The sequence below is a fragment of the Uranotaenia lowii genome, chromosome 1, assembly GCF_029784155.1.
Source record: "Uranotaenia lowii strain MFRU-FL chromosome 1, ASM2978415v1, whole genome shotgun sequence".
Classification (NCBI taxonomy): domain Eukaryota; kingdom Metazoa; phylum Arthropoda; class Insecta; order Diptera; family Culicidae; genus Uranotaenia; species Uranotaenia lowii.
This window is the reverse complement of record NC_073691.1, coordinates 89,951,621-90,235,193: the sequence shown is the minus strand read 5'-3', so window position 1 is coordinate 90,235,193 and position 283,573 is coordinate 89,951,621. Positions and strand designations below refer to the sequence as shown.

At 39.2% G+C, this 283,573-nt stretch overlaps 26 protein-coding genes and 13 long non-coding RNA genes across 49 annotated transcripts; 21 read left to right on the top strand and 18 right to left on the bottom strand.

The window, feature by feature from the left end:
* The first annotated feature begins 4,938 nt into the window (after nt 1–4,938).
* Nucleotides 4,939–6,890, top strand: LOC129753218 (ubiquitin-like modifier-activating enzyme 5). Its single transcript, XM_055749019.1, has 2 exons — nt 4,939–5,261; nt 5,827–6,890. The coding sequence occupies exons 1-2, from the start codon at nt 5,036–5,038 to the stop codon at nt 6,789–6,791; spliced, it is 1,191 nt and encodes a 396-aa protein (XP_055604994.1). The 5' UTR covers nt 4,939–5,035; the 3' UTR covers nt 6,792–6,890.
* A 763-nt stretch (nt 6,891–7,653) lies between these two features.
* Nucleotides 7,654–10,309, top strand: LOC129756351 (probable glucosamine 6-phosphate N-acetyltransferase). Its single transcript, XM_055753212.1, has 5 exons — nt 7,654–7,804; nt 7,939–8,053; nt 8,766–8,976; nt 9,407–9,596; nt 9,661–10,309. Exons 2-5 carry the CDS (start codon nt 8,033–8,035, stop codon nt 9,875–9,877), a joined length of 639 nt encoding a protein of 212 aa, XP_055609187.1. The 5' UTR covers nt 7,654–7,804; nt 7,939–8,032; the 3' UTR covers nt 9,878–10,309.
* A 1,308-nt stretch (nt 10,310–11,617) lies between these two features.
* Nucleotides 11,618–12,062, bottom strand: LOC129738954 (histone H4). Its single transcript, XM_055730290.1, has one exon. The coding sequence runs from the start codon at nt 12,042–12,044 to the stop codon at nt 11,733–11,735; it is 312 nt and encodes a 103-aa protein (XP_055586265.1). The 5' UTR covers nt 12,045–12,062; the 3' UTR covers nt 11,618–11,732.
* Nucleotides 12,063–13,617: 1,555 nt separating this feature from the next.
* LOC129738422 (uncharacterized) lies at nt 13,618–17,112 on the top strand. Of its 3 annotated transcripts, XM_055729627.1 has the most exons (3): nt 13,618–13,828; nt 13,961–14,059; nt 14,117–17,112. In XM_055729627.1, the coding sequence occupies exon 3, from the start codon at nt 14,999–15,001 to the stop codon at nt 17,003–17,005; it is 2,007 nt and encodes a 668-aa protein (XP_055585602.1). In that variant the 5' UTR covers nt 13,618–13,828; nt 13,961–14,059; nt 14,117–14,998; the 3' UTR covers nt 17,006–17,112. The 3 variants fall into 3 exon arrangements, with proteins under 3 accessions (XP_055585602.1, XP_055585600.1, XP_055585603.1); XM_055729625.1 differs by having other exon boundaries at nt 13,961–17,112; XM_055729628.1 differs by having other exon boundaries at nt 13,618–14,810; nt 14,888–17,112.
* A 2,506-nt stretch (nt 17,113–19,618) lies between these two features.
* LOC129738421 (uncharacterized) lies at nt 19,619–23,825 on the top strand. The gene is made up of 3 exons (XR_008735509.1): nt 19,619–22,716; nt 22,849–22,947; nt 23,005–23,825. It is a non-coding gene; the product is annotated as an uncharacterized LOC129738421 (long non-coding RNA).
* An 11,562-nt stretch (nt 23,826–35,387) lies between these two features.
* Nucleotides 35,388–36,043, bottom strand: LOC129752963 (histone H2A-like). Its single transcript, XM_055748756.1, has one exon. It carries the CDS (start codon nt 35,971–35,973, stop codon nt 35,599–35,601), a length of 375 nt encoding a protein of 124 aa, XP_055604731.1. The 5' UTR covers nt 35,974–36,043; the 3' UTR covers nt 35,388–35,598.
* On the top strand, nt 35,884–36,740 carry LOC129752958 (histone H2B-like). The gene has a single exon (XM_055748751.1). The coding sequence runs from the start codon at nt 36,220–36,222 to the stop codon at nt 36,592–36,594; it is 375 nt and encodes a 124-aa protein (XP_055604726.1). The 5' UTR covers nt 35,884–36,219; the 3' UTR covers nt 36,595–36,740.
* A 13,231-nt stretch (nt 36,741–49,971) lies between these two features.
* LOC129753546 (glucose-induced degradation protein 8-B homolog) lies at nt 49,972–52,463 on the bottom strand. The gene is made up of 3 exons (XM_055749380.1): nt 52,214–52,463; nt 51,857–52,079; nt 49,972–50,725 (listed from the first exon to the last, which is right to left on the bottom strand). Exons 1-3 carry the CDS (start codon nt 52,329–52,331, stop codon nt 50,380–50,382), a joined length of 687 nt encoding a protein of 228 aa, XP_055605355.1. The 5' UTR covers nt 52,332–52,463; the 3' UTR covers nt 49,972–50,379.
* A 2,589-nt stretch (nt 52,464–55,052) lies between these two features.
* Nucleotides 55,053–56,536, bottom strand: LOC129757539 (nucleoporin Nup35). The gene is made up of 2 exons (XM_055754812.1): nt 55,435–56,536; nt 55,053–55,369 (listed from the first exon to the last, which is right to left on the bottom strand). Exons 1-2 carry the CDS (start codon nt 56,292–56,294, stop codon nt 55,225–55,227), a joined length of 1,005 nt encoding a protein of 334 aa, XP_055610787.1. The 5' UTR covers nt 56,295–56,536; the 3' UTR covers nt 55,053–55,224.
* A 5,467-nt stretch (nt 56,537–62,003) lies between these two features.
* LOC129737613 (uncharacterized) lies at nt 62,004–67,965 on the top strand. The gene is made up of 4 exons (XM_055728773.1): nt 62,004–62,176; nt 62,238–62,386; nt 62,446–67,897; nt 67,957–67,965. Exons 3-4 carry the CDS (start codon nt 62,552–62,554, stop codon nt 67,963–67,965), a joined length of 5,355 nt encoding a protein of 1,784 aa, XP_055584748.1. The 5' UTR covers nt 62,004–62,176; nt 62,238–62,386; nt 62,446–62,551.
* Nucleotides 67,966–67,975: 10 nt separating this feature from the next.
* On the top strand, nt 67,976–68,993 carry LOC129749645 (uncharacterized). Its single transcript, XR_008738115.1, has 3 exons — nt 67,976–68,580; nt 68,642–68,790; nt 68,850–68,993. It is a non-coding gene; the product is annotated as an uncharacterized LOC129749645 (long non-coding RNA).
* A 1,049-nt stretch (nt 68,994–70,042) lies between these two features.
* LOC129749640 (uncharacterized) lies at nt 70,043–71,317 on the bottom strand. The gene is made up of 4 exons (XR_008738114.1): nt 70,855–71,317; nt 70,730–70,795; nt 70,561–70,630; nt 70,043–70,445 (listed from the first exon to the last, which is right to left on the bottom strand). It is a non-coding gene; the product is annotated as an uncharacterized LOC129749640 (long non-coding RNA).
* A 4,511-nt stretch (nt 71,318–75,828) lies between these two features.
* LOC129749650 (uncharacterized) lies at nt 75,829–76,663 on the top strand. Its single transcript, XR_008738119.1, has 3 exons — nt 75,829–76,018; nt 76,114–76,173; nt 76,280–76,663. It is a non-coding gene; the product is annotated as an uncharacterized LOC129749650 (long non-coding RNA).
* Nucleotides 76,664–78,938: 2,275 nt separating this feature from the next.
* On the bottom strand, nt 78,939–80,294 carry LOC129749633 (uncharacterized). The gene is made up of 4 exons (XR_008738107.1): nt 80,044–80,294; nt 79,919–79,984; nt 79,750–79,819; nt 78,939–79,634 (listed from the first exon to the last, which is right to left on the bottom strand). It is a non-coding gene; the product is annotated as an uncharacterized LOC129749633 (long non-coding RNA).
* Nucleotides 80,295–82,355: 2,061 nt separating this feature from the next.
* On the bottom strand, nt 82,356–83,786 carry LOC129749628 (uncharacterized). Its single transcript, XR_008738104.1, has 2 exons — nt 82,738–83,786; nt 82,356–82,675 (listed from the first exon to the last, which is right to left on the bottom strand). It is a non-coding gene; the product is annotated as an uncharacterized LOC129749628 (long non-coding RNA).
* Nucleotides 83,787–94,550: 10,764 nt separating this feature from the next.
* LOC129739226 (ragulator complex protein LAMTOR3 homolog) lies at nt 94,551–95,192 on the top strand. The gene is made up of 2 exons (XM_055730652.1): nt 94,551–94,734; nt 94,802–95,192. The coding sequence occupies exons 1-2, from the start codon at nt 94,691–94,693 to the stop codon at nt 95,130–95,132; spliced, it is 375 nt and encodes a 124-aa protein (XP_055586627.1). The 5' UTR covers nt 94,551–94,690; the 3' UTR covers nt 95,133–95,192.
* LOC129739221 (dystrobrevin alpha) lies at nt 95,166–98,249 on the bottom strand. Of its 2 annotated transcripts, none has more exons than XM_055730642.1 (4): nt 97,808–98,249; nt 96,383–97,137; nt 95,755–96,322; nt 95,166–95,653 (listed from the first exon to the last, which is right to left on the bottom strand). In XM_055730642.1, exons 1-4 carry the CDS (start codon nt 97,992–97,994, stop codon nt 95,271–95,273), a joined length of 1,893 nt encoding a protein of 630 aa, XP_055586617.1. In that variant the 5' UTR covers nt 97,995–98,249; the 3' UTR covers nt 95,166–95,270. The 2 variants fall into 2 exon arrangements, with proteins under 2 accessions (XP_055586617.1, XP_055586616.1); XM_055730641.1 differs by having other exon boundaries at nt 95,710–96,322; nt 97,808–98,247.
* Nucleotides 98,236–120,115, top strand: LOC129739223 (aladin-like). 4 transcript variants are annotated; one of them, XM_055730648.1, is made up of 2 exons: nt 98,236–98,606; nt 119,806–120,115. In XM_055730648.1, the coding sequence occupies exons 1-2, from the start codon at nt 98,487–98,489 to the stop codon at nt 119,950–119,952; spliced, it is 267 nt and encodes an 88-aa protein (XP_055586623.1). In that variant the 5' UTR covers nt 98,236–98,486; the 3' UTR covers nt 119,953–120,115. The 4 variants fall into 4 exon arrangements, with proteins under 4 accessions (XP_055586623.1, XP_055586622.1, XP_055586620.1 ...); XM_055730647.1 differs by lacking the exon at nt 119,806–120,115 and adding an exon at nt 100,069–101,470 and having other exon boundaries at nt 98,285–98,606; XM_055730645.1 differs by lacking the exon at nt 119,806–120,115 and adding an exon at nt 100,088–101,470 and having other exon boundaries at nt 98,287–98,606.
* On the bottom strand, nt 101,487–110,789 carry LOC129739219 (maestro heat-like repeat-containing protein family member 1). The gene is made up of 10 exons (XM_055730640.1): nt 110,448–110,789; nt 109,932–110,109; nt 108,594–109,871; nt 103,855–105,787; nt 103,664–103,788; nt 102,777–103,540; nt 102,280–102,713; nt 102,081–102,215; nt 101,835–101,937; nt 101,487–101,764 (listed from the first exon to the last, which is right to left on the bottom strand). Exons 1-10 carry the CDS (start codon nt 110,509–110,511, stop codon nt 101,625–101,627), a joined length of 5,154 nt encoding a protein of 1,717 aa, XP_055586615.1. The 5' UTR covers nt 110,512–110,789; the 3' UTR covers nt 101,487–101,624.
* A 14,320-nt stretch (nt 120,116–134,435) lies between the features above and the next one.
* On the top strand, nt 134,436–134,938 carry LOC129739229 (uncharacterized). Its single transcript, XM_055730654.1, has 2 exons — nt 134,436–134,560; nt 134,632–134,938. The coding sequence occupies exons 1-2, from the start codon at nt 134,511–134,513 to the stop codon at nt 134,891–134,893; spliced, it is 312 nt and encodes a 103-aa protein (XP_055586629.1). The 5' UTR covers nt 134,436–134,510; the 3' UTR covers nt 134,894–134,938.
* A 2,561-nt stretch (nt 134,939–137,499) lies between these two features.
* Nucleotides 137,500–138,676, top strand: LOC129739227 (uncharacterized). The gene is made up of 4 exons (XM_055730653.1): nt 137,500–137,679; nt 137,805–137,861; nt 138,218–138,399; nt 138,465–138,676. Exons 1-4 carry the CDS (start codon nt 137,584–137,586, stop codon nt 138,472–138,474), a joined length of 345 nt encoding a protein of 114 aa, XP_055586628.1. The 5' UTR covers nt 137,500–137,583; the 3' UTR covers nt 138,475–138,676.
* A 561-nt stretch (nt 138,677–139,237) lies between these two features.
* LOC129739224 (uncharacterized) lies at nt 139,238–223,821 on the top strand. 2 transcript variants are annotated; one of them, XM_055730650.1, is made up of 3 exons: nt 139,238–140,036; nt 140,101–140,298; nt 219,790–223,821. In XM_055730650.1, the coding sequence occupies exons 1-3, from the start codon at nt 139,537–139,539 to the stop codon at nt 219,830–219,832; spliced, it is 741 nt and encodes a 246-aa protein (XP_055586625.1). In that variant the 5' UTR covers nt 139,238–139,536; the 3' UTR covers nt 219,833–223,821. The 2 variants fall into 2 exon arrangements, with proteins under 2 accessions (XP_055586625.1, XP_055586624.1); XM_055730649.1 differs by lacking the exon at nt 219,790–223,821 and adding an exon at nt 169,539–172,013 and having other exon boundaries at nt 139,286–140,036.
* LOC129739230 (uncharacterized) lies at nt 141,119–141,917 on the bottom strand. The gene is made up of 2 exons (XR_008735771.1): nt 141,631–141,917; nt 141,119–141,531 (listed from the first exon to the last, which is right to left on the bottom strand). It is a non-coding gene; the product is annotated as an uncharacterized LOC129739230 (long non-coding RNA).
* On the bottom strand, nt 205,070–206,752 carry LOC129739232 (uncharacterized). Its single transcript, XR_008735773.1, has 2 exons — nt 205,451–206,752; nt 205,070–205,390 (listed from the first exon to the last, which is right to left on the bottom strand). It is a non-coding gene; the product is annotated as an uncharacterized LOC129739232 (long non-coding RNA).
* LOC129739231 (uncharacterized) lies at nt 207,581–210,335 on the bottom strand. The gene is made up of 7 exons (XR_008735772.1): nt 209,640–210,335; nt 209,453–209,571; nt 208,822–209,387; nt 208,254–208,733; nt 208,040–208,200; nt 207,777–207,978; nt 207,581–207,705 (listed from the first exon to the last, which is right to left on the bottom strand). It is a non-coding gene; the product is annotated as an uncharacterized LOC129739231 (long non-coding RNA).
* LOC129739218 (anaphase-promoting complex subunit 1) lies at nt 216,787–223,333 on the bottom strand. The gene is made up of 8 exons (XM_055730639.1): nt 223,293–223,333; nt 223,120–223,228; nt 222,648–223,051; nt 222,067–222,587; nt 221,664–222,012; nt 217,761–221,513; nt 217,351–217,702; nt 216,787–217,279 (listed from the first exon to the last, which is right to left on the bottom strand). The coding sequence occupies exons 2-8, from the start codon at nt 223,141–223,143 to the stop codon at nt 216,818–216,820; spliced, it is 5,865 nt and encodes a 1,954-aa protein (XP_055586614.1). The 5' UTR covers nt 223,144–223,228; nt 223,293–223,333; the 3' UTR covers nt 216,787–216,817.
* Nucleotides 223,822–223,968: 147 nt separating the features above from the next.
* LOC129739225 (MICOS complex subunit MIC19) lies at nt 223,969–225,498 on the top strand. The gene is made up of 3 exons (XM_055730651.1): nt 223,969–224,208; nt 224,390–224,619; nt 225,063–225,498. Exons 1-3 carry the CDS (start codon nt 224,088–224,090, stop codon nt 225,285–225,287), a joined length of 576 nt encoding a protein of 191 aa, XP_055586626.1. The 5' UTR covers nt 223,969–224,087; the 3' UTR covers nt 225,288–225,498.
* Nucleotides 225,400–230,353, bottom strand: LOC129739222 (zinc finger protein 16-like). Its single transcript, XM_055730643.1, has 3 exons — nt 230,139–230,353; nt 228,409–229,611; nt 225,400–228,288 (listed from the first exon to the last, which is right to left on the bottom strand). Exons 1-3 carry the CDS (start codon nt 230,238–230,240, stop codon nt 228,040–228,042), a joined length of 1,554 nt encoding a protein of 517 aa, XP_055586618.1. The 5' UTR covers nt 230,241–230,353; the 3' UTR covers nt 225,400–228,039.
* Nucleotides 230,354–231,763: 1,410 nt separating this feature from the next.
* On the top strand, nt 231,764–241,512 carry LOC129748652 (translocator protein). 3 transcript variants are annotated; one of them, XM_055743332.1, is made up of 9 exons: nt 231,764–231,841; nt 231,937–232,220; nt 232,417–232,598; nt 232,665–232,791; nt 232,849–233,518; nt 233,579–235,902; nt 235,963–236,433; nt 240,534–240,970; nt 241,033–241,512. In XM_055743332.1, exons 7-9 carry the CDS (start codon nt 236,172–236,174, stop codon nt 241,240–241,242), a joined length of 909 nt encoding a protein of 302 aa, XP_055599307.1. In that variant the 5' UTR covers nt 231,764–231,841; nt 231,937–232,220; nt 232,417–232,598; nt 232,665–232,791; nt 232,849–233,518; nt 233,579–235,902; nt 235,963–236,171; the 3' UTR covers nt 241,243–241,512. The 3 variants fall into 3 exon arrangements, with proteins under 3 accessions (XP_055599307.1, XP_055599314.1, XP_055599300.1); XM_055743339.1 differs by having other exon boundaries at nt 232,420–232,598; nt 232,665–233,518; XM_055743325.1 differs by having other exon boundaries at nt 232,665–233,518.
* Nucleotides 236,971–240,643, top strand: LOC129748644 (protein Notchless). The gene is made up of 5 exons (XM_055743315.1): nt 236,971–237,233; nt 237,966–238,165; nt 238,227–239,025; nt 239,093–239,570; nt 239,642–240,643. The coding sequence occupies exons 2-5, from the start codon at nt 238,010–238,012 to the stop codon at nt 239,652–239,654; spliced, it is 1,446 nt and encodes a 481-aa protein (XP_055599290.1). The 5' UTR covers nt 236,971–237,233; nt 237,966–238,009; the 3' UTR covers nt 239,655–240,643.
* A 303-nt stretch (nt 241,513–241,815) lies between the features above and the next one.
* LOC129748679 (28S ribosomal protein S14, mitochondrial) lies at nt 241,816–242,391 on the bottom strand. Its single transcript, XM_055743362.1, has 2 exons — nt 242,213–242,391; nt 241,816–242,157 (listed from the first exon to the last, which is right to left on the bottom strand). Exons 1-2 carry the CDS (start codon nt 242,273–242,275, stop codon nt 241,834–241,836), a joined length of 387 nt encoding a protein of 128 aa, XP_055599337.1. The 5' UTR covers nt 242,276–242,391; the 3' UTR covers nt 241,816–241,833.
* A 101-nt stretch (nt 242,392–242,492) lies between these two features.
* On the top strand, nt 242,493–243,186 carry LOC129748673 (iron-sulfur cluster assembly scaffold protein IscU). Its single transcript, XM_055743350.1, has one exon. It carries the CDS (start codon nt 242,628–242,630, stop codon nt 243,075–243,077), a length of 450 nt encoding a protein of 149 aa, XP_055599325.1. The 5' UTR covers nt 242,493–242,627; the 3' UTR covers nt 243,078–243,186.
* Nucleotides 243,187–244,093: 907 nt separating this feature from the next.
* Nucleotides 244,094–248,069, top strand: LOC129748630 (probable RNA-binding protein 19). Of its 2 annotated transcripts, XM_055743296.1 has the most exons (5): nt 244,094–244,142; nt 244,797–244,926; nt 244,994–246,524; nt 246,959–247,613; nt 247,677–248,069. In XM_055743296.1, exons 2-5 carry the CDS (start codon nt 244,891–244,893, stop codon nt 248,047–248,049), a joined length of 2,595 nt encoding a protein of 864 aa, XP_055599271.1. In that variant the 5' UTR covers nt 244,094–244,142; nt 244,797–244,890; the 3' UTR covers nt 248,050–248,069. The 2 variants fall into 2 exon arrangements, with proteins under 2 accessions (XP_055599271.1, XP_055599278.1); XM_055743303.1 differs by lacking the exon at nt 244,094–244,142 and having other exon boundaries at nt 244,791–244,926.
* Nucleotides 247,676–248,793, bottom strand: LOC129748688 (uncharacterized). Its single transcript, XR_008737790.1, has 2 exons — nt 248,707–248,793; nt 247,676–248,642 (listed from the first exon to the last, which is right to left on the bottom strand). It is a non-coding gene; the product is annotated as an uncharacterized LOC129748688 (long non-coding RNA).
* Nucleotides 248,794–266,003: 17,210 nt separating this feature from the next.
* Nucleotides 266,004–266,817, bottom strand: LOC129738883 (uncharacterized). The gene is made up of 3 exons (XR_008735669.1): nt 266,637–266,817; nt 266,342–266,575; nt 266,004–266,280 (listed from the first exon to the last, which is right to left on the bottom strand). It is a non-coding gene; the product is annotated as an uncharacterized LOC129738883 (long non-coding RNA).
* A 34-nt stretch (nt 266,818–266,851) lies between these two features.
* Nucleotides 266,852–269,208, top strand: LOC129737611 (uncharacterized). Its single transcript, XM_055728772.1, has 6 exons — nt 266,852–266,879; nt 266,991–267,013; nt 267,131–267,263; nt 267,585–268,025; nt 268,095–268,194; nt 268,336–269,208. Exons 1-6 carry the CDS (start codon nt 266,852–266,854, stop codon nt 268,376–268,378), a joined length of 768 nt encoding a protein of 255 aa, XP_055584747.1. The 3' UTR covers nt 268,379–269,208.
* Nucleotides 269,209–269,229: 21 nt separating this feature from the next.
* Nucleotides 269,230–273,126, top strand: LOC129738882 (uncharacterized). The gene is made up of 4 exons (XM_055730201.1): nt 269,230–271,195; nt 271,271–271,890; nt 271,954–272,466; nt 272,531–273,126. Exons 1-2 carry the CDS (start codon nt 271,005–271,007, stop codon nt 271,728–271,730), a joined length of 651 nt encoding a protein of 216 aa, XP_055586176.1. The 5' UTR covers nt 269,230–271,004; the 3' UTR covers nt 271,731–271,890; nt 271,954–272,466; nt 272,531–273,126.
* A 4,976-nt stretch (nt 273,127–278,102) lies between these two features.
* On the top strand, nt 278,103–279,287 carry LOC129738884 (uncharacterized). Its single transcript, XR_008735670.1, has 3 exons — nt 278,103–278,459; nt 278,534–278,656; nt 278,895–279,287. It is a non-coding gene; the product is annotated as an uncharacterized LOC129738884 (long non-coding RNA).
* A 2,807-nt stretch (nt 279,288–282,094) lies between these two features.
* LOC129738638 (uncharacterized) lies at nt 282,095–282,479 on the bottom strand. The gene is made up of 3 exons (XR_008735589.1): nt 282,401–282,479; nt 282,282–282,349; nt 282,095–282,223 (listed from the first exon to the last, which is right to left on the bottom strand). It is a non-coding gene; the product is annotated as an uncharacterized LOC129738638 (long non-coding RNA).
* Between the last annotated feature and the right edge of the window lie 1,094 nt (nt 282,480–283,573).

The window sequence follows — 283,573 nt, the reverse complement described above, 5'->3', positions numbered from 1 at the left end:
ATTTTTATCACTGGAATGTATAATTTCACAAAAAATGGAAAACTGGAATTCGAAAAAAAAAGAACTTCTTTCTAAAAAAAAGAGTTTATAAAGTATTATTATTTGCGACAAGGCCGCAACAAACGAGGATGAAGGGGCTGAGGCGGCACAAAACCGCCGAGGTTCCCAAATCCGAGGTGGCCGCCGACCCGCCGTCGGAAGTGTTGTATATGGCTAGTTTACTTTCGATACTTAGGTCAATCCCATTTTGGGAATTTAGTCGACGAGAGAGCAATGAAGCTTCGCGGGCGAACTTGATTAAATGTTCTCAATAAACGGACCAGTCTCTTTTGATTTGGATTCCAACTGAACCAGACGTGTGTCGTGTTGTTTCATTTACTTGTAAGAAACCCCCGCTTTAATGTTAAGTTTATTAAAACTATTTATTATACTGGTCACATCAGGAAGCTGCGGTCCTATTAGCCGGGGCTTCATAGCACAGTGGTTTAAAACTCGAAAAACGTGATCATGGGCTTTTTGATGCCTTAGATGTCAAAATAGTTTAATGACATGTTCTACAATGTTTCATTATTTTTAATTGCGCATATTTTTCCATTATTATTTTTCTGATCGATTCACCTAAAAGTGAGATATTTTTTTATTTTTTGAATTTGTCATCCAATCAAAATGATGTGTTCAGAAAACTTGTAGACAATACAATTTTAAAAAACTTTGTAAAAAACTTTGAAGCTCTATCTCTCAAAACAACAGATTTATAAACATTTTTCTAAAAACTAACCTCAAAAAACGAAATTTTCGTTTAACTTTTTTCAAAGCGACTTTCGAGTCTTACCTTATATTTGTTTATTTGTTTATTTGTTTATTATAATTAAGTTCATCGAACATAAATGTTTAAATGAATATGTTTAGTTACAATCTAATTAGTAAAACAATTTGGACTGACGAATTCGACGAATAAATCGGCTGGATGATTCTTCAAACTGATGCAGGTGCTCAGCATCCTGAAACATACGCATCATTGCACTGAGTGGTTCATTGTAGCCATAAGATGTTCGGTGGATTTGATGTGACAGCAACGAATTAGATCGCAGAGTTCGCGACGGGGCACTGAGGTTTATCATTCTTAGAAGATTTGGCGATTGAACTTCTCCATTCATAATCTTAACAATGAAAGAAGCCTGTTGAGTCTTTCGGCGACATGCGAGGGTTTCGAGACCCAAAAGCTGACACCGATCCGAATATGCTGGAAGATCTTCGGGATGACGCCAAGGCAGGTGTCGCAAGGCGAATCTGACAAACCGCTTCTGCACACGTTCAATCCTCAAAATCCAACTTAGTTGATACGGAGCCCAGACCACAGCAGCATGCTCAGTTATAGATCTGACGAGGGCACAGTACAGTGATTTCAAGCACAAAGGATCTTTGAATTCACGTGACACTTTGGTGATGAAACCGAGCTGACGATTCGCTTTGTTGATAACTGAAGAGCGTTGGCTGTTGAAAGTGAGCTGCGCATCGAGGATCACGCCAAGATCATCCACTTCAAAGACCCTTTTCAAAAACTGGCTGCCGATACTATAGTCATAAGGGATCGGTGTTTTATTCCGATGAAAAGTTATTACAGAGCATTTTGAGAGAGTTGTAACAATTGTAAAAGTGCACAACTTCATTGAAGGTGTCAAGTTTCTATCTTGACGTTAAATGGTACTTTTTGTGTAATTACGTTTTAAAATTGCATATTTTCATTGATCCATATCTCTAAAAGTTGCAAACTTATGAAAACAAAATTATATGCATTTGAAAGGCACATTCTTGAGCTTTAATGAACATATAATTTCATTTGTATGTATCAGGTTTTACTACTAAAATCATTTATCTGAAAAATGGTAGTTTTGAAGTTTTCGTTAAGCCAGCCTGGCAAACTCTTGCTTTTTAGCAAAAGGAAGGATGAAATCTTCTTTTTTTTTCTATTCCTACCGTTGACAAGTGAAGACGATAGTTCTTAATTTGTTAAGATTGAAGAGTTGGCCCTGTCTAGAAGCGTTAGTTCCATTATAGTTAGTAAATCATTTATCTGAAAGAAGGTAGTTTCGAAATAATGGGCATTTTGCGTATTTTATCAACACACATCTTTAAAAAAATGTTGCCCTTTTAACACGAAAGTGGCATAGATGCATGATTTTGTAACCTTTAATTTTCATGGCTATCTTTAAAGTTTTTTCTTTATTTATAAAGTTTTATTTTTGGTTAAATAGTTGTGTAAGATAGTAAATTAGAATGAAATATTAAAATTAATATTCATGATCTTCTTCTTCTGATTGTTCTAAATCAAGCTTTTTTTTAACATCGGCAACAAAAGAATAATGTGGTCTTGGTTTAGATTTTCTTAGGCTCGTTATAAGAGGGTCCGAAGATTCGAGCATCCGATGCATAAGGTCGATGTTTGTTGCTTGCCTTGAAAATTTTCGAGTGTGATGTTCTCTAAAATTTCAAATATCCTTATTCCTGGACTCTTGAGCGTCTTCGAATAATTGCCCAAAGGGTATTAAAAAGTGTATCACGATTTGAGCCCCATGAAATAAAATTATGTGAACTGCTACGGGTATATATGTAATACCACGGATACAAATTGACTAGTTTCATGGCCGTTTCCTTAGAAAACTTATCGAATTTTTCCACATTGATTTTCTGGCCAGAAGCCAAAACTAGCAGAATAGCACCGCATCGTTGGATGACTTCCAAATCTATACCTTAAATATTAAAAGTTAGTACAGAAAAAAACAAATTGTACTCTATAAGTACCATTGATTTCTGCAGATTTTTCAGATTCTTGAAAAAACCGCCTTGCTGTATTGCCATTAGGTCTTTCAGATAAATGATTTACTAACTATAATGGAACTAACGCTTCTAGACAGGGCCAACTCTTCAATCTTAACAAATAAAGAACTGTCGTCTTCACTTGTCAACGGTAGGAATAGAAAAAAAAAAAGATTTCATCCTTCCTTTTCTTTAAAAGCAAGAGTTTGCCAGGCTGGCTTAACAAAAACTTCAAAACTATCATTTTTCAGATAAATGATTTTAGTAGTAAAACCTGATACATACAAATGAAATTATATGTTCATTAAAGCTCAAGAATGTGCCTTTCAAATGCATATAATTTTGTTTTCATAAGTTTGCAACTTTTAGAGATATGGATCAATGAAAATATGCAATTTTAAAACGTAACTACACAAAAAGTACCATTTAACGTCAAGATAGAAACTTGACACCTTCAATGAAGTTGTGCACTTTTACAATTGTTACAACTCTCTCATATAAGGTAAGACTCGAAAGTCGCTTTGAAAAAAGTTAAACGAAAATTTCGTTTTTTTTAGGTTAGTTTTTAGAAAAATGTTTATAAATCTGTTGTTTTGAGAAATAGAGCTTCAAAGTTTTTACAAAGTTTTTTAAAATTATATTGTCTACAAGTTTTCTGAACACATCATTTTGATTGGATGACAAATTCAAAAAATAAAAAAAAATATCTCACGTTTAGGTGGATCGATCAGAACAATAATAATGGCAAAATATGCGCAATTAAAAATAATGAAACATTGTAGAACATGTCATTATGAAAAATATTTTCCAATTTCCTGTATATGTATAGGTTGCAATTTCATGATACCTCGCACGTACGTGAAAAGCCAAGCCCACGACATTTTGGTGAAGACTTGATGTTTGCTGCGCAGTTTTGTACATGAATTGGATTGAGTTTTTATAAAACAACCCATTTTCTTGTTACTGTTAATAATTTTCATTATTTGGTGTTGAATTGAGATTTTCTGTCATCATATAAATCATATTGGACAAGTCTCGGGGTAAATATGAACAGAGTTTGGGGTAATTATGAACATAATTTTTTAAGTTAAAAATCACTATACACTGCTTACTATGGATAAATGTAACGTATAACTACTGTTACTTTTCAAAAATCTTATACCAAGTTCGTAATTCGTGTTCATAATTACCCCCTAGAGAGTGGGGTAAATATGAACAGACGGGGTAATTATGAACAGACGTCCCAAGGACAAAGGTTGCGACCAAAAAACAAAAGTTGTTCTACAGAATGATTAAAAGCACGGAAACATTCATTGATGGTAGCTTTTTAGAGTTTGTGATAAGATATAAACATATGGTGGCTGTAAGTGTGCCAAATGAAGAAATTTTGTTCGTAATTACCCCACCTAGCCCTACATTCGCATTATTCGCATCTTTTTAGACAAAAAAGTTATTAGCTGTTTAACATTGACATTCTCTTTATAAAAAAAAATCCGTTTGTGTTACTAGTGTTATTTTAACACCTATTTTTAATCCTCCGGTACGGTGTCCGGCAATCAAACAAGTTGAAATTTTAGATTTACCCTTTGAGTGCGTATATACGGTCTTATTTGAGCATAAAATTTAAACTCCTTTGATTAACTGCAAAAAAAAACAATTCTCGCGTGAGCTTTCATTACGTCGTATGAAACATCTTCAAGAGTTCACAGAAAACTGCTGCAAAAGTTATCAAAACCTTTAAAATTTGTATCCGACATATAGAATATGTTGTCCAGGCTACAAATATTCTAAATAGAAAGAAGTTGCGACTAGTTTATGTCAGTTTTTGTATTTTTTTTCTAATAAAACTCTTTGTTTACATTTTGTTTCATACGACGTAACGAAAGCTCACGTGAGAATTGTAGATTATTTTATTTCTATACATCATTGAATTTTCACTATGCTCAATGTATGCATCACAGAAAGACTCAATTTCGCTTATTGCAATTGCGATTTGAAATCATTGGCTACCTTTTGAACCAATCTATTAGTTCTGGCTAGCTTTCAGCGTGTTCATAGTGAGTTCCGAAAAGCTCTTGTGGGGTGGGCCGCACGCTAATGAGTTCCAATGTTGTGGTACTCATTCTACCTGACACGTCTCACATATGGAAAGTGCAGTTAATCTGAATCACAAGAGTTAAAATTCCATTTATTTAAAGGCTCTAAAATCATCTTGAAAATGACCTCTGTACAGGATTTGCAATCTCAGATCGAGAGATTGCAGCAAGAATTAGCGCGTTTGAAAGGAGGATCGTCTACAAACAATCAACCAGCGCGGGAAAAAATCGAAAAGATGTCCTCAGAAGTGGTAGATTCAAACCCTTATAGCCGACTGATGGCCTTGCAGCGCATGGGTATTGTTAGCGAGTACGAACGTATCAGACAGAAAAGCGTGGCGGTTGTAGGTGAGTTTTATAAAAACGTTAGATTTAGATTGCTTTTAAGCAATTAATTATTTACACTTCCCGTGAAAATTGACGTGAAAAAATATGTCAATGAATCAAAAACGCAAAACAAAATAATAGTGAGTTGCATGGTGGAATCGATGGGAAAACGAAAAGTTCAACTGGTCTTGTTTGGAACCTCCTAGAACTGTTTTTATTCCGAACCCCGGCGAGGGAACAAGACCAGTTGGATTTTCACCTTTCAACAATTCCCCATCGATTCCATCGTGTACAAAATCTAGTTTAGTCGCGTTGTAAAGTTATTGATGAAATAAGATCTCCCATGTTCATTTTCACCAGAAGTGTAAATAGTCCTTAAGTAATGTGATATCTCGTTTGGTACCTGAGACATGTCTATACTTCCAGAATTTATAAATTCAACAATAATTGTAATTATTTAAATTACAGAACATTACAATAATTATTTTGTGTCAATTTCCGAATAATAAAATGAATATTGAAATTGTAAGAATATGAACTGGAAAAATTTGAAAATTACTTATCAACTTTATTTTTTCATTATCAGGTGTCGGCGGTGTTGGTAGCGTAACAGCAGATATGCTGACCCGTTGCGGGATCGGGAAATTGATTCTTTTTGACTATGACAAAGTAGAGCTGGCCAACATGAATCGTTTATTCTTCACACCCGATCAAGCTGGTTTATCTAAAGTGGAAGCAGCAGCTAAGACTCTAAACTTTATAAATCCAGATGTAAAAATAACAACAAACAATTACAATATTACTACGGTAGATTCGTTTGATAAATTCTTGAATGCTATCCAAACGGGAGGTATCGAAAACGGCCGACCCGTAGATCTGGTGCTTAGTTGTGTGGACAACTTCGAAGCCCGAATGGCAATAAATGCGGCTTGCAACGAACTTTCGCTAAACTGGTTCGAATCGGGAGTTTCAGAAAATGCCGTATCTGGACACATACAATTCATCCGACCTGGAGAAACCGCATGCTTTGGCTGCGCTCCGCCTTTAGTAGTTGCCGAAAACATCGACGAAAAAACGCTCAAAAGAGAAGGCGTTTGTGCAGCTAGTCTACCCACCACGATGGGAATAGTCGCTGGCATGTTGGTCCAAAACACGTTGAAATACTTGCTTAATTTTGGTACTGTCTCGGATTATTTAGGTTATAACGCGCTGATAGACTTTTTCCCGAAAATGAGTCTTAAACCGAATCCAACTTGTGAAGATCGATATTGTGTACAACGACAGGAAGAATATGCCGCTAAACCTAGAGAAGCACCGATCGAATTGGTGGAAGTGGACGATGCACCACTCCATGAGGACAACCTCTACGGAATCGAACTTGTGGCAGAAGATGCTGCTCAAGAGGAAAATCCCTCGACCACAACTGTTTCCAGTGGGCTGAAGCTAGCTTACGAAGCACCAGTGACCCAACATTCCGAATCTACACCAGCAGTTAAGTCCGGTGACGACATTAGCTTGGATGATCTAATGGCGCAAATGAAATCTATTTAAACGAATCATTGCATGTTTTCATACTTTTTGTTTGTTACGCTACAAAATTACTAAAGTAATTTGAAATAAAGTCGCTTAAGCTTGTTTATTTGATTCCAATTAATCCATTTTAAATTCTAAATAAACAGAAAAGAACTCAAATGCTGGGGGATGTTTTTTATACAAGAAGAAGTGCTAAATATTCAACCTTAAAAATACAACTAAAATACCAGTATGTTATCGGCATAGACAAAGCACAAACCTGTCTTGTTTAGTACTATACTTGAAAATCTAAAACTAAATCTAAACTCAGAAGCTGTTTAATTTTTTTTTATTTAGGAATTGAACAGCAAGCTGTCATTCATCCCTAAAATTACATATTCAATTTAATTTCAAAATCATAGATTCAAAACAATTATTATTAAACCTCACGACTTCACCAATAAATAAGAAAGATAAACTTTTTTTTCCGTTTGTTGTGTGACAAAAAAAATTATTTAAAGAAGTCACCCATTTAAGATTTGAAAAATTATGACTTCATGTTTGGAAGTATTGTATGTAAACTTTCTTTAAATGGTTTTGAATGATTTAAATTTAAAAAAAAACTTAAGATTTTTGAAAAACACGAAATTTTCTAACAATTTTATATTAGAAAATTTCGTGTTTTTAAAAAATCTGAAGGGTTGGCAACATTTAAAAAGTAACTCACACGCAGAGCTTTGAGTGACCTGTACACGGAATTTAGCTAGTATCAAAATTACCTGCATTATACAGTATAGAAAAATACACATTTTTGCATAGCAGTAATTTGCTGAGCTTGCGCAAACGGATTGGCATTTATCTTCAGTTCTCTTTTCGCTTTAGTTCGATATACGTATGAGAAATAAACACAAACTAGAATGTATACAAAAAACCGGACACTCTACACCATCCAGCTCAGCACATTCACATTTTTCCTCCCCAAGAGGCACTCCTCCACGCTGGCATACGGCTGAAGTTCCTGAACAGTTCAAGTAATAACATCAACACAGCAGGTAATAATTGGGCAAGTGTCCTTCGTTATCTTTGTTTTGATAATCACGAAGCGATAATTGCATTTGGCAATCTCTTATCATGTGATAGAAAAAACTGTCTGAAAATCTAAACAAGCGAATACACTCGATTCCAGCCATCGATGACATGAGGAAACGTAGCCACTAGGGCTTGGAAAACCGATTGACTTAATCTACTTTTCGTCTTTGGTAGCAGAGGTATTCGCGAAAATGGGTGCCTCAAATCCAGAGGTAAGTTCAATTAAAGACATTGTTCTTTTTTTTTTTTAATGATCATTCAGCATCATATTTTATCATTAACATGTTTGGATTCATCAACGTGGCATTTTTCGACATTTCTGAATAGCATTATTCCCTTCAGTTGATTTTCTTTCTTGCTTCAAACCGGTCGTTCGTCTGGCAAGTTATAGGTGGTTATAGTGTGAAGCGCGAATGAAACTTGTTCAACTGCCGTGCCGCCGGACAATTAAAATTTTATGCTTCACTTGTACAGGATCGAACTATATGTCAGAACAATGCAAATACCTGATTGAATGAAAACTAATTTATTTTTGTAACTAGCATTATGTTCACTTTTGTCAAAGAATAATGATTATAAATCGTTTGATTCTTGAAATGTTGATCGAGTTTATACTCACATCAATCAAGAACATGAAAACTAGCAAAGCAAATATGAGGAAGTGAAAGGCACTCCTTAACTCAATTGTTCTGTCAAGGGCAGGTTAAACCAGATACAAAATAATCTTTCCTATTCATACAACAAGCTTGAAAGAACGTGTCTGAGAAAATATTTCTATTTGAAACGTGTGTTTGCATTCTATACCAATGACATTATCAATTAGGACCTATCATAAATCACTTGAATTGTAAAAAATAACGTGTTGAGTACCTAATGCCACATGTTTTAACTGTTCAGTAAAAGTTAATTCCTTTATTCTTCCAGCATGAGCTCTCCCTATATGATCGATCCTTGTTGCTGGATTTGGACTTCTCCAAATCGCCTGCCAAATTCAGTCCCCCCATTTCGGCAGCCAATCCCGGAGAATCCTGGCTGAAGGTTCGGCCCTTACAAAGTGGTGACTTTCATCGTGGATTTCTGCAAATATTATCTCAGTTAACATCCGTCGGGGATGTAACCCTCGCTCAGTTCCTCAGTAAGTATTGATTTATCTCCCAAATTCAACTGGACTTTGCATGTTTGGAATATGGCTTGTAGAATGAAAACACCCATTCAATCATTTTATGGAATAAGTTGTTAGGTTCGCATCCGATAAGTCACTTCAAGAAGTCACTTATGTAGCCTTATGTAATTTAAAAGTCATGTAACCCAAGGAACCTAAAAAGTTTGGAATATAAACTAGAACAAATCTGGTTTCTATTAATGTACCTAATTTTTTTTTTCCGGGATTTTCATCCCTTAGGATGATTCATCCCTTATTAATGTACCTAAGTTTTTTTTTGTAATTTATTTATTTGAAACGGCTCATACCTTGAGGCTTTTAGGAGTCAAACTCGTTTTGAATGTTTACAATAATTATGTAGGTACCTAAGTTTTAAATATATTTATCATTATTTTTCACACAGATCGGTTCGCACAAATGCGAGCTAGCGGAGATTATTTCGTGACAGTGATTGTCGATTCACGATACGACAAAATCATCGGAAGCGCAACACTCGTGCTGGAGCACAAATTTATCCATGGATGTTCAGTTCGTGGACGTTTGGAGGATGTTGTAGTTGATGACACCTACCGTGGAAAGCAACTTGGAAAACTGTAAGCCATCAATTTCGTTCATCATTATTGTCAACCCGGTTAATTGCCTCTAAACTCGTTCCAGGATCGTGGTTACCGTATCCCTGCTGGCAGCGCGGCTCGGCTGCTATAAAATGTCTCTTGATTGCAAAGATAAACTTATACCGTTCTACAAATCTATCGGCTATATGCTTGAACCGGGTAATGCCAATACGATGAACATCCGCTACGAACAACCTCTCATTGTGATCGTCAACCGCACTTCACTCAACGAGCCACCGGATGTAACCGCACCATCCTGACAATTAGCCGCCAGTGCTGCCCTCAAAAAATCCAAACTGTGAAACCATATTCATTGCAGCTCAACAAAAAGTCGCCGTAGTGCGGTTTTCTGTTGAGGATTAATCTGATGCTTTGTTTCGGCTACCCACCATCCTAAATTTTCGTATGCACAAAACATGTACTATTTTAAACCTTGTCGATCTTTTGTGTGTGTGTTAAAATGAAATTTTCCGAACAAGGCACGATGGTTTTCATACATCGATTTCAATTTCAATTGGATTTTTAGTAGCATCTGGCACATAATCGGAATGTTAATTATAGGGTAAGTTCTACTTATATTCAGCTTCAAATCTGTCTGGTGGAAATGCTTCCGAAATGCAAAACATGGTTATCGCACTTGATTCTTTGTATTTAATTATAATAGGCGGTAAATAAAAATTTTTATTCAAAAACATTTTTTTTATTTCAATTGTTGAACTTCCAGATAAACTACTATGCTATTAAATTTGTTTCTGAAAAAATGTTAAAACGTGAAGTCCCAGAGATACCGTAGCTAACACATATGGTCGGACTATATTTGACATCCGTGAAAAATTTGCTATTTTGGTATGGTGTTTAGGTTTGACGAGAAAAAGTTTCGAGAAATCCAAATTCATTAGAAAGAATTATTTACTTTCCAATTTGTTGAAAAATTACCAAATCAATTGCGTTATTCATATTCAATTTTACGCTTCCAATCAAGTCATTTTTAAGCACATGTTCAATCGTAATCTGATTTTAAATCTGTATCATAAATGTGTACCTGACATCTGAGTTTGAATGTTAAATGCACAAAAAAAATCAGAATTCTGAATCTTTATCGGAATCAGAATCTGAAATCTTTGTCTTGAAGTCATCTTTTTCAATCTTAAATGAATCTGAAATCTGCACCAGAATATCAAAAGCTATATTAGAAAATTCAATCTGAAATATGAATCTGAAACCTCAATCTTAAATTTGCTTATGAAGTCTGAATCTAAATCTGGAATCTTACTTTTTTTTCCTTTTTCATAGGAATATGACCCATACCCATTAAAATCTGAAAATCTGAGTCAACTATGAATCTGATATCCGGATCTAAAATTTTATCTGAAATCTGAATCTAGAGTCTCAATTCTCAATTCCTTTTTACGAATTCTTACCTTCAAGTTGAAATTTAACGTACTGCCTGAAATAATAATATAAAAATCAATTAAAAAATAAATTAGAACTTTGGATTCCGCTGTTGGTTATTTTGATTTTACATTATGTGTCGAATGAAGGCAGACATTTTGTATCCCAAATCTTAATATTATGAATTTTCTTAAGATTTTAAAGGGTTTTTTTCGAAATACTTTTCTGAAATCTTTTTTCTGTTGAATGGGCAAATTTATGACATCCACACCACTTCAATAATCGGAGCATAATTATTACAGTTTTTAGAATAGGTTTATAGAATATAGACGATGAGATGCAAGTCTCCTGTCAAATATGGGAGACCTACTGCATGCTCCTTTCAGCAACCAAGAACAATAAACAAGTCTCAACAACAGAAATCGCAGTTCTAGTTGCCGAGTGTGGACGAGGTTTAATACTTTGCTGAACAAACCACAACAAGCATTGAGAAGAGTTAAACGTCTTTTCAAAAGCAGAAAAAAGTTCTCATTATAAATTCCTTAAAAGTGATTCGTAATGGTTTTGCGATCCGCCATTTTGAATTTATTTTATCGATTTTTCCTCCCAACACCCACAAAGAAACCGGGTGATTTTCGTTTTCATGTAGTCCGTCCGTTCCAACTCTTCCAAGATAATTGTTGGTCCTGAAAAGGACCGTTTTTTGTCGTGTTCCAATGAAATTTAACCTCCAAATCCGTACAAAGTGCGTCCTTGACGTTTCAGCGCATATACAACATCCATGGCGGTGACGGTTTTGCGTTTTGCATGTTCAGTGTACGTAACAGCATCGCGAATTACGTTTTCCAAAAACACTTTTAACACGCCACGGGTTTCCTCGTAGATCAATCCAGAAATACGCTTCACTCCCCCTCTACGAGCCAATCTTCGGATGGCAGGTTTTGTGATGCCCTGAATGTTATCCCGCAACACTTTGCGATGACGCTTGGCACCACCTTTGCCTAGACCTTTTCCTCCTTTACCGCGACCGGTCATTTTGACTGCTGAATGACAACTGGAATTTTACCGGCACGGGCATCCGTTCTTTTATACAGTTTTCCCTAAAATTCTTTCGTGTCGGTTTACCCGTTCGCATGCGCGGATTTCCACCAAAAGAAAAAAAACATTAGGAATTCTATGAAAATGCTGTTTTGAAGGAGAATATAACTTCATACTCAAAAAATCAGTCTAAAGAAAGATAATTCCGAGACTATTTTTATCGGGATTTAAATCATAAATTTCAATTTATGCTTTCATTCAACTGGAAATTCAATTGGAATTCATGTTTCAATATACATATAACGTTAGATATTTGCAAACCGCGAAATCACTACTGGGTCATAAACGACAAAGAAATGGGGATTTAACATGTTCATTAAGATTTCTTCTAGTCACAGTTTAGATATTTTTACAGTGGTGGTTGAAAATTCGACATAATTTGACACATATTGGCTTCATTAGATTCTCAAAAAAAAAAAAAAGAAACGAAGAATTCTTGACAAATTTTCAACTTTTTGTTAATTTGCATTTTATTTAACATCTGCATACATACCTATTTAAATTCAATTTCTAAGTATAGTAATGCAAAATTTAATATTCATAAGAAAGCCACACCGGACGTAGTAAAATAATTACATTAGCACTGCGGCTACAATGCTCAACAAGAATTACAAGAATAGTGGCTCCAGAGAGAGTCTTCTATTTGTCGCAATTTCTTCTTAAACCTAATTATTTTGTTTCGAATATAATCGTTTTAACCCCCTTTTCAATGGTTTGATTTATACCTTAAATCATGAGTGGCCAAGATCTTCAACAGGCGGACCAAATTACAGAAATGAGATATGCTAGCCTCCCAAACAACATTTTTTTCTTTCAATTCATTATTACTTGGTTTGAGTCCCGATTCTGTACGTACAACAAACAGATTTGACACAGTTTAATGAGAATTCTACTAATAATTTATGAACTGTTTGAAATATTGCAAGCTTTTTTACCTAAAATGAATCTTTAAATTAGCCTAAGTTTAGCTGACATTGTGAAATTTCATTATTTCAATTTCAATCGAAATCATTGTTCAAAACGCCATTTTTTTGACCGTTTTTTCCTTTGGCTCAAATTTCAGACACCAACCAGATTATGATTTTTTTTCGTCACGAATAGATAGTGAACACACGTGAACATATAAACGATTCCACAATAATATAATTTATGAAAATACCGGCTAATCGTCCTTTTTTAACCGTATAGGACGGTTTAACAACATATGACCGATCTGAATATGCAGATTTCTTCCAGGATGTCTTCACTCCGAAACGAATAATAGGGCATTGCCAAAGTTCTAGTTAGTTCAGTACTATTTTTAATAAATGCTTGGAGCTTCACTTCTTCCCAACCAGCTGGAAAATAGCTAAAATCATCCCCATCCGTAAACCTGGAAAAGATCCAAAATTGCCTTCAAGCTACAGACCAATAAGTTTCCTTTCGGTGCTGGGCAAACTTTTTGAGAAGCTTATACTAAATCGGTTGCTTAAGTTTGTGGAGGAGCACAACATTATGTTACAATTATTGACTGGGTCACAAAAAACCCAAAGTCTAAAATCACATAAAATTTAGACGTACACGCCGACCGGTCTACCACATATCCAGTGACATTGGACCAAACAGAAAAAGTGGGAAAAAAGCTTCACACGTTTTCCCGACGCGTCTTTCCAAAAGTTTGGAAAACGCTTATTAAGAAATTGTGGTCCGCAGCAACAACCCGTCAACACTCCGAGATTCGGGTAAGTGAATGTCTGATGACATTTTCCTACTAAAACAACAATTCCGTCACTCAGACCCGGAAGACGGGTAACGGCCAGCAAAGATTTCGTTCGCAGAATGCTAACTGCAATTACCCTTCGTTTTTTACACAGGAATTCCGGATAGTGCCAGGGGAAAGGAACCCCTTTGCGTCCGAATCGACCCAGCGAAGATCCGACGAGATCCAGCACGAAGAGGCCTTCTGAAAAGAGGTAGGCAGTCATAAATTTGTGGTTAGGAATAAAAAACTAATGATGGTCATGTTGCAGGGCTTTTTTGTGGTGTGGCATTTTCCACACACACGTGGAATCGTCGCCGCGTTGGATCATCGCTTGCAGGAGATACCGGTGTTGGATCGCTTCAAGGGTGCTCACTGCCGAAGAGAAGTCAATTCCGGCCAGCACTTGAGGGAGCTGTTCACCTCGAAGTGAACTGTGGTGACCCTCAGTGCGCAGCGACCAACACCACCGGAGCGGATTGCACATTACTTCAGGCACTATTGCCTAGTACATTTCATTCCCCGGCCACTAGCGCCGCAGGGGAAATCACCCCGGAGAACCAAAACCGGGTCAGCGGTTATTTGTGTTCCGGCCACGAGCGCCGAAGGGAATTTGAGTGCCGTTATTTAAGTGCCGATTAAGGTGCTGTTTTTTTTATTTCGGCCACCAGCGCCAAGAGGGACGTTGCTCGTGTTCCGACCCCGAGCAATGTCCATAAGTGGATGTCGGGTTTGTGAGTGCTGATTGAGTGGCCATTTGTTCATCCGGCCCCCAGCGCCAAAAGGACCTTGCTCGTGATCCGGCCCCGAGCAAAGGCCAGTGTTTGATGCCGGGAATTGCCGCCCAACAAGGCGTTTCAAGCTTGTGTTCCAGCCTCGAGCGCTGAAGGGATTCTTGCGTCGTTTTCTTGCCGAGAAGAGGAGCGTGATGTTCCGAGCGTGAACATATCACCAAAAACATCAAGGTAAGCTTAAGGTTTATGGTTTTTATTCATTAATGGTTTGATTCGCATCTGACGCACTCTTTTCATTTCGTGCACAGATTGCAGAGCAGCAAGATTGCTGCAATTTAAAAATTCCGGCAAGAGATCTGCCACATTGGCGCCCGAATAAAATAGAACTTTTGTAAAATACTACAAAAATAAAATTTAAAATGGACATAATTGATTTGAATGATGAGGAAATTGATTACGAGCTTCGGCTCAGAAACAAATTTGACCTTGGTTTTAGCAATCGCAGAACTAAACTTAGTGCGTTGCGATCATTAATCACGGAGGAGAAAAAAGCAAACACTTTTGCTAAGTCCTCAGATCACGTGATGAATATTGAAGATAATCTCAACATATGTTTAACAAACTTAGAAGCGATGAAATTAAATACACGTAAAGCTGTCATTGATAACGATTCGAATTCGAAAAAGCAATTGCTTTCGCGTCTTGAGCATTACCGCAATAGATTGGATTTAATTCCTAAGGATCAACCGCGTAGTGAGTTACTAGTGCAACTTACAAGTGAAGTGAAACAGTTACATACAATATTGACATCGAATGAAGATACTGGTGGTGTAGACAACACTCAGCTTGAGGCAGCAGCAAATTTGACGATTTCGGACAGTATGCCGAGAACATCCAGCCCTTTTAGAGGTTTCGGTGAAGAGGATTTGAGGAACGATCGAAGCACCAGGGGTGCAACTGTACCATCGACAGATCCGGTCAATTTAAGTCGTCGGATGGAAACTATGCAGAGAACTGGAGCAATCCCCAAATCCAACACCAACGCAGATGCGAGACGTGACATCGATTCCAACAAAAGGAATCAAACGGAGCTGTTGGAAGAGATCTTGGAAAGACTCAGGCAGTTACCCATCGCGCAGCCACAACAAGTAATCCAGAATCATCAGACACTTCATCAAAACGCTAACGCAGCTCTGCAGCAAGTAGATATGCAACAGGCGCCTCCGTTACCAGATCGAGGCAATTCGCAGAGGCATCGAGGTTTACATCGGGAGAATCAGAACAATGAAATGTCGCAGGAGCTCCGAGATGAAGTATTGCTTTCGATACTCAGGGAACAGAATAGGCATCAAAGAGGACCAAGAGGAAAACCAATTCATGCCTGGCCTTTTAAGTATGACGGAAAAGGTAGTCCTTTGGATCTGATTGTTTTCATTAAGAAGGTAGAGAAATTTGCAATGACTGATGACATGAATGGTGACGAGTTGATGTCACAAATAAAATTTTTGCTAGTTGGCAAAGCTTTAGACTGGTTTTGCTTGTCATGCAACGCATATATTTCCTGGGACGAATTCAAAACAAAAATTAAACAACAATTCATTCCGCGAGACTTTGCACAATTGATAAGAAAACAAGTATATTGCAGAATACAAAAGCCGAATGAATCCTTTGAAACTTTCAATTGGGAAATGACTCTAATGTTTGGTGCAGCTGATCCTCCATTTTCGGAGATGGACCAATTCCACATCATTAGGACGAACTTGAATCAACACTTCAGGCTAGTAACCATTGCCGCACAAGTTTCATCACTGACTAGCTTAATCAAAGTATGTGAAGAGGTGGATGAAGCGAATATCAATAGTGGTAGTTTCGCAGCAAATTCAAATCGACCACAAGAATTAGGACGAGCAAACGTTTACAGACAGCTTAGACCACAGATGCAGAGGGACAATAGGCCAACAGCACAACACGGAATAAACGCAATTGAAAGTGAGAACACACAACAATGGAATTCGTCGTTGGTGCAGCATAACATGCTAGACTCATCACAACAGTACGACAGCAATATACCTTTAGATCCATCGATACACAACTATCAATCCACAAGGGAAAGACAGACCGAAGTATCCGAATTTGGAAATGAACTGAATGGTGCAGGTTGCAACGCAGTTCAAGTGGACAATAAAGGGCAAAACTTCAGAATGATGAATCGCCAAACACCAATCAACCCGACAACGACATTGAGATGCTGGCAATGCGGCAGAGATGATCATTTCTTTCTCACGTGCCCATTTCCGAAAACACACCTGTTTTGCTATCGTTGCGGAAAGCAAGGTTATACGGTACGGAACTGTACTGAATGTATCCAAATGGCCAGAGATCTCATGCAAAGCCATCCGGGAAACGCCCGAGGCGGCAACTGCTAGAGGGTCCAATTTTGCTGCCGAAAACCAAACTCGACCCCACCAAATGTACAGTTAAAAACTTCGGCCAGTCAAACATAGCAGTACACAACATCACTACAATTGACAACAGGCCGTATCTTGACGTGACATGCAGAGGAATCCCGATGAAAGGCATGCTGGACACAGGAGCAATGTGTTCACTCCTAGGAGGTAGTAAAACCAAAATTGCGGAAACTCTTAAACTACAGAAAATTCCAGGACGAGGATCAATATTCACAGCCGATAACACAAAACACAACATATCACACTACGTCATGCTGCCGCTAGAACTCAATGGTAAGCGACACGTTATGCCAGTAATATGCTTAGAGAACCTACCTGACAGTTTTATTCTGGGAATGGATTTCTTTAACAAATTTCAAATGAAATTACTCGTGAACAGCATCGCAGAAGACAACAATGCTCGCTTAAACAGTCTATCTGAGCAACAAAAACAGCGATTGAAAGAAGCAGTGGAAGAATTCCCTTCATCTGAATCGACAGGCAAGCTAGGAAGAACACATCTGTACACTCACACAATTGACACCAATGGAGCAAAACCAGTGAAGCAACGGTTCTACACAATGTCTCGCTTCATTCTGCAAGATGTTAATAAGGAAGTTGACAGGATGTTAAAGATGGGTGTGATAGAAGAAGCTTTCTGCTGTCCGTGGAACTCTCCTGTAGTAGCAGTTCGTAAGAAAGACGATTCGATACGCTTGTGTTTGGACGCAAGAGGACTGAACAAAATCGTAGTGCCAGAAGCTTTTCCCATTCCTCAAATAGCAGCAATAATGCAGAATCTCAGCGGAAGTAAATGGTTGGCGTCAATCGATCTAGAAGCAGCTTTTTGGCAAATACCATTAGACCACGCCTCGAAACCAAAAACTGCATTCACAATTCCACAGCGCGGTCATTTCCAGTATTGCGTAGTTCCATTCGGACTTTGCACTGCTAGCCAGGCACTTGCCAGAGTTATGACGAGTTTGTTTATTGATTTGGAACCTGAAGTTTTCGCATATCTGGATGATATAATCATCGCAGCCAATTCCTTCGACAGATTTGTACACCTGTTAAAAGAAGTAGCCTATCGACTCCGAAACGCAGGATTCACCATTAACAAAAAGAAATCGAGCTTTTGTTTACCCAAACTGAAATATTTAGGGTACGTTCTGGACGAGAACGGGTGGAACATTGACCCCGACAAAACATCAGCAATCACCAATTTCCCACAGCCCACTAACCGAAAAGACGTCCAACGTTTTCTAGGTATGGCTGGCTGGTACAGGCGCTTTATCAAGAACTTCGCCAAAGTTGCTGTACCACTGACAGAACTGACGAGATCCAAAACGAAATTTCGATGGTCCGAAGATGCCGAATTAGCTTTTCAACGTCTCAAACAATGTCTAACCACTGCACCAGTTCTAACAACGCCAGACTACACAAAACCTTTTCAAATAGCATGTGATGCTAGTGAAATAGCCATCGGTGGAGTCCTGACTCAAGGAGAGGATGCAGAGGAAAAAGCTATTTGTTACCACTCAGAGAAACTTTCATCGTCTGAACGAAAATATTCCCCAACGGAGCGTGAATGCTTGGCGGTTATAAGATGTATTGAAAAATTCAGGGGATACGTCGAAGGCTCCCGATTTATCGTGTATTGTGACCATGCTAGTTTGAAATATCTTCGAAACATGAAAAACCCATCAGCTCTGATGTCCCGATGGATTCTGCGACTCAACGCCTTCCAGTTTGATATAAAATATCGAAAAGGAGCATTGAACAAAGTACCAGACTGCTTAAGCAGAATCGAAATCAACTCACTACAGCTATCCAACGATCCATGGTATTCGAACTTAGTAAAAGGAACTACCGAAGATCCCGATAAATTCCCGAATTTTCGCATCGTTCAAGGTGAACTATTCAAACACTGCACCACTACAGATGAAGTTGGTGCAAGAACGCACGTTTGGAAGCAGGTTATTCCCGATGAAGCAAGGCAGGAGGTAATACGAAAGCATCACGACATACCTACAGCAGCGCACCTGGGTGCAGATCGCACGTTGCAGAAAATACAAAAATCATTCTATTGGCCAAACATGGCAGTAGACGTCAAGAAATATGTACGAAACTGTTCCGTTTGCAAGGCAGTCAAGGCGCCAAATGAATGCTTAACACCGACAATGGGAGGTCTGAAACCTGCAGCTCAACCATGGGAATTAGTATCGATCGACTGGGTCGGTCCGCTAGTAAGGTCGAAGAAAGGGAACACAGTAATCCTCGTGATTGTCGACTGGTTTACAAAATATGTAATCGCTCAACCGTTCAGATCTGCTGAAACTGGCGGAATGATAAATTTTCTAGAGAAATATGTATTCCTTAAATTCTCAACGCCTCGCATAATACTAACAGACAACGGATCTCAATTTAAAGCCATTGCGTTTGTCTCTTTACTCCGAAGATACAAGATTGAGCACATGAAAACTGCTTTCTATTCACCAATGTGCAATAACGCCGAGCGGGTGAATCGCACACTCATCACTTGTGTACGAGCACTCATCGATGACGACCACCGATCATGGGACGAGACACGAAGTATCCGGGATCTCGCCACACTTCGCTAACTACGGCCGAGAAATGATCGTGTTCACCGAAAACTACAAGATACAGGATCTGAACGCTTCCAAGAATCCTCAGGAAGAGCAGCAGAAACGAATCAAAGCACTATCAAAAGTACATGACTTTGTAAGACAGCGAATTCGAGATGCTCACGAAAAAAGCAGGGCAAGGTACGACCTTCGAGCCCGAAATAGGAGTTTCGAAGTTGGTCAACTAGTTTGGAGAAGATCGTTTCAGCTTTCATCGAAGTCAAAACAGGAAACGAAAAAACTGGGACCCAAATTTGTTCCTTGTTTCGTAAGAGAACGGATAGGCGCCAACAACTACCGATTAGAAGATGTCTCCAGCGACTACCAGGGTGTATACCACGCCAAAGACATCAAATCGGATTAAAATCCTGTTCCATTATATAAATCAGCTACGTAAGATGACAATCCACACAGTCAGCCAACGAACAACAACAAAACACGCAAAGCGGCGAATAAGACAAACCGTTAACCGAACGAGAAACATCGGACTAAATCAGCTACGTAAGATGACAATCCACACAGTCAGCCAACGAACAACAACAAAACACGCAAAGCGGCGAATAAGACAAACCGTTAACCGAACGAGAAACATCGGATTAAATCAGCTACGTAAGATGACAATCCACACAGTCAGCCAACGAACAACAACAAAACACGCAAAGCGGCGAATAAGACAAACCGTTAACCGAACGAGAAACATCGGACTAAATCAGCTACGTAAGATGACAATCCACACAGTCAGCCAACGAACAACAACAAAACACGCAAAGCGGCGAATAAGACAAACCGTTAACCGAACGAGAAACATCGGACTAAATCAGCTACGTAAGATGACAATCCACACAGTCAGCCAACGAAAAACAACAAAACACGCAAAGCGGCGAATAAGACAAACCGTTAACCGAACGAGAAACATCGGACTAAATCAGCTATGTAAGATGACAATCCACACAGTCAACCAACAAACAACAACAAAACACGCAAAGCGGCGAAGAAATCAAACCGTCAACCGAACGAGAAACATCGGAAAATAATCAGCTATGTACGAAGGCAAATATAACAGCCAACCAACAAACAACACCAAAACACGCAAAGCGGCAAAGCAGACCCTCCGTTCATCGAAACGTGAAAAACCGGTAACAACACAGCTATGAACGAAGATAACATCAACCTACAAACAACTTCAAAACACGCATAGCGGTAAGCAGACACTCCGGTCACCAAAAGAACAACTAGCAACATCGAAACACGCATATCGGTAAACACGGTTATTGAACGAGAAACATCGGCAAACCACGCAGCTACGAAAGACGACAACCAAACAGTCAACCAACTAGCAACATCAAAATACGCACAGCGGCAAAGAAATTAAACCGGTCACCGAGTGCTAAACATCACAACAAGAAACAGCTATGAACTACGGCAAAGTCAACGAACTACGTCGAGAACTAACATCAACACCAAAATACGCACAGCGGCTAAGAAACAATCCTTCACCAAAAAACAAAACATCATTACACCACGCAGCTATGAATAATGACTAAAGTCAACCAGCAACATCCAGAACTACTAGCAACATCAAAACACGCACAGCGGCCGAAGAAAACAATCCAGTTCTTCGAACGTGTAACATCGCTAGAACCACGAAGCTGTGAAAAACGACAAAGTCAACAAACTATGCCTAGAACCACTAGCAGCATAAAATACGCCTCGCAGTACCAAAAAATGCTCTTTGACAAAAAACAAAACAACATCAAGCTTTACTAGATTGCCATACGTGTAAACAACTGTTAGTAAGCACCAATCATTCGAAAACACCAACAGGTAGAACAACCTGAAGTCGACACAGTTATGAATGAAGACATCAGTCGCCGAACCATGCTTGCGAAACATCTGTCAAGCTAAAAATACGCAGCGCGGTTAAGTAAAAATACTTCAAGTTAATCAATGAACAATAATGTCAATTGAAAATTATCGCTAATCGGTCAAGACTCTAAGTCATCATATCGCAAAATTAATGTTAAACAAATCAAAATCCAAGGCAAAATATTCCATTCTTATCATGTCCATAATTCCTCACTGTAGTATAATCAGATATTGTAGTTCTAAAGCCATAACAATCAAACCCTCAACAAACATACTCCACCAACCATAACCTAAGCAATAGCCACCCCAACGAAGAATACAGATGAATGTTCTACGGAGAGAAGCAAATGCAATAGTACCTATGAAGCACATCTTCCAGAACTTAGCTGGAATGCTGATTGACACAGAATGCAATCAGTTCAAATTTTAGTTCAAGTATTAGCCCGAACATAAGCTGCAAGCGCTATGCAGTTTTGTGAGACACCAAGACACTCGTCGTAGCTGCAAATTGCGGAAGGATTTATCGAGAGTGTATTACTTAAGTTTTGAGTCTTCTTCCAAAGAACTACCATCATCAAGAAACCACACCCAAAAGCCACCAAACCATAGCCCAAGACCAAAGAACCATTCAACCACACCACAGAGAAAAAGCCGAACAGGAGAAGCATATACGTTAGCAGTAAGGAAATTTTCCAGAGCATAGCTGGAAGGCTGACAACGAGATCAGCGAAGCTTAAGTTCAAGCATTAGCACTAAGTTAAATTGCAAATTTTGCAATTGTAAGAGATATCAAACACTCATCGTAGCTGCAAAGATCGCAGAGAAGAATTTGTCGAGAGTGTATTAGTTAAGATAGAAACACTTCTCCTGTTAAAAGACCGAAACATAACGCTGGTAAAATTTTGTGAATTTGTCATAAAAATTCACAAAATTTTAAGATAAATTGTAGATTGTGTTACAATTATTGACTGGGTCACAAAAAACCCAAAGTCTAAAATCACATAAAATTTAGACGTACACGCCGACCGGTCTACCACATATCCAGTGACATTGGACCAAACAGAAAAAGTGGGAAAAAAGCTTCACACGTTTTCCCGACGCGTCTTTCCAAAAGTTTGGAAAACGCTTATTAAGAAATTGTGGTCCGCAGCAACAACCCGTCAACACTCCGAGATTCGGGTAAGTGAATGTCTGATGACATTTTCCTACTAAAACAACAATTCCGTCACTCAGACCCGGAAGACGGGTAACGGCCAGCAAAGATTTCGTTCGCAGAATGCTAACTGCAATTACCCTTCGTTTTTTACACAGGAATTCCGGATAGTGCCAGGGGAAAGGAACCCCTTTGCGTCCGAATCGACCCAGCGAAGATCCGACGAGATCCAGCACGAAGAGGCCTTCTGAAAAGAGGTAGGCAGTCATAAATTTGTGGTTAGGAATAAAAAACTAATGATGGTCATGTTGCAGGGCTTTTTTGTGGTGTGGCATTTTCCACACACACGTGGAATCGTCGCCGCGTTGGATCATCGCTTGCAGGAGATACCGGTGTTGGATCGCTTCAAGGGTGCTCACTGCCGAAGAGAAGTCAATTCCGGCCAGCACTTGAGGGAGCTGTTCACCTCGAAGTGAACTGTGGTGACCCTCAGTGCGCAGCGACCAACACCACCGGAGCGGATTGCACATTACTTCAGGCACTATTGCCTAGTACATTTCATTCCCCGGCCACTAGCGCCGCAGGGGAAATCACCCCGGAGAACCAAAACCGGGTCAGCGGTTATTTGTGTTCCGGCCACGAGCGCCGAAGGGAATTTGAGTGCCGTTATTTAAGTGCCGATTAAGGTGCTGTTTTTTTTATTTCGGCCACCAGCGCCAAGAGGGACGTTGCTCGTGTTCCGACCCCGAGCAATGTCCATAAGTGGATGTCGGGTTTGTGAGTGCTGATTGAGTGGCCATTTGTTCATCCGGCCCCCAGCGCCAAAAGGACCTTGCTCGTGATCCGGCCCCGAGCAAAGGCCAGTGTTTGATGCCGGGAATTGCCGCCCAACAAGGCGTTTCAAGCTTGTGTTCCAGCCTCGAGCGCTGAAGGGATTCTTGCGTCGTTTTCTTGCCGAGAAGAGGAGCGTGATGTTCCGAGCGTGAACATATCACCAAAAACATCAAGGTAAGCTTAAGGTTTATGGTTTTTATTCATTAATGGTTTGATTCGCATCTGACGCACTCTTTTCATTTCGTGCACAGATTGCAGAGCAGCAAGATTGCTGCAATTTAAAAATTCCGGCAAGAGATCTGCCACAATTATTCTTTTTGAGCAATTTGGGTTTCAGGAAAGGACATAAATTGACAATGATTGACATGATGGCCTAGTTTACAAGCTATGCTCATTCAATTTTCTTGTAGGACCTACATCTAAAAAATCACCCGAAACTATCTTCAGCATAGGTTGTTTAGGGTATCGTTGAAAAAGGAGTGTATTCGAAAAACAATGCAACACTTTGTTTTGTTAATATTTGATTGATAAGATTTTCAGCGAAGCTACCAAGTAATGTATAGTATACGTGTGAAAAATTTGGTGACAATCTTTCAAGTAGTTTTTGAGATAGCGTCCAAGGCAGAAGCTCATAGACCAAATGTTCAGGACTGGACAGAGAAAATCCAGGAAAGTCCCAGTGGGAGACTTAAAAACAGGCTTGGCAAAAGTCATCGTCATGAGGCGTGAAGCTGTGACTGTGAAGCCTCTTGGTCCGTCAAACTCAATTGACTGCTCCTTAACGACCAGTCACTTCGTTTGCCAGTCATTCATTCCCCATTCATTTGAAGCTAAAATAATAACCTAGTCAAGCAATCGCATTCAGACGACCGATGACGAAAAAGAAACGCATTTATTATTATTGTTGCTCCTGCCAGCAAGCCGAAGACGACCGAAGAGGAACAAGAAAAGCATTTATTATTATTGTTGCTCCTGCCAGCAAGCTCGTTTTCAGTTCTTTATTGCTATTGTTGCTCTCTGCCAGTAAGTCGTTCAATTAGTTGGAGGAGAAATTTTGACCATGTGTAGGAGCTTCGCCAGTCGATGATGGAGAAATGTTGATTGTTGTCGTGCTTTATCCGTCATGCGAGTAGTGAGGCTCCGTCAATTGAGAACAGTGCCAGTCGTTTGATGAAACAAAACTAGCCGGGTCAAGCGTGACGGGCGAAATTTACCATCACTACTTAAAAACATCTGAAAATTCAACTCTTCGACCAAATTTAATATTTATGGTAAAACGTTTACAGAGTCCTAGAGTATCTAACAGTGAGCTAAAGTTAGGATAAAAGTGAATATAATTGATTCCATGATGTTAAGGAATGTGAGAGGTTTTATCAAATGCAATTAAAAAAATTCAACAGTGGAAGTGATAAAAAGATCAAATTTTCTGACTATAGGACTCGCATGAGCACTAGGGTGTCCCAAAATTGCATTACTTCTGGGAATCTGGGGGCTTACCCTCCAAATGGTAGATTAGGATGTGCCGAACAAACTTTTGTATGGAGCTGACTAAAAAAAATCATGTTTAGAGATTCCGCAAGTGCGATCTTTAAAAAAAGTCCACTTTCAAAAGATTTGATTTTAAATAAATTCTGGGTCCAAAAATTTTCATAAAATTTATATATTTTATATTTTTTTAATTTTGTTTGAGTTAAAAACTACACGTAAAAAATACAAAATGAACCAAATTTGTATCAAAATGTATAACTAGCAAGCTATTTTCAAGGAAAAAAAATTTTTTGGTCCAAAAATTTTGAATTCAACTGACCAAAATGTGTACCAAGCGTTGAATATTTTTGATACCAATGCCATCAAAAGATGCGGATTTTTGTGCACTTTAACTTTGCTGAACAAAACATGTGGCTTGTATCAACGTGTGAACAGCTATTCACGATTTAATGCTTAACAAAAATCACAATTTAGGATATTTTTTATTTAATTTATCAAATTTGTCTTAATAAATACCTACTTTAAAATCAAAATACTTGCAAAAAAGGACTTTGATGGTTTAAAGGAGTCATCAGAAGGCTATATGCCGAATTTGAGCAGAATCGGGCAACAGGAAGGGGTTGCACTGAATCTAAAGTGTGAAAGGGATTCTGAGACATAGTGTTCTAAAGAAGCATAAAAAACTGGTTTTTCATCATGCATTTTTGTCTTTGCCAATCGATTGCTTGATTATGAAGGTTTTATTAAAATTTCAATTAAGACTAACATTTCACTCGAAGACTGCAACTCGATTGGACTTAAAACAAAAAAGTTATGGCTGTTCCAAGATTGTATTTTTGTGGCAAATTGTCGTTTAACACACAATGAGTACTTTTTACTCATTGAGTTTTACAGGACAATTTGTAACCAAAATACAATCTTTGAACAGCCATAACTTTTTTGTTTTAAGTCCAATCGAGTTGCAGTCTTCAGGTGAAATGTTAGTCTCAATTGAAATTTTAATAAAATTTACATAACCAAGCAATCGATTGATAAAGACAAAAATGTATGATGAAAAACCAGTTTTTTATGCTTCTTTAGAACACTATGTCTCAGAATCCCTTTCACACTTTAGATTCAGTGCAACCCCTTCCTGTTGTCCGATTCTGCTCAAATTCGGCATATAGCCTTCTGATGACTCCTTTAAACCATCAAAGTCCTTTTTTGCAAGTATTTTGATTTTAAAGTAGGTATTTATTAAGACAAATTTGATAAATTAAATAAAAAATATCCTAAATTGTGATTTTTGTTAAGCATTAAATCGTGAATAGCTGTTCACACGTTGATACAAGCCACATGTTTTGTTCAGCAAAGTTAAAGTGCACAAAAATCCGCATCATTTGATGGCATTGGTATCAAAAATATTCAACGCTTGGTACACATTTTGGTCAGTTGAATTCAAAATTTTTGGACCAAAAAATTTTTTTTCCTTGAAAATAGCTTGCTAGTTATACATTTTGATACAAATTTGGTTCATTTTGTATTTTTTACGTGTAGTTTTTAACTCAAACAAAATTAAAAAAATATAAAATATATAAATTTTATGAAAATTTTTGGACCCAGAATTTATTTAAAATCAAATCTTTTGAAAGTGGACTTTTTTTAAAGATCGCACTTGCGGAACCTCTAAATATGATTTTTTTTAGTCGGCCCCATACAAAAGTTTGTTCGGCACATCCTAATCTACCATTTGGAGGGTGAGCCCCCAGATTCCCAGAAGTTATGCAATTTTGGGACACCCTAATGAGCACTCAGGGTTTAAAAAGTCTTTAATAAAAATTAAAAAAAAAAAACATTCTGACTGGTTCGTCTAGCTGACTAATAAACAGGCCTGACTTAACTTCGAAAGCCTAGTCCACACTAGGCAACATGAACTGCGATTTTTGTTATGAGACGAACTTTGTTGTCTGTTGTTGGAAACCTGAGAAGGTCTCAGTGTCTCCCGAAGAAAATGGGAGACGCTGAGACCGTCTCGAGACGAACCGCTGCTAGTGTGGACTACACAGAAATTTTTTTTGACTATTACGTGTTACTGAAAACTCCAACCTTTAAAATGAATCACCTGTAATTAACAAAACCTATAATTTTAAATTGTTTTCCTTGAAAGTTAACGAAGATTAATTTATTATTACAGCAAATGTCCTGTAAAAAAGTTTTACACTAAAAATTAAATGTCACGTAATCATGTTTTCGACCTGTAAAATTACGGTAAATGTCCTGCTCCTTTTTGTTACAGGGCATTTGCGAAATTTTACAGAAAATAATTTTTGCTGTGGAGGCTTAAAAGGTGAAAAAAGCTGCCCATCGGTAAATATTTAAACAAAACAAGGTGGTCAAATCAAGCGCGAAATGTTTAGACCACTGACTGGGAGAAATTTTTAAATATTTCGTAATAGACAAGAAAACGAACTCTTTAGTGCGCACCTGGCATGTTTCCAGCCAAAAACACTGCCTGCAAAGGTGACCGTTTTGCCTGCATAAGCCCGGTTTACAGTCCTTGTGAACTCGGACGCGAACGTGAACGCGAACTCACCACAGTAAAAAAATATTCCGCAGTGAAATGTCAAACCGGTCCAAATCTTCAAAATTAGCAATTGTTTTGTTCAATGAAAGATAGAAATTGATTTCGATCGGTAAATGACAGATCATTCAACCAATGTATTGATCGGTACTAGTCGAACCGGTGTTCAAATTTCAGTTCAAGTGTCCTAATCAAAATATAAAGAAACAACGTTCTTCTTCAAACCATATTCAGCTTTGAAAACGATTGATTTAATAAAAATATCCAAATGTCCTTATCTGTGATTGCAATGCATTTAAACTTACATTTAAAAAATTTAAGTACCCTCAAAATGTATTCATCGATCAAAGAGTAACAAGCTTTAGTGATTTGTTCATAATGAAAAACTTATTTTAAAAACGTTATGAATAACTTCAAAAAATAGCCATTTTTTTGTTCTTAATTGAAAATTTGCGAAAAAAAGTTTTCAAAATTACTTTAATAAAATGAAATAAGGTACACCGGGGTAAGTGTGGACGGTTTTTCGTATAGTTCAACTTTAAAAAAATCAGCGGTGGATCAATTTTGATAAAATTACGTTCAATGTGAAGCAGAACATGTTTTTAACAAACGCTGAAGAGATGAGCTTGAAAGAAGCAAAGCGAGAAAATTTATCACGTAAATTGTTATGGACTGCTGGTGTTTTCACTAACCTCGCTTTATGGGGTAAGTGTGGACGGTAGATTTTCCCTATAGTATTTCATGAAATTTTCAACAATTTTGTGTTTTCTTGGTTGAATACGTTTCTTTATTGCTCGAACCGTCCAAAATTTTGAAAAAAGTTCATAGTGCTATTAGTAAGGCTTCTTTTAATGATTATTATGTGTAATTTATGTTGCAGCACATGAGATCCGATTTTATCTAAAATATATACTTATTCCAGAACAACCTAACTTTTCATGATCCGAATGCTTATAGCTGAATTGTATAGGATGAAGGACAGAAAATTGATAAAAATATGTAAATATCAAGCCTGTATAAAGCCGTCCACACTTACCCCAAGTAGGGCTTGGAGACAAAATTTTAGTTTTTTGTGAATAAACTCTTTTTTCTTCATTTTTAATCGCCGTTTCTTCTCCTAACTGGTTGTTTCGAATGTAAGGATTGTTTAAATGTAGAGTTTTTTGTCATGAGCCAGCTAGTTTACGAGAAATTTGCAATTGAAAAAGATGCACATCACCTCGACATCCTAGTTGAAAATAGAAAATTCGCAAAAAGTCGCTGTAAACATCCGCTATTGTCGGAATCGTATCTTTTTCACAGTTATGGGATAAATTACAAGTAAATTGAACATTCTGCATTAAAAGTTTGAAAAAATAGTGCAAAGCATTGTTTTTATAGCCATCGTCCACACTTACCCCGGTGTACGTACCTTAATCGAAAAGTTTTTATGGAATTTAAATGCATCGGGTCACTTTTGTTCATTAATTTTGCTGCTTTTCACATCTTTTTAAAAACACTATTTTGAAAAATTTCATGAATTTTCCTATTGTTTCCATACTTTTTCTGAAGCACACATTTAAACAGAGCTGAATCTACACTCAGAAAAATACTATTATGTATGCCATAAGATTCTCTTATGAAGTGGCGCCATAAGAAAAATTAATGAAATTCATAAGATAGTCTTATGACGCGAATGAATTCTGAAGATGAACGCCTACTTCAATGAGAGGTTGTTGCTTTTCATAAGAGATTCTTATGGAAACAGTAAATCACTTTCTAATAAGAAAAATTCTCGATATTTCATGCTGAAAACATTTACTTTATTGTTTGCCAAATTCGTTTAAAATTAAATCCTACACTGTCACCATCAGCAGCGCATCAACAGACGGCTCCATCAAAGTTTTTTTTCGCCGCATCTTAATCCTCGACCTTTCGTTTTTTGCCGATCAGCTTGCTGAAAAGTAAACAAATAATGTATTATAGTTTACTAATATATTCAACGTTCACACCAAAAACATCAAATCGAACTTACCATTCCGGAGATAACAATAACATTTAACATTGAAGGAAAACTATAATAACTATGAACTGGCGATTGCTTCGTACTGTTAGATGATGAAAAAAACTGATACTATGAATGAATGTGTTCATCATTTTTTCACAATGCCGTTTCTTCTATTTTTCATAAGAACATCGTATGAAAATTGAAAGAATTTCATAAGACTCTTATGAAAAATTAGTTTGGACGCAAAAAAGTGGTTCATAAGATGTATCTGATGAAATTTATAATAAGATTTCCTCTGAGTGTATGTTTTTTTAGTTCAATTTAGTTCTGCGGCCATTCGCATGGTCCTCGTTTACATTTATTCGTTGAGAAACACAGTTAGAAAAATCCTTGTAACATTACATGCAACTGCATGGGTAGAAGGGAATCGGGTATTTACATGTATCTGTACGGCTTAATTCATGTAAACTTCCCATCGCCTTCAACTGATTTGTTTACTGTAAACCTACATTTCCAATCATTCTTTTTGGTATGGTTGTTCATCCAATAAGAAAAGCATCGATATTTGTCGATAAGAGATTTTAATATCTTACACATACATTTTATTTGATCCACACAAGAAAAATTGGTATTCAATAAATTTTCACGAATACCGGGTTTTTTTGGTGCTATTCCCCCGACGACGGCAACGGCGATTGACATGTTGGTTGGAAAATAAGTTGTCAGTAGCTTGGAGTAGCCGGAGCTTTCGTTGAATTCATTCATTTTTTTCTGGAACAAATAAAATTGATATAATAATTTCAAAAATTAGAAGGGTATTAAGTTTTATTTCTCACTTACTTGCTTTAAACTCAGCATACGCCACCTCGGTTCGAACAAAAGCGAACAGCACTCGAGCAGGTACAACAAAATACGGTCGAACGTTGCGAACGCTAAAATTTACATGAAATTGCAAGCTAATTGATGAAGCTCGCTTTCGTTGGGAATCCAATAGGAACGAAAACAAAACAGAATTGGCAAACTGACGTTGACGCTGGATTTCGCATGCGGTGACATGTAAAGTTCATCTTAGCCTTTAAATGTTATACTCTTTTTCATATTTTTCGTAGCGATGATGTGAAAATGTGCAATGTAAGATTACATTTTTCTTTCTGTGAACTCTTCCAACAGATACATTTAAATGATTCCCAAGCGCGTTTTAAATTTAAAAAAAATCTATCGTATGCGTTTTATTGCAAACTCGTAGTATTTTTAAGCCTTTAATTGTCTTTATAAATGTGCTTGCAGTTTAAAAACTAATTTTTACTGAGCAAAATTTGTTCCCTCATCAGTGAAAAATTCTTTCAGAATGCACATTGCCATTCGGACGTGAAAATGAACGTGGAATTTATATTCACCACTCTTGTTCGTTTTCCGTTTCCACGTTCGCTCAGTGCGTCTACACTTCGTGCGGAATTGCAGTGAACGCCGAAAAAATATTCCGCAGTGAAAATCGAGGGAAAAGGAATAAAACAAATTTTAAAGGGTTTTGAACAAGGAAATCAGTTCAAAAATATTCTATCAACCATTTCGCATATATTCCACCCAGTTTCGCAGCCATGAAATGCAGTATGGTCGAGTTTTTGAGAAATATAAGTATTTCCATTTTCACGTTCGAAAGAACTGTAAATGCACCTATAGCACTTAAATTTACGTGAAAACTCACTAACGTTGAACACGATGTGATAATAGATGCTACGTCATATGTATGTTTGTAGTACGCAAATGTTATTTGCGTATTATTTCTTTTTAGTTGTTGTTCAAAATAATGCGAATCATATAATAAAATTCTTCGTGAATGATATTTATTTTCATTTTATTTAAATGATATCTATCACTTCATCACTACAAACTTCAACTGCACTTTTATTGTGAATTTTAATTTAAAAAAAATAAAAACGTCCCTGGTGAACTGTTTAACAGTTTAATCACTGACAAAGTTTAATTATACTTGGTTCTTTTGTTAATATGTAGAACCAATTCGGATAAAAAACATGCTAAATAAAACTAAATAGATTAAGGCAAGGGTCCGTCCATTAGTGATGTCACGCGTTAGGGGGGGAGAGGGGGTTTCGATGTTTGTGACAATTTGTGACATGAGGGAAGGGGGTTTCAGCTTGAGCGTGACATCACATTTCATTACAAAAAAAAAGAAAGCAGCAAAATAATAACAAGTAATTTTATCCTAAATTTATGAGTTAGTTACGTAAAAGTAAAGGAGTTACTTCAGGACACACGTAGAATCAATGTGATGCATCAAAAGCTTAGTTTTTCATGAAAAACACCATAAAAGTAATATCAAAATTATTTTGCGTGATGTTATACATAAATATTGAGATACTTCTTTATTGGACGCTATCTCAAAAACCACTAAACAGAACGTCCCAAAAATTTGCACATGTGAACATTCGATTACTCAGCAGTTTCGCTGAAAATTTCATCAATTTTCATTCATGCATTCAAAAGATATTCAAAAAACAAAGTGTTGCTTTTTTTTCGAATACACTTCTTAGTTGCTTATCAGACATCATCTCCACCCCGGCAGGTCGTCCGCAATGTAGCTTGTTGAGCCCCCTACTCTGCATCATCTACACCTCTGACATTCCTCCCCTCAGGGAGGGTTGTATGTTTTACCCTTTTACCTGAATGACACCGCAATTGCCGTGAAAAAAGCTCGGTGAAATCACAAACAGAAATAAAATGGCTGTCTACAAGCAAATTATTTCACCTGCAATCTTCTACGCATCCGTGGTGTGGGGCTCGAACCATGGGTGGCAAAACTCCTCAGATCGGCTTGTTCAGTGAAAGAGAGTGCAATTTTTTTCGTCTGCTCCCCCAATCGGTGCGGGGAGAGATAAATCGCACTGAAATGAAGAGTGAGATTGTCAACACATAAGAGTGAGTGAGAGCAATCACATCCGCTGATGAAGAGAATTCCCTTCTCCGGAAAAATCTGTTGCGCAATGTGCTGAGGAGAATTCGAGAGCTAACTCTGTTTATTCTTGGTACGTTCACAAGAAAAGATGCTACTTTCCGAATCAAAGCTCCCAGCGGTGTCCTGATTTTCTAGAAGCCGTCCTGATCTTAACTGCAATTGATTTTTTAATAAAAACAGTTAAACCTCTTAAACCAATGATGATCTTCGGTTCAGATGATATTTGAAAGGTGTCTTTCGTTATAAACTAAAAGCCACCTAACTTCATATCTCTTCTGTTGCATAAACTAAGGCGTATACTGCACCGCTATTTCGCCTTAATTTATGCAATCTAAGAAGAGCTGCATTTCATTTCCTGGGGTCATGAAAAATAGTGATTTTTGTTCTTCGCGGTGTCCTGATTTTTTGATGAAACCACCTGTCACCTCTTCTTCGAACGCTACCTTTTGCAAAAAAAAAAGAATTAAAAACAGCTAACAGCAGTGGGCATTAGACCGCTGCAAGCTTTGTATGAAAACTTGAAATTCTTAAATTTTTACACCTCCCATAACTTTTTTTGGTTGTTTTTGCTGCCAGCAATAGCAATATTTTTTTTTAAAGCGATCCATCCAGTCCTGAATTAGCGCAACGAGTTTTAATTTTGTATGGAAATTTGTAAGGGAAAACAAATTTTTTCATTCAAAAATCGCCAGAGATTTTCTGAAAGTTCCAAAAAATATAACTTTGGATGAAAAATGTTCCTTGATTCTTGCAGTAAATTTCTTGCGAACAAAGCAAAAACCTAAATTGTACCCCAGAAAAGATATTCAATGTTATATAAAATTTTTGTTTTCAAAATTCATTATTTTAATTATATCGTTTTTGTCTGCTTGTTTGAAAGCTGTGTAACAGTAGGATGGAAATAAAAAATCTCAAAAAACTGCTTTGCATTGCCAGAGAATTTATTGATTTATATAACCTTTGCCATAACATTTCATGAAATTATTAACAGCTCTAGCAAGCAAAGTCTGCCATTTTTGAATATTTTTCAATGAATTTAGATTTTTTATTTTGAAATTGTTATAACTTTTTCCATGAAATTCTTAGCTGCTTGTCATGTAAGCAAAACCAAAAGTTAAAGACCGACTTCATTTCAAGCTTATTTGAACTTTCTGGATGATTTAATGTGCAAACATTTCTTCTTCCATACAAATTTCCATACAAAATTGAAACGCGTTGCGCTAACTCAGGAATCAACCAAATCATCTCAAATTTTACACTGATGCTTGGGGCCCCAAAAGGCATCGAAAAAACATATGGGAGCAAAAAGTCATTTTTTGCAGCGGTCTAGTGGGCATGGTAGCGGAGTAGAAATTGTTTATATTTATACGTTGTGTGGTGGGAGTCTAAATATTTTTTTTCCTTCTTTACTCTGAGGTGTATGACTGAAACACAAGGCGCTCTTTGTTTAGAATTCTCTTTCTTCCACTCGGATGCAAATGCTCTCACACTTGCCGTCCGAGTCACTTACAGCTCGTGTAAACTCGGGTAACGAGTGGAGCACGATCAGCGAAAGAGGATTACACTCGGAAGCCGAACTGAAAACAGTGTTGGTTTCTCCCGGCTCTTTGTTGTTTGAGAAGAGCCGACCAACCCTGGCTCGAACTTTTATAGAAACAAACCGCGATGATCCAAAACCGAATATTGAGGATGACACTGAATTGCCCTTTCAACACCAGGGTTTTGGAACTTCACAACGATGCGGGTGTGGAAAAAATTTGATACTAACGTTAGTGGAACGAAATTTGTAGAAAAATCAAACCAATCAGAATACACATTGATAAAAACTTTGTACATAGAAAATTAACGTTCACACTTTTAGTTGGTTGCCTTTAGTAACTTTAGATTGTATATAGTAGTTTTAAGTTGTAGTTTTCAATATTCTCAAGTTTTTTTTACTTCTTACAAACTCTGATAGAATCAGGAAAATACAAATAGCTTTAAAAATATCAATCTTTCGTTATAAATAACGAAATTGTGACAAAAAATTTAAATAAAAGTACATTTCCAATTTGCTGTTTCACAATGTTGTTGTCTGAAAAATTTTTGTTTCAGCTTTGTTAGAAAAAATGAACAAAATGTAACTTGAAGATATTTTAGATATCACGTTGAAATGTTCCCATACGAAAACTATATAATAATATTTATTCCAATAAGTCAATAGTTGAAGTATAATATGAACTTCCTAATGTCATATTTTCAAAGCAATAGTAAAGCCTTAGTTGTTTTTGAGAAAAGGATTTTCAAAAATGTATGCTGTGCGTTCAATTGATCCCCAGAGTTCAAAAAGATATATATTTCTTCTGAATAAATCGAGATCATTTCTTAGCATAAAATTACTAATATTTAATCCTATTATCAATATTCATCCAATAACTACCTGATAAAAAGACTCAAAAAATTGCTTTTGATCTAAAAATTAGACAATTGTTCCTTTAAGTGCTTTAAGTATGCAATGACTATTCGGTAGTAAGACAAACATTTAAAATTCTCTTTAACTGGCACTTATAAACTGTGAAATGAGAACTAATATGGCCAAAAATAGTCAATGTAACTTTTATCTTCAGATTTTGCTCGACTTGGTGGCTCCAGAGAATCCCTGATTATTTATTCTCGTTAAACAATCAACCGGAAGTCTTTTGAACCCAAAAGCCACTGAATTCCATTAGAATTGTCTCGTTAAATGTACTAAATATCGATCCGTTTCTTCCATCTTTACCTTCACTTATTTATCCAGACTAAAACTGTTATCTACTATGTACCAACTCGCCATCTTTACGGATTCTGCCAGCAGTCTAGATTTGATCGATTTCATGTAACATCATTATATTTATTAAATTTTTCAAAAATCAGACAAATATGAAAAGACTGCAATAGTGCACATTATCAGAAGTGTAATTTTGCATCACACAAGTCGCATTCCCCCTACCACCTGGGTACGAAAAGCTTCGAATAAACTCTTTCCGGGCTTAATCGGTCGTCCTGAAAAGGACGGTTTGGAAACGGTAGCAGATGGTCTGGCAAATTTAAGCTTTCTTTTCAGTTTTCTTTGGCAAAAGTACGGCCTGAATGTTGGGCAGTACTCCGCCCTGTGCAATCGTGACGCCAGACAGCAATTTGTTCAGCTCTTCATCGTTGCGAATGGCCAACTGCAGATGGCGGGGAATGATTCGGGTCTTCTTGTTGTCACGAGCAGCATTTCCGGCCAATTCCAAAACTTCAGCAGCCAAGTATTCCATTACGGCTGCCAGATAAACTGGAGCTCCGGCCCCCACTCGTTCCGCATAATTGCCCTTGCGTAGCAGACGATGGATACGGCCGACCGGAAATTGCAACCCAGCACGGGATGAACGGGACTTTGCCTTTACTTTCACTTTGCCACCTTTACCACGGCCTGACATTGTTTGATACGTATCGATTCGATTTCACCACCAAAGTAGAACCGAAACACGCTGTGTAGCCCTTTTATACATTTTAGATACCGGGAAAAACTGGAAAATGACATGGGAAAACTCCGGGGAATTTTCCAAAATAACATAGCAACCCAGAGTCTGCGCAAAAAGTATTTTCTGAATAAAAAGCGAAGCGTCACGAAGCACAGCTATCAGTGTTGGTTCTACTGTCTCCTAGCCTAGAATATCGGGAAAATGGCACCAAAAACAAGTGGAAAAGCGGTCAAGAAATCCGGAAAAGCCCAGAAGAACATTGCCAAGACGGACAAAAAAAAGAGGAAGCTTCGCCGGAAGGAAAGTTACGCTATCTACATTTTTAAGGTGTTGAAGCAGGTTCATCCAGACACTGGGATTTCTTCAAAGGCCATGAGTATCATGAACAGCTTTGTCAACGACATTTTCGAGCGGATTGCCTCAGAATCATCCCGTTTGGCCCACTACAACAAGCGTTCGACAATAACATCCCGGGAAATTCAGACCGCTGTTCGTTTGCTGCTTCCTGGAGAACTGGCGAAACATGCTGTTTCTGAAGGAACCAAAGCTGTTACTAAGTACACGAGCTCCAAGTAAATTAACGAAATCGATTATTCTATCATTAAAACCGTCCTTTTAAGGACGACCGAATTGTCAATGAAAGAAGTTGAATTTATCTTGAATGCATCGCGCGGAAGAATATTTTTAGGAATAAAAACTATTCTTTAACCACAAAAGAAAAATTGCTTTGTCATTCCTAATTACATTTAAAGATAAATAGCTGAGATCTTAAAACATCCACAGAAATATTTATATGTATTCGAAATTCCTATCTAATCAATAAGCTACCACAAAAATCGCTTCTCTTCAAACAACTCGTATTCATAATCTGGATATAAAAAAAAGTTCCAGGATTCAAAATGGACAATTGCCAAATAAAGTCATCGCAAACTTCTGAGACAAATCAATGCAGTTTTCTATCGTAAAGATTTGTTTTCGATTAAGTACCGTCAACTGGGGCAACACTTTTCAACTTCAATGGCTTCTAAAATCTTAATGCCTACAGATAATCATACCTCTTGTACATCAAAAGTTTTATTGATGATGGAACACCAAATTGACGTTACCAGAAAAATTATTATTATTATTATTAGTATAATTTATTAGAGACCTTTTAACCACCCGGGTCATTCGGGTCATGAGAAAAATTATTGATTTTACCAGTTATTTTTAAATTTTCAAAAACATGCAATTTTCACCCTACTAAGAAAAAGGGGTAAGTTGCAACAAACTCTGAAAATGTTTGAAAATTTATAGTTTTTGATACATTTGTAATGTCATAACGCATAAAGCACCAATTGCAGTATTTCTTTGTTTTGTTCGAATCAAATTTTTAACAAAGTGTAAATTTGCTGCATATATTTAGGGGTAAAAAAAATTACAAATATTCTATTAGGTTATATCATGAAAATAAATCTTAGGATGCATGAAATTTTAATGTTAACAAACGCATAATGCAAAACAATCATATCCCAGAATATGGAAACGAGATTTATGAGGTTAAGTTCTGATTTTCATTCTGTTACATTTTGCCCCAGACAGGTAAGTGAATTATAAAAATATTTATTTAAAAAAAATGGTGATTGTCCGAAAAATATTTTTACACCAACAGTTCTGGTATAGGAAAAAGAAAGCAATGTAAAGTTTGTAGATGATATCATTAAGCCAATCCGTCATACTGGGTAAAGTTTTTTACGGCAACGAAAAATGCAAAAAATTTGACATTTATTGCTCATTTTTTTAATTTCTTATGATAATCAGAAACTTTTTCAGATCAAAAAATTCTTTCACGATGTTGAAAACTATGTCATCATCAATTTGTTATCATTCAATGATAATTTAATACTGAATCAAAGCAATCGAAAGATTCCTTTTAATTCAACCACGGTAAATGAAAAGTTCATATACCAGTATTTCGATAGCAACTTACTACCTTCTTCAGTGAACGTTTTCGATTGATCGTTTCCCTCCCTTATATTGTCCGGGTTAGGTAAGCTACTACTAGGTAGCAGAAACCTCCGAATGCTCGGCAGTTGTGCCGTTGTCTGTTTTTTGGGTCTACCTACCCTATTCTGGGTGTTTTCTGGTAGTGCTAAATTATTTTCTACCCGTTTTTGGGCATTGTCAGGTAAATTATTGTATTTCTTTTTACCTAAGAATTTGAACAACCAAGTGTGCCCTGGTCCGGTGTCTCCGTTTAAGAGATGAACTGATTTTTCATTGAAGATTTCAATGCTTTCAGCAACATCCAGTTTAAGCGAATTACTATTCAAAGACCGGATCAGCGAGACATTTCCTCGATCAATAGAGTGACCAGATTCACACATGTGTAAAGCTACTGCAGATCTAGGGTTCTGTGAAGGAAGAATTTTCTTCTTTGAATCAGATCTAGCTATAGCCATGTGTTCCTCGAATCTATCAATCAACTTCCTTTTGGTTTGTCCAATGTACACCTTATCACAGTCGGAACAACTGATTTTGTACACACCAGATCTATGAAGGAGCTCCACTGGATCTTTTGTCGATCCTAAGATGGATTTCAGTTGATTATTAGAGCTAGTGAACACTAGTTCAATATCGAACTTTGTCAACTTGTGTCGCAATTCGACTGCGTTGACACTGTTGAACTCCATGGACCTTCGTTGAAACTCCTTCTGAATAGGAGTTAAAGTGGTGAAAGATTTCCGTTGAAGCAATCTTTCTTTCTTCCTTATAATGGCTTGAATGGATCTACTTTGGTATCCATTTTTATTAGCCGTTTGGAAAATGTATTGAAGTTCTTTTTCTCTTCCTTCAGTTGATAGGGGAATGGAGTTCATCCGATGGATCATGTGGTGGAACGCCGCCATCTTATGCTGGAACGAGTGGTTCGAGGTGCTCGGTATTACCCTCATGGTGTTTGTCGGCTTTTTGTAGATTTCGAATTGGAATAGGCCATCATCTTTCCTTACCAGAACATCCAGGAAAGGTAATTTCCTGTCTTCTTCTATTTCGCAAGTGAATTTAATATTCTTATGCAAACCGTTTATGGATGTTAGAAGTTCTTCAGAACCCTAGATCTGCAGTAGCTTTACACATGTGTGAATCTGGTCACTCTATTGATCGAGGAAATGTCTCGCTGATCCGGTCTTTGAATAGTAATTCGCTTAAATTGGATGTTGCTAAAAGCATTGAAATCTTCAATGAAAAATCAGTTCATCTCTTAAACGGAGACACCGGACCAGGGCACACTTGGTTGTTCAAATTCTTAGGTAAAAAGAAATACAATAATTTACCTGACAATGCCCAAAAACGGGTAGAAAATAATTTAGCACTACCAGAAAACACCCAGAATAGGGTAGGTAGACCCAAAAAACAGACAACGGCACAACTGCCGAGCATTCGGAGGTTTCTGCTACCTAGTAGTAGCTTACCTAACCCGGACAATATAAGGGAGGGAAACGATACACATTCATCAATCGAAAACGTTCACTGAAGAAGGTAGTAAGTTGCTATCGAAATACTGGTATATGAACTTTTCATTTACCGTGGTTGAATTAAAAGGAATCTTTCGATTGCTTTGATTCAGTTGAATCATTCAACCAAGTAGGCTCATACCACCACAGAATAATTTAATAAAGTATATTGAAATGAAAGTTGAATGAGTGTTGTAGTTGTGGTATACAAATGTTGCATCTAACCCTGCTTTTTCATGATGCCCCGTTTGACTGTATGTAAAACAGAGCAGGATCAACGAAAGTAATTGCAATATGACTGGATGCAGGGGCGGTCCTAGAGTTGGCTCTTGGGGGGGGGGGGGGTGATTTTTCAAATTTTCAAAAATCAGTCAATATGAAGGAACGTAATATCTGGTGAAAAAGCGTTCATTTTGAAAAAGCGAGAAAAGGAAGAGGATGGCGGGCGGGGAGAGGGGGGCGGTGGTATTAGGGTTGCCACTTTCAAATGAGTGCAATATAAGCTGAACACTGCTCCTTCTCCCTCACCGAATAAAATCAGATGTATCTATTTAGAAAAATATTAAATAAGAGAAGAAATAAAATATTAAAAAGAAAATTGGCATAATTTGTATATCTGGTAGTTTGAAATTGTCACATTCAAAAATCTTTAAAGAATTTCTTGTTTTAAATGCCATTTTACAAATGAAAATTATACACACGTGGTTGAGCTTCTTAATTTTAGTTTTTGTTAATTATTGCTACGAATTTCAAACTGAACGGTGATTTTCATTAGAGTCATTTACTGAATAGTGATTTGGATATTTTTTTTTTTTTTTTTTTATGTAAATAAAAAAAATGATTTGGATATTTTGTAATACCTATTATTTGCAATTTGGAAACACAATCCTCGTTCAAAATTTGGTTTTGATTTTTCAGATTCTCGATATAAAAAATTGACACTCTAAATATAAATTCAGATGAAAATAATATTTTCAAAATCAGATACTGAAGTATGAAGCTTCTGGAACTTAATTTTTATTGATTTGCTCTTGAATTACAGGTTTCAATACAAAATTTTCAATTTTAATTATACTCAAACAAATGAAAAAGCAACATATAAATTACAAAGAAGGTGAAAAGCTGATTTTGAAAAATTTTGCTTTTTTAACTCGATTTTTGTCAGTTTTTTTTTGTCGGAAAACTAATTAGTTTAGAGTTTAATCGATCAATGATAACTGATGAAGCAGCTGACCTACATGAACAAAAAATAATTACTTTGAATCTATAAATTATCTTTCATTTTTTCATCGATGCAGATTTTAGGAAAGAATGCCACTAAGTGGCAAATTCCCGAAAAAACAATAATTTTCTTTCAAAAAAAGAACGATTTAAAAAAAAAATATTTTTTTCTTAAAATTCTATAATTTTGTGGTCCTGAAGTCATGAAAAATTGATCATGAAGTTATAACCTTTTTTCTAAATCCTTTTGATACTGTACACTTTTGCTGTAATGCACTAATTTTTTCAATGAATTTTAACCTTCTTTTTTCAAAAGTTATACCGAAAAACAGAGCTGATAGAAAAATACAAATTTGCATTCAGTACCCCTAAATAAGTCAAAGTCAATTTTCAAATTCTTTGCACCTCGGAAAATGTGAGTTTTTTATCCTTGTGTTATAATTGTGAATGCAGATTTTGAGTTTTGAAAATGAATTTAAGTTCCTTTCTCAAAACACCAATTCCTTCATATTGAATAAGCTTTTATAAATAGTTTTTATTCCTTTTGGGCTCAAATTACAAACATTACCCACAATTTCTTCATTTGATTTATTGTTGCTCTGGAATTTCTTGTGTTTTATTAACGCATTAACTTGAATTTAGAAATCTTTAAAAGGTTTTTGAAACTTGAACTCTAACTACAAAAATTTAAAATTTTCATATTCAATTTCTGTTTGGTAGTATGTACTTGAATCTTTTTACGGTCATCCATTATATGAATGCTTGATGTGATAGATTTCAATCCAGATTAAATTAAATTGAATCTATTTTTTTTTAAATTTCTTAATATAGGTTAGTTTGAAGTTTCATAATTCATATTTCAATGATGTTGATTCGAGGGAGAAATGAATTCGTGCAAGAGAATCTTTAATGTGATTTAAAAACTCAATTGTTATTTGGCAATCTAATTATGAATTCCTTGTAAACGCAAGTGAGAATAGTACTGCATTGGATTTTGGAATGAGTTAGACATGACTTTAAAAAGATTTAAAATTGTCAATAAACCAACTATAAGCAAAAAAAAATACAGAATTGAAAATTCTAATTTTAATTTGGATTTCTGATTCGTCTTAGCTTTTTATTCTTGAAGTAAAGTTTTGTTATAATATTTTGTCCCGATTTTTACGGTTTTTGAGATATTATGAACTACAAATAAAAATCCTAATGAGGAACTTTCCGTTGCTAAATCTCAACATGTTGTATATAACGGTTGAATTTATTTAGTACCTATAATATTGGTGTCAAACAAAAAGATTAGAAGGTACCAAAGACGGTCAATTGAAGTCACACGTTTCTTAAGCGCCTACTGGAAAACTGATCCCTCCAATGTGACTACTGACTGAGAATGTGACTACAATTTATATTTCTTACTTATAAGGCAGTTAAACACTTAAAGTTCAAAGGTATTTTTTCACTTCTTAGAATGACCAAGATCTGTTAATCCATTTAACATGATAGTAATTTCTGAAAATCAAAGGAAATTGCCAATCTTACGATTCCGTACATATGTATGTATATAGTTTGAGTTTTTTTTTTTTGTTTTCTTCAATCTGACCGAATCTGTCATTCTATTAAAATTCAAAACATAATGAATAATTAAGAAGCTCAGATTTTGAAACAAATACAAAATTTATCACAATTTGCTCATGTAAATTTAGGCATATGAGAGATATCAGTGACTATTCAAAAAAATGTCCCTACATTTCATTACCTAGCTCAAATGTTTAGTAGATAAATGGTTAGCAAATTTAAATTCAACACTCTAAGTAATTCAACAGAAGTTGATTGGAATAATTCGGGCCAGGGAATTGCAAGTTACAGCACCTTCAGTTTGGTAGACCGACTTTTCTTCAATCTTGAGTCTTTAAGTGATGAACAAATTTTTTTCGTTTATTAATCACCCCCACGGAGTGGAAAATTTTTGAAAATTCAAAAGCCCATCTACTAGGAGAATTTAAAGTTTTTATAGAAATTCAAGCATTTTGTAACGGTTTTTTCCCGCTTGGGGGAGGGGGGGGGGGGGGGGTAATCACCACGATAACCCCCCCCCCCCCCTACCCCATAGGACCGCACCTGACTGGATGTAGCCCTTGTTTGTTCATCTTCCGCCATATTCACCATCACTTATTTATTAAAATCAGTTACAATTTTTTCCACTGAAATTTAGAATTTTTATGGTCGGGATTCTACCAGACCGAACTGAACGCCATCAACTTGATTTTGAGAAAATCGAGTTATAAGTTCTCAGCCCTTCTAATTGATTCCATTTCATTAAATATCTTATTTGGTCATTTTACTATCACATTCAGACTCTTATAAAGCCGTCGAGACTATACTGGTCAATTAATGATTATACAATAAGCAGAAAACTGAGAAGACGTGAAAAATTGGCTCTTCCGAAAACTGTTGAAGTTTTCGAAAAAAAATGAAAATTCTTAAAGTTTCGGTTCAGTTGGTTTAGTTCAACGGGGATTGAAGCCGGATTTTCTGTGGTTTGGAAGATGGACTTGTGCTGCTCAGTTTCCCGGTTCCCTGATCAGGCACCTTGGACCTCCGGACTAAAGACTGCACTAGAAATGAAGAAAGATTGGATGCAGGGATTTAAAAGTTTCTTGGGCCGGAACTCAAAGCTAAGTACTATTTTTTATCATTACACCACATTAATTGCTTTCTAACGGGAAGGCCGTAAAAAAGGTTTTCATGTCGAAGCATTCGTAAATCGCTTATTTTTAAGAGGATGTTAAACCACTTTCAAAAACGTTGACATGAAATTCTACTGAGCAATTGTTTGTTATGATTTACGATCAAAAACTTAATCACTTTCATGTTTCTTCAACAAAAAACAAAACAAATAAGGCCGAAACAATTCCATTTTTTTTTTGTTAGACCACTCCCTCCCCCCTCTTCGATTTGTCCGATAATCCAGAATTTCAAGGTATTTTATTGTTAAATATCACTTTTTTTTCGAATATTCAAACAATTGGAAGCAAGAAGTGTAAGTTTCATCTTGATTGTCGTTTTCGAAAATCATTGAAAAATTATCAAATCTATTTTGAAATAATATCAATTTAGGCATTGCAGTACTTATTTTAAATTTTTGATTTTGCAATTATTGACTTGAGCTAATATCATTAACCCATCATACTATCCACAGAGTAGACGGAAAGATACGAAGGCAAAAAAATCTGATTTATTCTAATTCTTATTGCTTTGAGTATAATGTTGGTAAGTTTCGTAATTTCATAATTCCTTTACAGCATTTAATGTTTCAATAATCCATATTTCCCAAATGACATAAATTAATATTAAGGTCATTCAATATTCAAAATATTATATGAAGCGTTTGGTAGGGATCTCCACGCTTCATTACACCCCTGTATCCTGTATCTTTCGCGGTTTTCATCACATGGTTGGCCTGGCCGTAATAATATCTGCAATGCATAGCAATATGTAACAGATAATACGCTGAAAAGAAAAATGAAAGACGCAAGTCTTCCATTTTCCAGGATGCCTACATGTTTTGGCCATGTTGATGTAAGAAGAAGAAGAAGAAGATACAATAAGCAGAAAACTGAATTTTGATAGCAATATGTTTGCACCCAGTTAACTCTGGCCGAACCAAAATGTTTAAAAAATATCATGCACTATCATTCGACTGGGCAATTTCTTCTAAACGTAGGAGCCTACTTATAGGCGCTTTACGAGCAGCACCGAACGCGTATGGCTGATGGTTGAAAAAATGTTTTTTATCGTTGAGCCATACAAATTTCGCATAACACACGAAGTATTACAGGACACGACACAGTATTACGATCTTACTTTATGGAAAAAGGATATGAAGTTACCTTTTTGTCGACCGGTTTCGGACTCGATGTTGCCCATCTACAGGACGATATCCGACTGATTACTCAAAGGATAATTACAGCTCCAGTATCATACTTGATGTAGTATTCGTCGAACGAAATTGGCATTATGCGGATTTTTGGTTGATCAGGTTGAAGAGGGGTGAAATGATCGGCGGATCGTGTTCGTTCATCAACGGTTTTTCGGCGGTGCTGATGAACATCGACTTCCAAGCATTCAGATGTGATGTTTTTCGTACAAACTTCCTAAATTTGACCTTTTTCCAATCGATGGAATGGTCAAACTCTGTTATGTGGGCGGCAACACTTGATTCATTAATTCTTCCATTCTCAACGGCATTTTTGTGTTCTTTGAGACGGACTTTGAATTTACGGCGAGCTTGACCAATATAAATAGCCGAGGAGCTGCTGCATGGAATTTCGTAAATTCCGGATCTATCCTCCTCAGGAATCTTGTCTTTAAGCGAGACTAGACGATCCTTGAGGGTGTTTCCACTCTTGTATGCAGTTTTTTGACCATGCTGCCGAAGAATCTGGCTGATTCCGTTAGTCAATTTTGGATAAAACGGTAGACTAACTCTTTGTGATTCTTCTTTATCCGGTGTTAGTGTTGTTGCATCACTTCGGTACTTTTTTCGGGCGTGCTTGTGAAGAATTTTACGAACGAAGTCATTGTCGTATCCATTCACAATCCCTGCATCAAAAATGTTTTGCTTCTCGTCTTCAAACTCAGGCTTTTCCATTGGAATATGGTACAGCCGATGTGCCATAGAGTGGAAGGCAGCATGTTTTTTGAGCACCAAAGTGATCGCCGGTGTCATCAAAGGGCGCTAGAAATCGAGATTCGGGAACGTAAGTGGAGATGGATTGGGCACACGCTGCGAAAAGATGAAAACGAGATTTGCAGAGAGGCGCTTGACTGGAATCCAGAAGGTCATCGAAGAAGAGGCAGGCCCAGAAACTCGTGGCGGCGAAGCCTAGCCGCTGAAATCCGAACTGTCGACGAGAATCTTGACTGGGACCAGGTGAAGACGCTGGCTCCGGATCGTCAACAGTGGAGGTCTTTTACCACGGCCCTATGCACCGGTGGATCGGCGCGGGATCATTAAGTAAGTGAGTAAAGTGATTTGAGTCGACCGTAATGTAATAAACCTGTCAGTTAAGGTTGGTTTCCAGTAGATTACAAACTTTATTGTTTTGTCCTGGTATGGTATAAGGTGCTTATACGGCCCACTATTCGGCATTTCCTAAAACGCCATCCATAGGTGCCCCCTACACTCATGTCGTTTTCCCAGCACTCGAACTATCAGTGTTATTCATTTGCCAAAAACTGATGAAATAAACTTTTTCACGGTTCGGATCTTGTTTCTAATTTAGCTTCACCCGAAGAAAATGTCACGACTTTGCGCTACGGCGGCTCAAACAAGAATGCATTTCTACTTGTTTCGACCTATTTCTTCATACTTTGACTGAGCCAAAAATTCCCGGCTTTTTCCCACGTGTTTCGAAAGACGATGAAATAAAATCATAAACCTAGCCGAACTTCATAATGACAGTGAATACATGTTTTGCTTTCTTCATTCACTCTACACTCATTCAATCCACAAAGTCGTGACAGTAAAAAAAACTCAATCAGGTCAATTGGATTTTTCATGATCGGATATACTTTCTATTCTACCAGACAACTGAAAAAGTTTTCTTCCGGATCCCTAACTATGACGTCTGGACGTTTGCGAAATCAACTTAACGTGACCACCATTTCCTTGTATCTTTAGGTGTGTCCGTAAGACAAAATGCCTCTAAAACCGATTATTTTCATTGGTACTTAATAGTTTCTTAATAGACTATGACCTGGAAAAATTAATGGGAAAAATGCGTTGTTTCCAACTCTATCATGATCGCCAAATTTTAGATAAATTACTAAGTTTTTGAAAAGTTCACATTCGCGGGTACGAAATTGAAGTGACTGTTGTTTGAAAGTCAGTCACAGATTGCTATTTTGATTGATCGGGGGCAATGATGGGAACGTGAAATGTGAATGGACAATTATTTCACTTTCATCCAAGCATGTCAACAGTTTTGAGCACTGCTCTGCGCTGTACAAAATCAGTGAGGTCTCGAAAATGTACTGCACAGAATTCGGACATTGGCTTCAATTTTTTCGACCAATGAATGCAGTTCAGTGTTCGATTCTCGTCGTCGTCCGAAATTCAAAAAGTGTTTGGACGTAGTTTTCTTTAGCAAGCGAAAATTTTGGTAGTGTTGGGTAAGCAAATTCCAAGCATAGGGTTCGTGGCTGATATTGGAATGGTTTGGATGAGTGATAGAGCTTCTCCAGTAAGCGATGCTCGGAGATAATAAAATTTCTGGATGTTCGACAATTCTTGTGATGAGGAGCCAGTGGTCGAAATTTCCAGGAAACCACGGGCAATTCAACGTGCGTGTGATGGAGCTGTGTGGCAGGAGTTGGTGGTTGTGTTGTGGCTTGTGGAGGGCATTTTTGAAGCAAAAATCCCTCCACTCGATAGTAAGCGGCTTCAAATGAAGTTTTTTGTTCCAGGTACTTATCCAGTGCTCGTCTAGTGTTTCCAGTTCTGACTGGACCTTGGCGTATTCGGACCAGATTTCGACGACTGTTTCTAGTTGGACTGGAGCTTCTGCGATGTCTCGGGGTTCTTGGAAACTCTCGTCGAATTCATAGATGTTGCTGAACGATGAAGATAAACTGTGACGACGGCCTCTGAGGCTGCGGACGACATTTTGTGCGATGAAGAAAAAAAGAGACCAAGTAGCTCGGCAAGCGACGGTAAAGTGTTTGGAATGCTAATTACCTTAGCAAGGCAAGAAATTTACTTTGTATTTTCATTAAATCCGTTGCTGGCTAATTGTTACTTGGTTGTAATGGTTCTCTAATGAAATGTGGGGTGCTTGACCGAATCAAGATGATGTACGTGTTTAGGTGTTCCAGGCACGATTGGTATCGAATCGATCCGCGGGCCTCCGGCGGAGATGATGTGATGTGTGCAGCCGAATTTGATGGTGGTATGAGATCCGGTAGAGATGAACATGGAACTTGGAGTGCAACCTTTTCGTTGATAGAAATATGCCTTGTATATTCCTTTGTTGTGTCGAGTTGAACGACGTTCATCAAGATGGCGCTTGGCATCCACGGTTGTGATGGCGTTAAGGCTAGCGGCACTCTAGCTTCCGAATAGATCTAATCCGGATCTGTTCCGGATTCAGAGCCTCGATCGGTTCGAAGGACCAAATGTCGAGGGCTCAGGGTTGCAGTGGGTGATTCCTAGACATTAAATTGATGCGGACACTTGCTCCCAAATTTTCGGGTAAGTTTTCTTGTTCATTTTTCTTATGGTCCAATGATGACACAACTTGTTCACAATTCAAACAGTTTTATTGCACAATAACAACACTCTTTCATTTTAACAATTTTCTTTGAACTATAATTGAGGGACACTTTTACGGCCCGGCCGTCTACTCGTCGTGCTGGAACAAATTGAAGTAAACGAGGTGATGGCGGTTCGGTATCCTCAAACCGATCTTCGCGGTGCATAAAACGCGATATCTCCCACCAAGAAGTTCGCGGAGTCCTATCATACACTGAACCCAAATTCACTCTTAAAATACACATGATTTTTCACTTAAAAACAAGGATCCAGTGATTTTCTTCCATTCAAGTGCGACATATACATTTCACTCGGCAGTCACTTAAATTTCAAGTGAATTCATCCACATTCACTTCAGTCGTCACTTGAATTTGAAGTGAGAAAAAATATTCACTTCCCCATCACTTGAATTTCAAGTGAATGTCGGGTTGTATTTGTGTTTATTTTCAGAGTTCAAAATGGCAAATTCTAAAGAGCAGCGTTTAAAGCTTATTCTGGATTTGGATTTTTCCGATTTTTTACTAGGCGATTTTGGCGGTAGTTTGTGTTAAACGTGATTTAAGAAAAAGTTATTTAAAGGCGTTATCATGTTTCAGCTTGTGGATTGATCTGGACAGATTTTTCTGGTTTGCAGCAGGGAAGATTTAGAAGTGGCACTATCCGCAGTAACCGATCTGCCTTGGGATTACGATGGAATTTTCCAATCAATAAATTTATGGCGAAAGCGTAATGTAAGTATTTGAAATCAAAGTGGTGTTCTATAAATGTTCTTTTATTTAAAAACGCGAGAGATAATTAACTAGAAACTTACTTAGAAATTCAGATATATTTCACTCGAACGTCATAGTGTAATTCACTTGACCGGTCACTTAAATGAATTCACTTGACCCATCACTTAAAATTCAAATGAAATTACGTATGGCGAGAATTTACTACAGATGTCACTTATTTTTTAAGTGAGAATTATTTTGGGTGTATAGGTTGGAAATGTTTCACGCGCCGTCGGTGATTGCGCCGTGTCGAAATGTAAAGGATCGATTTCCATGCATAAACACAAAATATAAGTTGAACAAAGATATGACTACCCCTACTCGCATAACAGTCCCATATGAACAGTTCATCATTTTAAACATAGGGCTTCAATATAAAGCAATATGAGCAAGTTCACCGGTGTTGGGAAAAAGTGATAGAAATTTTGACATTTTGAAAATTTTACCATGCAAAAATGTTCTCAAGATCTTTGGGCGTTCTTTTTTTTCACAGCACTGTTTATTTCAGCCGTATGTGATAGAAATATTGCTATTTTTGCATCACAGCATGCGAAACTACAACACGTGTTGTTAAAAAACTTGAAGGCTACAGATCTTGAAAATGTTTTTGCATGGCAAAATTTTCAAAATGTGCTAAAAGTGACAAAATTTCTACGACTTTTTCCACATCAGTGAACTTGCGCTAAGAAAAGAGATTTTGTTCTAGAAATTTCGAAAAAAATATCCATCGGGACTGATCCATATGATATATACCCGCATAACAGTCCCCTCTGTGAATTTCTTTCGGTGAAATAATCTTTGATTTGTCCGTTGAAGTCATTTAAAAAAGTATCCTTCACCCCCCTTCCGTGGACATTTGACTAACCCCTACCCCCTCCCCGCATGTCCACGTGGGTAGATTTGAAATTGATTTTTTTTTTCTTAAGCTGTTTTGGCTGACCTGTTACATGCCTGCTCAATTCCGACTTTCGCCTTTCCCGATCATCGACCATCCTCCAGGTTTTATCCGACATTTTTTAACCGTAGAATAAAAATAAAAAAAATTGCAAAAACTGCATTGCATATTCAATATTATACGCTTTTAGAATAATTCACCTATAACTAGGGAAGTTCTTTTTTTCTAAATCAACGTGTTAAAGGATCATTATTGAAACCCGATTAATAGTCTTTCGTATTTATTTATTGTTATTGACATCTGCGATTAAAGTTTTATTGAAATATTCAATTACCGTACATATTTCATACTCAATTGCTACAAAATCAAAAACAAAACCTTAGCCGATGCATGGAAGAATCCAATAAGACACGCTGTGTACTAAAACAATATTATAAGAGGAAAAATCATTAAACTCATGTACAATTCAACTTCAACTTAAGAAATCAATCTTATTATTATCGTTGCCCATATTTGATATTTCCATATCATTGGGATTCATCATCGTTCATTTATTTTAATTCGAAGAACCAAAAAAAAAAGAAAATAACTTTCTTTAATGTCAATGCAAATAAGTCTCTCAATATTATATTTTGATCAAACATGTACCACAAAGTTAAGTTACTGCTACCAGTTTTATTTCGGATCGATGGTTGCCGTCGCCAGGTCAACCATTTTGGGATATTTTACATTCTTCTTATCCAATTCCGCTTGCGCCCATAGAATCAGCTTCAGCACATTTATCATACGCGGACTGGATTGCTCCTGGTGCTCCATACGTAGTATCGCTGCATTCAGCTCACTGGCGACCTTCTGCCGGTGTGTTTGGTCCAGCAAATCAGCAAACGGACTGTTTTGAGGTTTCTCAAAAGCCAATAAGGCCAGCGTTCTTTCTAGTTCGTTGAGTACCTCTGGGTTGCTTTCGCCAGCTTCGGAGATTTGTGTTTGCGCAAAAGTAAGGGCCTCCTCAATCTTTCCAGCTCTGATAGTTGGAAATAACAAAATCAATGTCAGGAAGTTTTGTCAATCGAGATCTTTTAAAACTTCAAGTAAGCTTGCAACGTTATCCTATGTTTGCTATATTTTTACTAAGGAACTTTTATTAACTTCTTATCATTACAACGTAATGTGATTAAAATATGATCTACTAATTTTCGTTTAAGAATGATGATGTTTACCGATTATTGGATATCCGCAAAAAGAAAAACAAGGACAAATTGATTCGGGAAACCAGTTAAAGGTAAATCATCAATTCAACAACATAAAAACTAGAGACACTTAAAAACTGAAACTCAAGATCAAAACTTTTCGGTGAAGGTACCGTACCGTGTACAGTACCGTTCATAATTGTATAGAATTTGGAAGCACTCACACTGTCACTTCGACTTTGAACTTCCATAACTTTTAACTCTGATGATATTTTTTTATCAAATTTTCCGCGTTAGATAGATCAACTATCACACTTTTATATAACAAAACTTGAGCTTTCCGGTGTTTATGTGACCTAAGATACAGTAATTCTACGCAAATCGCACTTTAGGACTTTAATTATTCAAACTGCAATATCTCAGAAACTACGCTACATTTATTATTGAAATTTTGCAGAGTGATTGTTGAAGTATGAAGCTAGCATGTCTGAAGTTTTTGAAAAATTTTATAGATGGGATCAAAAGTTACGTGAGGTACAATTTTTCAGGCATGAACCCAGAAATGCGATTTCTACATAATTTTGATATTTCAACAATCATTCTGCAAAATTTTAATTAAAAATATAGCGTAGTTTCTGAGATATTAGAGTTTGAATTGCAAAAGTCCAAAAAGTCCGATTTTTGTAGAATTACTGTATATCACACAAACACGTGCATTCAATTTCTATACAATTATGAACGGTACTGAATGTGTTGAATCTATCCATTTCAATAATTTTTCCTATAGGGAAATATATAATGTTTTACTATATTTGCCATAAGCTTAGAAGTGAATAACGAGATATGCTTTGACCTAGCTATTGGTTTGTTAGCATTTAATTTCTCTAATGAATACAATTCTTTGTTTATATTACGATAATAAAAATCGTGTAGGTATAATTTTAAACAAAAAATCAACAACTTACCTGATCAGTTCGATTAGATGCAGCTGCTGAAGGTGGAAGTAAAGGTAGCGATCGTTATCCAACAATTCCGGATGAAGCTGATTGACCAAATGGGTTGCCTCTTGTATTCGCCCATTCTGAACTGCTTCCCTTATAAGAATCCTGTTATCGAGGGAGCTCAGATCTACCGATGGTTCCACTCCAGACTCTTCCTTGAATTTTTCCGCTGCCTCTTTAAAACCCTCTGTAGAACAATTAAATCATTTATCAAAAAAATCGATAAAATTTTTAAAGAAATATAGATAAATTGCGAAATGCGACGAAGATGAATCAAATTCAAAGAGAAAAATTTACGGCATCCAGGTTGAATTCACTCACCTGTAACCAAATAGTTCATAATCAACTTATTAATGTCGTCTTGCTTGAAAGGAAACGTTTCCAATCTAGACTGCCATTCCTCCCGGGAGATTCCATCGCCTTTGTCGTTCGCACTCATCACTTATCTTGGCAGAAAAAACTGGCGTGAAATTGATCGAGAATTTGTTGGTAATTTGTAAATAATATCAAAGGAGTCCCCAACATTCACAAAAGCTTTTTTGTGACACTTTTTTTTTCTGCGCGAATGACAGTTTCACTCTCAGACACTTTAATCATAATTGGTTTAAAAAAACCCAATCAAAAGTTTATTCGATATCATGAAATGAGTTTTCAGGATATATTATGGATACTTTTTAACCATTTTAAAGAAATACAGTAGCACCACACTTATCTGAGTTACTCGGGGGAAGGATCACCTCGGTCGAGTGAAACATGGAAGAACACGAAATACATCGACAAACCCTATATCCATTTGCTATTGTACAACATACATTCAGGCGCATAGCTCGGTAAAATGGACTGTGTTATGCTTATTAAAACTCGTCGAAAACGTTGATTAAATAGCAAAACAATATATCAAAAGTTGATTTATTTCGTCAACCGTAACGTAGACTAGTTTGATACATGTGCATTTCCTTAAGAATAGGTTTAAGCTGTGTCTGCTTTACAATTTTTCCTTAAGAGTTTGGATTTGTACGTCTCGGTGGTCGAGTGGTTAGCGTGGTAAGACGGTAATCGCTGGTCCACTGATGGCATGGGCTCTGTAAAGCATGGGTCTGTAAAGCCTAAATCGGCTAAGACGGTGTATGTCTTTTAAAGAAAATTTCTTCGATTAAAATATTGTTTGAGTTTTTGCCGAGACATTGTAAAGTCAATGGTTTCGCAGTGTTGATAATAATAATAAATCACATAGATTTTGTATGAAAATGGTAGCTCGGATAACGCAGACACTCGGATAACCGGAGCTCGGATTAGCGGGGTTCTACTGTAAACTGAAAAATCATAGTTCAACAGGGTACACGGAAAATAATAAAAAGGTAAAATTTACCGAGTTAGCAAAGGTGAACGCTCGTGAAAGCCAAAAAGGTAACTTCTACCTCTTCGAGGTGAAACTCACCTCACAGTGAGGTAAAATTTACCTGAATCGAGGTTGGAAAAAAGGTACAATTCACCGAGTAAAAAGGTGAATCCAAAAAAGGTAAATCTTACCTCGTAGCGAGGTGAAGTTCACCTGAATTGAGCTCGATAAAAAAGTATAATTCACCTAGAAAAAAAGGTAAATCCAAATAAGGTAAAACTTACCTCGTAGCGAGGTGTAATTGACCTGGATTGAGCTAAACAAAACGGTACAATTCTTCTAAAAAAAAAGTAACTATTCGCCGAACCCGTTCATTGAGGTTAAGCTGTTTTGTCATTCTAGGAACAAGTTTTGCTTTGAGCCTAATATGTGAAAATCGGAATAGAATGGTAAGTGTTCTTAAATATCATTTAGTTGTGCTGGTTGTCGTCATAATACTATTGATTTTGTTTCAGATCGGCCCATAGAGCTTTGAGGTGTATTCCACGTCATCCTCCAGCCGGAAAAGCCGAACCTGACCGGATCAGTCGAACGGAGGAGGCCATGAATGTACGCAACGCAGGTGGATTCAGCGGCCATAGCAGCTCAGAAGAACGCCAAACCGAATTACCAGTCCCTATTTATCTCCAATAAATATCATTTTTGAAAGAATTTTGTATTTTTTTTTATCTTATTGAAACAATCAAACCAACCAGCATTTACCTTTTAAATCAGTAAATGGGAAAACGGTATTATTTACTATTTTGCTAGGTGAATGCGAAAAAGGTAAAATTTACCTTTTTGCTAGGTAAATTGAAAAAAAGGTAAAATTTACCTTTTTGCTAGGTGAATGAAAAAAAGGTAAAATTTACCTCGAAAGAGGGGTGGAAAAAATTCACCTCGCAAAACGGTAAATTTTACCTTTTTATTATTTTCCGTGTATATCAACATAGATTTTTTGTGGTTCGTGAGGAGAAATCATATGATTTTGACAGAATTTCTTCTTTTAACCATTTCTCATTGAATCCACCATAGATGCAACATACATGTTATATAAATACAAAACTTAGTTTTGCCGCGTTGTCGAGTGATTGACGAAATCAAACTTTTTACGCGAACTGTAAACGGGCCTTAAGTCGTATCGCATAAGGCCATAATGACATAGTGAGAGCGATGCGATGCGAATTAGCGAATGCGGCTAATGCGAACTCGAGCGACGGAACAAATTGACATCTGCTTTGCCGCGTTGAGTATGTAAGGTTTAAGCGATCCACATACATTTTCATAAAATGTGGTTCACCGCATTGAATCGTATTCGCCGGTTCGCATCGCATCGCACTCACTAAGCCATCGGCCTAAGAAATGGCCACGCAATTAAGATGGTTTTATCCCAAATGGTCTTTGTCATAAATCATAATATGTAATCGTAAGTGCATCTCATCTAAATCATTACCATGCTCGAGTCCTTTTGACCATTTGCAGAATAACTTTCTGCTGTATGGCTCTCTATATTTACTTTTTTTTTACTATATTTACTATTGAGCAAGGGTTGCATCAAAAATATGTAAAGGTCAAATCATTTAAAAAAAACACCAATTTCTTATCGATCAAACGATCATTTTATGGATAGATAATTTTTTGAAACTAAGATTTTATTAATGGTTCAGTGATATTCATCCTCTGAAAATTTTTAAAACGTGAAACCCAGTTTAACTACAAACAAACGACATGAACACGACACAAATTTGGTTGTTTCTTTTTGTCCTGCTAAAAACTTTAATATTTCTAATAATGGTAGTTTTTTAATTTTAAAATCTCCATTGACGTTTATGATTTTGCTTGTTATTATTCAAGTTGTTTTAGAGAACACACACAGTTTCACAACAGTAGTCAACTTTCTAATAGATATAAATATAAATCAAATTACCGACTCTCGCAGGATTAGTAATAACTACTACAACCCGAAAATCAACTCCATAGTCTTGCTGACCAGTCCGGAACTTCGTTTGGGGGCTGTTGGGCTTGGGACAACGTCAGTTGGATTTTGAGCATTCTTATACGCAATGTGTGTTAACGATCTGACACGGCTTAATGAAAAACTGAAATCAAACATATTTCCTTGGTGAGAATGAATCTTAAAATTCAAAAATAACTGAAATCTTACTCTCTACGTTCATCGCAGTTCTCTTTCCCAATAATAACTGGATCATTGCAGTACTGCACACCAATCATCAGATTCTGTCCGATAATTTTTCCATTGTAATTAAGTGCTTTGTCACACTCCAACCGAGAACTAAATCTGAGATGTACCCAATTTCCATTCTGGGTTGAAAAAACTTTATCAATGATGGCTCCGCACTGGGAAAAGTGCGTTAGAATCATCGATGAAGCAGATTGTGGAAAACCAAAAACGGTGATCCAGTAATCATTGGCGGATTGTTGCTGACTCAAATTCACCTGGGAGTGCGATAGTGGAGACACAACTGATGTAGCACGGATATACTCCGACTCCCGGGTCATCGGAATTGGAGACATTACCCGTGAAACGTTGAAGCCACTCCGGTTAAGATAGGATTCATTGGCATCTAAAGCCGATTGATTAAATCCGGGTGTTGATGGGGCTTGCTGCGGTTGTGAAGCAAAATTCTTGGTAGGCGTGTGGAACATTTGCTTCTCATTGCGAAATGAATCAAACAAGCCCTGGGTAGGTGGACCAGATACACTTGTATTGTGGTTTAGGCCGGATTGGTTGAGATTGGTTGCATTAGCATTACCCCCACCTCCAGCGAGGGAAAACCTCTGAGGCAAACCGCCTTTCCCAACACAGAAATCCGGTGACGCAGCGCCTCCAAATCCCCCAGCAACCGGAGATTGTGTGAAAGCAAGGGATCCACGTCCTTTTGTCGGGGACAAAGTGTTGGTTCGCGGCGTTGTTGGAGTTTCTCCCATGAGAAATGAAGGAAGGTAGGTTCCGGATGATGGTAATGGACTACCACTTGGGCTTCCAAGCGTCATTGGTTCCATTTTTAACGTGAACTGAATTGCACTACAAATGTTCGTTGCCGTATTTATAAACTACCGTTTTCAACACCACTTCGAACAATATTTGAAATTTTTAACACTTTTGTTCAACATAAAACGCTAATAGTATATGAAAAGCGGCAGAATTTTATTGTTCTTTTAAAGAATGCCGAATCGTTAATTGAAAAATTGTCTGGAATGGCCACCTATATCTGATATTTATTGGAAATTTCAGTTAGACCAACTTCACACTCTCAAAAATCAAACTAAAATACTGGGCTAGTTTTAACCCGTATGAACAAGCTTATTTATTTCAACCTGTTGTCATTTCAACGAATAAAATGCGATGTCTTTTGGTAATTTTTAAATTAATTCAAGTATAACCTGAAGTCTCTTTTTCCTTGGAGCCCTAGCTATACACGGAAAATAAAAAAAAGGTAAAATTTACCTTTTTACGAGGTGAATTTTTTCCACCCCTCTTTCGAGGTAAATTTTACCTTTTTTTCATTCACCTAGCAAAAAGGTAAATTTTACCTTTTTTCAATTCACCTAGCAAAAAGGTAGATTTTACCATTTTCTCATTCACCTAGCAAAATAGTAAATAATATCGTTTTCCCATTCACTGATTTAAAAGGTAAATGCTTGTTTGTTTGATTGGTTTCTTCAATAATAATTAATTTAAAAAGAACACAATTCATGAAAAAATTGGTATTTATTTGAAATAAATAGGGAGTTACCTAATATTTATTTTTGAAATATATCACCGTGTTCTTTAAAAATTGTTGAGGCAAGTCCTTTGTTCGCCAAGCTTGTCAGGTCCGGCTTGTCCGGAATAATATCTGAAGGCTGACGGGAATACAACACGAAGCTCTGTGGGCCGATCTGAAACAAAAGCAAAGTATTATGAAGAGAACCAGCGCAACTAAATGAAATCTAAGAAAACACTTCCCGCATAGCGAAAAACCATTCTTTGAATCTTTTGAATTATTCGGTTCTGATTATATTGATAGTTGGATTTTTTTTTGGGTCATCGCTAATGCGCCTTCGCTAGAAACGAGTAAAAACTATTTCTAAAAGATACGGTTAATCTTCCAAGAAACTAAATGAGTAATTTTGCAACGCGCCGAAAAGATAAAATATTATTCCTGAAAGATAAAATTAATCATCATGAAATAAAATTAATTATTTTAGCAACGCACCCCAAGTTTTTCTGCTGTCAAATCACACGTGGCCCAATTTGTGCCGGAAAAAATCATCTCCCGGCACAGTTCTCGCGAAAATTACCCTTTGTTGGTCGATCTGATAGGCAATAGCACCGGTTCCGACGTAGCAAGGGAACAGTGGCCGACAGCGCCGGTTCCGGTTGTGCGAGGGTGAGTACACCGACTATTTATTAATAATAACTATTTTTTTCTCAAATAGAATTATTTTATTTCAGGCGCAGGTAGACGGGTGCCTCAGGCCTGCCGTCTAAGGCAAAGGTGGAGGATACGTTGCTGGATGTTCGAGAAAAAAAAGCAAAAGAGCAGGAGTAAAAGGCGTCTCATGGAGCGGACAAAAATTTTAGGGCGGCTCCCCAAGAAGAAAGCGAGGGAATTGGAGCTGGAGACCAAAACCTGGCAGAAGCGCTCGGAAACGTGAAACTTCGTGTCTGTTATTTGTGAAAAACAATATGGTTTAAAAATGTTGATTAAATAAACAGTTGTAAAAAAATTCCTTATTTTTTTATTTGATCGTAGTAAGCTACCTTTTATTATTTTTAATAGTAAAAAGATCTTTAGAAGATCAGCTGTAGCGTTAGCAAATCGTGCAAATGAAGATAAAATAACGATAAAATCTATCTTTTAGCTACGATTCGAATAAAGAAAAAAGCAAAAAAAATGAATGGTTACTCTACTTAACGACCCGTTCGCTGTATCGTAAAGTGCGTCCAAACGATTCCATGTCATGAAAAAAAGACTAGCTTAATCGTACATTAATAATCCAAAACTATAAAGCTAATCTTTCGTGTGTCTGTGGAAGAAGATAAGTGAAATCGTTAATGTATAATACTGATTTATGCGGGTTACCATTTTGTTCCGATTTTCACATATTGTGCACGAAGCAGAACTTGTTCCACAGAGAACTTGTTCCTCAACGGCAAAACAGCTTAACCTCAATAAACGGATTCGTCAAATAGTTACTTTTTTTCGAGATGATTTGTACCGTTTTGTTGAGCTCAATCCAGGTCAACTTCACCTCGCTACGAGGTAAGTTTTACCTTATTTGGATTTACCTTTCTTTCTAGGTGAATTTTATCAGTGGTGAATTATACTTTCCCAAGCAACATTTTAAACTCCTGATGGTTTTATAGGAAAATTTGGAAGTTTTATAACGAAATTGCTTGAGAATAAAGAGCTGTGAACAGTATTTCGACAAGACCTTTATAAAAACTATCTTCAGGGTATCTACACAACAATTATAAAACCTGATTGAAAAACCAAAATCTATTTTTAAGAAAATTTTATCTTCCGTGTATATAGCGGTTTTGAAAGCCGCTATAAGACAATTTTAAAACCTCGCTATATAACGCTGACAGAATTCCATAAAACGTCAAATGTCATCAGACAGCTGTTTTGTGATGAAAACAAACAAACAACAGAAAAAGAACAAGAAAAAATGTAGAATTTTTCGTTCGATTTCAACAACTAAAAGGTACATTTATCATCGTTTGATAATTTTTATCTTGTAGTTAATATTTTTTAAATTTTCATTAGGCACAAGGTCAAGGATTTTCCATGAACGGTATGCTGCTATCGAAGGTTAGTTTTTCTCGGGCAACCCACCGAAAAAAACCGCTTGTGCCGTCTGCTGCGTAGCTGTGGCTGTGGACCGGAAAATGGTTTGTGCACCGGAAGACGGTTTGTGCACCGGAAGATGGTTTGTGCACCAGAAGATAGTTTTTTGTTGATCGAAACACTCGGAAGAACCATCGAATTGGGTGTCGGAGCTGCCGCGTAGCTGTAAAGATGGAAACTGAAATTGTCCATCTAAACACAATCCCCCAAAGAAAATCTATTATTTACTGAATTATACGGGGTAATCCGGATTGTGATTGTGAGTGATATAAATTGGTTACCAATAAAAAGTGAATCGCATTTAGTGTTTTTTATTACCTTTATTTATAAAGGAATCTGAATTTTTAAAAGAAATATTGTTTCGTTCATTGTTTTTCCTGAAAAGTTCATTAGTTTCCTATTCCTCACGGCATTCCTCCAGACAAGCTGGACGTGTTTAAATAGTTTCTGCTAGTCAAATAGGTGTTCGGGATAAATCGCCATTTTTTGTTGTAATTTTTTGAACATTAAAAAAAGTCACTTGAAATTTATTTTCATGAAGCATTATTTTCCATATTTATTTTTAATTAACACTTTATTCGCACAAACATTGCTTAAAATGCACATAAATACACATCATGGGCATCTATAAAGGAATTGAAATATATTTTTGTATGATTATGAATATAAACTTCCGCATTTTAGTCTTTTATTCAGCAAAACTAGACTGGCCTACGTATTTTATACGAGTTTCTCAAGAAATCAACCGAAAAATTATGAAGCGCATCAAATTTATGCTAATATAAGCAGTGAAATAATATGAATTTTGCGTTGGGTTGATTGATTCGTGTGCATACATTTTGATTCTTGGCCAAATGGAACCATTTTATTTTGTATGTCATGCGGTCATTTTTTCTGAATCAATTCCATTTTAAAACCCCTGATAGAAAAATAAACATACACGCAAACAATTGTTCACTCAAACGAAAGTTTGACATCTTTTGAATTGCTCTTGACGAGGTTGTATAAGGTTCTATTGAAATATCCCGCATAAATCAGTATTATACATTAACGATTTCACTTATCTTCTTCCACAGACACACGAAAGATTAGCTTTATAGTTTTGGATTATTAATGTACGATTAAGCTAGTCTTTTTTTCATGACATGGAATCGTTTGGACGCACTTTACGATACAGCGAACGGGTCGTTAAGTAGAGTAACCATTCATTTTTTTTGCTTTTTTCTTTATTCGAATCGTAGCTAAAAGATAGATTTTATCGTTATTTTATCTTCATTTGCACGATTTGCTAACGCTACAGCTGATCTTCTAAAGATCTTTTTACTATTAAAAATAATAAAAGGTAGCTTACTACGATCAAATAAAAAAATAAGGAATTTTTTTACAACTGTTTATTTAATCAACATTTTTAAACCATATTGTTTTTCACAAATAACAGACACGAAGTTTCACGTTTCCGAGCGCTTCTGCCAGGTTTTGGTCTCCAGCTCCAATTCCCTCGCTTTCTTCTTGGGGAGCCGCCCTAAAATTTTTGTCCGCTCCATGAGACGCCTTTTACTCCTGCTCTTTTGCTTTTTTTTCTCGAACATCCAGCAACGTATCCTCCACCTTTGCCTTAGACGGCAGGCCTGAGGCACCCGTCTACCTGCGCCTGAAATAAAATAATTCTATTTGAGAAAAAAATAGTTATTATTAATAAATAGTCGGTGTACTCACCCTCGCACAACCGGAACCGGCGCTGTCGGCCACTGTTCCCTTGCTACGTCGGAACCGGTGCTATTGGCCCTTATTCTGCGCCGCGCGTGACGTGAGGATTGTCACCTCATCTCGGAGTCACCGTGAGTTCTGTCACCTTATTCCCGGAGTCGATGGGGGTGAAGTGACAGAGGTGAGTGACTGAATGAACCCATGTGTCAAAATGGCGAAATTTGCGGTGATCGTTTGTGCCGGTGTTTACATTTCGAGTTTTGGAAATTGAATTTTAAAATAACGAGTGAAAATTCCACTTCTTCCGGGACCAGTATCGGATTGTACGGTTTCAGCAAGCTGATTGAAACGAAAAATGGGACAAATTTTGCTGCAAAAAGTGGAGTTTTCATAATTGCTGCACAAGCTCAATGTGGGCCCGGAAACAGCACCAAACTGGGGGAAAAAATGCACATAAACGCAGAAGTGGACGGCGGTTGCCTTAAAAGACCAGTGTTAAACTTCCGGATATCTACGAAACCTTAGCTGCTGTTTCAGGTTGGTAAAAAAAGTTGCTGTTTAGTAAAAAAGTTTAAGTAAAATTGCCTTGTTTATTTAGATTTCGGTTTCATTGTAATCGGATTGCTTTTTTTCTGTTTTATTTAAAACAAGCTTGAAAAATTAAATTAAGAAAGAAACAAATAAAACAAGATTTCTCATTTCCTGCTTAACATTTGTGAATTTAATTTATTTATAGAGATGGTAGGGAAAATCCCGCAAAAAAATTAGTTGTAATTTCAAACTACGCAAATATATGCGTTTTGTATAAAAATTTGCCTCCTCTGAAAATTCTCCTCTTCTGCGAATAAATTAATTAGATTGTTTTTAAAATCGTCATACTTTGACGTGATTAAACATGCAGAGTCTAATTATTCAGTTTTGCATTATTTTTCCCTTAAATTTCTATCTCGTCGCCACCTGAAAAGGTACCGACAATTCTCACCTAAATTCGTCACCCGAATGCGACAATTCTCACCCACGGTGACTACGAGAATAGGGTAAAGAACTCACAAAGTTCATCCGAAGTGACGTTCCTCACCTAAACCGACTACTGGAATAGAGTGACTTGGGTGACTCGACTATCGTCACGTCATGCGCGGCGCAGAATAAGGGCCATTGCCTATGTTCTGGCATCCCTGACGTCGCTGCATCTGAACAGACCTAACGGCCACGCTACGAACTGTCAAACCAGAAAACGGTTAGAAGTGAAAATTTACGACGAACCAAGAAAGACAAGTGACGCTCTGCGTATATTTTATAAATTAACGATAGTTTTAGTTGTTAAAGTTGTTTGTGCCATTCGTGAGTACCTTTTTAAATTGTTGTGAACCTTTGACTAAATCTAACTTTTTGTAATATTTAGCGCACATCGGTAAAAACCCGATCTAAGGCTGATACCACGCACAGTCGAGCATTCCTTTCAAAAGGGCCGATATAGGCCAGAAATCTATGCTCTCGATTATAACTTGGCATCAAAACACGGAAACTCCTCTTGTACTAAAGGAGACAAATGTAAGAAACAAAAAATCCTATGTAAAACTATTTGCCCTAATAAACTCATTGTTTTTTAGCTTTGAGCTGCTCCTGCTCCTGCTCCAACTAGAGCTGCTGCGAGAACCTTTAGTGAATTATATTCCAACATCCTCAAAGATTTTCGAAAACCCTAAAGATTTCGAGATGGTCAATTCGGAAGAGGAAATTGATTGCCAAGATGGATTCGACTGTGGTGGATGCAACAGACCTAATTCGGTGGAACGGAGAATGGTGTCGTGCGATAATTGTTTAGGCTGGTGGCATCTGAGTTGTGCGAATCAATCTCCCGGCGTAAAGGATCGCCCATGGAGATGCACTAAATGCACATCACCTTCTGCAGACCCGTCAGAGTCCGTAAACACCGCCGATTTCAGCACACCCATTGTGCGATCGAAGGCTCCTCACTCCAGTTCAACGAGAATAGGAAGGGCTGAAGTTGAGAACGGAGCTAGGAAGAAATGTGCGGAATCCAACAAAGATTCGTCCGTGAGAAGTGCCGGCAAGTCTGTGAGATCTACTACATCCAGCGCCCGCATCCGGACCGAACTTGAGTTGGCCAGATTGGTTGCAGAAAAAGAAATTAAAAGTCGTCGGATGAGAGAGGAAATGCGTTTCCTGGAAGAGGAGAGAGCCTTGCGAGAAAAGGAACGGGCTATCCGGTTAGAGGAGCTTGCTTCTGAGGAATCCTTCTTAAAGAAGAAGCACCAGCTGGAAGAGAAATTAGTCGAAGAGTCGGGATCGGAAAATGTTTCCGAATCAGCGCCAAGTGGAAGTCAAAAGGCTGAGGAATGGTTGCGCAATCAGCTGGAGGAAAATAATAACGATCCGGAAGAGGTGTTTCCTCGGATAGTCGAACCGGGTAATCCGAATTCAGTTCATTCCGAACCTAGAAGTCACTCGGCACGAATCCGTGTGCCAATTATGAACCTGATTCCTGAAGTACCACCTCCAAAGCAACCCATGAATCCTTTCCCACAACCGGTAGCGTTTGCCAACCTGAATATTGGTCCGTCTGCAGAACAAGTGTTGGCTCGACAAGTCTGGCCCAGAAAACTACTTGTGTTTGCCGGAGAGCCTGAGGAGTGGCCAATATTTTTCCATAGTTACGAAACGTCCAATGCTGCCTGCGGTTTCTCAGACGTTGAGAATCTTGTCCGTCTTAGAGAAAGCCTGCGAGGGGCGGCTCGAGAAGCAGTGAGAACAAAATTGACATTTCCTGACAGCGTGCCGAAGATAATGGAAACACTGAAACGTTTTTATGGACGGCCCGAAATTCTTGTAAGGAACATGCTGGCTAAAGTGCGCAAACTCGAATCGCCAAAATCTGAGCGTCTAGACAGCCTTATTAAGTTTGCCACAGCTGTACAGCACCTTTGTGACCAGCTAGAGGCTGCAGGTCTACGAGCTCATTTATCGAATCCCGATTTGCTCAGCGAATTGGTTGAGAAGCTCCCTGCTCATCATCAGCTTGCTTGGGTGAGATATAAACGCTCCTTCCCCGAGCCTACGCTGAAGGAATTTGGCCAGTATATGGAGGAATTGGCCGAGGACGCCTGTGAGGTTACTACGCTTGTACCGCCGAAACCTGAGGCAGCGAAGTATGCAAAACCGTCGCAGAAGAAAGAGGGACATTTCCATGCTCACATTAACAGTAATGCAAACCAGGAAGAATATAGACAACGTAAGCCATGTCCAATCTGTGGTGGCATAGATCACCGGGTTCGGAACTGCTCGAAGTTCCAAGAACTAAATCTCGATTCAAGAAAGCGTGCAGTACGCCAGTGGAATTTGTGCGAAATGTGCCTGAATGAGCACGGTAATTGGAAGTGTAAATCAAGAATCCGATGTAACATCGAAGGCTGTAGAGTTCAGCACCATCCGTTGCTCCATGTTCCGGCGCAAGCCAAAAAGGGAGAAGCAACAGTCGTTAAATCTGTTTGTAATTCCCACAACGAATTCAGAAAAGCTTTTTTCTTTCGAATAGTTCCACTTACCCTGCACAACGGAAATCGCACTGTCGATACTTTTGGATTCTACGATGAAGGGTCATCACTGACCATGATGGAATCGTCAATAGCACGCCGCCTAGGAATAGAGGGAAAGAGGCATCCGCTGGAATTGCAGTGGACTTCCGGTGTAACCCGGAACGTAGATTCATCCAAGCTCATTAAATGCATGATCTCGAAGTTAGGAGATCCGAAACAACATTCTTTTACCGCACACACGGTTTCGAAACTTGAGCTACCGAAGCAAACCCTCTGCTACGACGAATTAGCTAATCGTTATGAACATCTGAAAGATATCCCAATCAGTTCAATTAACGATGCTCAGCCTGAAGTGCTTATTGGGTTAGATAACATTGACATTTTAACCCCAATCGAAAGTCGGCAAGGTCAACCTGGCGAACCTGTTGCCGTGAGATCACTGCTCGGATGGGCCATCTATGGGCCTAACGAGGCAGGAGAAAGAAATGACAAGAACTCGGTCCGAGTTAACTTCCATCACTGCGACGCAGATCAAGAGCTTAACGACCTCATCCGACAACATTTCGTTCTGGAGGAACCCCAGAACCCGTTTGCGCCGATTCTTGAATCTGCCGAAGACAAGCGATGTAAAACGATCCTAGAGGAAACCACGGTGTTTCGTGACGGTGCATACGAAACTGGTTTGCTGTGGAAAGCAGATGAAGTGTGCTTCCCAGATAACCGGTACATGGCAGAGAGACGTCTGAAATGCCTAGAGAGCAAGCTGTCAAAAGACCCCGAACTCCAGGCTAACGTGCACCAACAAATACGAGATTATTTGACAAAAGGGTATGCCCATAAGGCAACCGAAGAAGAGTTGGCAGAAACTAGTGCTGAACGCGTTTGGTACCTCCCCCTGAATGTGGTGTCGCACCCGAAGAAACCGAACAAAAGACGGCTGGTGTGGGACGCGGCGGCCTCAGTGGGTGGAGTTTCCCTCAACAATCAACTGTTAAAAGGCCCGGATTTACTGGTCCCCCTGCATTCAGTGATATGCAAGTTCCGAGAGTGGCGCATCGGTTTTGGTGGCGACGTAAAGGAAATGTTCCACCAAATCCGAATAAGAGCAGCTGACAAAAACTACCAACGATTCCTGTTTCGATTCGACGCAACACAACCGCCCGACGTGTATATTATGGACGTCGCGACGTTCGGAGCGACGTGCTCGCCCTGTTCGGCGATCTACGTGTTGCACAAAATAGCAGACGAGTGTCGGGAGGATTTCCCGAAAGCTACGACAGCTATCAAGGAGAAAACGTATATGGACGATTATTTCGATAGTGCCCCCACTTCCGAGGAAGCAGCTGATCGAGCGATTCAGGTGAAAGGAGCCCTTGCTCGGGCCGGATTCACCATGAGAAATTGGGTTAGCAACGATGAATCGGTGCTACAAGCAGTCGGAGAGAATTCGGAACAGAAATCGCTCTCACTTATCAGTGACATAGGAGGCGATAACATCGAGAGGGTCCTTGGACTGGAGTGGAACCCACGGCAGGATTGTTTCCAATTTCCTACCAGCCTACGTGGTGAGCTGGCGCCGTATGTTTGCGGCGAACGACGACCGACTAAGAGAATGGCTCTTCGATGTATTATGAGTCTTTTCGACCCATTGGGTCTTCTGTCCCCGTATACAATCCACGGGAAGATGCTGTTCCAAGATCTTTGGAGATGCGGCATACAATGGGATGACGACATTCCGGATGAAGCTTTCGAGAAATGGGTCCGATGGACAAAGCTTCTCCAAGAAATCAACAACCTTCAGATCCCCAGGTGCTACTGTGGTGGAGATCATGCTGGAGGGTACGAAACATTGCAGCTACATGTGTTCACCGATGCCAGTGAACTGGGCTACGGATGCGCGGCGTATTTCCGTGTCATCGAGGATGGAAAAGTGAAATGCTGCTTGGTGATGGCGAAGGCTAAGGTGGCCTCCCTCAAGGTGCAATCGATTCCCAGAAGAGAGCTTCAAGCCGCTGTGTTGGGTGCTAGGATGTTGATAAACGTTTGTTCTAGCCACACGGTGGAAATCAAGGAGAAATTTCTTTGCACGGATTCTACCACCGTCTTGTCCTGGATTAGATCTGACCACCGAAGATTCAAGCAATATGTAGCCGTTCGCATCGGAGAAATTCTGACCTTAACAGATTCGGATCAGTGGCGCTGGGTGCCTTCGAAAGAGAACATCGCTGACTGTTTGACCAAGTGGAATAAAGATACGGATCCAAAACCGGATGGTCGTTGGTTTAATGGCCCATCATTCCTGTACGAACCTGCTGATAGATGGCCACAACAGAAATCACCGAATGAAAGCACCAACGAAGAGTTGAGAACCCACTACCTTTTCCACCACATTGATATTCCCATTCAGCTAATTGACATTGCTAGAATCTCTAAATGGACCATATTGGTACGCATACTGGCTACGGTTATGCGATTTATTTCGAATTGTCGTCGACGAAAGAAAGCATTGCCCATCGAGACGGTACCTTCCGTAGAGAATGTGAAGCGATACGTAATGCGAACCATCCCGAATATCGAAACACCGTTGAAGCAATCCGAATACCAATCAGCCGAGAACATCCTTTGGCGATTGGCTCAAAGTGAGCACTACCCTGATGAGGTGAAGGTGCTGATATCAAATCGTGAAAGAGCCCTAGAGGATTTAATCAAGATTGAGAAAACTAGTTGCCTGTATCAACTCTCCCCGTTTGCTGACGAATTTGGTGTTATTAGAGTGGAAGGAAGAACCGTGAATGCGCAGTACGCGTCCTTCGATTCCCGATTTCCAGTAATATTGCCCCGAGAGCATGTAGTTACCCAAAGGCTTTTGGAGCATTATCACCGAATTTTTGGACACGCAAACAGAGAGACAATTGTCAACGAAGTCCGTCAGCGTTTTCAGATCGCGAATCTGAGGTCCGCTGTTAACGAAGTATCGAGAAGCTGCCAGGTATGTAAGATTAAAAAATGTAAACCACATCCACCAAGAATGGCGCCATTGCCAGAGCAAAGATTGACACCGTATACCAGACCCTTTGCGTATACCGGTGTGGATTATCTCGGGCCGTTGGAGGTAACCGTTGGCAGGCGGAAGGAAAAGCGATATGTAGCGGTCTTCACATGCTTGGTAGTCCGTGCCGTTCACCTGGAGCTGGCGTACAGCTTAACGACGGATTCCTGCATAATGGCGATCAGGAGATTTGTGCGAAGAAGAGGTCCCCCACGCCAAATATTTTCCGACAACGGGACGAACTTTTTCGGTGCCGATCGCGAGCTTAAACGACAGATCAAGAGAATCAACAGCGACTGTTCCGACACATTCACCAACGCCCGAACAAGCTGGTTATTCAATCCGCCCTCCGCTCCCCACATGGGTGGAGTATGGGAGCGGATGGTGCGAAGCGTGAAAGAATCGATGAGAGCTCTCGACGACGGAAGGAAACTCAACGACGAGATTCTGCTGACGGTGTTGGCGGAAACAGAAGCTTTTATAAACTCTCGTCCACTGACGTACATGCCTCAAAGTTCGGCTGACTACGAAGCGTTGACACCCAACCACTTTTTGGGTAACTCCACGGGAGATCAGGACCCTATGCGTGATCCAATCAGTCTCAGCCAAGCACTGCAAAGCAGTTACCTTCGTTCGCAGTATTTAGCTGATGCTACATGGGACAGATGGCTGAAGGAATACTTTCCTAATATGAACAAGCGGTCCAAGTGGTTCGAAGATGTGGTGTCGGTTAAACTTGGAGACCTGGTGTATATTGCGGAAGGCAGTCGGCGTACCTGGATCCGAGGAAGGATCGTGGAGCTAATCCCGAACAAGGATGGAAGGATCAGACGTGTTGCAGTACAAACGGCATCTGGACGACTTGAGAGACCGGTGGCGAAGCTGGCCGTTATGGAGATAGGTAACGGTGAATCCGAGCAAGGCGATGCGGAGGCCGATCCGGATTCACGGGGTGGAGAATGTTCTGGCATCCCTGACGTCGCTGCATCTGAACAGACCTAACGGCCACGCTACGAACTGTCAAACCAGAAAACGGTTAGAAGTGAAAATTTACGACGAACCAAGAAAGACAAGTGACGCTCTGCGTATATTTTATAAATTAACGATAGTTTTAGTTGTTAAAGTTGTTTGTGCCATTCGTGAGTACCTTTTTAAATTGTTGTGAACCTTTGACTAAATCTAACTTTTTGTAATATTTAGCGCACATCGGTAAAAACCCGATCTAAGGCTGATACCACGCACAGTCGAGCATTCCTTTCAAAAGGGCCGATATAGGCCAGAAATCTATGCTCTCGATTATAACTTGGCATCAAAACACGGAAACTCCTCTTGTACTAAAGGAGACAAATGTAAGAAACAAAAAATCCTATGTAAAACTATTTGCCCTAATAAACTCATTGTTTTTTAGCTTTGAGCTGCTCCTGCTCCTGCTCCAACTAGAGCTGCTGCGAGAACCTTTAGTGAATTATATTCCAACAGCCTATCAGATCGACCAACAAAGGGTAATTTTCGCGAGAACTGTGCCGGGAGATGATTTTTTCCGGCACAAATTGGGCCACGTGTGATTTGACAGCAGAAAAACTTGGGGTGCGTTGCTAAAATAATTAATTTTATTTCATGATGATTAATTTTATCTTTCAGGAATAATATTTTATCTTTTCGGCGCGTTGCAAAATTACTCATTTAGTTTCTTGGAAGATTAACCGTATCTTTTAGAAATAGTTTTTACTCGTTTCTAGCGAAGGCGCATTAGCGATGACCCAAAAAAAATCCAACTATCAATATAATCAGAACCGAATAATTCGAAAGATTCAAAGAATGGTTTTTCGCTATGCGGGATGTTCTTCAGAACCAGAGTATTTGAATTATAGGGTACCGTAATCATGCGTGAACGTACCCCCGTGCCGGGCATGATGACGTAGTTGTTATGAGATTCTTCATACATTCTATAGGAATAAAAAATAAATCAACGTTTTTCGTCATTTGCATACAAAAGTTCAGTAATTAGTGTTAAAGAACTAAAGTTAGTGTTGAAACAATTGATTTTAGTATGAAATGTATCGAACAAAGAGCTTGGAATCATTCAAAAACTCGAATAAGAAAATAGTTACGAGAAAACATGATTTATCGATTTCATATTTTACTGTTAACGAACTCAAAATTTGCGTTTTAAATGATTCATTAGAACTATTAAATGTGTCCATATGCGATATTTTCAATTTTTAAGCTAAGAATTTGCTTAGAAATAATTTCGAGTGTAACTCGACTGACAGCTACACTCAGTGGGATGTGGGAGGAGAAATTATGGGACTCAGGGTCGTTATGTTAAGTTCACCACTGTTCACTTTCCTCTGCGGTATCTCACAACAGGAACTTCCAGATTCAGCGAACGTGCATATCCAGGGTGCCGAAACGGGTGGGTACCTCTCATGCTACCAACCAGAGTTAGACGACATCAATTAAAGAGGAACTATAAAACCTGTCAAACTGTTAGGACCACCCCAGGGCGAGGACTGAAGACAATTTCTGATCTTAGATTGGTGGGAAAACCCGAAAGAATAAATCACTTACGGAGGTCTACGGTTCACAAATATGGATGTTTTTATTCCTAATGGATAGCCCTAACTTTATGACGTGCTACAACATGGGGTACTTGCGGTATTATTGTGTTGCTACGATGCTTCGGTCGATCTAGCTTTCCGCCACGACCAATGGCGGATTCCGATGGTTGTGAATAGCCGCATCCGTTGACACGACTGTGAATCGCTGTTTTCGGAACGATTCCACTCGTGCTCGGTACTACTTTGCATGCGTTAGGGACAGCGAGATGTTTGTGTCGATGCTGACCCATGGATGTAAGGTTAGGTGCCGACTCGAGGTGTTGTATCGATGGAGTCGAGGCACGCAGGGACCTTTCTGTCCGGATCTGGTGATTGCCTGGGGATGAAGGAATTGTGGCTCGACAGAACCAGCACAAACCAGAAAGAAAAAGGCCCTCTTGGACCTTTCCGAGGGTGTTAGCATATTGTAGACGTCATTTGTTTTTAACTTGTTTGTACCCACATGTGGTTTTATGTTTTTAACTAAACCTTGTATATATATATAAAACATTATTTTACCTTTTTCTTTGTTTTTCGATTGCTCGTTTGTTTCCGTGTGTTTTAACAATGTTTATGTTTGTTACGCTTGCTTTTAATACGATAGAATAAACATAGATATTATTTTAATATGTTGTCTTTACAAAGCACATGTTTGTTCTTTTACTATTTGTTTTAACTATTACCGTACTTTTTAGGCTTTTACACAATTTTAACTTTATGTTCACCGTGTGTACTTGTCGCACTTTTTGTTTCTCTGTGAAAGTAGACTTTAGGTAAATAATTTAAACTTTATGTAATTTTACAAATTTTTACTCGACAAACTAACACGTCGCGCACTTCTTTTCCCTCAGGCGGTCACGAACAGAAAGGACAGGACAGGAAACGGATCGCTAACAAAGCGCTAAGTACACTATCTTGTCCAACCAACACACTAACAAACAACTATTATCTACAAAACATTTTAAGAGTGTGTTGCTTTTCTGGGTGGCCACACTTCCCCGCTTTGCTCTTTAAAATACACGGCGCCTCTGGAGAATCTCTGAGAGTGCCGTGAATGAGTGGTGAACTCCTGGACAGGGATGTCAGTTGTGCTGATAGAGGGCGACTGTTGTAGGGTTTTCTGAATTGTACAGGGATGTTTGAATTTTGTGACGGAGTCACATAGACATTAAGTAACAGATGGTTACATTACCCCATCGTCCCTTTTCAAAATGAATGGTAACACATTCATTTTGTTCCAAGAGAGATGAATGAACCTGTGTCTTGTCTCTATACTTTATTTTGTTTGATCAAAATAAATAATCCAGCTTAATTTGAAATTTTTACTGGGATTTCGGATAGGCCAGGAGAAAACACGCGGTTTTACTTTAGATCGATAACAAAAGACGTGTGTATTCGATAGAATGAACTTTTAGATTGAAAAGAAAATGGCACTTGTTCTCTCTCCATAGTCGCCGTCTGGTGGGGGCAAACCTGGCAGTGGTTGCCATCTCAACACCCCTGCTCAACCACGGCAAGGTCCGATTCCTAAGGTTGACCGTAGTTTCTTGAAGGCACCCGATGGCAGTCCCTTCGTCATGATGTCCGCTTGTTGATCCGTTGAACAAACGAACTGTACCGCAACCTCCTTACGTTCGATCAGCTCTCTTAAGAAACGATACTTGGTATCCACGTGTTTCAAGCGCCCATAGTCCTTGGCGTTTTCGACGATTCGTATTGTGGATTGATTATCCTCCAAAACCTGTATTGGTTCCAGCTGTTCGTGCCCAAGACTCAGAAGAATTCGTTTCATCCACAGTGTATGGCATGCAGCCGTCACCAGCGCTGCAAGCTCCGCTTCAGTAGACGACAACGAGACTGTTTGCTGTTTTCTCGTTATCCAACTAACCGTACATCCAGCAACTTTGAAGACACAACCCGTGATGGATCGACGGTCGATGATGTCGTTTGCCCAGTCGGCATCAGAAAACACCTGCAGCAGTTTCTCTTCTGGTTTCGCCTCGTACACCAATCCAAAATCAAGGGTCCCCTTGACATACCGAAGAACCCGTTTGAGGTGAACCCAGTGTTCCTCATTCGGGCAAGACTGGAACTGGCTGTAGTAGTTCACGGCAACTGCTAGGTCGGGGCGAGCCGTGAGCGAGGCATACATCAGGCAGCCTACTAGCTCTCGATAGGGCTTATTCGTTCTGCGATCTTCGATTCCCTTTTTCAATCGCAGGCGATTCTCCATTGGGGTGGAAATGGGTTTGCATTCAATCATCTCGAAACGTTTGAGTAAGCTCTCCAGGTATCCTCTCTGGCCAATGCTCATGATACCAGCTCCTACGTCTCTCTTGATGGTCATGCCGAGGAATTGTTTTACTTCCCCAGCATCTGTCATATCAAACTCCTCACTGAACCTTTGTTTGTACATCTTCACAAGGTCCAAAGACGCTCCAACGATCAGAATGTCATCAACATAAACTATGACAATGATCTGCTGCTGTTTCTCACCAACCGTGTACAGACACTGGTCATCAGCACTCTGTTTCAACCCCAGCTTCTCGGTGAACTCATGGAATCTCTGGTTCCACGTTCTGGACGCTTGCTTTAGTCCATAAATAGCACGGTGAAGTCGACAAACTAAATCCTTCCCCTGCTGAAACCCATCCGGCTGGGTCATGTAAATTTCTTCACTAAGAACACCATTCAGGAATGCCGTTCGCACGTCCATTTGATGTATGTGCAAACGGTCCCTGTTCGCAAGCGCTAACACCATCCGAAGAGTATCCAATTTAGCCACCGGCGAATAGGTCTCGGTATAGTCGAAGCCTTGTTTTTGAGTAAAGCCTCTGGCTACCAATCTCGCCTTATACCGATCAGGAACCTCACCATCGCCGTGTTTAATGCAGAACACCCATTTGCAGGTTACAGCCTTCCTGCCCTTGGGAAGCTTCGTTAGCGTCCATGTTTTGTTTCGCCGCAGGGAATCCATTTCGTCGTCAATGGCCGCTTTCCAGTTGGCCCAATCCGCACGACATTTCAGCTCTTCAATCGTGCTCGGAATGTTGTCGACGTAGCTTATTGCACTCAACGCAAACACAGCATACTCAACATCAAAATCTCTATGCCACGCCGGAGGGGCACGATCTCGCTGCGGTCTTTCGTTCGGTGCTTCGTTTTCGGAGAGCTCTTCGGTTGTACTGGACCGACAACTCTCAAAACCCTCGAAATCCTCGGACGTCGTCATAACACTTTCATTACCTTCGAGCTCATCCTCAATTTCCACAAGAGGATTCGATGAAACTTCGACGCACTTTTCAACCGGAATCAATTCGAGGTTCACACTTTCTTCGACTTGCGTCTCCACAAAAACCACATCACGAGCGACGACAATCCGACGCTGTTTCGGATTCCAGATTCGGTAGCCATTCGAAGAATAGCCAACGAAAACACCACTCCACGCCTTGGAGTCTAGCTTCTTCCTGAGCTGCGACGGGACGTGCACGAAAACTGAACTCCCAAACACTTTCAGCTTCGAAACATCCGGTTTTCTATTCTCCCACAGCTCAAAAGGCGTTTTCACTTCCGTCACTGCACTTGTGGGGCTCCTATTCAACAAGTAGGCGGCCGTTTGCACGGCTTGTCCCCAAAACTCCATGCTCACACCCGAATCGAACAGCATCGCCCTCGCCTTCTCTACGAGCGTGCGATTCATACGCTCGCTGACCCCATTTTGCTGAGGGGTGTAGGGTACCGTCAACTCCAACTGTACACCCTTTTCCGCACAAAACTTCCTGAAGGCTTTCCCGGTGTACTCCCCACCGTTATCGCACCGCAAGCGAGAGATTTTCTTGCCAAACTTGGCCGTCACTATTGCTTCGTACGCCTTGAAGCAACGCAGCACATCACTTTTCTGCTCCATCAAGTACACCATGGTAAAATGCGTCCAATCATCGGTGAACGTGACGAAAAATCTCGAACCGAACTTCCCGACCGGCGACACGGGACCACATACGTCCGAGTGGACCAGTTCGAGCACACGCGACGATCGTCTCTCGACAGACGATGAGAACGGCTTCCGAGCCATTTTCCCGGCGATACACGATTCACAGGTTAACGTTGCACCTTGTTTCTTTTCAGTGTCTATTTTCAGTCCCGACACCATATCGTTACGAACGAGCACTTCCAAGTTCTTCGCGGAAATGTGGCCATACCGACGATGCCACAGCTCAAAATTCGACTGAGCTACACCGCACGACAACAACGATTTCTCACTAACACTGTTCCCGATCGGCCGAAAGTCCAGTTCATACAGTGTTTCGCGACGCGTTCCGCTGGCTACGATTTCCGAATCACGATAAATCAGCACTTTTCCTTGTCCGAACACTACCCGCATGCCAGCTTTTTCGACCCGCAATACCGAAAACAAATTGTACCGTAGTTGCGGAATGAACAAAACATTTTTCACTGTGCACTCAATGTTTTCGCCATTCGCAATCGATAACACTTTCACAGTTCCGATGTATTCTGCCACAAGGGACTCGCCGTCCTTCGCAACAGCAATTTCGATCGGTTTCTTCAATCGACGAATTTCCGTGAACAACTCCTTATCTCGGACCAAATGTTCCGATGCTCCGGAATCGATGAACCACTTGGTTCCACGCACTTTTTGTGACACACAGCCAGTCACACCGACGAAACACACTTCATCCGGATTATTTTTAACACCATCGGCAACATTTGCTTTCGGGTACCGATTCACTTTCTGAAACGACTGCTTCTTCTTTTCCGGACAGTCCACTAACTTGTGTCCTTCCTTCTTACACCGAAAACAACGGAACTTTTTCGGTTGTCTCACTCCCGAGAACGCGGCGGAATCACTACTGGAGGGCAACTTCGATTCGATGCCCTTCTGTTTCGTTTCCTCGTCGAGAAGTCTACACTTGACGAACTCCATCGTCAAATTTTCTTCCGGCATAGTTTCGATTGCCGTGACAACTGTAGAGTACGACGGACCAAGAGTGAGCAGCAAATGACACACTGCTGCCAGCTCATCCATGTCCGCACCTGCACCACGATATTCACGCAACAACTTGTCGAAACAAAGAAAATGTTCTTGGAGTTGTCCTCCCTCGAAACGCATGTCCAACATTCGACGCAGGAGGGACATCCGGCTAGCGATGCTCTTCCTTTCAAAAACCCGTCTCAGCGCGTCCCAAATTTGTTTTGGGGTTTCCTTTTCTTGCACGTACTCGAGCTGAGTGTCATGGATTCGGGCAATAATCATCGATTTGCACGACCGCTGCCGCTTCCTCCAAATATCGCGCCTCTTCCTTTTCTCCTGCCGCTGTGCCACTGTGTCGTCTTCATTCTCCTGCAGCTCAACCAAATCTTCCAACTCCATTAAAACGCAATCCCACAACTCATGCTCCTCCAAGAGCACCTGAACGCGGAACTTCCACGCGGAGTAATTTGTCCCGTCGAGCAACGCAACGAAGAAACGTTCATTCTTTAAAACTTCCATTTTCGCGACACGGCACCGGATGTCCTGGGCCCATAACCTACTGGGATTTCGGATAGGCCAGGAGAAAACACGCGGTTTTACTTTAGATCGATAACAAAAGACGTGTGTATTCGATAGAATGAACTTTTAGATTGAAAAGAAAATGGCACTTGTTCTCTCTCCATAGTCGCCGTCTGGTGGGGGCAAACCTGGCAGTGGTTGCCATCTCAACAATTTTTACTATCACAATCCGCGTAATTTCATGTCCACTCGTGACAGAAACAGCTTGTGATTTTATTTCAGTGTTTTGGTTATTGTAGCGATTCTTGACAGTAACTCACATAAGAGACGTCAAATGTATGTTCAAAATATTCATGAACAGGAATACATTTAAGAAGAAGTATAATTCAAAATAAACAAGTGAATGACTTGTTCGACCGGTCGAAATTTGAAGGTAAATAAACTTCCTATAGCTGGTGGATTATCAAGGTAAGTCCTAATCTTCGCAACATAATTCCTTTCTAGCGCTAATTATGCAGACTTCAGCCTAATTCTTACGTTTTTATAACTCTAATCTGTTCTAGCTCAAACTGCGGAAAGGAAATATCCGGAACCAGTGGAAATACATCTCGAAATATCAGCAGGTAAGTTTTTCTCGTTTTAGTTTTGCTATGTTCTGCAACACATCCGAAATGGTTGCTGTACATACAGTCGCAAAAAAAATAATCATTGTTTTTGTCGTCGTTCCAGCTCTTCACATCAACAATCACTTTTGGACGGGATGGAAGGAAAGCAACGCAAAATTAGATTCAAGGTTAGTTATGTATCGTTTTAACTCGAAAACAGTAACCTTTTAAGGTGTTTCTTTTTCAGATACCCGGTTTAAAGTTAACAGCAGAGAATGCAACGATGGATTTACCAGATGCCTCTGCTAACTTGTTCGGGATCGTCTGCAACCTAGCCATGACCGTACTAAGGAGGTACCATGGGCTAAATTTGGCTTCGTCGCCTGCAGAAACTAGGTGGGATTCCTCGTATGCTCATTTTCCGACGACCTTTAGGCACGGGAGCAAAAAGGGTGAAATGTTGAATGCAAGATTTAGTCTTTTTTGATAATTTTTTTTTCGTATTTAAGAGCGATTTTATCAATACATATTTTTGTTGTTGTTCGAATTTGAATGTGTAAATTGATATCCGAAATTCTTATACAGCTCTATCGATGTAATGTTCCTACAATGGGAACGATTTTTAAGTGAAAAAATCGTCAATATGGGGAAAATCCAGTTGTTATGTGTAACGAACAATTTGAGGTGTGTTATGAGGATTCTAGTGTCTTATGTTGGATCAGATCTCCGGTAGATCTTGATCCAATCACTTTAATTCGAATCAGTCTTTCAATCGAAGTTTGTATTCGAGAACTATTCTGAATTGATCTAGTTTGAATCTGAATTCGTTGCGTTCTATCCTAAAACTTTTTTCATTTTTGATTGTGGGACACGTAAGGATTCATTGTCTTCGAGGTTTTCATCTGTTAATGAAGGAACTTTGAAATTCCAATTTGCTTCATTTCTCCTGACTAATGTCGGGGGAGTGAAATTTTGAAAACTTTCGATAAATAATCCGCTTGCTCGACTAAGTTGGTTGCAAAAGGTGATACAATTTCAAACATGGTGTAAAACCTGAATTGAAAAATCAGTTTTTGTTCTACAAAAAGAATAATAATTTTAGTTTCATTAACTACGTAGGATTATAAACGAACAGTTGTACTCTGAATGAGCCCAAAACAACAATATTTTAAACGTTCGGAATTGTAACTTTTAGTTTCAGTTTATGGTTGGTTTTTTTGAACACCTAGTTGTGAAAATTTTCGGCTTCTGTTAGTGCACACTAATCGATGGGATCATTCATTGAATTGGATGACCTTTCCTTTGCACAAAGGCATAATCGCAATAAATTAGGGTTCGATATCCTTATTGGATAAAATCTAGAAACTGGTCGAGTTTAGAAAGGGATTTTGAAAAAATCAGAACTACTTGCCCTTCCAAGTAGTTACCTGCACAATTAAAATATGCTGGAGGATTGTTACTATTCTTGTAACCGTTATCTTGGAGTCTAGAATTGTAACACTTTGCTTCACATAATTTTAAAAATTTCCAATATCACGGTCATCCGGAATAGGAATTTTGGTAACGGGTCTTTCGCGAGAGTACGTTCCTAAAATTTGATAGTGTTTCTGCTGATTTTGTTCTTGTTTGAGGCGAAATTCCTGATATTTCATTTTCCGACTCGTATTTGTATTTGGAACTTTTTTTTTAACTTCAATTCTTGTCCGATGATAAACCAGACATTTCGCTAAAAATTGTTCAGGTTCTGAATCCATTTCATTGATGTTCCAGTCCTAAAAAAACAAAAATTATGTGAATAAAAATAACACCAAACAAAAATCCATGAATGCTGCAACAAAAGCAATCAATTTTGTACAACATAAAACGTAAATTTTCATTTTTTTTTTACAATTTAAACTTAAACCACTTCTTTAAATAAATACTTGGTTCGGAATACCAATTCGTTTGGAGAACGACCAAGATCTAATCAGGAACTGATTTCGTCTCCCTCCGGGGGATGGAGAAATGTAAACATTGTGAATTTGTTTTCTTTTATGTGGGCGCCAGAATGTAACTCGACTGACAGCTACACTCAGTGGGATGTGCACACGCTAACTTTTGGCTACCCCTTAACGAATACTTTTGACCCGTTATTCAATAAGACTGGGAGAACTCCTTTTTAAGGATAAAGCGGCTGTACCCTTTAAGGGGTACTCAGCTTGATAACGCTTCAGCGGATGAAAATTACCCCTTATTTGAAACGCATGTATCGGATAATTACCCCTTATTTGAATGGCAATTTCAGGTGCAGCTTTTGGGAAATATGTTTGCTAGGAAATAAATAACAACCAAATGTCACATTTATTTCAGTTTATTGTAATGAGATTAATTGAAAAATTAAAATAATTTTGTATCGCTATCACTTTGTTTACCATCAAAGTTAGTCCTCCGCGATTGGGTTTTGAACCATGCATCGTCTTATCATCGACGTATTCCGGAACTGTGCAGTGCTGAAATAAAAATATGAAAAATATAATTTCTGAAAGAAAACAATGTGAATTTTCAATGAAATACTTACAACCTTCCTCTTCATTATCAGTTTAACGGACTAAAAATAACGCTTTGGATTTGACAACATCTAAAACTACCCCTTTTGAAGGGAATCAAGCTTCTTGAAATAAGGGGTAATATTGATCCGATAAATTGACCCGTTATTTGACAGATCGCGAGGGTTCTCAATAACGGGTCATTTTTACGCCTTTAAGGGGTAGCCAAAAGTTAGCGTGTGGGAGGAGAAATTATGGGACTCAGGGTCGTTATGTTAAGTTCACCACTGTTCACTTTCCTCTGCGGTATCTCACAACAGGAACTTCCAGATTCAGCGAACGTGCATATCCAGGGTGCCGAAACGGGTGGGTACCTCTCATGCTACCAACCAGAGTTAGACGACATCAATTAAAGAGGAACTATAAAACCTGTCAAACTGTTAGGACCACCCCAGGGCGAGGACTGAAGACAATTTCTGATCTTAGATTCGTGGGAAAACCCGAAAGAATAAATCACTTACGGAGGTCTACGGTTCACAAATATGGATGTTTTTATTCCTAATGGATAGCCCTAACTTTATGACGTGCTACAACATGGGGTACTTGCGGTATTATTGTGTTGCTACGATGCTTCGGTCGATCTAGCTTTCCGCCACGACCAATGGCGGATTCCGATGGTTGTGAATAGCCGCATCCGTTGACACGACTGTGAATCGCTGTTTTCGGAACGATTCCACTCGTGCTCGGTACTACTTTGCATGCGTTAGGGACAGCGAGATGTTTGTGTCGATGCTGACCCATGGATGTAAGGTTAGGTGCCGACTCGAGGTGTTGTATCGATGGAGTCGAGGCACGCAGGGACCTTTCTGTCCGGATCTGGTGATTGCCTGGGGATGAAGGAATTGTGGCTCGACAGAACCAGCACAAACCAGAAAGAAAAAGGCCCTCTTGGACCTTTCCGAGGGTGTTAGCATATTGTAGACGTCATTTGTTTTTAACTTGTTTGTACCCACATGTGGTTTTATGTTTTTAACTAAACCTTGTATATATATATAAAACATTATTTTACCTTTTTCTTTGTTTTTCGATTGCTCGTTTGTTTCCGTGTGTTTTAACAATGTTTATGTTTGTTACGCTTGCTTTTAATACGATAGAATAAACATAGATATTATTTTAATATGTTGTCTTTACAAAGCACATGTTTGTTCTTTTACTATTTGTTTTAACTATTACCGTACTTTTTAGGCTTTTACACAATTTTAACTTTATGTTCACCGTGTGTACTTGTCGCACTTTTTGTTTCTCTGTGAAAGTAGACTTTAGGTAAATAATTTAAACTTTATGTAATTTTACAAATTTTTACTCGACAAACTAACACGTCGCGCACTTCTTTTCCCTCAGGCGGTCACGAACAGAAAGGACAGGACAGGAAACGGATCGCTAACAAAGCGCTAAGTACACTATCTTGTCCAACCAACACACTAACAAACAACTATTATCTACAAAACATTTTAAGAGTGTGTTGCTTTTCTGGGTGGCCACACTTCCCCGCTTTGCTCTTTAAAATACACGGCGCCTCTGGAGAATCTCTGAGAGTGCCGTGAATGAGTGGTGAACTCCTGGACAGGGATGTCAGTTGTGCTGATAGAGGGCGACTGTTGTAGGGTTTTCTGAATTGTACAGGGATGTTTGAATTTTGTGACGGAGTCACATAGACATTAAGTAACAGATGGTTACACGAGTAATATAAATTTCCCCAAATAATTAGACGTTTCCGAAGTAAATTAGCATTTAATGCAGAACCGCAAACCAAACCGTGTTTTTTAAGAAGCTCATAAATCAGAGAAGTTGAATTTATGAATTTGAGGACAGTGACATACAAGTTACTGGCATAAATAATAATTTTTATGGAAAAACTGAAGAATTCGGTACAATGCTCGCTACTTTTCATAACAACTACGTCATCATTCTGGAAATCTGCCAACCAATATGGCGGATGAGGTAACCTGTTATTTCGAAGAACTTTGCTTCAGAACCTCCTGTAGGTGGGCCTTTTTACACTGATAAGTGTTTTATAGATGTTTTAATGCAGTTTATAAAGCTTGATGATGTTTTATAACAAAGTTTTCAAGCGGGCTTGTAGATTAGTATAAAACTTAAATTGTTGCTTGGGTTTTTGATTCAGCTCAATTCAGGTGAACTTCACCTCGCTACGAGGTGAAATTTACCTTTTTTGGATTCACATTTTTTCTCGGTGAATTGTACCTTTTTTCATTCTTCGTTTCAGGTATATTTTACCTCGCTGTGAGGTGAGTTTCACCTCGAATAGGTATTACCCGAATAAGAAAATACTGTAACCAAACAGTTACTATAATAGTTAAACAACTATTTGGAACAGCGTAAAAAAACTTTTAGAAAACGATAACTGACATCGTAAAAAACATTCCACTAAATGTGAAATCCAAAACGACGGTCTGTTGAATACCCAAGTAACCATAAGCACTAAAATCTAGCATCAACTCTGCTCTAGCGTCAGCTATAGTGCTTGATTCTGTGCATCATTTTAGCTCTGTGAGCCAGGTTTGGCGAAATTAACTGCTGCATTAGTGCAGAAACTGGTATAACCCTATAAAAGCACTGTTATAGCATTGGTTGAAGCTACAGCGTTGGCGGGCAAAATGCTGGGAAAATGCAAATGGCGTTCGAATGAGGTTCGACCATGCGAAAAAAAAAAATATTTTGGATTTTTGTTCGGTTCATTTTTTGGCCATGATACTAAATTTGTAATTATTTTTATATTCGCTTATGCATATTGAAGAGATCTCTCGGATTGAATTTTCTACATGATATTTTTTTTATTTTTCGGGTGGAGGTGACCTGGAATCGAACTCATGACATATGTGGCTCTGACATTTGACATTGACTCTGCCTGTGAACCTATCAGGTCCGCGTTAAATCTTTAAAAAAAAAGACCTATTTGAATCAAATTTCTAGCAACCGGTGCCCTAAATTTGCATTGATTCAGCATCAATCAATGCTAATGTGCTTTGGCCTAATGCCACTGTAGTGCTTACATAGTGCTTAAAAGCATTAAAACAAGCTTGTGTGATGCCAATTTAATGCTTAGAAAATATAGCATTTGTTATTCTGATTTAGAGCAATGTTGCATTTCAAAAGCATTGTGCAAAGCTGATAGAATGCAAGTTGCATTTTAAAAGAATGGTATAATTCTAACATGATGCAGCATAGCACTCGAAGGGCTGTTGTAATGCAAAATTGCACTTGATGTGCTGATATAGTGTAATTTAGCCTTTGAATGCTGGTGTAAAGCTATAAAAATGCAAAGCTTTAGTGCTTATGGTTACTTGGGTATGGCGTTAAGTTATGTTACTGTTTAGAACTGTTAAAACACTTGTATGGAAGAACTGTTCTGCAAACAGTTGAGATATCGTCCAAAAATCATTCGTGGAAAACGTATTCTGGTCATCAAACTGTGTTCGTTACGGTTTTTCTTAAAGTTCTCTTGTAACAGAACATTTACAGTAAAAGTTGTAAAACGATCTGATATGACGTTCTTCCAAAGTCATGCGTATACTGTATTCTGAATCGTACGGGAATGGAGCATGCACACATACAAAAGAAAGTTTTCTTTATTGTGAAAAATAAAAATGACGATTTTTCGATTTTTAAATATTTTTTTTATTCACTCGATGTAAAATATACTACTGACCTAATTATAAACATAATTACCGTCAACTATTCATCGAAAAACACTGGATGTGCGAGTTGGAAAAAAAATCCTCCTGGAGCGATGGGTACCAACTTAGATCCATTTTTCACCCTTCCGACTCGGACTGTTAACTTGTTGTCATTAGTTCCTCCACCGGGACGAGGTCTCATTTCCGACACACTGGCGGAACATTCGCTTAGCTGCTGAACCTCGAAGACAGGATGGCTCCATTCAGCGTGGAATTGCTCCTCCAGCGAATATGTTGCTGTAACAAAAACAAATCCATTCTCATATTTGTGAATGTTAATGTTCGTATGTTGAATTTACCTGTTGCAAACATCGCTGGTGTCCGTTTTCCCGTTTGTTCTGTCCAGATAGTCCGTCAGTCGATGGCCAAATTGAGGGGACTTGCTGCAGCCGCTGGAATGGCACACGAGATTTTTTTCGAGAAACGCGCGCGGTAAACGAAGTGTTGTTGTTTTTTATGCTGTCGGCAGTGATGCCGACTAGACTGATTTTTCAAAATTTCACCAATATGAAATTAAATTTTAAAAACAAATAAAAAGTGATCGATGAATTTTATAAAAGGCAAATTTCAAGGACATAGAGTTTAAATAACTTATTACTGAAATCTAATTAAACGAAAGCAGAATAACTGATTTTTCCTAAACTCAAACAGAAATGAGTTTTACATTGGGTTAATTTTGGTATCTTTATAAGAAATTCTAACTTTGTATCTAACATTCGACCACCATCAATTATAATGCTGCTTGCTATCTGTGGTACCCTTCGATTTGTCCACAAGTAACACATTTGCACACCAAGGAATCACTTCGGTTCCTCATATTCACAAGTTCACAAACGACACTTTATTCCGCGTGTCATTATGATTCCTCTCCCGATTGAACCATAGCTCTCTCTATACCTGGGATGTCGTCATGTTCAGTTTGTTCTCACAACTATAGTTTCTCTATATCTTGTAGTCTCGTATCACCACACTATCGACTCAATAATCAAAATTTAATTTTTTTTTGTCCAAAAGATTTTTTCATAAATCTGTGCTGAGTTTATTTTTTCAAATCATCTGGCATCTCTGACCCGCGCTGCGGTCATTTTTCACATGAGTTTGACAGATGCATGAACGCTTAGCATTATGGTTCGAGAACAGTTTTACGACTGTTAATAAAATTGAAGTAAATCGTTAAACCATTCATTCGCCTTTCCTGATACCATCACTTATTCACAATGAAGTTAATTTTAAGTTTTTATCGTTGTCGAAGTAAAGTTTAAAATAATAGCTACGTTTACAGAGACAATCACTTTTTCTGGAGCCGTAGATGTGTCGTAGTGACTATTTGAAATATAGTTTTTTAGTATGCGGGTAGAAGTTACCTTTTTGGCTTTTGCGAGCATTCACCTTTGCTGTCTCGGTAAATTTTACCTTTTTATTATTTTCCGTGTAAGAGCACCTGTATCCGTGGTCCAAACAGCCGGTTTAGACCCAAATTCCGACCCGAGCAACCGCATTGGTGATCCATTATACCAGTTTCAACTCAACTTTTTTTAGAGCTGGTATAAGGATTGATCCAAAACTGATGAGATTAAGATCCAATTTGACGTAATTCTATTGCTCCTACAGAGAAAAGTTGGATTTTTGCAACTCTTCCAAAAGAAGAAGAAAAACTACCGCAAGACGTCAAAGCTGTTGCACTGAAACAAACAATTCAGATTATATTTATGAGTTTTTGCGAGCAAAAAAAACCATTGTTTAAAAGTCAATTATGAATGATGCAGTGACATTTAAATCCGTTTTCAATGCATTTTACCAATTCTTAAATGATTTATCACATTTATTTAGAAAAGAAATGTATCGAATGATTGATTTGAAAAACAAAACGGGAACCAATCTATTTCTTTATTTATAAAAATCTATAGTATTAAGGGATTTATTCTCTAACTTTAAAGCGGATGGTATAATAAGAGCAACACGTCAAGAAACGCGACGGAACAAGCATCATTTTGTTCAGAATTATTTATAGTCCATGTCATAATTACAAAAAAAATAGTGTAGGGAATGTTTTCGACGCCTCAAGAAAAAATCAAATTCCATTAATTTTCAGTAGAAAAGTTGACTTCAGCTATAAACTATAGTTTTTGAAATATATTTTGTTCTAAAACTATAAGAGTATACTCTGTAACAATTGATTTTAAATGTTCTTTTATTACTGATTTTCGTGATAAAATAACTGGAACAACCACTGATTAAAAAAAAATGGATGCCTAAACCAACCCAAAACATATTTCTGTTTTTTTTTATTCAATGCTTTTTATTTAAAGAAAACCATTGATATTTTATAAACGTTTATTTTATTAAACAAACAATTTGAAAACATTTATCTACTTAATTTCTACCGAACAACATACAACGGAAGTAAAAAATATAAAAATAATAAAATGGAATCAAATGTGATCGATATCTGTGCAATCGGAAATTTCATTGACTACTTCTAATGAAAATGAAATTTCCGATGGAGCAATCGTTGTTGTTGTTGGAATTTTTGAACGATCCACTTCCGCTCTGTTTCGGAAAATTTTAAAAAGATTTTTTCCCTGTTGCATCTGTTAACCGTTCCGTTGAGTTCAAACTTGCAAACCCAATTTCCGATTGTTGTTGGGCTTTTGTTTTAAATTTTGGCAAGCTCTTTTTCCAGTCCTGAAGTACCCAAACAAACAATGGGCAATTTTATTAGGAGACGCATGCTTCTCCATTTCTGCTCTCAAAAGCGCCATACCTGAAAGCGATTTTGATTTTGAATTTGCAAAATCATATTTCACTTCTTCTTTCCTTTTTATTCGCATATGCTTCTCTTTATCAAAGGACAACAAAAAACACCACCAGAAAAGAAGCCTCAGATATAAGATGATTATTTTCTTCAGTGTTACTCGGTTACACTGACGAAAATGCAGCCCATCAATCGAGCTGTCAAATTACGGTTGTCAAATTTCGGGTCTAACTACCGTTGCGTGAATCCAATTTTTCTCTAAATACGCAATAAACCGTTTGACAGTTAATGGAACACGAATGCAGTTGCCAGTTTTTTCATTGGATCGGATCTAATTTCTTTGGTTCAATTCTCGTATAAATTAGACCCAAGAATAGACCACGAATACAGATGCCCTAAGAGCATCTGTATTAGTGGTCTATTATTGGGTCTAATTTATACAAGAATTGAACCAAAGAAATTATATCCGATCCAATGAAAATACTGGCAACTGCACTCGTGTTCCATTAACTGTCAAACCTGTCAAACGGTTTAGAACTGCGTCAAATTGGATCCAAATCTCATCAGTTTTGGATCAATCCTTATACCAGCTCTAAAAAAAGTTCACGCTCTTTTTTTTTAACTCAAAATTAAGTATGACCGAGGTTCAAAACATAGTTCGATTCTATGAACTTAAAGTTAAGTACCCTTTTTCCTCCTTGCGATGGATCAAAACGGAGTTCGAACAGCGAACTCAAAATTGATCCCTTTTTTTTCCTTCGGCGAGGGATCAAAGCTGAGTTCGACCTTATGAACTAAAAATTGAACTCTCTTTGTTGGACTGAAAACACTTAGCGAGTTCAGTCCGAACCGGAACAGCAACCAACGAACACGTCGCAAAATTTTGTCGTTCCGGAACAATTACCGGAAGACTATGAAGGAACTTCATAATGAAATGCATGTTCACCGTGTCAGCGTAAAATTCTGTCCGTCATTGACATCATATGGTGAGCGGCTTGGAATGTCCGGAAACTTCCGGATGTTGTTTACTTCCCGTGGGAAGTAACATCCGGAAGTTTTCTTTGACCGGAAATGTCAAAACTTTTTTTTTTTTTTTATTTTAAAACTATACAATTTTGGCTTAACTTTTAACACATAGCGGGCCAAGTGGTAAAACATAAATCAAATTTACAAATCTATTTTGCAATCGATAAAAAAGTTTGCTACTACTTTGAGGACTTCTGTGTTGAGACTTTTGAGCATTATTTGAACATCTGGTGTAATTCTTTTCTCCAACAGGATTTTCCATATCGTCCATCTCCTTGTTCCATAATTTGAACAGGTAAACAGGAAGTGATCTGGATCTGCGTTAGACGCGCCGCACTCACAGGTGTCGTTCTGGATAATTCGGTTCCGGTACAGATGAGCTGGTAGACGTGAATGGTTGCTTATGAGCTTCGATAATATTACAATCTCTCTTCTACTGAAGTCATACTGGGCAAACCACGGTTGTAACGAAACGGAAGATAAAATACTATGACAGTAGCGACCTTTAACTCCAGTATTCCATGCTGCCTGCCATCGTTGTCGACTCCTAAGACGGCACGGGAACGATATCTCATTGGTAGTTAACATATAAGTATCATGAGAACTTTGTCTTGAAGCGGCCTTAGCTTCTTGGTCGGCTAACTCATTCAAAGGAATTCCACGATGTGATGGTACCCAAATTAACGTTAATTTGGATCCTCGAAATTGAAGGGATTTCACCATTTCCTTGATTTCATACCAAGCTATTGAATACGACGACTTGGCTGTGAAGCTTTGCAGGCTTGTTAAGCAGCTCATGCTGTCGGTCATAATAACATAGTTTCCGTTTGGACTTTCCGAAACTATTTCAACTGCTTTTCGAATGGCCAAAAGTTCCGCAGTATATACCGAAGCTACTTGACACAGCTTGTGTGATGTGAAAGGAATGTTAAAGTTGTTGACAACGGCATATCCTACATTTGATAAGTCTTTCGAACCATCTGTTGCTAGTAAGAATGTTCTTTGGTATTTCTCTTCAATGAAATTCATTACAGTATCCTTTGTACTAGCCTGGCTGGGTTGTGCTAAGAGAGCAGCCACCGACAAGTCGATATCTATCTCATATTTCCGCACATTTGGTGAAAATAGATAGCATGGATGTGTTTGTAAGGTATTCTGCAAAGGAAAGAAATCGTTTAAATCGTGGATGGTTTTTTGAAATTCTGTTGATGCTAATGCGGATTCCAGTGTGGGTTGGACATATAGTTCATTCCAATTTTGTAAGTGAGCTCGTTTGTTGATAAACCGCATGATCGCCATTTCTCTCCTAAATCTCAGAGGACATAATCCAGCTAGGACTTCTAGTGATCCGGTATGTGTAGTTTTAGTTGACCCTAAACATACACGAATACATGCCCATTGGATTCTGTCCAAAGTGAGAGTATCCCGTTGAGTCAGTTTCGTCATCAAAATGGAACCATATTCGATGATTGATCGAGCGCTAGCTTTATAAATTTTGAGAAGCGAGGAAGGATGTGCACCCCAGGATTGTCCTGAAACGCATCGCAGGAAATTGATGAATGGTGCCACTTTTTTCCTAATTTGAGAGATGTGATAGGTCCATTTAAGATTCCGTGTTATGTGCATGCCCAGGAGTTTAATCGTTTTCACGTATTCCACAGGTTGGCCGTTGATCAGGATGTCAGGAGGATTTTCCGGTTGCTGCGTCGAGATCAGTAAACACTTGCTTTTGGTGGGAGATATTTCGAAACCGAGATCTGTTATGCCATAAACTAACGAGTTCACTGCTGCCTGTAACGCTTCACAGCATGCGTTTACATCTGTTCCTCTTTTGGCTATAGTTGTATCATCTGCATAGTTGATTTTGATAACATTTTGCGGAATATTTTGCAAAAGTCTGGTGATCATTATGTTGAAACAGATTGGACTCAATGGTGAACCCTGTGGTAATCCTTTCCACGTAGTCCTTGTGATGGTATTGGAATCTCCTATATCCGCCGATAGAATTCTTTCTTCGAATAGGATGTATATTAGACCGCTGCAAAAACTGACTTTTTGCTCCCATGTGTTTTTCCGATTCCTTTTTGCTCTCCAATCATCTGTGTTAAATATAAGATGATTTGGTTCATCCCTGAATTAGCGCAACGGTTTTTAAATTTGTATGGAAATTAGTATGGGGAAAGTTTTTTTTCTAGATAAAATTCGCTAGGGAAGCGATTTAGGGTTTTATGCAAAAAATAACTTCTTCATTGGGTTACTGTATTCTTAAACTTCAATTTTTACTAAGGTTACTTTTAGCTAGATGCTACCAGAAAAAAGTTAAAGCAATCTGTAAAATAAAAATCATTCATAGTAGATCAACAGTCAAAACTGTCAGCAGCACTGGAATCATGAACTTGCATGCAATTTTCCTAGCTAAATACTTGAACACAAGCAACTGCGTTGCATACACAAAGGCGTTTTAAATCGGGTAACGCAGATAGAAAAAAAAACTACAGCACTATGTAGAAAGTAAAATACAAACTTTTTGAGATCATTGAAGATATACGGTGATAGATGTGGTGAAACGTTCCCGAAATTCACAACCAAGTTGAAAAATAAGATAAAGTTACGCATGTGGTATACCTACTCATTCCGCGGGCGGTCAAATGACGGTAAACACTTTCCTCTAAAACTCTCTTGTTTTTCGACCGATTTCTACAAAGTTTATAGTTTTGGAAAGCTCGTAATGTGACTTAAATACGAATTTCAGCTACAATTATTTTTCTCAAAGTTATTCAAAGTCGAAGAAAAAAATTCGTAAAACAGGATTCGGGAGAGGCTCTAAATCAGTTATTAAGGACTCGAAAAGAATTTCACTCAGTGCCAGAGAACGTTGCGATCCAGTGCAAAGCCAATTCTAGGTGCTAGAATAGTCTCAAAAAAGGCAGATTGATAAAAAGTTAAAAAAGAAACAGCTACCTTTGAAAAGTCGTCAAAAATTCTGTGTTTCGTGTTTTAGAAATCTAAAGATGCCAAAATGTCACAAATTATGTCAAATTTCCATTTCACTTTACACAAACGGGAACAGCTTTGGCGGTTGATTTATTAAAAATTACGGTTTACCAGTTTTTTACATTTTTAGTGGCCATGATCTTAAGAAATTTTCAAAAAATATTTCCATATGTGTAACATATAGCTTCTAACTTCAGCGTTCTCAGGCACTAAGTAATTTTATTTTTTCGAGTACTTAATAACTGATTTATAGCCTTTTTCCCGAAGCCTGTTTTTTCGATTGTTTTTTTCTTCGACTTTGAATAACTTTGAGAAAAATAATTGAAGTTAAATTTTGTCTGAAAACTGTATTTGAGTCAATTCACGAGCTTTCCAAAATTATGAACTTCGTAGAAATCGGTCGAGAAACAAGAGAGTTTAAGCGGAAGAGGTGTTTGCTGTCATTTGACCGCTCGCGGTATGAACAGGTACACAAAAAATGTCGATATGTTTAGTGTTAAATGTGCAATTCATCATCTGAACTTCATTTTTGTGTAAATTTAACACAATACATACAGTTTTTGTGAATTAATGATTGAAAACACGATAAATAACGCATTTTTTTAGAATAAATCAACTTAATTTATGGTTTCGGACCTGATTATAACATTTAAAAATAATCATTTCCTGTGGACTCTGTGAATTAGTTAAAGCAAATGATTTAAGAGGTTGTTTACCGAAATCGATTGAAAATTATATAAGTTATGCTTGTTTTACTGTAATAATGATGCTTTTTCTCTAAATAATACCACCATAGTGTAAAATAAACTAACTAAACTTAGTTTATGAAGAATTCAACATTGTAAATCTTCACCTGTTAAACGGACTGACTTTAAACTGATTTCTGACCGATTTCGGACCGATTCGGGACCGTTCCTTCGATCCGGGAAGGAATAACTTGCATGCAAGTTTTCAGCCAGCGATGCCATGAGTGAAGCAAACTCGTCTAAGTTTTTGATAAATCTTTTCTAAATTCCAAATATCTTTGTTGTGATACAACAAAGCATCATAGTACCTTTACATCATTTGTAGAGATTAATTCGAGGAATAGTATTCAGCCTTTTTTTTATTTTTCCGAAGTTTCTGTAAATCTGTAACGATTTATGAATAAAAAAAATTGATTCTCCATGTAATTCTCCATACAAAATTAAAACTCGTTGCGCTAAATCAGGACTCAATGTATCGCTTCCAAACTTTACGGAGATTTTTGTGTGTGAAAATACCATCAAAAAATGGTATGGGAGTTGTAATGACTCATAAATTTCAGATTTCCCATACAAAGCCTGCAGCGGTCTAATGTATATGTTGCGGATAATACATTCAGGGATTTCTAATACTCTCAATTCTCGGATTAGGAGTTCTATTTCAACATTATCATACGCACTTTTTATGTCAATGCTACAGAGAACGACACATTCCTGACAACTAAGAGCGTTTGATCCTTCTTCGATTAAAGGAAACAGAGCATCCATCGTTCCTTTTCCCCTCCGGAAACCACTTATTTCATCAGGAAATTTGAAGTTACTCTCCATACACCATTCTAATTTCTCTTTTATCAGTAACTCGAAAACTTTGCGGAAGCAAGATGCAAGCGCAATGGGACGCACCCCAGAAACCGAATCTATATTCTGTTCTGGTTTGGGGATAATGATTATTTTAAATATTTTCCAAGCCTGAGGGATATTTCCATTGATGAATATATCATTGAAAATTCCCGTTAGTTGTCGAAGAGCCGAAAGCGGTAGTCGGTTTATAACTGAATATGTTATTTTGTCGATTCCAGGTGCCGAATCTTTTCCGGTTTTGAAAACAGTTTTCAGATCTTTGACTGTGAAAGGTGAGTTAGATGAATGATCAGTACATTGACATCCCAAAAAATTCATTTTAGATTTTCTTGCTGTTTGAGGAGCTAATTTGTCCAAAAGATCAATCACGACTTGCTGTGAAACCATCTTTCTCGAAGCAGACGTACGCGACTTAAAACTTCTAGCTAAGCGCCACATAGTTTGCAGCGATGTGTCACTATTAAATGAATCACAAAAAGCTCGCCAACTTTTAATCTTCTTCTCTCTCACCATTTTCCTGAAATCACGTTCTGTTTCTTTATATGTATTATAATTTTCTGAAGTCAAATTCCGCTTCCAGGTTCGAAAAGCATTTCGAGTAGTCCTTTTGGCCTCCGTCAATTCATCGTCCCAGTAGGGTTGTGGAACCTTATTCAAATGTGTGTGTCGTCTTGAAACCGGCGTCGCATAAGTGAGCGCGTTGTCGAAAAATTGCTCGAATGTCAAAGTGAAATCTATGTTGAAGAGCAAATCATCAATTTTATTGTTGAATAACTCCCAATCCGTTTTCTTGATGTTGATCCCATTTCGATGTATCGTCGCGTTGATTAAGTTCGTTCCGAAATAAATAGGAAAGTGATCGCTTCCGTGCGGATTCTGTTCAACGTTCCATTCGAAGTTTAGACTAAGACCTGAGGAAACCAGTGTGATGTCGATGGCACTCCACGACCGGTTAGCATCAAATCTAGTCGGACATCCATTATTTAAAACTACTAGATCACTTGTTTCTAAAGCGTCGGCTAAATAATTTCCACGAGAATTGTCTGAAGCATTTCCCCATAATGCGTGTTTCGCATTAAAATCGCCTGAAATTATGCAAGGTTTTGGTACGGCCGAAAAAAAGTCTTCAAAACTGGATTTTGACACCACAGCCTGGTGATGAATGTACAGCGATACGATTGTTACTACTCCAAAGTTGCATTTGATTTGACATGCTGTATGTTGAATGTCAAAAGTTCCAGGAATATTGAATGTCGTCGGTTGCAGTTCATATCTAATGGCGAGAGCTACACCCATCGAATTGCTACGATGGTCGGATCGGAAAATCGCATGATGTGGAATTGATAAATTTGCTGATTGATCCAAGTGCGTTTCACTCAGAATCACAATATTAACATCAGAAGAGTTTATCATATTGATAAGGCTAGGCATTTTACTTTGAATTCCCCTGCAATTCCATTGCAGACATTGTAGGGGGATTGTTAGTTCTGAATCGTTCGATGTGAGCTTTTATCATAATCTCAGCGTACTGATGTATGATTTCATTCGATTGGTAACCGCATCTGACATTTTCACGAGTATTTCCTCGTTAATTCTCTCGATCATGGCAACATCATTATTGGGGATCTCGAACACATCTGCAATCATGTTCAGCATGGCATCTGATTCGATAGTTGACTGAATGGACTCACACACCCCGTTAGAAATGTTTACCTCTAGTTGGGGGAGCTCGTCATTCTCGTCAATATCATCGGCTGCATATCGTCGTTTCGGGCGGGGACCTTGGTGTTGATTAGTAGATGGCTGAGGAATCTCTTGTGGTTGGTTTGCAATATTATCGGAACCAGACTGACAAAACCAGTCTGTTTTCCCTTGCGAGAATGTATCTCGACGTTGTTGTTCCTTTTGCTTCTTGAGTTGGATTTTTGGGCAAGCTTTAAAATCGTTAGCTCGGTGAGGACCGTGGCAATTCACACACTGTGGTGCTTCAGAAATGCAGTTGTGATCAGGATTACCTGTTCCGTTTAGACAGTTGTAGCATCTAACCTGACTTTTACACTGCTTTTTGTGATGTCCAAGTCGCCAACATTTCCCACATTGGCGCACAGGATACACATATTGCTTCACCGTGTATAGAACTTTGTTTAACTCAACATGCGAGGGTAGGATCGATCCACTAAAAGTGAAAATAACTGTGTAGAGAGGAATATCGAGACCATCTTGTTTCTTCACAATTCTACGACATTCAACGATTTCAGGGTTATGTTGTTGTATCAATTTGCATTTTTCATATGCACGAGCCGTTATCAGTTCTTCATCTTTCACATCCGTTTCTATATATGCAACCCCGAGACATTCAACTAACCGCTGTGGGATTACAAAACGGAGATCGGCAATTTGCTTCTTAACAAGAGTGTTTGCCGATTCTTTCGTTTGGAAGAGGATCTTCAGTTTTGTTTTCGATATGGGCATAGCACGTACATAATCATCGCCAAATGTTTTCATCATATATTTGGCTATTTTGGCACATGCAAGGTTAGAACCTGTCACAGATTCCACGATAACAATGACCGGGCCGGAATAAGATTCAGGATACTTTCTTACTCGGCGTTCCTTAACCGGTGGTTCCGAATCATCGCCGTCAGGCATTTTCAATGCAAAGAATGAAAGAAATACAAGAGAATTAGAATGCGCTCAACACAGCTCACAACGATATAGGTCTGATACGTACCAAAGCACAGAGCGAACTGAAATGTCAAAACTTTCCACCGCTCTGTAATTGCAATGCAATGTACCGGAACAGCAACATCCGGGTACAACAAATTTAAATCATCCTTCAATTCCCTGAAAATAAGCTACCCTCGAAAAAAAAAGGATAAATTCGAGTTCGGCTGTCGAACTTAGTATTGAGTATGCCTATCAGAACTTAGTTTTGCTATTGCCCAGTCAAACTCAAAGTTGAGGGAAGCCACCGAGGTGCTGTTTTGAACCAAAACTACTTAATTTTGAGTTTAAAAAAAAGAGCGTGTTGGGTTGAAACTGGTATAATAGATCACCAATGCGGTTGCTCGGGTCGGAGTTTGGGTCTAAACCGGCTGTTTAGACCCGAACTGTTGCTCTAAGAGCACCTGTATCCGTGGTCCAAACAGCAGGTTTAGACCCAAAGTCCGACCAATGCAACCACAGTGGTGGTCCATTAGACCAGATTCAACTCAACATTTTTTTAGAACTGGTATCCGCGATCCAGATAAATGTTTGACGTTTCGTAGTTAGGAAACATTAATGAACCTACATATAAGAGAAGCGACGCTAGAAAAACAAAATTCCGATCGATTTAAAAGAACTTACTGTAGAATTGGTTCCAATCGATCCGAGCTTTTGTCGCGAAGCTTTTACCTTTCTAATTGAAAACTCAATTTAACCACGGAGATTGGAACTGAATTGGAACACAAATAAAAGTATAAAAATAATGAAACTTAAAATGGTTTCAACATTAAAATTCTTTCCGTAGCCCTAATGCGATGTATTTTTTGCAGTGTACATATAACATGATTTCTTTCACTCCATGAATATATATGTCGTAAATTTTTTTTTTCTAATAAAGTTTAGTGATTATAATATTGAACTCTTGAAATCAGTAGAGGAACCAATATTTTACTAAATATATTTTTTCAGTACAAAATCATCGCAAAGCAAGTAAAACTGTTATTTCTAATCACAAACAAATACTTTCTTCCGAGCGTGAAGTTGATTGTTTATATTTTTTGTCGATATCAAAACTTTAAAGAGCTGTATCCTTTATTCCATTATTTTTTCATTTTTAATAGAAAAATCATCTTCCATTCTCAGTCAAATCGTTTCCCAGCTTCCAGGATGACTGATGACGTAAAAAAGTTTTTCCACAATATGTTACAGAGGTAATACTTATAATTTCAAAATGATGAAATTCGTAACGCCCATTCATGAAATTATTTTCGTATATAGAGTCTCTGGATTACGATGCGTTATGGTTACAGATCGCGATGGTGTTCCGCTCATAAATTTGGAAAAGGAAAAATCCACCGAAATTATCATGAAGCCCGCATTCCTATCCACCTTTACGCTAGCGGCTGAACAGTCCAACAAACTGGGCCTGGGTAAAAATAGAAATATAATCTCAGTTTATGCCGATTACCAGGTAGTCCAGATGAATAAAATCCCCTTAGTGGTGACCTTCATAGGGGCTGAAAATTGCAACATAGGCCATATTCTATCATTGGATCAACAAATCGATACTATGCTAGAAGAATTAAAAACAGCTGTTACAGATTCATAAAAATCTATGGATATGCAAAACTTGTTTCTGTTGGTTCATTACATTTTATTTTAAAAATACTGTCTGTCTTAATGTGTACAATGTCCTTGATATGTTTCTGATAAAATAAGATGTTTGAAGAAACTGGAAGAAACGGCCTCAAACTGCAGCACTAAGAATTCTTTTCCTTTCTTCTTCTGCAATAATATGATCAAGGGCTTTTTCAAGCTGTTGGGTTGTTCGAGCTAGCTCCGTGTTATCGCTGTATGAATCATCAACAATCTCTCGAACCTTCAAAAGCAAATCTTTGAAGTTTGTCATTTGTGTGTCGATTTTCAAATTATCAATACATCGATTAAGTTCGTCTACAGTAGATAAATTGTTACCGCGCTCTTTAGAATCGTTTTCATTTGAGCGTTCCAATTCTGCAAGCATCGTATCGGTTGGACGGTTCAAATGAAACCAAGAGCTAACATCTCGTACTGAAAGCTCTGCCGGTTGTTGTTCGTTCACGTAAGATTTGTTCAATTCGGCTCCATGTACTGTAAAAGAAATAACAGTTAGTAGGTCAAACCAAATTAAATAATCAAATACGTACTCGAACGCTCGAGTGCTACAGCTGAAAGAGATATTCGCTTCTTACTTTCACTCTCCTGGTTGCGGTACGGCGTGCTGGAACTCTGGGGAAAACCTCTTTTCATCTTACTACCAACTTCTTTCAGAACTTTCAACTGTTCAGCCACAAGCTTACAGTGTTCATCGAAATAATCTAACAAAGCTTTTTCTACTGTTCCACTTGCTTTCAAGTTTGCCAATTTAATCCGATACTTTTCGTTGTCGTCGTCTAATAATTCAAGCACGGCAGAGAGTTTCTCACTCAAGTTTTGGCTCTGGCTACTGGTGAATAGGTGACATTCAATATTGCTAAAAATGCTCGTATTCTTGCTAGACGCTTTTCGAAGCGATGCACAGCTTGTAGAGTTGAGTGAATGAGAAAGAGTGGTACCACCGCAGGTACCACCTCTTAAGGTACTACTAGCTGCAGGAGGTTGATCTATTTCCTGTAATTCCACTGCATTAGTATCAATTAGTTTTGCTTCCATATTGTCAAATGTGGATTGTGGTTGAGCAAGACTCGCTGAATTTTGTGACCTTGTAAACAAATTGCATATTTTCCAGAATATGGTACAAAACTTGTTTGATGTTGTTTCCTGAAATGAAAAACAAATTATTTTTGGTGTTTCGAACGAATTGTTTGGCATTTAACTAACATTTGTGCTTATTTCAAACATTTTATGACCAATGTTGTGGCCTTTACTGGTAAAACCTTGACTGAAACAATCAATGCATAGCGAAAGATTCCGACATTTCTGGCATTTAAACCGCAATCCCTGAATAGTACCTCGACAAGCACTACATTGAACATTGTGTATGATGTATTCGGAATCTTTTAAACGCTTTGAAAGGGAAAGTATATTTGAATAGTACGAAAACTTGGACGATAATTTCCACAGGCAAGAGAATTGGTACTCCGTTAATCCCACGAGTCCAGGAAAGTTCAAGAAACATTCACTAACAATTTCTTGTACCAATTTAGTTCTAAGATGGTCCGGTTCTCCTACAAAGGATAACAGCTTAGCCAAATTCAATAACATTGCCTCAAAGCGGTGTCGCGATACGCATAAGTTATGATCACTCGTCAGCTGGTAATGCTCCCATATGATCTGATCGAAATTTGGCGTTTCGCAGAGCAGAAGAAACGTTTGCTTAACCTCCAACACTGAGAGTGGATTGCATCGTTTGGGATCATAAACAGCCCAAAACAGACCGGCTAAGGTAGCGATAAGTGTTTCTCTATTTGGACGCTGTGTAAGGTCTGTGAAATATCCCAATTGATCTGCAGCAAAGTAGACATCATGGAGGATGGCAGTCAGTTGTGATGCCTTTATTGCGGGGGCCGTATCAATGAGATTTAAACGATGACGTTCCAGTATTGTGCAGACAGTTTGGTAAGGAATATAGCAAGCTGAAAATTTTAAAAAAAATATATTTTAATTGGATATTTTTTTACATAACATTTATCTTTATTGGATGCGTGAACCTTCCATCGTTTAAATGAACTAAATGCTGTTTCAATAAAAATAAAAATTGATACATCTAGTGCGTAAATTATAAAACATATCAATCTCGCATTACTCTAGTTTTTTTTTTTTTCAAAACTAAGCTAAGTATTTAAAAAAACTTTTATTTTTTTGGAAGTATGGATTAATACATTTCAGCAGAGGTATCTGTTATTTATTTCTAGTCATAATCAACAGCTCTCATTATGATCCAAATGATGGATTCAAATTATCCTACATGTTTTCATATCTGAGCTTCTGGTTATTTATTATATTAGTTATAAAAAATAAGTTGTAAGTTGTTAATTGAACACCTTTTAGCACAGAACTTTTAGTCTCTTAACGACTTTTACATATTCAACTACATTAGATTCAACCAAGTTCTGGGGTTTCTTGTGGGACACAACGGTGGTAAAGTGTGGATTAAAAAAAAATACTGATCAACATGCAATTGTTAATTCATTATTTCTGTTGTAGTTATTTGCTAAGGACATTTCAACATGCGAATAGCGATTCTGATTTCGAGTCAAGTTTTAAGTATACAAGATAGAAGATGTTCAGGTAGAAGGTACTTACTGTGAAGTGCTTTTTGCAACGCAAAAAGCTTACAGGCGCATCGGTACGTACTGTACTTGGAGGAGGAGAACTTCTCATTGATCTTGCTTACCACATAAGTTAAATTAGGATTATCGTTCTGGGTGCAACCGTTGTAACGATTAGCGTATACCAGATAGCCTCGTTCATCTTCCTTTTGATCGTACATATCTGCACTGTAGAGTTTTTATTCAGGTTTTAACTGCTAGATCGAAAATTACACCTGCATGCACTGATCTGATTGATACTTTTAATTGGCGTCTTCCCGTTTTCAAATAAGAAGCCGATCTTCGCCGTACAATATTCTGAACGTTCGCGGATGCAATTGGAAGCAAGTGTCAGTTGAGATTTTCGGTTCCTGCGAAGAAAACTGGTTTTTAGGTGCGTTTAGTACACGCGGCAGTTGACCTAATTTGAGCGACAGCAGCGCTATCTGCACGACGAATTTCTAAACGTTCGCATATGTTTTTGTTTGTTTCCGCCAAAACCGTCATTTTCACCGGGCTCAACGAAAGTAACATTTTCGCGGAAGAGTGCAAAACTGTGTACCGTGAATAAATTCCTTTACGTTTACGAAAATTAATCTTTAAAGAACTAGTTCAAATATCTAACATATGCTCTAGTTGAAATCCTCTATATAAACAAAATAGAAACATCATCTATGGCGGCGTTGGATTCATTCCCAGATCTTCCGCAAAACGGAGAGATTTCCATTTGCGAACGGGATGGTCGGATCTGCTCGCTTCCTATCAATGAAGTTGTTGCGAACAGTACCAGCACTGTGAGTATTTTACATATCTCAGGCATTCTGTTATTCGTTGAATGATAGTAGTTTCGATCTTTAAAGGAACATTCTGCAGATAATTTCAACACCATGATCCTTTTTTTTTTTTTTATAATTCTTTATTTGAAACGGCTCATACGATTAAGTTTTAAGGAGCCACACTCGTTTTTTGTTTTTCACAATCATTTTCTTAGTCTAGCACTTTTTTTTAAAGAAAAAAGAAGATAGAAAGGGAAATATGAAAATAAAATAGGGTTATAGACGGAGATCGATAGCTTTTAGATAGAGGTAGATTTCGAACATGTAGTCCAAATCTAGCACAGCTAGCACGTCTCTCACTGGAACGTAAGGTGGTTTTCCTCGGGCCCGAAGGGAATCTATGAAAGAACACCATGATCCTAAAAATAACTTCAAAATTTAGGAATCCCAGGAAAAATCAATATATTTAATTGACAAAAAATCACTTTCAACATTTTTACTTTAATTGTAAGGAAACATAAAATAATATTGAAAATACAATAGCTTCATTTATAATAATTATCTACATTACCTATAACTTCAATGCACTGAAAATCACATATTGATTAAAATTGACCATTTAACGCAGTCACGTTCGTTCCTGGTCTACGGCACTTCACACTGGAACAGTCTTCCACTTCAATCCAGAACGGCGGAATCTATGGCCGTTTTCAAGAAGATGCTACGTCAGTGATTCGACTTTAAAAATGAAATTTCAAGAAACCGAATGTTATTTTGTAATCTCACTTAACGTTTACTATCCTTGACCTTGTACAACAGTTATATGTAACTTTGAGGCTACCGTAATTTCGAATAATAAACTTAAACTTAATTTGTTTTTTTGGCAACGGACTATTCATACAAAAAAAATTTAACTGCGATATTTGTTATGAGACGAGCTTTGTTGTCTGTTGTTGTTGGAATCATGAGATCAGTGTCTCCCGAAAAAAGGAGACGCTAAAGTCTAGTCCACACTAGGAGACGGTTCGTCTCGAGACGGTCTCAGCGTATCCCATTTTCTTCGGGAGACACTGAGACCGTCTCAGGTTTCCAACAACAACAACAGACAACAAAGTTCGTCTCATAACAAAAATCACAGTTCATGTTGCCTAGTGTGGACTAGCCTTAAGAAAAACCAAAGAAGTTTGATTATGCTACATGCTACATTCGACAAATTTTCTAAAAAAGCTTGGAATAAAAAAAATACAAGTAAGAAATATTATGTTTAAATTTTAGTCATTTTGTACTATACTTACATCATTGTGTGAAATACTAGCAAAATAATTGCAACATCAATCGTTGATCGGAGTCCAAAAAACATTTTCTGCGGGAGACCTACCTATGTTGCTCACAACAAAACTACTCAGTTGGAGCGATTCCTCAAAATGTTTTCTTAGTAAAATTCAGCTGTGGTAAAAGTAATAAATTTATAAACCTATAGCAATTTCGCCCCGTTTCAGCAGCTTCTATCATATCCGGAAATAAATATTGGAAGAGAATTGTTTCATCACGCCGGCATCCACCAACGGGAGGATCGTCGTACTCTCATGATTCCCGTTAACGAGACCCTGATAAAACGCCTTTCTCGGACTTTTTTCGAAGAAGGCTCAGTGGAAGCTCTAAATGTAGCTGCCAACACTAGTGCCAATCCAATTCTAAGCTCCTTGGCGCGATATGCTTTAGTTTTGGTGGATTTCGGAAACAGAGTCAAATATTTTCTCAAACCTCATCTGAAGGAACAAGGCGTAGATTCTGTCGGTAAATATACACAAACTCGAGAATGGGCCAAGAGTTCCATAAGGTGTATCCGCTGGCATCCAAACTGTTTCAAGATAGCTATCGCAGCTCTAGACGACAGCATCAGGGTGTATAGCGACGATCCTTCAATTGTGCCTATCCTGAAGAGCGGACTTCAAAAATCCATCAGCTCGATAGCCTGGCGGCCATTTACTGCTGGAGAATTAGCTGTTGGCTGCCAAAATGGAACACTGGTTTGGAACGTGGATCCCAATAGCCTCATCACCAGGCCACTATCTCAGGCTACGCAGCTGAGACATGGTAATCATTTTCCAGTAACGTCAGTGGAATGGAGTCCTAATGGATGTTTATTAGCAACGACAAGCATTAATGACTCTGACATACTCATTTGGGATGTTGATCAAAACAAACAGGCGCCTCTAAACCGCGTAGGACCACCCTGTGGGCTACTTAAATGGTCTCCGACGGGGTCCCGGTTATGTTCCACAACAGTAAGCTACGTATTCCGTGTGTGGCAAACAAGCAAATGGAGCTCGGACCGGTGGACGATCAACTCTGGCACTGTTCAATCGATTGTTTGGTCGCAGACTGGGTCACACATACTTTTCGTTACTTCGGAAGAATGTTTTCTGTATTGTTTGAGTTTTATCGAAGATGAGGTATTCACGTCATCATTTGTACCGAAATCAGCACTACCTATCGCTGACCTGTCGAAGATCACAATAGGCCAAACAGAAGTTGGAGGTCACCCACAAGCCTTAGCATGGTGTCCACAGAGCCAGTACCTAGCTGTTATATTCAAGGATACTTCAGCGATTGCAATTTTTAACACCGTTGTGAATCGTAGTCAGCTTAATATTACACCTTCGTGTTTTCTTACTGGCATCGGCGTAGAGAGTGCGTCTTGCATAACTTTCCAAGAAAATTTAGGACGAAGAGCAAATGAAAAAATGAAAACTGTTCTTACCATAGGTTGGTCTAGCGGAAGGGTTCAATATTTCCCATTCGTTTAATGCTTTCTTTCAAACCAAACAAAATACTTCATGCTGTAATGAATAAATTATTTCTTTTTATTGCATACAAAATACGACTTTAAGCATATAAGGTATATTCGAAAAAAATCCATTTCTATTTGTTATGTATAAATTTAAGCGCCCAGTATTTCTAAGATCCCGTGTTTCAAATACGTACCAGTATAACAATTTAAAAAGCCCATATACTTACTTAAATTGTTTGTTTTCAATAATCACCATAGATATAACCTAGTGCTTCGGAAGCTTTGGCTCTCACGCTAGTGTCTTCATCTTTAAGGAGCTGCGCTATTTTGTGCCCAGCAGCGTCCATTTGCTGCCTAGTTCTATTATGTGCGTGCAATAAACCTAGTATAATATAGAAAAATATTTGAAAATTTATATTGTGTAAGATTCCGCGCGCTACGAAGCAGATTACCTATCAATATTGCAGCATTGCCTCGAATTTCTGGCCATTGACTTCTTAGGAACGGGATACATGCATCGATAAAATCGTTTATTGACTCTGACAGCTCTTCGCCCTTGAAAGTTGAAAAACCAATATGTATAAGTTTTGCGATTTAACTTTTCAAAAACGCTTCAAGTGCAGTGTCAGTCCTAATTGTTTTATGATTTAAAAATTTCACAAGATACCAAATTAAAGATAAGATAATTCAATACTTACTATTAGTTTGATAAAATCCTTGACAAAAGTTCCGTATTGAAGCTGTCCATGTTCTAATAGATGGTTTTGGGCAAGTTCATTCATTTTGATTGTCCCAAGAAGGGCACATACGTTCTTCAACGTAATCTTGCAAGCCTACAATAATATCAGATACCATTTGAGCAATTCTTTTAATTTCAAACGAAAAGTACAATGTTACCCTCGCTATAAGACTATTTTCTTCGCATAAGTGAAGCAACAGCGAGCACAAATTGGACTTGAGCTGCTCGATAAGTGATTCGGAGACCAGCTCCTCGTCACCGTTCGTTTCTCGTCCATCTTGTTGTTCCCGTGGCGTTTGATTCATTTTTTGATGACAAAGATCTCCAAAAAGCAAGATAGCAGATTCACGTAATTCGTTTGAAACATTTTCGAAAAATGGTTTTATCCGGATTGCCAACGATATTTGAAACATTTCAAACTTGTTCGGTGGTAATTTTTGGAGAATTTTAGACAAACCTCGCATACTTTCCAGCGGAATATTGATGAAACAGTTTTTATTATAGTCGTCGATTCCCTTCAGCAGAGCTGTTAGGCACATTTCCGAATACTTCTCGATGTCGTGCTCAGTCAAACTGCACAGATATGCCATTCCTGTGGAACGATAAAAATGAATTTACATGTGCTGCTAGAAATGTACTGAAGAAACTACTTTACCTCTAATACTGAGTCCTCGAACTAGCGGATTTGGATCATTAAGCGAGGAATTGAGATGCAGCATAATTACAGAACTAATTTCGCCACATGGTTTCAAAGGAACAAGATGAGAATAGAATCCAGTGGAAGCAACGCGTTGTGTGTCGTAAGGGCTGCTAACGTATTTGCTTAATGTCGTAACTATCTGTTTCATGGTTGTAGAGTTAATGCCAACTTCACTGGCGGTGGCTACACTTAATGGTGTCAAAATTTCAATAAAACTGTTTAAATCAGTGCTGGAACCTAAATTGGGACAAATACTCAGCACATTAGATATCTGCTGCATGCCCAATGTATCTAGAAAACTTTGATAGGTCTCCAGTGCTATTTGACACGGATTCATTCTGGCGTCTTTTGTAGACGATGTTTTGCTTAGTCGAGCACTTTTTGGTATGGTCACGTTCGAACCTTCCTGTGGTATAACATGAATGCACGGTGGAAGCAAATTTATATAAGTAGCTAACGTTGACAGAAGCATGCAAAATATTTCAGTAAACCGAGACTTCAGTTCTGATTTAATATCTTGACTTTTGAATAGTTCATTGAAAACGCAAATAATGGAAAATGGCAAGAGCGTAACCGCTTTTTGAGCTTCGTCTCGTGGTTTATCTTGATGTTGTTGTTCATATAAGCATGATGTGGTGACGGTGCCTATAAAATTGTCAATAATTATTCCTGCCAATTCTGGATCCAATGTGATTGTACGCCAAAATTCCAAAACATTTCTAGAAAGAAAATTTATGTATGAAATTAAGAAGACCCTTTTCCGGGAGTATCAAATATAATGGAGAGCCAAAAAATGGTTTTTCGATAAATATAACTAAAGTACCTATGTACTATGTACTTACTCTTCGAATGGCAAACTTTGGCTCAGTATTTCATTGCACACAAGTTTTGGATGGTGTTTTGTTAAGGCAAGCAGCGATTTCAGTACTGCAGATTGAGCTTTCGATACCTCACATATTTTGATAGCCTGAAATAAGATGAAATGGTAACAACACAATAACTTTGTTTTTTTTTTGTTTAAAAATAAACTTACATAGAGACACTCTTTCACTAGTTCCGGTATCGCATGAAACATTTCCGCTCCTTTGATTTGCATGAAATGTTTCAACACCACAGAAGCTCCAATAGCTGAACTTTGTTCGGGATCATTCAGGCTGTACAGTAAACATTTACTAAACTGTACATATTGATAGCTAGAGAGTCGTTGCGCTATTATGTTCGCCAATTTAGCGGCAATTCGATAGATATCTTTTGAATCATCCGTAACTATCTCATCTCGTATTCCATCCAGTTCTTTAACCCAATCGACTCGATTATCAGCTATAGTTAGGGTCTCATAGATACAAGCGATTTCTAGAATCTTTTTCAATATCTCAATTCCCGTTTGCCGTACAGTAGCATTAGAATCGATACAACGTGGAATAATTTTACCGAGCAAGCTACCGGTTTGGTTGAACTTTGAAGGGGCTTCGAATCCAATTTTCATTGATCGCATGTAAACTTCAAGCGTATTGTTGTAGACGTGTCCAGCACAGATGCGAACCTCTTTATTACGATCCTTCATCCAAATCTCCAGTATGGAGTTGATGTCATCTAGACATGCGGGTGATCCATTTTGCTGTTCCAGAATCGTTTTGATGAACTGATTAAGCTCGGGCAACGAAAGATTCAGATACTTTGCCAAGTAGCTGTTCCGAGTGTCTTCGTCGATTGAATCAAACTTGCTCTTCAAATTCTGAGCCGTTGTAAAAAAATAGAAGGAAGCAATGTTAAGCAAACAATTCACATCTACAGTTTCATCTTGTCCGTTCAGTTTAATCAGTGAGGTCGACAGTTTCAGTATAAGAGGGAACAACGGCAAGTACTCATTATGAGAGTCTCCTGTTATGTTCATACAGATCTTAAGTAGGTCGTTTTTGTTTTTAAAATTATTCATATGATCTTCTGGTAATGCATTTGGATTATTTAAAAGAATGTCGGCCAAACACAGAAACACATTGAGAATCAATTTTTTTATAAAAACTTCCTTGTTGTCGAACTGTGCCGTTAGATAGTTAATAACACTTTCGTCAAATAGCCGCACTACTTTTTCATGAGGAGCTTTTCTAACAACATGATTTAGCGATTGTAACACCAACACTTTTATTTTAAAATTGTCCATTTCCTTTTGAGTGTCTTTTATAAAATTTAAATTTGAGAAGAAGCTTCCTGATTTTTTTACTGTTCCATCGTCTATAACCAGGGCCAGTAACTTTTTCATCAATTTATCCACGTGTTCCATTGAAACATAGCCAAGCGCTTGCGCATGATCTTGTACTAATCTTTCAAACTCTTCTGGGGAAGTATTTTTATCGGCTTTTTCTGCCTTAGCCAATCCAATAATCAGATCGATTTTGTTGGCGATTAAATTTTCGTCCAAGGAATGACAAAGGCACATGCCTAACACTTTGATCAACATACGTTTTTCCCTATCTAACAAGGGAATCTTATATTCTTGTTGGGATGAATTCGGAGCAGACGGTGTTTGATACATAGGTAATTGTTGAAATATCTCAGCTATAACACATTCGACAAATTTAAACTCATCCACATCTTTGATTGTATCGTGGAAAAACTCAAACACTAATGCATCATATCGATCCTGATCAATGGTGTTGCTGGTTACTTCGAGAATTATTTCCCCGATTTTTTCGTTCCACAGTGGCGTTAGGTGTTTATATAGGTTCGACGAATAGCTCTTCAAAAATAGTAATATATTCTGGATGCGTCCTGGTTCCTCGGAATTTCCCAACAATGCTAAGGCACGTACGAACACGGATACAGCGTTCGGCGGTCGTATATCCTCAACGGGTTCATTTTCATCGAATGGATTGCGTCGCTCTTCGGTGCGATTGATTTCGGGGTTTTTCGCAAGTAGATTAGCCAGACATTTGCTAATAGTACTGCACACGCCAGTATATTCATACCTGAAAATACATAGGTGCAGAATCAACTAGAATTTCTTTATTTTTTTCAGGAATACATACAGAAGTGTAATTGTTAATTGAATTACCATCAAGACGCCATTCACCGCCCAGTTAAGCGGTTTTTCAACTTCAAACATGTGTAATAAAAAAACGACGTCAGATTTTTATTCGCTTTCTTTTCCAATACATCCCAAAACTGCTCTACTTTAAATAAAAAATTTAGTGGAATGCGAAAAATGTACGCTTTTCAAAATAATTAACTAAACTTTGGGGTGTTCAACTGGCCCTTTTACCGCCCACTCGACTTTTCCGGGTATCGATAATGTTTTCTCAAGGAAAAATTATCATAACAACACGGAAACTGTTCTTTTTAGTATTTTACATACAACGAGCTGTCAAAACCATATTTTCCGTACCCTAAGTTGCAATGGGTTAACGGCTGCGGTGTGTATGTTTGTGAAAATGATGGATCAACCCATCATTTTCCTGACAGTGTCGTTACACACAATCTTGTTAAACATGGTGTCATAATATGGCCTAAATTAGAAGAGGAGCTGGACATCTTTATTTAGTTTAAATTCAGCAGTAGGTTCAAAGATGTCTATTTTTTTTCATGATCCATGTTGATAAGATGAATGGGAGTTGAAACACTTGCCCTCCCTTCCGCAGAACAATCGCAACATTTGGTAGTGAAAGTATCACAATTTACCATAATAAAAGTTGATACTTTCAATAGGGCATAATTCGTTTGGTTAGGTAGTTAGATGGTTTAGTCTTGTAGAATTAAAAATAGAGAAAACGTGTGAAAAGTATTACGATGTTAGGTAAAGGTTATGGTATTCGCCTCCCCAATGCTCTAGTAAGTGTGTATTTGCGGTTTATGAATTTCGTTGGCTTATTCTTAAATCAAGCATTTTACAAGAACTAGAGGCTCATTGGATGGGAATGCTGTTGTTGGAAAATGTTATATTTCATTTGGTAAGACGTTTTTTTGCTTTTTATTTAATTATTCATTTTTAGCAAATTTTTACGTTTTTCGGTTTAGTTTAAAATTCATCTATGGAAGTATATATTAGAATGTACGGTTTTGAAGAATAACAATGAGTAGGTAGTCCTAATTACTGATTTCGGGCATTTTACAATAGGCATGCGGTATATTTTAATAGAACCCCTATGTAGATTTTTTGTAAATTATGATGGATTTTAACATTCAACTATGTGAGGTAGGTAGGGTACGGTAAGATGTGCTCTTATATCCATATTCTGGTAAATTTTCATGATTTTGTGATGTTGTGATAGGAATAAGGTAGCTTACTTCTACTATTAATTTGAGCTAGAATTTTTATTAGTTTGAAATAGGCTTGCTCCAAAAAGCAAAACAAACTCTCACATCCATATTTTGGTAAAATAGTATGATTAGCAATGAAATGGAAAAACTCTAAAAAGAAAAACAAAAATTTCAAAATTTAGAAAATGAAAGGCAAAAAATTAGGGAAAAACAGCAAATAACACTTCAATTACTTCATGCAAGAACTAATTCCTTCCTTTATATTTCTCTTTCCTCTCCTTTTCTCTTTCTTTTATTTTCATATACCCCTGCGCATACGATTCGGAGTCATATGATGACTGGAACCCGAGACAACTATCACGAAATCCATCACACATACCAGTGGAATTGGGGCGGAGACACGAAGCAGACGTTCAACAGACGACGACGAAGGAAGGAAAAACATATAAGTTAAAATGATTCTTTTGATAACACAAAAATTAAATGTAGTTAGATGCGTGGGGAGTATGTAGAGGCCAGTCTCGAACCCGCCCATGTCCTTCCTCCAACTGGTATCGGGAGGGGTTGGTTTATTATCTTGAACTGCATTTTATCCATATTCCATGGATATAATGAAGTGCTTGATGGTTTAACCAACGTCTCAAGATCGCTTACTATTCTACGCTGCCTTCTCTAAACTTTAAATTTTCTTCTCCAAACTATTCTAATTTTCATTTCCAGCGTCAGCTCCCCGAGCTATTTAAACGCCATAAAAAAAAAAAAAAAAAAAAAAAAAACGAGCTGTCAAAACCATATTTTGGCTCTTTAGAGAATACATTTTGTGATTTTTTTTCCGCAAATTTAGTACAAATTTTAACAAAGTGCGTTGACTGACAAAATGATGATTCCCGGCAAACAACCTCAAGTAATCGGTTACTTTCAGCGATAAAACATCATTTTCTAACATAATCAAACTAAATGCTTCTTACAATTTACACATTTAACACAATACATGCGTTAAAAACAAAGAAATTGTGCGTGACCGGTCATTAGGAACCCACACTTTTTTTTATACACCAATTACCGCCCATCACTAAACGCTTCAAAAAACAACAACTATTGAAAAAATCGAAAATTTTTTGATGCAAATCTATTCTACGAAAATAAAACTATCGTTTCAAGTCGATTTTAGGTCCAATAGGTACTATCTAGTAAACATAAACCCTTTTTGCCCTAGGAGTACAGCAATGCCTAGTTCGCTAACAGGCGTCGAATTCAATAATTTGACCGGAAACGAAAAACCAAATATTTTATTTCTGGCTATAGTTAGCATAATTAAGTGATGTTTTTTCAGTGAAATGGTCGAACATTGATGCCGACACAGAACACAGGTCTTATATTTGGAGAAAACATCCCAGTTTTTTCAAAATACACACAAAAGGGTGATTTTGGGCGGTAAATGGTGTCTGGGCGGTGAATGGCGTCTTGATGGTAATTAGTTAATTCATGTTAAAGTACATATAAATATGTCTTACTCACCATAGGAAACTTTGCAACAGTTCCATTTTCAAAATATCGTCAATGGTTCCAATTGTTGACGAGAGAATGACGAGTGTATTATTGCATGCCTGCACAAATTCCTGGTATTCATCTAAAGTACCATTATCGGTATTGAATTTATTCAACCGGCAACTCCCTCTGATAAGAAATGTGATAAACTCTTTTTCATGGATAAATTCGCGCTGCATGAACGCTACGATCGTTTTGAGAAGTACCATTTTCATTTTTATAGTGCGCTCTGCTGTAAGCATGGATTTTAAAAGAACACAAATTTCTGTCTTCTTCTCTCTTACGACACGTTCTGATGAATTTGTAAGATGGGTAAGGACCAACAGTGATTTGATCCTTTCACGTTCATTGTTACTGCGTAAGTGAATCAAAAGAATTTCAATAATTTTTTCACTATAGTTGGTGGCCATTAGATCGAAGCAACGTAACACTTCATAATGACCCTTAACTGTTTGGGGTTTTTCATAATCTGGATTCACACAAACCAAATCGAATAAGGTTGCAATAATGTTGTCTGATACCCCTGAGAGAAGGTTCGAGTTCAAAGTGAGTACGGTTTTAATGATCGAGGCCAGATATTGTGTGACCATACTTCGGTCCACACTTCGACGATACAAAGCTAATGTGTTGGGAATAATTTTCAATATACCGTCGTTGATTTTTTCCACTGGCAACAATGGATACATGAACGATAAAGCATTAAGCACTTCAAATGATACCTTGGGTTCACGTGATGAAAGCCACTGCGACTGGAACAAATCATAGATTATTCCAACTTCATCAGAAATGTCATACGTTATTCCAGTTATCATTGGAGTCTCTTCGCTCTGATGTAATCGTTTGTGTTCCTTGTATTCACAGAAAGCTTCACAAAAGCGTCCGATCGCAAAAGCGTATGCCTGTTTACCGAAGTCATGCTTGATCGACGACAACGTGGGAAGAATATAACCCAAGATTGGCTTTATCAGCGGAATTGAATCCATTATGTTGGCCGTAGCGAGTGATCCCATCGAGTGTAATATCATAAAATGTACTACCTGATGCTGTTCAACATGTTTTGTAAGTACGTCCATGACTTCTTTGCAGCGTTGTCTTCCGACCGAAACTAGAATCTCGCGACACGGCGTTTGCACTATTGATTGCTGGTCCGGCGAGCGGATTATCTCGTACACACTGTACTCGACGCATTTCGAAGCCGTTTCGTGTGTAATCTGATCTAGCAGATTAATAACGACGTACTCGATCACCCTGCGATATAGAAATATTTTAATTGTACATATGGCAATGAGTGCTACTGAAAGTTTCTACCTCAGAATAATCGCAGATTGGGTTTCACTTAGCTTTGGGTGCTTCTTACGGTAGTCACAAAACACTTCTATAATTTCGTCATGCCGTTTTTTGGCAATTCTTATCAATGATGCTTCGGTGGTGCTACGCAGCGATTCATCCTTGTCCACAAGGCAGTCCAGTAAATTAGTTACAATTGCTGCGGAAATTAACATTTTATTAACTTTTAGATGGCGAACTCAATCCAAACTTGATATCTTCATCTAAGAGATTTTCATGTATGATTTAATATCCTTCAAGCTATACAAAATTGCCAGAAAGTCTAACAAAACAAAATCCTGATAGGAGACGTTATGCACTGAATCCTCCGGTGCCTTCAAACAGACTAAGTCAAGAAATCTGAAATAAAATTTCTAGCAGATAATTGAGGAACGAAAAAAATAAAAACAAATACACTACTCTGATAAGGCTCCATACTACTCTGACTGTTCAATTTTTTATGTTCTCAGGCTAGGAAAATGATTCACGATTACTCACCGATCAAATGCTGATCATGCTTTACGGTTACGCTTAGCTTCTTTTCGGTACTGGATGTATCCATGTTTAATTTACTTTTATAGTCAATAAACTTTCAAATTTTGTTGGCTCTTAATTCAATTTATTTATTAGGTGGATTATGTATGTCGTGTCCATTGTTGCTGGATCCTAATTGATATTTACCCAAAAGCAATATGAGTTCAATCAAGATTCTAAATCTCTATACCTAAAAAAAACAACTATATTGAATATATTTTCAATAAAAGGACACAAGCAGAAAAATTGAATGACTCAAAATTTTTTTCGACTTTCTTCCACTTATTTTACACTTTTATGTTTTCGTTCATGCACTGATAAATTATTTTACACATTTTACAAAATTTTTTCACATGCACGGACGAAGAAAACTACTCACTTTTGAATACTTTTTACCCAGGGGTGGAAAACAGTGAGCAGGCATCAGGGAGGTGGCAATCTAAGAGCACCTGTATATATCCGTGGTCCAAACAGCCGGTTTAGACCCAAATTTCAACCCGAGCAACCGCACTGGTGATCTATTATACCAGTTTCAACCCAACTTTTTTTAGAGCTGGTATAAGGATTGATCCAAAACTGATGAGATTTGGATCCAATTTGACGCAGTTCTAAATCGTTTGATAGTTATGGAACACGAGTGCAGTTGCCAGTATTTTCATTGGATCGGATCTAATTTCTTTGGTTCAATTCTTGTATAAATTAGACCCAAGAATAGACCAGGAATACAGATGCCCTAAAGGGTCAATGAGGTACACTTTTACTAAGGTGGCGCAAAGAAACGCACACTATTGCACGTCGGAGAGAAAAAAGAAAAATGAACATAAACAAGCCTGCGTCGCGACAATTGAATCAATTATACCACTTCAGTTGAATCTATCGTATTTACAGTTGAATCCATTATACCACTACACTTGAATCTATTATATTTATAGTTGAATGCCTGAAATCAATGATACAATTGTAGTTGAATCTATCATATCTACAGTTGAATCAATTATACCATTACAATTGAATAAATTATACCATTACAATTGAATCTGTTACACGCAGCGAAAAGTAGTGCCATTGAGATAAAAAAAAAATACATCTTTGATTCAAAAACCTCATGTACATTGAAACAAAATCCATTTTCCTTAATTCAAGTAAATTTTAAATTGAATCGAATTTTTATTTCATTAAACCAATGTTCCAAATTTTTGAATCAAAAGATTTAAATTAAATTCAAGAAATTTTTTTTTCGACTCTGAATCAATGTAAAAATCCATTGATTTAGGGTAAATGATCTTGAGCGGAACTAGTCAAAATCTGATCTTGAGCGGAACCATTTACTTTTTCTAAGTTCTAGGCAATGATTGTTAATGAATCTTACCAAATTGTTGAAAAAACACTTTTTCAAGATCTTTTCATACAAGCATTGACATTTTTGCTAAAATTTATTAGCTGAAATAATGTTATCAGAAGGTTTAAAAACATACGCATTTCTGCTGCAATTTTCATCAATCTACGCTGACTTTGAACGTCAATTTATGTCACTCTTGACCGTTGTTAACTGATTCTCAATGATTAAAATGGTAGAAAAACTCATAAAAAAGCATTATTCGGGTTTTTTTTAACAAGTTTTCCATCAGAATATCAATTAATAACGTAGTTTTTTAAAGTAAAATATGATCTTGAGATGGAACCATCTTTGATCTTGAGCGGAACTACTAGCTTCCGAAATAAACCGCTAGGTGCGCTGCGTTATGCTTAATGTCTCACACGCAGTTTTTACCCCTGAATGTATGCAGCAGCTTTGTATATTTCTTATTCTATCAGCTTTAGGAAAAGAAAAAAAGTGTAAAATTTAGTTCGCATAGGAAAAAAATTAATTAATTGGTGTCACAGCGTACCAAACTAGGCATACAAAAAGTTTATTTTTTTGGGGTTCAAGTAATGTGATTTTGAATCTTTCTTTTAGAGGGATGACGAGAAGGAGGAGAAAGGCTTTCATACATATTTTTTGGCATAATTCGAGAATTAATGAAGCCAATAAAGTTAAGTCATTATTTCAGAATAAAAATCAATCTTCATTGCCATTACTGTTCGTACTTTATGAAGTAGCTTTCTTTCAAAGAGATTGTTTTAGATGTTCACATACCAATTGAAAACGATATACTATCTAATAAACAAAAATTCAAATTGTTTTTTACACACATTCTTTCAGTTTTACAAAGTGTAGCAAAGCACATTAGCTATTTTATAATATTTCACGATTCAATTGGTGGCCTGGTATTGTAAACTTATCCTAATCCCTTGTGTTTGACTTTATACTTGAGCTCAAACTGGAAATAGGTTTGAGAAATAATTGCGTTTTATCAATTGAGATAAATAATTAATGTTTCTATAAATTTTTAATATTAATAAATGTTAACGTAATTCATAAGAAACTGGAATTTATTATGAACTTTAGTCTATGAATAAGTTGCTTACAGCAAGGTTTCCGAAATCACAGTAAAATCTATTATTTTACAAAATTTTGAGGAAACTTTTATCACAGCATCTGTGTCACAGAATACGATGTTTTGAAATATTTACAGATTTCACAGAATTTTTTATATTTCGAATGGGTTTCCATAATTATAATTTTTTTTGGTCAATATAAAATTAAGGTTCCTTACTTTGAATTAGAAAAGTATGAAAAGCTTTTCAACGTAAACTGATTTTTCCCAACTAAAATATAAAAGAAAAAGTATGAATAGATTTTCAACGTAAATTGATTTTTACCAACTAAAATATAAAAATGAACCAATTTATCATGAATTTCCAATAAAATTGAAGGAATTAAGTGAATAAGGATTTAAAAAAACTAAGAGTTTTTTCTCAAAAACATTGATTTCGAGCAATGTACAGTTTTTTTTGCCAAATCTGTAATTTAAGGCATCTTCTTTTGTATTACTAACTTTCTCGTTACCTTCAAAAGTTGTTCGGGGCAGTATCATCCTAAACACGCACATTCAAAAAATCAATCAAATGTTGTTACGAATTTAATTTTTGAGATTAAAAAAAAATAAAATTTTAGTTTAGAGAATTGATTCTTTCAAAATAGGATACAGTGCATCAAAGTGAAAATTGGACTTTTTTTAAGCAAGAAATGAATTTGAACGGATATTTTGAGAACAGCTTTGGAACGCTAAGTTTTTTTTCACGTAAAACATTAATTTTTGAACTTTAAAATCTTCAAAGATGAAAATTAATTGAAGTTTTCACAGTTACACAAGTATTAGAAATAAGAGCTATTAAAGATGTTGACAGAAGAAAATGGTTCCGCTCAAGATCATATTTTAGTTCCGCTCAAGATCGGCGTAGTTCCGCTCAAGATCGGCGTAGTTCCGCTCAAGATCAGAATTCTTACCTCAGTAAAACAGCTCTAGAGTTATTAGGATTTACTCTAAAATATTCTAAAAATCATCATTAGAAAGTAGAAACCAAGATCTATCCGCTGAACTAAAAAAAATTTGATCGGATATAATCCAAAGCCATACCGCTGGATCTACTGTTCCGAGTTGCGTCGAATTGAGTCAATTAGTTCCGCTCAAGATCATTTACGGATACCACAAAAGTGATTAAGTTTTGTGCGCGGCATCGCATCAGAAGACCATCATCAGCCGAAAACAAAAGGCCCCGCTGTTGTACACGATTGCCAGCCAGCAAGGTCATTCGTCATAATAGACGGATAGGAAACCACGTTGATCGTTCGAAACCAGTTGTGTTAGAGTGGTTCGACCAACTAGGGTGGTTCGAAATATTTTTTTTTGGTTTTTATACTTTTTTTTCCAAAAAAGTTTTTTTTTTTTTTTTCCTTTTGGTTTTATTTATATATTTTATTTATATCTTCCTTTTCTTTTATTCTTACTTTATTTTTATATTAATTTTTTATCTTTTTTCTCAAACAAAATTTTGTTTGAGTTTTTTTTTTTATAAAGGTTTGACTCTCCACTCTTGCCCGTTATGTCGGAAAGCAACCGACTAACGGATGACGGCGACGAGGAAGGCATGCATCCTCCTTTTAGAGAGGACGACCTCTCCGAAGAATATCTTCTGGAACAACAGTCTTCCCAAAATATCCACATTCAACCGATGTACCTCTCGGACACGGAAGATACTCCTTCCCCCCTCCCACAGACCCCTAACCCTCAGGTTCCCTTTGTGTTTGGCAACTCCCCACCATCACCAGACCCTCAAGAAGTTAACGAGCTGCCTAAACCGCCCCCTCGTCGTCGGGTTTACCAACCTGAATCGACGGGACCTTGGGTAGTTTACATCCGGTCCAAAATGAACGGGAAATCACCTAATGTGATTTCCATCGCCCGAGACCTCGACAGATCTTACCCTTCCGTAATCAGCTACCAGCCGATGAGACCGCACAAGATGCGCATTGTTGTTGGTAGCCTGAAGGAAGCGAATGCCATTGCTTGTGACCCGAAGTTTACGATCGAATACCGCGTATACGTTCCCGCTCGTGACGTGGAAATTGACGGAGTGGTAACCGAAGAGGGTTTGACCGTCGATGATCTTGTGAATTCCGGGGTTGGCCGATTCAAAGACCCTGGTCTTCCCACGGTCAAGGTGCTGGACGCGCGTCAGTTGAAATCAGCATCAGGCGAGGGGGAAGAACGAACATTTTCCCTGTCGAACTCCTATCGTGTTACCTTTTCCGGCACTGCACTTCCTGATTTCGTTGCGATCGGGAAGGTTCGTCTACCTGTGAGACTTTATGTGCCTTCGGTCATGTACTGCCAGAATTGCAAACAGTTGGATCATACGGCCGCCTACTGTTGCAATCAGGCACGCTGCTCTAAGTGCGGGGAGAAGCATGCGGAAGCTTCGTGTGAAGTACAAGCAGTAAGCAAGTGTTTGTATTGCACAGGCGAGGAATCTCATGCTCTCTCGGCGTGTCCGAAGTACATATCGCGCCGGGAAAAAATCAAGACTTCTTTGAAAACTCGCTCTAAAAAATCATATAGAGACATGCTGATGAAGTCTTTGCCAATCGTCTCAGAGAACCAGTTTGGCCTTCTAAGTGACTATGAATCCGAAGGGGAGGATCCATGCGAAGGAACTTCAGCTGGGCCATTTGTTAAAAAAAATGTTTCACAGGCTCCAAAAAGGAAACGCACAACTAACACACAATCCAGATTAGCTGCCAGCAAAGTTAATAAAACCAAAAATCCTCAAAGTGGAAATAGTAATTCTACCCCTCCTATTCAGAGACCTCCGGGTTTTAATCCGTCCCCGAAGGACTTCCCTCCACTTTCCGGTAAGTCAAAACCCCAGACTTCCCTTCAAAATTCAGGACCATCAGTAGCAAACAGGAATGCAACAATTCCCAGAGAAACTGCATCTGATCCATCGTCGAACGGTTTGCCCAGCTTTTCGGCTGATGGTAAGATGAAATTTTCGGAAATTGTTGCATTCATCCTAGACTTTTTCAGCGTACCAGCAGGTTGGAGGACTATGATTAATATGTTTGTACCTCTTTTAAGAGAAGTCTTGAAAAAGAAAGCTTGCACTATGACCCTCATCGCAGAAGCAATTTCTTTTGATGAATAACTCGTCCACTGAGGTAAGAGAAATTGTTTCTGTATTGCAATGGAACTGCAGAAGTATTTTACCAAAATTAGACTCCTTTAAAGTATTGGTACACAATTTGAATTGTGATGTGTTCGCCTTATGCGAAACTTGGCTCTCTCCAAACACTGATTTCAACTTCCATAGCCACAATATTATTCGCCTGGATCGAGATGGGCAAAGAGGGGGTGGCGTTCTTTTGGGGATCAAGAAATGCCACTCTTTCTATCGTATTCCATTACAACCATCTCCGGGTATTGAAGTCGTCAGTTGCCAAGCTAGAATTAAAGGCCAAGACCTTTGCCTAGCCTCGGTATATATTCCGCCAAATTCAAGCGTGAGCGGGAACCAATTGGCGAATATTATTTCACTTCTTCCAGAACCCCGACTAGTTCTGGGAGACTTCAACTCCCATGGCGTGGGCTGGGGTAGCTCACGTGATGATGATCGTGCTAACATGATATATGAGCTGTGCGACGACTTCAACATGACTGTCTTAAACAATGGGGAAGTGACTCGAATTAATGGAACCCAATCACAGCATAGTATTTTAGACCTTTCTTTAGCTTCTTCCTCTCTGAGCTTGGATTGTACGTGGAAGGTAATCCAAGACCCTCAGGGAAGCGATCATCTGCCTATCAATATTTCTATCACCAGTGGTCGTAGTCCACCTGAAGAGATCAATATTCCTTATGACCTCACAAAGAATATAGATTGGAAAAAGTATGCATCAGGTGTCATTGAAGCCATCGACTCAACGGAAGAACTGCCTCCGGAGGCAGAGTACAGTTTTATGTCCGGAACAATTGTGGACTGTGCAATCGGGGCACAGGTCAGACGGAATGACAATTCGACGATACAAAAACGACCTCCCACTCCATGGTGGGATGGAGACTGCTCACGTGCGCGAGGAGAAAAGTGCAAGGCGTTTGTTGAGTTTCGCAGAACCGGATTGCCAGAGAAGTTCCAACGTTACTTGTCCTTGGAACGCAAGTTTAAGAACTTGATCAGGGGCAAGAAACGTGGGTACTGGAGGCGATTCGTGGATGGGTTATCTCGAGAAACGTCTCTGCACACGCTTTGGAAAACAGCTCGAAACATGCGAAATTACACACCTTCGAACGAAAGTGAAGAAAGCTCGAGTCGTTGGCTGACACAGTTCGCGAAAAAGGTCTGTCCGGACGCAGTACCAGCTCAGAAAAACTATCGGGATACAGAGAATAGTTCCGAAACGGAGGATCAATTCTCGATGGTCGAACTTTCACTTGCGCTCTGGTCATGTAACAATTCAGCTCCCGGACTGGACAGAATCAAATTCAACTTGTTGAAGAATCTGCCAGATACCGCTAAAAAACGCTTGTTGAATTTATTCAATAAGTGTTTAGAGATGAACATTGTGCCGCATGAATGGAGACAGGTGAAAGTTATCGCCATCCAAAAACCGGGAAAACCAGTTTCTGATTACAATTCGTATAGGCCGATCTCAATGCTCTCGTGTCTCCGGAAACTGCTCGAAAAAATGATTCTCTTTCGGCTGGATAAATGGGTTGAATCAAACAATCTCTTGTCAAGTACACAATATGGATTTCGTAGAGGCAAGGGTACGAACGACTGTCTAGCATTACTTTCATCAGACATTCAATTGGCGTTTGCCCAAAAAGAGCAGATGGGAGCAGTATTTCTGGACATCAAAGGGGCATTCGATTCGGTGTCCATAGAAGTGCTATCTAGTCAACTTAACTCTTGCGGACTTTCACCAATTTTGAATAATTTTCTTTATAACCTGTTGTCTGAAAAAATCATGCATTTTAGTCATGGAGAAACCAAAGTTGAACGAATTAGTTACATGGGTCTACCCCAAGGCTCATGCTTAAGCCCCCTGCTATACAACTTTTATGTCCGAGAGATCGATGCTTGTATGGCACAAAATTGCACGCTAAGACAGCTTGCGGATGACTGTGTTGTTCATATCACAGGTAAAAAAGGCACTCAAATTAAACCTCCGTTACAAGAAACTCTAAATAATTTATCACATTGGGCCAGGAATCTAGGCATCGAGTTTTCGCCTAGTAAAACCGAGTTAGTAGTTTTTTCAAGGAAGCATTCCCCTCCTCAAATAGAGCTCCTTATGATGGGTAGAACTCTAACTCAATCTCTTAGTTTTAAATATTTGGGTGTCTGGTTCGACTCTAAATGCCTCTGGGGAAAACATATTAGGTACTTGACACAAAAATGCCAAAAGAGAATCAATTTTCTTCGAACGATTACTGGAACCTGGTGGGGTGCTCATCCACAGGACCTCATCAGGTTATACCAAACAACGATACTGTCGGTCATAGAATATGGAAGCTTTTGCTTTGAGTCCGCCGCGAAAACCCACTTGATTAAACTAGAACGAATACAGTATCGTTGTTTGCGTATTGCCATGGGTTGTATGCAGTCGACACATACGATGTGTCTCGAAGTACTGGCGGGAATAATGCCGTTGAAAAATCGGTTCTTCGATTTATCGCTACGTTTCCTAATTCGAAGTGTAACTATGAATCCTTTGGTGATAGAAAATTTGGAAAGGCTTATGAATATTAATCCGCATGTAAAATATGTAAACAATTATAAAACTTTTAGACAGTTAGAAATAAACCCTTCTTTGTTAAATTCGGACACGAGTCACTTTTACCCGATCAGTAGTTCCTTAATAAAATTCGATCTGTCCATGACCGCTGACATCCGTGGAATACCAGATCACGTCCGACCCAACGTCATTCCTTCAATCTTTGCATCAAAAGTACGTGAAATTGACCCTACAAAAATGTTCTTTACTGATGGTTCCAGAATCGACGGCGCGACTGGTTTCGCAGTGTACAATGAGCGCTTTGAAGCTTCGTTCAAGCTTCGAGAGCCATGCTCCGTTTACGTTGCTGAATTAGCCGCAATTTATTGTAGCTTGGAACACATTCGCACACTGCCCGTAGACCACTATTTCATCTATTCGGATAGTCTCAGCTCCGTTGAGGCGATTCGATCGATGAAACTGATGAAGCGCTCTTCCCATTTTTTGCTGGAAATTTCAGGGATATTGGGCGCTTTGATCGAAAATTCGTACAGGATTACCTTAGCTTGGATCCCGTCTCATTGTCTTATTCAAGGCAATGAGAATGCGGACTCATTGGCTAAGGTGGGCGCGTTACAAGGTGAAATTTTTGAGAGGATAATAACTTACAATGAATATTTTTCAATACCTCGCACTTTAGCGATTAACGCTTGGCAGTCTAGCTGGGACAATGGCACAAAGGGACGTTGGCTCCATACGATTATCCCTAAGGTTCCGACGAAGGCATGGTTTAAGCATTTTAACATGAGTCGCGATTTCATTCGCGTGGTTTCTCGGCTCATGTCAAATCACTGCCGGCTTGACGCGCATTTGTTTCGTATACAACTAGCTACAAGCAATGTTTGTGTTTGTGGGGATGGCTACCACGACATTGATCATGTTGTGTGGACGTGTGAACGGTTTGATCGATCGAGGGCTTGGCTACTGGATACCCTTAGGGCCCGAAGTAAACTACCTGGTGTTCCAATTCGAGACATCTTGGCAAACTTAGATCTTGAATATTTGTACCCTATATACAAATATCTTAAAATGTCTGATCTGGTCGTTTAGTCCTCTTCCCCTCTGTCTGTACTCTATCTAATGCTCTTTTCGTCTATTTATTAGAACAAACTTTCATCCGACGGGTCCTACAACACCACAAAGAAGGCTGGCCAGGAAGTCGAAAACCCTGAGGTAGCTATCGAAACCACAGCTACAGGAAGCCACCACCGGACCCTAACGGAAACTGTTCTTGGAAGTGACCCCAGTTAATCCCCTTTCCTTTCCTATACATAGTTGAATTAACAGTTGAGTAGCCGCGACGATTACGGCCCCCCTCTTACTAACCCAAAGTTAGGAAAAATACTCCCGGCACATAAAAACTTTATAAGTAAAATGCCTAATAAAAACTTTTGTAAATAAAAAAAAAAAAAAAAAAAGATCATTTACCCTAGATGAATTTTCTTTTGAATCAAAGTATTTTTTCGTCAAACAGTCGACACATCTTCATTAGCTTCTGTTTAGTGAACGGGTCGGGCGAGAAGTTTTTCCGACAACCAGTCAGACCATTTCATCTCATGCCGCGCAACAGTCAGACAGCACCGGAATCACAAGATCCGGCGTAGGAAAGTCTTGACGACTAGAGGCCAAACGATAGTGGACCCCTAGGTAGGTCTATCAAAATCAATTTAATTTCAAATAACCCGTCAACCTAACAAACTTTTTCAACTGCATTTCGATTATTGGTATATACAAGCTGAAATGATTGGAGCAACTGTCGTCTTTTTTCTCCGTGTACAAGCTGAGGAGAAGACATACACCCAAAATAATCTGCACCTAGCGGCTACGTGAAAAACTACATAGTTTTTATCCAATTGATTTTCACGTAGATGCTACGGTATAAACATTTAAACGCGTCGCTATAAGAATCGGTGCATAATGAACATCAAATAAAATTTACGTGAATTTTTAGTGAGTACAACATGATGTGATAATGAAAGATTTGTGAAATTCGTTTAGTATTGAAATGTAACTATGGTTGATTTGCTCGTTGCTTTTGTTTTGTTTTTCTTTTCATTTTTATTTAAAAAAAAAAAAACAAGAAGTTTCTTTATAAAGAATTTTATTCTAAATTTCATTTCGCACTACAAAAACCGAATTTTACTCCAACACTTAATCACAAAAAATCAGCAACAATCCATATTCCGTGCCTGGTTCGATTAGGGTTTCCTGTAGAATAAAATAAAAAATTGAATAAATAAAAATGAATTTTCTGAATATAGTAAATAAGTTTGCTTTACCGGATCAGTCGAGGATTCGTTCTCTTATAATTCTCGGAAGGCACCCGGATTTACTTCCGATGTTTCGAGGTCTGAAAAAATAAATTAATTTCGTTGGTGAGAAATTTTAATTTCACCATGTCCAAATCAACGGTAAATCTATTCGGCCACGGATCCCGAATATTGTGTCAACTCACCTTATAAATAATCCTGGGAAAACTGGCAGAAGAAGCGGTCTTCGGTGTAGCACAAGCGAAAACTAAACACAACTTTTTCAACTGCTTTTTTCCAGAACGAACAAAGTCAGCTGTATGACCTTTTTTTTTTTTTTTTGTAAATCTTTATTTGAAACGGCTCATACTTTCAGGTTTTAAAGAGCCAAACTCGTTTTTGTTTTTACAATTATGTGCTTAGCTTAACACTTTTATTTTAAAGAAAAAGAGGATAAGAAAGGGAAACATGAAAATAAAAAGAATTATAGGCGAAGATCGATAGCTTTTAGAAAAAGGTAGATTTCGAACATGTAGTCCAAATCTAGCACTGCTAGTACATCTCTCACTGGAACATTAGGTGGTTTTCCTCGGGCCCGAAGGGAGTCTATTAAATTCGTTCTGGCGACAAGATGGACCTCACACGACCAGACAATATGTTCGATGTCATGGTAACCTTGACCGCAATTACACAAATTGCTGCCAGCAATGTCAAAACGGTAGAGTACCGCGTCTAAGGAATAATGATTAGACATGAGACGGGAAAATATACGAATAAAATTCCGACTCAGGTCCAATCTATTAAACCAGGGTTTAAGGCTTACCTTTGGGATAATCGAGTGGAGCCACCGACCCAACTCATCCTCGTCCCATTTGCGCTGCCAGTTGACAAGAGAGTTCCTTCGAACTAAGAAGTAAAATTCGTTGAAGACGATTTCACGGTGATACGTTTCGCCTTCTATCGCCCCCACCTTTGCCAGAGAGTCCGCCCTCTCATTGCCCATTATCGAGCAATGTGAGGGGACCCAAACGAAGGTGATGGCAAAGCAACGTCTTGATAAAGTACTCAGAATTTCCCGTATCTTCCCGAGGAAATATGGTGAGTGCTTTCCCGGTCTTATTGAACGGATTGCTTCAACAGAACTAAGGCTGTCCGTTATAATATAGTAGTGTCCTACCGGCCTTGAAACGACGCTATCCAACGCCCAGTAAATGGCTCCTAATTCTGCGATGTATACCGAGCATGGTGGAAGGAGGTTATATGAGGCGGTAACTATTTCGTTAAAAACTCCAAATCCCGTTGATTCCTCTATTAGCGACCCATCTGTAAAGTACATTTTGTCAGCATCGACGTGTCTATATTTAGCATCGAAAATTCTTGGAATCAGCAGTGGACGATGCGAATCAGGGATTCCACGAATTTCTTGCTGCATAGACAAATCAAACTGGACAGAAGAGTTGTCGTAGTCAGGGATGTAAACACGAGTTGGGGAATATGAAGAAGGATTAATCTGCATGGACATGAAGACATGGTATATAGACATAAATCTGGATTGAAGATTTTGCTCAAGTAGCCTTTCGAAATTTACGATCACCAATGGGTTCATGACCTCACACCTGATGAGGAACCGAAGTGATAATAAATTGAATCGATCTTTAAGTGGGAGTATTCCTGCCAAAACTTCAAGGCTCATGTTATGCGTTGAGGGCATACAGCCCAAAGCGATGCGAAGACAACGGTATTGGATACGCTCGAGTTTGATGAGGTGAGTTTTGGCAGCTGACTGGAAACAAAAACTACCATATTCCATCACTGAGAGAATTGTTGTTCGATACAATTTTAAAAGATCTTCTGGGTGGGCTCCCCACCAGGTGCCAGTGATTGATCGGAGAAAATTGATTCTTTGTTGGCATTTTCCTTTCAGATACTCAATGTGGGCTCTCCAGGTACATTTGGAATCAAACCAAACCCCAAGATACTTAAAACACCTCGATTGAGTGATCGATCTGCCAAGGAGTTGAAGTTTAGGTTGAGCAGGTCTACGCTTCTTTGAGAAAACAACCATCTCCGTTTTCTGTGGGGAAAACTCAATCCCAAGCCCCAAAGCCCAGGTTGACAATCTGTCTAAAGTATCTTGTAAAGGTCTGTGCAGATGAGACTCAGTAGATCCTGTTACAGACACCACGCCGTCATCTGCAAGTTGTCTTAGAGTGCAGCCTTCAGAGAGACAACTGTCGATGTCACTTACGTAAAAGTTGTACAAAAGTGGACTCAAACATGAACCCTGCGGGAGGCCCATGTAAGAGGTTCTTCTAACTGCAATATCTCCGTGAGCAAAGTTCAGATGTTTCTCACAAAGCAAGCTGTATAAGATGTTGTTCAATAGAGGAGGCAGACCCTGGGAGTGTAACTTGTCTGACAAAACCTCTATTGAGACTGCATCAAAAGCTCCCTTTATGTCAAGAAACACTGAAGCCATTTGCTCACGTTTTGCGTACGCCATTTGTATCTCTGAAGACAGCAAAGCAAGACAATCATTTGTTCCTTTGCCCCTTCGAAACCCAAATTGGGTATCTGAAAGGAGACCATTTGTTTCCACCCACTTATCCAATCGGAACAAAATCATTTTCTCCATCAATTTTCGAATGCAAGACAACATCGCTATCGGACGGTACGAATTAAAATCGGACGAAGGTTTCCCAGGCTTTTGGATAGCAATAACTCTCACTTGTCTCCAATCTTCGGGAACAATGTTATGCTCCAAGAATTGATTAAATAAATTCAACAAGCGGAATTTGGCGGCATCCGGGAGGTTTTTCAACAAGTTGAATTTTATTTTATCAATTCCCGGAGCTGAATTGTTACAAGATAGGAGAGCAAGTGAGAATTCCACCATTGAAAAGCTGGAATCCAGATCGCATCTGTTCGGAGACACACTTCGGATGATTTTTTGCACAGGTGTGGAATCTGGACAGATTTTCCGTGCGAAATTGAAAATCCATTTATGCGAATGTTCTTCACTTTCGTTCGTGGAAGAACGATTACGCATGCTTCGTGCCACATTCCACAAAGTGCTTAAGGATGTTTCCCGCGACAAACTTCCCACAAAATTACGCCAATGCGCACGTTTTTTCCCCTTGATCAGGTTTTTGAATTGCTGCTCAAGAGAAAAATACGCGTTGAAGTTATCCAGGGTTCCGTGTTTCCGAAAAACTTTAAAAGCGTTCGATTTGTCCACGTAAAGTTTAGTACACTGACTGTCCCACCATGGATTTGGAGGCCTTCGTCGAACAGATGGATCTGGAATGGGTTTCGTTTGGGATTGAACTGCACTGTCATGAATCAAGCGAGCAAGAAAAGTATATTCCTCCAACGGAGGTAACACATCCACAGAATTGATGGTTGAGATAACTGCGTCCGAGTACTTTTTCCAGTCGATGTGTCTTGTTAGGTCATATGCCATATTTGCTGAATTTGAATTGCTGACCCCATTGGTGATTGTAATTTTGATTGGCAAATGATCACTACCATTGGGATCAGGAATTACCTTCCACTGGCAATCCAATGATAGTGAGTTTGAGCAGAGGGAGAGGTCAATTGCACTTTGTCTTGCAGGAGGTTTAGGTACCCGTGTTTTTTCACCCGTGTTCAAAATTGTTAAATTGAAACTGTCACAAATATCATAAATAAGAGTAGAACGACTATCGTCATTTTGTTCTCCCCAGACAGTTCCATGTGAATTGAAGTCACCCAGGATCAACCTTGGCTCAGGAAGCACTGAGCACAGGTCCTCTAGGTGGCTTCGATCAACTGCAACTCTATGAGGCCAGTACAAACTGACAACGCATAAGTCCTTACCCCTTATAGTTATATGACATGCAACAGCTTCAATTCCTCCTGATAAAGGGAGGTGGATTCTAAAAAAGGAGTGGCGCTTATTGATCCCCAAAAGCACCCCTCCATAAGAATCGTTGCGATCCAGACGGATAATGTTAAAATCGTGGAAGGAGATGTTTGATTCGGAAGAAAGCCATGTTTCAGAAAGGGCAAAAATATCGCAACTAGTTTCATGAAGAAGAAATTTGAACGGATCCAGTTTAGGGATAAGACTACGACAATTCCACTGTAACACAGTGATATCTCCGACCTCTCGGCCTGAATTAGCCATCGAGAGAGATAAACACAGAAAGAAGGGGCCAAGTTTGCATCAATTGCATTAAAAATGTCTTTAATATCGGAAGCATAGAGGTAACAATGTTTCTTATCGATTCCGAGACGTTTAAAAATGTGAAGATCCCATTTAAAATGTCAGATAATTTGAAAATTCCAGAATGAGAAGTTGATTCTGGCAAGATTACGTTAGGAGAGGCAGACTTAGAAGTTCCCGCAATATCTGGTGTATTCTGTGGTGGCATATTAATACGGAACCCGGGAGGGACTTGTTTTTCTTTTACTATAGATGTCGGTTTTTGCTTAACACCAATTGAGGAACAAAATGTTGGAATTTTTGTTGGAATTTTGGGAGTCTTTGGTGCTGGTTTTGAGCGTTTTCGCGAGTTAGCTACAAAAATGACCGGATGATCTTCGTCGGTAGCATCTGATTCTACATTGTCAACTGACAGCGCAGAAAAAATGTTACTCGAATGAGATTGGATCGGGGGCGCCGCGCCCTTCAATATGGCGGCATACGACCGTTTTGACCGTTCCTTCAAAGAGCGCTTTTGGCTATCCCAGCGACTCTTATATTCCTCGCACGAGGAGATGTCATGGGGTGAGCCCCCGCAATAGACACATTTCTGCTCTATTGCTGAGCACGCTCCATCCCCATGATTCTCCCCGCATTTGGGACACCGTGGCTTGTTACAGCAGTGCGACGCAGTGTGTCCCAACTTATTGCAATTTTTGCAATCCATTGGACGAGGAACAAAAAGTCGCACAGGCAGCCTCAATATTCCGTCAATCAAGACATAATGAGGGAGAGCGGTACCCGCAAAGGTCACACGAAATGAACCTGAAGGTGAGTACCCTTTGACTCCATTTACGACGGTGGCAGTTCTGAGTTGGCGGCAATCCAAGATTTCGACCGAAGCCGAATCGAGGCTTTTGAACTTACCAACGCCGTTGGATTTCACGTACTCGGCCTTCAGACTCATTTCAGTTATCACGCCCTCGATCTCTACGTCTCGAGACGGAATGTACACGTGGTATTCTAAGTTTATGAAATTGCTGACAGCAATTTCATTTGCGGATTTCCGGTTGGCTACTTCGACTCGCAATTTGTTAGGTCGCACCTTTTTAATGCAGGTTACGGAGGACCACCTCGCCAGATCTCTTGTGATCTGAACCACATTCAATTGCTTTCCATTTTTTTTGGGCCGGATGAAAACCACCCAAGGACCAGAGAAAGTAGGGCTATCAGTGTAGACTCGGAGTCGGGTAGCTTTACTTTCAACTGAGGATGACTCAGAATTATCATCCATTGGAGAATGAAATTCATTAGAAGGACCCGCAACAACCGAATCCTCTAAATGCTCCTCATCCTCATAGACGCTATCCTCCTCATCCTCAGTTGAGGGGATTGACCCCCCGCCTTCGTTCATATTTCTTCACACGAACACGAATGTCAAATGTTAAAAATATGAACGAAGCAAACAATGTTCGAATTATAGAGAAAAAGATAGTAAAAAGAAAAAGAGAAAAATAATGAAGAAGAACTTACAATTTTTTTCAAGCACTTCTTAACGAGCTAATTTTCTTGAGTGTTTTTTTTCTTCGGTACACAACCACGTGTTCTTCCGTTGATCGCAGCCGGCCCTGGCGATGACGACGGCAATGATTTTTCCTCGGTTGATTGATGATGGCTCGATTCACCGGGAGAGAAAAACCAATCAGATTCAGACTTGTGCAATGTTTCCGTTATCCGATTACGGCAATTATTACCGGATCTATCGGACAACCGCCCACACAGTAATCAAACCTGGATTGGGAGGAAACAATTTGCACTCCTCTGCTGATGGTCCTGATGCTGATGGTGACGACAAGGCAGCCTGATGTTCCAGCCAGATGTGGGGATTGCGCACCAGCGCTGCCGGGGGAAACACAGCTTGTCACTTCCGTTGCTGAACTGATTCGGCAATTGACGACCGAATGATGCAGGATAACTGCTTGTGAAAACTTCCAACTTTTAGTTCACTTTTCTATAAAGCACCCGATAAATAGCGAAACAAAAATACATCCGCTCTTGCCAAGCTACTGGGATGGAATGCTGCTGTATGACCTTTCCTATAAGAATTTGAGAGAAAAAAAAGCCGAAACCGATTTAAAGCATCCACTTAGATTTTACGTGAAATTCATGACGCAATTATATTGAAGTAAAGTAGTTGCTATCGGGGCGTCCTTGCTACACTGGGGTTAATACAAAATTCACGTAGAATCGATATGATGCATCAAAATCTTAGTTTACGTGAAAAATACCGTAGAAATAATTTCAAAATTATTTTGGGTGTAGCGTTCACTCAGCCGAAAAAGGAACGTTAAATTTACCTGGATTTTCACGTAGCCACTCGTTACGTGAATTTTTGCTTGGTCTACGTGAACCATTTAGGAGTTAGTAAAAAATCACTTGATCCTTACGTGAAATTCATATTGTTGAATGCCGTCAAAACAAACACTCAGAAATAAATAAAATATCAAACAATTAAGTTTAAGGTATTTTTACGTTTCTCCCTCTTTACGCACAAGGATATTTCTCATGGTGTAATTACTGGGATATTTCTCTCTGAGAAATATTTCTGCGATTAAAATTTATGCATTGAGAAATGGGAGGATTGTTATGGAAGCGACATCTGGTGGTCAGAAAAAAAAGTTTGAGCCGGGACGTAAAGGCAAACGCTTAAAGCAGAAATAATCAGAAAAAGCAAACGAAAATCGTTTGATTTTCGTATAAGCTCTATGGTCAATGTGCATTATTGACCGTAGCATACAAAACAAATGCACTTTCCCTTTTATAATAAATTGCTGCTACTGATTCCATCCTTTTTGAAGATGATTCACATGTTAGAAAAGAATGGAATCTGCATGCAGTCAAGTTGAGCGGCATTTTGCAACTGAAGAATCTAGCACGTGCTCATACCCGTTTAGTTGGGACTCAAACGCACAAATCACAAAGCGTTTGTTTGAACAAAATAATATCTCGGTTATTAAATTTTATGCATTGGATCATTACACGCCAAGAAATTATTCGGGTGCATAAATTTAAATAATTGAAATAGTTATTTTTTAATATTTCTGGATATTAATGTAAGTCAAATGTCAGAGTAATTAAAACAAAATATTTTTAATATTTTTTAAATTTCTGAGTGAAGACACATTCGTTTTACGTGACATTCCAGGGATCCGCCAAGTACTGAGGGATTTGGTGCATTCTATGTGATGTTCACGTAAACCTGAACGACTCATTCACGTAAAATCTTTGTGAAGGAATACCAGTTTCCACATGGCGCAGATCTGACAGTTGGTGCATAAAGACAAAAAACTGGACTGGGTTATGGAGAAGCTGATATTCATTTCGTAAGTAATAAAATTATGTTTTGTGGTTAGTAGTTATGTACACACTTAATCTTTTCTCCTGTGATCGGGACAATTTCGTCCTGTATTTTCAACAGCTGAAATTACAGGACGATCTCAGGACAGAAAACCACTACAGGAAAACAGCTGTCAAAATCACCTGTAGGGTCGAAACGATGTTCTTCTGTGGCTTGCAGGAAGGTTTCGAAATAATCCTGTAGCCTCGAGACTGTTTTCTTTCGAAATTTAAATGTAAAGAGATATATTAATAGGGATATATTTCGCACAAAATACCAATTTAAAATTAAAAGCACTTTTATTGATGATTTTTTATAATATCACATCGCTGTTGTATTCCGTTTGTATTCTCCGGTATTTTGCCTGAAAAAAAAACAATGAAATGTTATTCTTTAAGTAACTTCATTTTGATAAAAAAAAATACCTGAAACTTGGTATGGAACAAAGTATGTTGCGACAGCCAATTTTCTCGACCAGTTGGATTTGAAGTCAAGCTCCGCCGGTAAATCCCTCCCGCCTGCCCAAGTAACCATAAGCACTGAAAACTAGCACAAATCCTGCTCTAACATCAGCTATAGAGCTTGATTCTGTGCATCATATAAGCCCTGTGAGCCAGTTTTGGCGAAATTAACTTCTGCTTTAGTGCATAAACTGGTATAACCCTATAAAAGCACTGTGCTATGCTAAGTTGATGCTATAGCGTTGGCGGGCAAAATGCTGGGAAAATGCAAATGGCGTTCAAATGAGGTACAACCATCCGGGTAAAAAAAATCGATTTTTTTAGGCACCATTTTTCTGCCATGATAATTAATTTGGCTTATGTTGGATATTCGCTTATTCATGTTATGGGGATCTCTCGGGTTGAATTTTCTACATGATTTTTTTTTTTCATTTTTCGGGTGAAGATGACCAGGAATCGAACTCATGACATCCATGGATCGGACATTTTTCAGTATCTCTGCTTGTGGACCTATCAGGTCCGCGTTATATCTTTGAAAAAAAGCCCTATTTGAATCAAATTATTGGCAACCGGTGCCCTAAATTTACATTATTTCTGCATCAATCAATGCTAATGCGTGCTTTGGCCTAATGCCACTGTAGTGCTTACGTAGTGCTAAAAAGCATTACAACAAGCTTAAGTGATGCAAATTTAATGCTTAGAAATTATAGCATTTTTTATTCTGATTTAGAGTTATGTTGCATTTCAAAAGCATTGTGAAAAGCTGATAAAATGCTGGTTGCATTTTAAAATAGTGGTCTAATTCTAATATGATGCAGCATAGCACTCGAAGGGCTGTTTTGATGCAAAATTGCACCTGATGTGCTGATATAGTGTAATTTAGCACTTGAATGCTGGTATATAGCTATAAAAAGGCAAAGCTTTAGTGCTTATGGTTACTTGGGTGGCTACCAGCATCACCGATGTTTCAGCTGAATCCTGGCCGCATCTATGAAACAGAACAAATAAGAATGTTCGATACACGGTAAACAAAGTTACTCTGTTCTGTATAAAAATCGATACAGATTCGAGAAAAGTGTCTCCACTTAGTTTTATGTTTGGGCGCTTTACACAGAGCGTGAGCAAGAAGCTTTTACTCATTCGAAAGCTTCCAGCCAGTTAGTCAATTCTGTATATTTTGACATGGGGATGCCCATGCATTTTGATCAATTCTCTGCAAAGGTGAAGGTAGAAAGTTTCTTCAAAAAAAAAAGTAACTTTTTAACAATAAATTCTTTATTTATATCGTTAAAGGCAATAATATCAACGGTTCAAAAACATCCGTTCCTTCGGTTACTATATCAGCTAATGTGCGGTACTAGAAGGTGCGCTGGTGTTAGGCCGTCAGTTTCAGCGTCTTGTGACAATCGTCGTCAAAGATTGCCCTCATCTTCCACCACAAAGTTTCATGGTTTTTCATTCCGTCACCGAATTGGGTTGCCATTTTCTGCTGTTTATTTGAAAGTCAGTCCCAATATCCGGCACGTATTTGCTTCCGTACGATCCAGCCACCTGGGAATGTAGTATATCTAAAAAAAAGGATTGAATTTTAATATTTTTTTATAATTCAATACCAAACTAATAGGCTTTGTAATGAGAATTCGTAATATTAAATCATATTGACTAAAATTTGAATATGTAAAATAAAATTCGAACAAAAATTTTTAAATTATTTAATAAAAATCTAAAATTAACATCTTAACTGAAAGTTAAAATTGGAAATATGTTTTTAACAAATAATAATAAAGCATTTGTTTTAACGTTTTTTTAAGCTACCTTTTGAAAATTTCCGCTGATGAGCCCACAAAGAAACGGCTACAACCCAAGAGCCGGCAGCCGGTGTCGGCGGATCAACTGTAACACTTCGTTGACCACATTCTGTCGTATAGGGGCTTGCAAGAAACACGGCGACAATAGACTCTTGTCCTCTAGAGCTTCATTTCGATCAGGGGAATACTAACCGGTCGGGGCATCGAGCTCTTAAATGAAAATAAAATTGATTAGTATTATAGCGGTTCGAAATAATTTTATAATATCTCGTACCTTCCGATGGCTATCATAGCATATCTAGGCGTTTTCAGGCTCTATAACCACCTTCTAATATAATCGATGACTTCTTCCGGATGCGATTATGGAAACACCCGGATGCAGCAACTGTGTGCACAATATCCCTGGAATCGAATAGTAAAGTCAACAATAATGCTATATTATTAGAATACATACCTTTTATTTATTATTTATTTATTATTTATTTTTTCCTCGGACAGGGAAAGCCCGCTGGAGTTAAGCTTCTCTCAAGCCTCTTCTCCAACAGGCACAAAACCCTGTCAAAACAATTTTAACAATTCGTTTACAATATTAGGTATTCCAAAATATGTATGAGCACTCCAGTGAGCGAGATACTGCTCTGTGAAGGAGTGCTTGGCACTTTTCATTTGCTATTTCACAATTTTATACAATATAATAAATAGGGTGTTACACTTGTATTATACATATTCGTAGCTTTTTGTGGCTGCTGCGGTGGTGCGTTTCTGATGGGAGGTGGCGGGTGGCGGGTGGGTGGCGGTGGTTTGGAGCGGCGTTTGGGCGGCGGTGGGCTAGGTGGAGGGGCGAGAGCGAAAAGATGATATTAATAAGACGTGTGGCACAAATAATTTTTTAGCGGAGGAAGCGGTTTATGTTCTGCTTGCAGATCGATAACAGTTGCGCTTTGAATCGCGAGGGCGTTGAAGACCGTTTCAGGGTCTCTGGCAGGTTGTTGTAGAGTTTACTGGCAAAGTAGCTGGGTTTCTTTTTCCCGTATTCCGTCCTTACACGGGATAGGCGGAGATGATTTGCGTTTCTGGACAAGCGGTGCGACGCCATTCTCTCGAGGCGCAAATTGTGGTGGGATTCTCTGCTTGTCAGGAGTTTGTGGGTGAACATTAACGTTTGGAATTCCTGGGCACCTCGTATTGGAAGTATCGAGTTGTTCATGCCATATAACAACTCAGAAGGATATAAATAAGGCAACTTGAAGATAGTCTTGAGGACACGGTTTTGCATGGTTTGCAGTTCCCTGAGGCGGCTTTTACATGCTTTGCCCCACAGCGATACTAGGTATTGTAACCTCGAGTGGAAAAGCGCGAAGTAAACGTTTTTCAGCCAGTGCGTAGGAATAAACGCTGATATTTTCCATATTGCACCACAGACCGGAGCGAGTGTTCGTTTCAGTTGCTCTATGTGGGGTGACCAGCATAGAGTATCGTCCAGAAGTAATCCCAGATATTTGAACTGGCGCACTCGTTCAATAATCGTATTACCTATACGGATTAATGGCAGCTGTGGTATGGAGCGACGACCGGAGTTGAACAACATGTACGATGTTTTTGATAGGTTGAGCGAAAGCAGGTTACAATCGAAGTATTGCTGAAGGACTTGCAGGTCATTACCGATCCATTCCACAATCTGGAGGGGGTTGGAGTGACTATATGATATTATGGTGTCATCTGCAAAGAGCCGAACTTTGCCATGTAGGTTCAGTTGTGGAAGATCGTTGATAAAAACTAGAAACATCAGCGGACCTAGGTTACTCCCTTGTGGTACTCCCGTTGTAATGAATTTTTTGCTACTTGAGTGTCCTTTCAGAGACACGAATTGTTGTCGATCTGTTATGTAGCTCTCAATTAACCGATGAGGCTGACCTCGTATGCCATACCAATCCAATTTTTGCAACAGCAAGGCGTGGTCTATTGTGTCGAATGCTTTCCTTAGGTCCAAAAACAGGGCACCGGCGTAGTTACGATTGTCCAGGTCGTCATATACATCTTCCAGGAGTTCAGTAGTTGCTGTTAGTGTACTGCATCCTTTTCGGAATCCATACTGGCGCGGGCTTATAAGGTCGTATCTCGATAAGTACTCACTTATCCTGGTGACGAGAAGTTTTTCCAGGATTTTGTTCAATACTGAGAGCGTTGAGATTGGACGGTAGTTTGAAACGTCTGAGCTGTCTCCGGACTTGAAAATAGGAGTTACTCGGGCTAGCTTCAATGCGTCGGGATAAACTCCGGTTCCGACTATTTCATTAAAGATATCTGTCAGGATATCGGAGAGCGCCAAGTGATGTGTTTTTAGTGTGTCCACGGTAATATTGTCAGCACCAGGAGATTTGTTGGAATCTAAGTTGCTGATTTCTAACAGTACCTCTGAGACGGTTGCCGGTCTCAAAAACAAGGAAGGCGATGGTTGCGAACGAAGTGAATTGTACTGTTGAATGTCTCGATTGCTTGCGATGTTAGCAGCCAATTGGGGACCAATATTGCAGAAGTAGTCGTTGATGCTGTTTGAAACTTGTGCTGGATCCACCTGAACTTCATTTCCAATCTTGAGCGTAACATTATCGTGCGATTTGGACTTGCGGCCGAGGGCTTCGTTCAAGAATTTCCAGGATTGCTTTGGCGATGCTGTTTGCAGAAGTCGAAGAAAGTATGACCGTTTACAATGACTTTTTAGCTTTGCCAGTCTTCCGGAGATGTCTTTTAGAAGATGCTTAGAGTGTTCGTCCGCAGGGTGACGCTTGCAATGCTTCCAAATCTTGTCTTTCGTTGACATTAGTTTCCAGACGTCGAATGTCATCCACGGGCAGTTCCTCTTCACCTTTGCTCTTATTGTTATTGTTTTTGTGGCACGATTTCGGATCTCGTTGTATTTGTCGGCTATGAGTTTGATCTTTTCGTTAGCGCATGTTGTCGACGGAATGTTCTGCAACGCTTCTGCGAATTCTGCGTTTAGTTGGTGGTGGTTGACGATGCTCTTACTTAAGAATTGGACATCTTTGTTGGTACTGCTCGACAGCGTGGTAACAATCATGTTGTGGTCGCTTATATCCGTGCAGATTGTCTCATTCATTGTTGAAGCGATGATGCTCTGTGAACATACAACATGGTCGAGTATATTCCCACTGGCTGGCCGCGTGACCTCGTTGTTGACAACAAACAAGTTGCGTGATTCCAAAGTCCTGAGATACTCGCCGACTATGTTGCTCGACAGGTTAACTGGCACGTTTGTATCACCCAGGAGGATTGAGTTGGGGTGCTTACTATTACGGGACAACTTGCTTTCAAGCTTCTCGACAAAGTTGGCAAAGCGGAATGCAGGAGGACGGTAAACAGCATGTAGCGATAGTGGCCCTTTACCCAAGCGAAGACGAAGTCGTATGTACACTCAGAAATGAAAAAAATATCAAATTTATTTTTATATAGTTATCCTGTTATTTTTAGCCGATTAATAAGTTCAGTCATTAAAAAATAAGTATCGCGATATTATATTTTATGCATTGGAAATATTTCTCCGTGAGAATCATCCAGTGCATAAAATTTAGAACCGAAACATTTCAAGCTGTCACTTTTTTCTTCTTTTTTTGGCGGTTGATGTTTGTTGCTGTTATTCAGAAGTCGAAAAATTTATCGTAATCTCCGGTACCACTGGTGGCACCAATAATGTTTTCGGGACTATTTTATCAAGCAGAACCATGCTCGAGAATGGAAATGTAAGTACCACTGCCATACGGTGTCTGATAAAACTTAAAAAATTGTTTTTTTTTTTTTCATTCATTTACAGATTGAATTGTCTGGAAATGTTGCTGCAGCAGTTCCGGTGTGTTGGCCATTCCGCTCGAGCAGCTCGGAATTTTTTTGACTGGGACAAACGACCGGGTGATGGGTTCGTACAATCAAACCCACAGGAGGTGTCCATTGCCCGGAATGATATTCCGCTGATGATTTCACGATCACTAGCAGAACTTCTTCGAGAATGTCCGCCAGTCTTTCGGGTGATTCAATCGGTTCGCTCGGTGGCGGAGTTACGTTACGGGTACATCTAGGAACAGTAAGCATCACTGCAATTTCATTGTTTTGGATTATGCTGGAGCAGCTTCGTCTAGAGTGAATTCTGTTTTATTTTTTAAGTTTGAATTTAATTTTGTTTTTATTTTGGGCTTAAAATAAAGAACATTTTAAAACTTTTTATCTCTTTATATTTATGTGTTCCGAAAATTTTTCATTTTGGTGCAATAATTATTCATAGGACTGCTATAACCGCAGCTGAATTACTTTTTACGACCACCAGATGTCACTGTTGTCCATTTCTCAATGCATAAATTTTAATCGCAGAAATATTTCTCAGTGAGAAATATCCCAGTAATTACACCATGAGAAATATCCTTGTGCGTAAAGAGGGAGAAACGTGAAAATACCTAAAAAGTAATCGTTTGATATTTTATTTATTTCTGAGTGTAGTGAAATCCATCATCTTCTTCTATTTCCTCAGTATCAACGTTCAGGTCACTACGTGCATATACGGCTAGTCCCCCATGCGATGTTTCACGGCAGGAAAATATTCCATCGAATCCGTTTAGGGTGAACATTTGTGAATCTCCAGATTTAATCCATGTTTCGCTCACCACAATTATGTCAATGTTACTCGAACAGCGATCTACAAAATCTTTGAGTGTATCAAACTTTTCAGGATTGTTCATCCCGCGAATATTCCATTGTAATAATTTTAAACCGTGACTGTATGTTAAATTATATTTATTTACTAAAAAATCATCTACACATTCATACATAAAGTTTTTATTAATGTTATCGTTTGGAGCCATTGTGGTAGAAAAAAAAAGCTGTGTACTATGACAATATTAATCTTTAACGACGCTTATTAGGAGGCTCGAGGACGGGTGACGACTGTAGCGAAATATCCAAGTTGGAGGTTTCAAGAGACCGTTTCGACTTTGGTGGTTCTAGTTTCCGCAAGTCCTCTCTGGCACGAACAATCTCCACTTTAGAATCAGACCGACGTTTGGTGAGAATAGCTCCATCCCTACCTGGCCAGACAAACTGAAGCCCAAGTTGTTCCTGTGCTCCGCGTACTTCCCGCAGCAGGTCCAATCCTTGTGAGGTCAACTCGTCGCGAATAACTACTCTTCCGGTAGATTTGGCGTAAGAATTTCCAAGTTCTGATGAGTTCAGTGGGCCACGCAGTTTTTTTTTTGCGAAAAGTTGTTCCTTCGATGTTTCTTCTTTGAAGACAACTTTGATAGGCGGGTGCTTACCGTCTGGCTTTGTTGGATGAAGCCGTTTTGCTTCGGCAATTGCACCATTTGGAAGGTCACAACCTAGTACTGTGGCTATGTTTGCGACGACGTTCCCTGTGACTTCGTTTTCTAAACAAGGGACACCCAGAATCATAGCATTTTTGCTGAGAGCCTGCCGATTAAGACGATCCACTTCCTTCTCGAGTTTTTTAACATCTCCGCGTAGTTGTGTTTGTTCGTCTTGGACGTCTCTTACTTCGCTCCGAAGAACGCTCTGATCGACTTTCATCTGCCTAAATTCGTCGACGAAGCTATCGAATTTTTCCGCTAGGAAATCTTGGCTTTTTTCGATTTCAACCACAGTTTCTTTCAATTTTTCTTGCGTCGCGATATTGACGAGTTTGAGCTCCCTCATTTCATTTTGGGTCGCGAAGTTACACTCCTTAAGGTCACGCATTTCGTTTAGCATCTTCTTCATCTCGTTGACGATACGGTCCTCGGCAACTTTGTTCCCCCGCATCCGAAAGTACATTGCTTGGCAATCGCTTGTGCAGTAGTAGTCGGCGTTTTGCATTTTTTTGACTGCATTCCCCCGGATGTTCTTGCATCGAAAATGCGCACTTTTATGACATTGGAGACACTCTATTACTTTGTTCGGATCGGTTTCCACTTTTTCGCATACAACGCAAATTATTTCGTCTAGATCCATTCCGAGTTAAGGGTTGTTAACTGTTTTGTGTGAAATATTTCACGAACAGAAGCGGATGAAATGTTTCACGACGACTTGACGCGACGCTTCACGACTGTTTACAATAACAATGAGCAAGGTGAAAGAGGAAAAAAGTAAAATGGATAATTCAAACGTTTTCACCTGAATCCAACGACGATTTGATTTCGATGATTTCCTGCCGTAAGTACCAACACTCGAGATTTCCAATTTTGTTTTATGTCAGCACCAGCACCACTATTTGTTTCAACATCCGTTTCAATGTTTTTGTTGGGATTTCCCAGAGAAATACGATGAAGACGGTGGAGCAATTTTGCAGACAAACTTTCTGATTTTCTTCTTCTTATTCATTCAATTCTACTCTTTTGTGAGGTATTTATGATGATTTCGATTAAAAAACGCTGAAACAATTAAATCTTCGTGACACCTGTAGCGATATTTAACAACTTGTTAGCTTTGACATCCCCGTCGAAAGCTTTCCAACAACAGCAAACTTTTTATACAGAGCATGACTAATCGAATTATAGTTCATATCTGTATATTGGCGACCCAAAACTACCCAAAATTGAATGGGGGATATACAATTTTTGAACAACAACAAACTAGTTATGACGAATGTGTAATCGTTACACATTTTTTATATAATCCAATTTTTCCGTGTAGTCGATTTTTAAACACAACACAATTTTACGGCTCACTTTTTTCACTGTTTTTGCTTGGCTGATGGATGGCTCGTCTGGAGGAAGTGTCCTAAATGGCCGTAAGAGCAACATTTCGCAGCTGGTTTCCTTGCAGATTCCTTTGGCCTTTGTCGTCACAAACGGAAACTTTACGTAACTTTCCGCCAAAGGTGAAAAAGAAAAACTATTTATAAAAAGCGAGACAAAAAACGGTTGACAGCTGAAGTTCTCCCGTGATACAGGGCGATTGTTCGATCACCTGTGCGTTCGTCCCCCTTGAATTTATATATTCCAGATAGCGTCGAGGAACCATCATGAGCTGCAGAACGTATGGTCAGGGGATCAAGTCCAGGTCAGGCAAATAAAAAATTTGTACGATATAAACTTGAATTTGGCAGCAAAAAAAGCATTTCTTTGAAATAATCTTATTATTATTATTTTTGGGAATGAATAAACCAATTGGTTTAAAATACAAAAATAATAATAATCTTATTTTTATTCAACTGACGGAAAATGAGAGCCTTATAGTTGGATTTTTTTTGGGTCATCGCTAATGCGCCTTCGCTAGAAACGAGTAAAAACTATTTCTAAAAGATACGGTTAATCTTCCAAGAAACTAAATGAGTAATTTTGCAACGCGCCGAAAAGATAAAATATTATTCCTGAAAGATAAAATTAATCATCATGAAATAAAATTAATTATTTTAGCAACGCACCCCAAGTTTTTCTGCTGTCAAATCACACGTGGCCCAATTTGTGCCGGAAAAAATCATCTCCCGGCACAGTTCTCGCGAAAATTACCCTTTGTTGGTCGATCTGATAGGCAATAGCACCGGTTCCGACGTAGCAAGGGAACAGTGGCCGACAGCGCCGGTTCCGGTTGTGCGAGGGTGAGTACACCGACTATTTATTAATAATAACTATTTTTTTCTCAAATAGAATTATTTTATTTCAGGCGCAGGTAGACGGGTGCCTCAGGCCTGCCGTCTAAGGCAAAGGTGGAGGATACGTTGCTGGATGTTCGAGAAAAAAAAGCAAAAGAGCAGGAGTAAAAGGCGTCTCATGGAGCGGACAAAAATTTTAGGGCGGCTCCCCAAGAAGAAAGCGAGGGAATTGGAGCTGGAGACCAAAACCTGGCAGAAGCGCTCGGAAACGTGAAACTTCGTGTCTGTTATTTGTGAAAAACAATATGGTTTAAAAATGTTGATTAAATAAACAGTTGTAAAAAAATTCCTTATTTTTTTATTTGATCGTAGTAAGCTACCTTTTATTATTTTTAATAGTAAAAAGATCTTTAGAAGATCAGCTGTAGCGTTAGCAAATCGTGCAAATGAAGATAAAATAACGATAAAATCTATCTTTTAGCTACGATTCGAATAAAGAAAAAAGCAAAAAAATGAATGGTTACTCTACTTAACGACCCGTTCGCTGTATCGTAAAGTGCGTCCAAACGATTCCATGTCATGAAAAAAAGACTAGCTTAATCGTACATTAATAATCCAAAACTATAAAGCTAATCTTTCGTGTGTCTGTGGAAGAAGATAAGTGAAATCGTTAATGTATAATACTGATTTATGCGGGTATCAATATAATCAAAACCGAATAATTCGAAAGATTCAAAGAATGGTTTTTCGCTATGCGGGTTTCTTCTCAGGGCGACTCCGTCCGTTTTTCGAGCGAACCTAGGTTGCCTCTAGAGCAATAAATGAGCACGATGGCAGCAGTTAGAGCGAACCTAGGTTGCCTCTGGATTGCCTCCAGGTGAAAAAAATACGGTATTAGTTTCCCCCTTCCCTTGTCTATTTCAACTCCGAGAGACAAGATAAGGATAACAAATTTGTTTCGGCCTAATTGTTCCAATCCAATCGACCTTATCTCACCCACATATAAAATGAATAAAAATAAATGGGCCTTAATTGGGAAGACAATTGCTCATAGCACGAACACGAAGAAGAAGGAAGAATAGAGGTAGCTGCTTTCAAGTCATATTTCTGATTAGTTTAGTCTTTCAACCTCTGTCTATCGAAATGGCTGGGGATGATGTTGTGGATGATATTTTGCGACCACTCTCGCAAGAAGATTTGATACTTTTAAAGGAGATCTACAGAAAACATCTACCTGAATCGATTCCATTTTTCTTCGTAATGGAGAATCAATTACGGTGGCTCACAAAAATGGAACAAATGGAAGCTGACGAAATGTCTAAATTGAGTGCCCGAGCCTTTCTGAGATATTACGTGCCACGAAATGGGAAGCTGGAGAATGGTACATTTGTAGCCATTACGGATAACGAAGATCCCTGTGTATATTTTCATTCTCTACAAGAGGATTGCAATCAGCTTATCATTTATCTTAGTGAGACAAAACTCATTTGTTGGAGAAGTTGTCCCGTTTTTTGTGGTATTAGTGATAACCATTTCAGAGTGCTGGAACAAGTTATCAATCAAAAGATGGGTAAGCTCACTGTGCTTTCCGATTGTTCCTACTTCACGTTAGATAAAAACATAGCAGCCCAGTTTGAATTCAAGTTAGTAAAACTATCATAATACTTTTTTGCAAAGCTCAAATGATACATGATAATTCAATTTTAGCGTTCCAGATGACGTCGTTTTGAAAGAAATCGATACTAGCTATGCTGAGTTTATGAATGAGCACTGGCCCCATCGATATCTACATTCCTCCAAATATATTCGGTTTCTGATTCAGTTCAATGGTGGTTTGGGCTTATTTGACAAATCCACTGGAGATTTGATTGGCTGGGTATTGAAGAACGAATTTGCAGGAGTTGGGTAAGCTTTGAATAAAGTAGGCGTTTAAAAAAAGACTTTTGGATGGTGGTATGAAAAAGAAAGGTAGTAATATAAGTTTACTAACAAAACAATTCGGCGACCCTTTGAATGATTTTCCGGCACTCAACCAGAACATTCAAAATTACGGATTACTGCATGCGAGTAAAGTCTGCTTCATTTAATATTGGAACACAAACAACACGTGGAACACGTGTAGTTCAGTCATTTATTGTTTATTGTTTATTGTATAAAAATCAACGGATCAAATTTAGATCCTAATGATATCTTAATTATAGGTTAAATATAAAAATTAACGTAAATCTACAATTCTCTTGATTTGTTCAATATCCCAATTAATGCGGATCATTGTTGACCGAAAAATTTCGCGCGTAGGGCTGCGTTTAATATCAAAAATTGAGGTCTCAACGTTTCACGTGCATCTGTCAAGTCAGCTGATTGTACCGATTGCACATACACGCAGAAAAATATATTGTGAAAATAATCAAATTTCGACCAAAAATAATAAAATTTTTGGTTGGGAAAAAGCACAAATATATTTTTGGCAACTCTGACAAAAAATATCGATTTGGTTTAAACTTATCGTTTAATGGAAATTAAAATACACCCTTTTTAAAAGTGATCCATAATTGATTTCAAAATAATAAAATTCTGCATAAAGATTACAACACAAATCAGGTTAAAAAATAACAAGATTGTGATGTTTGAAATTATTTTTTTTTATTTGGAATGAAATTATTGTATGTTTATTTATATCTACTCGCATTTCGGATTCGGAATTCTATTATTAAAAAAAAATAAGCATGTTTAAAAGGTTTGTATTGAATTTCTCAAAATTATTTAATTATTCTCGATCGGTAGACGGTAGAGTTGTTTAGGAACGGCCTGGATCTGAGCCAAACCAGCATATTACGCCGACGGACGGGCACGACTGCGACTGAACCACGAGCTTCTTTGGGCAGACGAACATCCTAACGGCTGTCATCGGGATGGCCGTGGTCGGTCTGCTCTTCGCCTTGGTGGTGGTGATGTTCATCGTGAACCAGATGCGCGGAATAGAGACGAAGGTATCGTCCTGGACGAGCCGAAGCGTTCCCCGACGGCCAACACCTACGCCAACCGGGAGCCTAACTTGATCGAACCCAGTAGCTCGATCGCCACCAGTTGAGCAGCAGTGGGTGGAAAAGGAAGGCGGAACGTTTTGGGTCGAAGTATCTGGAACAGAAATAAAAAAGTTGATGAAATGAAATGAAATGATGTTCCCCCAGCCGTTTTAGAGCAGTTTTCGGGCTAGTTTGAAACTTTGCAACCTACCTTTAAAGCTGCTTTCCGTGTCCGTAAATTTTCCGCTGTTGTGTTTCGGATGCGCTGAAAACTTTTTTCTTTCTTTTTTTTTAAGTTATCGTTTTTGAGTTACACGCTTATCGAATAAACCTAATATTGGATTTCAAATAAACCAAATTTTAATTTTATGCAATAAAAAATGAGCGTGTAAAAATAACAAAATTTTTCGTTTATCTATATTCCAAATCTTTGTGAAAGTTATCGAAAAATCTGCTTTTAAAAAACAAAATAAAATAACAAAACGTTTTGTTGGAACCACTCCCCATTCTTTTTCTGCGTGTATACAAATTCAATTATGAGCATACTATAAAATCTTTCGCCTGTGCAACACTGGCGGAAGATTTTAACGACATTTGCTTGTGAGTATTTGTGGTCCAAGCAGGCCTGAAAATAACTTATACCGTATTCGTTTTCACCACCCGAAAGTTTTGCACCATCCATGCTGAAAACGAGCATGAATCGAGTTTTGCACTCACCTTTGTAGGTGTGCGTGAAATCGGCAGTGTCAACAAAAAACATCAAGCTGTCAAAAATCCATTACAGCTGGTATTTTGTTTTCGTTTTACTTCGAAAATTGAAATGAAATTTACTTTAGTTGATCATTGTCTTTTTAACAATATGGAAATTTTAGCATGAATTTATGTATTATGTTGAATTGTTAAGATTTCAGATTTATTTTGCTTAGTAGATTCGTCTCTGGCTCTGATGAACTGCAATACCGGCTGATTCTGGGCGGTCTATGTTTGCTGCTGCTAGACTGCAGTTACCCCAGCTTGAAGGTTCCGGTATTTTGAACGTTTATTTCTCGCAAATCTCATCTTCGTTCGAGTACCTATTTCCATTTAAGAAGATAATAAAAAAAAAAATTCTTGGAACTCGGATCGCGGAAGTCGGGGAAGAAAATTTTGCTAACAGACCGAAACGAACGAAATTCAAGCTCCCAATGCGGCTGTAGTATCGAACTACCGTTTTTGAAGGGCAACGGGTGGGAATCCGGGACTTGGCGCAACCGAGCATCGTCACCCTAAGGCACAGCTCGAAGCTGGCTGGTAGCAGAGTAGCTTCGATGCAGCTGAACGCTTCTTGCTGTGAAGACCAACTTATAGGACCCTCCCGAACAAGAATACTTTTCGGTTTGGGCGATTCCGCCAGATCTTTGGGTTGGCCTTTTTGCACTCTGATTTGCTGCTCTTTTTCGGCATCGCCTGGAACCGATTGCAGCAATCCTTCTGGGCACATTTCTTCTTGGGAGCATTGTTTGCTTTGGAACGTGCCATCCAGGTGAAATTCTCCGCCTCTGTTGGAAACGACACTGGTATTGAATCCGGAACAAGTTTCCGTTCTTCGGGATAAAAAGAGAAAAAAACAGCTCGAACGCAATTTTTGCGGTATAGAAATAAACCAACCAGCTGATATTTGTTTACATCGGGAAGCACGTGTTTTCCAAATTCATGATAGTATTGGTGAGAGCGCAAGCAACACCAAATATTTTCAGAGTGTTCCACCGTCCACTTTATGGTGCACTACCAGTGCACTACTTATCGTGAAAACGAGCATGAAAACGATAAAAAGTGCACTACCGGTAGTGCACCGGTGCACCACCACTTGAAAACGAATTCTCTATTAGATTTTTCAACGGCCATTTTGTTACCAGACTTTTCAAGAACAGCATCGTGTAGTAAGTAAAAACTTGAATAATTGCTTGTAAAACTTATTGATTAACTTGAATAATTTGTATTTCAGATACCGAAAAAAACAAGACTTAAGCGAAGAAAAAGCAGGATGCAGATAATTAAGAGGTTCGGATTATCAGCGGTTGCGAATCATGTGGAATATTATGTCACGGGTGGTTGCGAGACGAAATTAATAAATCAGCGTGATTGTTGTACCAACAGCGGATGCGTAGCTCTAAATTAAAATCTACCCCGCACAAATCAATGGTGCTACTTGATCAAGGAAGAGTCGATTTTAAGGCATGCAGCTGCTTACAAATAGATAATCTGTAGACAGGCCAGTCAGTGAAACCAAGTTTGTGATACAATTTAGAATATATATACCATATTTCCCTAATATGTAATAAAAATGGTTTAAACTAAATCTTTTCCACTATTTTTTTTATTTGGAACCCCATAAAATGCATGTTTTCAATACCACCTATACATACGCATACTTTTAATGTACACTCACACATAAACACAAATCAAACACACCAATACAATCAAACCCTGACAGATGTCAACGAGAGCTGTCATTCTGAATCGGGAATATCATTTCTACTGTATCGGTTGGGCCATTTTCCACTAGAAAACAATGGAACGGCTAGTAGGCGGCCAGTAGGAATCCTACTAATCTTTCTAGTGGTCCTACTAATCTTTTCCGTCAAAGGGATGTTTCTACGGAAAACATTTCTGGGAACGCCAAAGTCAAAGTACTCCGAAAAACGGTTGAAGGTTTTTAGGATGCCTATAAGAGCGCTGTTAGCCCCATAGTTATTCAGCCGAACAGGAACGTAGAGTTGCAGATTCTGGTTTCTTAATCCTCGCGGTCGCACGTTGAGAGGGATAGCTTCCAGCAGCACGGGACAGTCAATCCTCGATGTGAGAAGATCCGCAACAACCAAAGCACGTGTGGCGTTTCTTCGGACTTGAAGCGTGTCTAAGTCTATCAGCTGGCAACGATTCTCATAACTGGGCAAACGAAAAGGATCTTGCCAGTTCAGGTGTCGAAGGGCATATCACAAGAAGCGCCGCTGTATAGCCTCGATTCGTTCAACTCCATTTTGGTAGAAAGGGCACCAGACAGCAGAAGCATACTCAAGAACGGAGCGAACTATGCTACAATATAAGCTTTTTAAGCAGTACACATCTTTAAATTCTCTAGCCACGCGAAACAAGAAACCAAGATTTCTGGAGGCTTTGTCTACCACGTAGTTCGTGTGAGTCTTAAACTCAAGCCGTTGATCGAGAATAATACCCAGATCATTGATTTGGTCAACCCGGGAGATTATTTCATCCCCGAGAATGTACTCAGCATAAAGAGGGTGTCGCTTGCGAGAAAAAGTTATGATCGAGCATTTATTGCGATTTAGCGGCAGGCAGTTGTTGTCGCACCAGTCAGCAAAAATGTTGAACTGCCGTTGCAGGAAATCGATATCGTCTTTACCATTGATGGTGTGATATAGTTTCAGATCATCGGTATAAGCTAGTTTTGGACCATCGAGAAGCGAGAGAACATCATTAAAATAGATGACGAAAATTATCGGTCCTAAATGGCTTCCTTGTGGCACTCCGGAAGAGCCGAGAAACTGTCTCGAGAAGGATTCTCCAGTATGAACGGACAATTTTCGTCCCGTTAAGTAACTCCGAAACCACTCCAGTAAAGATCCACAGAAGCCCAAGCGACCTAGCTTTGCGAGAGCAATCTCGTGGTTCACTTTATCAAATGCAGCAGACAAATCTGTATAAATAGCATCGGTTTGGGTCTTCATGGCAAAGCTTTGTAACGGGTACATCAAGTCGAAACAATTTATTTATAATGTGCTCAAGAAACTTAAAAACATTTAGACATTTCATTCATTTTAATTACTTAAATAAATAAGCCTTATCTTAAAGTAACAATAATCATTTCAACAACAACATCGTTTCAAATACATATGCCAATAGAAATTTCGCCTGAATTAAAATAACCAAAGACAAGAACGAAACAAACACCCATTACCATATGAAGCATCACCCCAAATGAACAATCATCAAATCAATCATTGATATCACATCTGAGTGACCGACACAATTCTGGCGGAGAGCACGTGACTCTAGATGCTACCTTCTGTAGGCCACCGACCACATTCTTATTTTGGCGTCAGGTGAATGACCTCTTTCGGGGGCCTTTGTGCACTTGTTTTGGGGAAGCAAAAGTTGGGTCTCTATTATTCGGGTCCAGAAGGGGAAGACGAGGACTACTCGAAGAATTCGCGAAATGGGATCTAATTGTTTGACTTCGCGGTGCGACTTGTTCGTATCGGGTAGTTCCGGTTGCGAAGTCAAGCTAGATCAGGTCGATCAGCGGACGATTGAGACTCCAAGCTCACTTACGTCCGGTGATTAGTAGAGTCAGGATCAAGTAGCTTTTCTCAACTTAAAGTCGAAAGGTAACTAAAAGTCAGAGTGTGATTCCGCGACCAGGTGTTCTCATATTAAAAGCCCTCTTTTCGCTTTAGTCCGTGTTAGGTGAAACCAAAGGACAGCTTAGGGAAGTGCAGTGCTAAAAAAAGTGCATTCGAATATTAGGTAGGTGGAGACCCAAATGGGCAAAATTTACAACCCGTACCGCCAAAGGCGCAAACCGACATGTATCTAACCCGACCATCAGCCACAGATACACTCACCCACCGCAGCTTCCACCCTAGAAGACGGACATCGGGCCCGTCGCGAACCACCGCGGGGTCCCGCAACAGCAACTCCCACCAGTTTCGCCACCACCACCCAGCCACATTGAAACGCGGCACCACAGCCGTTTACACCACGAGGGGCCGACAGCAAGCGGGTTGGCAGCTGACAGACGTACCAACATTCGCCGAACGATTCACCCAGCCAAACCGAAACCGAATTCGACCAAGCTTCCAGCGGGCCACACTACATAGCTGCGCTTATGCTATGCGGTGACCGGCCGAGCAAAAAAGGTTCTAATCGCCCCGTCTTAGCTACCTGCATAGCTCTCGACCAGCAAACATCCGCCGGGAGAGCGAAAGGTAGCCGCAAAGGAGCGACCGAACGTGACGAGACAAACATAAAGTCCCGCCAACAGCTAGCAGTTCGAGTGAGTACTCATAGTAAACCCACCCATATTCTCTAGCGATTGTTATACCTGGTATGTTTTCACAGCTTTTACCGTCTCTTTTATGCCGTATAAACAAAGTGTTTTTCGCACTTTCTGGCGGAAAAATCGGGTTTTTCGGACTGGCGAGCCGACGAAAGTAGCCTTTTTACCACCCACGCGGTGGAAAAATCGAAAAACCAAATGAAAATCAAATGATTTTCCAAAGCAAAATCGCTAAGTAATTTAGCAACAACCAAGCGTCTCCACCAAAAATGCACTGCTAGATAGAATTTCGAAAGAGGGAAAAATAATTTAGGCCTAAAACAGTATTATGTAGACACTACACGACACACATGAAAATGCAATAAATCTGATTAATTATTGTAAGCGAAAAGCGAATATTTCAACTATGAAAGTCTGATCGGGATATCTGGAAAGGGAGTCACACGCTGTTCGTCGTTCGGGATTTATTTGTTTATTTACTGCGGGGATTGGCCGCGAAACCAATCGATTTCTGTCTTTTCTGATCCAGGTAAGGGGTTTGGTCTTGTCCGATGATTAGCGCCCCTAGCTTGCTTTCGTGACGAACAGCTAACTCCCATTTCCTCGAATTTCTCCCGGGTTTTGTCTCGACTTCGGGGCGGCCTTTAGGGGTCGAAGTACGGATCCCTTTTTAGAGTCCCTTCCGCTTCTTTCCCAAAATTGGGAATCAAAAGGAACTCGCGACCGAGTCTCATCAGCTGGGCAAAACAAGAAAGGGTAGGTGGTCTTCCAAAGTGGCGCTTAAGCCACCTGCTTAAAACCGGAAGCGTGTCGGGCCTCGCGTTATATTTGGCGCCCAACAATACAAGGCATTTTTTTGAATTTGAAGTCACGTAATATTGGAATCAAATTACATTTGTAAAGTATCTTAAAGTAGTCGTGAATCGACGCATTTACTCTCTTCATAGAAATTGGGTTGCTTCAAAAAAGATTTTCGGATATTGCTATTACATTGAAAAATTTTGCATTCATTTGGGTTATTAAAAGTTTTATTATTTCGTTCGTAAAAATACATATTGAATCCATTTTAGATTGTTATTGCTAGATAAGGCCTAAAATTAATTTGTATTTCTTTTCTCACCACATATAATTTATTCTCTTTTTTTGTTTATAATTATACACATAGTAGTCAAACTCTAATACATTTTTTTTCTCCATAAGTTCGTTATTTTTTTTATTTATTTTATTTTTTTTACTCGATTATTAAAAACATTTTCTTTCAATTACAATTTTAATTCATATTTAGTTATATTGGTTTAAAATATCGATTCGTTCTCATAAGTTGTTTCGCCTTCATTTAATAATTTCTGCCGTAATATCTCTCGTCCTCACATTTCTTGATCCGCATACGTCACCGGAACGGTTGTTCCGAAAACCTTTTGAAGATGATCCGTTATTTCCCAAGACCGGAAGATCTAAACGAGGAAGAAGTAAACTATGAATTAGTCATTAGGAATCAAGCAGAGTCGGTGATGAGATTAGATTTGTGCGGCAAGCAAAGGCGTTTGCGAAAATTATTTCATGATGATAGAAAAGAAAAAGCAGACTACGCTTCTGGGGTAAATATTACCGATGAGGCACCCCACATAGAGGGGAGGATTGAAAATCTAAAAAAATCATTAGACAAAAAAGTCGAAGCTAAATATGAATCTAGGGTCCTACATTACTGGATGAGAGTGAATCGTTCAGTTACTCTGAACGAGGAACAAGATTCAATGAAAACTAGTCTACTAGATAAAATAGATAAATTGATAACCGTTTACAGATTAGGAAGTAATTCGGTTGAAAAAGAACCAGAGAAAAACCAGGAGGAAACTGAGGGGGCAACAGGTCCACTTAATAAAGAATCGATGACGAAAGCGTGGAGGCCTCGGGAACAACATCAGGTTGAGCATCCTTGGGAACTCAAACAGCACCATGACTCAGGGCCAAAGGATCACATCAACACCAGAACAGGTACAAAGAAAAAACTCATAGAGCAACCAGGAGGGGAAATACTTACACGTCAAGAATTTGACCAGATGTGGCAGGTAAATAGCAGGAAACTGCAAGAATCATTCGAGCGGGAAGTACACTCCTTAAAGAAAAGTCTTGAGGAGAAAGACGAGCTTATTTCTCATTTGTACAAAGTAAATGCAGAGAAAGCTCATCGAAGCGCACATAAAACCCGCCAACCAAATCATGGGTCAGGGTCGGAATCCGAAAGTGAAACTTTTGGGGTACATACAAGGCCACCAAACAGACCGTGGGTCAGAAGTCAATCGTCAGATAGTTCATTGGATAGGAACAGCGCTAGAAACTACCGAACTCCTTTCCAACAAACCAGACGTAGTTTAGAGTCGTCAGGATCCGCTTTGCTCAGAGACGAGCATGCCTACTCCGCTTACAGATACCGCCGAGAACATATTGGTAGGGTCGAGAAGTGGAAACTTCGTTTCAACGGAGATGCAAAAGCGATGTCGGTTGAAAATTTTTTGTATAAAATCAATAAACTGGCAGAAAGAGAGGGCGTTCCAAAGCAGTCAGTTCTTAGAGACTTCCATATGCTGTTGGAAGGCACAGCAGCAGACTGGTTTTTCACTTATGTGGACGATCTGAACACATGGGAAGTTTTCCAACAGAAAATAACTCACCGTTTTGGTAATCCAAATATGGATAAAGGAATTAAAGATAAAATTCAAGATCGGAAACAACTCAGAGGGGAGACTTTCGTGGCTTTCGTTTCAGAAATCGAGAAGTTGGAACGGATGCTATCCCGACCACTCTCGAGGAGGGAAAAATTCGAGACAATCTGGAAAAACATGCGTCCGCAGTACCTTTCCAGACTTTCGACTATTCGAGTCAAGGATCTAGATCAGGGATGAGCAACCCGCGGCCCGCATGTGGCCCGCAAGACCCTTTTGTGCGGCCCGCGAAGCTTTTTCCAAATTTAATTTAATTTTTTTCTACAATGAAATCTTAAGAAAATTTATTTGACTTGATGAAATATGCACTTTTGTGCATTTGCCTCACAATCATTCAATTGATAACATTTTTCTGGAATTTTAAGCATTTATTATGTTCCGTTCAAGGCATAAATGCAATATTGTTTTTTCTCATAACGTAATATTGTAGTTTTCTTTTTATTCATGACACATTTATCCAAATGACTCCTACCACTTTGAAAAGCCAAATCGATTAAAGTGAGTCGGAAGAGCAGCCAAAAATCGGATGCTACTAATGATCAAAGGAATTTCGAGTCCGTTAGTGAAGTCATTATTTTCGATTCAAGCAAAAATAAAGTTGTATGATAAAAGATTCGCTCAGCATTATTGTATGGCAAAACCCCGACAACATTTATCCAGAATGAACCATTTCCCAGATTTTGTTTTACCAGAATGCACCATTTACCAGAAATTTTTCCCCAGGATGGACCATATCCCAGATTTTTTTCACAGAATGGAACATTTTCTAGAATGCCACAAAACCTATTTTTTCTGTATTTTTGTTTTCCTTTCTAGTTTAATATTATTTATTTTTTTTTGAAAATTTCCAAGTTATTCAATTTTTGAACCAGTATTGTATTTTGTAAAGATTTGGGTACTTTGATTTTATGCTTACTAGTGTTCCTTTCAAAAATCATTCCAGTAGCCGACTTCTCACGCTGCGAATTTGAATATCATATTGTGAATTTTAATGAAATTTTAAAAAGCTTGGGTGATCGATTTTAATTTTTTTTACCCACATGAATCAGCTGATACCAGGTGCCAAAAAAAAGGTCTTTATAAAAACAATAGACTTCTGAAATTCGGTGATTCTTTGGCGATTTTCTGTGATGCTTTATTTAGAAATTTTGATAGAAAATTAATAACAAACATTTATAACAAGTTATTTCACTTATAATTTGCATTCCACATTACCAAAGTCATAGTATAGCTTTAAAAATCCTATCCTATTCTTATGATATCTACATAAGATAAAAAATTATGAAAGTTTAGAAAAATAAAATTCGAGAATCAAGAATTTAATTTTGAAGATAGTTGTTTAAAAATACTTGAAATGGAACATTTTTCTGTAATTTCGACAACCTTGCTCATCATCTCAATACAATTGTCCAATACAGAACTTCAATTTAAAAAACGGGGTTTTTCCCGTTTATAGGATAAAAAATCTAGGCTTAGAGGTCAAGTTTTTATTGTGGAAAATAATCAATTAACGATTCAACGTTCAACGCTAAGAAGACGGTGATTTATTAAAATATATGTTTTTCACATTCTTATTTATCACTGTGGTAAGCTTCAGAAGATTTTTAAATGAAAGTTATGACGAAAAGTACCATCGGATTTAACAAGACAGTTCGCCAAGAAGTTCAATTACTTAAAAAATTGATATAATTTAAAAATTACATATATTAAGTGATGTACCTTTTCAATATCGGGTATTTAAAAAGTCGTGTCGCATTTCTGTTTATAAACACGTGAATTCGTTTTAGTTTTTCTATTTGAGATTTGTATTTGTCAAAATTTGTAGTTATAAAAAATGACGTGAAGCTCTCCTAATTATAAAAAAAAACTTATTTTAAGTGCGGCCCGCCGACAACATTTCAAATTTAAAGTGGCCCGTTGGTTCAAAAGGTTGCTCACCCCTGATCTAGATCATCTGATGATCTTGAACCATCGAATAGACGCTACCAATCTCCAACTCCAAAGCCATATATCGGAACACCCTAACCGTAGATGGGTCAACAACATTGAAGTAGACGATTACGACGATTATGAGTAGCTGTCAGGCGAACCCTTGCCGGTGAACGCAATTCGAGGACCATCTACACAAACACCTACTTACGGAACAAATCAAACATACAGGGAAAATATGCCAAATCGTTCAAATTTCAGAAACCAGCAAACTCCGCAACATCAGAACAACACTCCGAAACAAGATACAAATCCCCAAAATCAAAGGCAACATTTTAGAAACACTCCATTCAATACGCCTACAGGCAGTCGGGTAGACGATCATACCAGTAATCCACAGTATGTAGATCGAAGGCCTAACGGACGCAGTAAAGAACGACCAGCTCATTCCGCGGGTTGTTGGAACTGTAAAGGCGAGGATCATACCTGGAGACAGTGTTCGGGGCCGCGAGTCATATTTTGTTTTGGATGCGGGAATCTGGGAAGAACATTGAGAACGTGTGAGAGATGCCCAAGGACATCACAGACTCGCACAGTCAATAACATCCAGGGAAACGAGTAGAAGGGTGTGAGCGGGGGATAGCTAACACTCTGCAACCGAAAAGCGTTCCCACTAATCTCAATCCAAGAAACTACGACCCTTTTTCACAAATTTACCATATCAGAATAAATTCAAAAAAATGCCCTCACATCAAAATAAAAGTTTTCGATACTGAAATTGAAGCTCTCCTGGACTCGGGTGCAGGAATCAGTATTTTAAACTCGGTTGAACTTGTAGAAAAATACGGCCTTAAGGTTCAACCAGCGAACTATCAAGTATCCACGGCTGACGGGACTAAATATAAATGTCTGGGCTACATTAACATACCTTTCTCATACAAAGGCCACACAAAAGTTGTGCCCACGATTATCGTTCCGGAAATCTCCAGGAAACTGATCCTAGGGGCAGACTTTTGGGATTCGTTCAAAATTAGACCGATGATCGACTTAGGACACGGCCTCGAAGAGTTAGAAATTACACAGGAACAGGCAGAACCACTTTGCTTTGCGATTGAACCAATTCACAACCTTCCAAAAATAGAGGATCAGGAAGAAGACGATACCTTAGACATACCGATTTATGAGGGACCAACAGACTCGACACCGGACCCGGAGGGGATTGAAACCGAACACGAACTATCTTTCGAGGACAGAAAACGACTCACGAGTATCATCAAAAACTTCGAGTTAACATCAACAGGAAATCTAGGGAAAACCCACCTGATAGAGCATGAGATAATTTTAAAAGAGGGGGCAGTTCTAAAAAATCCACCTATGTACCGATGCTCGCCTTACATGCAGGATGCGATCAAAGCGGAAGTGGAGAGATTTAAAAAATTAGATGCTATTGAAGAATGTTTTAGCGAGTGGACCAATCCTTTGGTTCCAGTCCTAAAAAAGAACGGAAAGGTGAGGGTATGCCTTGACTCTCGGAAGCTTAACAAGTTGACCGTTAAGGACTCCTTTCCTATGAGGAATATGCAGGACATCTTCTGCCGTCTAGGGAAAGCCAAGTTCTTTTCGGTGATTGATTTAAAGGATGCCTACTTCCAAATCCCGTTGAAAGAGAGCAGTAGGAATTTCACCGCCTTTCGAACGCCCGAAGGGGTCTGGAGATTCAAGGTTCTCCCATTCGGAATCCAAAACGCATCCTTTAGCATGCAGCGGCTTATGGCGAGGGCATTAGGTTTCGACTTGGAACCTAACGTCTTCGTCTACCTCGATGACATAGTCATTGCTTCTAGTACGTTCGAAGAACATTTAAAGTTGTTGGAAGAAGTTGCAAAAAGGCTAAGATTCGCGAAACTAACAATTTCATTAGAGAAATCTAGATTCTGCAGAAAACAAGTAGTATATCTAGGTTACTTGCTGAACGAGTCAGGAGTGGCCATAGACACTACTCGCATACAACCAATTCTCGACTACGCGCAACCGAAAAATCAAGAGGACATAAGACGACTTTTAGGATTAGCAGGATTTTACCAAAAATTTATAAAAAATTATAGCAAAATCACTGCACCTATCACCGATCTCCTTTCGAAAGAACACAAAAAGATGACATGGACGAAAGAAGCTGAAGAAGCTTTCAGGGAGCTTAAATCCGTTTTAACATCGGCACCGATTCTAGGGAATCCAGACTTTTCGAAAATCTTCACTATAGAGTCTGATGCGTCCGATAGAGCGGTAGGGGCAGCACTTGTCCAGGAACAAGAGGGATCAACAAGAATTATTTCATATTTTAGTAAAAAACTAAACCGCACACAAAGGCGTTACTCCGCTGTGGAGAAAGAATGCCTTGGGGTGTTATTAGCCATTCAGCATTTCCGCCATTACGTGGAGGGCGTGAAATTCCGGGTTATAACGGACGCTAGGAGCCTTTTATGGCTGTTCAATATGGGTACCGAAACCGGTAATGCCAAATTGCTCCGTTGGGCATTGAGAATTCAGGCCTATGATTTCGATCTGGAATACCGAAAGGGCAAAGCCAACATTACCGCCGACTGTCTTTCGAGATCAATACCAATAGAGTGTATTTCGATAACAGCAATAGACGTTGAACAGGATCAGCTAATGGAACAAATTCGTTTACACCCAAGCAGATACCCAAACTATCGAATTATAGATGGAATTCTCTATCGTTACGTAACGACCAAGTCCAAACTTCAAGACCCTAGATTCGATTGGAAATGTGTCCCTAAAACCGCGGAAATAACTGGAATCATCAAGCTTATACACGAAAAGGCGCATTTCGGCATCGAGAAAACTCTCGCCGCAGTGAAGGAAAAATTCTACTGGGCCAACATGAATAACGACGTAAAAAAATTCTGCCGAGAATGCCTAACCTGCCAGGTGAGCAAGTCAGGCAACTCGAATATAACACCGCCAATGGGATCGCAAAAGCCAGCAGAGCACCCTTGGCAATTCGTTACGTTAGACTACATTGGTCCTCTACCACCCTCAGGGAAAAACCGCAACACCTGCCTTCTGGTGGCTACGGACGTCTTCACGAAATTTGTCATGGTACAACCGTTCAGGGAAGCCAAAGCCCATTCGTTAGTCGAATTCGTCGAAAACAACATTTTTCATTTGTTTGGAGTACCCGAAATTGTGCTAACTGACAACGGCTCACAATTTATTTCCAAATCCTTCAAAACATTACTGGACACCTACAACGTATCACACTGGCTCACGCCAGCGTACCATCCACAGGTAAACAATACCGAAAGGGTCAACCGAGTGATCGTGACGGCGATTCGAGCAACGTTAAAAAAAGCACACTCCCATTGGGCGGACAACTTGCAATCTATTGCCAGCGCGATCCGCGACGCGGTTCACGTTTCCACGAAATACAGTCCATATTTCATCATGTTCGGTAGGAACAGGATTTCGGACGGAAGTGAATACGCCACGATGAGAGAAATGCAACAAGCACCAGAAACAAATCCGAAATCACAGGCGGAGAGAACAGACTCACTATTCCAGCAGGTGAGAGAAAATTTAAAACACGCCTACGACAAACACGCAAAGACATACAATCTCCGTTCTAACACCAACTATCCGAAGTACGAAGTGGGAGAAAAGGTCTTAAAGCACACATTCGACCTTTCAGATAAAGGCAAAGGTTTTTGCAAAAAACTAGCTCCGAAATACGAGCAGGCGGTTATAAGAAAAGTACTTGGAACAAACACCTACGAACTTGAAGATGACAGTGGAAAGCGCCTCGGAGTGTTCCACAGTACAAACCTTAAACGCCTACACACAAACAACAACAAAACCTAACATAATGATATTTTTTCAGCTATGCACCTTTTAAGAGACCAGTAACAAAAAACAAACCGATCCAGGGAATATTTTCAGTTTCGAAGGACTCGCGAGGAAAGACTGGGTTCGATCCGAGCTGAGGGAACCGAAACAATTTTCAAAATAAGAGTTTGTCAACAACAGAAAACTCTTCCAGAAGTTGTTTTTTTTTTTTCAACAGAATGAAAGACGACTAAAATTTTTCCCCAGCTATGTAGCATCGACTATCCGACGATAAACCGACAGGGACTAACAATTTATCTAAGCTGAGGGTACCGGAATCCAGGACACAAAGTAACTAGAGTAACTTTCGAGCGCGGGAAGGAACCTCTCATCTAACGGAAAAACTCTTAAAATCGGGCTGAACCGATTGCGCATTTGTAAATAGTAAAATTAGTAGTGTTAGTTTCCTAATTTCCTATTCATTACTTTCTAAAATTAGTCTTAGGATAGGTTAAAAAAAAAACTCAAAAACATACTCACAGTTTCCTTTGAGAGAATCCTGTAGGCAGCCTTTTTCAGCCTTAGGCGACGAAAGGGCCATTTCCCGCGAAACCCGGTCAGCAGTTCAGATCCCGTTTACATCTTGGAAGCGGAACCAACATCATCCAGGGACTCTTCTTTCGAAGCCTCTATGGTTCATCCTGAGACAGCCGCTCATGAGGATATCCTTCACATCGTCGTAGTTTCCACCTAAAAAAATTGAAGAGCAGTTTACTAGCCATTAAGTTGCATACTTACCTGCTTCGGTACAACAACAAAATCCTTGCCACCCCCGCGTTGCCGCTCCGTCGTAACCGTTTTGTTGATGCCGTTCCGTTGTTGCCGCTCCGTGGTGGCTGTTTCGTCCAAACCCTCTTTCGGAACGCCACCAGACTGCGTCCGGCCAGTCACGGATCCTACCGAGGATGGCCGCTTCGTCCAGGATAACCGTCAGCGAGATCTGAAAGTAAACGTAAACAAACAAACCTGACTAATGTTGGCTGGAACAAAACAGCAATTTCACCATACTCGTCACGCAAGAAGAACACTCCCGGACAACAGATGCTCCTTCCTCGGCAGATACCGGTCGGTTATGGTTCGCAGATGCTCCGGAACGAACGGGTTTTCGGAACCAGCGATACACTCTCTCCAGTCCACGCGTCGAACTTTTTCGGGTTTGTTTTGATTTCGTTTGACGTTTTAAAGTTGTGGTTGCCATAGTTTGAATGAATTTTGTCGGAATGCATGTCGGAGTCCACGGAGGTGGATTCTGATGTATGAATGTTTGCTGAATGGAATAAGATTTATGAATGAGTTAATTGTAGATTTAGGTGATACTTCAGAATCTCAGGAAAGAATTATTTTCGAATGAGTTCTGTTTTTAAGAGTGGACTCCCTGTGAGAATAAAGGAACAAGTTTACTTGTGGAAACAAACAGGGAGAAAATTCGGTTTTTTTTTTTTCGTTTAAGAGGAATGTTCAACTATCCGTTTTCTCGCCAAAGGTAGGGGTAGGATATTTTGCTCAAACCTCGGAGTTCGTTTTTAAAAGGGAGCATTTACATTCCGTTATCGGTGCAACCAGGTGTGGGAGAAAATGCAACCAGACGTTTTCAGCCAGCAGTGGTGATACTTTAGGTTATAAATGCAGCAAATTTAGGTAGTTTTTTTTTTGTACGAAAGGGGTGGCCACAACTACTGGACGTCAACCGGAATCGAAACAACTTTTTGAAAACTTCTTTGCTTTTGTTCAAATCATCTCTCATTCACCAAATCAATAGTTTCAGGCAGTTTTTTTTGTTTTAATCTTGTATATTTCATATTCCTTTAATAGTTGATAGTTGTAAATATTTTTTTCCTTCCTCATAGTTTAGTGTAAACTTCCTGGAGTATTTTTTTTTTATATTAAACGGTTTTTGTAGCAAGTAGCAAAGATTTTTGTTTTGAATCTAAAGCTTACCTATTTTTTTTCTCATTTTCTGTTTTTTTTTTTAGATAGTAGTTGTACATATTTTTTTTCTTATCTTTTTTTTCCATTTAGTCATTTTATTTTTTTTTCTTCTTTTGTTAGTATTACATCTGCGGTAGACAAGTTTGTGGGTTTTAGTTTTCACTTTTTGGACTAATTTTGCGATTTTCGCTGGAGACCGGAGACTCACGTCGTTGATGGTCAGTGACAGGCCCTTTTAGGAGCTCCTGTAAATAGCGAGGAGTTATTAAGTTAACGCTGAATCCATATGACCCCGAAAATCAATAACTTAGTTCAAACTGGAAAAAACGAACCTACGAAAAATTTGATTGACTTTGAACCTTCGATTCAAGCCAATCAAATTTTTCGTAACTTTAGCACGGAATGATGTAACGGGTACATCAAGTCGAAACAATTTATTTATAATGTGCTCAAGAAACTTAAAAACATTTAGACATTTCATTCATTTTAATTACTTAAATAAATAAGCCTTATCTTAAAGTAACAATAATCATTTCAACAACAACATCGTTTCAAATACATATGCCAATAGAAATTTCGCCTGAATTAAAATAACCAAAGACAAGAACGAAACAAACACCCATTACCATATGAAGCATCACCCCAAATGAACAATCATCAAATCAATCATTGATATCACATCTGAGTGACCGACACAATTCTGGCGGAGAGCACGTGACTCTAGATGCTACCTTCTGTAGGCCACCGACCACATTCTTATTTTGGCGTCAGGTGAATGACCTCTTTCGGGGGCCTTTGTGCACTTGTTTTGGGGAAGCAAAAGTTGGGTCTCTATTATTCGGGTCCAGAAGGGGAAGACGAGGACTACTCGAAGAATTCGCGAAATGGGATCTAATTGTTTGACTTCGCGGTGCGACTTGTTCGTATCGGGTAGTTCCGGTTGCGAAGTCAAGCTAGATCAGGTCGATCAGCGGACGATTGAGACTCCAAGCTCACTTACGTCCGGTGATTAGTAGAGTCAGGATCAAGTAGCTTTTCTCAACTTAAAGTCGAAAGGTAACTAAAAGTCAGAGTGTGATTCCGCGACCAGGTGTTCTCATATTAAAAGCCATCTTTTCGCTTTAGTCCGTGTTAGGTGAAACCAAAGGACAGCTTAGGGAAGTGCAGTGCTAAAAAAAGTGCATTCGAATATTAGGTAGGTGGAGACCCAAATGGGCAAAATTTACAACCCGTACCGCCAAAGGCGCAAACCGACATGTATCTAACCCGACCATCAGCCACAGATACACTCACCCACCGCAGCTTCCACCCTAGAAGACGGACATCGGGCCCGTCGCGAACCACCGCGGGGTCCCGCAACAGCAACTCCCACCAGTTTCGCCACCACCACCCAGCCACATTGAAACGCGGCACCACAGCCGTTTACACCACGAGGGGCCGACAGCAAGCGGGTTGGCAGCTGACAGACGTACCAACATTCGCCGAACGATTCACCCAGCCAAACCGAAACCGAATTCGACCAAGCTTCCAGCGGGCCACACTACATAGCTGCGCTTATGCTATGCGGTGACCGGCCGAGCAAAAAAGGTTCTAATCGCCCCGTCTTAGCTACCTGCATAGCTCTCGACCAGCAAACATCCGCCGGGAGAGCGAAAGGTAGCCGCAAAGGAGCGACCGAACGTGACGAGACAAACATAAAGTCCCGCCAACAGCTAGCAGTTCGAGTGAGTACTCATAGTAAACCCACCCATATTCTCTAGCGATTGTTATACCTGGTATGTTTTCACAGCTTTTACCGTCTCTTTTATGCCGTATAAACAAAGTGTTTTTCGCACTTCCTGGCGGAAAAATCGGGTTTTTCGGACTGGCGAGCCGACGAAAGTAGCCTTTTCACCACCCACGCGGTGGAAAAATCGAAAAACCAAATGAAAAACAAATGATTTTCCAAAGCAAAATCGCTAAGTAATTTAGCAACAACCAAGCGTCTCCACCAAAAATGCACTGCTAGATAGAATTTCGAAAGAGGGAAAAATAATTTAGGCCTAAAACAGTATTATGTAGACACTACACGACACACATGAAAATGCAATAAATCTGATTAATTATTGTAAGCGAAAAGCGAATATTTCAACTATGAAAGTCTGATCGGGATATCTGGAAAGGGAGTCACACGCTGTTCGTCGTTCGGGATTTATTTGTTTATTTACTGCGGGGATTGGCCGCGAAACCAATCGATTTCTGTCTTTTCTGATCCAGGTAAGGGGTTTGGTCTTGTCCGATGATTAGCGCCCCTAGCTTGCTTTCGTGACGAACAGCTAACTCCCATTTCCTCGAATTTCTCCCGGGTTTTGTCTCGACTTCGGGGCGGCCTTTAGGGGTCGAAGTACGGACACAGAGAACAGAGTTCGAGCTGGAGCTCAACACGTGTGTTTGAATACCAACCTAAGTTTCAAACCAAATTCGTAAGTGGACTAACATCCATAAGATGTCGCTACCGGTACACCTATTTTTATTTTCATTTTTTCGACACGCTTAGAAATTAATACTCATAGCTTATCTCAAATGAGGCCAGTGCAATGTATGACAGTAACACAAATTTTGGTGTAATAAATTTTAAAACATCATGATTTAAAAAAAAATGCAAATCATATTTCAATCACACTTGAACGCTGTCATATGCACCAATCAAACAATGTTGGCGCTGAATTGAAAGTTGAATTTCAAGTGTTAAAGTATGTGTTAGGATTTTACTATCAGTTAACAGTTTACTAGAACAGAAAATGTGAACATAAATGTTATAATTGTAAATTATGGCTCGATATTCTGGTTGATGTTACCTGAGATCGATACGAGGACTTGTAACTCAGGGTTAGTGATCAGTAGAAATGAATAAATAATAACTGAGTTACACATGAGTTACAAGATAACATCAACCGGAATACCGACCCATAATTAACAATTATAACATTTATGTTCACATTCTCTGTTCTAGAAAACTATTTACTGACAGACATACTTTAAAACTTGGAATTCAACTTCAATTCAGCGTCATTATTGATTGAACAATATGGGGCATATGCTGGGACATATGACAGCGATTGAAGGGTGATTGAAATATAATTTGCATTTTTTTTTAAATCAAGATGTTCTTAAAATTTATTACACACAAATTGTGTTACTCTCATGTATTGCAATGGCCTCATTTGAGATAAGCTATAAATATTAATTTCTAAGCGTGTCGAAAAAATGGAAAAAATAATTGTACTGGTAGCGACATCTTATGGATGTTAGTCCACTTACGAATTTGGTTTGAAACTTAGGTTGGTATTCTCACACACGTTTTCAACACATTTTTGTTCGGGGCTCGATGTCTGTTCTCTGTGGTACGGATCCCTTTTTAGAGTCCCTTCCGCTTCTTTCCCAAAATTGGGAATCAAAAGGAACTCGCGACCGAGTCTCATCAGCTGGGCAAAACAAGAAAGGGTAGGTGGCCTTCCAAACGGAAGTGGCGCTTAAGCCACCTGCTTAAAACCGGAAGCGTGTCGGGCCTCGCGTTATAGCTTTCTTGTACGAAAGATGTGAACGTCAGTAAATTTGTGGTAGTTGATCGTTTAGGCATGAAACCGTGCTGATCGTTTGAAAAGTGGTGCTTACAGAATGAAAAAATGGGATCCAACACAACCAGCTCAAACAGTTTTGCAATAGCACACAGAGCTGAGATACCGCGGTAATTGTTAATATCTTTCTTATCTCCTTTTTTGTAAACAGGAAACATATATGCTTCTTTCCACAAAGCGGGGAAGATAGCGCCGTCCAGTGATGCTTGAAAGATATGCCTGATAGGTGTTAGCAGATGAGGCATAAACCGTTTCAAAAAAGTAGCTGGGATTCCATCCGGGCCCTTAGAATTAACGAATTCATAATTTGTTTTTCATACAAATGTAGCATTTTCTTTACTCTTTCATAAAAAAATATCAAAAAAATTAATCATTGCTGTTTCGAAGAAATTCTCGTACTTTTCCCGTAATACGGCACATTAGGCGGCGCACACCCTTTTCGTCCACCGTTTTGGCGATTTGATTCCACCAGTTCTTCATTTGAGTCACGTTCCTAACAAGTTTTCCCTTTGCCTTAAGCCTCCGCTTCGTGATTGCCCAGTATAGTGTTGTACACGGAGCTAATGCACATGACGTCTACTACTGTTGGTTGTCCAGCAACGAATGTTTCTTCCTGACTCATGCTACATAAGATTGCATGGCATACTTGTCTACACATTCTCATGCATGTACATAAGAAAGGGCAATATGGTATAAAATGCCATATGAACATAAGTTACGATACTACATTTACTTTCCTTTTTTTTTCATTCAACTTATTTTATATTTATTCTTCATGGTTACACATCCACTCCTTGATGGGTTGTCCACGGAAACCACAACCATGTTTGAATCATAGAGCGTAGTGTTCTGGAACGCAAGGGTCATGAACCACCCTGATGAGGAAAAACACTCAGTAGCAACATGGTGATGCTGCGCGCATTAACGGCTGTCATGCTCGCCAAATTCTCGGTTTTTCGTCGACAACGAAGAGGGTTTTCCGAAGGCTCCAGCCCAAGGCTCGGTCTCTTTAATGCACAGAGCATCAACACACCCTTGTCCTCTTATTTCGAACATCTCAGGGCCTTATCAATTGGTATAGGCTTGTTCCTCTTTTCCAATAAAACTTCTTTTTCTTGTGATAAGACTATAAGCATTTTCTCTTCTGATGGTTTACTGTTTGGCACAGTTTCTCATCGTAATACATCCGTTTTTTTTCACCTTTCCTTTTTTTCATTTCTATCAGCTAACATTTCATGTTTGCTTAAATTTCTTAAATTCTCGAGAATATCGGCACTTATAGCAGCTCTGTTTCCCAACTTGTTCAAGTTGCCTGACTTACAGAAAGTCTCCTCTGAACTGAACATTTTTCTCATTTAATTCCTTCATTCTACTGCTTCATTAGGGAATCGTATCGTTCAAACCTTTTCCGAACAAACTTTGTATTACCATTCACAGGTATGAAAATTGACAGCAAAACCAAGAAAAACCGACTCCGATCACTCCATCGTTTCCCATGAGTATTCCTTCCGTGTATCACAACAACTTCAATTTAGAGATAATATTCAACAACTCCAATGAGAAATATGACTTAAATTTTCAATCTAACATTGCCAAACATCCTCTTTTCTTAGCCATCCATCCTTAAATATTCAAGTGGATGTTCTTATGAGCGCATCTTATCGGTAAAACCCAAACGCACTTTTTATTTCCGGATAAGATAACATTTAAATTCCTAGTTTTTCTCAGAATCTTCCATTCCACTATCTTACTTTTTCACGGACATTCTTAACATGATATAAACGCGTGTGCCAATTCAATGTTTTTACGTTGCCTGTTTAAATATATACTAATCCAATGCAAAAATATTTCTCACAAACAAACCGGGTACGAACAAAAACAGTAACTAAATTACATCACAAGTTCAACTTCTAACATTCTAGACCTCGACCGAACCACTTCATCCGCATAACCCTATTGATAAAAACATCACACGTCAAGGCGGCAGCACACATTCCGACCAACAAAAATTGTCAACCACCATAATCAAAAGATCGAGTTATCTTTGGCTGCCCTTCCAGCAACTTGCATCCTGTGGGCCTTCAACCGGTACTTAGTCGATTCGCCACCTTGCTACACCCAGATCCCCAGGAAAACACAACACCTTAAATCTCACATTCCATCTCTGGTGCACGACGGCCTGCTGCCAAATAAATACTTCTCATCTTTGTGGCCGTTGTCGTCATAAACGCTTCATAACCACTGTACCTGGAATCGACTGAATCTCTTGGAACTAGACACACCAGGCTCAGCCATATCCGAACAATTCACCTGCATACTAACTAAATCATCTCCATCCAAACATTCATTGCAATTCCATACTTTTAGGATGCAGCGCTCTCTGGTACAAACGCTCACCACATTAAGAAGCAGTCTCAAAGACCTAAGCAGGCGTATAGCCGCACATCTACGTGTGTGCACCTTCATTCCTCACCTATTCCTCCCACACCAGCACTCCTCAGCTTAGCACCGAAAACATTCAACTATAAGCGCCACTCCCACAGTATTCCGAAGAAAAATCCGTCACTAAAAACACATTACTAAACACAATTTCCGGTCTATCTACCACCCATAGTTCCACCTGCCATCCTAGGCTAGTCATCCGCTTTGTCATCTTCTTCAACATTCAGTCACTACAATTCCTCCAAGTCAATTTTATGCTGCCTCCATCTTTACCAACTAGATTGTACTTTACTTCAACGCTTAGCATTGAAGCTTACAATCTCCACCATTTTGCAAAATACATCCACATGAACCACATTCGAGCAATTGGTTCCTAAAAATTTCATTTTTCAAGCTCGTCAGCTTTACATTCAAGATTAAAACTATCAGCATTTAAGCTACCAGCATTTAAGCTCTCAGCATTTAAGCTATCAGTATTTAAGGTCCTGAACAACCTTTTCCGCATTTAAGCAACAATCTATTCAATCCGCATTTAAGCGATATTTCTTTCATCTTATTTCAATTAACTTACCAAACGCCATTTTGGAACCTCGTCGCCAATATAGTGTTGTACACGGAGCTAATGCACATGACGTCTACTACTGTTGGTTGTCCAGCAACGAATGTTTCTTCCTGACTCATGCTACATAAGATTGCATGGCATACTTGTCTACACATTCTCATGCATGTACATAAGAAAGGGCAATATGGTATAAAATGCCATATGAACATAAGTTACGATACTACACCCAGTATTTCTCTATCGGCCGGAACTGGGGGCAGTTTGGGGGGTTGAGGTCCTTCGGTATTACGCTGACCCCGTTCGTTGCGTACCATTCCATAACCGTTTTGCTGTAATGGCAGCTTGCGAGGTCCGGCCAATACATTACTGAACGGTCGTGGGCACGAATAAACGGCAGAATCCGTTTCTGTAGGCACTCTTTTTTGTAGACTTCTGATGTCATTGTCTTGTCAGTGAGAAAGACTTTGGTTTTCTGTCCACAACTGCATATCCCCTGCCAAATCATGTACTTGCGGGCGAATTTATCCGCAAACACGAACTTAAATTTTGCAGGTACATCCCCCCGAGCCGTCGCCAAATAAAATTTTTGACCTGGGATTTGCCCAAAGTCCGCCTTCACGTAGGTCTCATCGTCCATCAGAATACATCCGTCGAACTTGGTCAGCACTTGGTCGTACAGCTTTCGAGCACGGATTCTGGCCACATTGTTCTGCTTCAGCGTCCGATTTGGCTGTTTGCTGGCTCGGAATGACCTTATTCCTTCCCGGAGACGAATTTGTCGCACCGTACTGTGAGCGGCCTGGAACTTATTGGCCAAATCGCGGTCTGAAAGATTGGGATTCCTCTTGACGGCCTTGAAGACTTTCCCACGCAGTTTCCGGTCGACAGTTCCACTCCGACGCTTCGAATGCGGCTTCCGAGCCGTCGTCAATGTTTCCTTGTACTGCTTGATAACACGCCATACGGTATTTCTGGGCATTTTAAGCTGCCGAATAGAACAGAACCATGGTATCACATTCATTATCCAATGAATTTGAATGTGACCATTAACTTCATGGTTAAAAGAACATCCGAGCGTTTAATAATTTTCAAGAATTTGCACATTCCCAGTTATTCGTGTACGGATGATTTGACGGCCGCATCTCGCGTGGCACTTTGTTTTTTTCTCTACGCAATCGTCGGTCGGTAGTTTCTCAAGTGTTTTTTTTTAAAGAAATCGTTCGAAGTGTTCGGAGATGGACGCAATGGTGAGTTGAAATGTAAAAGAGGCAATCATATGTTTAATCTTTTATTTTTATCAATTCCAGCAAAAAACCAACACTATGAGTTGCACAGGATGCGGTAGTGAATGCATGCCGGGAGCGGCAACCGAATGCCGGATTGTTGGCCTCAGACCTTTCCAAGCGAAAAATCCATTAGTGTGAGTAAAGGGTTATGATTCTTTGAATAAATAGGGGAGATGAGGGCATAACGAGCACCCAGGGCATAATGAGCACTCCTTATTTCTACGTAAGTACGTATTTTCTTAATCAAATTTTCATAAGGATTTGTTGCGTACTATCCATAGTATTAATTTTTCACCAAAAAAGAAATATCCTTCTCATCTTTACAGAAATATTAAATAATAACCAGCTAGGTTCTCAAGTGACGAAAATATTATAATTTTTGAGCTCCACCAAATAAGCTTTTATAACCTTTAAATCATCTTGATCTGAAATGTACGCACTGCAACATGATCTACACATTGTTTCTCAATTTTCAACATCATAAAATTTTTGATTTTTCACTTTAATCAATTTTAAAACGCTTTTTTACTTTAATTTGTTCACTAGAGGCGAACAGAGCACTTTCAATGAAGGCATAATGAGCATTTTCTGCCGGGGAATCTAGCAGCGAATTCAACTCGATGAAGTCAACTGAATAATAGAGCTACAGCTTGGCTTGTTTCGTCTGTCGATTTGGCCTATTGGTAAGATGTCGGAGAGGTAATCAGTAGACTCGAGTTCGATTCCTGTTCGAGGGGATTTTTTTTTGCACATACCATTCATGATTGATTTTTTTTATTGTTACATTATAAGGCATCAAAGCATCATCCGTCAAACAAAACACCAGAAACATAATGTATGAGCATGTGTTCATACTTTGAATTCTACAAACAGACCTAGATTATTTTGTTATTGCTTTGTTTGATGAATCAACGCCTCACCGATTAGTGCAATCATGATCATAAATGATAAATGAAAAAAAAAATCACCTCGACCGGGAATCGAACTCCAGCCTACTGATTACCTCTCCGACATCTAACCAATAGGCCAAATCGTCAGACGATACAAGTCAAGCTGTAGCTCTATTACTCAGTTGACTTCATCGAGTCGAATTTGCTGCTAGAATTCCCGGCACAAAACGCTCATTATGCCTTCATTAATGGTGCTCATACTGCCTCGGGGGGTTTCTCATTATGCCTCTACAGTGACTGGTTTTCAGCTTTCGGTAAAAATTTTTAAAATGCATTTTAAAACGTTTTGATCTACTTTTCCAAGTTTCATCCAATTAGGCAATAGACTATTTGAGTGTCTGAACACGAAACAATGATGCAATTCACATATTACAGCTGTTCTCTATGGTTAAATAAGCGTTTTCCTTAAGGTGGCCATTATGCCCCCATCTCCCCTAATAAATAATAAATATAAATTCATCCGTTTTTAATAATATAAATGATGACAACCAAAAACAAATACAAAAACCCCACAAAGAGCAAAAATTTTCATTACAGCGGTTTAACCATGAAAATAATCGGATTTCCATGGTTTTACCATGAAAAACTGGAAGCTGAAAGAACCATGAACTTTATATTTTTCGGCTTTCTAATGTATGGGAAATCGATATTTTTTTCATGGTCACGCTGCATAACAATACCCCTTTTTCATGGTTATTTTCGTCAAAACTATGATATATATGGTCGAAAACTATGAACTTCAATGTGCATTCACGGTATCCTGGATCGTAAAAGTCATGGTGCAAACCATCACATTCATGGTATTGTGATTATGAACTTCATGGTTTTTTCACGGTGCAAGCACTGACCATACTGACTGGACACTCGATTTCGTTTTCTGGATATTTTTTCCAGAAAAAAAAAACAAAAAAAAATCATTTTTCCAACAGTACGCAATGTCGATTCCAGAGTGCGCATCGATCGATTTGAAGAAATGCTATCCCAGTTAGGAAATGCCACCCAACTTTAAAAATAATACACGCCATTTCTACGATAAAATCGGACTAAACAGGACCATTTTTCCTACAGGGCATTTTTTGTCAAATTTTTCAGGTTCGCCACCTGCCGTCGGTATTGCGAACCTGCAAAAGCTGACAACAAAAAATTAGACAAAAAATGGTTGAATTTTTGTTCTAAGAGTCATGTCAGTGTGGTCAGTGGTGCAAGTCTATTCGGGCTGTTTAGCTAGCTTCGATGCCGACAACAATGGATTTTCAAGAAAACTGTGCACAATTTGATCTCTCCCAACCCCCTGGCAACTTGACGTTTCCCATACAAATCGCGTGTGCCAGTTTTTTCTGGTTCTCTGGTTCTGCCAAATCGAAAATCAAGCGACTTAACATGTCGGAAGGACGCATATGGAAATATGTTTTCTTTTAATCGATTCAACAAATGGAAAAAAAAACGTTTAGAATTGAAAATAAGCTCAGTAAACGTAAAATAAATCTGTTTTCAAAAGTTCAGTCGAAGCAAACGACACACAGACGTAAATCTGTGTGTCCTTTATTAGGTTTAAAACTTTGGGACTGATCAAAATAATTCACTGATATACGGCAGATTTTTGGGAAAAGAACCCCTTCCACCGAAACTATTGATGACGATCGTACACAATAAATGTAAAACAAAACATTAGCACAACAATCATCGATTGATTTTCATAAACTGCGATACATATGAAAATTTTAGTATAACAAAACATTCAAATAATAGCAGAACATTTCTCGGTTTATGGAAAACTGTTCCTATACAATAAATAAATAGGTAGAATATTGAATGAGAATAATAATTTCGATTGAAACTTTTTTCATTCATTCGAATTTTATGATTCGCACCACATTTGATGATGTGCCCTTTCAATACGCATGGCTCGAAAGTATGTAAACAAGCGGTACACATGCGACATCTGCGGATTTTAATCAGGCACAGGAAACTCGCCAGAACTGTCAAGTTGCCAGAGGGTTGATCTCTCCGTTCGGCTTCCATGGCGGTTGTTTACAAAATGCTATCGTTTGGTGTTATGACATAAATACATGGTGAAAGGTAATGAATTTCCCGACACGTGGGTGAAAAAAGTTTCCAAATCCGTCCACTAGGAGCGTCACAATGAGCAAAAGAATTTGTTCCAATATTAAATGAAGCAGACTTTACACAATGCATAATTTTATTGACATAGGTACGACACATTCCACACACCTGCGTCTTGAGAGTCTGATTTTTCAAATCAAAAGCTTTCTGTTAACGTATTTTTTTTCACCTGGAGGCAAACTAGAGGCAACCTAGGTTCGCTCTAACTGCTGTCATCGTGCTCATTTATTGCTCGAGAGGCAACCTAGGTTCGCTCGAAAAAGGGACGGAGTCGCCCTGAGAAAAAAGTCAGTTTTGCGAGAAGTTCACCAATACTCTCAACGTTGTTGTCAAAACATTAAACAGCTGTTTTTGGCTGAAAACAAAACAGTGTAATAATGAACGGGCAAATGATTATTGCCGCGATTTTGAACCTCTCAGCCAAGCAAAATCGTATTATCTGCAGTCCAGTGCAATCCGGACACAAAAAACGGCAATCCGGATGTGAAGAACCGAATGAAGAAATCCAGAAGGGAGAACAAAATGACAGCTGCATGTAAACATTGCGCTCGTTCTCACGCACACCTACGTATGGAATAACTCGAAACCCGAAACTTGCTTTTTTATTCTGACGGTTCTAGAGCCAAATCCGGAATCAAAAAAAAATACGCCATGTGTTTCTTGAAAAGGATGATTCACCGCGTTCAACGCGTATTATGTGTGAAAAATGGCAAAGTTCTTCTAAAAAATGATCATTTTCTTCGTTCAAAGTTCAAACTCATCTCCAGGACGTAAACTTGATAAAATTCAAATTCTTTAAATGCGTATAGTATTTTATTGGCTGTTCAAAAAAGTTGCCAAATTAAGTACATCAAAATTCTTTGACCCGGGAACGTTGGTATAGGTGAGCTAGTACTTTGTTTAGTTTTCTCTTAACTTACAATTTAAAAAAAACTGCCAGTCGTCCGGCATTCTCGCAACATGTCCTGTCTAACGTATCCGGCCAGCCTCTATGGGTTCTCGGTAGAATCGCGCAAGCTCGTGGTTCATCCTTCGCCTCCACACTCCGTTCTCCTGAATCCTAAACCGGAGTTTTCGTCAACATCAGCGACGGCGACATAACATGACATAACTGACGACCAGACATCTATCAAACATCTTTCAAGCGTCGGAACCAAACAAAAGAAAGGGTTGCCGATTGCTGAGGTGTTTCATGAATTTTTCATCGTTGCTGGTTGGCAAGGTTGCCAATCACCAACGCGATAACTATAGTTGAGACAGATTTATTAAGTTCTGTAAATTTACCATGGAAGGTTAAATTATAGTCGCTGAATCCCCAAACCGGAGTTTTCGTCAATATTAGCGCCAACTGATGCATTTGAAATCCGTATACGGATTTCAAATGCTTGAGTCGGCGTTAATGTTGACGAAAACTCCGGTTTGGAGATTCAGCGACTATAATTTAACCTTCCATGGTAAATTTACAGAACTTAATAAATCTGTCTCAATTTTTTTGTATCACCATCTGAAAAAAGTCCACTTTTATTACGTTTTTTAATACGTTCCAATGGCACCCTCAAGAATTGCTCTAGTACCAATGTATTGTATATTTTCAGGCACTTACATACTATGCCAAGCTACCGACGGCGTGGCTTTGGAGAGCTATTGGCAAAAGCAATAAGTAGCAAAATAGCCAAGGAAGATAATACCGACGTGAACGCATTTATGGTGGAAACAAATATTGCATCAAGAGCACTGTTCCGCAAAATTGGATATAATTGGGTTGAAGATTCAAACTGGATCCGCGCTGTCGTGGTTTCAACAAATAGGAACGATTAAAAATGTCGGAAACTAGTGGGAGGAACGGCAAAATATAGCTGCTTATATCTTAGTCACTGTTGAGAACATTTAGCCATTTTTGCGTCACTGAATAACTTGAAGCATCGAGACTACTTCTTGTCCCAAGAATTTTCGAAGCTAAATATAGACACGTCGATGCTGATAAAATGTACTTTACCGATGGATCACTTATAGAGGAAACAACAGGATTTGGAGTGTTCAAATTTCATTACAATTCGTTCTGTTCCAAAAAAGTTACACGTGATGAAAGCCGCGAGACGAAAATTACGACGTGGTCGGGTTCAAAAATTGCGAAATCGTTCAAAATGGTACAATCAAATAGTGTGCAGTGTTCTCAAACGTTTCCGTGAGATGCATACTATCGATCGACAGTTTCATACCAAGAGTCGTATATAGTGGAATTAAGGATCGGAAACTGCATTTGAAGGTGTTGAGAACGATCAAGGCAAACACAGGGTAGTCGGACTACGACATCGCCAAGAAATTTAACGCCGACCGGTGCACTGTCTGAAAGATTCGTCTACACGAAGGAAAACAATCCTATCGGACCAGTAAACAACCAAACCTGACATTGAAGTAGAATTTAGTAGCCAAAGGACGTACCCGGAAGTTATACAACAAGATTCCAACGAAATTCGACGGATGCATCCTCATGGATGACGAAACGTACGTGAAGATGGATTTTGGGCAGCATCCTGGCCAAAAATTTTATAAAGCCACTGCTGTGGTGCACTGCACTGGTCATTAGACTGAGTCGATTTGAGGTCATTTTTGAATTTCTCAAACCCTGGGGTCTTAAAAGCTTCGTCTTGGTCCAAAACTCATCCATGATTTTTCGCAGAATTTTAAGTAACGTTTACATGAGTAAATTTGCAGTTTAGGTTTGTATGGGAAAATTGAATATTTTGTACTGAAAAATCAACATAATTTTTGTTTCTTCCGTGGAACCGAGCCAGCTGATGATTTTTGTGCCAATTTAAAAAAATCCTAGTGAAAATTTTCCACTGAACAACTTTGTCAAAGACCTTAACTTCATAACTTATAAGGCAAAAAAAGTTATTAGCTGTTTAGACTCAGCTATGGGTGGTTGCATATTGAGGAAAAGTAGACAAGGGATACCAAAAGTTTCTCATTGGTGGGGGGTGGAGACGGAGCGCTTTTTGACAGCGAATTGAACCATGCCTACGATTTCGATTGCCTGTCACAAGATGGACAATTCCGTGTATTGGTATAAAGAACACACCCGAAGCTGTACAAAAGGCAAAGGTGGGGCGATGGAAGGCGACACGTATCAACGTGAAATCGTCTTTAACGAATTTTACTATTTGGTTCGAAGAAACTCTCTTGTCAACTGGCAGCGCAAATGGGACGAGGATGAGTTGGGTCGGTGGCTCCACTCGATTATCCCAAAGGTAAGCCTTAAACCATGGTTAAATAGATTGAACCTGAGTCGGGATTTTATTCGTATATTTTCCCGTCTCATGTCCAATCATTATTCCTTTGACGCGTCTATCGTTTTGACATTGCTGGTAGCAATTTGTGTGGTTGCGGACAAGGTTACCATGACATCGAGCATATTGTTTGGTCGTGTGAGGTCCATCTTGTCGCCAGAACGAATTTGATAGACTCCCTCCGGTCCCGAGGAAAACCACATAATGTTCCAGTGAGAGATGTACTAGCTGTGCTAGATTTGGACTACATGTTCGAAATCTACCTTTTTCTAAAAGCTATCGATCTTCGTTTATAATTCTTTTTTATTTTCATGTTTCCCTTTCTATCTTACTTTCTTCTCTCATAAATTGTAAAGTTAAGCAATTGTAAACAACTAAAATAGATTTTGGCTCCTTAAAGCCTAAAGGTATAAGCCGTTTCAAATAAAGAAATTGTAAAAAAAAAACAAAAATGATATGTTTACTACTTACGAAATTACAGCTTCTCCGTCACAAAAAACTTCTCTTTTTGCTAACCGATAGAACTTGGATCCACGCGCGCCGTATTGGGTACCTTTTTTCTTTCACATAGATTTTACGTAATTGAGCCATTCAGAGCTATGTGAACATCACATAGAATTCAACAAACCCGTTCGTGATTGACGGTTCACTGGATTGTCACGTAAATCGAACGTGTCTTTGTTTCGAAAGCATGACAACTATGGGAATTTCACGTAAGGATTAAGTGATTATGTATTAGCTTCTAGGTGCTTCACGTAAACCAAGCAAAAATTCACGTAATGAGTGCCTACGTGAAAATCTAGGTGAATTTAATGTTTCTTTTTCGGCTGAGTGTATGCATCGGAGCTCACATGGATGCTGCCTATTGCTGAAGTTCACCATCGATGTTAGGCATCGCTGCTATAACAGGCTTCGCCTGTACCTAACCATCGATGAGGTGATGGTAATTCACTATTAGGGATGAATCATCCAACAGGATGAAAACCCCAGAAAAAAAGTAATTCACTTTGGCATTATGGGGTTTCCACGTTTGGCGATCCTTACAGGAGCAGGGTTGCCAACATATATTTTCAAAAATCAGGGAACTGGTGAAATAAAAATCAGGCAAAATCAAGCTACATAAGTAACGGAAATTCCTCTAAAAGTGATGACCTTTTTTTTTTTTTTTGGTCATCACTCTACATTTTTACTGTGTTGTGGGCCTACTTAGTTGCATAATTCTACTGAATCAAAGCCGAAAGATTCCTTTTCATTCCCTTTTTAAGATATGAATAAATGGGAATCTTTCGATTGGTTTCATTCAGCCACATTTTCGCTTTTTAACTTCAGCAATGGTACCTAATTTAGTTCCTTACTACCCATTTTTCATCACATTCGCAAAAATCAGGCGAAATCAGGCATTTTTTGAAAAATCAGGCATCTCTGTACAGGAGCCTAATTTAGCTGAGAAATTAATTTCTTATAATAAAATTTAAATTTTCAGTATAGACTTCACAAATATATAAATAAGTGTCTTGTCAAATAACAGAGGTTATTCAGAGGAAAATGGCTGATTAACGCGAGCAGTGCTTGCTGCGTTAGAATGCGCCAGGTGTGATCTGTGTGTGGTGCGCCTGAATGCAAGCCGTGTGTGCTGCGCCTGAATGCAAGCCGGGTGTGCAGCGCCTCAATGCGAACTGGTTGTGATGCGTTTGAATGCGAGCCGTGTGGGCTGCGCCTGAATGCGAGCCGGTTGCTGCGCCTGAATGCGAGCCGTGTGTGCTACGCAAAGTGCGAGTTGTGTGTGCTGCGCTAAATCAGCTGCACCTAAATACGAGCTATGTGTGCTATGTGTGCGCCGATTGCAAGCTAGATGGGCTGCGCATGAATGTCAGCTCTTCTGTGTGCAGCGCCAATTGCGAACTGTGCTGCGCCCAAATGCGAGCCGTGTGTGCAGTGCCGAATCAGCTGCGCCTAAATGCGAGCTATGTGTGCTGCGCAAAATGCGAGCTGTGTATGCCCGAGTGCGCATCAATGCGAGCTTTTCTGAGCGATGCGCCATATGCGAGCTGTGTATGCTGTGCGTTATGCTAGCCAAAAGGGCTGCGCTTGATTGCGAGCTATGTGCGATGCGCTAAATGCGAGCTGTATGTGCTGCACCAAATACCAGGATTCAGCATCGTGCTCTTGTCGCGTGCGGTCGTTTTTATTTTACTTTCCGGGCTCCGGTCGATGTTTCGCGTCTGCTTCTTTTAATTCCATACATCGTTGGCTCTGTTTTTTCGGTGGAATTGATGAAGTTTGGAATTAGTGTTTAATAATCGAAAAAGTTAAAATAGGTGGCAACTTGTGTGCTCGGTCGGTTACCAGAAAAAAACAAAAGCGAGCAATGGCGTTAAAATTTGTGTAGTCAGCGAGTTGCTCTCTGGTTGCTGAAAGGCTCGTGTGGTGGTTGGGGCCGTAGTTTGCCATGAAGTCGTGTGAATTTATGAAACTTATTCGAAAAGTATTAATGCCCGAGAAACGAAAATAAGTTGGATTGAAGGCTGTTTCCTGTCTGTGTGTATTTTATGCAAAAAATGTAATGTAGGCAGCCAGCGTCGATCGTGAGCAGCCGAGAAAGTCCGCCATTTTACTGCACGTTTCGATAGGGAATGTTTCAGGTTTATTTGAAATAAACTCGAGAGGCTTATGTGAATTATGTGTCACGGCTAGAAAGAAAAATCGAAGTTTTGGATAGTTGAGCTGTTGGAAAGTGCCTTTTATCATTAATTTTTTTTTCTGAAATCAATGGTTGACAGTGATCGTAGGGTGTTCTGGCATCCCTGTCATCGTTGGAAACGACACATAATTCGATGACAGCTGGGCAGAACGAAAACGGAATCGAAGACGAACGAACGAACCATTGTGTAACCTCCTACTCGGTTACAACCTGCATTTTATGATTTTCGGTGGCAGTTTTGCCCGGACATAAATAAAATGTAGGTAAATGTAAATACTTACGCAATAAAAAAAACTATTATTATATACATTAAATATTAATAAATTCATTGTGGGCTGTTAGTTTTGGATTTAGAAAATAGAAAGATAGCAGTTGTTTTTCAGTGTAGCAGATTAGGTTAACTCAACTGCTGTAACCTCATCTAGCCGAGACACCAACCACCGCATATGGAATCCGCGCCACATGCGGAAACACTAAGAAGATGACGTGGCCCAATCAGGAGCGTCGACATCACCGATTGGTCGTACCGGGGGAGGTGATAAAAGACCGACGCACCAATGGGCCGGCCTCTTATACCTTGGGTACGCGAATCCGTAAGTGTCGTTCGACAGTTGTGCGCGTATCGTATAAACCGCCAACTTACTTCCGTTAGCCAAGCTTCACCTATATAGAAGATCTTGGCAGTTTAGTAACGCGAGTGAAAATACTCACATGTCAGCACCGTGAAAAAAAAGTGCTAAGTGCGTCCCAAGAGGGTCGAACCGCCGTCCGTAAACATACGGCGCAGGACACGGCCGTCCGTCAACATACGGCTTCCCGGATACGCCGTTCGTTACCATACGGCAAACGACTTTCTCTGACCGTATAACAACACACGGTGCAGAAAAGAACAGAGAACTGTGGTTCTCTCGACAACCCATCCTACAGCCGCCGGTAGTATTCCGAGGCCACATCTATCACCACTTTGAGGCCTGAGGCAGGCCAGAACCTGCGCGACGCACCAGGGCGTCCGCAACTACGGGAAAATACCGGCCAACCCGGCCGACGGAGTCCACGTGGTACCACGGCAGCGAGTTCCAGCATCGAGGTGTCCGGCAGCATCGACGGGTACCCGCACCAGCAGCAACGAGCAAGCAGTGAGTTAAAAAGGTTTTTTTAATAAAGTCTAGATTCTCCCTTTTAGTAACTAAAGTTCAAAATTAGTTTTCAATATACGTTCCTTTACTTGCCCTTAAAATTTGCATTTCACTTTTATTGCGTGCACCGAAAGGATCAAAATACGGGTTGATAACTGGGTGGGAGGAATCAAGGTCGAACAGGTTGGTAAGTAATTCCTAGCTACGACGAGCCGACCCTGAGATTGGCTGGAGTCCTGAGCTAGTCGAAGGCCTAGTTTCAATTGGCGCCCACTCGTAAAAAGAAAATGCGAACTAGCTTCACATTTTCTTCGTAGCTAGGGGAGACTCACTGATCTCCTTCCGTTACAGTGATTAACCATTTACTTGAGAATAATTCGCTAACTTTCACTGCTAATAGCTTGTTCTGCGAATTAGGGATCAAAGAAACGGATGTGATATTATCTCTATTCGAATTCTTAATTCGAAGTTAATTTCTTTTATTTTGGTTTAATTGTTTGAAGTGATTGATTTTCGGAAAAATTAAATAATTTAAACGCTCATTTATTTTCATGGTGTAAATTTTCTTATTCATACGTGTATCGATTAAAACAAACCCACTTCATTGATAAAACACTTCTATATCGCTCTCACAATGAGCACCACTAGCAACACACAGGCAATAACCAGGATGGAATCACTCCATCAACGATTCTACGATCTTCGCGTTGACTTCCTCAGCGACGAAGAGCTCGACTACGAGCTTGACGTTAGGGAAATCCAGATTGAAGAAGGCGCCCAAACCTCTCGAAAGAAAACTATCTTACGAGAAACCCTGAAACGAGAAAAATCACAAAACACACTTGTAATGATCAAATATAACTACGATCCACTAATAGATTTTCAGATTTGTTCAGATAAACTTACCTTATTGAAAGACAGCTTAGCCAAGAATTGCCAACCAGCACAACTCGCTAGGTACCAAACAGCATTGCTCCATTTGGCCGTTAGACTTTCGCGTTTACTTCCAGTCCCCGAAGAACAAATTCAAAACGACGCGAAAAGATTATTTACCGAAGTGATAGACTTATTAAACAGGTTCTTCTATAAAGATCACGACGTCACGAAACTACAACCGGGTAAAATCACGCTGACTTCACTTTTTTCTACGCCAACAACTTCACTAGAAAATATAACTTTGAACGTCAACACCGAGAAAGCTAAAGTAGAAGAAGAGGAAGAAATCGATAATGATATAACTCAGTGTTTGTCGAGATTAGGATGTGACACTAGCGCGTATTTTGAAAATCCCAAACAAGAACTTCGAGAAACCATGTTAACTCTTGAACATGAACTTTACGCTCTCAGACAATTTAAGAGTTCTGTCGAGAATAATCCCCAAAAATTGGTTCCCAGAGCTCCCATACCCCAATCAACATCAGCAAACATGCCGTATTTCGGTATCTCAAGCGAAAGCTTCCATCCACCAACCTCGGTTACGAACTCAGTATCAGTTCCCCGAGTGGTGACTACCGTGAGTTCTATTTTGCCAATATCCACATCTTGTACTTATTTGCCTACGCGACACACTTCTCTCCCAAATAATTACCCAGCAAGTTGTAGTGCGTGTACTCGCAATTCAACTAGAGCATGGCCCTCATCAAGGTATTCTAACCCGACATACCCGATACCTCATTTTAATAATCCAGGTACATTACCAGCACATAGTCTACCGTATGGTCAAGTCTATCCCAGCAGTTCTGTTCAGAACATTTTACACCCTAATGATCCGTTTGTACCTGATCACTCAACTTACCAGCAAATCTCATCTTTAACCCCGCCAACCTCGACCGTTTATCCAACCGGGTATCCATCGTTATTTCCATCCACTGCTCTGAACCCGAATAATTTTCAGGAGCAATCGCAGGCACCGAGGCCAGTTTATAGCCACAAATCTCTCCCAGTATCTAAATGGAAGATCAACAAGTACTCAGGGAACGATCAGGGTAGCAACTTGAATGAGTTTTTGGTGCTAGTTCAGCAACTTTCGCTTGCGGAGAGGATCTCCGAGCAGGAATTATTCGACTCTGCTTTTCACCTCTTTTCAGGCCCAGCATTAAATTGGTTCATGTCATTAAGCTCAAAAGGTCAGCTCAGAGATTGGTCACATTTAGTGAATGAATTGCGAAGAGCATTTGTCCACCCCGAACTGGATTCTCTTGTCCGTTCTAGGGTGTATCTAAGACGTCAACAGCGAAACGAAACGTTTCAAGATTATTTTTTTGATATGGAAAAACTTTTTAGGTCTATGTCTTTTCAAATGAGTGAACCAGAAAAATTAAACGTAATTAAACACAATATGCGAGGGGATTATAAAAAGCAAATTTTATGGCAAATTATCGATACCATTGAAGATTTAGTCGAAGCAGGTAGAAAAATGGATGCTTCAAATTTCTCTCTTTACAATAAAATGTTTGGTTCCGAAAAATTCACCAATGCGATTTCGGAAAGTCCACCCACATCAAATCCTAAATTGAATATTCCTGTTAATAGCAATCAGAATCCACGGCAACAAAAGGACAACAATTTTGTGAATAGACCTGTAAATAACAACCCAAATCGAAATAACCCTTTTAAACCTAAAACCGAAACCTCTGGTAATCTAAAACAATCCAAGACCGTCCCTGGTTCGGAAAACCCGCGCGAAGGTTCTTCTAAGAAACCACGATCTTTCGCCGACCTTATTTCCGCACACAAACCCCCAGATTCCGATGAATGTCTTTATTGTCGAAGCAAAAATCATTCTCTAGAAGAGTGTCGTTCGAGTCGCGGTTTAATTTGTCGTGTTTGCGGATTTAAAGGATTCGACACACAAAACTGTCCCTTCTGTCGAAAAAACGGGTTGCAGACGATTTAAAACCGCAGATCGTCGACGCGCGCGTAATTTCATCCGAAATATTAACCACCCCATTCGAATTTTGGGAACCCACTCGCGATCAAATGTATATAAATGAAAACGTCTCAGAAATCTCGTTATCCGAACCCGAAGATAATCGTCCCTACGGTTACGTGAAACTCTATGACCTTCCCGTCAAAGGTTTACTTGATTCAGGGAGTAATTTGTCCCTGATCAATCGGAAAATCTATGATAAATTGAACCACTCTAAACTCCAACCTTTGAGTACTCCCATTCAATTGAAGACCGCCGGTGGAACACCGTTAACAATTTTAGGAAAAATTTATATTCCGTATTCGTTCGACGGAAAAATGAAAATTTTACCCACGCTCGTTGTGGAAGATTTATTTTTGGAATGTATTTTAGGCATGGACTTTTGGAAAAAGTTCAATATTATCCCAACCGTGAATCAATGCGCTGCTCTCGAATCCAACTCCGCGTCGTTGAATGAAATACCGTGTACATTATCGGAAACCGAATTAAATGAATTAGAATCGGTCAAAACTTATTTTAAAATTGCAGTCCCGGACGAAATAACGCATACACACTTACTCGAGCATAAAATCGAGATTCAGGAAATTTGGAAGGATAAACCCGCGATCCGTCAATATCCGTACCCACTATCGCCGAAAGTTCAGCAAAAAGTGCACGACGAAGTTAATCGGTTACTTCAAATCGGAATAATTGAGAGATGTCACTCAGATTGGTCTCTAAATATTGTCCCCGTCATCAAGCCGAGCGGTAAGGTCCGCCTATGTCTCGACGCGCGAAAATTGAACGAGCGCATAGTTCGCGACGCGTATCCGTTACCGCATCCCGGTCGAATATTAGGGCAATTGCCGCGAGCGCAATTTCTGAGTACCATCGACCTCTCAGAAGCTTTCCTCCAAATACCCCTGCACCCCGAGTCTCGCCGATATACCGCGTTTTGCGTTCAGGGTCGTGGAATGTTCAGATTTACACGCCTAATTTACGGTTTAGTAAATTCACCCATGGTTTTATCATATCTCATGGACACCATTCTAGGACACGGCGAGTTAGAACCTCACGTGTTCGTCTACTTAGATGACATAGTCATCGTAAGTGCGACATTCGACGAGCACGTGAGGCTACTCAAGGAAGTAGCGCGCAGATTATCAACAGCAAATTTAGCCATCAACATTCAAAAATCCAAGTTCGGAGTGCAAGAATTGCCTTTTCTTGGATATTTATTGTCGACTCATGGTCTACGTCCCAACCCCGAAAAGGTTAGAGCGATCGTAGAATATGAACGACCGACCACACTTACCAAATTGCGCCGTTTTCTTGGCATGTGTAATTATTATCGTCGTTTTATTGACGATTTTAGTGGTATTACTTCATCCCTCACAGATTTGCTAAAAACAAAAAGTAAAACACTAGCGTGGAACGAAAGCGCAGAAGAAGCTTTCAGCTCAATCAAAGAGAAACTCATTTCCGCCCCAATCCTTGTCAGCCCTGACTTCTCTCGAGAATTTTGCATACAGACCGACGCTAGCGACGTCGCTGTTGCAGGGATACTCACCCAAGAGCACGACGGTACAGAACGCGTCGTGGCTTACTTTTCCCATAAGTTGACTACGCCTCAACGTAACTACCACGCGTGCGAGAAAGAGACGTTAGCTGCTCTTCTCGCTATAGAAGCATTTAGATGCTATGTCGAGGGAAGTCATTTCACCTTAATAACTGACTCGTCAGCTCTTTCACACATAATGACCACTAAGTGGAAAACTGCGTCGCGTTGTAGTCGTTGGTGTTTGACGCTACAACAATACGATGTTACCATACGCCATCGAAAGGGAAAAGAGAACGTTGTGGCCGACGCTTTGTCGAGAAGCGTCGCAGTAGTGTCTACTCGAAAAACTTCTCAGTGGTACACGGAAATGTTGCAGAAGGTTTCGGAGTCACCAGATGACTACGTAGACTTTCGCGTAGAAAACGGTCAGCTACTCAAATTCGTATCCACCCCTAACTTACCCTTCGACCACCGATTCGAGTGGAAACTTGTTCCCTCCCCTGATGATCGTGAGCAAATTATTCGTCAGAATCATGACGAAGCGATGCACTTAGGCGTAGATAAAACTACGGAACGCATCAAACAACGTTACTTCTGGCCACGATTAGCAATCGAAGTCAAAGACTATGTCAGTCGCTGCACCACGTGTAAAGAGGTTAAGGCAGCATGTGTACCGGTAGTTCCGCTGATGGGTGAGCAAAGGATCACTACGCATCCGTGGCAGATTATAGCAATCGATTTTATAGGACCCCTCCCCCGTAGTAAAAAGGGTTACCAATACATATTGGTAGTGTTGGATCTTTTTAGCAAGTGGATTATGTTAAGCCCCATGCGTAGAACCGACAGTAGCTCACTTTGTGAGATCATTCGAAATCAATGGTTCTTTCGCAATTCCACTCCCGAGGTTATCATCACAGATAACGGCTCATGCTTTTTATCGAAAGAATTCAAATCGGTATTAGATCGCTTCAAAATACGACACTGGTTAAATGCCAAGTACCACTCGCAGGCAAATCCTGTCGAGCGAGTTAACCGCACGGTGAATGCGGCTATTAGGACGTATGTCAAGGATGACCAGAAACTCTGGGACTCTAGGTTAGCAGAGATTGAAACAATCATCAATAATTCCGTTCACACGGTGACAAAATTCACTCCCTTTTTCGTCACGCACGGTCACGAAATGTTCGTTACAGGGTCAGATCACAAGGTAGGGTCAGAAGATTCCGAAAAACCACAGGTTCGTTCAAACGAGCAAAAAGAAATGTTCGATCGTATCTTCGAACTCGTTCAGAAAAATCTTAAGGCAGCACATGAAGTTCGCAAAACTCAATACAACCTTCGTCATCGCGTCCACGCAAATGCGTTTCAGGTAGGGCAAGCGGTCTATTATCGCAACATGAGACAGTCGAATGCAGCTCAGAACTACAACGCTAAATACGGAGCAATGTATCTTCCCGCGAAAATCCTTTCCAAAGTCGGATCATCGTCTTACGAAATTGAAGACCCTCAGGGAAAGTCCTTAGGGGTGTGGCCAGCAGCTCACCTCAAGCCAGGTTGAGCTTAGAAAACTAAATTGGATTAAAATATTTTTGTACATATCTTTGTAAATAAATCCATTTTCTTTTTTTAGTTTTATTTTATTTAAAGCTGGATTGAATTTGAAGCTTTAATATTATTTCCGTTTTTTTTATTTTTTCTACCATTTATTTTTCATTATTTTCTATTATTTTATTTTAATTTGTACATATTACTTTACTTTATGATTTTTTTTTAGTATTTTTTTTATAATAATTTAGAATTTTGTTGCTGAATTCATTCGATACTGCAACTTCTTTTGTAAATACTGATAGGATAAGAAAAACAAATAGTCGTAGGATAGGATAAGGATCACTTTGTAGATTTAAGGGTAACTTGAGTAATTATTAGGGAGTAAACTATCCGCCTTCCACATCACACATATCCTGGTTATAACTGTTTTTCCTCTTTTAAATTTGCCGCTTGTTCTTATTCACACATTGAGTATTTTAGCTCTAGACAAATGAAGTTGACTTGACGGACGTGTTCGCTGGAGACTGGAGGCCCAGTGCCGCTGATGGTCAGTAAAGGTATCAAACATAGTTTTGACCCTCTAAATAGATATGGAGTCAGAAATGACGATGAACATATATGACCCCGAATTACTGAAGTCTTGCCTAACTCTTGTTTGTTCTAGAGTAACCAAAAAAAAAAAAAAAAAAAGAAAAGAATAAAAACACAGAAAGAATAAAATTCAATAATTACACCAATGAAAGGTAATGAGCGTATTTGGAAAAGGTAAATAAAAGAGGGCAAAGATGAAGCCACATCATGAGCCTCAAACTTTAAAATCAGGATAAATGAAAACTACGTTTCGCAATTCCAGATATCTATGGCTTTGGAAACAAACGAATTATTTTTGAGTTCTTGTGTAATCACTGATGAACAGAAAAAGGGTTCATAATAATTTATGCCCCTTTTTCTCCCGGAGAGGTGGATATTGTAACCTCCTACTCGGTTACAACCTGCATTTTATGATTTTCGGTGGCAGTTTTGCCCGGACATAAATAAAATGTAGGTAAATGTAAATACTTACGCAATAAAAAAAACTATTATTATATACATTAAATATTAATAAATTCATTGTGGGCTGTTAGTTTTGGATTTAGAAAATAGAAAGATAGCAGTTGTTTTTCAGTGTAGCAGATTAGGTTAACTCAACTGCTGTAACCTCATCTAGCCGAGACACCAACCACCGCATATGGAATCCGCGCCACATGCGGAAACACTAAGAAGATGACGTGGCCCAATCAGGAGCGTCGACATCACCGATTGGTCGTACCGGGGGAGGTGATAAAAGACCGACGCACCAATGGGCCGGCCTCTTATACCTTGGGTACGCGAATCCGTAAGTGTCGTTCGACAGTTGTGCGCGTATCGTATAAACCGCCAACTTACTTCCGTTAGCCAAGCTTCACCTATATAGAAGATCTTGGCAGTTTAGTAACGCGAGTGAAAATACTCACATGTCAGCACCGTGAAAAAAAAGTGCTAAGTGCGTCCCAAGAGGGTCGAACCGCCGTCCGTAAACATACGGCGCAGGACACGGCCGTCCGTCAACATACGGCTTCCCGGATACGCCGTTCGTTACCATACGGCAAACGACTTTCTCTGACCGTATAACAACACACGGTGCAGAAAAGAACAGAGAACTGTGGTTCTCTCGACAACCCATCCTACAGCCGCCGGTAGTATTCCGAGGCCACATCTATCACCACTTTGAGGCCTGAGGCAGGCCAGAACCTGCGCGACGCACCAGGGCGTCCGCAACTACGGGAAAATACCGGCCAACCCGGCCGACGGAGTCCACGTGGTACCACGGCAGCGAGTTCCAGCATCGAGGTGTCCGGCAGCATCGACGGGTACCCGCACCAGCAGCAACGAGCAAGCAGTGAGTTAAAAAGGTTTTTTTTAATAAAGTCTAGATTCTCCCTTTTAGTAACTAAAGTTCAAAATTAGTTTTCAATATACGTTCCTTTACTTGCCCTTAAAATTTGCATTTCACTTTTATTGCGTGCACCGAAAGGATCAAAATACGGGTTGATAACTGGGTGGGAGGAATCAAGGTCGAACAGGTTGGTAAGTAATTCCTAGCTACGACGAGCCGACCCTGAGATTGGCTGGAGTCCTGAGCTAGTCGAAGGCCTAGTTTCAATTGTTAAACAGAAAGTATAAAGTGCCACGAGGAAAATCCTATAATAACGTTTAGTTAAATTTGTTACATTACATCTATAGTATCTCTTCTTAAAAGTAGGTATTACTTACGAAATTTTGCACAGATTATTTGATTTTTACTTATACAAATATAGATAGTACGCAGTTAATATCGCCACCTGTACACCAAGATATAGCTGAATATAGCTCTTCGTAGGATACAGGTTAGATTTCACATAAGTGTGCTCAAGAATTGAATTTTAACTTAAATTGCTTCCAAATAGACCACAGGTTCTAAACCATCATATCTATAAGAGAAATCGGAAAGGCGCTGAAAGTTCGGTGTAACACAAATGTAAGAAAATTTGTATTCCTTATCTCATTCCTTCCTTATCTTATAAGTAAACTTTATTTTTAGCTTTGAGCTGCGAATATTAAAAGGTACGCTTCCAAGATTCTAAACAACATCCGAACCTCCGAACATCCTCAAAGATTTCTGATGGCCACCATTATCGACAAGAGCGACGGGTTCGACTGTAAAGGATGCAAACGACTAAACTCCCACGAGCGGATGGTTGAGTGCGAAGGGTGTACAGGATGGTGGCACTTCTCTTGCGCTGGGGTCTCCCCTGGAGTTACTGAACGACCGTGGAAATGTGTTAAATGCTGCCAACAACCACCTCCAGCGTCATCGGCAACTGGAACGAGCGTAACGCTTCCATCAACAGCTGTAAACACAGGTACGAAGAGGAAAGAGGCATAAAAGAGCTCAAAAGCGAATAAGCCTGTTGTGATTGACGTAGGTGGAACGAGCGCACGTAAAGTGGAGTCTGTGACAGGTGTTGCAAGTATGGCTAAGCAAAGCTCTCTCCCTGATGCTACGCCAATTAAACATCCATCGATAAGGAATATGGCCCAAATATCCGGAGGCACTACGTGTACTATTGAAACGGTTAAGCCAGGCAAGGAAATCTCGAGTAACTCGAAGGAGCTACGGAGTGGGCGTGAAATATGTGGAACGCTTTCGGAAAAGGTAGCTAGTTCGGTTAGATCTATGAAGTCTTCTCGCTCTCGGTTACATCTCGAAATGGAATTGCTAGATAAAGAACGAGAGCTGGAAGAGCGGAAACTGAAAGAAGAAGAACGCTTGTTGCAGGAAGAAAAAGAGCTGTGCAAAAAGGAACATAACTTGCGAGCTAAACAATTAGAGCTGGAACATTCATACCTTCTAAAGAAAAGAGAGCTTGAAGGACTGGCAGATGAACTTGGGTCAGGTTTTACCAACATCTCCCAAATCACGGGAAGCGAAAAAGCAGCGGCGTGGCTCCAAAATCAAAGGGAGCAAAACGCGACAACTTACCGCGAATCCGCTATAGGACCTGTTACGTTCGAGGCTGAACAGGACGAGGTTGGAGTAAACGAAATTGTCGGATACAATTCAACACAGTTACCATCAGGACTACGAAATTTTGTGAAAAAGCCACAGCAGTCGGCACATCAGCGAAAGCTATCGTTAAGCCGGAACTCCCAGGTACCCCTCAATGTAGTAGTTACGCCAACTGTAGAGCAACTTAACGCGCGGCAATTCTGTCCCAAGAAACTTCCTTCTTTTTCGGGTGAACCAGAAGAATGGCCAATATTCTACAACAGCTATCTCTCAGCAAATGCTGCTTGTGGATTTTCCAACATTGATAACCTGATTAGATTAAGGGAGAGCCTTCATGGGACGGCAAGAGACGTGGTGGTAACAAAGTTAATGTTTCCGGAAAGCGTCCCTGGTATCATTGAAACGCTTAAACGCTTTTTCGGAAGGCCGGAGTTGATAGTCAAAAATATGATCTCGAAGGCTCGACGTCTGGAAGCTCCAAAGGCTGAGCGTTTAGACAGTTTGATAAATTTTGGTATGGCTGTCTCCCAACTGTGTGATCACCTAGAAGCAGCAAATCTCAGAACCCACCTGTCTAATCCCGAGCTGCTAAGAGAGCTGATGGAAAAACTTCCTGCCACGTACCAGATGGAGTGGATTAGGTACCGCAGGAGATTTAATGAACCAACCCTGGAACATTTTGGGGAATACATGGAGATGCTCGTCATTGATGCCAGTGAAGTGGCTACCTTGAAACCACCCAGATTGGACCATCAAAAGCAGGATAAGCCTAAGATGAGAGAAAGGGTTCATCTGAATGCACACTCGGAAATCGGCAAACCGGTACAGCAATCCTTGGAAAAGCAACCATGTCCCGTATGCGGGGGTGTAGATCACCGTGTTCGAAATTGCGAGAAATTCAAACAGTTAGAGCTCGAAGCGCGTTTAAAGCTGGTTCACGATTGGAAATTATGTTCCATATGTCTACATGACCATGGAAATTGGAGATGCCGTTCAAGAATCTACTGTACCATCGAAAACTGTAAGGACAGACATCACCCATTGCTCCACCCTGGAAAATCTTTTAAAACTAATCCTTCTCGATGCAACGCGCACAATGATAGTAAACCGCCAGTATATTTTAGAGTTGTCCCGATCAGATTGAGAAATGGCGATCGTTGGTTAGATACGTTTGGTTTCCTGGACGAGGGGTCGTCCCTGACGATGGTCGAGACTAGTATAGCAAAATCACTTGGAATCACCGGAACTCCCGAAACCCTGGAGTTGCAATGGACGTCGAATATAGCTCGCAATGAAGAATCGGAAAAGATACAGATTGCTATCTCCGGGAAAGCGGACCCAAGTTGTTCCCATCCCATAGTAGCCTACACAATAAGTAGTTTAAATTTGCCTAAGCAATCTCTATCGTACACGCACTTAGCGAACAAATACGAACATTTGAAGAATCTTCCAGTATCGTCTTACACTGGAGCGGAACCGAGTATATTGATAGGCTTGGATAACTTAGAGTTATTTGCGCCTTTAGAAAGTAGGGTCGGACAATATGGAGAACCAATCGCAGTTAGGTCCCTTCTTGGTTGGGCAGTCTATGGACCACAAGGACCCTCGAAATATCCTTCCGATAGGGTGAACATTCATTCTTGTAAAAGTAGAACCGATGAAGAGTTGAATGAGTTAGTCCGCAAGCACATGATCCTTGAAGAGGCTCTGGTGTACGATGCTCCACTGCCTCAGTCTTTGAACGATCAGCGTGCCCTTGAAATTTTGAAGAAAACCACCGTATTCAAGGACGGGCATTTTGAAACAGGACTTCTGTGGGCTTCGGATTCTATCTCTTTTCCCAATAGTCGTCTGATGGCCGTAAGCAGGATGAGATGTTTGGAATCGAAACTACTGAAAGACCCCGAACTTCGTTCAAATGTTCACCAACAGATCCGCGACTACGTGAAGAAAGGCTATGCCCACAAAGCAGAAGATCAGGAGCTCATGCAAGCATTACCAAATCGAACGTGGTATCTTCCTTTGAATGTTGTTTCCAACCCTAAGAAACCACAGAAGAAAAGACTCGTTTGGGACGCAGCGGCAACCGTGAATGGAGTATCGTTGAACTCGCTTCTCCTAAAAGGGCCAGATCTATTGGTTAACCTACCATCGGTCATTTGCAAATTTCGTGAAGGACGGATCGGGTTTGGTGGCGATGTTCGGGAAATGTTCCACTAAATCCGCATAATGTCTGCTGATAAACACGCCCAACGTTTCTTATTTCGGTTTGACACCGACTTACCACCGGACGTTTACATCATGGACGTTGCTACCTTTGGGGCAGCCTGCTCTCCATGCACCGCCCTGTACGTTATCCAGCGAATTGCAGATGAGTGCGAAAAAGAATTTCCCGATGTAAGCGAAGCGTTAAGAGGAAAGACCTACATGGACGACTTCTTCGACAGTGTAGACTCGTCGGAAGTGGCAGTACAGCGGGCCGTCCAAGTAAAGACAGTGTTGAGCCGAGCCGGCTTTGATATGCGGAACTGGATGAGCAATGACGATTCAGTCCTTCGCGAGCTTGGTGAGCCTAGAATGGAGAAAGACGTCGCAATAACAGGAAACAAAAGTGAAAGCCTTGAAAGAGTACTGGGTATACACTGGGAGCCGCAGAAGGATGTTTTCACCTTTCCCATGAGTTTTTATGGAAATTTAAACCGATACATGAGCGGACGAGAAAGGCCAACGAAAAGAGAAGTACTCCAAAGTGTCATGAGCCTGTTTGACCCTATCGGACTATTGTCCCCTTACGTCATTCACGGCAAAATGATAGTCCAAGATCTCTGGCGCAGTGGAATTAATTGGGATCAAAAGATACAGGATGCGGAGTGGGAGAAATGGCTTCGATGGACATCTTTGCTTCAAAACATTGATGGTTTACAAATCCCTCGACATTACTTTGCTGGACTTGTGCTAAATCGATCGGTCCAACTTCACATATTCACCGATGCGAGTGAGTATGGGTACGGAAGCGCAGCGTATTTTCGATTGGTCGAGGACAACCGTATTGTGGTGAGCCTAGTCAGATCGGTGGCCAAAGTTGCGCCACTTAAGTACCAATCCATTCCACGAAAGGAGTTACAAGCGGCAGTTCTTGGTGCGAATATGTTCGCAAATGTCTGTACAGATCACACAATACCAATCAGCGAGACTTATATCTGGACAGATTCAACAACAGTTTTATCCTGGATAAGAGCCGACCATAGACAATATAAGCAATATGTTGCTGCTAGAATAGGAAGCATACTATCGCTCACTGAACCTCATATTTGGCACTGGGTACCGACCAAGGACAATATAGCAGATTGCCTCACTAAGTGGGGAAAGGAAACCGTACCAGACTCAAATGGCAAATGGTTTAATGGGCCATCCTTCCTTTACCGGGACTTGGAGTATTGGCCGAAACAGAAACCCATTCCAAACACGACCGACGAGCTTAAAACTCTCCATTTGTTGCACCATATATCTGTCCCGGACTCGTTAGTGGATGCTTCTAGAATTTCTAAGTGGCCTATCTTGGTGCGCACCATAGCTACAGTACTCCGTTTTCTTTCGAATTGTCGTCGGCGAGTTAAAGGTCTACCCATCGAAGCCGTACAAGCTACTGAAAAGATAAAAGCGTTAGTGAAAAAGTGTATTCCATCGATAAACCAACCTATCCGACAACCCGAATATCGAGAAGCGGAAATGATCTTGTGGAGAATAGTACAAGCTGACTGTTTTCCAGAGGAAGTCCAAGTCCTGTTGAACAACCGCTCCAAACCGATAACCGAGCATAAAAGTATTGAGAAGACAAGTGCTATTTATAGATCAACCCCATTTGCTGATGAGTTCGGCGTAATAAGAGTAGAAGGAAGAACTGCCAATGCTCAACACGCCACATTCGATGCACGATTTCCAATAATATTGGACAAGAATCACGTGATAACTCAGCGACTAATAGATTTTTATCATCAAACTTTCGGGCATGGGAATCGAGAAACCGTATTTAACGAGCTTCGAAAACGCTTCGAAATAGCGAAACTACGTCCTGCGATCGACAAAGCAGCGAAGAATTGTCAACGGTGCAGAATCCGGAAATGTGTGCCCAAAGTGCCTAGGACGGCTCCGCTACCGGAAGAACGTGTGACGCCCTATGTTAGACCGTTCAAGTACACAGGATTGGACTATCTAGGCCCAGTAGAAGTAACGGTTGGCAGAAGGAAGGAGAAGAGATACGTGGCAGTTTTTACTTGCCTCGTAGTGAGAGCTGTTCATCTCGAGTTGGCGTATAGTTTGTCATCGGACTCCTGTATCATGGCGATCAGGAGATTTGTTCGCAAAAGAGGGTCCCCACACGAAATATTCTCCGACAATGGAACCAACTTTGTCGGGGCCAACCGAGAACTGAAAAAACAACTAAACGAAATCCATCTTGCCTGTGCCGATACCTTTACCAACGCACACACTAACTGGCTATTTAATCCACCCGCAGCTCCCCACATGGGTGGTGTGTGGGAACGCTTGGTAAGAAGTGTTAAAGTGTCAATGGAGGCTTTAGACGACGGAAGAAAGCTGAATGATGAGATTCTCCTAACTGTTCTGGCTGAAACGGAAGCGCTTATCAACTCGAGACCTTTGACGTATATGCCACAAGGAATTTCGGAGCCCGAGGCGCTCACTCCAAACCATTTTTTGATGGCAATCTCTTCTACTGATCCGGATGCTGCTCAAGGTAATATGGTATCACTAGGCGAAGCTTTGCGAAGTAGCTATTTGCGATCCCAGTACTTAGCAGGAACAGTTTGGGATCGTTGGCTCAAAGAATATTTCCCTTCATTAAATAAACGTCCAAAGTGGTTCGAAGAAACGAATCCTGTGAAAGTTGGTGACCTTGTCTACCTAGCAGAAGGAGGTCGGCGATCATGGATTAGAGGAAGGATTGTCGAACTTCTTCGTAATAAAGATGGCAGAATTAGGCGGGTAGTAGTCCAAACCGCTTCAGGGCTATTGAAACGCGCTGTGGCCAACCTGGCTGTAATGGAAGTATCTGGTGAACCAGGTTGCGATGCGGCAGAACCTGCTTCACGGGGAGGAGGATGTTCTGGCATCCCTGTCATCGTTGGAAACGACACATAATTCGATGACAGCTGGGCAGAACGAAAACGGAATCGAAGACGAACGAACGAACCATTGTTAAACAGAAAGTATAAAGTGCCACGAGGAAAATCCTATAATAACGTTTAGTTAAATTTGTTACATTACATCTATAGTATCTCTTCTTAAAAAGTAGGTATTACTTACGAAATTTTGCACAGATTATTTGATTTATACTTATACAAATATAGATAGTACGCAGTTAATATCGCCACCTGTACACCAAGATATAGCTGAATATAGCTCTTCGTAGGATACAGGTTAGATTTCACATAAGTGTGCTCAAGAATTGAATTTTAACTTAAATTGCTTCCAAATAGACCACAGGTTCTAAATCATCATATCTATAAGAGAAATCGGAAAGGCGCTGAAAGTTCGGTGTAACACAAATGTAAGAAAATTTGTATTCCTTATCTTATTCCTGCCTTATCTTATAAGTAAACTTTATTTTTAGCTTTGAGCTGCGAATATTAAAAGGTACGCTTCCAAGATTCTAAACAACATCCGAACCTCCGAACATAGGGCGTTGGGTTAGTAAAAAGTTAGCTGTTTAGCACATTCATTAATATAGTCACACTTTTTTTTTGGCTTCGAATGTATATGTTCCATTTTGAAGAAATCAGATAGGCATAGTCCTATTTGCCGCTGGTACACCCATAGAAGAGGTAACAGAAATCCAATGCCTTTTTAGCAAATTTCTGTGCCGATTTTATGGGATTTCGTTCCTATTGGATAATCCATCCCAGAAACAAGAAAATAAAATTCATAACCACAGCGCCGTGGGGAGATTCGAACTCATATCACCATTCAAATCGTCTTGCCAGTCCGACATCTTAACCAGTGCACAGTGGTCCAGAAATGAAATTTAGCGGGAAACAATTATTTGCGCTCTTGCCTTAGGTTTAAGACATTTGGTGTCCAAGACAAAGTTGTACAACATTATAAGGCGCTACTTTTGGATGAAACATTTTTAGGGTGGTTCATAAAACTTCTTAGATACGAAAATTATTTTTTTACTGTAAGGAGATAGTGCTGTATTATGTTCAGCAATTATGTAGAACAACATAATTCATGAAACTTTGTAGAAGACTTTGAATGTCTATCTATGTCTAAATGTCGTTCGTCTCGTCTCTGATTGATAACATGGCTAACTCTGAGCAAACTGACGCCGTGTACATCGATTTTAGCAAGGCATTTGATAAAGTTCCACACGCACTGGCAATCGAAAAACTCATAAGGATGGGCTTCCCCAACTGGTTAACGCAATGGTTATTTTCCTATTTAAGCGGCCGCCACGCACATGTTAAAGTAAGGACAAGTCGATCTGAACCGTTCGAAATCTCATCTGGAGTTCCTCAAGGGAGCATCTTAGGACCTTTGATTTTCGTTTTATTTGTTAACGACCTCGCCACTGTACTAACGTCATCAAAACTATTTTATGCCGACGATCTTAAAATTTTCAAAGTTGTGAAAGACGATTTTGATAGCTCGTTGCTTCAGAGGGACATCAATGCTCTTCTCACGTGGTGTCACCGCAATGGCATGGAAGTCAATGTAGACAAATGCTGCGCAATAACATTCACTCGTAAGAAATCGCCACTTATATTTGATTACGAAATGAACTCAACTCCCCTCGACAGAAAATCTTCAATCAATGACCTAGGACTACTTCTAGACTCCAAGCTTTCATTTGACGAGCATATTTCTTTCGCCACTAACAAAGCATGCGCAATGCTGGGGTTTATTAAGCGGAACACACAAGACTTTCGTGATATCTACTGCCTGAAAGCTATCTACTGCTCACACGTGAGAAGTATTTTGGAATATGGAATCCAAGTGTGGGCGCCGTATTACGCCCTGCACTCTGATCGCATCGAAAGAGTACAGAAAAGATTTCTCAGGTACGCTCTTCGCCGATTACCCTGGAACGACGCAACGCATCTACCGCAGTACGAAAGTAGGTGCAATCTGATTCATCTTCCGACGCTGGCGCAGCGCAGAAAGCTACTTCAACGACTTTTTGTCTACGACCTGTTGTGTAATAATATCGACTGCAGTGAACTCTTATTTCGTCTGCCAATAAATGCACCCCCGCGGACTTTACGCCAACAACAATTCTTCCGGCTCCCGCCTTTCCGCACGCTTTACGAACTCAACAATCCCATCTGGACATGCTGTAGGAGATTCAACGAGACAAGCGACAACTTCGATTTTAACGTGTCAAAATTAACCTTTAAAAGAAGAATCCTTAGTTTGTAAATAGTCTGTGCATAATTTAGTATTTTGAAGACTTAAACAAATAAATAAATAAATAAATTAACGTTTAGGTTTTATGATGGTTTTTCGTGTACAAGTTAGGGTGGTCCTACAAAAACAAGTTTTTTTGTTATAACTTTCTTGGGTATCAACTTATCAAAATCATGTGTTCGGCAAGTATTTAGCAAATCATTATGCGCATCTTTTGTAGCAAACAAATTTCTAATATCTCCTTTTCATTCGCAGTTATCATGAATTTTGTGTTCAAAAATGGCCGTTTTGTATGAGCCATAACTTCAAATGGAGCAAACAAAAAAATTCAAACTTTAATTCGTTTGAAAGAACATGTTAAAATCTACAATATATTAAAAAACTGGAGAGGTGTTTTTTGTTTGAGGCTTTTTATTTACATTTGAACTTGACCAAAATTGCCATTTTTCATATAACAAAATTTATCACTTTTGCTCTGCGACATGGAATTCTTCTTTGCTTTCGCACCCTTAGTCAATAATTCTAAATTTTTTACCACTACAAAAGCAGAGTTTCCTATTCATAATCTTTTGTAAAAATTTTGAAAGACTAACATAGCCAAAGGGGCACAAATGAAAAAAAAATGAGGATTCTTGACATGGCCGTAGGAACGGGGGGGGTTTTGGGGGTTAAACCCCCCCCATGAGGGTCCAAAAAAGCAAGCGAGGTATTCTACTCTAGACTCAAAATTTTAAATTCATAATCAAATTATGATAATAGAGCAAAGATATTCAAGAGTAACTATCTGGACTAAAAACTAATGCAAAAACCTCAAAAATCCATCCCAAGCTTAAAATCTGCTACAGTTTTCAAAATTTTCTCACTGCTTCATAGAATAAGGTTGTCAGATTTTTTCTAGCACGTATCCGGGCCGGACAAATCCATGCTGTTTTATATTAAAACCTGGCAAAAGCCGGGTATTTGATTTCAAAATTGTAGACCAAAATCCAGACAATACCGGGCAGTTTTGGTCAAAACCTAGGAATTGCTCACCAAAAATCTATAAAAAAAAACTTCAAAAAACCCTTCATGATTATTTTTTTGAAACTTGCTGCAAAAATTTTGGACGCATAATTGAACAAAAAATTACTACACAATTTGTTTTTTTTTAGTTTGATTTAAGAATGAGAATGAAAACAAACCCGGGCAAAATCCGGGCTTTTCCAATGAAATCCGGGAAACGGGGCGGACCGGACTTTTCAAAATTTTATATTAACTACCCGGGTCAATCCGTTTAAAACCAGGCAATCTGGCAATCTGATTATAGAAATTCTGTTCTGAATATTAAATTTTAAATCAAACCCTTTTTGAAGGTTCTGGTTCCATATTCCCAAAACTAAAATTATATTTCGACATATTTTCGTATTTCTGATTCTGTATCAAGTTTAGGATTCTTGATTTTCAGTTCGAGTAATCATAAGAAATTAAGAATGGAAAGCTGCTTTGAAATTCTGGCTCAAATTCGGTTTTACAATTCATATAAAATTTGAATAATGTTTCTCGAAAATCACATGCATTTTCAGTAGATTTCAAATTATAAAAAAGAAGAATTTTGTTTTATATTCATATTCGAAATTCTTAAACTTTATTTTAGCATAAAATTTAAACATATGAAGCTTCTAGGTGGCGATCCAAAATTGAAAACTCAGATTCAGTTTCATTATTTGAAATTCACATTTTTAACCAGATTCACAAAACAGATCAAAAATCAATCATTGAAATGATGAATGAAGATTAAACCAGCTCTACAGAATTTAAATAATAGATTCATGAATGAGGGCTCAAAGGCTTGGATAATAAAGTTCTAATCTAGAAATAAGATTCCTAAATCATATTTTTTGTACATTTCAAAAATCGTATAGAAAATTGAAAACAGATTCAAAGTTCAATTGAATGAATTTTTCAATCAACATAAAATAGTTGAGAAATTCAAGAGAACATGAACTTAAAAATTTGCTTGTCAATTCAATTTCCAAATATCATATTTTTAATCAGAATTAGTTTGTACATACAATTCAACTGAAAATCACAAATCTAAAGTAGAATTTGAGTAAATTTTCAAAGTTATGATTCCTGCAAAATATCCCCAATTATATTAAAAAAAAATCATCCAGAAGATTTTTATCATGGAATTTATTCTTCATGAAAAATATTTCCAGTTAAAGAAACATGTACCTGATCTTCACTTAAAAAATCTGCATAAAATACTTTATTTTTTCAGTGTATTGTTAAACATTATTAATATTGCAGTTTTTAAAGCCTAATTTCAAACTAAAATCATAAATTTAATTCAAGTTTGCATCAAACATATTTGATCCGAAATTTTTTATCTCTTACTGTTTTTTATTTTGTAAAATTTTATTTATTTTCATCAAAGGTTAGAATCTTAGAATTATCAAAAGAGTTTAGAAGATTGGGCTTGTTTGATTTGAGTATAGAATACGTTTTTTTAAGCAATTGAAGGCTACCCTAAAAAGAACTTTTTTTATGCTCAAATGAAATAACTTTGATCTACCAGACTTTTAAACAAATTCAAAAATTTTAACCATCGATGAAAGCAAATTTCATATTTAGGCTTCATTATGAAAATTTAGCTCACCCTTTAGGCTAAGGACCACTGTTTTAAAGTTACTTTTTTAAGGTTTTTTTAAATGACACTTATCATCCTTGTGGCAATCGTGTCTTCTCTACAGTTACGATGAGTACTAATGAGTACTTAAAAATGAATAATCATCTAGTTATAAACATAATTTGTTTTATTTTTTTTTATTCGTGTGTTGTTGGGCAAAAAATCATAGGTAAGAATTAGTCACCAAAACCCCCCCATGAGTCGGTTCTTCCTACGGCCCTGATTCTTGATTATTAATGTATAGAACCATAAACTGAAAACAATGAATTACTAACTTCCCAACAAGAAAGTCTTGAATTGTATTTTTCTTAGAAGGAGTTATTATTCACTTATGTCCTTTTGACTGTGAAAGCCAGTTTTGGTTTCTCCGGTGATCATTTTGATCAAACTCAAGTAAACCACACAGTTTTCAGTTCAAGAGTTTCGATTATTCGTGATGAACGTTCAAAGGAAAGTATGGGTAAAATATGATGTTTTATGCCTGCTGCTCCATGCACTAACAATTTGTGTACGGTTGGAGAAACGGGATACCAGCTATATAAATTGTTATAAAGCACCCGAGTTTCTTCAGCATACCCTTCAAACGAGCTACTGTTAATAATGGTTTAAATCACGTAAAACTTTTCCAAAAACTGAACATTCAGTCCCGTAATTTGTGCAACTTCAATCCGTTTCTCGAAGAATTTCCTGGCAATATTTCCTGTATTGGAATTCCTACCGGTGACCCTAGGCTCATCAATACATAAGTTCAGTTGTTCTTTTAGTATGTTTCGAAGACTTTGACGTCTTTCATTCACTTCTATATTGGTTTTCCTGACTCTCCAAGTGGGTTTGTCCATAAAAAGACGATTTGCGATCTTCATGAACATTTCCAACGAATCTTGTTAGATCTGCACTTTCCTTAGAAAAAATGAGCCTAATAGGTCTGCACAAACTCACTGAAGATGGCCAATCGTTACTCCAGATAACGTTTTGTATCCCATTAGATTTATCTACGAGACGTAACGGTACAAGAGAAACCGCGAAAATGTGTGAATCGCTGTATTCACGCATGTCTCCTTCATGATCTTCGTCAATGAATGATTGATTAAATCTATATTGGAATAATTTGAAGATCAAAAGATAAAGGTTCGTTCAAAATAAATTTATACCTGCTGTGGTTTGAGCTACCATATGCTCCCCATTTGAAAATCAGTTGAAGCATTTTTTCCGGAAATGTAGAATCATATTGTAAATATTTCAACAACCTTTCCACAGTATGATCCACCAAATTAATTTAATTATTTATTTTCTTTTTCAATGTCAATTTCGAAAGCTTCGGATCCATTTTTAACAGAACTTCAACCACATCTTTTTCACTAGACCCCTTCAGCCAGTGAACGACTATAACTTTCCTTTGAACGTTCATCACGAATAATCGAAACTCTTGAACTGAAAACTGTGTGGTTTACTTGAGTTTGATCAAAATGATCACCGGAGAAACCAAAACTGGCTTTCACAGTCAAAAGGACATAAGTGAATAATAACTCCTTCTAAGAAAAATACAATTCAAGACTTTCTTGTTGGGTAGTTAGTAATTCATTGTTTTCAGTTTATGGTTCTATACATTAATAATCAAGAATCCTCATTTTTTTTTTTCATTTGTGCCCCTTTGGCTATGTTAGTCTTTCAAAATTTTTACAAAAGATTATGAATAGGAAACTCTGCTTTTGTAGTGGTAAAAAATTTAGAATTATTGACTAAGGGTGCGAAAGCAAAGAAGAATTCCATGTCGCAGAGCAAAAGTGATAAATTTTGTTATATGAAAAAATGGCAATTTTGGTCAAGTTCAAATGTAAATAAAAAGCCTCAAACAAAAAACACCTCTCCAGTTTTTTAATATATTGTAGATTTTAACATGTTCTTTCAAACGAATTAAAGTTTGAATTTTTTTGTTTGCTCCATTTGAAGTTATGGCTCATACAAAACGGCCATTTTTGAACACAAAATTCATGATAACTGCGAATGAAAAGGAGATATTAGAAATTTGTTTGCTACAAAAGATGCGCATAATGATTTGCTAAATACTTGCCGAACACATGATTTTGATAAGTTGATACCCAACAAAGTTATAACAAAAAAACTTGTTTTTGTAGGACCACCCTAACTTGTACACGAAAAACCATCATAAAACCTAAACGTTAATAGATAGACATTCAAAGTCTTCTACAAAGTTTCATGAATTATGTTGTTCTACATAATTGCTGAACATAATACAGCACTATCTCCTTACAGTAAAAAAAATAATTTTCGTATCTAAGAAGTTTTATGAACCACCCTAAAAATGTTTCATCCAAAAGTAGCGCCTTGTAATGTTGTACAACTTTGTCTTGGACACCAAATGTCTTAAACCTAAGGCAAGAGCGCAAATAATTGTTTCCCGCTAAATTTCATTTCTGGACCACTGTGCAGTGTACTATTTGAGCTTCATGAAGGATGAGGGCTGTTTGTCATAGGCTTTCTGCCACCGATCAATCACAAAAAAAACGCACGACGGAGGCTTCCCGGGGCGTTTGGCCTCCTTTCAAGGCATTCCTTTGTCTTGCGATGGAAACGGGAAAGGGAACGGGAGTGAAGGAAACGGGAAACCCATTGAATGAGAACTGTGTTTGCTTACTGCCTGCTATTACATACACACGCTACATATACACAGCTGCTAAAGCCGGGCAGCTTGGCCGATGGTTGTTTGCCGGTGAATTGAAGGAATGTTTTTGTTGTTGCTTTTGCTACATACACACGCACAGCTTAGCCGTGGTTGTTTGCCGGTGGATTGAATTGAAGCAATGTTTTTTTTGTTGCTTTTACTGCATACACACGCACAGCTTGGCCGTGGTTTGCCCGGTTTGCCGGTGCCGGTGGATTGAATTAGAAGGATATTTTTGTTGTTGCTTTTTACATTCACACGCACAGTGCTCGGTTCGCTGGCTGCCTGGTGTTGGCCGGTATTTATTTCCATCCTTCTTCGTCTTGTGATGCGGTAGGGAGGGACGTGCAAACGTTTTTATTTTGTTTCTTTCAGACATACGCAATTCGGTTAACTTGGGAGATTAATGCCAGTGGGAGCAAATCGAATCAGCACCGGTCGCGTTATCTTCTTGCACTGATGAACTGATGTACAAGCTAAGCCTTGAAAAGTGTGTAAAGTCCCGACGACCGTTTTAAAACAATTTTATGTTTTTTGGTTGAGCCACAAGATGTCTCCAAGGACACCAGAGAGAACTGTCAAGAAGAAAATGAAATGTAAACAAAACAAAATGACAAACTTTTAGTCAATTATGACAAGGTCGTATCTAAATATTTGACGAGTTTCGAGCAAATTGATGTTGAAGATTCGTTACACATTTCTGATTTGCGTTATCAAAATTTTACGCTTAAAGCTGTTTTTCGAATTGCTTCAAACTAGCATGAAGCACCTCATATAAACAGATATGCTGCGTGAAAATGCCCGCTCAGAGAAGCCTAGAATGTGTATTTCTTCATTGAATTGTTGATTTTAAGCTCAACTGGATAAAATAACTGGTTTGTCTGGCATGTTCAAAGTTGTTAGTTACCCTCTTTAGTAAAAAGAATCAAAGTAAAATGAACCAGATGAATTTACTTTGTTGTGAATATATTGAAGCCGTCCATTTTTCAAAGATATTAGTTTATTAATTTTTGAGATCATATACAGTTGCGCTCTCCCAAGAATCAGGTTCTTCAAAAGTTGATTCGGCTTGTTCAAATGATAGCAATTGAAATTTTGAATAAGTTTCAGGAATTTTATAATGCAAGCTTGTATTTCTGTCATTTTGTCAGTCTCTCTAGTGAAAACATTATAATGATGCTATTTTTCAGCTGAAATTTATTCGCAGTTCATCTAATTATATACAGCAATTCATCTAATTGTATTTAAATTTATTTATTAATGAGTTCAAACACCATTGCGCCCTCTCGAAAAATTCTTACTTTCAAAAGAGCTAACTAGAAACAGTGCCATCTATTGCGCCGTTCAAAAGTTACAAATCAAGCAATAGATGGCACTGTATTTCGTTACATTTTAACGGCTTCTTTAAAAGATAGTACTGGAAATTTTACACAAGTTTCGGAAGATTTTTTGTTCGAGCTTGTACATCAGCTCATCAGTGCTTCTTGTACCAATGATGCTATGTAATTGACTACACGCCATTGGCACAGAGGCTGAATTTTGGGTGTAGTGTTCGTGTGTGTGTGATATCATATTGGTTGTCAACCTCGAAAACGCCCATGTGCGTCGACCGGCTGCCCTTTTTTAACCGAGAGTTTTTGAGGTTAATTGTTCAGTCTCATCTGTACACGCTCAGCAGGTGTGCGTAAGAAATGTCAAAAACAACTCTATTGAAAAGTTAAAAACGAAGCAGAGCCTGGTGGGCGATTAACTAGTGATTGTGCAAAGCATTCAATCGAAAAAAGAGTGGCGCCGTGGCGGTGGTGGGCGTAGGTACACTGAACAAAATCCGACTATAAGGTTTATTGGGAATTCTAGTGTTTTCGCACTAAAGGAAAATCCAATACTTTTTATCACAAGACAAATGATTTATTTTATCAGAATTTTCAATGAATGTTATAGATAGGAAAATTATTACGATTTATTATTTAAACTAGTGTAATGAATGGTTCCATCATTGAAATCAAATATGCCTGTAATTTAATTTCTATTTCTCTTCTTATTTATCCAAATAAACAAATTTAACCGAAATTATATGATTCAAACATTTATTATAACAAATCAAGATATTAAAAAAGTTACACTGCACTGCACTTCAAACACTTGTTACGAATGGTGGGACGCAGTTTCATGCCTGATGCATGTTGATCCTGGCTGGTAGATCCAGATTCAGCGGATTGGGTGCTATTGTTCGGGTGGATTTATGTTTCCTGAAAAAAAAATCCGCATTAAGTTTCAAACGAATTATGTTTTAAAAATGAATTAGGTACCTGTGCATGGCGAAGAATGGAACCGTGCGCATTCTCGCTAAAGTTCGAATCTGTTTTCCTCCGCTGCTGTCCCCTATTTTAAGGCCCGTGTTTTACCTGTTAGAATAGATATTGAAATATAAACACCAAGTAGTTCAGCCATTCCACTTTTCTAACTTACGTTCGTAAATGTTTGCTTATATCACAGCGATGAAATTTAAGTTATCTTTGCTGCCACTCAGCTGGTAAAATCCTCCGGCGAAAAATTACTACTGGCAAAAAACACGAACAATCGTTTTTCTGGGTTTATGTTTCTCAAACAAATTAACAGAGATTGATACGGATCACGACTCAGGCACGCCAACGTGTGTTCTAACTTCAGAATGATGAAATGTATAGGAATTTCATATATGTTTTATTAGGTATAACGAGCTTCTAAAATTCATTGGATTTTTCTATATTTCGTAATGGACTTATCGTTAGCTTCTATCACACACTGAATGATAAGATTTATTAGATTGACCCTATAAATTTCATAGCCCAATTTAGTTTAATAATTAATGGATTGTCCTTTGCATTTCACCAATTGAGTGAGGCAGATACAATTTATTGGATTTTCCTATATTTTTTAAAGGATAATTTAATAGCTAAAATATGACTGTGAATAATAAAATTTATTAAAACGACCCTATAAATTTAATCGCCCAATTTGGTTCAGTGTAGGAACTAAATCTGGAGTTTGTTTTATTAGGTCGTATGAACCAATATAAACAAAATTGAGTTATTGGCTGCAAACGATTGATAAATATTCATTTTAGGCCATGTGAAAGCTTTGTTTTATTTAATCAATAAATTGTTGGTTTTTGCGACTTTATGCATTTTTGCAGAAAATGCGTTGCTAAGTGTTTGAAAGTTCGGAAAATCAAACGGAAATCGCTAGTAAGAGTGGTATAAACAATCTCAGTAAAATGAATATGCAGATAAGTTCAAGAACTGTTAGTTTTATGGCTGAATACATTTTCACCTTTATACTTTTGAACGGTAGACAACGTGCAACTCGAGACCCCATACACCCAACCTTCGGGTAGTGGTCATATCACCTCTTGTCTGCAACTCCGATTCTCTACCTCCCCGTGGTGCTAGCTGGGATGCGAGCAACCTTAGCGGAGATCGGGTACCCAACCCCGGTGGATGCTTTGGTCGCATGCAGACTGAGTCAGGGGGCTTCGTACGCGTCTGTTCTCCATGTCAGGGGCGGCGTGCGGAGTGCAACAACGTCCTGGTGGTGTTCGGGACCCAAAACAGCAACATCACGACGGTCCTCCTGCGAGATAGTGGGGTTAGCTGCGGGCCTTGCGAGCCCGTGACTACAAAAAACATAAGCAACGAACAACGAACAACAAATTTCGGATGGAAATCGGCAAAGACCCACGCGACGAAAATGGACTAGCGATTGGAAACTTGGAACATGGAACTGCCGATCTCTAAATTTTGTGGGCAGTACCCACGTGCTCTCCAACGAATTGATGAGCCGCAAATTCGACATCGTAGCACTGCAGGAGGTATGCTGGAAGGGCTCCACGGTACGAACGTACCCAGATGGTCGTGCCATCTACCAGAGCTGCGGCAACACACACGAGCTTGGAACAGCTTTTATAGTGATGGGAAAAATGCAAAAGCGCGTGATCGGGTAGTGGCCGATCAACTCACGAATGTGCCGGTTGAGAATCAAGGGCCGGTTCTTCAACATCAGCATCATCAACGTGCACAGCCCTCACCTCGGAAGTACCGGTGATGACAAAGACGAATTTTACGCGCAGCTGGAGCGTGAATACGACCGTTGCCCAAAACATGATATCAAGATCGTCATCGGGGATTTCAATGCTCAGGTCGGCCAGGAGGAGGAATTCAAACCAACAATTGGAAGGTTCAGCGCGCACCAGCTGACTAACGTAAACGGCCTCAGACTTATCGATTTCGCCTCCAAACGAATGGCCGTACGTAGTACCTTTTTCCAGCACCGCCTCCCACACAAGTACACCTGGAGATCACCGTACCAAACGCAATCACAGATCGACCACGTTTTGATTGACAGCCGGCACTTCTCGGACATCATCGACGTCAGATCCTGTCGAGGCGCCAACATCGAGTCAGACCACTACCTGGTGATGGTGAAGATGCGCCCAAAACTCTCCGTAGTGAACAACACACGCAACCAGCGCCCGCCTCGGTTAAATATAGCGCGACTGAAGCAACCTGAGGTCGCGGCAGACTACGCGTAATCGGTCGAAGCAGCGCTGCCGGCAGAGGGCGAGCTTGATGAAGCCCCTCTCGAGGACTGTTGGGATACCATGAAGACAGCCATCAACAGTGCTGCGGAGAACGTTATCGGTTATGTGGAGCGAACTCGACGGAACGACTGATTCGACGAGGAGTGTAGGAGGGTGATGGACGAAGAGAATGCCGCGCGGGCGGCAGTAGTGCAAAGAGGCACCCGTCGAAATGTGAAAAAACACCGTCAGCGGAAGAAGCAGCGAGTCCGAATTTTCCAGGAGAAAAAGCGCCGCCTGGAGGAGGAGGAGCTCGAGGAGCTGGAGCAGCTGCATCGTTCCCAAGAAACACGAAAGTTCTATCAGAAACTCAACGCATCCCGCAAAGGCTTCGTGCCGCAAGCCGAAATGTGCCGGGATAAGGACGGAGGCATCCTGACGGACAATCGTGAGGTGATCAAAAGGTGGAAGCAGCACTTCGATGAACACCTGAACGGCACACATGCAGGAGATCAAGACGGTAGGGGAAGGTACATCGCCGGCGTAGCCAACGACGTAGAGGAGCCACTCCCAACGATGAGTGAGGTTAAGGAAGCCATTCGCCAGTTGAATAGAAACAAGTCGGCTGGGAAGGATGGCATCGCAGCTGAACTCATCAAAATGGGCCCGGACAAGTTGGTCGATTGCCTACACCGGTTGATAGTCCGGATCTGGGACATAGAACAGCTACCGGAGGAGTGGAAGGAGAGGGTTATATGCCCCATCTACAAGAAGGGCGACAAATTGGACTAACTGGAGAACTACCGAGCGATCACTGTCCTCAATGCCGCCTACAAAGTGCTGTCCCGAATCCTACTCCGCCGCCTAACGCCACAAGCAAACAGATTCGTGGGAAGTCATCAGGCCGGCTTCATGGAGGGACGGTCAACGACGGACCAGATATTCACATAACGGCAAATCCTTCAAAAATGCCGGGAACACCAAGTCCCTACGCACCATCTATTCATCGACTTCAAAGCCGCATACGACACGATCGACCATAACGAGCTATGGAAAATCATGGACGAGAACGGCTTTTCCGGGAAGCTGATCAGACTGATCAAGGCGACGATGGATGGAACGCAGTGCTGTGTGCGGATCTCGGGTGAATTGTCGAGTTCATTCGAATCGCGCAAGGGGCTTCGACAAGGTGATGGTCTATCCTGCATGATGCTCAACGTGGCGCTAGAAGGTGTTATTCGACGAGCGGTGGGCGAAATGCGGGGCACGATTTTCAACAGATCCAGTCAACTTATCTGCTTTGCCGATGACATAGATATAGTCGGCAGATCATCTGCGGCGGTGGAAGACATCTACCGCAAACTGAAACGCGAAGCAGGAAGGATTGGGTTGATGATTAATACGTCCAAGACGAAGTACATGCTGGCCTGCGGATCCGAGACCGACCGAACCCGCTTGTCCAGTAATATCAAGGTCACGATCGACGGCGACGAGCTGGAGATAGTCGAAGACTTTGTCTGCAACTGCGGTCGAGAAGACTTAGCCCTCGCACGAAGTGTAACCTGTATATGACGCTCATTAGACCGGTTGTTCTCTACGGGCACGAGACATGGATATTGCTCGAGGAGGACCTGCGTGCACTCGGAGTATTCGAGCGACGAGTGTTAAGAACCATCTTTGGCGGCGTACAGGAGAACGGAGTGTGCGACTCTACGGCGAACCCAGTATCCAGGAGGTGGTGAAAGCTGGCCGGATACGCTGGGCGGGACATGTTGCGAGAATGCCGGACGACTGTCCTGCAAAACAGGTGTTCGCTACACTGAAAGAAAAATCATGGTATTCCAAAATGAATAAAAATGCTTAATTTTACCATACGTTAATATTGTCGATATAAATAAAGTTTTAGTTATTTTAACGACTTTTTGGTTAATTTTACCATGCGGGGCAGAAAAAAGATGGTAAACCTTAATGAAAAAAGAGGTTTAATTATACCATGCGCAAAATTTGTTGATAAATATAAAGTTTTGGTTGTTTTGACGATCTTTTGGTTAATGCTACCATGCGGGTCAAAAGAAAATGTGGTAAACCTACATAAAAAGAGGTTTAATTTTACCATGCGGAACGTTTTGTGCATTCGAATATAAAATTTTGGTTATCGTGACAATACTGTGGTACATTTTACCATGGTTGTCAATAGCCAAAATACTTTCAATTAGATGTGTTATCTTGCACTTTGTTGCCTCCTTGCCATTGAAATGGCTTTGGATTTTAATTTATTGTTGAAACATTGGAAACAATATTGATTTTGTGCTATGTGCCGCGATCTTAAAGGTAAAGTGTTTTGGTGTACTTGGGGCAAAGTTAATAAGCGCACAAGACATATGGTTGCATATCAGCCCTAAGAAGGTTATATCATACATCTTTGATATCATACCCGATTGGGATAAAATGCTTAGTCAGCAATCAACTGTCACTCCAATCAATAGTGCAGGTGAACCTGAAAGCATATAGTAACGCGGGGTAAATACCACAATAGATCAACTACTGGTCGCAGTGGGCTCTCCCCTACAAGGAAAAAAAAAAAAAAGTGTTTTGGTGTGGGATATGTCACAAAAGATATCATGTTTCATTTATCCGCAGAAGGCCATTACAATCTGGAGTGCAAGCAGAGTCATCAACGGCCGCTAATTTCAACAGTTTATAAAATTTTCAAGAGTAAGTAAAATTTATTAGTATTTCTGCACAATATTTAACTTTATTTTATATTTCTAGAGCACGGGGCTATGATGATTCGAGAAGATCAAAATAAAATCTTCACACTTAATCTTTTCTCCTGTGGTCGGGACGATTTCGTCCTGTATTTTCAACAGCTGAAATTACAGGACGATCTCGGGACAGAAAAAGAGCTCAGGAAAACAACTGTCAAACTGTCCTGTAGGCTCGAAACGCGTTCCTCCGGCAATTTACAGGTAGTTTTGAAATTCTCCTGAACGTTCGAAACGGACTCATTCCGAGAATTATTGGAAATTCTGAAATCGTTTTGCATTCTCTTTTTTCGAATCAAAATAAATAAAAAATACTGTTGAAACTTAAATTTATTTTACAACTTTTATTTTGCACTATCATTTCACACAGAACACATTAAAAATAACACTTTTAAATCACTTTATTATAGAGTAACCGGAAGGTAATAACACACTTTTCTGGATCGGTGGTGGCATTCCTCATTGTGATTTATTCCACTTCCTGGCCGGTGGGACTTGTTGCCTCATGCTCTGGGTGGAATTGTTTCCTTGCACTTTCACCATTCTGCATTTCACGGAAAAGGCTGCATGGTTATTCTGCAACGCTATTCAGTTGAACCTTTGGTTGAACCGTCTGCCGAAAGCCGTACGTTTAGCCTAAACCACAAAAAAAACCTTAAAATACAAGCCATTCGAATATTTTCTTACGTTTCTTACAGGCCTCAATTTTTCCTAATCGGCTTTCAGTCTATCGTTGCTGCGATTATTCTCCGCTGGGTTTTTGTGCCAAGTTACACTTACTGGGGCGAGGCGAGTCTTCCTTCACACATCCACTTTTAGAAAATTTGAAACTAAACTTGAAAAAAAAATAACGATGCAGCTGTGACACCGCACACGATAGAAAAAGGATAGTAACAGCTACTTGTTCATCGGCATCGGCAAAAAACGCGCGAAACCAGATGAGCCTGTGGCACATGTGGGCACTGTCCTGAATTTCTGGACGATTGTTCGAGTACCCGTGCACTCGTAAACATTCAATACTGGATGTCAGGTTAAACAAAACGTTACGAGATTCGATCAGATATCCTTTCGAATTTCGTGAGGATGAAGCATTTTCCTGTGATTCGGAGGGTCAGATTCCCGAGCAGAATTTTTGCAATTTTAGTGTGTTGGGACAACCGCGGAACACCGGAAACAAAATGTCGAAGGAACCTTCATCAAGTTAGGTTTTGCCATTTAGTTCCTGATCCAGTGTTAATGACAAAAATATTATTTGTGAAGAAAAAAATAAAAGTGATGAATAATTAAACCAGCATTTTAAAAATTTAAATGATTTCATTGAATGCATGGATAAATTACCATAGTTTTGTCTTAAATACCATGGCATAGTAAAATTGACCGTCATTCTGCCATAACGCACCATAACACGTTCACATGGTAATTTTAACTAATGTGTTGTTCAAGATAAACAAAAATGTACTCGAAAAAAAACCATCTGTTTTTATTTTTAAATTTACCCTCGGATATGGTAACGGTTACCATGATTTTTTTTTTTCGGTGTACGAATCCGGTAGGAACAAGACGAGCGGGGGCGCAGCGAGCGAGGTGGTTAGACCAAGTAGAGCGTGATCTGGCGAACGTGGGGTGCCCGAGGAATTGGAGAACGGTTGCCATGGACCGAGTGAATTTTAGGAATTATGTTCGTCAAGTTATGTCGTGAGACGGAATACTATATAAAGAAAAATAAAAAAAAAACTTTTTCTCTCACCAGTGTCAGCCAACACAAATTTAAGTTTTAGATAAGTTATCATGGTTATCCCAATCCTTGAACCGTCGTGGGAGTCACAGGTATTACAAACAATGTCATGTGGACAAGATACATTCCTGATGCCCCTCGAAGCATCGATTCCAGGCTTCTGCAGCGGGGGAAGAAGATCACTCCACTATGAAAACAAGGTTCGCTCACAAAGTGTTAGGAAAATCAAGGATCCGGATATTCAGTAGAGCGCATATCACCTGCATGCTTCGACCCACACAACGATCCAAGAAGTCGAAGGTAATCAGCTTTTTTTTATGCTCTATTATGAGGTGCGCGGCAAATTGACGCATCAAGAATTCCTCGAAATCAAGTTTCGCAACTAAGCAGAATACTCATATAATGAGAGAACATAAGAAATAGAAGCTAATTAGCAAATATTGGCGAAGTTTAAGACAAATATAATCAAGTTTCAAAAGAAATTTTAACAATTAGCAAAACGACGTTTCCGCCAAATGTGTAATGCAAGAGGTCCTAAGAGCATGTTTACAAGTTCTACTGAATCTATGCTTGTACCGAATACAATAGCTGTTTTCTAATCTATTATTGTAACGCAAACCAAATTTTCAGACAATTTTAAGCGATATGTTTAATACAGGAATAAAAAAATGTGTCACAAAACTTGAATAGCGATTTTTTTCGAATCAAGTCAAGTGGCTCCCCGCATAAATCGGTATTATACAAAAACGATTTCCATTATCTTCTTCCCTAGACACACAAAAGATTAGCTTTATAGTTTTGGATTATTAATGTACGATTAAACTAGTCATTTTTTCATGGAATGGAATCGTTTGGACGCACTTTACGATACAGCGAACGGGTCGTTAAGTAGAGTAACCATTCATTTTTTTTGCTTTTTTCTAGATTCAAAATGTAGCTGAACGCCCCTAAAAGATATATGTTATCGTTATCTTATCATTTTTTTAAGTATTGCTAACGCTACAGCTTATCTTCTAAATATCTTTTTTCCATCAAAAATAAGAAAAGGAGAGGATTCATTTTATAATCTCTTAAAGATAATATTATTTATTCAATTATTGAAGGCGTTTTTTTAATAAAACTATCGTTCGAATTTACGAAATTATCAGCATTATCATTGGGGAATGGACACGAAATTTAGCAATACAGTCGATAGCTGGTTCAGTAAATTTGTTTGCTAGAAATAGACGAAGAAATAACGTAAAACATTAAAAAAAATATCCCCTAGGTAAACAAAAACTAACTTACTTGCTTGAATTCAGCATCTTTACTCAACTCAAACTGCAACCGATCGATGAGCGTAATCGGAAATGAGAATCGATTGATGTGTAACGTCGTGATCGAGCTTCTGCTGCAGCTGCGCCTGGATCAGTTTGACGGAGATTTCGAAGGCTTCCTCTAGGCGGCCAAAGTTAACGTAAAGCTGTAATAGTTTGGTGGGCGCCTTGTTCTGTCAATTTAAAAAAAATATGAATTGGGTTGAAAGTATTACTTTATAGAAGATAACTCACCATACAAAAGTTCGTCAACCTTTGAGGTGGAATACCGTTTTTGGAAATGATTTGATTCATCACGGCGAGATAGCAGGCTTCGATGTCCTTCGTTTCATTCTTGAGACTTAACTTTCAAAAATTCCAAGCCGTTTCGGTGCTATCTGAGCTTAGAACAGATTCTGAAATTTAGCAGTTATTAAGATAAGTTATTAAAAAAAATGTTTTAAATCACCTTCCAGTGCGATTTCATGCAGCCAATCAAAATTGCCCCCAGTTTCCTGCAAAGCGCCATAGCGCAGGACGCTGCCAGGCTTTCATAGATCATAGTGAGGCTTTTGCCCAACATGTTGGCCAGCTTGAAGGCCGTGGTATAGAGTTTAGCGTTAGCTAAAATCACCAGCAGCTCGTTGGTATCTACATTCAGCACAGCTTTATAGTCGTCCAGCTGTTTGAAAATTCCTAACACCGTCTGGGTTATTATCAACTCCTTCCGAACATCTACCAGATCAACAACCACGATTTTGGTGTCCGATTCTTCCAATCTGGCAGCACCGCCATATGTGGAAACCGATGGCTTCGCAATCTAGGCGTAATCCGATGCCGCTAGATTGAGCGCATTGATGCACTTGAGCAGCGCTTCGCAACGCATCTTCAAAAATGCGAGCACTCCAGCTGACAACGCATGGCTTTTTCGTAGACAATGAGAGAGCAGCTGGAATTGATGAGAAAAGATCCATCAGTAAAATGATCTAACTGTTTTAAGTGTTCTATAACAATAATTATAAACTAGAGAAACTCACCCTTTTGCATATTTCCTTTGAGAATCTAGAACGAATACAGAAAGTCCTAGTGACTATTTTGGGATTTTTCTACGGATAGAGCGTGTATTTCCATGATGTTCTGGAACTCAGTTTCCACCCCATAGTAGGGCAGCTCGATTAGTATGTTGAACTTTTTTGCCTGGAACAAACGCCACACCAGCTGCCTCAAGCAGTCCGAGTTTGCTCACAGTTGTACCGTTGTACACCAACGAATGGTACCTTCTTCATAGTGTCCCAGCTCCATGTGGGCACTGAAATCGATACTTTGAAACATAGCCTGTTGCTTGCTGTGAACCGAAGTTCCAAAGGCGATCTGAGCCAGCACGTTGATGCAATCGTAGGCTCCGTAGTGTTCGTACTACCGGATAACTTTTATGTAAAAAATACTGGGCAGCTCATCCGGTGACACCAAAGTTCCGTCAGTTGGTTCAGTGAAGTTGATTAAATACGGTTCCTTTAGGATCCCTTAGCCGATTGGGGAAACAGGTCCAACGCTTTCGTATTTTCATCGTTTATGAGGTAGGATTTTGCAAAGATGAAGTTACCTTCCAGAAGAAAAAAAAAAATTTACTATTTTCGATGGAAGTTATTTAGTCAATGAGTAACTTACGTGAGCAGTTGTTCCATTCATACCAGGAATTCAGTATACGAACGTACTGCTCGATGAAGATGTGCATTTCTCCTTGCATCAGCCACTGATCGAACGTGAAATCTCCTGCGACGGACCATCTATTGATATAAAATACAACCATAGTTCAAAATAACATAATGCTAAATTACTAGAAAATTTTACTCACATCAGTCACAATAAACCTTTGGATATGTCCAGCAGCGTGGAAAACCATTCGCAGCCACCACTTTAAATTTGGAAATCCGGTGCCGATGCTATCTCCAGTACCGCTACTGAGTTTCTTCCAAACACAATAATCATTTTAAATTTCCTTCGGTCACAGCTGCTGCGAACATTCTATGCGGCCCATAAACCGCTCCGTTGTTTTTACGGCAGTGTGGGGGATTTTTCCGACGGAAGTCTGGATTATGTGCTGCTGTTGCCGCGAATGTCTCGACCGGCAAATTTCCCTTCCGGACCATCAATCCTGCACCACAGGATTGTAGGGTTATTTATTACTGAAAAAAATAATTGAAACAATTAAAAATAGTTTATGGAAAACATAATTGCTTTGAACTTACATTTTACTTGAGGATTTGCCAAATAAGAGATTCCTTCGTTTCCGCTAGCCAAACCAAAACACGCGCCATTTTTATTTGTTTTGAAGCCAGTAAGAGCAAACGCACCAATAAGTGAGTATACGCGGCCCGGTTTTGCTCATTTCAGCGGACCGGTTTTAAGCCTAGTCCACACTCGGCAACTTTACTGCGATTTCGGTTGCTGAGACTTTGTTTATGTTTTCATTTTTAACTAGACGAAGAGATGCATGTCTCAAGTCTCCCGACAAGTATGGGAGACTTTCAGCAACCAGCATGTAAACATAAACAAGTCTCATCAACCGAAATCGCAGTTCATGTTGCCTAGTGTGGACTAGGCTTTAGGATACACACTCTTTCGCGCACCGGGCGGTAGCATAATTATATTTTCAAATTTAGCATTGCACTGAGAAAACTTTTGAAGAAAATCTTAATCTTAAATTAATACGGACCGAGTAAATTTTCGGAGTCGTCAGTTTTTTTGCTAAAATTTCGATTAATGTTGGGCTTAAAAGGGCCTGGGGATTGTTGGCAGTTATTCGACGGGTTAGCTGCTATCCGTAACGTGACGTCAAAGTCTACATCCTGGTTGAACATGCCGTACAGCAGCAGCAAATGCCTTAAGGCCAAGCAGCTTAGACGACCAGCAATCGGGTCCGATGACGGATGCATCAAGAACTTCTTAGCAGTTAGCAGGATGTTTGCTTCGCTTGGCCTCGTCATCATATCTATAGGACACCGCTTTCAACCGGTGGTGGTTGTTTTCGGCGACCGATTCAACTTTGACCCTTTCGGCAAAGCGTTGAGTTTCCCTTACGATGTTTCAAATTCCGTGTCACCCGTTTGCTGGATTGTGATTAAAAACTTATTGAATTGTAGGACGACTTGATTGAATAAAATAAGTTCAGATAAGAATGTATTTTCGAATTAAGCTCGATTTTGCTTTCAAAACGCCGGGCACTTATATTTCCTAACACATGGACCCGAAAAACAAAATTCTACAAACTAAACAGTTCAACTAAAATTCAACTTTATTTATTTATTATATTTCTATTAAAATCATACTTTTCTAAAAAAAACCACAAACTTTTTTCTATCCAACGTGCTGACTGAAATAGTTGCTGCTCCGAAAAACTGGGTCTCATTAGTTGCAAACTTATTGAGAGACCTCGTTTCGAAAGCCGAATCGGTAGGGACAGTACTGGAATGCCACCCATATTGGCCGGTTGGATACAAAAACCCTGCACACAAAACTTTCGGGGCTCCACTTAGCAAAATTTCGCTGTTACTTTCCGTTAGCAAAAATATTTTTTTACTGTTGAGTTAGCAAAAAGCTAAATTTACTTGATTTTAGCAATTAGAAAGTTCATTTTGCTTGACTTTAGCAAAACAAAGGTTTTCTAGCCGCTTTGTGCACAGACAACAGCCGCCGCGGGTTTTTCAGAAAAATAACAAACAGACATGATTGTGCGCGGTTCCGAAAGTTCGATGCTAGTGGTTCTAGTGGTGGCTAAGTCAACAACAAAATACTAACCAAATCGACACCGGATGCGTACAGGTAAGGGCGAATTATAAATTGTACAAATTTTCCGATTTTTAAATCCAAAATTGTTTGTTTTTCTTTCAGGTTACAACTGCAACACAAAACCCCCATCAGGCCAGAAATAAAGGGGACCACAGCTGGAATTTCAACGAGCTGGATCCGGCACACACTCTGGTGCATTCGTCGATGAAGATGTCTTGAAGTTTCGCCCGCTGGAACCGGAATTTCCGTTGATCGAACGTGAAATTAAATTAAAAAAAAAAATTAAAAATAAATTGAAAGTGAAGTAAATTTGTGAATTCTATTTCATAATCAAACGTTCTCCCTGATTCTCCAGAGAAAAAACAATAAATTTTGAAATTTCAGATCCGGGCGATCTTTTCTTCCGGTTTTTGCTAAAAAATTGAGTAAAAATTGCGGCGGCTATCTTTTTTTCTCGTTTGCTAAAATTATAGTTAAAAAATATTGCTAATTTTTTTGCTAAGTTTCTAGCTGGTCAAATTTGAGCAAATTTTTGCTAAATTCTGGCCTCGAAAATTTTGTGTGTGCACAGCGCACTGCACACAAAACTTTCGGGGCTCCACTTAGCAAAATTTGGCTGTTACTTTCCCTTAGCAAAAATATTTTTTTACTGTTGAGTTAGCAAAAAGTTCAATTTACTTGATTTTAGCAATAAAAAGGTTCATTTTACTTGATTTGAGCAAAACAAAATTTTTCTAGCCGCTTTGTTTATGGACAGCAGCCGCCGCCGGTTGATCAATAAAATAACAACTTGACGCGATTAAGTGCGGTTCCGAAGTTCGATGCTGACGGTTCTCGTTGTGGCTAAGTAAACGACAAAATGATAGCCAAATCGACACCGGATTCGGACAGGTAAGGGCCGATCATATAAAGCGCAAATTTTGGATGTTTAAATTGAAAATTTCTTGTTTTTTCTAACAGGTTACAACTGGCAGCGAAAACGACAGATTTTAGCAACTGTCCGGAAATTTTGAGGGTTGCATCCGGCGAATTCGTTAGTTAAGGTCGGAAACTTGGCATTTCCCTTGCCGGAAGGTACATTTCCAGAACGGTACTAATTTAATTACATTTTACAAAAAAGTGTTTAATAATGTCACGAAAAAAGTATGAAAAATAAACTAAAAGTTTAATGATTTGTGTATTCTAGTCAATAATCAAACATTCCCCTGATTCTCCAGAGAAAAAATAACAAAACATGAAATTACGGATCCGGACAATCTTTTTCTCCGGTTTTTGCTAGAAATTTGAGCAAAAACTGCGGCGGCTAACTTTTTTCTCGTTTACTAAAACTTTAGTTAAAAAATATTGCTAAATTGGTTGCTAAGTTTTTAGCTGGTCAAATTTGAGCAAAATTTTGCTAAATTCCGGCCTCGAAAATTTTGTGTGTGGTCTCGATTATTATTACTCCATTAAATCTTCAGCAAGCAATCGTCGGACTTGAAGGGCTTTTCGGAAATATTTCATGGAATTAGTTTTTGTGCAATAAAAAAAAGTTTCTGCCCAAGATGCGATTTTTAACAACTCCGTTGAAGCCCTCGGCTCGTGTATGTATGTCAAAGTGGTTCGCTTCCGTCATACCGAGCCATATTGCTGGCCACTTCGCATTGATTCAGAATCGAGTAAACAACGTCGTTTGTTTAATTCTGCTTAAAACGGTAGAATTTTTTCAGTGCATGTTTGCTCTCGCCCCTTTCTAGTGAGCAAATTTGGTGATTTTGTCGGTCCCGACGGCAACGGCCCTATTTTGCTCACCTTGATACTAACCCCCGGTGCGGTATAGAAGTGATTAAACTCGCGAGCATTTTCACTTTGCTCGCGATTGCTGCGGATGCCCTAAAGACACACTCTGATGCATTCCGAGTTTTGTTTTAAAGATTATTACTGGTATCTTTCAAAAATATTTTTGTATCATTTCAAGCGAAGACACATGAGAAATAGAAAATTTGTTCAAAAATTGGAAGATTTAAGAACGATCACTTGAATAGTCACTATTCATGTAATCAGAACAGAATAATATTGACGATAAGTTGTATGATATTTGATCATGCGGGTCATACAACCTAATCAAAACAAACTCTAGAAATATTCAACGGGAGGGAATGTGCATTAGTGGGAAGATACGTGAGAGCCGTTGCAATAATTTTAAGGAAGTGTTAGGGAAAGAAAATAGACGCTGACACACGTACACGTGTCACACTTGTACTCGGTACTGGGAACGTGGGAAGAGAGGAATAACAAGTAGAGGATCTGGAGGTAAGACGCCCACGTTAAAAGAATCTTCCATTACTCGTAAATGAAGAATGCATTCCAGTAAATTCGACAATAGTTTTGAAAAGGGGACTGTTCTTCACTAGAAATATACAAACAGGAACACTTAAGGTGGGAGCACAATAGCCCGTCGTGCGTCGCGTCGCGTCAGCGTCGCGTTGACATTTCATTTTGAGGATATAGTTTTCCGTTTGGGCCACCACAATGATGCGCCGCGTCAGTGAAGACCTTGTACTAAAATGCAAAACTTGTTCTAAACAGCAGCGTTCTACAACGTCGACGCTCTGTTTTTTGAAAATAATCAAAATTCTCTCGCGTCAGCTGCATATTTAATTTTCCGTTTATGTGTTTTTATCGAAGTTTTAAACAAATAGAACCCAAACTAGAAAGAAATTCCATTTTCTCCTTTCAAATTATTTAATTATGCCATCAAAAATTATTATTCCACAAATCAGCTGTTTTAACGCCTCTGAGGAAATCAACGATTAGTCATACTAGTTTTAACTTACAGTTTTTGTTTTTTAAATTAAATAAATATGATTTTATATCATTTTATTTCAATTTGTTGCTGTATTGTTAAACATTTTATTTACGTATCTAAACTAGGAATAGTTCTGTCATCATTTCGACCGTTTCTCATGCTATTTTCGAGGTTGGTTTTACAAAATAGACACAAGTGAATTAAAGTCGGTTTGAAAAAAAAAAATCTTGAAAATAACAAACAATAATTTTTATTTTATTGTATAATTAACAATTACTCACTAATTACACTGTCAAATTGGTACTGTTGGTACTGGCCTGAGCTTTCGATCCACTACCGGCAGAAGAATTGAATTGGAAGTAGACCATCGAAAAATTCATTATTTCATCCATTGAAGACTCCTACTCTGGAAGATGTATTTTCCGCAGGCGTTGCTGGTGCCGCCAATGGTACTGGTTGTTATTAAGTTCCACTGCGCTGTAAGACGATCAATCGCATGCCTGCTCTACCTTATGATTTTTTAAATAACCACATCTTAAAATCTTGAATTCCACTTGCAAAACTTTGACATCGCGAACAGATAAAGCAAACCAAAACAAACTTTTGGTTTCTATGTCACCTGACGCTGTATTGTAATGCAAAAATCGTAGGGTGCGTCGCGTCAGCGTTTTAGTACTCAACGACGGCTCGACGATCGACGCTGTATTGTGTTTTAAGGCTGCCTCACAATACCGCGTCGGACGTCGCGTCGCGTCAGCTGTCAACGCTGTCGTTGAGTACTAAAACGCTGACGCGATGCACTGGAATTTATTTGCAGCACAATACAGCGTCCACTGACTAGGCTTTCCAGAATTTTTGAGACAAAACTCGGGGTGCCTTACATTACAAAACACAGAAAAATGACGATAATTTTATTTTTGAGTATATTTGTGTCAAACTTTGACAAAAAAAGCATAAAAAAGGAATATTCAAACCCTGCTGACGCGCTGGATTTTTGATTTATTTCAAAACAAAAACGTCGACGCTGGAGAACGCTGCTGTTTAGAACAAGTTTAGCGTTTTAGTACAATGCTGTCACTGACGCGACGCACCATTGTGGTGGCTCAAACGGAAAACGGTATCCCCAAAATGAAATGTCAACGCGACGCGACGTCCGACGGGCTATTGTGTGGGCGCCTTTAGCCTTTACACCAAACGTCTTAAGGCGCCCGCACAATAGCCCGTCGGACGTCGCGTCGCGTTGACATTTAATTTTGGAGATCAAACGGAAAACGGTATCTGTATAAATTAAATATCAACGCGACGCGACGTCCGACGGGCTATTGTGCGGGCGCCTAAAGCCTTGTCAGTGTCGCGTCGGCGTTTTAGTACTCAACGACAGCGTTGACAGCTGACGCGACGCGACGTCCGACGTGCTATTGTGCGGGCGCCATAACAAGCGTTTGAATTACAAGAGCTTAAAGAAGCTAACGTGTGTGGACAAAAGGGGGAAATAAATTGGAGAGCATCGAAAGGCAATTGGCGAAAATGAAGAAAGTGCGTTAAATTATCATCGATCTATTGCATCTCTATAGCAAGATCAATAAAGTTTCCTTCACAAAAGAAGAACCATCCTGCAAAACCATCATTAACATGGTATATTATCTCTTTCATTGAAAATTGGATTTCGTGCAATGTTTTGCAGTCGCAGTAATCCAGTACTAGGGTTGACTGAAAAGAGGTTAGCGTGTAGAACTCCGACAGATTTTACACTGATTAGTGCAAGTTCGCACTAATGTCGCAGTCATGAGTGCGCAGTCCAATTTAGTGCGCTACGATTAATACTTAAATTTAACAAACCCGAGTTTAAGATGTTAAACTAAGTTTAACTAAGCGATGCAGATATTTTTTAAAATTATTCAATCCAAAGTTTAAAAAAAAAATAATCTAGAAGTAAAAATCCAAATTGTCCACACATAACTGAACCAATATATTAAAAATGATCAAATCGTTGCCGAGGAAATCGAATACAATAACGACATCAAATATATGACACCCAATTAAAAAAAACCTAGAGAAGGAAACTACAATGAAGTTTTCGAGAAGAAGCTTCCAATTTCTGTTTTTCTTCTACTTTCATTGCGAACAAATTCTGAGATATAATTTTAATCATATGATGATGCGATGATTCGTAAACGCAATATAGAGAAAATCGATTTGAAAACAGTATTTTACTGGAATATTCTTCCATTCATCAGAGATTAAGCTGAAACTCCCGAGAGGGACAAGCACTTTATTAACGGTTTGTGAATTTTTGAAAGCAAATCTGATAAAAATGTGTTAAGGAGGGGGGTGGTGGGTGGTGGGTGTGTGATCGAAAATAGCCGAAAAATATTTGAACGGTCCCAAAATATGATTTCGAATCTAAATAAAAAAAACGATCAAATTCAATTCCACCTTTGTTATCAAATTAATTTCTACGCACCTTGCACATTTCTTAATCCTAGCACTTCAGCCATAGCGCACACAGTCTGCGTAGATACTTTGGGATATTGTTGCTTGAATCCACAGACAAATTGCAGGTAATCGGTTTCGTTCAATTTCTTCAGTATTTCATTGTTGAGAACTTTAATCGGCAGATCATAAAACGTAATAAGCTTTGCTAGTTTAATGCGATCTTCGTCGCACAGCTCAGACAACAAATCGGTTATTGTTCTATCGACAGGAGCACCTAAGATAAATGTTCGCAGTAAATGTGCACTTTCTTGTTGCATTTTCTCCATACGATGGTTAACGCGGTTTACTAATGATTGAAGCATGTCTTGCGATACCAACAGTTCTGATTCCGGAATTGCTTTCCGGTGGGATACGATGGCTGCAATTATCTGAAATTGCCATAACTCCGATGCACCGCAAATAGTGTTAAAATTAATAATGTACTGAAAAAAGAAACATTCATGTTAATTAAAAACGATATTTTTTCATTAAATATTCATTAACATTTTCTTACACTCATCAGATCCATGAAAATTGATAGACCATGCATTTTGTCATGAGTTAGGCAGTCGTAGCTTTGCAAAACTAGCATCTGCCTCACGTTACGTTCTTCAGAGCACATCGTTGCAGATTCTCTAGAGCCTTCCCGTTCTGTCAACGGAATAAGCAACTTGTGTGCTAGGTTAAAAATACGTTGATCAGTAGAGAAAGTCAGCAAGCTGTCTGCATCGATTTTCCAAGAATTATATTTGTCTGTAGTTAGCGTTTGTGTCAGCATTGATTTCAATCGACTCGGATCTTCCAGATGTGACAAACAACCCGTGCGTTGTTTAATATCAATACACCCACTAGCTTTCAGTATGTTTCTGAAGTCAAGAAAATAGATTCAAAAGTGAATATACCGATAGTTTTATGCATACTTACTCTAAAAGATGCCAGTTGTCTTGATCAAAGGACAAGTGCCAGTAGTTTGTGTCCTGTACATACACTTTACTCAGTGTATGAAGTTCAGGTAACATGCAGGGAGCCATTGACTTATATGGTTGCTCTTTACCTTTTTCGAAATAGTGGATCTCGCACAGACACAGTTTGCCTGTATCAATATCACGTGGCAAAAATAGCCTGGGTTCGATGGCTAGAACGTATAAATGTCTGAAAGCTTGAAGGTGATACCGGTTATCATTGCTATGGATTGGAAACTTGGGGAAAATCGAACAGATCAGTGCCGCTATGGCCTCCGGCGAACGTGAAAGAGTATAACGTCCTGCGCCTAAGAATAGAAATCCCAATGCCATATGAATAGCCATGTGCGATCCATAAGTTACGTGACATTGTCCAATACGTGATCGAAGCATCCGAATGGTACGCAATACTCTTACATCCCCGGTTCCAGCTAGCACCATAGAACATGACAGAAGAATCATGATAGTGCAATTTTCTATGGTTTGCTTTCCAGCGAAGTTGCCAAATGGACGTCCTTGGATTTCAAGAATGTATTTCAATAAATAGTTCAGAGTAGAAAAGGCTCGTTCATCCGCAGTTCCTGCGTACTTCAATCCAATACTGATAGCTGCTCCACAGACAATATTACAGTAAGCTTGACATTGCGATTCGTGATCTGTTGGCTGTTGATGATTATCCGTTTGAAGCCGATTTTTGATTATAGATGACAGTGTATGTGGAATTTGGCTATAGACCCATTCTGTTGAAGCATCAATATTATTCCATAATATTAAATTTCTAGATAGAATTCTTAGCAAAAGCAAATCTGGACGTATGAAGTCTAACAAATAGCCAGTATCTGGTGGTTTCATCCAATTGGCAACGGCTTCATTTCCTGTATTAAAATACATTAAACCTAGAGCCAGAGTCGCTCCGGGTGCGGTTACATCGATGTTTACGGTATCCCCCTCCTTAATTTGGAACGACGGGAGCTTATATTTTTCTTTTTGGGCTCCGATGAGTGCTCTTTTATTACCACCTATCATATAATGGTGGAGGGTATCTGGTATATCCAAATCACGTAGGGCGGTTGATTTTTCACCTTGTTGCAATGTTACTAAGCCTAGTGCCAAGCCAGCGGTTAGAGCGTATGACTCCCTCTCCACATAATTTTCCATTTCTGGACCTGGTGGTCTACCGATTTCCTGTAACAAAATTTCAGCGATGTGACGCTTGGCCGTTCCCTGATAAACGAGTCCAATTCCCATGAGCGAAGCGACTTGTATGTTTTGCGAAATATCCAATTCCACGGCAGTGGGTGGTAGAAGCGCTTCAATATGCACACTTAGTAGCTTGGTTGTCTTAGTGTCCATTGTTCCACGATGAGTTGCCGATATACCAAGTAATAATCCTAGACTGGTCATTTCGTCGCACTTTATTAAATATTCATAAGTACTCATAAACGAAAGAGTCTTTAGGTGACCGTTCAAACCTAAAGCCATCAAAAAACCTGCATGCTCTGTTGGAATTTCCACACCACCTTTCGGTTTGTTGTACGTTATCCAAGTCGAATCTATGTCCGGAGTATCGGAGCATATCCTCAACCCTGCAGCGACACCATTGTGAAACGTTGGCCAAAGATTCATGTTAGGCGGTATCTCTAATTGTTGAATTTCAATGGTTGCCCCGCGATGAATTTCTTTACCGGTGAGACACAGTTTCGGAATCGGGAGCGTTTGAGTAGCAGTCGGACGACTAGTACGCAAGGTGAACATACCACGCCCTATTGGCAAAGCCATAGTTCTAATACACAAGGCATATAATTGTTTTTCTTGTTCTTCGATGAACTCATGATCTGATACGTTTGCAGCTTGCACAATATCAATCATTACTGGTTGCGAACTATTGAGGAATGTTTTTACGTCTTTAATACGTAAGTCGTCAGGAAAGCGCAATCTGAGTAATTTTGTATCCATGTTTTCCATACCGCTTTCTTCCTGTTTCATTTCAGACTTGGCTATTACTTCCGGTTGTTGCTTGCGGCGAAGGGATAGTGAATGTTCTTTCACACCTAAAGGTGTCCGTTTCGGCGGACTGAACTGCCGATTGCAGTCGAATGTAACATGAGCATGTAGCTCAGGACGCAACAAAAGTTCGTAAACTTTGGCTTCGTAAGTATGAAGAGGTTTGTTGCGAATTGTTTCCAGAAACTGTGCTATCAGATAGTGAATACTAACGGGCAATTTTTCTATATTCAGACGATTGTAGTTCTGTTTTATTAACAGTTGAATTATGACATCTGCCATCATTTTGTCTACGTCATCCGTGGTAGCCAATTTTATACCTCTCAATAACTCTCCAAATTGCATTTTAATCCACTTAGATAAACTTTTCACGCGATACATGTATGCAATGATCAATATTATGTCACGGCTTCTGTCATTGATTCCATCGATATAAATAAATGGTTCTATATCTGGATCGTTGGGGTTTGCAATTATTGAATGAATATAAGAGAATACAGCCGGAATGTTTTCGAAATCAGCATCGGAAACATTAACAAACTTGACACTATCCTCTTTTTTGATGAAACAAAACGATCGAAGCGTAATCAGATCCTGAAAATCTAAAAAGTAATGCAGTTGGAATTTTTCTAGTTTTAAATCCATTGAAAGTTTGTAAAGAAACTCTGCTAATAATCTCAAATCTGATTTCAGGAACGGATCTAGTTTCATGTCTTCGTAGAGAAGGTGTAATGCCAGAAGAATATTCGGAACGTGAACGAAGAACGGTTTATCCGAGTTATAGGCAACTGAGGAAGTACCTTCAACCTGATCCATATTAACTGATTCCAATCGGCCACTGTTACTCATCAAGAATTTCCAATCGTCATTATTACCAGGACAATTTTCACTCTTTCTTCGTTTTTTCGGTTCATCAAAAGATGATTTTGAACTAGATTTATTGAAGTGACTGTCTGGTGTTGGAAAAGGACGTCCCATGTGTTGGAAAAGCATCCCTTGAAAAAATTTCCACTCATAGCTTACATTGAAATCCTTCGAACCGGGCGCATTTCTAGTGCCATACCACCGAATCATGAACTCTAACGCTGTTTTTTTAGGTAGGGTTTCGCGGATTGCCATCAAACATCTCGAAACTAGTTTCGACTCACTAACGACAGGCAGCGATATTCGAAACATTTTTTCGCTCGTAAATGCTAAAGTTAGTCGATTGCCAGACCCATCACGGATTGATTGACAGTTGGTCATGCGAGACGACGAGGATGTCAGTTTTGAGGAAGGGTGAAGAGGTTGTACTGGAGAAAGCATGTGCAATTCTTCATCGAATCCGGTATCCGTTTGAATCGAAACGGTGGGTAGCAGACTACTGCGCCTGGGGAAACTTTGTAGTGAGCTGAATGAATTGCTCAGAGCGCTTGATGTGACAAAATTTGTCAATATACCTGCCACATGGACTTTGCCGACTTGGATGAATCCTGTGTAAAGGAGTAATGTTCCACACGGAGCTAGTACAGCAATCATATTTAGCCGCGGCAGGGAAACCGCACTCTTGGCAGGGATCTGCGTACATGTTTTAGCGCTAAATTTTGTTCTATCATCTATATTAATTTTCAGTAAAGTTAACAGTTCTGATGTTGGCAACAGGTAACATAGATAACGTACTCCTACTAAATCTTCGTGAAGAAAACCGGTTGATGCCTTTTCAGGAAAATCCCTATGGTAGTGAGAAAAATAAATTATTATAACTTTTGGAACGTTTTGCTTTCAAGTTATGATTTAGAAATTTGAATTCGCAAAAACAAACCTTGCTCATAATCAGTATGTACTGCATAACTTAAGTGTAATTAAATCATATTCTACATACCTTGCTATGCTTACATTATCTGTCCAAACGAGTTCTAAGCAAAACTCTGGTATGATCGGTTTTGATGGTTCAGCTTGGCCAATTTTTCGCACATCCAGTAACGAAACACTCGCACCAAGTGTGGACTGTAGTCGAGACAAGGGAGTGGTACTACCCAATGGAGCCTGGAACGATGAAGCTGCGTTTTGTTGCAAATGACTTCTGTTGCTGGCTCCGACGCCACCTCCAGTGACATTTAACTGAAACGACCCTGCTTGATTATGCTGTTGAAAACTGCTAGCATATGGACTGCTGAAAGTCGCCCCCAAACTATGTCGTCCAGCCGTGGACATGTTATGACGGGCTAAAACTGTGATTTGAATTAGTAATAACTTTTAGCAGGAATAAAATCCAATTTACTCACGAGAGCTTTTGTAGAAAGATTGGGGCGTTGTTGCGGCAGGCATTGATGTACCGTATTGTGACATGCTTCCCGTGACGTTGAAAAAACTACTAGAGTGACTTTCGTTACCAAATCCAACCAAGTTTTTTTCGTCTTCTGTCGCTTTGCGCAAAAAACATACAAAGTGTTTTCCAAATTTTTCATCATACATAAAAATCAAATCGTTCTGTTCATCGGAAAACACCACCCGATGATCGGATTCCGTAAGATAACTTATTGAATCGTTCATGTTCAACAGAATGGGACTCATCTCGTCAAGTGGATGAGTCAGAGAAAAAAGTCGCGGCATATTTATTGATTGGGCTTCCAAAACTGTACTAGATGGTTCTTTTTCCAATAAGATGCCCTGCTTTGTTATCCACACTTTCGATATCGGACATTCAATACTAGTAACAAAGTTTTCTCCGCTGTTGCAGTAAACTCTAAGAGTACTGGAATCCAGTAGACAAACTCCAACATTGGATGCATTTTCAAGCGCTTCACTAAAATAGATCGGAATATAGAATAGAATAAAGTCGAAAAATAGAATGAGAAGAATTTACCTTTTGACGTTAGATTCTGATCTACCCTCCTTAGAAGAGAGGAACTGACTTCCACAGAAAAAGGCAAATTTTATAGGATTTTCGCTTGAAAAACAGACTTGTGGAGATGCCCCCTCATAGTTGGATCCCTTGCTCCAGATTGCTGTATTACCTTTAACGTACAGTTCCTCTTCAGAATTAACACTAGCTTCACAGAGAAAGCCTGGCATTCTACCTTCTCCCTGCTTCATTTCTCTGTACACCTCACGGAGGATGTAAAACTCGGTTGGACTTTCATCCAGCGATATGTTTACATCTTGCATCCGCTGAAGCAGGACAAATTCGGAAGGTACCGTAACATTTTTTTTCAGCACCAACGGCCCTGGATGTTCATCCACCGCCAGGCGACCTCGTGGAATAAATTCCTTGAAAAAAAAAACAATTATATTTAGGTTATCAGAATTATTTGGCTTATTTTTTCAGTTTTACTCACCAAAGGTTCCGAGGCGGTAATCATAGTTTCTCTAAACTCATCCAGATTTGCAAAATTTAACACAATTCTTGTATACACATAACAAGAAGGGCTAGGGGATATTTAAATACTTGAAATGTAGGAAAAATTTCTGGTTTTATTAAAATGATTAAAATATACAAGAAAAAACCAACCTCTATAGAACCGCCGGCATCAAAACATTTAATGAATATGCGGCTCACACGGCTCACATCTTTTGGTCAGTTACACGATGCGCGATAAACATCTAAACAAGTGTGATGTTTAGATCTACCGACCAAACTCTGAATTATGAGAATGAATTGTCCTGCACATCTAGAAATGTGTAATCATCATCGCTGTGAAAAGTTTTTAATGGCTGCGATGACATACTGATGCGTATACAACAGCGTACACGTTCTACTACGCCAACTACAACTTAAACTTCAATCACGCGGAAAAGGGAAGGGGAGTCGATTAAACAAACCGTTTTGTTTTAAGTTTTGTTTTAAAAATGCATATTTAATAGGTAGTTTTGATATAAAATTTGATACAAAACGAAATCCAAGATTTTGTAACATTTTCAAAATAGTTGAAGCCATATATACAGTGTATGGCAAGGGGGTAAGTGCCTCTTTATTTTATTTTTTTTCGTAGTATTCATCTTTATAATTGGGTTGTTTTTTTTAATCAAAAATTAGTTTTGTTAACTCGTTGTTGTTGATGGCATGAAAAAAAAAACCTGACAAAATTGTATACCATAACAAAACATGTTATCTCAATTTTGAGTTCGATTGATTTACGATATGGACTAAAAAAAGGGAAAACTCTTAAAATTCACTATGCATTTGGCACCGCTGGCAAAATGTCAAATTTATTTTTTCGAAATTTGAGTGGTGTGCGAAAGTCGGAACGAAACGGATCGGAATCGGTGTTTTCCATCGGCTGTGCTTTAGGGAAATCTACTCGCAATGGGAGCTGCTTCTAGCACTTCGAAAACCGTAACGGTCGACAATGATTCCCCAGTAGGTGTGATTGAGATTTCCGAAGATGTAGTCAACCGAATCAAAAGCGGTTTGCACCCTAAAGAAGGTAAGTTCTGATCGATCGGTACCTGCAAAATTTCATCGACAGGATTCGGTGCCAGAGTTTAGTTTCGATTGTAGGTGAATTTTTTGATTATGCAATAAGTAAAACAAAACGCTGTTTCGTAAATAGATTCTGCCATGATGTTGTTTATTCTTGTTGTATGCTACTGTTCTTCTTTTTGCAGTTAAAAACCAGCCAAGCGGAGAAGGTAAAGGACCAAGCTCTTATCCGAACCCGATGCCACCATCAACTGACGGAATATACGGAGAACCATCAATAACTTCGATGCAGGTTCTTCGACAAAAAGAACAGGAACTGAGGGCCAATGATATCTATTGGACCAAACGACTTCAAAATTTGGAATCCAACCTTAAAAAGACGAACCAAATCTTGGAAAAGGAATACAATGATGCGGTAAATATATCATCATAACATAAATGAAGAACAAAAACATTTTCAAATCCCTAAAATTTGGCTGAGGTTTCAAAAAATTAAGGTTTCAATCTACACATAACGCTGAAAGGGTAATCTTCAGGATTAGATTCCTGCGAAGTCTCACTTTTTCTCATAATTTTCATCAAATAATATAATGCATGACATGTAGTCGCAATCCGCTATCTGTAAAGAACGCCAACTTTGAAACAATCGCAGCGCAGAAAGGATCATTTAGCTGGTCACTAAAAATAGGTTATATGTCATAGTTTAACTATTTGAAAGTAATTGGAATAAATTTGCTAGTCCTCTCGGATGATTTTTCTAAATTCTAACACGAAAGCTTTACGTCACAAGTTAAATTGGGATTTTACTGCAATAGTTTTATAATGCAGTATACTAATTACCTCCTTTCTATGCTCCAGATCGTCGACGTAAAGAAACGTTTTGAAAGCTCGGCTGTTGACCACCAGCTACCACCATGTCAGGAGCTGAAGGCCAAGGTAATTGACTGTTACAAGAAAAACCATTACGAAACCCTGCAGTGCGCCCCTGATGTGAAGGCGTTTACCGACTGCGTCGACATCCATCGCATTCAACAGTTGCAAGTTAAATCTTCTACTGGTTCGAAAACTGCTGCTGGAAAGTGAGAGTATAGAAACAAACGCTAAGCCTTTATTAGAAAAATCATTTTTTATGTTCATTCGTATGTACATACTACAGCAGGAGTAAACACTAATTGGATAATTCAGAAAAAAATACTTTGCATTACAATTTAATAATTTTATTTAACTACAAAACTACCAATGTTTTTCACAACGCGACGAACGGAATAAAAAGAAATTCAATAACTTATTCAAAGTTTCAAGTGTGGTTCTCATTCTTCCGAGGCTTTTGATTTCGTTTTCAGACCCTTGGGGGTTGGTTTGTTCATGTTTTAATTGCTCATTGTGAACCGGCTCTTCTTTGGAAAGGATTTCTTCTAAACGTTCTTCCAGTTCTTGGAAAATGTCGTATCCAACGATGCTTTTCTTACCATCATGACCCCAGTAAATATTTTTCTCGAATTCCTTATCTCCTATTCCGTTACGATCTGATGTATCAGAAACTTTTATGACTTTGGCTCGATCCGTGATTTCTTCATCCGGGTGTCTTTTGGCAACTGTTTTAGCAGCTTCCTCTAGGAGTTCCTCTGGAGTGCGAGGTTGCCGAAAAATTGCCTTTCTTTTGATGATAGTCGTTTTAACAAGGGAATTCGGATCGTCTAAGATCTCATAGCTGTGTATATCTTTGAGCTGTTGTTGGGATTTATCTTCCGAGGAATCGTCACTTCCTTTGGAGCCACCGGATTTCGACGAAAAAGGTAATAGACATCGATAACTTAAAACAGGAGTAATTATGGTTTTCGAGATGGTACAATTTTTAACAAGAAAAGCCATTTTGTACTAACGATGAATTTTGAATGACACCCTAATTTGGAAGTTTAGAATCAGATTGCTGTGATTTCGGTTACATACCACATTTTCTGAAAATAAACCAAAGTGGAAGTAGAATTTTTAAAAGTAGGGTTCATAAAGAATTATGTTACGCTTATTATTTAATTACAGCGAATCAGCATAATTTTACGATCAGAACTCTTTGAAGACAGACCTGTTTTCCATTCAATGCAAGAAAAAAGAAGACCTCAAACGTAGTGCTTGATCTAGCCACGTGTTTGTAATGGCTGCCGAATCAATGAAGGATATATTAGTCATTAATTAGATCAATTTTGAAGAGGTTCTAAAGGGATTTGTAAAATAAGAACGGAGAAGATGAAAAACAAAGTGCCAGTAAACGCCGTCGATCACCTGCGTTGGAAACTGCAACTGATGCTACTGACGAAAATGGGCTTAGCATAGCATAGCATAGCATTGGGTGACTACACACATCTTGCATTGGCTGATACATGCGGTACAACTAATTATCAAGAACAATACAAGATGCCAAAATGAGTATCTGGATTCATAACTCATTTCAAGTGTTGCCATTGAAAATCAGTGTAGTACTACAATGCACACCTCGACAAGTCAATGTAATCATAGTGGGGATAATCTGTCACAGCTAAAGAAACTTTTTAGGTGCAGAGAACTCATACGACCCAGGATGCTGTTTTCAGATAGGAAGGGGAAAGGTTATTATAGGAAATCCTACTTGGCAGATAGGATTGATGAAGAATTTAAATACAATTACTAAATCATATAAGCTTATAAAAAAAGAGAAAACAGGAACGAGCTCACCAATCTGTAGACAATTGTAGATGGACATCGTACTATGCAAGATGCGCTGCGATACACTTTTAGTGAACCTACATCCACCGGCTTCTGATTTAATGAATGCAGATCGCATTGCAAAAAAAAATCTTCAGAGGGTAGCAGTAGTTAGAAAGTCAAAAACACACTGGCGATGACTGCGTGGGAATACTACAGCAATTCGTCTGAAGATAACAATTTTTGTATTGTTAATAATTAACTTATTTTTCGCGGTATACATTAAAATTTATTAAATGAACATTTTAAAGCTGGAATTTTCCATTACACTAAGTTTGTGATTTTCTTCGTTTCATAGTCTCATCTATTCAAACTACACTTCCGGTCATTTTGCTCTCACAAAACACGTGCATCGTTTTTTTTAAAGACTCGCATACGGCATAAAAAGCACTTTTACAACACTGAAATCTGATGATAGCACAAAACAAAATAAACGCTCTGCTTTCCGGAGCTAGCGGTAAGATCCGCTAATTGAAATAAATGCACCTATTTTACTCTAAATTTCCCGAACAACTTGCAAACTTTTTTTCTCTGCATCATAGTTGTTAATAGCTTCACCACGTTTCACCATTATTTTGTACTTGAAACTAAAAATTGATTAGATTTTTAATCGAATTCACCAAAATTTTTTATTCGCGAAAAAACGGACGGAAAAAACGCAACGTCGGAAAAACCACGTGCGTTCTCGAGCACGGCTTGCTGCGACCTCCTATGCTACTGACGAAAATGGGCTTATGCAGAAAACTTGACGGTATACTCGCAAAGCAAAAAAGCAATGTTGGAAATTATTTCTTCTAAAGCTAAACCGACACCGGCAAATATCAGTCGTTCCATTAGTAAATAGTTTATTGAAAAGTGAAATATAAATGATAAACGATTTATAACAAATTATAATGTAAGATTTAATGTAATTTTGAATTTTGTGAATTAACTATTCTTTATTAGGTATTAAAGATTTTAATGAGAAAAAAAAATCAAGTATATATTGACGAATAACTTATAACATGACAATATCAGACAAATTAGCATTGTTCTCATTTGAAAAAGATAAGAACACAGACGAAAGATCTGCTGTAAATTTTCATATGTATTTTTACTAGTAATTATTTGCAGCATTTTGTGCAAAATCCCCATATGTATGATACACTGCATGTTGTTCGGTTTCCAAAGATCGCTGCGCATTTTCCTCAACTGCCGCTTGTTGCTGCATTTGTTCTATCGGTCTAACGGTAATCTTTTCACCCGTTGATGACCAAGTTACTTGGTCGTTCGAATGTAACTTGTAGTGCTTTTTCAATGACTCTTTTTTGGCAAAAGATTTGTCGCATACATCGCAGTTGAAAACCTGTTTAGATAAAAAAGAAAAATAAATAATTGTGTTTAATTGACCATTTAAAAAATATGTAATCCATTGATTTGCAATACATAAATAAATGGTTTATTTAGTTTTTATAAATTCTCCAACCTTGATTCCAGTATGTACATGGGAATGCTGTACAAGTAATAACTTGGTGCGGAACGATTTGTCGCAAAGGTCACACGAAAATGGTCTGATATTCTGGTGGCTCATGTTGTGTGATCGTAGTGCCTTGTGGGAAGTAAACGATTTGCCACAAGTGTCGCAAAGTAGATTCAGTAGTTTGGTGTGCGTGGAAATATGCTCGTTCAATTCTCGACGAGTCGGAAAAGTTTTCTCGCAACATTTATATACGTAGCCCAACTCTTCAACTTCTTCGCCATGTACTTGGCTTTTGTGGTTCTCCAAATTAAAGGAGTTGGTGTATATTTTGCCACACTGATCACATACAAACTGTGGCTTAGGATTGTGAGACATTCGGTGCTGATATAGAGCCCGACGACTGTCACAGACTTTCCCGCAGTGCTCACATGTACAGTTGACTTTTTTGCAGGATAAATTCTGATCAATGTGAGCCTGAAGATCTTCGAATTTGGCAAACTTCGCTTTACACGTAACACAAACGTAATGGCAAGGATCAGTCAGTCTAATAACTATGCCTTTGCTGCCCGGGGAACGCTGCTTTCGATCTGTTTTTACGTCTTTTACCTTTTTCGGGGAACTTTTGATTTTCGTTTGCGGTGGTTTATAATCTTCATCGTCCGATGTATCTTCTAATCTACCCTCATCAATGAAACCATCCTGACTGGAATCTTCTCCATAAAATGGGACATTTTTAACATCGACGGACACAATCTGTCTAAAACTTCTTTCGGCATTTACCTCCCCCTCTTCATCATCATCGGTATCGTTGAACTGGACAAAGTCCTCCGTTTTTAGGTTTTCCACCTCATCGTCCAGAACTTCCATCGTCATCGCCAGCGGAAGTTCGCTAATGTAATCGGTTTCTTTCTTTATTGGAGGTTTCTGCTTATCAACGCGTTTTATAACCACTGCTGAGGATGCATTCAGTTTCTTTAAAACGTCACAGACGCTTGGTGGCGTTGGTTTGAGCGCCTGAACTGCTGCTGAGCTGGTTAAAGATCGAATAGACTTTGTGGAAATCAAATTTTTACTACTCGACATAGGTTGAAGGCGGCTTCGGAAATCGTTTTCCACTTCCTGTGCTCTTAGTACGAAATCTTCCGCGCTCTGAATCATAGAAGCGCATTCAGCGCAGCACACTTTAGGCAAAATATCATCCGAATCGAACTGTAATATTACAAAGAGAAAACTTAATAGCTATTATAAAAAAAAAAGGAAGTCAAAATATGTTGCATACAACTTACGGCGTGTTCGTAAATTGATTTTTTCTATCGAAGTGATTTTTTTTATCGATGCTGGCGTTCGTAAATTCCTAACAAACGTATGCAAAAGCATATGGAAAGTGATTTGACATCTACCAAACAAATCAATCGACTGATGCATCACCCAAAAAAATCAATTTACGAACGCGCCGTTAGGGATAGATAAAATATTAACAAATCTACGTCCTAGCAAAATTGGATGATATCCAATCTTTCGGTTTCTACTGGGGCGCTAGAAACATGACTTATCATTTTCTTTATTTGATCAAATCAAAGAAATTACTTATAGCTGTTCTTGCACATGTATACCATTCAAAGCTTTTCCTTGAATTAGGCATAAACTTTATGTTAACCTAATGTTACTTCAAGGGTTCCGTGAATAATAAGCTAAAAAATACATTCAGACCGTATCCTTTAATGAATTAATATTACCTTCAATGGGAAGTATCGAACTAATTTTTCATGTAAGCTTGTCTCCTTTAAATCTATCGTAACGTAATCCGATGTAGCACAAAATCGGCATGTTTGCACCATTTTAAATAATCTGCTATTATTTAATTTAAAATTTCACAATTGTATGTTAAGAAAAATTAGAGACCACTTTGACCAGACCACAAAAAAGTTTGTTTTGAATCTCTGCATTCACTCTCCTTTTTTGGTACCCAAAATTAAGTTTGACCACGATTCAAAACATAGTTCGATTCTATGAACTTAAAGCTGAGTTTTATTTCCTCTCCTTGCAGGATGCTACAGCTTCAAAACGGAGTTCGAGCTGCACGGAAAAATCGAGTTATACATAAAATGTATTGCGATTACACCTTCAGCATAACTTATCGGCTGTTGCTCAAAATTTGCTTATACGCTATTCAATTTTGGGTAACTTTGGGTTGTCGATATACAAATCTGAACTTAAACTCGATTATTCAGCTCTGTATAAAAAGTTTGCTGTTGTTGGAATTATGTAGAAAGGGGATGTCAAAACTTTTTGCGCGGCCCCGTCAAAAAGTTTGCTGCAAATTATTTTTAAATTTGGCAATCGATAGCAGGAAAAATCATTTAGTGAACGTAGTTTGAAGTATTTACACAGAGAACAGACATCGGGCCCGGAACAAAAATTTGTTGAAATCGTGTGTGAGAATACCCACCTAAGTTTCAAACCAAATTCGTAAGTGGACTAACATCCATAAGATGTCGCTACCAGTACACATATTTTTCCATTTTTTCGACACGCTTAGAAATTAATACTCATAGCTCAAATGAGGCCATTGCAATGTATGAGAGTAACACAACTTTTTGTGTGATAAATTTTAAGAACATCTTGATTTTAAAAAAATGCAAATCATATTTCAATCATACTTTATTCGCTGTCATATGTCCCAGCATATGCCCCATATTATTCAATCAATATTGGCGCTGAATTGAAAGTTGAATTCCAAGTTTTAAAGTATGTCTGTCATTAAATAGTTTTCTATAACAAAGAATGTGAACATAAATGTTATAATTGTTAATTATGGGTCGGTATTCCGGTAACTCATGTTTATAAATAAATTAAATCAATTCTACTGATTACTAACCCTGAGTTACAAGTCCTCATATATCGATCTCAGGTAACATCAACCAGAATATCGAGTCATAGTTTACAATTATAACATATATGTTCACATTTTCTGTTCTAGAAAACTGTTAACTGATAGTAAAATCCCAACACATACTTTAACACTTGGAATTCAACTTTCAATTCAGCGCCAAAATTGTTTGACCAATATGGGGCAAATGACAGCGTTCAATTGTGATTGAAATATGATTTGCATTTTTTTTAAAATCATGATGTTTTAAAATTTATTACACCGAAATTTGTGTTACTGTCATACATTGCACTGGCCTTCTTTGAGATAAGCGATAAGTATTAATTTCTAAGCGTGTCGAAAAAATGAAAACAAAAATAGGTGTACCGGTAGCGACATCTTATGTATGTTAGTCAACTTACGCATTTGGTTTGAAACTTAGGTTGGAATTCAAACACACGTGTTGAGCTCCAGCTCGAACTCTGTTCTCTGTGGTATTTATTCGTTGGCTTATTTATTTATTTTGAGCCCTCGTTCGTGTGTGCATCGAAAATTGTTAACAAAAGTCTGGTAAGTAAAGGTAAAAACATCCGTCGGGTCTGATTCGGAGGAAAGCTTTCAGAAGTATTCGAAACGGTTCCGCTTCTAAATAGTTTTCATTTTAGGTGTTCAGCTGGCAGACTCTTCGGAACCGAAATGTCGAAGAAAAATTTCAAAATATTTAGAACAGATCTGAGCTGACCGAAAAGAGCAAGATCCGGGAACAGTTGGTTCGGCAGCTTACAGTGCTGTGCACGGTACCCGAAGGCCAACATTGAGTCTCAAGTTTTCGAACTGACGGCAATGGAAGAGGTCATTATTTTTGTCTCCGAGGCAGTAATCGTTGACTCGCCGGATTATCTTTAGTTGGAGTGAAAGTTGCGCTTTGAGTGTTAGGAAAATTAAACAGGTATGGAATTTTTCATTTTTTAAATTAAGTCAAAAATCAGATTCTAAAATACTGATTGTAACTGTATCAGTGTTGGTACTATCTAAAATTTTACTATTTATCAATTCTGAAATTCAAATAGTACCAAGAAACTTGATCAGAAATCTGCATATTGATTGTTATAACTTTAATCTGATATCGAATTCCCAATTCAAAGCAGGATGGTTCCAATTTGGCCATGTCCGTACTCGAGAGGCGTGCATGATGGAACTATTCCACGCATCGTAAGATTGGTCATCATTCGGCTAAGTAAAAAGGATTCGCGTTACCATCAGTGATGGATTCGGTGGCCGATCAGAAATTTCGAAAGCGTGGCGTAATGAGCTTGTTGAAAAAATGGTAAGACACTTGAAATTAGTTACTTTCATTTGTTCTGACTTTCCAATTTGTTTTTTCGAACTGCAGCATGGATATTTGATGAGGCGAACCCGGACTAAGAGACTAAGATCTGAATTTTTTTTTAAGATAATCCGGGCATCGTCACCCAGTGCAAACTTCGACGGACGGTCATCGAACAATTAAGCAAAAATAAGTAGTTCTGTTGCTTCCATTTTTTTCCTTATTACATTAATTTGTTGTTGTTTTTCAGGAAAGATGGGCTTAACGGATCTCTGGTGTCATGTGAACCCGAAATCGTACTGTGCCTGACACCAGTGGTGTTGGGTTTCGGAAACTTCGGAACCAAACTGGAAATGAGGAGGCGATTTCTGACTAGCCATGTTACGTTTGAATTTATTCGATAATTTTCAAAGTTAATTTGATATGATATAAGCAGTATGGCAACACTTTTTCCCTAAAAATACTCACCCTGGAATTAAAAATGTTTGAACGTGCAACTGAAACAGGAAAAAACCCGATCTGGAAAATTTTAAAAGAAAATCGACAAATCAGATGGAAATTGGTCCAAATTCAGACGAAATTCGCTTGCGAATTCCCCACTGGGAACTCCGATGTTTTTTTTCTCAAAAGTTGGCTACGTTGCAAAGTCGTCTGTCAAAATCCCGTCAAGAAAAAACTCATTCTTTCGGAAGTTCCGGTGCTGAGGCGGTGAAAGCGCGACGGCGAACTGCGGACAGAGCCACCGAATCGCAGTCTAACTCCCGGGTGGGAGAGAATCCCTCGAGCAACCAGTCGGCGAAGGAGGAATCCTGACCACAACGTCCGGCCGCACAAGTTGCAGCAAACCGGCTGTGGTTTCTGGGAACCGAAGAGAAAACGGCAGAATTCTAAGAAGAGCAACCGGAAGAGGGGTCTAAATCGTGAGTACGACCAAATTTCATACTCCCTCACAAAAGCTAACACAGAGCTCTCGCCGCTAGGACCCCTTTTTTGATTACCCCCTCACCACATTTCACGTGAGCTCGAATTTCGCACCGGCACAACCAGCGCCGTCACAGTGGCATTTCGCATCGAGCAGCAGCTGCGGCCATACCGTTGGATCCAGGACACGTCACTAGCATCGACAGCAGGCGCGGGATTAAACGCGCATCGTGCACGACCGCATTCGCAGGTTAAGCTAGCGTGGGCAATGAACCGATACTATGGAACTCCAAACGGATGGTTGCACAGGCGGAAGCATTCGTCTGGCCAGTCGACAAGAAAGCTCCGAACAGGAAGATGCAGATGCACGATTCCGGATCCGCATGCGACGTGGCAACTCCGGATCAAGTGCCAGTTTGCCCGTGACGTCACCGAAAGAAACGGCTGCGACCAAGGTGCATCGCAATCTTTCGTGGACCATAGGGAGAGTGTGTCGTTTTGTTGTGAACGCCCCAGAGGCCTTGAAAAACGTGAGTACTCACAAGCATAATGAGAAATGGGAAAGGTTGCACAATATAAACAAAATTTAAAATGAATTATCTTTTTTAATTGGGCTACCAAAAGCCGAGAATCCTTTTGTCACAATGGCGCCCAACTAAATCGAACCATTCTGCTTATTTGTTCGATAAATTTTAAGGACTTTTTCAATTGTCCAGATATAATAATTATTTATTATGATTCATTAATTGTATGTAATCATTTTATTATCGCTTTTTCATAAATATCATATCATTTGGCTGCTTTGCTTTTAGTATCGTTTTGTTCGTTCGATACTAGTGATCTAAATACTGGTTTGGGATCCGAATTATAAGAAATAAAGTTATGTCAACAAACACATCATGAATACCATAAGCATCGAACATCGTATATTCAGCTATGTCCACTACCTACGATAGTCAACAAGGTCGTCTCCGGCAAAAAACACGCAAAGCGTTATCACCACAATACACTGCGGGGCGAAGCGACTCCTGCAGAGCCGTCCAGGGGATATTCGTTAGCCTTAGCAGTTCACATTCGAATCAAGACCGAACTCAAAATGATATTTGACAACTTAACCGATTTTGACTTACCCGATCATGTCTACCGATTTCGACACCACCGATCTTGAAAAACCCGATTGCGACAACACCGATTTTGACGACACTGATGTTGACTTCTACCGATTTTGACCACAACCGATTACGTTTACGGATCATGCACAATTGTAAGGGGATTACCAAGAAAAATCAAAAGGAACGCGATCTGGAGGCGCGGTAAAACCTCTATACCGGGCTCTTGGTAGTTTGGAGGACTAAATCCCTCTTTACCCTGATCTTCTGTGTCAAACTCCAAACCAGATAAATAAAATTACTAAAATAAAAATTTTAATTGTTCAGCTTTGTAAGATCCTTTCATTATTTATTGAATGCTAACAGATCTTGATTTTCGTTTGCTGCTTTTAAAATATTTGTGAATTTCAGGATTCGAAGGAGTTTCTTTCTGCCATTTATGATGGTGAAGATCGACACTTTTGCCAAGATTCGTTGGCGTATAGTTATGTTTTTAAGTTTAAGGTCTTCGTACGGATTTTGCCAAGACTCGTTGGCGTTGAGATCTAGATTATCATTATGATTATTTTGTGATTAATTTTAGAGATATACACCTGTGTACTAGGTGTTAAGCTTCCGTTCACACGGAATGTAGTCGATCATCTTCTCCTTCGAACTCCTTGTGGCGTTTTATGAATTTTTCATGGATCCTTATTCATGATCCATGAAAAATTCTACCAAAGCAGCAATGTTGTGTTACGTTTGAATTTATTCGATAATTTTCAAAGTTAATTTGATATGATATAAGCAGTATGGCAACACTTTTTCCCTAAAAATACTCACCCTGGAATTAAAAATGTTTGAACGTGCAACTGAAACAGGAAAAAACCCGATCTGGAAAATTTTAAAAGAAAATCGACAAATCAGATGGAAATTGGTCCAAATTCAGACGAAATTCGCTTGCGAATTCCCCACTGGGAACTCCGATGTTTTTTTTCTCAAAAGTTGGCTACGTTGCAAAGTCGTCTGTCAAAATCCCGTCAAGAAAAAACTCATTCTTTCGGAAGTTCCGGTGCTGAGGCGGTGAAAGCGCGACGGCGAACTGCGGACAGAGCCACCGAATCGCAGTCTAACTCCCGGGTGGGAGAGAATCCCTCGAGCAACCAGTCGGCGAAGGAGGAATCCTGACCACAACGTCCGGCCGCACAAGTTGCAGCAAACCGGCTGTGGTTTCTGGGAACCGAAGAGAAAACGGCAGAATTCTAAGAAGAGCAACCGGAAGAGGGGTCTAAATCGTGAGTACGACCAAATTTCATACTCCCTCACAAAAGCTAACACAGAGCTCTCGCCGCTAGGACCCCTTTTTTGATTACCCCCTCACCACATTTCACGTGAGCTCGAATTTCGCACCGGCACAACCAGCGCCGTCACAGTGGCATTTCGCATCGAGCAGCAGCTGCGGCCATACCGTTGGATCCAGGACACGTCACTAGCATCGACAGCAGGCGCGGGATTAAACGCGCATCGTGCACGACCGCATTCGCAGGTTAAGCTAGCGTGGGCAATGAACCGATACTATGGAACTCCAAACGGATGGTTGCACAGGCGGAAGCATTCGTCTGGCCAGTCGACAAGAAAGCTCCGAACAGGAAGATGCAGATGCACGATTCCGGATCCGCATGCGACGTGGCAACTCCGGATCAAGTGCCAGTTTGCCCGTGACGTCACCGAAAGAAACGGCTGCGACCAAGGTGCATCGCAATCTTTCGTGGACCATAGGGAGAGTGTGTCGTTTTGTTGTGAACGCCCCAGAGGCCTTGAAAAACGTGAGTACTCACAAGCATAATGAGAAATGGGAAAGGTTGCACAATATAAACAAAATTTAAAATGAATTATCTTTTTTAATTGGGCTACCAAAAGCCGAGAATCCTTTTGTCACAGCCATGCCATGTATTGAGTTTGCTGCCAGAAAAAAGTTGGCTATCGAAGGCCAGAAAAAAGTTGGCTAAAATGACATAAAAAAAAGTTCCGGCACATGGATGACCGATCTAATACAGAATAGACAATAAGTATTGTTTTGCTACGCATGAGAATTACTTTTTGTGTTTTTTTTTGAGAAATTTCATTAAATTTTAATTTTCTTAACTAATTCTGAAAATGCATGGGCATCCCCATGTCAAAATATACAGAATTGAGCAACTGACCGAAAGTTTTCAAATGTATAAAAGCTCTTTGCTCACGCTCTGCGTAAAGCGCCCAAACATAAAACTAAGTGGAGACACTTTTCTCGAATCTGTATGGATTTTTATACAGAACAGAGTAACTTTGTTTACCGTGTGCGAGCTCAAAGTTGAGGGCTGCCACTGAGTGCTGTTTTGCGAACCAAATGAATTTGGCAAAAGGAGCGTGTTGCACGCAAATTTGCAAATTTTACCAAGCTGAGGGGTCCAATACAGAAATTGCAGTAGAGTTCATTTGGTTCATTTGCAAATTGGTAATCGAAATGATTGGCAAGCCCCTTGCTCTGTTGATGTTCATTTTGACATTTAAAAAACGAGGTAAACACACGTGCGCGTTGAGAAAAAGTTTTGGTTTTTCCGGCTTTCCCCGTTTTCTGAAAATAATTCGGTATCGAATTTTGAAAAGGGCCTACACGCCAAGACCTTTGTTTTGAGAAAAACGCATTCTAAGTTTCAGAAAATAAAATCAATTTCCTATTTAGCTGCGTACAATCATTTTCCCAAATAAAACGCTAAAATCCTTTCAAATAGATTTAATTTCATCACCCGATCGATAAATATAGCTTTTCTGCACTAATTACTTAAAAAAATTAAAAAATACAACTGTGGGCCCTTTTACCACAGGCTGTGCTTTCTCATTTGGTTCATTCGCCAAATTGGAGCGCCCTTTTGAATAGCAGAATGACTGTTCGCCTTTTGGATCACTCATTAAAGAAGCAATATTTAAGCAAATTTCGGCTTGAAAGCGGGTCCAAATGATCACATTAACACATTAGCACATTCAAAGATCTTATAAATGCTGATTTGTGCTTCTCCTCGCCCTGGTAAAACAAATTTCAAAAACTTCAATGCCCTTTTTCCATCTCGAAATAACTATTGGCCCTTTTGTTCGCGATGAAATTTTGAGGGGAAATGGGCGAATGAACTGTGGGATTACACACTCATAAAAAAAACTATTCGCCTTATTTAAAAAATTAAATTTAACTTCACTAAAATAAGAAAAATTAAAAGGAGATTATATTTTCGGATGTAAAATAAAGAGTTTAACGCGTTTATGTGATTATCTGGATTTGTTTACAGTTGGCGCATTCGCCGTATTCAAAATTCGATACCGAATTGTTACATTAATTCGACAAATAGTATATTTTTGTTAACATACGACATGGAAGTTGATGGCGAAGAAAGTACGCCGAAAACGCATACGGTACAAGCGCGATTCGTTTCCGACTCTGGCGAAGAAGCTGGCCCACCACTTGATCTTCCCATCAATGTGACCAAACAGCAGCTGGAGTTGATATTAAATGCATTGTTGAAAAATGTAAGTATTGTTAGAGAAAACCATCCTTCTTTAAAGATTTTTAAATATGTTTTAATTACAGGAAGAGCAGACACCGTATCTGTTTTTCGTGAATGATCAAGAAATTCAAGAATCTGTTCAACAAACGCTAGGTTCTGAATCTTTAGATGTGGAAAATGTTCTGGATGTTGTTTACCAACCGCAAGCAGTTTTCCGGGTGCGACCGGTTACACGCTGTACAAGCTCGATGCCGGGTCATGCTGAAGCTGTTGTATCTTTAGCGTTTAGCCCTAATAGTTTGCATTTAGCCAGTGGTTCCGGTGATACCACACTGAGACTGTGGGATCTTACCACTGAAACACCACATTTCACCTGTACTGGTCACAAAAACTGGGTACTTTCTGTAGCTTGGTCTCCAGATTCCCTGAAAGTTGCCTCAGCGGACAAAACTGGTGAAATAAGGATCTGGTGCCCAGATAGTGGTAAGCTCATTGGGCGTCCCTTAGTCGGTCACAAAAAGTGGGTAAATTGTCTAAGCTGGGAGCCTTTCCACAAGAATCCTGAATGTCGTTATTTAGTCAGTGCCGGGAACGACAATGATGTTCGAATCTGGGATGTAGTTCTGGGTAATAGTATAAAGGTGATAGCTGGCCATACCGGACCCGTTACTGCTGTTCGTTGGGGTGGTTCTGGACTGTTGTACACGTCGTCGCGAGATCGGAACATTAAAATGTGGCGTGCTGATGATGGAGTGTTATGCAAAACCTTCACTGGACACGCCCATTGGGTGAATAATCTTGCGCTGAATACGGATTACGTTCTAAGGACAGGACCGTTCCATCCCGTGGTTGACAAAAAGAGATCATATTCAGTATCTGAAAGTGAGTTACGCAGCTCGACTAGACTTTATAGTTATTTGGATTAAATGGAATGCCATTTTTCTTTCAGAAACTGATCAGCAACGGTTGGCATTAGAGCGATATGAAAAAGTTTGCCCCGATGGAGTGGAATCATTCGTGTCTTGTTCTGATGACTTCACGCTGTACCTATGGAAGTCAAACCAGAAGCAATTTATCACCCGCATGACCGGCCACCAAAATGTGGTCAATGATGTAAAATATTCGCCCGATGTTAAACTGATAGCCTCGGCTTCATTCGACAAATCAGTACGACTATGGCGTGCATCTGATGGAGCCTTCATATGCGCCTTTCGAGGACATGTACAGGCAGTCTATACCGTGGCCTGGTCTGCCGATTCACGTTTACTGCTCAGTGGCAGCAAAGATTCAACCTTGAAAGTTTGGAGTGTCAAAGATCGTAAGTTGGCACAAGAATTGCCCGGACACGCTGATGAGGTTTTCGGTGTAGACTGGGCCCCCGATGGATCGCGTGTTGCTTCCGGTGGTAAGGATAAAGTGCTAAAACTGTAAGTTCAAACTGTTTTTTTTTCTCAAAGTTAATATAAACTGTATTAACTTTTCTGTGTTTGTTTTTCAGGTGGTCTTATTGAGGGTAGTAAACGGTGATCAAACCGCTACAAAATAAAATTCAATTAATACATAATGTATGTACGAGACATTTTAAAACTTGGATTTTTCAACGTATACATCAAAATCAGCTTCTGTTAATTCAGAATAAAAAATTTGAACCAAATGTTATGTTTACACTTATCTCTTATACCTATCACAAATTCGATCAGAACAATATCAAGATAATTTATTTTATGTGGTGATGCTTGCGACATTTAACCTGTGGTTTAACCGTCTTTGGTATAAACGTAGAGGTATAGACATTTAAAAATGACTAGTGATCTGTCCAACAACAGGGAGATGAATTTTTAATCTATTAAACTAATATAGGAAATGAAAATCTTATGCGTTTTCTGTAAAGGGATCATGTGACTTTTTTTTCTTCTCTCGATGATATAATATTTGAACATAGCGTATGGAATTTAAGAGAAAAAAATCACACTATCTAAAACCGTCATGAATCAACTGACGAGAGATTTGTTTGATTAAATTCAGATACAACTGCCCGACTAAAAACAAGAAGAAAAAGCAATAAAAGTAATTGCCTGTTTGTTACTTTTCTTATAGAAACGAGAAAAATTGTCGAAAATAAGTATTATATACAATGTAAGTAATATACAGATAAAATCGATAATTGCATTTTGATTAGATCATTGATTTTAATTGAAAATTAGAATTGCATTAAAAATGATAAGAATGAAATCATCGTCATTTATAAATCGGTCGTTGCTGAATCATTTCAGTAAATATGTATATGTAATTATAAATGCTTCAACAAAATTAACTAGAAAATTACAAGAATGCAATCGAAACACTGCTAGATGGTTTAGTTAATTTTCTCTCTCCTCTTTTTGGCTTAGTCATTCAGCCCATTGAGCTCGCATGCAGTCGTCTTTTAAAATCTGTCGAGCAAGTACAGTTAGATTCGAAATCAAATTTTGATTTGTTGCATCAGATCAAAGACATAGGTATGGTACAATCTGGAGAGGTCGCAAAAATAGCCGGGGCCGTAGTTTTACCCCAAATTGGTGGTTGGATCAACGGATACCTAACTCGGCAACACATCAAAACTTGGTATCAAACGCTCAACTTTCCATCTTACCGGCCACCAAACTGGATCTTTGGTCCGGTCTGGACATCGCTGTACGCTGGGATGGGTTACGCATCCTACTTGGTTTGGCGCGATGGAGGTGGCTTTTCGGGCCTGGCTCAGGGTCCTCTGGCACTTTACGGGACGCAATTGGCACTTAACTGGGCCTGGACTCCGATTTTCTTCGGCAAACACAATTTGAAATGGGTATGTAATTTTCATGTGATAGTTCTGAAAAAAAAATGTATTCCTCCCGATTATCCTTTCAGAGTTTGATCGAAATAGTGGCCTTGACGGCTTCTGTCGCTGCCACCGGAATTGCTTTCTACAATATCAATAGAGTGGCCGGATATCTGTTCATTCCATACTTTGCTTGGTGCTCTTTTGCAACGTTGTTGAACTATAAAATCTACGAGCTGAATCCAGATAACAAGCCATCGGCTTCTATTGAAGAAATCAAGGAGGACAAGCAAAAGTGATTCAGCCTTCATTAGCTAGCATTACTGTGCATTTAAGATTTTAAGAACGTGGAAAACCTTTTGAGATGAATATAACTTACTACCTATTATACTAACACATATTCAGTACAGCGAATCCGAACTGTTATCTGTTCAGTGAAAAAGAACTCTGATAGCTTTTTAACCGTGGACCAAGCAAATCTAATTTCGTTATTTATACATATTTATTCATTTATTTTCAGGTAATAAAAAGAGAAATAAATGGTTTTTTTTTTTCAATTTGTGACACTACCAACGGTTTGGCATTCGTATAAAAACGGATCCTAAATGACTGCAACATTTTACGAGATACTAACTGATATAGGTGCTGCCCCTTTATGCCAGTAAAAGTTTGTATACTTGAGAAAAAATCCATTTTTAATAATTTATCAACAGTCGGTGTTCGCAGACTTCATGGAATTCTTTTGATCATCAAACTGCGACTTCTCTTTATGGGGTTTTAATCAGTTTTTACTGGTGTAGCTATTCTATTGGCATCGTTTTGCATGACTTTTAATCCAATGAAATGAATGGATAAAGCAAATCAACACCACAATTACTTCCATAATTTATTTACCACATAGCTCTCTGTACACCCGAAAGTTTATTGTAATCTGCATAGTGTCTCCAAACAATGCGACTTACACGCCATCGGTGCACAATTCCACGGGATCGCGAGGTAACGGCACAGCGCTCCCTCACCCGAACCAGCGACGAATCCCTTGGAAATGCATGAATTTCTGCACTGGCAACCTCCCGAAGTTCAACCGGCAGGATGGTGTTCTTGCGAAGAGAATTGATCCGCAACCGATCGTTAGCATGCTCGACAACACACTTCCGTCGACGGTTATCCTTGATCATCCGCCAGTCAGTCCATTTGGTGCGAACTTGCTGAAACTAAAGGAATCCTATGAGTTACGTTCTCTGATACCGGAGGAGGTCGCCTAGGTACTCCAAATGCTGCCAGACGTTGACCGGAAACTGTGGCACGAGCCAGGAAACTTGCAACTGACATGTCTGCCTAAATTGACCGCAAAACTAAACACTGTTAAAAAACGTTTTATATCTAGCTAAATGCGGTTATATAAAACGTAAAAGCCTATGAACTAGTTGGCGTACAAAGAGCATAAAATGCATGAAAAAAAACATAAGGAATAGGAAATGAACTCTTCAATTTGAACGGAAGATGAACACTTGATAAACATGCCATCGTTCTGTCAAAGACATACAATTTCCCCAATTTCCCTGCTTTATTTATATACACGGCGTATTGCGCAGTCATCGAGAAGTAAAAATTTGTTGTGAAATACTGCAATTTGTTGTGGTTATTATCGGAAAATTACGTGAAAACATACAGTTGATCAATCATGGCCGCTCTGCCTGCACGCATCAATACGCTGTTGAAATTTCGCCGTACCCAGAGCGTTCCGCTGGCTCTGTACCACAAGAATGTGCTGGATCATTACGAGAACCCGAGAAATGTTGGCTCGCTGGACAAGAAGGATAGCACCGTCGGAACGGGATTGGTTGGTGCTCCGGCCTGTGGCGACGTCATGAAGTTACAGATCAAGGTCGACGATAATGGTAAAATCATTGACGCAAAGTTCAAAACATTTGGATGTGGATCGGCCATTGCTTCCAGCTCCTTGGCCACCGAATGGGTCAAAGGCAAGACGCTCGCAGAAGCTGGATCTCTCAAGAACACAGACATTGCGAAGGAGCTGTCGCTGCCCCCGGTTAAGCTTCATTGTTCTATGTTGGCTGAAGATGCCATAAAAGCCGCTCTGGAGGACTACAAGAAGAAGCAAAATAAATAAATCGATTCTGGAAAAGGATAAGTTTTAGTAAAGAATGATTGACTTGATTGTTGTAAACCATTGTTGATAAAGAGTTATTAGAAAGTAGAATAAAAATATATTATAATAATGCTTGTTTTTTTACTAGTGGCATGATGGTGTTATTCTCTGTGGCAATACACTTATCAGTTTATTACGAGAACGTGCCTTCGATAAAAAAAAATCTAATGGCTTATATAAAAACTACTCAATTATTAATATTGCGTGTGTCTGCAGGCGTCTAGGGATGAATCATCCCAGAGGATGAAAATCCGGTACAAAAAAGGGTCTAGATCTAGGGTCATTATTTATATTATTTTTATACACATTTAAGTTCTCTGTGATTTAAGTATCAAAAATGTAATTCAAAGAATTTCATTTTGACAAAACCTGCCAGTCTGGTTAATTCAGGTTAACGAACAAAGAATGTTCGAAAATAAATGAAATAATTGAAAAAAAATAATCATAAGCATATAGGGCCTAATGGCCCTTCAGACACTAAAAATGTCTATTTCCTAACTGGATTATACTTGAAAAGGTAGATAAAAACGTTCAAAAATGCATTTAAAAAAAATCCGAAAGCTGAAATTCAATCACTGTAGGGGCAAGAACCCCAACTGGGGCAGTAGGCCCTTTTTGTATTTGTACCAATTTAAGCAATATGGGCAATAATTCAAATATTTTTTATTCCTTTGAAATCTGTTGAGGCTTTAGGGATGAATGACAGCTAGCTTGCTGTTAAATTCCCACAATGAGAGTTTTTTTTTCTAAATTAAAGCCAGAATAATACGAAAAAAACACATTTCGGTATACCAAAAAAAATGTGTTCGCGGTGTTCGCTGAAAATGATTTTTTATATGCATGTTTTCATGTTACTCGGTTAAGAGTGTTGAAACGAGGGGTTAATCAATGGTATGTATTACAAATGAACTCAAAATTCATTGCTTTCCGCTTGCATTCTGCAGGCATGAATACGGATGAATATATATTTGCGAACAAAACAAAACAAAGCTCTCAAATAACCTTTTTCCTTTCAAAACGCACGTGCCACTGTGCCACTGTGGTATCACAGGCAACGAGATAGCCGATCAAGAAGCGGTCGACATGACTCATCGATATCAAACAGTGTTCAATTCACTAACGATAGGAGATACAATAGTCATCATAAAAGAAGAAGCATGGGAAAAATGGACAAGACAATACATAAATGCAAGTCTAACGAAAGGAAAAAAGTATGCTGAAATTCAAAAGAAACCGAGGAAAAAGATATGGTTCAAAGACTTATTAATAAATGCAACGGATAAGAAAATATTAAGCAGAATAAGATCAGGACACGTCCTCACTAAAAATAGACTTTTCCAATGGAAATTGGAACCCAGTGAGTTATGCGAAGACTGTGAGGAAATAGAAGACTTAGAGCACCTGCTTTACTACTGCCCCCGATTCAATGTATTACGAAGCAAATACCCTATATTAGAATATTGCAAACCCCTTCAGGACATTCTGAAAGAAGAATGCGAAGACAGCTTGTTAAAAATCGCAGAATTCATCAAAAAAGCACAAATCAACATATAGAACCAACAAAATCACCAAAACCAACAAATTATGCTGGCAAGTTGGACCTAACTGGTTTTAGCCTTTGTGGGTGAAATAATACCCCACCAGCAAATCAAAAAAAAAAAAAAAAAAAAAACGCACGTGTGTGTCGAATTTCATTCGAAATGTTCGTAAGTTTATACGAATTCAAAACAGTACTTTAAGTAAGGATATATTGATTCAAAGCAAATATCTTAACATGTCACGGGTTATAGTTAAGAATATTCCCAACGGGGTAAGTGACCTATTCATTCATTTATATGGTTTTCCAACAAATAAGGTTTCTTTTTTATTCGAGTTAGATAACGGAAGCGAAACTCCGAGATCATTTTAGTCGCTGTGGAATTGTAACGGATATTCAGCTGAAGTATACTCCAGAAGGAAAATTTAGGAACTTTGGTTTCATCGGTTATGAATCGGAGGAACACGCCGGCAAAGCTATTCAACATTTCAACAATACTTTTTTGAGAACGTCCAAGCTTAGTGTCGCTCCATGCGTGTCCCTCCATGAGGCAAAAGAGCTCAAAACCTGGAGTAAATATAGTCAAAAGCCGCCTGCAGATGTTGCAAAAAATAAGGACGTTAACAAAGAGAAAAAAAAGCCGGAAACAGCAGAGGAAATTTTGAAAAGTCACAAAAAAGATCCACTGTTCCAGGAATTTGTGAAAGTACAGGGAAAGGCGGGTTCCTCAGTGTGGGAAAATAAATTAAATCCGAAAGAAGACGATGACGATGAACAAGACGAGAGTTCCAGTGGAGAAGTTGAAGAACATGATGATCAGGATCTTAAAGAAGATAAACCGAGTATCACCGTTCCTAAAAAATTGAAATTTACAAATTTATTTGTAGCAAAAATACACAATATCCCTTCGAAAACGAAACGTCAAGACTTGTTCCGGTTCTTCAAACCTATTAAACCGTGTTCTATACGGATACCACCGAAGCAGAAAGGATTTGCTTATATCGGCTATAAAACGGAGTCCGATTTGAAGAAAGCTCTACTGAAGGATAAAAGTTTTCTTGGCGGAAAACAGGTCAAAGTCGTGGACTTTACCGCCAAAGATCGGCTAAAAGGTGAAGACGAAAGCAATCAGGGGAAAAAGATAAGTCCAAAATGGATTCGTCAGAAAGAATCTGTTGATAGCGAAAGCATAATCGAATCAGGCAAATTATTTTACCGAAATTTAGCTTATTCCGTCAAAGAAGAAGACTTGAAAAAGCTGTTCGAGAAATATGGTCCTGTAGCGGAAATTGATGTCCCCATCGATACCAATACCAGAAAGCTTAAAGGATTCGGAACTGTGACGTTTCTAATGCCTGAACATGCTGTGTTGGCATTCAATGAATTAAATGGAACGTTTTTCCAGGGTCGTATGTTCCATATTCTTCCAGCAAAGGTTAGTGAAAAAGATAAGAACGAGGAAGACGAAGCTGGACTAAATTTTAAACAGAAGAAGGAACTCAAACTCAAGAAAATGGCACAATCGTCTCACAACTGGAACACGTTATTTATGGGAGAGAATGCAATTGCAGAAGTGGTGGCCAAAAAGTACGGCAAAACCAAGGAAGAGGTGCTAACCACTGATTTGGGAACGACCAGTGCTGCAGTTCGTTTAGCGTTGGGAGAAACAGAAATTGTAATGGAAATGCAAAAGTTTCTGGAGGATAACGGGATCCAGTTAGATGCCTTTAACGAAGTAGCTAAGAAAAGATCAAACACAGTTATTTTGGTAAAAAATCTGCCACCGGGAACGGAGGTTAGTGAGCTGACGGAACGGTTTTCCAAGTTCGGGTTGTTAGGTCGAGTGATTCTTCCACCGAGTGGTATAACAGGTCGGTATATTCAACTTTATTTTTATGAATTGATATCTTTTCAATATATGTACTCCAACACTTCAATGGCACTAGGGCACGACATTATGAGATCCACAATCATATAACGTCTTTATGTAACTGAACATTTGAACATCTGAAACGTGTTGTGCTTTGGAATTTAGTACTAAAATTTATGAAAAATATTCTTAATTGAGGCACATTTAGAAAGCAATTTTCAACGTTATTCTTTTAGAGGAAATGTTAATTGTAAACCAAACAATCAATCGATAAGAGTTTTAGATTAAAGTAACAAGAACATTTCATCAATACAATTACGCCGCTGTGGCAAGATGAAAAGACAATAATTGTCTTACGTCAGTTTTGATTAACAATGAACTAAACTAAACTAATGTTCTTATCGGAGACAATAATTCTAAATTTCTTTTCAACAGCTGTTGTAGAATTTTCCGATCCTAGCGAAGCCAAGAAAGCATTCAAGAAGTTAGCCTACACCCGATTCAAGTCGTTGCCCTTGTATTTAGAATGGGCTCCAGATAATACTTTTGCGACTTTATCGAACAAGGAAACCAATACAAAGACAGTTGATGAAGTTTCGATTGATCGGGTTATCCAAAAGGATAAAAATAAAACGGATAACGAAGCAAAACTATCGACAAAAACGATAAAACTAAATCATCCTCCAGTGGAAGAACCAACTGAATTAGGTCCTGAAGAAGGAACTACATTGTTCCTCAAAAATCTTAGCTTCCAAACCACTGAAGATGTGATCAAGCAGACGTTCGAGAGCGTTGGTCCAATTCATTCGGTGCAAGTCGTTCGTAGGAAGAATGGAGATAAGAACGAAAGTCGCGGCTATGGTTTCATTCAGTTTAAGTTGCGGAAAACAGCAGACGTTGTTTTGAAAAACATGGCCACAATCATGATAGATGGAAGAAGAATTGAAATATCACGTAGCGATCGAACTCTTAACTCGGAAGTTACAAGCGGAAGAAAGGCTGCCAATATTACAAAGCAGACAGGTACCAAAATTTTGGTACGCAATGTGCCATTCCAGGCGAACGCAAAGGAAATTCGGGATTTGTTTAGGTAAGTTTTCAAATGGGAAAAAAGCTTTCTAGAGAAAAGTTTGATTATTTTGTTTTATTTAAGCGTTTTTGGTGAACTAAAAACTCTTCGACTGCCTCGAAAATTAGTAGCCGGTGCGGATGAAAGTCATCGAGGGTTTTGTTTCGTTGATTTTTTGGTGGAAGACGACGCAAAAAAGGCCTTCGGGGCACTTTGCAAGAGCACACATTTGTACGGACGTCGATTGGTGTTGGAGTGGGCCGAGGCTGATGATGACGGTATAGAACAGCTGCGGAAACGAACAGCTGAGAAATTTGGTGGAACTTCTGGAGGTAGTGACGACCATAAGAGGAGTCGTAAAGCGGTCTTTGATTCGTCGCAAATAGCAATGGCGAGTGAAAGTGCGATTGCTAATGACGAAGGTCTTGAAGACGATGAAGGTGATGATGATTTTTAGAGTAAAGTCAACCATCGTTGACAATAAAATTCTTCAGAATAATTTGAAGATGATACTGCTTTTATTAATTTATTTCTAGAGTTTGTTTTGATTAGGTCGTATGAACCACTTGGCATGTTTTGAGAAAATCGATGTTAAAGTTTCGAAACACCTTTTTAATTCTTTTTTTATGATTGCTGGTCAAATTCATCTGCAAATGAGAAATTTAATGTTATACTGTACGCAGAACATGATGATGTTCTTGAAACTTGCATTAATTCATTTCTTATCAATGAAGAAGTACTTACGACATATTGCATTTCTGTTTTGGCGCAAACGTCTTTTTGACCAATCGATGATGTTCGTTCCATAAACTGATTTGATCGGCCCAAATCTTCACTTATAAATTCGAAGTTGATTGAAAAAGGTTTTCGATAATAATTTTATCCGATTACTACGCGGAATAAGTCATTGATCGATGGTAATTTGTAATTATTGCATTGCGAGACTGGCTATTGGGAGTCCACCCGGACATTTTCACCACTACCATTGGTGCTACTGGCCGTTCGAGGAGTGTGAAAAGCATCCATCTCTTTTGTTTACTTTGTTTGCCTCTGTTATAAAGAAAATAATAATGAATACATTCACACGGTGGAAAGTAAAGCTTATCGTACTCACCCAACGCCAATTCTGAGCCATTTATGATATTCGGACAGCTATGATCACTCCTGGACACAATTTCTTTTTATATTCACGCGATTTTTAATCACTTTGGGAAGAACTTTTCGCGGCGAAGCATTACGTCGTAATAACCAACCTGCCCGAATTGTTTTTAGCGACCTTTTGCATCAAGGCAAATACACGCAACGCAAAATGACGCAAAAACCAAATTGCACTCAAAAATAAGAAAGTCAACATACGTCCAAAATTCAAATGATTATTTAAAAGTTATTTAATGATAAAATGAAACCAATTTTTTACCAAAGATAAAATACATGTTTATCAATCGTTTGCAGTAAATAACTCAATTCTGTTTATATTGGTTCTTATGACCTAATCAAAACAAACTCTAGATTTGCTTCAATGAATCCGAAGTTATCCATCATGTTGGTAGTGTATCTGTTGTGACTTGTGATTAGTAAATCGACAGAACAAAGAACCCGAATAGAATTGTACAATGAAAAAACCATGAATTCCATATTCACAAACCATAAATTGTACACTCAGAAAAATACTATTATGTCTATCATAAGATTCTCTTATGAAGTGGCGCCATAAGAAAATTCTATGAAATTCATAAGATTGTCTTATGAAGCGAATGAATTCTTCAGATGAACATCTGCTTCAATGAGAGGTTGTTGCTTTTCATAAGAGGGTCTTATGGAAACAGAAAATTTTACCTGTGATGAGAAAATATCGAGATAATTGATGTTAAAAACTTTCAGTTTATTTTCTGCGTAATTTGTTTAAAAATATTACATGGTCACTATGAGCAGCGCATCAACGCCAGATTCCAACAGTCATTCCGCCGTTCCGCCGCATCCCGCCGTCCTTTCCAACGGTCATCATGCTAAATAGAAAACAAAAACAATGTGTACCTATAAGTTAACAAATAATTTAAACGTTTACACAAAATGAACTTACCAATTAAAATAACAAAATCGCTTTTAACTTAAAAAAAAAACTAATGGCTCCACAACGGGTTAGTGCTTGGTAAGACGATGAAAAATTGACTGAAGGAATGAACGTGTTCATTGTTTTTTCACAATGTCACTTCTTCTATTTTTCATAAGAACTTCTTATAAAAACTGAAAGAATTTCATAAGACTCTTATGAAAGATTATTTTGGACACAAAAAAGCGGTTCATAAGACGTGTCTTATGGAAATTATAATAAGATTTCCTCTGAGTGTATGGTTTACACAATGCTTATTATCGTCCACGATACCGTGAATGCACATTAGCATTCATAGTTTTTGACCATACATTTCATCGTTTTGACGAAAATAACCATGAAAAAGGGGTATTGTTATGCAGCGTGACCATGAAAAAAATGGCGATTTCCCATACATCCGGAAGCTCAAAAATATGAAGTTCATGGTGATAGCAGCTTCCACTTTTTCATAGTAAAACCATGAAAACCCGATGATTTTCATTGTTAAACCGCTGTAATTAAAATTTTTGCTAATGGTGGGGTTTTTGTATTTATTTTCGGTTTTGTCATCATTTTCATAGTTAAGTATTATTAAAACGGACGGATTTTTTAAAACTTTTGATTTATTTAAAAAAAAAAAAAATAAACACTACATACATTTATTTATTGTTCGCTGGTCCGGTCTGAGGCTCACAATCCGGGATTCCGTAGCCGCTCCCGGCATCCGTTCACTCGCAATGTGCTGGTTTTTTTTGCTGGAATTTATAAAAATTATAGGTTAAACTTGATTGTTACTTGAAAACTTCGGTTTCAACTCACCATTGCGTCCATATTCGAAAACTTCGAATGAATATTTTAATTTCAAAAATAATAGAAAGCTGCCGGTTGTTTTCAGGAAAGAAAAACAAAGTGCCGCGCGAGCCGCAGCCATCAAATCTTCCGTACACGAAAAACTTGGAATGTTTAAAATTCTTATATTATTAACGCTCGGATGTACTTTTAACCATGAAGTACATGGTCACATTTAAATTCATTGGATAATGAATGTGATACCATGGTTCTGTTCTATTCGGGAAGTTATTCTTAAAAGTAGATTTATCGCAGTGTATAATTTCTCTTCGGGTTCACACACACGCTCGATTTGTTATAACCATTTATAGTTCTTAAATAACCATTTTATGATATTTACTTCAAATCCGCCAATATGGTTATTTTTCAATAATTTTTCCTGAAAGAATTTTAACCATTTTGGTAGTTTTCGAATATAAACCAGAAAATGGTTGAATAATTTGATGTTCTCTATATCGCCATTTTGATTTCTTCCGCGGAACAGCATCTAGTTTCCCGAAAAATCGGTTCTGGGAATCGTGGAAACTTCGGATTTGCAGGAGATAGAGAACGGTAAGTGATTTATTCCAATTATTTGTCGAACCCAACATCATAAACAAAAAAATTTCAGGGTACCGATTGGATGAATCCGGTTCAATTCCGTGTTGGGCGTATCAACAACATTGAGAAGGACGAGGCCTCGCTCACCGGTCCATCGTTTCCAGCCACAGCAAATGGAAGTACAAAAGGAATCGTTTTTCACACCATCCGGAAGGAGCTGTTGTTTGAAAAGCGGAATGTTTGAAAAAACATCACCAGCCAATCGAAGATTATTCACCAGGCCCTCTTTCTCCACCCCTCACCCCGTTAAAAATAGCAGACTAGTGATAATAGTATTGGCCATCCCGCCGGAGCTCTTTTTCTTATCAGGTTTGGTTAGCGCTCGCGGGGGAACTTTACTTCTGCTACCAGGTGATTCGGCTGCTGTTGGTGTAAAGCTGGTGGCAATTTCAATTATTCGATTGAATTTTTAAAAATTTTTTGAGAACCATAAATAAATAAGAATACTTAATTTAAAAATTCTGATTGTTTTTGACAATTTTTTGAGAAATCCTCATGAATCTGAAAAAGCAGCTCATTTGAATTTCGGTTGAAGAATAACCATTTTTCAACTTCTCCTCCAGAATCCCATTCGGTTGAAAAATAACCATATTCGAACTTCTCCCCAAGAATTCATTTTATGACTTCTCATGGAGAACTCATAAAATGACATTTCCCGGGAAAAGGTCAAAAATGGTTATTTTTGAATCGTAAATGGTTTAATAATTTCTAGCGTGCACACTCACGCCCTGGGTTGCCAGGTGCCCAGATTTGTCTGTAAAACCAAGATTTTTGACCCTTCGTCCAGATATTGGTCAGACACAGATTTTGCCCAGATTTTTGCTGAGAGTGCCCAGATTTTACAGACTTTCAAAATTGACAGATAAAATCAATATTAATGTATCAGATTTCATACACAGCAAAAAAATTCTAAAAGTATACGGAATCTAAAACACGAGTGATCTATTTTTTTGCAAGTGTAATTGAAAAAAGATGTAATTTTCAACTCCTTTTGATGTAATTTTAGTCTTTTTTCAAAAAGTGAATAGAAATAAACTGTTTTGGTTTAATTTTACATTCCGTAATGCAAAGTTCAAACGCTCGATGAAATTTATATCACAAATAGTGTAAATTTATATTTGTTGAATGAGATATTACAAGTTTGATCTAAAATTACATCAATAACTATGTGAAACATACAGATGCAATGTTTTTTCGCGGCATAAGTGTTTATTACTTTGACTCGAGATGGTGGTTCTTGCACACTAGCCAAAAACTGTTGCTCAGAAGTCTCGGTTGTTATCCGCCCAGGCAAACTTCTGTCGGATAGGTGTATTATAAAGTGGTAGGTATATGAAATGGAATAAAAGTATTTTGATATGAAATTACTAAAATTCTTTTTATTTATAGAATCGGCCAATTATTGAGAATCGACCAGAGGAATGACGTGAAGTTTCCTGCAATTATCATAGTAGTCAGGTACAATCCGAGCATGCTGAAAACATTGACCCGTAAAAATACTTATAATAAAGGAATCATCATAAACAACATCTCCAGCCTAGCCCTGTTCGTGGTTATGGATGACCGTTTTGTTTTTTGTTAGGTGTTATTCTGTAAATATATACCACACGAAAATTAAATCCCATGATTTTTTTTCAATAATCAGAGTCGAAACACCGAAATCCATAATTTTTTACTAATATTTTTTTAATATTAACGATGAAAAGTCTTATAATTTACATCCCTGTGTATTTTTACACGACAGCTTTCTTCGTCGGATTTCGTGCATCTACTTCGATCTAAATTTACACGCTCCCAAAATTACATCATTGGAAAAATACACCGTGATAGAATTTTAGGTCAAAATCAATGTTCCGTTTTCGTGCATCGTTTTCAATCTAAAATTACACGAATTTTTCTTGCTGTGTATGTAAGTGGAAGATTAGACTAAAATCTGGCTTGTATTCTTTGGTATGACCAATCAATTATTACATCAATCAGACACACACAGACTTTTTTTCAAAATTGCCCAGATTTTTAATCCTCAGCACCTGGCATTCCTGCTCACGCCTTGAAAACTTGAACCCGAAAATAAAGCTTCCATTCCCGTTTTGTTAGACACTTAAACCACACACATTTTTATTGGGTCTGTTCTTACATGGGCCTGTTTGCGAAGTGACGCCATTTTGCGAATTTCGATAGAAAACCAAAAAACAGTTTTTCGTCGGGAATCGTGAGTTTTCGAGCGCAACATGGATGGTAGCCGGTTCAATTTGCAGAAATTGAACAATAATAACTACTTGAGCTGGCGATGTAAGCTCGAGTTATTGTAAGTACGCGAAGAACTTTGGCATTACGTCGAACCGGGAGTAAAGCCGGAAGCTGTTGATCAGACAGCTTGGGACGCCAAAGCGAGGGCCACCATCGGGCTATCGATCGACGATAACCAATGAAACAAGTGCTCGGTTAGTAGTGTCAGTGGTAGTTGATCTCTTATTCGTGATAATGTGTAAATGTGCCAAGAAGACACTGTATTTGTGGAGGAATCGCTCTGCGTTGGAGTCCACCCCTGAACCCCTACGCACCAACCCGAAAAGCAACTCTCAACGGCAAGTTCTGAACCTCACGACCAGATGGCGCTGTTTTAATGCGGCGAAATGCGAGGCGAATCGAGTATCAGGATGGGGCGAAAGAACGATGACGTCTCAAGTCATTATACGCGGCTACGGGGCCAACGGCCCGCCATAAATCGGCCATATCACTGCAGCAGCCAAAGACGCCAGCACGCAACGGCGCAAATTACGCGTACTTAATATTGTGCTAGTAGTGAAAAACAAACGGAATCCGGAAGTGCTAGATTCCAGGATATCCAGGTAATGAAGGAACCATGCCCCGTAGTAGCAGAGACAACCGTTCTTCAACGCAATTCTAATACCTCATCCTGATACCCCATAGGACCCCGAGGTTTTACCTTTGTGAAAGGTGTTGTTCGTCCCGAGTGAAATCCGCCATTGCTGCCGTCGCTCTCTAATCCAGTGGCCATACTCAGCGAAGCACTATTGGCGCCTAAATCCACCTACGGTCAGCAACCGAGGCTTCGGTCCGTCAACCACCCGAGCATCGGTCAGTGAGTGCTGTGAAGGTCTCCCGCCGGTGCTTTCCAAGATCGTCAGCCCGCCTACAACGCAGATGATGTTACCGACCTACAACCAACTTGGTCCGGTATTGGGGTTTGTAAACAGTCAGGCCGGTTAGACGAAGGAGGTGTATCGCCGTTCAACCGACGCATCCGGGGTGCCATTGCAGATACGAGGTAGGAAGTAGACATAAGGGGGGGGGGGGGGAAGGGGGGAAGTTGTCCCAAGTGTGCACTTACCAAAACCAAAAGTAGAAAGGGCAGAAATAAACGTGGGAGGTTTCGAAGCAGATAAGGTGTTTTCTTGGCTAGCCGAATCGCTCTTAGCTTAAGCCGACCCTGAGGCAAATATAGGGAAGTTTCAGCACCGCTGAACCCGCTAGCCGACAAATTTGTTATATATTGTTATATATTTGAAACTACAAGCCTAACCTCCAAAGTTTCGCTGCTAAAGCAAGTTTGCAAAAACCAGTTTTCGGATGGGGAAAATATGGGAGACCATCTTTTCGCCCTGTAGGAGTTGTTTAACCGGCTGGCTGGTGTCGGACAGGAGCTGGCGGAGAATTTAACGGTCTCTGTTCGATAGTTGAGCACCCCTGGATGCATAATAAAATCCACCATCAACTGTTCGGAGATATACTACTTGCCAATTTAGAACGGCGATCGGCGAATGGGTGAACAATGGATCACCAAAGTACACCCTCCCACCGCAAAATACTACTAATGATTTCCTATAACAGTCAAGAGTAACCATCATCATCCACCAGTACTGATGGAACTGATAAATCGGTCAGCGCGAGAAAAAAGGTTTGCTTCGCATCGAATCAAACTCGTCGCCGTTTATTGTGTACGCGTATGTTTCGTGGTAGCTGGACAACAGGTTGAGACAGTGGAGTGCTTCCAGTATCTTGGTAGCCAGATTACGCCAAGAAGGACATCGAAACCCGGATCAGAAAAGCCCGATTTGCGTTTGCGAGTCTCCGAAACATCTGGCGATCACGCCAGATCTCTCTACGAACTAAGATCCGAATCTTCAACTCAAACGTCAAATCCGTATTGCTGTACGGGTGTGAAACTTGGTGCACATATGCGGTGACGACGCGAAAACTGCAAGTTTTTGTGAATCGCTGCCTGCGGAACATCATCCGCGCTTGGTGGCCTGGCAACTGGATCTCAAACGTTGAACTTCATCGCCGGTGTCATCAAAAGGCGCTAGAAATCGAGATTCGTAAGTGGAGATGGATTGGGCACACGCTGCGAAGAGATGAAAACGAGATTTGCAGAGAGGCGCTTGACTGGAATCCAGATGGGCATCGAAGAAGAGGCAGGCCCAAAAGCTCGTGGCGGCGAAGTCTAGCCGCTGAAATCCGCACAGTTGACGAGAACCTTGGCTGGCAGCAAGTGAAGACGCTGGTTCCGGATCGACAGCAGTGGAGATCTTTTATCTCAGCCCTATGCGCCGGTCAATCGGCGCTGGACCCTTAGGTAGGTTAGGTAGGTATGTTTTAAAGTTAAAACTTTGTAACGAATAAATCTTACATTAAGCAGAAATTGTATGTTGTATATGAAGCAAGCTAGAAGAAACCTCTAGTGCCGTCTCCATTTTGCATGCTGTAATTTGTCGTTGTTGGTTTACCACTGATGTGTGGTTTTGAATTCGAATACTGGTATTCGCGGATTATGCTAGGGTGACCATCGGAAATTTATTGCTCCTGCTGCTGTGTCGATCAGCAAATCACTGCAGTTGTACTGACCTGCACCGGAAGAATCCCTGAAGCAGGTCCAAGGTTCCTTCAAGGCAGCACTAGTAACTTATGGACCAATTGGGGTGTTACTGCGGAGCGGCGTCGGTTAGACGGATTGAGCAGTACATTTTTCAACGGTGGTTCAGAGCAGCTTATATAAACGGTAGAACATCGAAGGCAAAAATTTCGGAACCGGACCAGGTAATCTGCTTTGATCCATTAGTCTCAATGATCCTTAGAAGCCTCCCATCCTCCTATGACGCTCTGATCACGGCCCTGGACAGCCGTAACGACGACGAGCTCACGCTCGTAAAAAGAAAGTTGTTGGACTTGTGGTGTTCGATTAGTTGCAACTTTCGATCAGTAGATCGAATCCCAATCTGGGAACTTAGTCGTAAGAGAGTAATTCAACTTCGCTGGCGAATCTTGTAAAATGCTCTTAATAAACGAACAAGTCTCTTTGATTGTGGCTATCACCGATACTAGACGTGTTTGGTGTCTTCCTTGAAATATTAAGAAAATCCCACTTTAATATATAGTCAAAGCTAAAAATATTAAAAACATGTTCTTAGTGGACTTTCCAGGACTAAGCCACCAAGCGCCATGGAGCGCAGTGGATTGATAAGTTGTGTGAATGGCGAAGGCAAAAAGACAAGTTTGACCCTCAGTGAGGCTTTGTACGCACCAAGTTTGGCATTGAACTTGCAACAAATAAGCAAAAGTGTGACGTTTTGATGTGGCTGGCTGTCGGATTGTGCGAGATGGTGCTGTTGCAGTGGTGGCTCTAGAGAACGGGTTGTACCAGCTTCGGCAACAGAAGTGGCGAAGTGGTCGACAAACTCGAGCAGTATGTCGCCCTAGTGAAAAATCAGTTAAAGAGTACTCCAGCACGGCGGACAAAACGGAGTCGCAGAGTGGAGAAATCGCTATTTGGTCGAAATGTGTCGTTGTTTATTGTTCGACGCCAAATTGGATCAGAAAATGAGGAAAATGACCGAAAATTGCGTTACGTAATATTTGAACGGCCCGAGAACCAGACGTGGGAGTTGGTAGCTCCGCCTCGAAGTAAGAAGGCAATCGGTTGCAAATGGACCTATAAGAAGAAGGACGTCGGTGACGGTAAAACTTTAAAGCGAGACTCGTTGCTCAACGGTTCTCGTAGCGGTACGGCACAGACTTCGACGAGGTTTTCGCCCCTATAGTTCGACAGACCACGCTTCGCACGCTTTCGATCGGTCCCTCACCCTTGCGGAAGAAGGAACGCCCTGGCAGGATCTGCAAATGTGGAATCCCGAGGGGCCATAGACAGGATTCTTTCGAGATTGATTTTCAACTGGCATTATCGATCACTTGACACTTCAGAGCTCAGTTCTGCTAGCGATTGCTATCGCTGATGTTAAGAGCTTTTCTCTCATATTCTTACAGCATACCCAAGCAACCAAAAGTTCGGATAACATTCCTCTATCAGGTTTGATCAGCTTAATCGAGTATGCTAATACAACTTCTTTTCAGCTCAATTTTTAAGTAGTTAAACAAACTTTAAAGTTGACAAAAAGTTCGCATAAATCGCCAAGCAACTTCTAACCAACTTCAAAATCCACTTTATAAGCAGCATAAAAAATCGAAAAAATTACTGTTTCGCTCCTTCAATTGCCTTCTCAAGTCCGCTAATTTGATTCATATTAATCAACCATATTTGTAACTAACTCACATTACGTTTAAAAAAACATGTTCTAACAAAGCCTCGAACCCGAGCTCACCGCTTGAAAGTCGAGATCCATACTTGTAGCCCTATATGAACATCATGAGTAGGCAACGATTTTACTCGATGTGATGAACTTATTAGTTTGTTCCTTAAGTGATATTCGAACTTTTGGTTGCTTGGGTACGCACGTGTTTTTTCGATTTCGCATTGTTCCATATGCGAGGAATGTTTATAAGAGGTAGTGCCAAGGCAGCCCTGCTCTAGTATTGGTACATACTGCGACGTCACAATCACGAAAAATCATTTGATTTACGAAGAAACTTTACATTTTTCGTTGATATCTCGAAGAATCTGCTGAATGATTCTTGTTCTTCAAAATTAGCACCAATAAAGTTGGATTTTCGAGTATTTTTTCTATTAAATAAACTTTCGAATTTTAGAAAAAATTTCTCAACTCAAATTTGCAAAACTATAGAACAGGCATGTCAAACTGGGGGTTTGCGGGCCGTATGCGGCCCGCGGCCTTGGTCAATGCGGCCCGCGTAGCCCCTCTGAAATTGTCACCAAAAAAAAAAACACCACTGATTTAAATATAAAATGTTACTGCAAAAAACTAAAGTTGAATGAAACATTTTCAACTAAATGCAAATGTTTTTCGATGTAAAAATTTCCTCTCAGAAAAACACGCGTAACATTAGGTGATATGAAAAAAACCTAGCAATTGCTTTTGCTAAACTAAATCGAGCAGTCGAGCAGTCGCTTAAAGCAATTGCTTCGGTTGATATGAATAAAGTTTTTTTTGACAGCTGTTTTCTCTGTCATGAGCTTTTACTTTTAGAACAAGCTAATTTGGTATGAATAAAGCCCAAATCTGAAGTAATCGCTCGACAAATCTCCTAGCAATTGCTTTATTTTCTAAGCATGCTCGGTAGCAGACTTTTCCAATAAAAAAATCTTTAGCAATGTCATGAATTTATTAAATTAGCAATATTACACTTCAATACAATTCAAAAGGGCTTTTTCAACATGGATAAAGAAAAGTCGGAGTGATAATCCAGCTTTTTTTTTCATATTCCTGTCGTTGTATGAAATGATTCGTCTAAGATGAAACTAAACAAATCAATCAGTAAATATTCTAAATTAAAAATTCCGGCTAGAGTGGAAGAAGTCCCAACCGGCTTGAGGTTGGAAGAAAATTGTAATAATTTAAAACATAATTCAGACTTCCATATTTATATGATTTTTTTTATAATTCTGAGATTAAAAAAAAAATTAAATTAAGATGCGCGCCTATTGCCTATTTTTTATACATCGAATTATCCCGATCCGAATACGTGTGGGAGAGCTATGATAAATGTTAAAGTTAGGCCATTTGTCGTTTGACTATATTCGAATATGTATTCATTTTACTTTAAACATCAACATACGAGCACGCAATAACCAAAAACTTTCCGGTCGTTCTTACACCCACCATCCGCACCGTCGACTTCATGGCTATTTTAGCCGGACTTTTAAATTTTCTGATCGTCTTTTTTCATTTAACTTTAGAAAACTTCAGATTCTGCTGGTTGGATAGCTCTATTTTTCGAAGCAAAAGCTATGTTCTAAGACTTTAGTACACATCCACTAAGCAAATGTTTATTCATACCAAACTAAGCAAATGCTTTGGGCTTTTGCTTTGCTTGATTTCGAGCTAAGTAAAAGCTGCCGAAGCAATTGCTAAACCTTATTCATACCACTAATTGACCCTTATTCTGCGCCGCGCGTGACGTGATGATTGTCACCTCACCTCGTAGTCACCGTGAGATTTGTCACCTTATTCCCGGAGTCGATATGGGTAAAGTGACAGAGGTTCATTCTTGGTGAGTGCACTCTAATTCTCCTTGACTCAGATTTGAAGGAAAACAATTCAAAATGCGCCAAAACTGGGAAAACTCAAAATTTGATTAGAACGGCACAACTCAGAAATGAATAGTAGGGGTGTTCGTGAATTCTGAGTTATTTTCAATCAGGCATTTTAAAGGTGCGTCTTAACGGTCTGAGCCAAAACAACTCAGAATTTTTAAAATTTTGACACGGTTTCGAAAGGGATTATAAATTTTTGAGAAATAAATTGAAATTTCGAATGAAACAAAATTAATTAAAAAAAAAGTCAGAAAATAAGTTTATTTCCCGTCGTAAATTTTTCACCTTATTTGATGTGTGACAACAAGCATATACCATATTCTGATGTTGACGAGTATAGCATATTTCTGACTCCTGACAATTCGACAAAATATTCGATGATGTACAAGCACTGGTACAAGGGAGCGTACGGTATTGTCTACTTCTCTATCGGTACTTTTATCACGACTGTTCATGTACCGTGTAATCTGCCTAACCTTCCGGTAGTACCGATCCTGGCTGTTCTTCGTGCTAACTCGATTGAGGATTGCTGCGGATAGGAACAAGATTCCCCTGCGGCATCCGACTGGAATGTACCTGTATAGGAAAAGCTAGATTGAGTATGGCTGAAAATAAACAAAACTCGTGAATTTTAAAATCTTACCTTTTATCGTTGTAGTGGATGATCAGCAACCAGCATTTTCTTCGTTCTCAAATACATTCTCAGTCCTAAAGGCATCTGCTGTTCAGCCGGAACTTCCACCGATCCCAGTGGCGAAAAGCTGCGCCGCATCCGTTGGAAATTAACCTAGAGGGGAACAAAATAAATAGAACAAAAAACAAAACAAACTTAAATTTTTCCAGCTTTCGTTATGATTCCTATATATTCCTTTCTATAGAAAAAAAAGGATAAATTGGTTGATTTTTTTATCTCTTCATTTGAAATAACATTAATTAATATCTAAATATTTTGTAAATATAGGGGGAACTTGTCTACTACCGGACAATTAAGGATTTGAGTCATATACCTCCAAACATTATATTTTTTGTTATTATATTTTCCTCCACTGATTTGAAGAGTAACAATATTACGATAAGGAAACTGCAGTACGAAATAAAATAGTTATCAATCAAATCCAAAAGTGATGAATGGTCACAAAAATAACTTGATCAATCAATGTTTGCACAAATGGCACAAAAATTTAGGAATATTTAGGCGATCATTATCGTAATATGTACTAGCCAAAATTTTTCAACGTCTAATATTGGTTAAATTTTGCAGATCAGATAACCATATTAGCCCACTATTTACTATCTTTTATGGTGTCAAACATTATTGGGATAATGCGTTTTGGAAATATTTATGTTGTCCAGCCATAGACAAGTTTTCCCTTTGTCGTTTATAAAATCTTTTATGTAAGTAACTAAAAGTTGTACTTACCGTGATTGTTACTTCATCTGCAACTCCCAGTTTCCTTGAACGGAGAAGTTTCTATGTTTCCACTTCCAGTCTCACTATTAATGTTCAACTTTATGACCAGGGCGAGATGTTCGTTTAAATTTAACAGACGGCCACTGCCCGCATCGGATCTTCCTATGTTAGTTAATGCTCGCCATAGTCCTGCTACTACATCAGGTAGATTGCCGGTGTCTAACATTTGATGCTACAGCCCCTGCCATTAGTGTTCCGGCGAACCTCGAGTTTCGAAACTTGAAATTTTATCCGACTACCGTAGCGATTCCTATAAGAAAAGATTAATTAGTTGAATTTCCATTTAAAATCACATTATTATTATTTGAATTCTAAATATTTTATTTATACTCACCATTATTTTTTCGTCAATCACTCCGAGCGTCGCATACCGACAATCATTTTGTGTTTTGAATCTCTCTGAGTTGTTTTTATCTATTTCGCTCGAAAAAGTGTGAGTCTTTGCTAAGCCCCAGGATTTGGAACTCGCTAGATGAAAACAACTCAGAATTTTGAAGGTTTTTCACTCAGTCTGTTTCATCTTCATACATGGTGCGACACCTGAATCGAAACAAAGCAGTCTCTGAATAATTTAAAATTACCGTGTGGTCAAATGAACACACCTGTCAAAATGGTAGAATTTAGCTGGTGCTGTTTTGAATTTGCTCTCGCTTCGGATTTTCCGAATTCGGTTTTTGTGTAACGGGTTAGAATTTCGGTTCGAAAATGGCCATCATCGGATTGTACGGTCACAGCCAGGCTTGCAATTTCTCTTACGAGAACCACCCACGTGCTCGGTTTTCGATTCTCTGTAAAGATTCTCTGAAACGCACCGCAGAGATTTTTAGCCGAACCTCTGTAGAGAATCTGTAAATCAACACGACAGAGCTAACACACACTACAGTGAAAAAATGTTTTCACCACGGAGAGCGACAGCGACGGTAGCTGGCTTGGCTTGTAGCGTTTACCAACACATACGAAGCTGAACCACTCGCCCGAAACATTCATCGTTTGTTGGTGCTATTATTATGCACACCGTCGTGTTTGTTTTTGTCTTTGCTTTTTGGTGGCTTCAACTAGTCGGTTCTGTGTTTTCACCGGGGTGCTCTACAGTGACAAATCGTCGCACGCTGGAGCTATTGAACTAAGGTGTGTGTGGCTTTCGAAACCGGGGTGCGAATAATGTGTGGAGAGGATCGAAAAATCTCACCCGGGTGATTTGCAACTATCGCACGGGGGTGTTTTTTTCTCCGTTCTCCGTTTTTCTCGGTAGAGAATGGCATCTCTGGTCACAGCAAGCTGCTTGAGGATAATAAACGGACGATTTGTGCGAGGTAAGTAGAAATTTCGCTCATCAAAGCTGGGTTCGGATCTGCATGAGTATTATTGCCGAAAAAACCAAAATCAGATGCCGACGGCTCCGAATAGTGCCGGTTTATATATTTTCCCCAACCGAGGTTACCACCGTGGCATGCCGGAAATTGCCGATCCGAACAGCTAGTTGATTGTGGCGTACTGATTTTTTAGTAATTGATTTTATTGTTAGATTTTTGTTTTTAGATTTGGAAGAGTGGTCGCAATTTTAGAACTGAACAAGAACTTACAACATGACATCGCCATCTTCGAGGCTGCGCCACAGGAAAGTTGTATTCCGTCGAAAAAGCATTCAGCCGATTTTTTATAAAAACTGATCGAAGCCTGTGTTGTATGTATCTTAGAAGGCATCACTTCCCTCCACATCCCCAAACTACCGACCGACCAAACCAAACTTTCCGATACGAAAAGGCCATGACCCAATAACGGAAATAAGCCGGAAAACATTGGATTTGCGGACCAGTTGAGGTGGAACAACAAAAGTAATTTTTTTTACATATGTCGGGAAAGGTTTCGAGGAAAATAACAGTGAAAATAAACGGACTAATTGCTAATATTTTATTTTCAAAGTGTTCGTGTTACGTTTTCATATTTTGCAAAAAATCAATAAATAAAAAAAAAAATACATATTTGCTTCCATCTTTTCAAAACTATTATTCTTTATCATTTAATTAACTATTTAAAGCCTTTCATTCCCATGTATATAAATTATCTGTTCAGTTTCTTTTTCGTCACAATCTGAAAAAGTACCGACAATCCTCATCGATTGCCGAATTAGTTCAGCGAATCTAGATTTGTTCGTGAAAATTGTTTTTAAAATGGTCATACTTTAATGTTGAACTTATAGAGCAAATTTATTCCCTGTTTCATAAATTTTTCATTGAATTTCTTTCTCGTCGCCACCTGAAAAGGTACCGACAATTGTCACCTAAAATCGTCACCCGAATGCGACGATTCTCACCCACGGTGACTACGAGAATAGGGTAAGAACTCACAAAGTTCATCAGAAGTGACGTTCCTCACCTAAACCGACTGCTGGAATAGAGTGACTTGGGTGACTCTACTATCGTCACGTCACTCGAGGCGCAGAATAAGGGCCATTGTGTTGCTCTGAACCACAGTTTGAGGTGATTCCCGCTTCCGTGTAAGATTGTGTGTAAACATTCATAGCGTACACACTTAATCTTTTCTCCTGTGGTCGGAACGATTTTGTCCTGTATTTTCAACAGCTGAAATTACAGGACGATTTCAGGACAGCAAAACAGCTCAGGAAAACACCTGTCAAATTGTCCTGTAGGCTCGCAACGGCTTTCTCCTGTGATTTGTTGAAAGTTTTCGGACTATCCTGTAGGCTCAGGACTGTCTTCTTTCGATGTTTACATTGAAATTGGAACTGAATTATGCAGAAAAGTAAAAAAAATAATATTTTTCAAATCAATATACTTTTATTATTCTTAATAAGAAGCAGTTAATTAAAAGCTTTGTTAATAAAATAACGACGCCGTTGCTGGTCTTGGCACGTTTAAGCATTCATATATTTTGCCTGAAAACAAATAATGGAAAAATGTCAATTCTCAGTCATTTAGGGTTCATTTTTAAAAACTTACCAGCTCAACCACATGTTTGACGGTGGCATCATGCCACGAACTGGGCCGCGAGTTGAACGATTCCAGCACCATTCGTCGGGCAGTTGATTTTTTTTGGTATATAACTGCGCTGGAGGATCCTTCGGAAAGAACTGTTCCTCCAGCACGGACTCCAGCAACTCCCCTTTTTCGGGAGGACGGCTATAAACACATGACGTACACACTTAATCTTTTCTCCTGTGATCGGGACGATTTCGTCCTGTATTTTCAACAGCTGAAATTACAGGACGATTTCAGGACAGAAAAACCGCTCAGGAAAACAACTGTCAAACTCGCCTGTAGGATCGAAACGGGTTTCTCCTGTAATTTTCAGGAATTTTGAAATATTCCTGTGGGCTCGAAATGTGTTCCTCCTGTGGTTTGTAGTGAATTTTGCTTTTGTTTCCCCTGGTTCCAAAACCCCAATTTTCTAATAATAACAAAAAAAAACACAATGATTGTTTAAAGTATTTGAATTTATTTTTCACATATCACAATTTCTTTTCATTTGCCTTATTTGGAAAGGTGGTATTTTCACCATCACACAGACAGACTATGAATCTGAAAAACAAAAAGAAAAGGTTTTTATTATTTTTACTAAAACGCCGCATGGCAGCTAAACTTACCGATACACCGTGAAAATCGTGTAGGTGTTCTAATCCTTGTGATCCGGTCCATGCCAGCAAACGAGTTTAAAAGTCTTGCACCCGCCCGGATCGGAACGAGTATCGCAACCGGACCGATTACTGTCAAACTATTAGTTGTCAGTTTGAATCTATCCGGTTTCCCTTCACTCAGAATCAAAACAACCCAAAAATGACTTTGCCAGGGCACCAAAATTAAGTTCAGCTGTCTTTCTTCATTTTGGGGTGTTGTCAATACACCAAAGTTAAAGTTCGGAGCTCGAACTTATCACCCCAAAAAAATTTCCCTTTTCTCCCGCATTTTGTAACCAAAAAAAAACAGGTTGTTCCGAAAACAAAGTATGGTAAAAAGCGTTTAATTTAATATGATTCTATTATTCTAAATTCATTCTATTTTACAGCTTTCCAGAACACGTTAGTTCATCGAGTGTCGATTCAGAAATCGTATTCTAGAACGACTAGAATATCATTTGCATCACCCAGCGAATTTTCAGATGGTAGAAAAACCATTAGGAAACCGGAGGAAGTGGATGGCGATCTGGAACAATCGTAGCATTAGCCATTCACGGCCTACTGAAAACGATAACTCCCGATAGCACCAGGTGGCCTCAAGCTTGTGCTGAAACGCGCTGTTCCTATATGCTGCCCATCGCCGGAGAAGTTTTCGACAATTTAAGGCATGATTTCGGTTGTTTCGCAAATTAATTGTATGCACTGGATAGTCATCAATTCCAGTGACGATTTTAGTCTGGGTTTCCTTCTTCCGGTGCTAGTGAATAGTGAAAAAAAAAACATTTTGTAAAATAAAATGTGAATTATGAACAAACACATTGTGTTTATTTAATATGTATAATCCCTTTTGATAATTGGTTCATGAAATGAAAAATCCCATAAAAATCCCTGCCGCATGACATGCCCCAAAATTAAGTTGCAAAAAGGACGTTTATTCTCATGTTTGGGAAAACCTACTCAAACTTAAAATAGTCGGGAGCCAGTTTCATCCGATTTTGCGGCATAACAACTTTGTTTTGGGTTGTCGCGGCTTAGAGTGTTCGAATTCTCTTAGATTTTTCTGACCATTTCTCCGCTGCACTCTAGACCGTAACAACCCAAAACTAAGTTGTTATGCCGCAAAATCGGATGAAACTGGCTCCCGACGAAAATAAGTTTGAGGGGGTTTTCATAAATTTGAGAATAAACGTCATTCTCGCAACTTAATTTTGGGGTGTTGTCATTCAGCAGGGTTTTGTGTTTGTTTCTTGAGCCAGCCAAAATTATGAAAAGGGCATACAAATATTTAATAATGAAGGTGGGCTATTTTTGTTATTTATTTAAAAAAATCTTTTTCCTACACAAATACAATCCTTAAAACAGTGTTAACAATTTTGATTCGGAGGCTTTATCACTGGGATGCGACCAGATTACAACTATTTAGAAATTTAGTTGGTGATTTCGCGCGATATATTGGAATCCGGAATGCTACGGAACGGAATTGACGAAAGAAAACTACCGTTTGTTGGCTTATATGATGACCTTCTTCCAGCTTGTCTATACATCTGGCTCGTCATGCTGGAACAATTTGTTTCACTGGATAAAATGGAAAAAAGATTGTTAAAAACGTTTACAATGTCTATATTTCGAACCTAACCTTAAAAGGACAACTCCCGGATCGAGTCCGACGTCTTCGAGGATATTCGAAATCGGGTTTCGCTCTCGGTCCAGACATGCTTTCTAATCCAGCTGTAAAAGTACTTGGCAAGCCTTTCTTTAATTATTATGGTTGCGTATTGTTTCAAATCTATACTGGAGGCAGATCCGGATGTCGTCCCATATCCGGGAAATTGAGGCAGCATGTCCTTCGACGAGGGGAAATCCGGTCGTTCTAAAAAAAAAGCCGTTGGTTGTTTTAAAAAATCAACAAGGCACATTTGAATCAATCTTACCAGAAGTCCAGAAAATCAGCATATTAAAATGTGTTTATTGCTAAGCATGACCTAGCTGGAAACAAAACAAAAATTTTTGGGGCAGTCAGTTCAAGCAGCGAACTTTTATTTTGGGGTGTTGATAGTAGCCCAAAATTAAGAACGAACGCTGAACTTTGTTTTGATGCGGGTCCGTTCTCAATTTTGGGTTGTTTTTATTCTGAGTGTGTCATAAAATGACAGATATCGAAATCGATCAGTTGAGTTTCGATTAGAATTCTGTCAGTTTTTCTTTATGGCGGGTCATTTGAAAAACGATCTGTTTTGTTTTTTTTTTGTCGCACACACAGCGCGTGCAATTGGAGAAAAATAAAGTGAAACAAGAGGAAACAACGGTGGTAAGTTTTTATTTGAGAATTAAATGTAATTTTTGGGTTATTTCACTTTTAAGCTCTGGCCCTTTTGTTTTGTGTATATGTATTTATGTTTATGTTTATGTTTTTTTCATATTTCAGCACAACATCCGAACCACCAGCACCAGTAACACCATCTGCAACAGCATCGGCACCAGCGACGGCATCGGCACCGGTAACACCATCCGCATCACCAGCAAAGGCATCGGCACCAGCAACGGCATCGGCTTGGCAGGTAAGTTGATGTTACCGCAAAACAAAATTTCGTTTCCGCGTTTCTAATCTGCCGAGTTTCAACTGTGCCGATTAGTTCGACATTCGGAAGCAGTTTTGACGGGCTACAGAACCGCCTCCAACCGGGGGAACTATGTGCCTTTTCACTGTTCGCTCGCACTCGCTGACTGAATGACATTAAGCCGAGCGAAGCAGCACATAGTTCCCCCGGCTGGGGCGGTACTGTGTCCCCCAGGAACTGCTTCCGAACGTCGGACTAGTCTGCACACAAACGAAACCAGAATTGAATAGGTATTCTGATTTATTTTCTTTTTCATTTCAGGTTCAGGAGCAGATGGTCTCGAATGCCCGTGTAAGCGCAGTCGGTCTGGAGGAGGAAGATATGGCGGTGGCGAACAGTGGCATGGGAGTGGGAACGCCAACAGAGATACCAGCAATACTGGAAATGATGGTCATTATTCCTCTCATTCGAAACATCACACAAGCAATCGAAATACTGGCACCGGCAGCAGCAACAACAGTAACTGGTGCCAAAGAAATAGTTCCAGCAGCCATCGAAAATCTGATAGTTCCCAGTTCCAAAATGAAACGTCCGTGCCATTGGGGAGTCCTAGGCCAGCCTTGGAGATGGATTTGAAGCACCAGCTGCCACCAGTGTCCGCGATTGATTTCGATGAACCTTCGCTCCAATCAGTGGAAATAACAAGCACACAGGAGAGGAAACAACCGATCGAGGGCAGTAAAACTGGTGCAGTTTCCGGGGGTAAGTGTACACGTGTTGTACAAGAGAAGTTTTGTTTTGTCCAAAGCATGATTTTTTCTCTCTTGACAGTGCTGATTGGACACCAAACAGTCTCACAAGCGGGGGGTTTCAGAGATTTCCAGATGTGGAGCAAACTAAAGCTTTTGAGGACGAGCGGAATGATTCCCGGGTAAGTTTAATCGCTTGAGCATATTTTTCTATTAGCCAACATCTGTATTATTTTAGTAAACTTCATTTTTCTTTAGATTAATTGATAAAAAAAAATAATATAAGTACATACATAGAGATTTTAATTTTTTCTTATTTACAGCCGGAGAGTAAAACGGAAATGTCCCCTCAGGAGACGGAATTGATCAAACTGATTCAAAGCGGCGTTAAAAATGATTGGTGATACTGGGCAGCCATCCTGTTCAGCGGTGTTTAAACTCGCCTCGGAAAGAATCATTCGGCTGATTTTTTCCGAGTTTAACTTGTTGTGTGCAGATTGATTTTATCTTCGTTCCAATCATGACGTGATTGCACACAAAACAAAGAGAACAGTTCCGAGTTGATGTTTTCCCCTCCTCGCAGGAATAAAATCACACCAATGAAACAACAGAACGAAGCTTACCGTACACGAATGCTCACGAGCGATCGTTGCCCGACGGACCGAGTTAACATTCCTCGCACCCTTCTCTCGCTCGTTTCCCGTTCCCTTGTATCTATCACTTTTAGCCACGCCCCCATGCGTTGTCCGATTGATGTGTTCGGCTGCCGAACGAAAACGATTTTTTCTTTAATTCGCTGAACTGTTCGTTTGCTTCGCTGATGTTTCTCCCCCGATTGCTGTTTACTCCTGCCGAGTTTACCCGAAGCTTACTTCCTGATCAGTGATGCCACATTTTAATCGGTATTTTGGAACCCAAAAAAATCTTTTATCGGTATAGAAAACCCAAAAATCGGTATGAAAATCGGTATTTGAGGTGGATTTTAAAAAATGCTTACATTTTCAAGTTCCCAACGTATTTTTAATACAAATGGAAGCTTGCAATAAAAAGCAAGTCTAAGAACTCTTATGAATGATAATTTTTAATTTTATTGTAATATTGGCTATTTTTCGGTCTAGGGATTCAATCAAACAACTTAGTTTTTGAAATGCCCGACGTTTCGACCATTTTTGGTGGTCTTTCTCAAGGGAATTATCTGTCCGTTGTTTTTGTCAATTTAGTTTTTGTCCAAAACAACGGACAGATAATTCCCTTGAGAAAGACCACCAAAAATGGTCGAAACGTCGGGCATTTCAAAAACTAAGTTGTTTGATTGAATCCCTAGACCGAAAAATAGCCAATATTACAATAAAACACCAATAACGGTCGAAAACATAATTTTTAATATAAAACTAGCTGACTAAGTGTGTTTTAGCAATTATTATTTAATTATTTATAAATACAAGAGATCCAATTTTTCATGCATTCGTTGCACAACACTTAAGTTTTACTTCTTTTGTTGAATGTTACAAAAGATGGATAGCAATGGAAGAAATCACGAGTACCTACATTCACGATTTTAATCCAGATTTTTCGTTCAAAATAAGCGCCTTTGATCATGCAATGAGCTTGCGGACAGTAGACAATTTGCATAACAACAACTTGCTCAAAAGTGTAGTGCACAAATATTTAAAAGCGGACGAAGCAGCAATAATGTTTTTAATTATTGAACAACTATGTCTCTAAAAAAAAACTTTTTTAAATTGCAGGTTTTTACGACCTTTGGTGTGCTTTCTCAGCATAAAATCAAAAACTTTTAATAATCCAACTTAAAATTCTGAGCATTTGTCATGACAGCCACATACCTTGCAACAAATTGGCGGTATTTGAATAGCCTCAAACATCATGGTTTCTGAATAAATGGCGTTTGTCTTTACAATTTTGAAAATTTCTCTCAATGTACTCGTTTTGGCGTTGCAGGATATGGTAGTCCTATTTTGCCTGGCGTGGCCTGGCTATCTCTGCAGTTAGGTACATGTAATATCATTTACTAGGCTAACAAGATGGAGAATGATTGAAGATTATACCGATGATATGACAAACCGTGTGCCTTAGGGATGAATCATCCTACAGGATGAAAAGTTAGCATTTAAGGAGACAAGAGTATTGTCTTTAGAAACTTCTACCTTCTACTTGCAGTCGCAGAAGGTCAAATATCAGCCTTGAGCTGAGTCCATTGGCTTTGAGGCTGAGCACTATAATAGTGCATCATTTTACAGAACATAGGAACAAAACAGCGCGAACAACTGAACGAATTATGAGAGTGAGCCGTGAAGATCTTTGCAGGGTTCTTTAAAAGTTGTACAGATCAACTTACGCCACGCCAGCTACCGCACTTTGTCTCCTTTCTACGGGACCTTTACGAGGATAGCTTGAACTAAGTGGGAATGTGGAAGTGGAATGTAGTTTGAGTTGAAATCTTAAAAATCGGTATGAAATCGGTATGTTTTGCCAAAAATCGGTAATCGGTATATACCGATTCTTGGTTAAAATTTTGCTCAAAAATCGGTATAAATACCGGAAAATCGGTATGTGTGGCATCGCTGTTCCTGATGCTTTCCGAGTTGAACTTTAGATAGCATCATTGCAGATTGAGTTTAACGAAATAAAATCGTTCTGCAAAGAAGGGCAAAGTGCGAGTATGTAGACTCGCGATTTTAACATCTCTGATCCTGTTCTGTTTCTGCTGAGCCAAACAGTGGTAGTAATTTGGCCAACAGTCAAAACCGCCAGGCGACAATCGAGCGAAGTGCCGAAGAAATCACTCGGAAGCTCATAAATCAATTGACCACGATGAACAAATATAGTTTGAAGCAAATGATCAACAACCCAGACAGCAAATATGAAACTGTCCTGAGAACTCACGCCCGTCAGAAGCTGCGGGCCGAAGTTCGACGACAGCTTCGTAACTTTAGTCAAAACGAAAACACTACACTGGCGAAAGCTGCCTCGGATGCAACTACGCGGAACCGTCCCACGTCCGATTGTGACAGCGGGGGCTCCCGGAGGAGCAGGCGTAAGAACTACACCGAACAATGCGATGAGTAGCGATGTAGCCGGTGCTGTTCAACGATCTGTATCGTCCCTTAGCACTGTGCCCGGCAGCAGTCCAAACATGAAGAAGATCACATGCTACGAAACTTGGTTAGTTATACGTCTACAAGCGACACACGACATTTAAAATCTAATCATCACTATTTCCTCCTTTTAATCCTCTAGGTACGTTATCAATATACCGAATGCTGATGGGAAACCTGAGCGACCATCGTTTGGGATGACTATGATTGGGTTAGGTAACGAGGCAGCAAAGTTGCAGCTTCCTCCGGAAGAGTGGTCTCACAAAATAATCCTCACCAAAAGGAAACATCCGCCCGACGAGAGAGATGAAGTCTTTAACGGGGATGTTGAAGATCGCGCTACCAACGAAGACGAAAAACGCAACTATGAGCCATGTAATATTATGTTCCAACGGCGGACGGCCATCCCAGGAAAGTTCAATCTGCAGTATGATTGGGCTGTTATCTTCAAAAACGATACATTCTTCATCAATGTTGATGGCAAGAACTGCCAACTCTTGGGAGCTCCCAACAAGCTTGCAGATTGTGCCGACATCGAGACATTGCTGTCGGTTGTTGACTATGACAATCTAAACAACTCATGCGTTGAACTATCAGCTTAGGATGCTCTGTACGGCACAGCAGCAGATGCCGAACCACCCGGGATTGCCGCGCAGTTTGATCGCGGTGTTGTATTATGACGGAAGGAAGTCGCTTGTGGCCAGCTTGAACGAGCTTTTCCAGGTGCGAACCGGTGTTAGCTGGTGTACAAATGCGTCACAGGTAATAATATAAAAAAAACGAATATCTGTACAGCAAATTAAAATCGATTTTTTTAATTCGCAGGAAATAACCCAGGTCATAACCTCTTACATAAATGGTCTGGTCGCCGATGGATTACTTGACAAGATCGTCGATACCTTCGGGGAACTAGTCATCATCTGTCCCCCTGGAACTGTATGTGTTGACGAAAAATCGAGCACTTGGGCCCCCCAAACATCATCGGCAAGTGTTGGAGTTGTTCGAGGAAATTCAGCCGCTCAAAGTAGACGTTCACGGGGGACAATTGTGAAGGAAACTCCCCACCCGGTTTCCACATCCTGCTACAAGTCAACACTATATACGACTTCCTTAGTCTTCTTCTGCACATCATCATCGAAGGCAAAAACAAGAATTATTAAGGATTCGCAATCATCTAAAGATCTCGTGCGAAGGAAACAACAAATGGGTCTCGCAAAAGGCCCACCAGGCAACCCCACAGAAACTAAGAACGAGATGGACCAATTCCTTCGCTAGATGAACATCCTGATGGTGAATTGATTTTCACAAGTACCTGTAACCGGCGCTGTTTGCCGATAGGTTGGTTACGTCTGCAACACAGTTACCATTCATTTTTTAATAATTATTTTTTTGCTTATTTCAGCGGAGGCCAAATCACAGGGATGTGTCTTCAATTTTATCGCGGAGCCGACATGCAAGAGGGCAATCCATTTCTGTTACAGCTGGAGGACAGTGGTCCAGGCAGAGATGCTTTAAAGCCGATGTTTCTTGCTCCGGAATATGTTTCCTCCGAGGTAATTCGATTCAACTTCGGAACCACTTGAACGACAACAGATTATAATATTCATTTGGGCAAACATGTCGAGAGGAATATTCCGGGCCAGAACGAAAAGGTAGTCCCGAGTTGGAAAGGCAACCGGGATCGAACACTCACAGAAACTAAGATCAACGAGATGGACCGATTTCTTCGCTAGATGAACATCATTCGCATGTCGACATCCTGGTGCAGTTGGTCCACCTGAAGCGGGAGCATCCGATACTCCTTCAACTCCAAAGCTCCAGCAGCTAATTAGGGACAAAAATAAGCACAACCTTGAACTATCCAATGGGTCCCAGAACATCAAATCCCATAAAAATTATAGAGAAATTTCAATCACAAGATGAAATGAAAAATATTGTATTTCATATATTTTTTTATTGCCACAAAAAAAACTAATTAAATATATGTACAAAAATTAATTTGTTGTTTCACTTACAATTTGAATCCGAATAAAAATTGACATAAGGCAGAAAAACAACAAAAACAACAGGGCAAAGCGTTCGAATTTTTTGACCGATTTCGATCGGAAAACCGTCAAATTTCAGCTTGGATTTTGGTAGGAAATCTAACCGATTTCCGTCTTGAAACGACCCGGTTGTTTTGACAGCTCACTCGCAAAAACTTATCGTCGTCAGGAAAGTTGTTTCACCAGGGCACTGAATTCGTCGGAAATCGGTTGGATTTCTCGTCAGAATTCTAACCGATTCTCGGGTTGAACGGTCCGAAATCCTACCGATTTTGGGCCGATTTTTCGATCCGGGCGAATATGCCAATCATGCAGTCAACGAAAGTTTCACTGTGAATCTTCACTAAACAGCAACGAACGGATACCGCAAGGAAAAATGGAAAACTGAACTCTTCCGCGGGTATTTAATTTGTGCACTGGTGAGAAAGAAAAAGAAATCCGGTTGTTTTTTTTTTCAAACACGATAGAAAGAGATGGGACATGTGACAATGAATGTGTCTACAGCGATTCAGGAGAACACTGTCCTGAATTCACGGGGTTGGTTAGAGTTCCTGTGCTCTCGTAGCAAGTTGGTCTCGGATTTCAGGAGAGATGAGACGTCCCGCGATTCGGGTGAGTTCTCATCCGAACTTCGTTTAAATTGAGCAGTGTTCCTGTGATACGGAGAATCATGGTCCCGAGCGACATAAATGCAATCTTAGTGTGTACACACTTAATCTTTTCTCCTGTGGTCGGAACGATTTCGTCCTGTATTTTCAACAGCTGAAATTACAGGACGATCTCAGGACAGAAAAACAGTACAGGAAAACAGCTGTCAAACTCACCTGTATAATCGAAACTATTTTCTCCTGTGGTTTGCAGGGAAGTTTCGAAATTTTTCGGTTGGCTCGAAACTGTTCTCTTTCAAAATTTCCAAAAAATTAGGGATTTGTTTTGCATAAAATTTAGGATTCACTTTTCAAAAAGCATTTATTAAGAGGATATAATGTTTTAAAATTATATATAACGATGCTGCTGCTTCTGGCGTTTGTTATGATTACCCGGTATTTCGCCTGAAAAAAAAAACAATGAAACGTTAATTTGTCACTCACTATTTAATCAATCGAAAAGAAATTACCTGTTTCAGCACCCCGTACGTTCTGCTGATTTCAGCGGTTCTTTGAATGTTTAGCTTGTTAATCAGATCCTCGAAAGCCATCTTGGTGTTCTTCTCCAGCTGCGACAAATGCTGCGACGGCCCATTCGTCGGCATATTGACGTATAGTTATAAACTTCCCAGCGGATCCTTTTGAATAAATTACTCCCATCAAGCTGTCAGTAACTCTGGTTGTTTCAGTAGAACTTAGGGAAATTAATTCCACTTTGATTCAAATCACTTCGCACAAACTGTCTCTACTTCAACTTTGGAGAACTCGAACACAACGCGATTCATATAATGTAGAAAAGAAAAAGAGCGGGACAGAAAACTGTTGACAACTAACAATCCCCCGTGATACAGGACGATTGTTTGAGCACCTGTGCTTTCGTATAATTATCATCCCGAATTTCAGGACAGATAAGGCGTCCCGTGATTCGGGTCGGTTTCAATTCGAACTTCGTCTGAAAGAGGCATTTTCCCTGTGATTCGGGTAGTCATTATCCCGAGGGGAATAATTGCAATCTTAGTGTGTACGTTGTGTATAGAAGAAAGGAGACAAATTGAAATCATTGTTAAATGTAAATAGTTTAAAACAAAAGCCACATACTTTCACTTCCACGATGAAACCGACAGCGAGCAAATGAAGTCTTAAAAAAACACATTTCGAAACCACCACAACTGTCAATTTAGCAACGTCGCGAGATACAGGACACTTCTACCCTGAATTTGTTCGTTTTCCTGAACACTCGAAAGGGCACTCCCTTCGAATTTCAGGATAAAGGGTTTGTCACGTGATTCGGTTAGCTATTTACCCGCGGTCCAGGAAAACATTTGTTTTTGACAGTTCCAAGTGTCATTTTGGGCTGTTTTCCTGTAATTCAAAGAATCATGGTCCCGAGCGGAATAATTGCAATCTTAGTGTGTAAGCAACATTAATATCTTCGAAGTATTTTGGTTCTATTGTTTTTGTTTTACCGAAGGAACAACAGACATATTGTGATATTTTTTAAATTGAAGATGTACGTAAGCGTGAAGATCAACATTATTCATTGTAAAAAAGCACATCCTGAACAATCAAAATTTTTCCGTGATTAAATTTATAGCTCTGAATAATTTTATTTCAGTGACCACTTGTCTAACGTCCAGTCAATTTTGCGGCAAGAGTGTTGGTTGCACCGGAATTGAACAAAAACATATCCAGTCTTCTTATTGTCTCAAACCTATCCGAATTCGTGAGTATAAACAGCATACATTTTCAATAACACAAGTTAACAATATTTTTATTTCGTAAATTGAGAGTCATCACCACTGAATTAAAAAAAATAAAATCCGATAAATGTGATTAGAGCAGTTTTTGGAACACTGTGTAATGAAAAAAAATTTGTCTTTTGTTTTTAAATATCTTCAGCCACTGTTCGTAAAATTATCTTTTTCTTTAATCTGACCAATAAACTGCTCTTCGCAGATAATTTTTTACTTCTATTCGGATTCAGAGGTCGATTTTAAATTCGAAACTTGACGTCAATAAATAAAGTTCAGTTTTTTGTAAACAATTGCTATTACATCATATGAGGCCCTCAGAGCCAAAGGAGTACAAGAGCACAAAAGCTACTTTCGAGATAGCACGCTTCAAAGATTCTTTGTTGTGCGATTTTCCATATACTTTGAAACAACTTGAGCACCACTGACTCTCAGTGTGTGCTGCACGGCTAACTAAATCCCAAAACACAAACACTCAAAACCCAAAACTTGTAGCATTATCACAACTTACTTACACAAAAATTTCACTAATAGGACATATTCAAAACCTAGGCTAGCTTACATTATTTTATCCTACTTACGGGCCCGTATTTCCTACATTAGTGTACATATTGACAAACAAGACGAACAACATCCATATCACAGTTGATTCGGCACAGGAATATCACAGCTGAATATCACAGAATTTCTGGCAACCCTGCCTGGTTGCACTGCTCCACGGGCACGCACCACTGCCCGGAGCATCTCCGCCCGAATAGCAAGGACCATGGTATTAATAAAACCAAACAATGTTTTTCAATTTAACAATAAACTTCATTGTAATATCTAAATATTTTTCCACTGTTTTTAACTTTGAAATTATCATAATTTTTATAGTCACCGTGAAGTACATCGGTAATTCAAAATATTCCATAGTAGTCGAAAATATCAGAAGCACGTATTACAATAACTTTCTTGCGATTATTATTGTTACTGTATACTTCATGGTTAAATTAGAATCCAAACTATAAAACATAAAAGGGTGAAATGGATAAAATATTACTTTTATTAATTTTTCGTGTAGAGATTTGTTTTGAACGCGCGCGCCATTTTCTCGCGAAAAAAAATTTCTTACCGAATCCAGTGTTTGCGCTCACGATTAGTACCAGTAGGAACTTAGGTTGGCCGTGCTTAAACCGGAGGTTCAAAACGCATCTCTCCTAGGACCCGCATAGAGCAGTATCATACAATAACGATTCTCATTATCTTCTTCCCAAGACACACAAAAGATTCCCTTTATAGTTTTGGATTATTAATTAACGATTTGACAAATCGTTTTTTCTTCAAATGGAATCGTTTAGACACAAATAACGATACAGGGAACGGGTTGTTAAGTAAATAAACGATTCATTTTTTTGCTTTTTTCTAATCGCCCTGAAGCGAGCTGTACCATACGTAGAATCTTTACTAAATGATCGTCTCATAAGAAAAAATAACGATACAGCATATCGTATAGTGTTGATAAAAAGATCAAAATTAATAATAAAAGTTTGCTTTTATAATCGTTCATTATTCACAAAATTAGTCTACATTAGTACTTTGTACTACACTTTTCAAAATTCCGCACATTTTATGAAATAATTTTTTTTTCATACGCCACTCAGGGTGCCGCTGCTTCCGATTCTCATACGGAGTTGGTCCAGCATTACGTCAGTTTCTGGAAAATAAACATTTTTTATTAGTATCATCATTCAAATTAAGTTTTATTATTCTACAAATCACTTGAGAAATGTTGCTACTCACCGCTACTGCTGGAACAGAGGCCATCACATAAAAATCCGGATCCATTCAGTTGGATTCCTCCCAGGCAAAATCTGTCGAGCAGAAATTTAATAATTTCTACTACGGGATTTGGCGGCACCACGGCGTCCGAAAATAATTTCATCTTCGCAACCCGATAGCGAATTCTCCGTTGATGTGATCTCAACAGTATCAATTCCGGTCTTAGTCCACCAAACGGCCAACAAATCGTTCGAAATCTGCAAATTATCTGTTGGTGCATCCTTCTTTCCGTGCGCTCCTAAGGCAAATCAATAGTTTACGAAAAGTCATTGTTTAGTGCTAGCGCGATAAAATTAAATATCGATAGGTACTTACCATTTCCAATTAAACCGAGGCCATCGCCTAACAATTCCGGAACTCTTGTTTGAATTCAAGTGCACTTTGCCGGGGGAGTTTTTTTCCCGAACTCGGTCCGCGTGTGTGGTGACAGCGGTGTGTTGCAAAAATACTCAGTTAGTTTTTTCTGATCATTAATCGTATCTTCCATAAGTATTTTTTAATCTTTTTGTCGCGTTGCTAAATTTATCAATTTATTTTGAGGACGATCAATCGAATCTTTCAAAAATAATATTGAATGGTTGAAAGCAAAGACGCACTGAGCAAAGGCGCAAAAAATTCGTCACTGTTAGTTGAATCAGAACTGAATAATAGTGAAGATTCAGTGTATGATTTTAAACTATGCGGGGAGGCCTCTAGTGCGTAGATGCAAATTAATTATCACGTTGGTGCAAAATTTAATTTTCTGCAAGCAGCTGCTGTAATGAAAGATTTGGAGCAGGTAATCGATCCGGTGGTGGTGGACCACCAAATTGCCTCATCCGTCGATTCTGCGGTGAGCTGGTGCTGAACGGTACTCTTGTGAGGGGTCTGTCGGATGCCGACCAATCGAATGAGCATCGATGGCCATATTTGCAGATTTCCCCCGGAAGCCCAACCACAGCAGCAGCGGAAGCTGTTGGAACATGATGGTTCCCAGTCAGCATTCGGCGACGGCTGGAATGGTATCTCTCGAGCGGGATTCTCAGGGTTTACTGCTTAAGATCACCAAGAAGGGCAAGGCTGTTCAGGTAAGTGTCAAGATTCATGAAAATAAACTGGGAAAATCCGTAAAAAGGCATAATTATCTTTTTTTTACAAACAGATTGGTTGATTTCCCGCACGGAGCCAGGCAGCATGCAAAGATTCCGCAAGAGGCTATCCGTCGACCGCGACTCTCATGGCTTTTACTGCACTCCTCTTGAGGTTGGTTCAAGCAAAGCAACAGGTGAGTTGTCTAAATTTTGATATCTGAATTAAAAAGTCTATACCTATCTGTAATCTAAAATCAGAAATCTAAGTTACTCTCGGGATGAATGCTTTAATGAGCTTGATGCTTAAAATTCCTTGACAAAAGAAAATTAAAATTGAAATCTGAATCTAACCTAAAAAAAATTGTATCTTGTCATAAATCGAAAATTCATTTCTGAATCTAAAATTATCAAAAATCTCTCGTTCACTTGCAGCACATACATCGGAATCGGGACACAGGGTTGCCGAAGAGGATCATCCAGTACCATGTATGCTATCTCGACCAAATGCAAAGAGGTTTCGATCTGTGAAACGCAAAGAAGGAAGGAGAATTTTATACGCTCATGGGTCACTCAACAGGTCTGTAAAAATGATCGCCCAGGGTCTGAGTGACTTACAGATCATCGAAGAGGCTATGCAATATTCTGCACTAAGAACAACGCCAGCAAGCATTCGTCGGAACCATGTAGAATTTCTTCGTATATAAGGTAAGATTTGCAAAGTTTTTATTAAAAATCCGGACCGGAAGCCAAAACCGACGATTTTAACTGTCGTTAAAAAAGTCGATAAGTCGAACGAAACCACTGCATCATCAGGGCTTTGGAAGGGCTGGGGACAACTATATTATACAGAAAATAAAGATAATATTATTTTTTTTAATTTTTTTTTCTTTTAGAACTTGCGAAAGTTATTTCTTGTTTTAGGGAATATTACTCCTGGTTTGACGTGCTTTCGAATAAAAGAAAAACAAATTTAATTACGACAAATCATGATTACGATTCCTCGAAACGAGTGATAACTTTAGCAAAATATTCTACTACATCAAAATTTGAAAAATTCATGGTAAACCATGAAATTGTACGGTAAAAACATATTTATATACCATCAATTAACCTTAATTTCCATCTTCGTTAGAACAATGTAAATGAACGGATTTCCATGGTTTTATTATGAAAAACTGGAAGCTGTTATGACCATGAACTTAATATTTTTCGGCTTCCGAATGTATGGAGAATCGCCATTTTTTTCATGGTCACGCTGCATAACAATACCCCTTTTTCATGGTTATTTTTGCCAAAACAGTGAAATGTATGGTCGGAAATTATGAATTCCAATGTGCATTCACGGTATCGTGGACGATAATAAGCATTGTGTAAACCATAAAATTTATGGTCTGTGAATATGGAAGTCATGGTTTTTTCATTGTACATTTCTATTCGGGCGCTGTCTGCTTCCGGCTTGGCCAAAAGAATGAGCTGGGCTCAATAGTGCGTTGAGCTCCCGAACAACGGCCCTGAAGAAAACAAACATTTTTTCTCTTTTTCTCAAAGTTTTCCTTCACTATTTTATAACTCACCCTGTTGGGGCCGTCATTGATAAACCGGTTACTAGAAGCACCAACCTGGTTTGCCGTGTTCATCGTCGGGGCTGGATGTTGTAGATTTATGTATAGAGCTAACCGTTGCCTGGGAGTTAAAGAGAATGGATGTTTATCCGATCCGTTTTTATCCGAATTGTTTTCGCTCACCTCCTGCCGATGCGGGGCGACCCGGTTCTTTACATGTCACGGCTTCGGGGTGCAACGGATTACTCCACCAACAGAAACGGTGAACTGTTTCGCTGTGCTATGTTGTTTTGCTTTTTCTTTGTTTACGTTTTCACATGTGTTTTCGTTTGACAGGTTACACTCTTAATTCTAAACAGTTAATTTTGGCTCGAATTAATACAATTACTGCACGCTCATTACTTAATAATCACAAATACTTAATTATAACGCTACAACTTTTTGGAAAGTTGTGTTTGTCCGTTCAAAAAAGTAAGAAGATAAAATTATAAAAATCTGAAATAAGCACTGAATGAAGATTTTCATACAACTAATTATTTGGAGTCATTAAGTTAAAAATGGTCATTTGTGCACTTACATCCCTTTTGTCCCAAAAAGCCTCATATATAAGCCAATATTATTTTTTTTTTTCATTTTTCAGAAAAAATGGAGTTTAATACAGATAAAGAATTAGTTACTACAGCAGCATCTACTAGCAAGAGAAAAAATCAGGACGAAAAAAGAATATTTCAAGCAAAATGGGAGTTGAGTTATTTTTGCACATCGATATCAAACAAAATAATCTGCTTGATATGTAATTTCTGCATAAGTGTGCCAAAAGAGTACAATGTCAAACGACACTACTCTAACCACAAAAAAACGTATGATACTTACACCGGAAAGCTTAGGGAGGACAAGGTAATTGAACTGAAAAAAAAGTTTAAAAAGACATCAAACAGTATTTGCTAAAGTTAGCAACGAGAACGAGTCTGCAGTTAAAGTCAGCTACATTTTATCGAATCTTATTGCAAGCCATAACAAATCTTTTTCCGAAGGTGATTTTATTAAGGAATGTGTAGTTAAAGCTGCTGAAATAATTTGTCCAGAAAAGGTGAAGGCATTCAAAGAAATTGCGTTAACAAGGAACACTGTAGCAGATAGAATAAATGATATGTCAGTCAATTTGCGTGAACAATTAAAGAATCAAATAGCCAGTTGTGAGTTCTTTTCATTGGCTCTTGATGAGTCAACTGACGTAACCGGTGTAGCACAGTTGGCGATATTCATAAGAGCAAGTCCAATGGTGTTGGGAAAAAGTGGTAGGAATTTTGACGTCTGTAGCACAGATGGGAATTTTTCTATCGTGAAGTATAGACCAAAAAAGTTGGCCGTCCACCGGTGTGATAGAATACGAAGGTATAAAATTGAAAGCAACCAGCGATGCCAAGAGAATTTGCTTTTCAGTAGTTTTACTGACTTTTTGTATTTTGAATTCACCGTTTGAAATTTGAAATCAAATTCATTTTACTTGATCATTAACTTGAAATAGTAGTGCCAATATGAAAATTTTATAATTTAGATGTATGAATAAGTATTGTTTAAGTTATAATGCATCCCAATATTAAACTGTATTCTGCAGAATTAGGAGTTTTGTATTGGAGGGCATTTGATTACACGAGTTGATAAAGTTTTTGAACTCTTTCTAAAACTTTCATTTTCAAAGTGATAATTAAGTAAGTGACAAATAAAAAGTATAGATATTTCAGACACAAGCTGAATTTTACTCCCGATACGACGCCTTACGTTTGATATGATTGACACCTGTCGAATCAACAGCGAGGGTTCCGTTTTCTAAAGATGATGGATCCATTAAAGACGGCGTTCCGAACTTGTTACCGGACATTCCGACGGAATATATTTTTCAAATAAAAAAGCGAAACAATTTCCTACTCCCGAAAACCGCTAAAACAAAACATACAAACAGAATTTATTTATTCACCCAGTGTTGTGATAGGGCGGCAAATGAAAAGCGATGCACTGGTACTGATAGCATACTATATTTATAGTTTTGTAGTGATGCTTCAATTCTACGGAACAAATGATAAGTTGTTACAAACATGGTTCAAAATGGTTTTATAGGTTAGAACTTACAAATCAGTGACCCTAGCTATTCCGGCCCTAATACAACTCAGTTCAACCTCGTATCGAGAGCAAAGAGTCCTGTGGACAATATTCTGGGTAATTTGTGGCGTTATAGAATAAAATTAACAAATATTACCGATTTGCTACTTTTAGCGCTCTGTTCAACAGAGATGGTCAATCCAATATCAGCGTTTTTGCCTGATACTAAAATACAAAAGTTAATAACGAGCCACTCTAAACTACATGTATACCTACATGATCCTACGCTCCTGATTCCAAAAATCAACAATATTTAGCAAAACGGAACACTTCAAACATTTAGTTTTCAGTACAATGTAAGACTGGCTGTTAGCCAATCGGTAGAAAGTGCTGTGAACCCCTAACAATCCCTAGGGTCGGCACGCTTACCACAAAAATACTACGTTGCAGGGAAGTTCGGGAAATCTAAGGGAAAACTCCTCGGCTTAGCAATTGGTACCTTTTTTTTTATTTTGTAGAATCCACCCACCACTTTCTTATAATTATCTAACCTTTAGCTGCGTTGCGGGAAAGTAGCGGAACGTACTCCTTCCTTCTCCTTCGGCGTCGTGCTCGGATTCGTTGAGGTCGGCTTGGAGGTCAGCTGATTCTCGCTGAGTGTACCCGGCCCCACCTTAGGTGCTGAACCGGGCACTGTCGGTCCTTCGACGGTGGGCGAAGCGGCGCGTGGTAAAGGCGTACCTGGTCCCACCTTGGGTGCTGAACCAGGCACCGGTGTAGGTCAAACCGACGTTGTAGCGGTTGTCGGTCGACGTTATCGGGCGTCGCGCAAGGCGCTCTCAGATTGAGTTAATTTGAGTTTTAACTCGAAACAGCGGGGTCCTATTAATGTTCAGGAACCAATTAGGGGACGGTTATGGGCAACGGTAAAATGGCGTAGGATTACCTGGAGTTCCAATATTTTATGTCACCAATATATTTCTTCTGGGACTCTTCTGCGGGTGGTAGTTCCTGTTCCACAATTTAACAAGAACAAAACACCACCGTTTCTTAATTTGAAACTATTAGAGGATCTAAGGATATTTGCGTGTGATCTCTCAATGTGTTCGCGAACTACTGGCAAAATCTATGACTATTTCCGTCTTGACCTGCTTTAACCCCATTACCGTTCATTGCCCTCGTCCGCGTCTGTTTTCGCTTTGCCCGATCATTTCGCCCCTTCGCCAATTCGCTCCACATGCGGCTCACATCTTCCAGCGGTCCTCTGGTGGCGGGTTGTAGAACGAACATTTTCGCTTTGTCGTTCACTGGGTTAGGGTGGCTTTGTGAACTGCCTCACCAAAGAGAAACCCTTAAACCCCCACGAACACCACGGCAACGTTATTTAATTAAATTTACAAAAAGATCACCGCAACATCCTCCGACAGACTAGCAACGCTTACAACAAAT

Bases quoted from the DNA above. Each gene is read 5' to 3' on its own strand.
- LOC129753218 (XM_055749019.1), top strand. From the start codon at position 5,036: ATGACCTCTGTACAGGATTTGCAATCTCAGATCGAGAGATTGCAGCAA. The intron at 5,262-5,826 runs GTGAGTTTTATA...TTTCATTATCAG, and splicing joins GAAAAGCGTGGCGGTTGTAG to GTGTCGGCGGTGTTGGTAGC.
- LOC129756351 (XM_055753212.1), top strand. From the start codon at position 8,033: ATGGGTGCCTCAAATCCAGAG. The intron at 8,054-8,765 runs GTAAGTTCAATT...TTATTCTTCCAG, and splicing joins TGGGTGCCTCAAATCCAGAG to CATGAGCTCTCCCTATATGA. The intron at 8,977-9,406 runs GTAAGTATTGAT...TTTTTCACACAG, and splicing joins AACCCTCGCTCAGTTCCTCA to ATCGGTTCGCACAAATGCGA.
- LOC129738954 (XM_055730290.1), bottom strand. From the start codon at position 12,044: ATGACCGGTCGCGGTAAAGGAGGAAAAGGTCTAGGCAAAGGTGGTGCC.
- LOC129738422 (XM_055729627.1), top strand. From the start codon at position 14,999: ATGGACATAATTGATTTGAATGATGAGGAAATTGATTACGAGCTTCGG.
- LOC129752963 (XM_055748756.1), bottom strand. From the start codon at position 35,973: ATGTCAGGCCGTGGTAAAGGTGGCAAAGTGAAAGTAAAGGCAAAGTCC.
- LOC129752958 (XM_055748751.1), top strand. From the start codon at position 36,220: ATGGCACCAAAAACAAGTGGAAAAGCGGTCAAGAAATCCGGAAAAGCC.
- LOC129753546 (XM_055749380.1), bottom strand. From the start codon at position 52,331: ATGAGTGCGAACGACAAAGGCGATGGAATCTCCCGGGAGGAATGGCAG. The intron at 52,080-52,213 runs GTGAGTGAATTC...ATTGTTCTACAG, and splicing joins TATGAACTATTTGGTTACAG to AGGGTTTTAAAGAGGCAGCG. The intron at 50,726-51,856 runs GTAAGTTGTTGA...TCCAACTATCAG, and splicing joins CATCTAATCGAACTGATCAG to AGCTGGAAAGATTGAGGAGG.
- LOC129757539 (XM_055754812.1), bottom strand. From the start codon at position 56,294: ATGGAACCAATGACGCTTGGAAGCCCAAGTGGTAGTCCATTACCATCA. The intron at 55,370-55,434 runs GTAAGATTTCAG...GTTTGATTTCAG, and splicing joins AACTGCGATGAACGTAGAGA to TTTTTCATTAAGCCGTGTCA.
- LOC129737613 (XM_055728773.1), top strand. From the start codon at position 62,552: ATGGTCAATTCGGAAGAGGAAATTGATTGCCAAGATGGATTCGACTGT.
- LOC129739226 (XM_055730652.1), top strand. From the start codon at position 94,691: ATGACTGATGACGTAAAAAAGTTTTTCCACAATATGTTACAGAG. The intron at 94,735-94,801 runs GTAATACTTATA...TTTCGTATATAG, and splicing joins TTCCACAATATGTTACAGAG to AGTCTCTGGATTACGATGCG.
- LOC129739221 (XM_055730641.1), bottom strand. From the start codon at position 97,994: ATGTACGATCAAAAGGAAGATGAACGAGGCTATCTGGTATACGCTAAT. The intron at 97,138-97,807 runs GTAAGTACCTTC...TAAAATTTTCAG, and splicing joins GTTGCAAAAAGCACTTCACA to CTTGCTATATTCCTTACCAA. The intron at 95,654-95,709 runs GTACGTATTTGA...TTTCTTTTACAG, and splicing joins TGTAGCACTCGAGCGTTCGA to TACATGGAGCCGAATTGAAC.
- LOC129739223 (XM_055730645.1), top strand. From the start codon at position 98,487: ATGGCGGCGTTGGATTCATTCCCAGATCTTCCGCAAAACGGAGAGATT. The intron at 98,607-100,087 runs GTGAGTATTTTA...GCCCCGTTTCAG, and splicing joins TTGCGAACAGTACCAGCACT to CAGCTTCTATCATATCCGGA.
- LOC129739219 (XM_055730640.1), bottom strand. From the start codon at position 110,511: ATGGATACATCCAGTACCGAAAAGAAGCTAAGCGTAACCGTAAAGCAT. The intron at 101,938-102,080 runs GTAAGTATTGAA...TCAACTTTCAAG, and splicing joins AGGATTTTATCAAACTAATA to GGCGAAGAGCTGTCAGAGTC. The intron at 101,765-101,834 runs GTAATCTGCTTC...ATATTATACTAG, and splicing joins CAATGCTGCAATATTGATAG to GTTTATTGCACGCACATAAT.
- LOC129739229 (XM_055730654.1), top strand. From the start codon at position 134,511: ATGTTTTCGGGACTATTTTATCAAGCAGAACCATGCTCGAGAATGGAA. The intron at 134,561-134,631 runs GTAAGTACCACT...ATTCATTTACAG, and splicing joins CCATGCTCGAGAATGGAAAT to ATTGAATTGTCTGGAAATGT.
- LOC129739227 (XM_055730653.1), top strand. From the start codon at position 137,584: ATGGCCGTAAGAGCAACATTTCGCAGCTGGTTTCCTTGCAGATTCCTT. The intron at 137,680-137,804 runs GTGAAAAAGAAA...TATATATTCCAG, and splicing joins TACGTAACTTTCCGCCAAAG to ATAGCGTCGAGGAACCATCA. The intron at 137,862-138,217 runs GTCAGGCAAATA...TAATTATTTTAG, and splicing joins GGTCAGGGGATCAAGTCCAG to CAACGCACCCCAAGTTTTTC.
- LOC129739224 (XM_055730649.1), top strand. From the start codon at position 139,537: ATGGCTGGGGATGATGTTGTGGATGATATTTTGCGACCACTCTCGCAA. The intron at 140,037-140,100 runs GTTAGTAAAACT...ATTCAATTTTAG, and splicing joins GCAGCCCAGTTTGAATTCAA to CGTTCCAGATGACGTCGTTT. The intron at 140,299-169,538 runs GTAAGCTTTGAA...GTATATTTTCAG, and splicing joins AACGAATTTGCAGGAGTTGG to GCACTTACATACTATGCCAA.
- LOC129739218 (XM_055730639.1), bottom strand. From the start codon at position 223,143: ATGATTACCGCCTCGGAACCTTTG. The intron at 222,588-222,647 runs GTAAATTCTTCT...GATCTATTTTAG, and splicing joins TCAGAATCTAACGTCAAAAG to TGAAGCGCTTGAAAATGCAT. The intron at 222,013-222,066 runs GTGAGTAAATTG...TTCAAATCACAG, and splicing joins ATCTTTCTACAAAAGCTCTC to TTTTAGCCCGTCATAACATG.
- LOC129739225 (XM_055730651.1), top strand. From the start codon at position 224,088: ATGGGAGCTGCTTCTAGCACTTCGAAAACCGTAACGGTCGACAATGAT. The intron at 224,209-224,389 runs GTAAGTTCTGAT...TTCTTTTTGCAG, and splicing joins CGGTTTGCACCCTAAAGAAG to TTAAAAACCAGCCAAGCGGA. The intron at 224,620-225,062 runs GTAAATATATCA...TCTATGCTCCAG, and splicing joins AAAAGGAATACAATGATGCG to ATCGTCGACGTAAAGAAACG.
- LOC129739222 (XM_055730643.1), bottom strand. From the start codon at position 230,240: ATGGTGCAAACATGCCGATTTTGTGCTACATCGGATTACGTTACGATA. The intron at 229,612-230,138 runs GTAATATTAATT...GTAATATTACAG, and splicing joins TTCGATACTTCCCATTGAAG to TTCGATTCGGATGATATTTT. The intron at 228,289-228,408 runs GTTGGAGAATTT...TTATCTAAACAG, and splicing joins ATGTACATACTGGAATCAAG to GTTTTCAACTGCGATGTATG.
- LOC129748652 (XM_055743339.1), top strand. From the start codon at position 236,172: ATGAACCGATACTATGGAACTCCAAACGGATGGTTGCACAGGCGGAAG. The intron at 236,434-240,533 runs GTGAGTACTCAC...TTTTTGGCTTAG, and splicing joins CCCCAGAGGCCTTGAAAAAC to TCATTCAGCCCATTGAGCTC. The intron at 240,971-241,032 runs GTATGTAATTTT...TTATCCTTTCAG, and splicing joins GCAAACACAATTTGAAATGG to AGTTTGATCGAAATAGTGGC.
- LOC129748644 (XM_055743315.1), top strand. From the start codon at position 238,010: ATGGAAGTTGATGGCGAAGAAAGTACGCCGAAAACGCATACGGTACAA. The intron at 238,166-238,226 runs GTAAGTATTGTT...TTTTAATTACAG, and splicing joins TAAATGCATTGTTGAAAAAT to GAAGAGCAGACACCGTATCT. The intron at 239,026-239,092 runs GTGAGTTACGCA...TTTTTCTTTCAG, and splicing joins ATCATATTCAGTATCTGAAA to AAACTGATCAGCAACGGTTG.
- LOC129748679 (XM_055743362.1), bottom strand. From the start codon at position 242,275: ATGTCAGTTGCAAGTTTCCTGGCTCGTGCCACAGTTTCCGGTCAACGT. The intron at 242,158-242,212 runs GTACCTAGGCGA...GGATTCCTTTAG, and splicing joins AACGTCTGGCAGCATTTGGA to TTTCAGCAAGTTCGCACCAA.
- LOC129748673 (XM_055743350.1), top strand. From the start codon at position 242,628: ATGGCCGCTCTGCCTGCACGCATCAATACGCTGTTGAAATTTCGCCGT.
- LOC129748630 (XM_055743296.1), top strand. From the start codon at position 244,891: ATGTCACGGGTTATAGTTAAGAATATTCCCAACGGG. The intron at 244,927-244,993 runs GTAAGTGACCTA...TATTCGAGTTAG, and splicing joins TTAAGAATATTCCCAACGGG to ATAACGGAAGCGAAACTCCG. The intron at 247,614-247,676 runs GTAAGTTTTCAA...GTTTTATTTAAG, and splicing joins GAAATTCGGGATTTGTTTAG to CGTTTTTGGTGAACTAAAAA.
- LOC129737611 (XM_055728772.1), top strand. From the start codon at position 266,852: ATGACAGATATCGAAATCGATCAGTTGA. The intron at 267,014-267,130 runs GTAAGTTTTTAT...TTCATATTTCAG, and splicing joins AACAAGAGGAAACAACGGTG to CACAACATCCGAACCACCAG. The intron at 268,195-268,335 runs GTAAGTTTAATC...TCTTATTTACAG, and splicing joins ACGAGCGGAATGATTCCCGG to CCGGAGAGTAAAACGGAAAT.
- LOC129738882 (XM_055730201.1), top strand. From the start codon at position 271,005: ATGCAACTACGCGGAACCGTCCCACGTCCGATTGTGACAGCGGGGGCT. The intron at 271,196-271,270 runs GTTAGTTATACG...TTAATCCTCTAG, and splicing joins ATCACATGCTACGAAACTTG to GTACGTTATCAATATACCGA.